Source organism: Lithobates pipiens, unplaced genomic scaffold (assembly GCF_037356315.1).
Source record: "Lithobates pipiens isolate NorthernLeopardFrog02 unplaced genomic scaffold, aLitPip1_a1.2 Scaffold_8, whole genome shotgun sequence".
Classification (NCBI taxonomy): domain Eukaryota; kingdom Metazoa; phylum Chordata; class Amphibia; order Anura; family Ranidae; genus Lithobates; species Lithobates pipiens.
In genome coordinates, this window is record NW_027507903.1 from 559,765,290 (window position 1) to 560,053,647 (window position 288,358).

General features: G+C 45.4%; 1 protein-coding gene across 3 annotated transcripts; it reads left to right on the plus strand.

The window, feature by feature from the left end:
• Positions 1 to 55,966: 55,966 nt before the first annotated feature.
• LOC143960969 (CD209 antigen-like protein C) lies at positions 55,967 to 214,673 on the plus strand. Of its 3 annotated transcripts, none has more exons than XM_077470036.1 (9): positions 55,967 to 56,131; positions 63,815 to 63,880; positions 68,223 to 68,324; positions 71,000 to 71,041; positions 71,695 to 71,739; positions 97,159 to 97,215; positions 99,014 to 99,156; positions 134,107 to 134,225; positions 214,362 to 214,673. In XM_077470036.1, the coding sequence occupies exons 1-9, from the start codon at positions 56,098 to 56,100 to the stop codon at positions 214,492 to 214,494; spliced, it is 741 nt and encodes a 246-aa protein (XP_077326162.1). In that variant the 5' UTR covers positions 55,967 to 56,097; the 3' UTR covers positions 214,495 to 214,673. The 3 variants fall into 3 exon arrangements, with proteins under 3 accessions (XP_077326162.1, XP_077326161.1, XP_077326164.1); XM_077470035.1 differs by having other exon boundaries at positions 55,968 to 56,131; positions 63,800 to 63,880; XM_077470038.1 differs by lacking the exon at positions 63,815 to 63,880 and having other exon boundaries at positions 55,970 to 56,131.
• Positions 214,674 to 288,358: the final 73,685 nt, after the last annotated feature.

A 288,358-nucleotide genomic window follows, 5' to 3' on the forward strand; every position in this document is an offset into this window, starting at 1 on the left:
GCAAAGGAAGAGAGCGGATGAATAGCATCCCTGCAACTGCATCCCTGCCCCCCGGCCCAGCCCGCCCCTGACCATACAGTGGCCGAGGACATAGCCATCAAGAAAAAAATTTCAATTACAGACTCAGTCGTGCAAGACAAGTCGTTGAATGTGCGTTTGGGATATGTTCAGCAAAATGGCAGGTACTACTAAGTACAATGCAGTTAGATGTTGAAAATGCTATCAAAGTAGTACTCGCATGCTGCATTCTCCATAACTTTGTAATTGAAAATGATAGAATTTCCACAGATCCTGCACCTCCGAACCCCAATCAGAACATTCAACATATGGACCTACGCCCTATAAGCAGAGTAATGACAATTCCAAACAATTTTGCAGAATATTTTGTTTTACCTGTTGGTAGCGTGCCCTGGCAGGATTCTCATATTTAGTCTGATTACAAGCTTGAAGTTATTAAAATTTAAAAAAAAATTTATTGTGATCCTATTTAAGTTTCAATAAAGGATTATTTCTTTCCCTAAATTTTTTCTTAAATTTTTATTTTTTAGTGTAGCACTAACCCCCGAAGGAGCTGCTGGTTAGATTTGGGCTTACCGTTACCTCCTGGTTTCCTCGTTGTACGTCTAGGGCAGGGGTATCCAAACTACGGCCCTCCAGCTGTTGCAGAACTACACATCCCATGAGGCATTGTAAAACTCTGACATTCAAAGACATGACTAGGCATGATGGGGATTGTAGTTCCTGAACAACTGGAGGGCCGTAGTTTGGACACCCCTGGTCTAGGGTTTCCCATGGTAGATGGCCCAGTAACTTGGAGACTGACAACAGATCCAATTGAATGGGTTTTATTTGCAAAACGACAATGAAACAGTCTCTTGAATTGGGATCAGAGGGTTGGAAAGGAAAGTTCAGGTACTCTTATGCCGCGTACACACGATTAGACTATCCGGTGGACTTAGTCTGACAGACAAGTTCAGTTCACCGTACTTTTGAAATGAACGGACTTGCCCACACATGGGGGAAAGTCCGTTCATTTTGAACGCGGCTCCAGGTAGCCGGGACTAGCGAAGGAAGTCAATGTCGCCGCCTTCAGCAGCGAGATTGACACGTCGCTGACCCCGTCACCTGGTATGGACTTAAAGGGGAAGCCCTACGCCGAAAAAAATGGTGTGGGGATCCCCCCCAAGGTCCATATAAGACCCTTATCCGAGCACACAGCCCAGCCAGTCAGGAAAAGGGGTGGGGACGAGCGAGCGGGCCGCGTGCCCTCAACATGGGGGGTGCTTTGGGAAGGGGAGGCCGTGCGGCCCCCTCACCCCAAAGCACCTTGTCCCCATGTTGATGAGGACAAGGGCCTCTTACCGACAACCCTGGCTATTGGTTGTCGGGGTCTGCGGGCGGGGGGCTTATCGGAATCCAGGAGCCCCCACCCTATGTGAATGAGTATGGGGTACAATGTACCCCTACCCATTCACCTGTGAAAAAAAAAGTTTAAAAAAAAGGTTAGTGATGTAGCTGGGGGCAAAGTTGTGGATGGCTTTGTAAATTATTGTTAGTACTTTGAATTTTATTCGTTGGGTGAGTGGAAGCCAGTGAAGGGATTGGCCGAGAGGGGTGGAGGACAGTTTAACAGCGTCTCGTGTGCATGAGGCCTAACAAGGGGTGTAACATAGGCAGGCTAATTCTAATCAGGATTCAAAAGAATGCAAATATGTAATGAAAACATTATTAGTGCTGTGTGCACAGTGAGGGCAGAGTACAATACATACAAAATAGAATACAATTATATACAGAACTCACAAATTTCCTTTACAGATGCACATCATGGAGCAGACCCATTTGCTTGAAGTGAGATCATGAATGGCAGCCTCAGCCCGGGCTCCAGCCAGGCTATTGCAGCTTGGAGTTAGGACGAGCCGCCTGTCTATGCCTGCATTCTAGTTGGACTTTACCTCTCTACCTGAGCGCCACCTAAATTTGTCCTTTTTGGGAAACATTGATTTTAACTGCTGTTGTAACTGCTAAAAAAGGTTAGCTGGAGTTCAGCCTAATTTGTTAGTGAAGTCCATCTAAATCTGCTGGTGCATCCAACACTACTTTCCCCCTAGACTGACAATGCTGCATCCAAAGTTGTCTCCACTACTCCTCCATCCAAGGTGGGGACACCCTAAGCCTTTGAACACATGGTCGGAGATTCTGACGGAATGTGTCCGATCGGACCGTATTGTCGGATAATCCGACTGTGTGTGGTCTCCATCGGACTGTTTCCGTCGGAATATCCGACGGACCAAATTTTCCAACTTGTCTATAAAATCTTCCGACAACATGCTCCGATCGGACATACTCCGATCATGTGTAGCCTACTCCGACAGAAAAGTGCCACGCATGCTCAGATCAAACTTCTAGACCAAAGCTATTGGCTACTAGCCTGAACGTAGTCCCGTCGTTATGAAATAAGGTCATCACATTATGTACAATCGGATTTTCCGACCGTGTGTATGCAACAGTTTTGGACAAAATCCGTGGAACAAAATCCAACGGATTTGGTTGTCAGAATGTCCGACCGTGTGTACAAGGGCTCAGGCTGGGTTCATACTATCGCGTAATCCCTGCATCCAATTCACAATAGCAGGAGATTGTGACCGTCTCTCTATGGAGCCGGTTCACATATCTCTGATTTGGTTTCTGGTGCGAATTTGCACAGGAGCCCTGTGTGTCTTTTAGTCCATTTCAGGTCCGAGTTCAGCCCAAAATTTAGGCTGAAATCGGACCTGAAACGGGGAATCAGGGCACACAGAACTAGTGCTGGGAGCCACATCAGCATTAGGTGTGAACCCAGCCTTAGGCTGCATTAACATTTCAGCATTTTGAATCGCAGCAGATTTGTCCCAAATCTGCCCGTGATTTGAACATGACAAATCGCGGGACTCGCATTTGAGATGACATTCATTTGAATGACATCTCAAATTGCAGTGCTGGTCTGCCACCATTGTTGCAAGATAAATCGTGCTGCAATCACGGGAAGCATCAGGAGCTACTTTTGGGTGACATGCTTCCTGGGTTCCTTGGGTTGCTGGGATTGCCGTGCAATTTATTGCAGCAGACGCGCACCGCAATTTGAGGTTTCATTCGAATGAATAGAAAAAATGGACGGTAACACCCCTATGCAGGGTCAGAGGGCGCTGATCACCCCTGGTATGTTGAAAACAAAAAACGAAAGTATCCCCAAAGTGGGGTTTTTTAACAGCGTAAATTACCTGTGGAGGCTAGTTTATGTATATATGGAAATAAATACTGACATGTGACAAAAAACTAATAATACAAATGTTTATTAGTAAAAAAGAGGATTGAACAGGTGACACAGTAGTCAGGGACTGAGCTCCACTATGTGAATAAAAATATATGATATTACATGGATAGACAGAATACAATTATAATGCCTAGACCATAATGCCACTGTAAATACAGTAAAAAATAGATAATGTGGACCCTTTACGCGTTTCGACCCTCTCGGGGGTCTTCTTCAGAAGGTTTTTATCTATTGTAAAAGAAGGAAGACAAACATAAATACATATCCATATATGGTGCACTGTACTTTACTAGAAATAATCTGCTGTAGGCAGAATATACACCAAACATTGCATGGTTACATAATTAGCAGTCAGTTGGTATACATTGCATGATAGATACCTATATCATTCACGTAGGAGATCCTCTTTAAAAGACAGAAATAAGCTCCGCCATTTCTCCCATATCCTTCACAGATGCGCCAAACCTGCATAGTTGAAGTTGGTCGCTATGCTCTACCGAAAGGGGAGAGCAAGGGAACGGAGTTCAAGGGATAAATAACTTACAGGGGATCACATCGCTATTGCTACCTCCAATATAAATAGTGGAGGAGGGTATAGGTATAGGTAGACAGAAGTCGGGAGGGGGACAACCTACAATAAAAACAAAAGAAAATATAAGGATGTATATATATATATATATATATATATGAAAAATCCCTATTCAGGGGCTGTCCCCCCTGTGTAGGGGGACAGAAAATATACCTACATGTAATATGACGGGTATATAGATACAGAGGTAAGCCATACTACTTGAGTGTAGCATACCATACACGATTAGAGTTTAAGCAGATGATAATAAAAGCTAAAGATCATTGTAAGTGCCCAGTGATGAGTCAGCAACGACAGACAACGCCAGATGACAAAGAAGAAAATAAGTGAAATAAAGACACAGCATGTGCAAAATCTAATACCCCAGCGTGACTGGTGGTGAAAGTAAGATGGTGAAAAGTAAAATAAGAATACACCATGTGTCTGGAGTCCAACGTGCCCCAGCGTAACAAAAGTAAGTGTGGAAAAAGGTGGTATATATATGTACCTGTGGTTAATATCAAGTAAGTGCACGTTATGTAGCAGAGCCAAAAAGGGGCAATAAAATGGAGATAGTAGTTGATTAGAAATAATGGGCTTTACAATCAAACCCCTCAGATACTTGTACTGTCATGGGACAGAAAAGACCTTTCATCTGCAAATAAACAAGAGATAGTATTAAACTCCTGCAAGCAGAGCTATATATAGGCGGTGAGGAGAGTAGTAAAGCATTCAGTAAAATAATCCAGTGACTTACCCTGCACCTAAAGTCAGTGCTAATGCTATCCTGTAGTAAGCAGAGTGAATTGCCAGTGTGAGGAGGTGGGATATAAATCATGTGTCGTTCAATTAGCTGAATCAAATTAGGAACTCCACCTGTCTAGCCATAGCCTCATTTGGTCGCCATATTGGTTGATTAGAAATAATGAACTTTCCAATCAAACCCCTCAGATACTTATACTGTCATGGGACAGAAAAGACCTTTTATCTGCAAATAAACAAGAGATAGTATTAAACTCCTGCAAGCAGAGCTATATATAGGCAGTAAGGAGAGTAGTAAAGCATTCAGTAAAATAATCCAGTGACTTGCCCTGCACCTAAAGTCAGTGTTAATGCTATCCTGTAGTAAGCAGAGTGAATTGCCAGTGTGAAGAGGTGGGATATCAATATCCCATGTGTCGTTCAATTAGCTGAATCAAATTAGAAACTCCACCTGTCTAACCATAGCCTCATTTGGTCGCCATATAGGCCGACCGGATGTGGTCCCCTCGGCGTTCCGGAAGTGACCTTTCCAACATGGCGGGAAGGTACACAGTAGCGTCGCACCGGCGTGACGTCGGCACGTCGCGTCGCACGCGTACAACACGCATGCGCAGTGAGGTGCCGCGTCCGGTACTGTTCCGGAATGCCGCCGACCAGATGCATTGTCCCGGGGGGACGGGTGGCGCCTACCCGCACAAGCCCCGGGACGAACGGGGAAAGGCATGCGTGCACCAATGCCGCTCCCCTCTTCTGGTCGGGAAGTCATACCCAAGCAGTCCGCCCTATGTGCAGCGAAAGGGACAAGTATGCTCAAATGGCACCACCTGATGGAGAAAGAGGGGAAATGCACACGAGCTTATCCGTCATAGAGTGTATAGAAAGATATGTGAAAGGACATTTTAATACATTTAATAGCAACATGTCAGGAGCAAAAATAAATATAAAAATAGCACAAAAACATTTCATAATGAGTATATCATTTACAGGTAAACTGGGTATACATAAGAAAATCATCTACTGGTTAATGTAAAGAATATGGCAAGCTGGTTATCGGATGGTGAGGCCATATATACATACTACGTTACTGTATCACATATATGCACATATACTCCCATCAGGCGCAGAGAGGAGCAAATAAGGATAATCAATATAATCATCCTATTAGAGAATTAGTGGAGCACCTATATAAATGTGAACATTTACACGTGTGTGATATGTTAACTTTATAGGTGCCTTGGGGGGCTATATCTAAGGCCCAAACCAAAATTGTTCCAATTATCGCCTTGGAAGCTATTCATGTTGACAACAAAAGACAAAAGACGATCGACAATAGCCGAAAAATGCCAAATTCAAATAGTACTAAACCAAGTAGAGCTCATGGCCCAGACCTCTGTATGTTACCGAATGGGGAAGGGTGTTTAACCACCCGGGTTTTAGAAGACTAGAAAAAATGGACGGTAACACCCCTATGCAGGGTCAGAGGGCGCTGATCACCCCTGGTATGTTGAAAACAAAAAACGAAAGTATCCCCAAAGTGGGGTTTTTTAACAGCGTAAATTACCTGTGGAGGCTAGTTTATGTATATATGGAAATAAATACTGACATGTGACAAAAAACTAATAATACAAATGTTTATTAGTAAAAAAGAGGATTGAACAGGTGACACAGTAGTCAGGGACTGAGCTCCACTATGTGAATAAAAATATATGATATTACATGGATAGACAGAATACAATTATAATGCCTAGACCATAATGCCACTGTAAATACAGTAAAAAATAGATAATGTGGACCCTTTACGCGTTTCGACCCTCTCGGGGGTCTTCTTCAGAAGGTTTTTATCTATTGTAAAAGAAGGAAGACAAACATAAATACATATCCATATATGGTGCACTGTACTTTACTAGAAATAATCTGCTGTAGGCAGAATATACACCAAACATTGCATGGTTACATAATTAGCAGTCAGTTGGTATACATTGCATGATAGATACCTATATCATTCACGTAGGAGATCCTCTTTAAAAGACAGAAATAAGCTCCGCCATTTCTCCCATATCCTTCACAGATGCGCCAAACCTGCATAGTTGAAGTTGGTCGCTATGCTCTACCGAAAGGGGAGAGCAAGGGAACGGAGTTCAAGGGATAAATAACTTACAGGGGATCACATCGCTATTGCTACCTCCAATATAAATAGTGGAGGAGGGTATAGGTATAGGTAGACAGAAGTCGGGAGGGGGACAACCTACAATAAAAACAAAAGAAAATATAAGGATGTATATATATATATATATATATATATGAAAAATCCCTATTCAGGGGCTGTCCCCCCTGTGTAGGGGGACAGAAAATATACCTACATGTAATATGACGGGTATATAGATACAGAGGTAAGCCATACTACTTGAGTGTAGCATACCATACACGATTAGAGTTTAAGCAGATGATAATAAAAGCTAAAGATCATTGTAAGTGCCCAGTGATGAGTCAGCAACGACAGACAACGCCAGATGACAAAGAAGAAAATAAGTGAAATAAAGACACAGCATGTGCAAAATCTAATACCCCAGCGTGACTGGTGGTGAAAGTAAGATGGTGAAAAGTAAAATAAGAATACACCATGTGTCTGGAGTCCAACGTGCCCCAGCGTAACAAAAGTAAGTGTGGAAAAAGGTGGTATATATATGTACCTGTGGTTAATATCAAGTAAGTGCACGTTATGTAGCAGAGCCAAAAAGGGGCAATAAAATGGAGATAGTAGTTGATTAGAAATAATGGGCTTTACAATCAAACCCCTCAGATACTTGTACTGTCATGGGACAGAAAAGACCTTTCATCTGCAAATAAACAAGAGATAGTATTAAACTCCTGCAAGCAGAGCTATATATAGGCGGTGAGGAGAGTAGTAAAGCATTCAGTAAAATAATCCAGTGACTTACCCTGCACCTAAAGTCAGTGCTAATGCTATCCTGTAGTAAGCAGAGTGAATTGCCAGTGTGAGGAGGTGGGATATAAATCATGTGTCGTTCAATTAGCTGAATCAAATTAGGAACTCCACCTGTCTAGCCATAGCCTCATTTGGTCGCCATATTGGTTGATTAGAAATAATGAACTTTCCAATCAAACCCCTCAGATACTTATACTGTCATGGGACAGAAAAGACCTTTTATCTGCAAATAAACAAGAGATAGTATTAAACTCCTGCAAGCAGAGCTATATATAGGCAGTAAGGAGAGTAGTAAAGCATTCAGTAAAATAATCCAGTGACTTGCCCTGCACCTAAAGTCAGTGTTAATGCTATCCTGTAGTAAGCAGAGTGAATTGCCAGTGTGAAGAGGTGGGATATCAATATCCCATGTGTCGTTCAATTAGCTGAATCAAATTAGAAACTCCACCTGTCTAACCATAGCCTCATTTGGTCGCCATATAGGCCGACCGGATGTGGTCCCCTCGGCGTTCCGGAAGTGACCTTTCCAACATGGCGGGAAGGTACACAGTAGCGTCGCACCGGCGTGACGTCGGCACGTCGCGTCGCACGCGTACAACACGCATGCGCAGTGAGGTGCCGCGTCCGGTACTGTTCCGGAATGCCGCCGACCAGATGCATTGTCCCGGGGGGACGGGTGGCGCCTACCCGCACAAGCCCCGGGACGAACGGGGAAAGGCATGCGTGCACCAATGCCGCTCCCCTCTTCTGGTCGGGAAGTCATACCCAAGCAGTCCGCCCTATGTGCAGCGAAAGGGACAAGTATGCTCAAATGGCACCACCTGATGGAGAAAGAGGGGAAATGCACACGAGCTTATCCGTCATAGAGTGTATAGAAAGATATGTGAAAGGACATTTTAATACATTTAATAGCAACATGTCAGGAGCAAAAATAAATATAAAAATAGCACAAAAACATTTCATAATGAGTATATCATTTACAGGTAAACTGGGTATACATAAGAAAATCATCTACTGGTTAATGTAAAGAATATGGCAAGCTGGTTATCGGATGGTGAGGCCATATATACATACTACGTTACTGTATCACATATATGCACATATACTCCCATCAGGCGCAGAGAGGAGCAAATAAGGATAATCAATATAATCATCCTATTAGAGAATTAGTGGAGCACCTATATAAATGTGAACATTTACACGTGTGTGATATGTTAACTTTATAGGTGCCTTGGGGGGCTATATCTAAGGCCCAAACCAAAATTGTTCCAATTATCGCCTTGGAAGCTATTCATGTTGACAACAAAAGACAAAAGACGATCGACAATAGCCGAAAAATGCCAAATTCAAATAGTACTAAACCAAGTAGAGCTCATGGCCCAGACCTCTGTATGTTACCGAATGGGGAAGGGTGTTTAACCACCCGGGTTTTAGAAGACTAGAAAAAATGGACGGTAACACCCCTATGCAGGGTCAGAGGGCGCTGATCACCCCTGGTATGTTGAAAACAAAAAACGAAAGTATCCCCAAAGTGGGGTTTTTTAACAGCGTAAATTACCTGTGGAGGCTAGTTTATGTATATATGGAAATAAATACTGACATGTGACAAAAAACTAATAATACAAATGTTTATTAGTAAAAAAGAGGATTGAACAGGTGACACAGTAGTCAGGGACTGAGCTCCACTATGTGAATAAAAATATATGATATTACATGGATAGACAGAATACAATTATAATGCCTAGGCCATAATGCCACTGTAAATACAGTAAAAAATAGATAATGTGGACCCTTTACGCGTTTCGACCCTCTCGGGGGTCTTCTTCAGAAGGTTTTTATCTATTGTAAAAGAAGGAAGACAAACATAAATACATATCCATATATGGTGCACTGTACTTTACTAGAAATAATCTGCTGTAGGCAGAATATACACCAAACATTGCATGGTTACATAATTAGCAGTCAGTTGGTATACATTGCATGATAGATACCTATATCATTCACGTAGGAGATCCTCTTTAAAAGACAGAAATAAGCTCCGCCATTTCTCCCATATCCTTCACAGATGCGCCAAACCTGCATAGTTGAAGTTGGTCGCTATGCTCTACCGAAAGGGGAGAGCAAGGGAACGGAGTTCAAGGGATAAATAACTTACAGGGGATCACATCGCTATTGCTACCTCCAATATAAATAGTGGAGGAGGGTATAGGTATAGGTAGACAGAAGTCGGGAGGGGGACAACCTACAATAAAAACAAAAGAAAATATAAGGATGTATATATATATATATATATATATATGAAAAATCCCTATTCAGGGGCTGTCCCCCCTGTGTAGGGGGACAGAAAATATACCTACATGTAATATGACGGGTATATAGATACAGAGGTAAGCCATACTACTTGAGTGTAGCATACCATACACGATTAGAGTTTAAGCAGATGATAATAAAAGCTAAAGATCATTGTAAGTGCCCAGTGATGAGTCAGCAACGACAGACAACGCCAGATGACAAAGAAGAAAATAAGTGAAATAAAGACACAGCATGTGCAAAATCTAATACCCCAGCGTGACTGGTGGTGAAAGTAAGATGGTGAAAAGTAAAATAAGAATACACCATGTGTCTGGAGTCCAACGTGCCCCAGCGTAACAAAAGTAAGTGTGGAAAAAGGTGGTATATATATGTACCTGTGGTTAATATCAAGTAAGTGCACGTTATGTAGCAGAGCCAAAAAGGGGCAATAAAATGGAGATAGTAGTTGATTAGAAATAATGGGCTTTACAATCAAACCCCTCAGATACTTGTACTGTCATGGGACAGAAAAGACCTTTCATCTGCAAATAAACAAGAGATAGTATTAAACTCCTGCAAGCAGAGCTATATATAGGCGGTGAGGAGAGTAGTAAAGCATTCAGTAAAATAATCCAGTGACTTACCCTGCACCTAAAGTCAGTGCTAATGCTATCCTGTAGTAAGCAGAGTGAATTGCCAGTGTGAGGAGGTGGGATATAAATCATGTGTCGTTCAATTAGCTGAATCAAATTAGGAACTCCACCTGTCTAGCCATAGCCTCATTTGGTCGCCATATTGGTTGATTAGAAATAATGAACTTTCCAATCAAACCCCTCAGATACTTATACTGTCATGGGACAGAAAAGACCTTTTATCTGCAAATAAACAAGAGATAGTATTAAACTCCTGCAAGCAGAGCTATATATAGGCAGTAAGGAGAGTAGTAAAGCATTCAGTAAAATAATCCAGTGACTTGCCCTGCACCTAAAGTCAGTGTTAATGCTATCCTGTAGTAAGCAGAGTGAATTGCCAGTGTGAAGAGGTGGGATATCAATATCCCATGTGTCGTTCAATTAGCTGAATCAAATTAGAAACTCCACCTGTCTAACCATAGCCTCATTTGGTCGCCATATAGGCCGACCGGATGTGGTCCCCTCGGCGTTCCGGAAGTGACCTTTCCAACATGGCGGGAAGGTACACAGTAGCGTCGCACCGGCGTGACGTCGGCACGTCGCGTCGCACGCGTACAACACGCATGCGCAGTGAGGTGCCGCGTCCGGTACTGTTCCGGAATGCCGCCGACCAGATGCATTGTCCCGGGGGGACGGGTGGCGCCTACCCGCACAAGCCCCGGGACGAACGGGGAAAGGCATGCGTGCACCAATGCCGCTCCCCTCTTCTGGTCGGGAAGTCATACCCAAGCAGTCCGCCCTATGTGCAGCGAAAGGGACAAGTATGCTCAAATGGCACCACCTGATGGAGAAAGAGGGGAAATGCACACGAGCTTATCCGTCATAGAGTGTATAGAAAGATATGTGAAAGGACATTTTAATACATTTAATAGCAACATGTCAGGAGCAAAAATAAATATAAAAATAGCACAAAAACATTTCATAATGAGTATATCATTTACAGGTAAACTGGGTATACATAAGAAAATCATCTACTGGTTAATGTAAAGAATATGGCAAGCTGGTTATCGGATGGTGAGGCCATATATACATACTACGTTACTGTATCACATATATGCACATATACTCCCATCAGGCGCAGAGAGGAGCAAATAAGGATAATCAATATAATCATCCTATTAGAGAATTAGTGGAGCACCTATATAAATGTGAACATTTACACGTGTGTGATATGTTAACTTTATAGGTGCCTTGGGGGGCTATATCTAAGGCCCAAACCAAAATTGTTCCAATTATCGCCTTGGAAGCTATTCATGTTGACAACAAAAGACAAAAGACGATCGACAATAGCCGAAAAATGCCAAATTCAAATAGTACTAAACCAAGTAGAGCTCATGGCCCAGACCTCTGTATGTTACCGAATGGGGAAGGGTGTTTAACCACCCGGGTTTTAGAAGACTAGAAAAAATGGACGGTAACACCCCTATGCAGGGTCAGAGGGCGCTGATCACCCCTGGTATGTTGAAAACAAAAAACGAAAGTATCCCCAAAGTGGGGTTTTTTAACAGCGTAAATTACCTGTGGAGGCTAGTTTATGTATATATGGAAATAAATACTGACATGTGACAAAAAACTAATAATACAAATGTTTATTAGTAAAAAAGAGGATTGAACAGGTGACACAGTAGTCAGGGACTGAGCTCCACTATGTGAATAAAAATATATGATATTACATGGATAGACAGAATACAATTATAATGCCTAGGCCATAATGCCACTGTAAATACAGTAAAAAATAGATAATGTGGACCCTTTACGCGTTTCGACCCTCTCGGGGGTCTTCTTCAGAAGGTTTTTATCTATTGTAAAAGAAGGAAGACAAACATAAATACATATCCATATATGGTGCACTGTACTTTACTAGAAATAATCTGCTGTAGGCAGAATATACACCAAACATTGCATGGTTACATAATTAGCAGTCAGTTGGTATACATTGCATGATAGATACCTATATCATTCACGTAGGAGATCCTCTTTAAAAGACAGAAATAAGCTCCGCCATTTCTCCCATATCCTTCACAGATGCGCCAAACCTGCATAGTTGAAGTTGGTCGCTATGCTCTACCGAAAGGGGAGAGCAAGGGAACGGAGTTCAAGGGATAAATAACTTACAGGGGATCACATCGCTATTGCTACCTCCAATATAAATAGTGGAGGAGGGTATAGGTATAGGTAGACAGAAGTCGGGAGGGGGACAACCTACAATAAAAACAAAAGAAAATATAAGGATGTATATATATATATATATATATATGAAAAATCCCTATTCAGGGGCTGTCCCCCCTGTGTAGGGGGACAGAAAATATACCTACATGTAATATGACGGGTATATAGATACAGAGGTAAGCCATACTACTTGAGTGTAGCATACCATACACGATTAGAGTTTAAGCAGATGATAATAAAAGCTAAAGATCATTGTAAGTGCCCAGTGATGAGTCAGCAACGACAGACAACGCCAGATGACAAAGAAGAAAATAAGTGAAATAAAGACACAGCATGTGCAAAATCTAATACCCCAGCGTGACTGGTGGTGAAAGTAAGATGGTGAAAAGTAAAATAAGAATACACCATGTGTCTGGAGTCCAACGTGCCCCAGCGTAACAAAAGTAAGTGTGGAAAAAGGTGGTATATATATGTACCTGTGGTTAATATCAAGTAAGTGCACGTTATGTAGCAGAGCCAAAAAGGGGCAATAAAATGGAGATAGTAGTTGATTAGAAATAATGGGCTTTACAATCAAACCCCTCAGATACTTGTACTGTCATGGGACAGAAAAGACCTTTCATCTGCAAATAAACAAGAGATAGTATTAAACTCCTGCAAGCAGAGCTATATATAGGCGGTGAGGAGAGTAGTAAAGCATTCAGTAAAATAATCCAGTGACTTACCCTGCACCTAAAGTCAGTGCTAATGCTATCCTGTAGTAAGCAGAGTGAATTGCCAGTGTGAGGAGGTGGGATATAAATCATGTGTCGTTCAATTAGCTGAATCAAATTAGGAACTCCACCTGTCTAGCCATAGCCTCATTTGGTCGCCATATTGGTTGATTAGAAATAATGAACTTTCCAATCAAACCCCTCAGATACTTATATACTTAAATGGCGGAGCTTATTTCTGTCTTTTAAAGAGGATCTCCTACGTGAATGATATAGGTATCTATCATGCAATGTATACCAACTGACTGCTAATTATGTAACCATGCAATGTTTGGTGTATATTCTGCCTACAGCAGATTATTTCTAGTAAAGTACAGTGCACCATATATGGATATGTATTTATGTTTGTCTTCCTTCTTTTACAATAGATAAAAACCTTCTGAAGAAGACCCCCGAGAGGGTCGAAACGCGTAAAGGGTCCACATTATCTATTTTTTACTGTATTTACAGTGGCATTATGGTCTAGGCATTATAATTGTATTCTGTCTATCCATGTAATATCATATATTTTTATTCACATAGTGGAGCTCAGTCCCTGACTACTGTGTCACCTGTTCAATCCTCTTTTTTACTAATAAACATTTGTATTATTAGTTTTTTGTCACATGTCAGTATTTATTTCCATATATACATAAACTAGCCTCCACAGGTAATTTACGCTGTTAAAAAACCCCACTTTGGGGATACTTTCGTTTTTTGTTTTCAACATACCAGGGGTGATCAGCGCCCTCTGACCCTGCATAGGGGTGTTACCGTCCATTTTTTCTAGTCTTCTAAAACCCGGGTGGTTAAACACCCTTCCCCATTCGGTAACATACAGAGGTCTGGGCCATGAGCTCTACTTGGTTTAGTACTATTTGAATTTGGCATTTTTCGGCTATTGTCGATCGTCTTTTGTCTTTTGTTGTCAACATGAATAGCTTCCAAGGCGATAATTGGAACAATTTTGGTTTGGGCCTTAGATATAGCCCCCCAAGGCACCTATAAAGTTAACATATCACACACGTGTAAATGTTCACATTTATATAGGTGCTCCACTAATTCTCTAATAGGATGATTATATTGATTATCCTTATTTGCTCCTCTCTGCGCCTGATGGGAGTATATGTGCATATATGTGATACAGTAACGTAGTATGTATATATGGCCTCACCATCCGATAACCAGCTTGCCATATTCTTTACATTAACCAGTAGATGATTTTCTTATGTATACCCAGTTTACCTGTAAATGATATACTCATTATGAAATGTTTTTGTGCTATTTTTATATTTATTTTTGCTCCTGACATGTTGCTATTAAATGTATTAAAATGTCCTTTCACATATCTTTCTATACACTCTATGACGGATAAGCTCGTGTGCATTTCCCCTCTTTCTCCATCAGGTGGTGCCATTTGAGCATACTTGTCCCTTTCGCTGCACATAGGGCGGACTGCTTGGGTATGACTTCCCGACCAGAAGAGGGGAGCGGCATTGGTGCACGCATGCCTTTCCCCGTTCGTCCCGGGGCTTGTGCGGGTAGGCGCCACCCGTCCCCCCGGGACAATGCATCTGGTCGGCGGCATTCCGGAACAGTACCGGACGCGGCACCTCACTGCGCATGCGTGTTGTACGCGTGCGACGCGACGTGCCGACGTCACGCCGGTGCGACGCTACTGTGTACCTTCCCGCCATGTTGGAAAGGTCACTTCCGGAACGCCGAGGGGACCACATCCGGTCGGCCTATATGGCGACCAAATGAGGCTATGGTTAGACAGGTGGAGTTTCTAATTTGATTCAGCTAATTGAACGACACATGGGATATTGATATCCCACCTCTTCACACTGGCAATTCACTCTGCTTACTACAGGATAGCATTAACACTGACTTTAGGTGCAGGGCAAGTCACTGGATTATTTTACTGAATGCTTTACTACTCTCCTTACTGCCTATATATAGCTCTGCTTGCAGGAGTTTAATACTATCTCTTGTTTATTTGCAGATAAAAGGTCTTTTCTGTCCCATGACAGTATAAGTATCTGAGGGGTTTGATTGGAAAGTTCATTATTTCTAATCAACCAATATGGCGACCAAATGAGGCTATGGCTAGACAGGTGGAGTTCCTAATTTGATTCAGCTAATTGAACGACACATGATTTATATCCCACCTCCTCACACTGGCAATTCACTCTGCTTACTACAGGATAGCATTAGCACTGACTTTAGGTGCAGGGTAAGTCACTGGATTATTTTACTGAATGCTTTACTACTCTCCTCACCGCCTATATATAGCTCTGCTTGCAGGAGTTTAATACTATCTCTTGTTTATTTGCAGATGAAAGGTCTTTTCTGTCCCATGACAGTACAAGTATCTGAGGGGTTTGATTGTAAAGCCCATTATTTCTAATCAACTACTATCTCCATTTTATTGCCCCTTTTTGGCTCTGCTACATAACGTGCACTTACTTGATATTAACCACAGGTACATATATATACCACCTTTTTCCACACTTACTTTTGTTACGCTGGGGCACGTTGGACTCCAGACACATGGTGTATTCTTATTTTACTTTTCACCATCTTACTTTCACCACCAGTCACGCTGGGGTATTAGATTTTGCACATGCTGTGTCTTTATTTCACTTATTTTCTTCTTTGTCATCTGGCGTTGTCTGTCGTTGCTGACTCATCACTGGGCACTTACAATGATCTTTAGCTTTTATTATCATCTGCTTAAACTCTAATCGTGTATGGTATGCTACACTCAAGTAGTATGGCTTACCTCTGTATCTATATACCCGTCATATTACATGTAGGTATATTTTCTGTCCCCCTACACAGGGGGGACAGCCCCTGAATAGGGATTTTTCATATATATATATATATATATATACATCCTTATATTTTCTTTTGTTTTTATTGTAGGTTGTCCCCCTCCCGACTTCTGTCTACCTATACCTATACCCTCCTCCACTATTTATATTGGAGGTAGCAATAGCGATGTGATCCCCTGTAAGTTATTTATCCCTTGAACTCCGTTCCCTTGCTCTCCCCTTTCGGTAGAGCATAGCGACCAACTTCAACTATGCAGGTTTGGCGCATCTGTGAAGGATATGGGAGAAATGGCGGAGCTTATTTCTGTCTTTTAAAGAGGATCTCCTACGTGAATGATATAGGTATCTATCATGCAATGTATACCAACTGACTGCTAATTATGTAACCATGCAATGTTTGGTGTATATTCTGCCTACAGCAGATTATTTCTAGTAAAGTACAGTGCACCATATATGGATATGTATTTATGTTTGTCTTCCTTCTTTTACAATAGATAAAAACCTTCTGAAGAAGACCCCCGAGAGGGTCGAAACGCGTAAAGGGTCCACATTATCTATTTTTTACTGTATTTACAGTGGCATTATGGTCTAGGCATTATAATTGTATTCTGTCTATCCATGTAATATCATATATTTTTATTCACATAGTGGAGCTCAGTCCCTGACTACTGTGTCACCTGTTCAATCCTCTTTTTTACTAATAAACATTTGTATTATTAGTTTTTTGTCACATGTCAGTATTTATTTCCATATATACATAAACTAGCCTCCACAGGTAATTTACGCTGTTAAAAAACCCCACTTTGGGGATACTTTCGTTTTTTGTTTTCAACATACCAGGGGTGATCAGCGCCCTCTGACCCTGCATAGGGGTGTTACCGTCCATTTTTTCTAGTCTTCTAAAACCCGGGTGGTTAAACACCCTTCCCCATTCGGTAACATACAGAGGTCTGGGCCATGAGCTCTACTTGGTTTAGTACTATTTGAATTTGGCATTTTTCGGCTATTGTCGATCGTCTTTTGTCTTTTGTTGTCAACATGAATAGCTTCCAAGGCGATAATTGGAACAATTTTGGTTTGGGCCTTAGATATAGCCCCCCAAGGCACCTATAAAGTTAACATATCACACACGTGTAAATGTTCACATTTATATAGGTGCTCCACTAATTCTCTAATAGGATGATTATATTGATTATCCTTATTTGCTCCTCTCTGCGCCTGATGGGAGTATATGTGCATATATGTGATACAGTAACGTAGTATGTATATATGGCCTCACCATCCGATAACCAGCTTGCCATATTCTTTACATTAACCAGTAGATGATTTTCTTATGTATACCCAGTTTACCTGTAAATGATATACTCATTATGAAATGTTTTTGTGCTATTTTTATATTTATTTTTGCTCCTGACATGTTGCTATTAAATGTATTAAAATGTCCTTTCACATATCTTTCTATACACTCTATGACGGATAAGCTCGTGTGCATTTCCCCTCTTTCTCCATCAGGTGGTGCCATTTGAGCATACTTGTCCCTTTCGCTGCACATAGGGCGGACTGCTTGGGTATGACTTCCCGACCAGAAGAGGGGAGCGGCATTGGTGCACGCATGCCTTTCCCCGTTCGTCCCGGGGCTTGTGCGGGTAGGCGCCACCCGTCCCCCCGGGACAATGCATCTGGTCGGCGGCATTCCGGAACAGTACCGGACGCGGCACCTCACTGCGCATGCGTGTTGTACGCGTGCGACGCGACGTGCCGACGTCACGCCGGTGCGACGCTACTGTGTACCTTCCCGCCATGTTGGAAAGGTCACTTCCGGAACGCCGAGGGGACCACATCCGGTCGGCCTATATGGCGACCAAATGAGGCTATGGTTAGACAGGTGGAGTTTCTAATTTGATTCAGCTAATTGAACGACACATGGGATATTGATATCCCACCTCTTCACACTGGCAATTCACTCTGCTTACTACAGGATAGCATTAACACTGACTTTAGGTGCAGGGCAAGTCACTGGATTATTTTACTGAATGCTTTACTACTCTCCTTACTGCCTATATATAGCTCTGCTTGCAGGAGTTTAATACTATCTCTTGTTTATTTGCAGATAAAAGGTCTTTTCTGTCCCATGACAGTATAAGTATCTGAGGGGTTTGATTGGAAAGTTCATTATTTCTAATCAACCAATATGGCGACCAAATGAGGCTATGGCTAGACAGGTGGAGTTCCTAATTTGATTCAGCTAATTGAACGACACATGATTTATATCCCACCTCCTCACACTGGCAATTCACTCTGCTTACTACAGGATAGCATTAGCACTGACTTTAGGTGCAGGGTAAGTCACTGGATTATTTTACTGAATGCTTTACTACTCTCCTCACCGCCTATATATAGCTCTGCTTGCAGGAGTTTAATACTATCTCTTGTTTATTTGCAGATGAAAGGTCTTTTCTGTCCCATGACAGTACAAGTATCTGAGGGGTTTGATTGTAAAGCCCATTATTTCTAATCAACTACTATCTCCATTTTATTGCCCCTTTTTGGCTCTGCTACATAACGTGCACTTACTTGATATTAACCACAGGTACATATATATACCACCTTTTTCCACACTTACTTTTGTTACGCTGGGGCACGTTGGACTCCAGACACATGGTGTATTCTTATTTTACTTTTCACCATCTTACTTTCACCACCAGTCACGCTGGGGTATTAGATTTTGCACATGCTGTGTCTTTATTTCACTTATTTTCTTCTTTGTCATCTGGCGTTGTCTGTCGTTGCTGACTCATCACTGGGCACTTACAATGATCTTTAGCTTTTATTATCATCTGCTTAAACTCTAATCGTGTATGGTATGCTACACTCAAGTAGTATGGCTTACCTCTGTATCTATATACCCGTCATATTACATGTAGGTATATTTTCTGTCCCCCTACACAGGGGGGACAGCCCCTGAATAGGGATTTTTCATATATATATATATATATATATACATCCTTATATTTTCTTTTGTTTTTATTGTAGGTTGTCCCCCTCCCGACTTCTGTCTACCTATACCTATACCCTCCTCCACTATTTATATTGGAGGTAGCAATAGCGATGTGATCCCCTGTAAGTTATTTATCCCTTGAACTCCGTTCCCTTGCTCTCCCCTTTCGGTAGAGCATAGCGACCAACTTCAACTATGCAGGTTTGGCGCATCTGTGAAGGATATGGGAGAAATGGCGGAGCTTATTTCTGTCTTTTAAAGAGGATCTCCTACGTGAATGATATAGGTATCTATCATGCAATGTATACCAACTGACTGCTAATTATGTAACCATGCAATGTTTGGTGTATATTCTGCCTACAGCAGATTATTTCTAGTAAAGTACAGTGCACCATATATGGATATGTATTTATGTTTGTCTTCCTTCTTTTACAATAGATAAAAACCTTCTGAAGAAGACCCCCGAGAGGGTCGAAACGCGTAAAGGGTCCACATTATCTATTTTTTACTGTATTTACAGTGGCATTATGGTCTAGGCATTATAATTGTATTCTGTCTATCCATGTAATATCATATATTTTTATTCACATAGTGGAGCTCAGTCCCTGACTACTGTGTCACCTGTTCAATCCTCTTTTTTACTAATAAACATTTGTATTATTAGTTTTTTGTCACATGTCAGTATTTATTTCCATATATACATAAACTAGCCTCCACAGGTAATTTACGCTGTTAAAAAACCCCACTTTGGGGATACTTTCGTTTTTTGTTTTCAACATACCAGGGGTGATCAGCGCCCTCTGACCCTGCATAGGGGTGTTACCGTCCATTTTTTCTAGTCTTCTAAAACCCGGGTGGTTAAACACCCTTCCCCATTCGGTAACATACAGAGGTCTGGGCCATGAGCTCTACTTGGTTTAGTACTATTTGAATTTGGCATTTTTCGGCTATTGTCGATCGTCTTTTGTCTTTTGTTGTCAACATGAATAGCTTCCAAGGCGATAATTGGAACAATTTTGGTTTGGGCCTTAGATATAGCCCCCCAAGGCACCTATAAAGTTAACATATCACACACGTGTAAATGTTCACATTTATATAGGTGCTCCACTAATTCTCTAATAGGATGATTATATTGATTATCCTTATTTGCTCCTCTCTGCGCCTGATGGGAGTATATGTGCATATATGTGATACAGTAACGTAGTATGTATATATGGCCTCACCATCCGATAACCAGCTTGCCATATTCTTTACATTAACCAGTAGATGATTTTCTTATGTATACCCAGTTTACCTGTAAATGATATACTCATTATGAAATGTTTTTGTGCTATTTTTATATTTATTTTTGCTCCTGACATGTTGCTATTAAATGTATTAAAATGTCCTTTCACATATCTTTCTATACACTCTATGACGGATAAGCTCGTGTGCATTTCCCCTCTTTCTCCATCAGGTGGTGCCATTTGAGCATACTTGTCCCTTTCGCTGCACATAGGGCGGACTGCTTGGGTATGACTTCCCGACCAGAAGAGGGGAGCGGCATTGGTGCACGCATGCCTTTCCCCGTTCGTCCCGGGGCTTGTGCGGGTAGGCGCCACCCGTCCCCCCGGGACAATGCATCTGGTCGGCGGCATTCCGGAACAGTACCGGACGCGGCACCTCACTGCGCATGCGTGTTGTACGCGTGCGACGCGACGTGCCGACGTCACGCCGGTGCGACGCTACTGTGTACCTTCCCGCCATGTTGGAAAGGTCACTTCCGGAACGCCGAGGGGACCACATCCGGTCGGCCTATATGGCGACCAAATGAGGCTATGGTTAGACAGGTGGAGTTTCTAATTTGATTCAGCTAATTGAACGACACATGGGATATTGATATCCCACCTCTTCACACTGGCAATTCACTCTGCTTACTACAGGATAGCATTAACACTGACTTTAGGTGCAGGGCAAGTCACTGGATTATTTTACTGAATGCTTTACTACTCTCCTTACTGCCTATATATAGCTCTGCTTGCAGGAGTTTAATACTATCTCTTGTTTATTTGCAGATAAAAGGTCTTTTCTGTCCCATGACAGTATAAGTATCTGAGGGGTTTGATTGGAAAGTTCATTATTTCTAATCAACCAATATGGCGACCAAATGAGGCTATGGCTAGACAGGTGGAGTTCCTAATTTGATTCAGCTAATTGAACGACACATGATTTATATCCCACCTCCTCACACTGGCAATTCACTCTGCTTACTACAGGATAGCATTAGCACTGACTTTAGGTGCAGGGTAAGTCACTGGATTATTTTACTGAATGCTTTACTACTCTCCTCACCGCCTATATATAGCTCTGCTTGCAGGAGTTTAATACTATCTCTTGTTTATTTGCAGATGAAAGGTCTTTTCTGTCCCATGACAGTACAAGTATCTGAGGGGTTTGATTGTAAAGCCCATTATTTCTAATCAACTACTATCTCCATTTTATTGCCCCTTTTTGGCTCTGCTACATAACGTGCACTTACTTGATATTAACCACAGGTACATATATATACCACCTTTTTCCACACTTACTTTTGTTACGCTGGGGCACGTTGGACTCCAGACACATGGTGTATTCTTATTTTACTTTTCACCATCTTACTTTCACCACCAGTCACGCTGGGGTATTAGATTTTGCACATGCTGTGTCTTTATTTCACTTATTTTCTTCTTTGTCATCTGGCGTTGTCTGTCGTTGCTGACTCATCACTGGGCACTTACAATGATCTTTAGCTTTTATTATCATCTGCTTAAACTCTAATCGTGTATGGTATGCTACACTCAAGTAGTATGGCTTACCTCTGTATCTATATACCCGTCATATTACATGTAGGTATATTTTCTGTCCCCCTACACAGGGGGGACAGCCCCTGAATAGGGATTTTTCATATATATATATATATATATATATACATCCTTATATTTTCTTTTGTTTTTATTGTAGGTTGTCCCCCTCCCGACTTCTGTCTACCTATACCTATACCCTCCTCCACTATTTATATTGGAGGTAGCAATAGCGATGTGATCCCCTGTAAGTTATTTATCCCTTGAACTCCGTTCCCTTGCTCTCCCCTTTCGGTAGAGCATAGCGACCAACTTCAACTATGCAGGTTTGGCGCATCTGTGAAGGATATGGGAGAAATGGCGGAGCTTATTTCTGTCTTTTAAAGAGGATCTCCTACGTGAATGATATAGGTATCTATCATGCAATGTATACCAACTGACTGCTAATTATGTAACCATGCAATGTTTGGTGTATATTCTGCCTACAGCAGATTATTTCTAGTAAAGTACAGTGCACCATATATGGATATGTATTTATGTTTGTCTTCCTTCTTTTACAATAGATAAAAACCTTCTGAAGAAGACCCCCGAGAGGGTCGAAACGCGTAAAGGGTCCACATTATCTATTTTTTACTGTATTTACAGTGGCATTATGGTCTAGGCATTATAATTGTATTCTGTCTATCCATGTAATATCATATATTTTTATTCACATAGTGGAGCTCAGTCCCTGACTACTGTGTCACCTGTTCAATCCTCTTTTTTACTAATAAACATTTGTATTATTAGTTTTTTGTCACATGTCAGTATTTATTTCCATATATACATAAACTAGCCTCCACAGGTAATTTACGCTGTTAAAAAACCCCACTTTGGGGATACTTTCGTTTTTTGTTTTCATTCGAATGAATGGCATCTCAAATGCGAGTCCCGCAATTTGTCATTTTCAAATTGCGGGCAGATTCGAGGCAAATCTGCCTGCAAGTGAAAACGCTGAAGTGTGAATGCAGCCTAATGCCCCATACAAACGATCGAACTTTCCAACAACAAAACCGTAGATTTTTGTTCAAAAGGTGTTGGCTCAAACTTGTCTTGCATACACATGGTCACACAAATGTTGGCCAACAATTACGAACCTAGTGACGTACAAGACATATGTGATGTCTCCATTACGAATGCTAGTTTTACAAGACCGAGCTCTTCCGGCTTGTACTTGATTCCGAGCATGCATGGACTTGTGTACACACGATCGGAAAGCCCGACAACAAACATTTGTTGGAGGAAAATTTGAGAGCCTGCTAGCCAACGTTGTCTGACTTTCCGCCAACAAATGTCCGATAAAGCATACACACAGTCAGACTTACAGCCAACAAGCTCACATCCAACATTTCCGTCGGAAAATCAGATCGTGTCTACGTGGCATTAGACTCCATTCACACTAGTATGATTTCGGATGCGATTTGAGTAGTACAGTATTGGGTGACAATAGAAATCACATTGTTTTCAATGCAACGCAATAAGGCACGGTTTTGGAAAAGGTTCATATACTGCTTTGGTATGATTCCAGCACATTTTGGCCTCATAGAATATGCAAACCACTTCAAAGTTGTAGCATCCAACTTGGATCAAAATTGGATCACAACAGTGTGAATCTAGCCTAAATAGTACCTCTGAACATTGTTTCTAAACACTGGGGTTGTTTTACTGAAATTGGATAAAGCAAAATCTGGCGCAGCTTTGCATAGAAACCAATCAGCTTCCAGGTTTTTTGTCAAAGTTAACTGAATAAGCTAAAGTTAGAATCAGATTGGCTACCATGCACAGCTGCACCGGATTTTGCACTCTTTGGTTTTAGTAAATCAATCCCACTGCATCAGATGGTCAATTTTTTTACATGTATGCCATTTTTTAGATAGTTACAGTGGTCCAGCTTGGACCACTGTAACTATTAGGGATGGGCCAAATGACCCCCTGTTCGGTTCGCACCAGAACTTTCGAACATTGCAAAAGTTCGGAACTGAATAACAAACCCCGTTGAAGTCTATGGGACCTGAACTGTAAAAATCGAAAGTGCCCATTTTGAAGGCTTATATGCAAGTAATTGGGCATACAATGGTTATGGGGGTCCTGATACTGCCCTGGGGGACATGTATCAATGAAAAAAAAGTTTGTAAAAATCGTAATTTTTAAATAAGCAGTAAGTTATTAAAATTTCTGAAAGCATAAAAATGAAAAATTCCTTATAATATAGTGTCGGGGGGGGGGGGGGGGGGGCACTGAGGCCACAATGTAGGGCACTGGGAACAAGATTAGAGATTTTAGCTAAATTCTGCATTCTCTTTCACAGAAATTGGATAGAAGTACCAGGTGCAGAAAAATTGGTCTTTGGGTGTGGGTGGCGCCTTCACACCATAACCCTACTGAGGCACTCTTGATGAAAGTAAGAATTGGTCTTGCTGTCAAAAATTGCAATGATATGCACCTGTCAAACAGGTGTGAAAAAATTGGTCTTTGGGCATTAAATGTGCCCATGAAACATACAACAAAAAAATTCTAGATGAAATCGACACCCAGAACGCTAGGCAGCCTAGAAGTCCTGCAGAGATTCCACATCACAAAAACACTTATGCCGTCTACACACAAGTGGTTTTGCCATCGGAATAAACCCTGAAGGTTTCTCCAACGGAATTCCGACGGAATTCCACTCAAGCTGTCTTGCATACACACGGTCACACCAAAGGCAGACTGTCAAGAACGCTGTGATGTACAACACATACGACGGGTCTAGAAAAAGGAAGTTCAATAGCCAGTGCGCCACCTTTGGGCTCCTCCTGCTAATCTCATGTTAGTAGAAGTTTTGTGAGAGGCAATTTGCGCTTTTCAGCTTTCATGCTTTTCAGTCCGTTACTGCTCTTCACTTTGTGCTTGTGTGTTTGTATCTGCTTTTCAGTGCGTGTAGTCAGTTCGCATGTTTTTTTCAGTGTGTTCTTGTCTGCTTGTTTCTGATTTTCAGATCTCTCTTCACAGGCCTTGCCGTTCTTCAGTGCGTTCTGTTAGTTCGTTCAAACCAGCTGACCGTTTTTAAGCCATGTTGCGGGTACATACTTGTAGTGGATGACATTTTGGACAAAATGCCACACGCATGTAAATTTAGTTTTTGCCTCAGAACAGTAGGGGTTCTGAGGGTAATTGTGTAGGTAGGCCTTAACACCAGTCTGGTCAGGCTGTGTTTGGAAGTTCTGCCTGGTCATATGAACGGTGAGGTGCACATGACAGGCCAGAACCAGGTCTGGTTGGATGTTTAGGTATCAGCCTTCTCGGAGCCAATCAGTGGGAATGCCAGGGCCCGCTGAGGAGTCTGGGAAGGGGTACTTAAGGGGTGTGGGTCACATGTCAGGGAGAGGTGTTGGTGAGATCCGTGTGGTCTGTTTTGTTTCCAGGACCAGGGTAGCCCCATGTATCAACCCTGGGAACCCCTAGACGTGGAAGAGTAGGCCAAGAGAAGGTAACTGGTATGCTCAATAAGTCAAGGCCACCCTGCAATGAGTTATGGCCGCTACATGTGGGGGCTCGTAGTCTGGGATTTACCGTTACCTCGCAGGGCCTTGGAACAGAGGGTGAAGAATGTTTTGGAACTGAGCCATTCTCGAGATGCCCCTAGTGCGGGAACTATGTGTTCCAAGTGGAGCAGCCTGTTGTTCCGCCCGAGCCTTTCATTACAATTGGGCCACGGGTGTCGCCACTGAAGAGACTGTTGAATTTACACCATCGTTGTCTTTCGGGGGTCCGGCTACTACAAGTGACCCTGCCCTTTCTGAAGCCCGAGTAACCTTTGCCGAGGTTGCGGATGAGGCTCTGCGGAAGGAGGCCGTTGTCTCAGCGTGGGCCGTACAGGCGGAGGAACAGAACAAGAAACCCCACCATCGCAGAGGCAGACCTGCCTCTTGCACTCAGAGGCCAGACACCTGGGGGAAGGTATTCAGATGCAAGCCGCAGGGTACCACCAGCATTAATACGGAGAACTATCTGCTTGCTAGAGACTCTTCGTCTGACTCACCAGCGGAGACCGGCTCCGACAAGGGGGATGACTGGTACTTTGAGCCGAAGCTGCCGTGAATAACAACTTTTATACTAAATAGACTGTTGCCGGTGCATAGACACTGCTCAGAATGATGGGGTCGCTAAGCCCCTGAGACTTTTATTAAGCGGACGGCAACAGAGTATGGACTTGATTTCTCCTGTGTTTGGTGAAGTAATGGACATTATGAAGGTGACATAAGGAAAATGTGGGGACTGTCCGAAGGTCTCAGAGTCACCGTAAGAGATGTTTTTCATATGAGAAGTGCCGAACGGATTACGGGACTGTTGTTACACTGGAGCTACGGCCGGCACATTTACAGTGACAAAATCATAATATGCCGACCAGTAAAGAGAGCGCTATTTATTTCATCACTACAGTTGATGCGCAAGGAAAAGATCTAACTCTACCTGGCCCAAGGTTCCTTTGGTGAGCTGTTCCTGGAGTCAAGTTTTTGAGAAGTTTGCAGAAAGAAAAAGAGAAGAGTTTTCTCGTGTCTTTAATTTTTTTTCAGTGTTTCTGCAATCCACAAAGACTTAGGGGTAGTTAGACAGGTAGTTCTACAGGAAGATGCATGTCAAGTTCTTCAGGCTTTTGGGCCAACGTGTTAACTTGTTAAAGGACTTGCAGTTACAGCGGCTCTGACCACTAGGTGGCATGAGTCGGCAGAAAATAGTGGAAGTGTGCAGAGACTTTTCTTTTCACCAGTGATTAGAGTGTGTTAGAAAAGATATTTCACATGTTTGTGAAGGAGGAAATACCATTGTGTCAATGCCGGAATTTTGCCCTTCAAAACCCAGAGTGTATAGTGTACAGTATTGCCTTTTTGCATTATGTTTCTTTTTCAGGATGCATCGAGATCGGCTATCAAGATCACCGGAGGAGTCTGGGTGGGCTTAGATAGTTAGTTGGGTGGTATGCATACAGCATTGAATGTGTCATTGTGATAAGTGTTAATGTTTGAACATGTTTTCCCTTTCTTTCCCTTCCCCAACACCTAAAACAAGAACTCAGGCACTGTTTAGTTTTTTCGTGTCTGTAGGATTTTTGCCCTGGTTGTTGCCTAGACGATGGGGACATAGTCTAAACAACTGGGGGATGTGTAACGGATGACATTTTGGACAATATGTCACACGCATGTAAATTTCATTTTTGCCTTAGAACAGTAGGGGTTCTGAGGGTAATTGTGTAGGTAGGCCTTAACACCAGTCTGGCCAGCCTGTGTTTGGAAGTTCTGCCTGGTCATGTGAACGGTGAGGTGCACATGACAGGCCAGAACCAGCTCTGGTTGGATGTTTAGGTATCAGCCTTCTCGGAGCCAATCAGGGGCGGGGCCCGCTGAGGAGTCTGGCAAGGGGTACTTAAGGGGTGTGGGTCACATGTCAGGGAGAGGTGTTGGTGAGACCTGTGTGGTCTGTTTTGGTTCCAGGACTGGGGTAGCCCCATGAGGGGTCCCGGGCACGGGGTGTTCAACATCCCGCAACATGTTCCTGTTAGTGGCCCCTGATAGACCTGCCTGGTCTGTGGTAGGGATCCGTCTGTTCCTGAGTCTCAGAACCTGCTGGTCCGAGGCGCAGTAACTGAGGGAGGATTCAAAGTGTCCGGGTGTGCCCTCGGCTTGGAAGGACACCACAGCTTGTGGAAGTGACCGGGGGAGGACTCTTCGGAGGAGGGCTGGCAAGTGGCATCCTGGGAAGTGTCTGGTTACTGAGTTGGGAAGGACATTGACAAATTCACACTTTTCCAGTACCATTGAGGAGACGGGAAACGTTCCAGGTATGGAGGAAAAAGGTTCCTGTTCACCCTTAGTTAATTGGTCAAGTTTGATTCAACGTGCTGACTGCCATGATCTCTGGCTAGAGATCTGTTCAGCTTTGAAGTACCCAGCTGTGAGTGGCTACTCTCTGGGTGGAAATAGAGACTTTGCTAGACCTCCAGTTCAAGGTGCCTGAGTTCTTCACCTGTGCCCTCTGTTCCCTAAGAGACTGTGTTATTTGAAAGTTCTTACTGCAAAATAAAACCTTTTAAAGAGGACTTCATCTGTGTCAGTGTTCAAGTCATTGGGTATCAACCCTGGGAAACCCTAGACGTGGAAGAGTAGGCCAAGAGAAGGTAACTGGTAAGCCCAATAAGTCAAGGCCACCCTGCAACGGGTTATGGCCGCTACATACTCATTGTAGAGTTCGTGCTGTGTGCGGTTCTAGCTTTGACCCAAGCCCAGTCCATGAACAGGGTGGGGAGGAGTTCATGGACCAAGAATTGGTTGCTCCAGCGTGACCAATTATCTCATATGGCTCTGCTTCGTGAGATCCAGGAGAATAATCCTGATGATTTCATGCATGTAGGCCAAAAAGGAGAATAATCCTGATGATTTCAGGAATTTTCTCCGGATGATGGACCCCTTTTTTCACCATCTGTTGGCTTTGCTGTCCCCTTATATTATGAAGCAGGACACCTGCATGCAGCAAGCCATTACTCCAGAGCAGAGGCTAGTCGCCACCTTGCAGTACTTGGCAACTGGGAGAAGTCTGCAGGACCTCAAGTTCTCTACAGGCATCTCCCCCCAGGCTCTGGGGATCATTATTCCAGAGAACTGTTCTGCCATCATTCAGGTCCTGCAGAAGGACTATATTATTGTAAGTTTTCTCCTTTAATATCACATTTTATGTATTTAATGTTTGCTAATGTATTGTTTTTCTTTCATCATTCCTTAATTACCATGATTGGAATATGCTGTGGATGTCCTCTTTGTCCTCATGCATGCTGTAAGCTTTTAATGCTCCTTTTTTGGCCTACATGCATATTTGCCTTCACTAACCTTCCCACAGCATGCTATCCTGGGCCCATATACACCTAGCCTAGTCACTTAACAATGTATTTTGTCAACTCCAAAGTAGTGCTTTACCCTAAACACCCCCTAAAATGTGTACACATGTTATATGTGTCCTTAAATTCAGGCAGAGGCTTTTTTTGGGGTCCCAAACTCAGCTCGAACCCTCCCCCCTAAAATGTTTACAATGGGCAATCAGAGGGGGTGAGGGGAATCTGATAAGTGGACCTTATATTTTTGTCATAAAATACTCCTTAAAATAAATGTTATACTGATGTCGGCCAAGAATGTTTTTGTCTAATCTGCTTGCAATATTATGTGCAAATGTACTAATATTTTTTTTTATGTTTTGACTCCACAGTTTCCTTCAACACCACAGCAATGGCATACTGTGGCATTCCATTTTGCAGACTGGTGGGACTTTCCCAACTGTGGAGGGGCTATAGATGGGAAGCACGTCCACATCATGCCACCATCCCAATCGGGGTCTTACTATTATAACTATAAGGCCGCGTACACACGCGCGGACTGTTTGCCCAACCTTGTTCGTCAAACAGTTTCGGCAAACAGTCCGCTCAAAATTTGCATGAGCGGACTTGCCCACACACGAGCGGACTGTTTGACGAACAAGGTTGGGCAAACAGTTCGCTCAACTTTTGAAATGAACGGACTCGCCCACGTAAGGAGGAGGCAAATCCGCCCATTTCGAGCGCGTGTACAGGTAGGCGGGGCCCGCGAAGGAGACGTCGCGGGCTCCGCCGCCTGGAATGGGCTTAAAGGGGAACCCCAACGCCGAAAAAAATCGGCGTGGGGGTTCCCCCCAAGTCCACACCAGACCCTTGTCCGAGCACGCTACCCGGCCGGCCAGGAAAGGGGGGCGAGCGAGCGCGCCCCCCCTCCTGAGCCGTACCAGGCCGCGTGCCCTCAACATGGGGGGTGCCTTGGGGAAGGGGGGGCCGCGCGGCCCCCCCACCCCAAAGCACCTTGTCCCCATGTTGATGAGGACAAGGGCCTCTTCCCGACAACCCTGGCCGTTGGTTGTCGGGGTCTGCGGGCGGGGGGCTTATCGGAATCCGGGAGCCCCCTTTAAGAAGGGGGCCCCCGGATACCGGCCCCCCACCCTATGTGAATGAGTATGGGGTACAATGTACCCCTACCCATTCACCTGTGAAATAAAGTACAAAAAAAAACACAACACATGGAAAAAGTATTTTATTGCACAGCTCCGGGGGTCTTCCGTCTTCGGGGTTCTTCTCGCCGGACTCCTCCGCTATGTGTGTGTAGCTCTTTTACTAGCGGAGGAGTCCGGCTTTCTTCCTCCCCGCCGCCGGCCTCTTCTCCCGACTTCGGGGGTCTTGTCCCCCTCTTCGGTTCTTCTGCCGGGCCACCGCGCCTGGTCCGGTGGCCCGGTCTTCTGTCGCCGTCTTCCGTTCTTCTGTCGCCGCCTTCGGTTCTTCTGCCGGGCCACCGCGCCTTCTTGTAGCTCTTTTACAGGCGGTGGCCCGGTCTTCTGTCGCCGCCGCCGCCGCCTTCCGTTCTTGTTCTTCTTCTTGTTCTTCTTCTTCTTCTCCTGGAGATGTTGACTCGACGAGCTCTCCGGCCGGAATGCCAGGGACACGCTCCGCTGCCACTTATATAGTGACAATGGGGCGGTGTCACATGGTATATGTCACATGGGTTGGTCACATGGGTTGATGTCACATGGTGACCCCGCCCCCTTACGATGTCATAGTCCCCATGTGACATCAACCCATGTGACCAACCCATGTGACATATACCATGTGACACCGCCCCATTGTCACTATATAAGTGGCAGCGGAGCGTGTCCCTGGCATTCCGGCCGGAGAGCTCGTCGAGTCAACATCTCCAGGAGAAGAAGAAGAAGAACAAGAAGAAGAACAAGAACGGAAGGCGGCGGCGGCGGCGACAGAAGACCGGGCCACCGCCTGTAAAAGAGCTACAAGAAGGCGCGGTGGCCCGGCAGAAGAACCGAAGGCGGCGACAGAAGAACGGAAGACGGCGACAGAAGACCGGGCCACCGGACCAGGCGCGGTGGCCCGGCAGAAGAACCGAAGAGGGGGACAAGACCCCCGAAGTCGGGAGAAGAGGCCGGCGGCGGGGAGGAAGAAAGCCGGACTCCTCCGCTAGTAAAAGAGCTACACACACATAGCGGAGGAGTCCGGCGAGAAGACCCCCGAAGACGGAAGACCCCCGGAGCTGTGCAATAAAATACTTTTTCCATGTGTTGTGTTTTTTTTTGTACTTTATTTCACAGGTGAATGGGTAGGGGTACATTGTACCCCATACTCATTCACATAGGGTGGGGGGCCGGTATCCGGGGGCCCCCTTCTTAAAGGGGGCTCCCGGATTCCGATAAGCCCCCCGCCCGCAGACCCCGACAACCAACGGCCAGGGTTGTCGGGAAGAGGCCCTTGTCCTCATCAACATGGGGACAAGGTGCTTTGGGGTGGGGGGGCCGCGCGGCCCCCCCTTCCCCAAGGCACCCCCCATGTTGAGGGCACGCGGCCTGGTACGGCTCAGGAGGGGGGGCGCGCTCGCTCGCCCCCCTTTCCGGGCCGGCCGGGTAGCGTGCTCGGACAAGGGTCTGGTGTGGACTTGGGGGGAACCCCCACGCCGATTTTTTTCGGCGTTGGGGTTCCCCTTTAAGCCCATTCCAGGCGGCGGAGCCCGCGACGTCTCCTTCGCGGGCCCCGCCTACCTGTACACGCGCTCGAAATGGGCGGACTTTCCGAGCGGGAACAGTCCGCTCATTTCGAAAGTACAGCGGACAAGCCCACACACGGGCGGACTGTTCGCTCAAACACAGTTTCAGCGGACAGTTTTTCGGAATTTCCGAAAGACTTTGTCCGTCCAACTGTCCGCTGAAACTGTCCGCTGAAAGCCCACACACGAGCGGACTGTCCGCCCAAACACTGTTCAGCGGACAAGGTTGGGCGAACAGTCCGCCCGTGTGTACGCGGCCTAAGGGGTTTAATAGTATAGTGTTAATGGCGGTGGTGTCAGCACAATATAAGTTCCTCTATGTGGATGTGGGGAAGAATGGCCGGATGTCGGATGGAGGAGTCCTCGCCCAGATGGAGTTTTACCAACGTCTCCAGACTGGTGGCCTGGCATTGCCACCTGATGCAGACAACGTTGAAGGACTCCTTTATTGCTGATGAAGCGTTCGGTCTGGGTGAGCACCTGATGTAGCTATTCCCACAGAGGACCTTCACCCGGATAGCAGGGTTTTTAACTACCGGCTGGCCAGAGTGAGAAGAGTCGTGGATAATACCTTCAGGATAATGCCCATCTGGTTCTGCCTGTTTCTGACAGCAATCCTTATGGCGGACTACAAATCAACCACATCCTCTTATCCTGCATATTGCACAAGGATAAATTCCCAAAATTATATTGCCTCAGTTGGGCCTGAAGCCGGACTTCCTGAGAATCCCCTGATGGCCTGGATACTGGCTGTCCTGGCTTGGCACCCCAAAGCGCCCGTGAAGTTTCGGCAGAAATATGTAAATTATTTTAAGGGTGGGGGGGGCCATTGCTATGCCAGACAATGTGTAAATATCCTAGGTTCTCCTAGTGCACTTGTAGTGCGAAGAGGATTTTCCTTTAGTAAATAATCCCCATTGTCACTGTAAACACAAAATTACTTCAAAAACTGGTATTGAGCATTGAAAGAAGAAGCCACACATTGTTGATTAGCAAAGTTTTTAATCTGCGCACATTCACATGTGCGTTAGAAGATCTTGATGTATTTTTTTCTTTTTTTTTTCTCAAGTTTTTTACAATTTTTTTTTTGGTATAAACACGCATGTTTATAAACATAACATACAAAACTCTGGAACTTACAAAGTTCAATGTAGAAAAACTGAAGGCAATATCAGACATTATAGTGTCAAAAATTTCTTGATATTGCCTTCATCAAATGGGGTGATGTCACCCCTGTAAAAGCCAAATTTTGAAGATGCACACAATTGGCACTCAAAATGGGTATCCGAATGTCAACATGTGCTATCTCCCATCATGGGGGGATCAATAGACATGTTTTGGGGGGACAACCCCTTCCTCTCACCTACTAGAGTTACGAGGAAGAGGTTGCACCCACAAAACGCGTACATTGATATCCCCTGATGGCAGACAGCACATGTTGACACATCGTGTGCATCTTCAAAATTTGGCTTTTAAAATGTCAAAAAATTAGATTTTTATATACAGCTTACCTGTAAAATCCTTTTCTTGAGAGTACATTACGGGACACAGAGGCTTCATTACATAATTTGTTATATAGGCACCTTCGGTGATTGTACACTGGCTAACCCCAATTAAGGAGAATTCCTCCCCTATATAACCCCCCCCCCCCCATATGGGAGGCACCTCAGTTTTGTAGCAAAGCAATAGGAAACCACGTAAAACCCAAGAAGGGCGGGAGCTCTGTGTCCCATGAATTACTCCCAAGAAAAGGATTTTATAGGTAAGCTGTATATAAAAATCATATTTTCTTGATCATACATCATGGGACACAGAAGCTTCATTACATAGTGGGATGTCCCAAAGCAATGCTCAGTTTGAGGGGAGGGAGACACAGATCAGGATTATAGACCGACATGGACCAGAAGAACTAAACTGCAGCCTGCAGTACACTGCGCCCGAAGGCGGTATCCTCTTGTCCTTTCTTTTACAAAGGTTTTATTAACAAATAAAACATAACAAGAATATCCAAATGGTTGCTGGTTAAAATAGATATCCATAAAAGAGAGGAAAGAGAAAAAAAAATAAAAAATTCCCAACAGCGGAATATTACATGTTTAGCATGGTGTACAGCAACATGAGTACTAGAAAACGATGCAAAACAAACGCACCCAGAATGAACAATCACATATAAGTAAATCAAAAGGACGTTAATGAAAATATAGTGCAGTCTGTCGGGTTTGACTATTACCAGCCATCATAACCAGCAAGACAAATGTGGGTCCTTCCCAAACTAAGTCAAAGGAAGGAAAGCACATATAGACAAGAGAAAAGAAGAAGTAGGTTAGAAGCAAAAGTTAGAAGGAGAGTAAAGAAGATGGGTAGAAAAGACCAAAAGAAAAAGAGGGGAGAGAGTCCGTTCCACGAAGGGAGGGGGGGGGGCGCGCACAGAGCCCTTAGATTGACATCAAGCGACTATCAAACCTGGAGGTCGGGTTACAAGATATCCAGGGACTCCAGGTTCTAAGAAATTTGTTGTGTGTGTGTCAGAAGTTAAAGACGTTAGTTTCTCGTTAACCATGATGTCATTCATGCGATTCTTAACTGCATCAAAACTGAGTACAGGAGTTTTCCAAGAGCGGGCAATGGTCAATTTTGTTGCATTAAAAAGATGTTGGGCTAATTGGCGCTCTGAGCAAAGAAGTACTTGGATAGGTTTACAAAGCAGGGCTTCATATGGATCTCTTTTCAGATTGGTATGAAACATATTTCGTAGCAGCGCGTAGACCCTAACCCAGAGTCTACAAACTTTTGGGCATGTCCACCAAATATGTGCCATAGACCCTGTTATCGGGCAGCCCCTAAAACAATGAGGAGAATAAGAGGGGATAAATCTCGCTAGTCTGTCGGGCGCATAATACCACCTATAAAAAACTTTATATGCATTTTCAAGAATAAGGACATTCCTTGAACTTTTCATGAGAGTTAAGTTAGTCATAGTCTGCCAGTCCTCCGGGTCCAGCCGCCTCGCCAGGTCCTTCTCCCATTGGAGATAATATTTGCTTACGGGGGGTTTGCTGATAGAAATGATAGAAGAGTATAATAGGGATATGGTCCCCGGGAAGTGAGGAGTAGCCCTGCATATTTTTTCAAAGGAGGTCAGAGTGTATGGAGTAGGCTGGGCCCGAAGGAGTTGCTGGAAAAAGTGCTTAATTTGTAGGTAACTATAATGTTCCCGCAAAGGAATGTCATGGGAGGAACGAAGCGTTTCAAAGGAGATCATTTTCACGGGGGTAAGCAGTGAATGAACATCTGTGAAGCCCCTATCCGCCCACCAAGAAAACTGACCCGGATTGTCGCAACTAGGGGGGAACATTGGGCAGTGCGCCAGACGTAGTAAAGGCAAATGGGGGGATATAAGATTCGCTGAATATTTTATTGAGTCCCAGAGGCGTAGCGAATGGACCATACACGGTCCAAGCCCTTTCGGGCGCTTCGCTGGAGGAAGCCATGGTATGGACGAGATGGGTGTAGGGTGTGAGTCAACCAGGTCAATAGTGGCCCACAGTGGCATTTGGTAGTTATCGTGGAGGCGAGTGATTGGGGCTATATTCGCCGCCAGATAATACGCCCGAGGATTAGGGACCGACATGCCCCCCTCAATCCGTCTGGCGTATAATGTCTGTTTGTTAATTCGAGGGCGAGAGGACCCCCATATAAATTTCAGAAGCTTACGCTGATAGATTTGCAGTATGTGGGGGGCAATTGGGATGGGCAGAACCCTAAAAAAATATAGTAACTTAGGGAGATAGGTCATACGGACCGCAGTAATTCTGCCAAACCAGGAGATCAGGCAGTGGGACCAAGAGGACAGCAATGCATCTAGTTTGCGGAAAAGAGAAGGAAAATTGGCCTGATACAAACCGTCATACTTAGGGGTGATATGAATTCCCAGATAGGGCAATGAAGGAAGCCATTGAAAAGGAAAATTTGCTTTTATAGAGGATAATTCCTAGAGATGAGAGATTTACCGACATAGCTTTGGACTTAGTAGGGTTAACTCTTAGACCCGAAAGGGACGCAAAAGTCTCCAAGAGAGAAAACAAGTTAGGTAGGGAAAGTCTGGGTGAAGTCAAAGTCAACAGAATATCATCTGCAAATAGCGAAATTTTATGTGGAAAACCCGCCACTTCGATGCCCTTGATGTCAGGATGTGAACGGATCGACTCCGCTAGGGGTTCCATGGCCAAAACAAATAGTAGGGGCGAAAGTGGGCAGCCCTGACGAGTGCCCCTTTGAATAGGGAATTTGGGTGATTCAAACCCATAGTATTTAATTTTGGCTTGGGGGGCGTCGTACAGTGCTGCCAACCAACGCAGAAATGAAGCTCCAAAGCCATAATGGCGGAGCACGGTCATAAGATACGGCCAGGATAGCGTGTCAAAAGCTTTGTTCACATCTAGCGACAAAAGCATAGAAGGTAATGATCGGCTATGGGCAATATGCTGCAGTTGAATAATTCTCCGGATTGCGTCCCCAGCCTGTCGCATCGGAACAAAGCCTACTTGGTCCTTTTTAATTAGGCAGGGAAGGAAAGAATTAAGACGATTAGCTAATATTTTTGTAAGAATTTTCATGTCTATATTAATTAGGGAAATAGGACGGAAGTTCGCCCAGGAGGTATGGTCACGATCAGGCTTCGGTAACATCACTATATTGGCTGTGAGCAATTCCTGGGAAAGGTTCTGCCCATTCTTAACGGAGTTGTACATTGCTGTCAATGGGGCTGCCACCACATCAACTAGCTTCCTATAGTAAAGGGCCGTAAAGCCATCCGGGCCAGGGCGCTTCCCAATTTTTAGATCTTTAATACATTGCCTAACCTCGGATTCCCGAATATCACGGTCCATAAGGCCTTTCTGGGCGTTTGTTAAAGAGGGGAGTGTAATTCGCTGGAGAAATTCTGTCCTATCTTGCTCCGATCCAGAGTCCTGGGCGGAGTACAGAACAGAAAGTCTATGGCGGAACTCATCCAGTATACATACTGGGTTACTCGTGAGTTGGTTATGTCTAGTGCGCAAAGCTATAGGAGCTGGTTTAGAATCAAATGTCCGTAATCTCCTAGCCAGCATCGCAGTGGGTTTATTTGCTCTGGCGTACCAGCGCTGACGAGACCAGCGCAAGGTGCGTTCAGCTTGATCGGTCAGACAAAGGTCTAATTCCATGCGAGCCTGGTCCAGAAGCTTACGGTTAGCACGAGAAGGGGTAGTTTTAAAAATAGCAGAAGCAGAAGCAGAGTCCAGGCGGGACTCCAATTGCCCCTGCAACTTCTGTCTTTCTCTTTTGCGTTTCGACGCTAACTGGATAATACGGCCCCTTAGGACAGTTTTGTAGGCTTCCCACAGGGTCACTGGGGAAGAAACCGAGGCAGAATTAAGGCGAGAGTACTCAGTTGACGCTTCCGTTAAGCTGTCCTGAATATCTTTTAAGGATAATAACGAGTCATTCATGACCCAGGGGGATGGTTGCGGATTATGCATTAAAGACCGACAAACTACTAACAGGGGATCATGGTCTGTCCAGGGAGCTGCTAAGATAGACACAGACTCTAATAAAGGAAGATGTTTTCTATACATGATGACATGATCAATTCTGGAGTGTGAATGGTGCGGATGGGAATAGTAGGTATAATCCCTGCTTGATGGATGGCATTCTCGCCAGAGGTCTACTAAATCATGGAAGCGTAAAGAACGGGAAAACGCTTTAGCTGCCGAGGAGGGGACCAGCTTGTCCGAAGGACATTTATCTAAGGTTGGATTTAGGGCGACATTGGAGTCTCCCGCTAGCAATAGGGTCCCTCTCTGGTGCAATGTCAACAGAGCACAGATATGGGAGAGGAAAGGGCCTGGGTTAGAGTTGGGGGCATAATAAGTCAAAATAGTAACCTCAGTGTCCTGAATGTTCCCTAAAAGCAGGAGGTATCTACCAGCGGGGTCGGCTATCTGTCTATCACAGCGAAACGGGACTGTCTTACGAAAAGCAATCAAAACTCCCCGTTGCTTGGTCTGACCATTGGCCTGAAATACTTGGGGATATTGGGAATCAAAATATTTAGGACAGGAGGTAGAGGAAAAGTGAGTTTCCTGCAAACATGCTATGTCAATACGTTGTTTTCTAAGGTATTTAAATATTTTAACCCGTTTCTGTGGCGAGTTCATACCTTGCACATTCAGAGACAGCCAATGTAATGTCATTTTACGCATGGAAAAGGAGGCTTATTATATGCTCTGTGCGCTACCCCCCTGGACTCTGGGGAAAGAGGAAAAAGAACAGGAATAGGAAAGCCCAGGAGGGCCAAGAAGGAACGATAGAAGAAGAGAGAAAACAGAGACAGGATAGAGCCGAGAGGAGCTCGGAAAAGAGATATAAAGTGAAGCAATAATGCCACTAAGCGTGGACCGGTGGGTCCACCTAAAGATCGGCGGTTGGGCGGGACCATAATCCCACGCAAGTTGAGACTAAAACCAAGCCTAGCAAACAAAAATAAAACAGTGCAATAATCATGAACTCCGGTAGTAATTACAAGAACCCTGTGACAATGTACCCGTCAGGAGAACCAATAGGAACCCGGGGAGGTGACCGCCATCCGAAGACGGAGGTGACCTCAACCCCTAGTCTGCATCCATCAGTCGTATTACATTGATAAACTGTAAAGTGGTCCCTTGCACCTAAATGATGGCAACCAGTGGGCCCCGGAGAAACCCGGGGAAAGCCCGCACCGCACCCACAAAAAAAAAAAAAAAAAAGGGAAATTAAAATAGAAGGGGTCTACCCCTCGCCAAAGGGTACAGTACCCATAACATGCCCTCACAGTATCGCTCCTGGAGCATAGGGCAAGATAGGTAGTAACCGCATCTCCAAATTGAATTGGAGGTAAAATGTAGAGAAAAATAATAGTGAACTAAATTACGATGCAACAAAAACACAAAGAAAAAATCTGTTCACAGTGCCAGGCAGAGGGATGACCCGGTCATAGGCAGAACAAACGTCATCCTGTAGGGACATCCTGGTAGCGTTGGGCCTGAAGCGATCGCAGGGCCTGGGATCCCTGCAGAGAAGCCTGTGAGGAAGTGCGGGGGGGGTGCCCCTGTCGGGTGCGGGAGGACGATACAGGTGGGTCACTCTGAGATGGAGGGAGATCCAACTGTAAGTCTTGGAAGTGGCGTTTCAGGTCGGACACAGAGGAAGCGTGAACTTGGTGTCCTCGATATGTAAAGGACAACTTAAAGGGGAATCCCCATCTATACTTTATGCCTTTGTTTTGCAGAATCAGTAGGTAAGGTTTTAAAGCCCGTCTTTTGGCAATTGTAACTGGAGACAGGTCCGTAAACAGCTGGAGGGAAAGATTCTGGAAACTAAGGTCTTGACGTTCTCTCACTGCCTGCAGGAGCCTTTCTTTTGTGCGATAGTAATGCAACTTAATAATGACATCCCTGGGGGGGCCTTCTGTAGGTTTTGGGGCCAAGGACCGATGAATGCGGTCAAACTCCAGCCGGTCGACAGGAATCTCCGGGGCCAACTCTTGGAAAAAGGCCGTGGCCGTACCTTGCAGATCTGTGATGGCCTCAGGAATCCCACGGATTCTCAAATTATCCCTGCGGGCTCTATTCTCAGAGTCCTCCAGCTTATCCCGCAGTCCCTCTAGCTCACCAGTCAGTCTATCAATTTCCTCCTCATGGCCCTCTAGCACTGTTGTGGTTAAGTCCATTCTCTGCTCAAGCTGGTTGGTGCGATGGCCTATCTCTTTAAGACCTCGCATGAGGTCAGAGGAAAGTTTCCGTGAGGCTACGGAGATTTCATCTCTCACTATGGACCTGAACCTGGTTAGCATGTCCTCTGAAGTCTGTTGATCAGGGCTTACCAGATCCGAGGGATACTGTAGCAGACTATCAGTGGGCGACGCAGGTGCTGCTGCGGAGAGCCTCGTGGTGTCATCTGGCTCGGGAGGCTCCGGCGCCATCTTGCCTTTCCCTGCAGCTGGTAGCATCTTATGTTGTTTAGGGGTTTTCTGCCTGCCCTTCTGCGAGCGGTGCATTCCCGCGGGAGCCTGCCGGTGTCCGGTGCCTGAGGCGCTGATCGTCGGGTGCCTGACACGTAGTGGTGCTGTGCTACCTGGGTGTAAAACGGCCGGTGGCGCGGAGCGCTGAGATCAAGCGGCCATCTCGGCGATCGCGCGCATGCGCCCCTCCATCCTCTTGTCCTTTCACATCCACCTGATAAAATCTGGTGAATGTATGGACTGATGACCAAGTCGCAGCCTTACAGATCTGAGCCAGGGAGGCCTGGTGACGCACTGCCCAAGAAGCACTTACAGCCCTAGTTGAGTGTGATTTCACTTGAAACTGAGGAATCTTCCCCTTTACACTATAGGCCCGAAGAATAACTTGTCTAATCCATCTTGAGAGAGTGGATTTCGATGCCGCCTGGCCCCTTTTAGGGCCTTCTGGCAAAATAAATAAACAATCAGTCTTTCTTATCTGAGCAGTTGCCTGGAGATAGATACTGATTGCCCTTACCACATATAGAGTGTGCAATGACTCTTCTTCTGCGGACTGTGGATCTGGAAAAAAGGATGGTTACATCTTGATTCAAATGGAATCCCAAAACCGCCTTAGGTAGAAAGGACCTATTAGGACGCATCACTACTCGGTCCTTGTGAATAATTAAATAAGGTTCTTTGCTTGAAAGAGCTGCTAGCTCTGAAACTCTCCTAGGGGAGGATATGGCTATCAAGAAGACTAATTTTTTAGTCAAAAGAACTAACGAAGCCTGATGTAATGGTTCAAATGGTTGTCCCTGTAATGCAGAGAGAACCATATTAAAATCCCATGGGCACACTGGAGGTTTGACTGGCGGCTTTTACCGCATGGCCCCCTGAATGAAAGCCCGGACAAGAGAATGTGATGCAAGTGGCTTCTGGAAAAACACTGACAAAGCTGAAATCTGAACCTTGATAGCGCTTACGGCCAAATTCATTTCTAGGCCTGACTGGAGGAAAGCCAAGATCCTGCTAATGACATACTTTCTAGGATGCCATCCCCTGGGTTCACACCAGGAAACATTTGTCTTCCAGATTTTGTAGTAAATAAGCCTGGATGCCGGCTTTCTGGTATTGACCAGAGTAGAAAGGACTGACTCCGAGAGTCACGGTCTTTCAGAATGTGGGTCTCAGCAGCCAAACCGTTAAATTCAGACTGTGTAAAGCAGGATGGTAGATTGGACCTTGCGAGAGCAGATCTGTCCAGAGAGGAGGGATCCAAGGCCTGCCTACTGCCATCTTCATGATCTCTGCGTACCAAGGTCGTCTGGGCAAAGCCGGGGCTACCAACAGAACTGACTTTGTTTCCCTCTTAACTCTTCCCAGGAACCACGACAGAAGCGGATACGGTGGGAAGGCATAGATTAGATTGTACCGATCCCAGGGAATTGTCATAGCATCTGACCCCTGAGCAAGTACGTCTTTTGTTCTTGACACAAACTTGTCCAGCTTCTTGTTGAATCTGGACGCAAACAGATCTACATCCGGAGTACCCCATTTGTGACATATGGTTTGAAATATGTCGAGGTGTAGAGCCCATTCTCCTGGGCATAATTGTTGGCAGCTTATAAAGTCCGCTTGCCAATTTTCCACTCCTGGAATGAAGACTGCAGAAAGGCACGGAACATGCCTCTCCGCCCAAGCAAGTATGTGATTCACCTCTCTTTGTGCATCCAGACTTTTGGTGCCACCTTAGATTTGATAAAAGCCACCACTGTAGCATTGTCGGACTGTATTCGAACAGGGTGACCATGTAGTCTGTAGGACCAGTCCATGAGGGCCATATAAACTGCCCGAATTTCCAGAATATTTATGGGCAGGAGTCTTTCAGTGGCAGACCGTCTTCCCTGCGTGCATACCTCTTCCAATACTACACCCCAGCCTGTCAGACTGGCATCTGTAGTTACGATTTTCCATGGAAGGGGAAAAAAAGTTTTGCAATTCAGTAGATTCTTGGTCTGTAACCACCAAATGAGACTCTTGCGTATCCCATATCCCGTATCTCTTGCATAAACACATAGGAAGATCCAAGGCTTGGGGCTTCTTGTTCCAAGCCGCAAGGATGCATCTCTGTAAAGGCCTTGAATGAAACTGGGCGAATGGAACTGCCTCGAAGGAGGCGACCATTTTCCCTAACAGTCTCATACACAGCCGAATGGGAGAACTTCTTCTGCTCAGCACTAGGCGAACCATAACCCTTATAGCCATGGCTTTTGGCCTTGGTAGAAACACCCTGCCCTGAGCGGTGTCTATGATCATAACCAAATATTCCAACCTAGGTTTTCCAGGTGCTCTAATGTTTTGACAATACTGTGGTTCAAGAGCGCTACTGTCTGCTCTATGAGTAGCAAATCGTCTAGATAAGCTATCGCGGTTATGCCCTGAGCTCTTAGGTTTGCCAAGAGAGGGTCTAGAATCTTTGTGAAAACTCGAGGAGCTGTAGCGAGACTGAAAGGCAGGGCCACAAATTGAAAATGGTGCTGATCATACCGTGAACCTTAGATATTTTTGGTGTGCGGGAAATATTGGCACATGAAGATATGCATCCTTGATATCTATTGATGCCATAAACTCTCCCCCTTGCAGGGAGGAGACCACAGAGCGTATTGACTGCATTCAGAAAGACCGAATGTGCAGAAACTGATTCAAATCCTTTAGATCCAGGATAGGTCTGACATCTCCATTTGGTTTTGGAATGGTTAAGAGATTTGAGTAAAACCCTGAACTAAGGATGAGCCGAACACCCCCCTGTTCGGTTCGCACCAGAACCTGCGAACTGTCCTAATCTTAGTGTGAACTTTAGAACCCTATTAAAGTCTATGGGACTCGAGCGTTCAAAATCTAAAGTGCTAATTTTAAAGGCTAATATGAAAGTTACTGTCCTAAAAAGTGTTTGGGGACCTGGGTCCTGTCCCAGGGGACATGGATCAATGCAAAAAAAAAGTTTTAAAAACTGCAGTTTTTTCAGGAGCAGTGATTTTAATAATGATTAAAGTGAAACAATAAAAGTGTAATATTCCTTTAAATGTCGTACCTGGGGGGTGTCTATAGTATGCCTGTGAAGGGGCGCATGTTTCCCGTGCTTAGAACTGTCCCTGCACAAAGTGTCATTTGTGCAGGAAAAAAAGTCTTTTAAAATCACTTGCGGCTATATTGTCGGCTCCCGTAATACAGAGAACACTCAATGAGTGTTCTCTGTATTAGCCGACAATTCATTCATTCATTGATTAAAAAAAAAAAAAAAAAAAGCGTGGGGGTTCCTCTAAATTCAATTACCAGGCCCTTCAGGTCTGGTATGGATATTAAGGGGAACCCCGCATCAATTTTTAAAAAAAAATTTGACGTGGGGGTCCCCCTAAAAATCCATACCAGACCCTTTATGCAAACTGCACAACCTGATGCTGAGTAGGTGTCTTAGGATTAACTGGATCCGCTCCCTTAGGATGCTTACTGCCCACAGCTCTGTGTCATCCGCTTACAGATCCCTGGCGCTCTGGGCTTTTTAAATTTGCGCTTTGACGTCTGCGCAGTGAAGCGCCGTGCACGCCGGCGTGCACGGCCCCGCAACCACACCCCCCTCCTCCGTTTTGCCATAGGAGCATGCACGCGCGTGCACGAGGACTGTCAGCGCCTGAGGGGAAGGAAGAGGACCACCTGCTGAGCTGCGCGGGACCCCCCCAGATTGCATGGGACCTCTCTTTTAGCCCCTTTTTGTGGCAGAGCCTGCAGTGGAGGATGTGAGCCATCCGGAGACTGGCTTCACTGAGCGTGTATCCTGGAAAGGCATGTAAGTATACACCAGGCTGCTCTTTACTCCCTCTGGTGGCGGAAACCAGGTAAGACATTCAACTACTCACATGAAGAAATCCATAATATATGATTTATATAGGATTAACTTCTCTTACCTGTCCCCCCCCCCCCCCCCCGCAGGAACTGCTGAAAACAGACAGTTTCCAATCTTCACCCATCACGGCGGGCAGAGTTTTGCCAGCCTTCAGGATTTTTTGGGTTCCTTCTCAGAGGAACCTCTTACCTGGACCTTGTAAAAGAATCTGCCGGAAACTTTTGTGCCACTGTTTTATTAGTACACCAAGTCTGGTTTTCCCAGAGCCCAGTCTTCCAAAGGAGAGGACTTACAGGAAAAACCTAGTTTCTTCGGATGACGAGGCCCAGGTACCATATCATCTTGGGAGTCAAATATCGGCCCAAGATATGGGGACGGTTAGCATAGCCCTTAGACCCCTGCAGGGACCTGCATAGAGATTTCTTCATAGCACATGTTTTACTTGACCAACCACCTTATACACTGGCGAAAAAACTGAGGTGCCTCCCATATAGGAGGGGTTGTATAGGGGAGGAATATTCCTTAATTGGGGTTAGCCAGTGTCCAATCACCGAAGGTGCCTATATAACCCACTATGTAATGAAGTTTCTGTGTCCCGTGATGCATGATCAAGAAATCTTTTTTTGTAAAGTCCAATAAATGGAAAAATGGTGGCATTTGTAAGAAATTCAGAGTCTACCCGACACATCAATCACGTTCTTCATTTGTTGTTCCATAATATTGAGTTTCTTCCTTATGATGTCAGTTTCACCATTCCACACCATGATGTCATTGATTAGCCTTTGTGCACTGTCACTTGTGAAATGTTCAACTTGCTCTTCAACAACTTGCACATCACCTAAAAATGTGGTTAAAACATGTATTATAAATATGCAGGCATACATATAGTACCTGAAGCTGGGGTGTCAGACACTCACCTGTTGTGGTGACAATCTCACCGACTTCCTCCACCTCTCCTTCCTCCAGATCCTCAGGGTGTGGTGTTGTGCTGAGTTCCCCTTCTTTTTAACGTGTGGGGTTCCTGGTGTCTTGTGAGTGGTGTCCTCCGAGTCGTTTCTCTCCTATGAGAATTAAACAAAAAGTATACTTTGCACACTGGTATTTGAGTCCAGAAATATGAATATGAAACATTGCTGGGAAGCGGGGTACAACTGTCTGTTTTGGGCAGAGTTCCAAGCTGAATACCTGATTTTTTACCTTACCCAAGCTGGAATATTTACATTTTTCTGTCAATTTTCACACATGGAGGCACCCCAAGTATTCACTGGAGCACCTGTGTGGGACACCTTAAAAATTTTGTTCTTGTGTCCCACACTAGTGCTCCTGAGTCCAGATGTGTAAACAGTAGACATGTGCATTGTTTTCGTCCAAATTTCAGATATTTTCGTTATCGTTTTAGGAGATACAGTATTTACTTGTGAAGCCACTGGTGATGTCACTGATGCATGTGCTCTGAAGGAACTTCCTTCAGAGCCCTGCGCTGTGAACAGTGGCTCCCACGAGGCCGGACACATAAATCGAGGGTGGCCGCAGCGGCCGTGGATAGATTTATCATAGCATGAATCTATCCAATGCATATAGGGGATGGCGTCCAGGAGCCCTTAATGGAAAGGCCGCCCCTGGTGGTAATAGTACCACTGCTAAATGTTTCGCTCCACTCTGCAGCTGGAGGTCAGTTCTTCTGAACACAAGATTCTCCATAAACTGCACACAGTGCAGAAGTTTCCTTCATATTATGTCCCCTGCTGTACAAAAGGCAACAATGAAACTATTACACACATATTTCACACATTATGGGAATTGTTACATTTGCAAAGCAAATTTCTTATAAATTGGCCACTAATTTTTAGGTTTAGGTTAAGTAATTTAATATATAGAAAGAGTAGATCCTTTGACAAGTTTTGGAGGCGGTCCCTGCTCTGCAAAATCTGTCTGCTCTCCTCGCTCGCTATGCACTGATCTTAGGTAAGGCTGGGCTGCTGGGCACTGAACAGGTTGTGCTTTAAAATGCATGGTTTTCCCTTTTATGAACAAGAATATAATGACTAGTGATGGCCGAACGGTTCGCCCGGCGGTCGTTTCGCGGCGAATTTCCGACTTTCGCCGTCCGCGGGTTCGAACGCCTTTTTCCGTCGTTCGCCCCGGCGGACTTACGTGTTTAATGTATACAAGAACTTTAACCTTTCGTGACACGTTTATCATGTGTTACAGGACAACCAATTGAGACATGACAGCTCATGGACACTTGGACATTCCCCCTAACCTATAAATACACCCGATCCGGTGGCCATTTTACATTCTTTCTTCTGTCACTGTAGGGAAAGGATCCTGTGTGGAGTAGGGACAGAGAAAACGCTAGCTATTTGGTACACAAAAGTTCTTTTCAGGACTGGTATAGGTGTTAGGTCAGCAGCCTGAGTTTCTTTTGTCAGTTTAGATAAAGGGACAGAGCGCTGTATGCTGCTATTTTAGGGACAGCTCAGCCAGATTAGTCTTTCTTCATCATCATCATCATCATCATCATTAGCTGTTACTATCAGGTCCACAAAAGAGCTGTTCCAGCTAATCGTTCCAGCCTACTCTTTTTTGCCAATTTGTATAGGGACAGGCAGGAAGCAGTGTGTCAGGCAGTGAGGATAATTTTAAAGACTTGCTGTTACTATTAGTTCCACAAAGGTTCTTTTCAGGACTGGTATCAGTGGTACGGTAATAGGCTTGTACACGTATAATATTCTTTCTTCCAAATATAGAAAGAATATTATACTTGACTGCTGCCCTTCTGCTGCAGTCTGCTAATCATTCACAACTCACTTGTTCCACAAAGCTCTTTATCAGGACTGGTAACTTGGTCTGTCTAGGGTGCTACGGTACATAGGCTTGGGTGCGGTACAGTCTGCTGTTCTGTAAGGACCGCTATCGGTCCACAATACATAGGGTTGCCGTGCACTACTGCTGACCGCTGCCCTATACTGCAGCAGTCCTTCATTGGTATAGGGACTGACGTACAGTCTGCTAATCACTAACACACAACCTGCTTGGTCCACAAAAGTTCTTATAAGGACTGGTAACTTGGTATAGGGTGCTACGGTACATAGGCCTGAGTGCGTTACAGTCTGCTGTTCTGTAAGGACCGCTATCGGTCCACAATACATAGGGTTGCCGTGCACTACTGCTGACCGCTGCCCTATACTGCAGCAGTCCTTCATTGGTATAGGGACTGACGTACAGTCTGCTAATCACTAACACACAACCTGCTTGTTCCACAAAAGTTCTTATAAGGACTGGTAACTTGGTATAGGGTGCTACGGTACATAGGCCTGAGTGCGTTACAGTCTGCTGTTCTGTAAGGACCGCTATCGGTCCACAATACATAGGGTTGCCGTGCACTACTGCTGACCGCTGCCCTATACTGCAGCAGTCCTTCATTGGTATAGGGACTGACGTACAGTCTGCTAATCACTAACACACAACCTGCTTGTTCCACAAAAGTTCTTATAAGGACTGGTAACTTGGTATAGGGTGCTACGGTACATAGGCTTGAGTGCGGTACAGTCTGCTGTTCTGTAAGGACCGCTATCGGTCCACAATAGATAGGGTTGACGTGCACCACTGCTGACCGCTGCCCTATACTGCAGCAGTCCTTCAGCGGTATAGGGACTGACGTACAGTCTGCTAAACACTAATACACAACCTGCTTGGTCCACAAAAGTTCTTATAAGGACTGGTAACTTGGTATAGGGTGCTACGGTACATAGGCTTGAGTGCGGTACAGTCTGCTGTTCTGTAAGGACCGCTATCGGTCCACAATAGATAGGGTTGACGTGCACCACTGCTGACCGCTGCCCTATACTGCAGCAGTCCTTCAGCGGTATAGGGACTGACGCACAGTCTGCTAAACACTAACACACAACCTGCTTGGTCCACAAAAGTTTTTATAAGGACTGGTAACTTGGTATAGGGTGCTACGGTACATAGGCCTGAGTGCGTTACAGTCTGCTGTTCTGTAAGGACCGCTATCGGTCCACAATACATAGGGTTGCCGTGCACTACTGCTGACCGCTGCCCTATACTGCAGCAGTCCTTCATTGGTATAGGGACTGACGTACAGTCTGCTAATCACTAACACACAACCTGCTTGGTCCACAAAAGTTCTTATAAGGACTGGTAACTTGGTATAGGGTGCTACGGTACATAGGCCTGAGTGCGTTACAGTCTGCTGTTCTGTAAGGACCGCTATCGGTCCACAATACATAGGGTTGCCGTGCACTACTGCTGACCGCTGCCCTATACTGCAGCAGTCCTTCAGCGGTATAGGGACTGACGCACAGTCTGCTAAACACTAACACACAACCTGCTTGGTCCACAAAAGTTCTTATAAGGACTGGTAACTTGGTATAGGGTGCTACGGTACATAGGCCTGAGTGCAGTACAGTCTGCTGTTCTGTAAGGACCGCTATCGGTCCACAATACATAGGGTTGCCGTGCACTACTGCTGACCGCTGCCCTATACTGCAGCAGTCCTTCATTGGTATAGGGACTGACGTACAGTCTGCTAATCACTAACACACAACCTGCTTGTTCCACAAAAGTTCTTATAAGGACTGGTAACTTGGTATAGGGTGCTACGGTACATAGGCTTGAGTGCGGTACAGTCTGCTGTTCTGTAAGGACCGCTATCGGTCCACAATAGATAGGGTTGACGTGCACCACTGCTGACCGCTGCCCTATACTGCAGCAGTCCTTCAGCGGTATAGGGACTGACGTACAGTCTGCTAAACACTAATACACAACCTGCTTGGTCCACAAAAGTTCTTATAAGGACTGGTAACTTGGTATAGGGTGCTACGGTACATAGGCTTGAGTGCGGTACAGTCTGCTGTTCTGTAAGGACCGCTATCGGTCCACAATAGATAGGGTTGACGTGCACCACTGCTGACCGCTGCCCTATACTGCAGCAGTCCTTCAGCGGTATAGGGACTGACGCACAGTCTGCTAAACACTAACACACAACCTGCTTGGTCCACAAAAGTTTTTATAAGGACTGGTAACTTGGTATAGGGTGCTACGGTACATAGGCCTGAGTGCGTTACAGTCTGCTGTTCTGTAAGGACCGCTATCGGTCCACAATACATAGGGTTGCCGTGCACTACTGCTGACCGCTGCCCTATACTGCAGCAGTCCTTCATTGGTATAGGGACTGACGTACAGTCTGCTAATCACTAACACACAACCTGCTTGGTCCACAAAAGTTCTTATAAGGACTGGTAACTTGGTATAGGGTGCTACGGTACATAGGCCTGAGTGCGTTACAGTCTGCTGTTCTGTAAGGACCGCTATCGGTCCACAATACATAGGGTTGCCGTGCACTACTGCTGACCGCTGCCCTATACTGCAGCAGTCCTTCAGCGGTATAGGGACTGACGCACAGTCTGCTAAACACTAACACACAACCTGCTTGGTCCACAAAAGTTCTTATAAGGACTGGTAACTTGGTATAGGGTGCTACGGTACATAGGCTTGAGTGCGGTACAGTCTGCTGTTCTGTAAGGACCGCTATCGGTCCACAATAGATAGGGTTGACGTGCACCACTGCTGACCGCTGCCCTATACTGCAGCAGTCCTTCAGCGGTATAGGGACTGACGTACAGTCTGCTAAACACTAATACACAACCTGCTTGGTCCACAAAAGTTCTTATAAGGACTGGTAACTTGGTATAGGGTGCTACGGTACATAGGCTTGAGTGCGGTACAGTCTGCTGTTCTGTAAGGACCGCTATAGGTCCACAATAGATAGGGTTGACGTGCACCACTGCTGACCGCTCACCTATACTGCAGCAGTCCTTCAGCGGTATAGGGACTAAGAGTTTTGTCACAGGGTCATTTAAAAAATGACATGCAGAGGAAGAGGCAGGCCCTTCCGCAGGGGTGGTAGGGGTAGGGCAGGAGCAACAGGCTTGAGCCAAAGTGGGAAGTTGCAGAAGGTGCGTTCAATTACTTTAAAGGATGCACCAGACTTGGTTGAGTGGCTCGCTCAGCCTTACTCTTCTGCACCCTCCTCATCCTCTCGATCTGCACCCTCTTCTTCACTCTCTGCTATGTGCACCCCCAAAGACACTACCACCAACAACACGACCACCACCACCACCACCACATACCTTCCGCTTGAGTCACTGGAATTATTTTCCGATCCATATCAAGAGGACATTTCTGATGCGCAGCCACTCTTGGTATTGGATCAGGAAGAGGAGGTAGCAACAAGCGCTACTCAGCAGTCTGACGCCAGTACCCAGATCAGCCCAAGGAGGAGGTTGGTCCCCGGTGTTGCTGCCTACTCTACTTATAGCGGTGGGGAAGGTGACGTTGATGATGACGTGTCTAGTGATGTCACGTGGGTGCCCACAAGAGAGGAAGAGGAGGGGAGTTCAGAGGGAGATATGGACCAGCAGATAGGGAGGAGAAGCAGCAATGACTTACATTGCACAGCAGGGACAAAGCAGACTGCAAATGTATCAGGAGCGAGTCATCGACCATGTACGGTCACATATGGCGCTCCCAGGACACCGGCACATGGCTCCGCAGTGTGGGCTTTTTTTAACGTGTCCGCTGCTGACAATAGCGTTGCCATCTGCAATCTTTGCAGTCAACGCGTTAGTCGCGGTAAGCCCAATACTCACCTAGGGACGACCGCCTTAAGAAGGCACATGAGCAGCCATCACCGAGCCCAGTGGGAGCAACGGAACACACAAAGCCACACTGCAGGCTCTCACCGTCCAGCCTCGTCTTCTACTTCTCCTTCTCCTCTCTCCTCACAATTGTCCTCCACTCCACCTTCCATCACGCCAAGCTCACATTTTTCTGCAAAAAGGCAGGCTTCCGTGGGCCTAATGTTTGAGCGTAAAAAAATGATGACGCCGGATAACCCTCTTGCCCAACGGTTGGCGGCTGGCTTGTCAGAACTCATAGCCCGCCAACTACTGCCATATAAACTGGTGGACTCGGAGGCCTTTCGCAAATTTGTGGCCATTGGAACACCACAATGGAAGGTCCCAGGAAGGAAGTATTTCTCAGAGAAGGGCATCCCAGAGCTATATGGCCATGTTCAGCGGCAAGTGAATGTATCTCTGGCACACAGTGTCGGTGCCAAGATACATCTGACCACAGACACGTGGTCTAGCAAACACGGGCAGGGAAGGTATATCAGTTTTACTGCCCACTGGGTGAACCTTCTGACGGCCGTCAAGCATGTAACCCGTGGCACCCGTGTAGATTTGGTTTTACCGCCACGGATTGCATGCAGGCCTGACTCTTCTTCTCCTCCTCCTACTCCATCCTCCTCCCTCTCCTCCTCAGCTGCCTCCTCCTTTTCCGCTGCTAGCGTCTCTTCCACTGCACCGCCCAAGCTCCCCAGAACCTATTCCACATGCCAGGTGAGACGTTGCCATGCCGTGCTGCGTCTGTTGTGCCTGGAAGCAAAGAGCCACACTGGCCCGGCACTCCTTTCAGCTTTGCGTTCACAGGCAGATGAGTGGCTAACACCGCTCAATTTGACAGTTGGTAAAGTGGTGTGTGACAACGGTGCCAATCTGCTTAGCGCATTGAAACAGGGCAAAATCACGCACGTGCCGTGCATGGCACACGTCTTAAACTTGGTCGTGCAGCGATTCCTTGTCAAATACCCTGGGGTCCAGGACATCTTGCGGCAGGCAAGGAAAATCTCGGCCCATTTCAGAAGATCTTACACGGCCATGGCTCGCCTTGCTGACATTCAGCGGCGACACCATCTGCCGGTCAGACGTCTTATTTGCGATTGCCCGACGCGATGGAACTCAACCTTCTATATGCTTGATAGGCTGCTCCAGCAGAAACGTGCAGTTAACGTCTACCTGTATGAACTCTGCGAAAGAAACGGTTCTGGGGAGCTGGGTTTTTTTTCACCGCGCCAGTGGCTGCTCATGCGCGACACATGCAGACTTCTGCGGCCATTTGAGGAGATCACCAAACTGGTCAGTCGCAGCCATGGCGCCATCAGTGACATGGTACCTTATGCCTTCTTTCTGGAGCGTGCATTGCGTCGTGTCATTGATCAGGCTGTGGAGGAGCAGGAGCGGGAAGATGAGGAAGTCGCAATGCTGGATGAATTCCCAGGGGGGGCTACTCTATCTGAGACAAGTCAACAACAGGAGTCTGATGAGGAGTCAGAGGAGGATGGTGCCGGGGCGGATGAGCAGGAGCAAGAAGAGCATGCTTTAAACCTTTCTGGGATCCCTGTTGTGCGAGGATGGGGAGAGGAGAATGAAGAGGACGACATTATCCTGGATGATGAGCAGGAGCCAGGCCACCACACCGCTTCCACTTTAGTGCAAATGGGGGCCTTCATGCTCCAGTGTTTTAATAGGGACCCCCGTATAAAAAGCATGAGGGTCAAGGACCAGTACTGGGTGGCAACGTACTTAGACCCCCGGTACAAACACAAAATGGCGGAAATGTTACCGCCGTCGCAGAGGGCTGTCAGAATGCAGCACTTCCAGGCCTTGCTTCGAGAAATGCTGCATTCTGCTTTTGCGTGCGCTGGCAGAGGAGCAATTCCCACTCCCAGAGAAGGATTTGCGGGTACCAATCCAACAGCGCCTGCAAGAAGAGGCCGGTTTGAAGATGTGTTGGTGACTTCGGATATGAGGTCATTCTTTCAGCCGACCCATCGACAGGTGTCATCCGGATCCAGCATCAGGGAACGCCTAGACCGTCAGGTGTCCGACTACATTGGGTTAACGGCCGATGTGGACGCTCTGAGGAGTGATGAACCCCTAGACTACTGGGTGGGCAGGCTTGACCTCTGGCCAGAGCTTGCCCAATTTGCAATCGAACTGTTGGCTTGCCCCTCATCCAGTGTCCTGTCCGAAAGGACGTTCAGCGCAGCAGGGGGGATTGTGACCGATAAGCGTACTCGCCTAGCTCACCACAGTGTTAACTACCTCACATTTCTAAAAATGAATGAGGCATGGATCTCGGAGGAATTCAACACATGTGATCAGTAGACCATGTATATGTCTATAAACAATTTTTGGAATCAAGCACACAGACCTTCTTAATTCATTTGGCTCACTTCCCTGACCCAAAAAAGCACACCGTACTATATGCCCCTACCCTCCTCTTTGAAGAGGTTGAGCGGTGTCATATTTCTACTGGGGCTGCTTATTATGAGGGGTTCCCACCATCCCTGTGCTGTGCTGACTTCCTCCTGGGTGTTCTTATTATGAGGGGCTCCCACCATCCCTGTGCTGTGCTGACTTCCTCCTGGGGGTTCTTATTATGAGGGGATCACACCATCCCTGTGCTGTGCTGACTTCCTCCTGGGGCTGCTTACGGTGCTGCTGTCAGCGCTGTATGTCACGGAGCTGCTGTCAGCGCTGTATGTCACGGAGCTGCTGTCAGCGCTGTATGTCACGGAGCTGCTGTCAGCGCTGTATGTCACGGAGCTGCTGTCAGCGCTGTATGTCACGGAGCTGCTGTCAGCGCTGTATGTCACGGAGCTGCTGTCAGCGCTGTATGTCACGGAGCTGCTGTCAGCGCTGTATGTCACGGAGCTGCTGTCAGCGCTGTATGTCACGGAGCTGCTGTCAGCGCTGTATGTCACGGAGCTGCTGTCAGCGCTGTATGTCACGGTGCTGCTGTCAGCGCTGTATGTCACGGAGCTGCTGTCAGCGCTGTATGTCACGGAGCTGCTGTCAGTGCTGTATGTCACGGAGCTGCTGTCAGCGCTGTATGTCACGGAGCTGCTGTCAGCGCTGTATGTCACGGAGCTGCTGTCAGCGCTGTATGTCACGGTGCTGCTGTCAGCGCTGTATGTCACGGAGCTGCTGTCAGCGCTGTATGTCACGGAGCTGCTGTCAGCGCTGTATGTCACGGAGCTGCTGTCAGCGCTGTATGTCACGGAGCTGCTGTCAGCGCTGTATGTCACGGAGCTGCTGTCAGCGCTGTATGTCACGGTGCTGATGTCAGTGCTCTGTATTACGGTGCTGCTGTCAGTGCTCTGTATCTCCTGCACCCTCTTGTTTGCCTACCCTGGTCCCTGACCTTCCCTCTCCTCCATTGCCTTCATTAGCTCCATAGTCCTGAATTGTCAGAACAATTTCCCAAATAAAAAAAAAATGCTTGTAGTTATCGATCCCAAATTCACCTCATACATGTATTATGCTATTGTCCAGGTGGTGGGACTACGTGCTACCCCCTAATAATTACCCCGTGGCCGCAAATTCGACCTAAAGGTTTGCGAAATTCGCCTCCCATTGAAGTCAATGGAGCCCGCGGCGAACGGTCGTTTTCGCGAACGTTTGTGTCCGTTCGCGTTTCGCGTTCGCGAAACGTCCCGTCGGAAGTTCGTCCATCACTAATAATGACACTATGGGGTTGGGCTGGTATAATAATGCTATGGGGCTGGTATGAAATGATTTTCAGAAATAACCTATATGTCATACAATTATTCTATAAACACATACCACATACATTGCATATATCATTTGAGGAAAATATGCTAATAGCTTACCATTTACCAATTTAAAAAAAATAAAAAATGTCCCCGGATTTCATTTAAAAAGTCCGGTCACCTTACCTTAACCACATGCCGACCAGCCACCATACTGTGGCAGCATTGCTCAGCTGTGTGAATCGCCGTTATGCTACGTCAGTAGCATAAACGCCCACTAGGCTCCGCTTGCTCCCGAGCTGACGAGAATGCCTGGTGGCCTGGATCGTTAACTGGGCTCCCACGATCGCTAGGGGCACACAAGAACTGGCAGCTGTGTGTGTAAACACACAGTTTCCAGTTCTCTGAGCAGGGAACTGACAGATCATCTGTCCATACAGGGTATGAACAGTAATCTGTTCGTTTCCCTGCACAGTCCCATCCCCCTTCAGTTAGAACACAAAATAGGACACATATTAACCCCTCCCCTGCCCCCTAGTGTTAACCCCTTCACTGCCATTGACATTTTTACAGGAATCAATTCACCAATCGCTGTATTAATGCCAATGCTCCCAAAAATGTATCAAAAATGTCCAATGTGTCCACCATAATGTCGCAGTTACCATAAAAATTGCTGATCGCCGCCATTGCTAGTAAAAAAAATATATTAATAAAAATGCCATAAATCTATCCCCTATTTTGTAGACGCTATAACTTTTGTGCAAACCAATCAATAAACGCTTATTGCGTGTTTTTTTTTTTTTACCAAAAATATGTAGAAGAATGTGTATCAGCCTAAACTGAGGAAAAAAAATGTTTTTTTATATATTTTTGGGTGATATTTATTATAGCAAAAAGTTAAAAATAATGCGTTTTTTTCAAAATTGGCACTCTTTTTTTGTTTATAGCGCAAAAAATAAAAACCACAGAGGTGATCAAATACCACCAAAAGGAAGTTCTATTTGTGGAAAAAAAGGGACATCAATTTAGTTTGGGAGCCATGTCACACGACCACGCAATTGTCAGTTAAAGTGACGGAGTGCCGAATCGCAAAAAGTGGTCTGGTCTTTGACAAGCCAAATGGTCCGGGCTTAAATGGTGACATTTATGGCGTGTACTTATAAAAAAAAAAAAGATTACAGAGTTATTTGTTCTGAGAAACTGCATGTCTATTTTATTCTGTGTGAATGGAGGCAAAATTGAATGTTTGTAGGCTATTTTTGTCTATACATAGACAGAAAATATATAGCTGATGATCATGGTAAATAAATACTTATGCTCTTTGCTCGTCAGCTCCATCTGGTGGCCATAATGCAGTATTTTCTCAATCTAATATTTATTTGTTTTAGGAATGAATAACAGTTGACCTGGAGAGAAAATAGCCTAATAGTATTTGAAATTGCACCCATTCGCACAGAAAAAATGCACATTTGTCACATAACATTCCAGTTTAATAGCGTTTGTCCTTTTTTTTGGTAGGGTGGGAAAAAGTGAACAGTTTTTCAGGTTTGTATTTCTACAGTAACTTGTGACAGCAATGGGTAGATTTCCCCTTATTTTGTGTCCCTGTTCCCTTATGTTCTGTCTCAGAAGCAAATAAAGAATCCCCTTTCTCAGTTTAATTTCAGGTACTTTGGTAAATAAGGCCCATTCTAAAGCATATGTATATGTGAACCCATTGATGGAGGAGTCTTGTCTTAAAGAGTCCCCACAGTTACATTATGCATGCATAGTTCTGAGCTATTAATCCCTCTGCTCTAGACATATTACCTAATAAACAGGCTACTTGTGAATACTCACAAGTTCCTGAAAACCTTTCGTAAGTTCCTAAAATCTAAAATTCAGTTCTGAAAACTTCCCGTAAATGCAGAACAGAAAACAGCAAAGAAGACACTTATAGCACAGTGCACAGGATTAAACTTTTTAACCATCTACAATGAGGAAACCTGACGATTTTGAGACAAAATCAGGTAATCGAGACACAAGATTTTTTTATTCAGAGATCCTGTCAATTATTCTTTATTAATTATATTATTCTAACAAGCACTATCACAGTATGGTTTGTACTATGTAGTTTAGTTATAATTTTAAATGTACAATAGGATGTGATAAGACATACTGCTACAGATAATTTGATATTATTCACGGACACCTAGCCAAAATAATACAAATCCTGCTGATCTGGGGTGAGTTTGGGTCTGAGGTTACTCCAGATCCATCCATTTCCAATATGTTTATCTGCTTAAATGCAATCTATGGGTGGGAGATACAGGAATTTATAAAAATCTGACCAAATCAAAATTGTGCAAATTATTTACATCTCATAGCCTGTATCTTTAGTTAAGCTGGCCATACACTAGCAGAATTTCATTAAAATTGTTTTTGTATTAAGAGTGTTCTTTTGATTTTATAATCATTAGTGGTGTTAAATCGCCATTCAATTTTGACCATAGTGATTCTTCGATTTCTAATAGTGAATGTGGTTTTTGTTTGAGAAACCACTTTCATTCAAAAATTTAATGTTAAAGCAAATTAAAATTTTAAGTGCTTTTAAACAATATTTGTAAAGTTATTAAATGTACTGAGCAATTTAATATGAATGTTCATACAAATATTTGCACAAACGCAAGTTCAAAAATCTACTAGTGTATACCCAGCTTTACCCAGTAGATAGTATAAGGCCGCGTACACACGCGGGGACTGTTCGCTCAACTTTGTCCGCTGAACAGTGTTTCGGCGGACAATCCGCTCGTGTGTGGGCTTTCAGCGGACAGTTTCAGCGAACAGTCTGCTGAACAAGGTTTTTCGGAATTTCCGAAAAACTGTCCGCTGAAACCTTGTTTCAGCGAACAGTCCCCTCGTGTGTAGGCTTGTTCGTCAAACAAAGTTCCGCGCATGCTCAGAAAGAATTTATATGCCGAAGGTTGCATTGCAGTGTATAGGACGTCGTTTTCTAGTCCCGTCGTACGTGCCGTTCACGTCATCGCGCACGGTTTCAGCAAACTGTTCGTACGTCGTGTGTGGCCATGTCCGTCCATGCTAATTTTGAGCGGACTGTCCGCTGAAACAGTTTGACGAACAAAGTTGAGCGAACAGTCCCCGCGTGTGTACGCGGCCTAAGGGCTAATTTACACTTGCTTTGGCTACAACACACATTATGATGTGTTTTTGATGCTTTGGTGGTGCTTCGATGAAGCTTTGGTGTTGCTTCCGTAAAACTTTGGTGATGCTTCTGTGATGCTCTTTTGAAGCTTTGTTGAAGCTTGACAGATGCCGTGTGTGTGTGTGTGTGTGTGTGTGTGTGTGTTTGTGTGTGTATTTCTTATACCTGCAATTTCTCCAAAACAAATCAAAGCCAAAGCTGAATAAAAGCCTCTCAAAAGCTGCAGGTACTTCACACAAGCTTCAAGTGAGCTTTATAATAGAGTTCTATGGAGGCTTTGAAGACGTTTTGAAGCACCACTAAAGTGACATGGGGTATAATTTTTGAAGCAAACCCAAAGCAAAGCAAATGCAAGGTGTAAACTGGACTGGGGCTTTGACTAGCATTCAGAGAGCTTTAACAAAGCCTGTCCGAAGCCTTGTTATGAAGCGTATAAACTAACCCTGACTTTGACAATACTTTTTTTTTTTTTCTGTACCAGTTTTTTGTTATGGTAACTTGGAACATCACCTTTTTTGCTTGCTACCAGAGTTGAATCCCATTCTGTCTAATCTAGTTTTGCTCCAACCTCTATAATGAAATATCAAATGTCAGGCAATAAACCACTGGTCCCCAACTTTTTTAGCACTGGGGACTGGCTGCATGGAGGAAAATGATGCCAACGCCCAGGGGGTGTGGTGGTGTATGTGGTTTTTCACTGGTAATTTCATCACGGCACCGTGGCTGATATTAGTGTCAGGATGATTGAAGCGCATTATTTCTACTATTACACTGTAATATAAAATGAAATAGTTCAACTCACAATAATGCAGAATCAGTGGGCGACCTGAGTGTGTCACTTGCCATTGTTGCTTGAAACCAGATGCAGCTTGTCACTTGCCTTGTCGCCTGCTACCAGATGCACTTGCCACCATCACCTGCCACCAGATGCAACTTGTCACTTGCCACGTCACCTGCCACCAGATCCAGCTTGTCACATCAGCTGCCTTCAGATGCAGCTTGTCACTTGCCACATCACCTGCCACTGGATGCAGCTTGTCACTTGCCAGGCCACCTGCCATCAGATGCAGCTTGTCACCATATGGTGGATATAATGTCAGGATGATTGAAGCGCATTATTTCTACTATTACATTGCAATATAAAATGAAATAGTTCAGCTCACCATAATGCAGAATCAGTGGGCGACCTGAGCATGTCACTTGCCATCATTGCCTGCCACCAGATGCAGCTTGTCAATTGCCACGTTGCCTGCCACCAGATGCAGCTTGTCACTTGTCACATCTCCTGCCACCAGATGCAGTTTGTCATGTCACCTGCCTTCAGATGCAGCTTGTCACTTGCCACGTCGCCTGCCACCAAATCCAGCTTGTCATGTCACTTGCTTTTTAGATGCAGCTTGTCACTTGCCCCGTTGCCTGGCACCAGATGGATTCAGCTTGTCACTTACCACCTCGCCTGCCACCAGATGTGGATTGTCACTTGCCAGGTCGCCTGCCACCAGATGCAGCTTGTCACTTGCCACGTTGCCTGCCACCAGATACAGCTGGTCACTTTCCACCAGATTTGGATTGTCACTTGCTACATTACCTGCCACCATATGTGGATTGTCACTTGCCAGGTCGCCTGCCACCAGATGCAGCTTGTCACTTGCTGCGTTGCCTGCCACCAGATACAGCTGGTCACTTTCCACCAGATTTGGATTGTCACTTGCTACATTACCTGCCACCAGATGAAGATTGTCACTTGCCATGTCACCTTTTTAAATGTAAAGGCAATTTGGTGGCAGGCAACAGTGAAAGAAGAGAAAGAGGCTTCTTGCATTCTCTCCCCAGCGTTACAGCGTCCGAGGGTGAACTGGCACATGGTCATTGGCTGGGTCCCAGAGTGAGGGCAGGCAGAGAGAGATGATGTCTTCTCTCTGCTAGCCCATGGCTACACATAACAGAGCAGCATTCATGGCTGTGAGGGCAGAACTGCGGTGATGCAGGGTGGGCGGCTTTTTTTTTATTCTCAGCGAATAGGTGCAGGAACTCACTCTTCTCTTCCCCGGTTCCCTCTTTTCCCACAACCATGCCTTCTTCGGGGGAGAGAAATAAAACTGTGCTAAATAATGGGTGTGGTCAAGGCTGAGAACTGCGTATCGCACAATGTGCAAGGTTCAGAAGTGTGAAACACATAGAGTAGAGGACTCAGGAGTACATAACACACAGGGCTCAGGAGTGTGTATGGCAACATATGGCCCTGTGGTTCACTGGATTCACTGTAGATTTCCAGGAAAGGCAATGGTCAAAGTTATAATAGCACATTACTCACCTAGTAAGTTTACCTACTTTCTCCAAAAATAAAAATTACTCTATACAGATCTACATAGGTGTAGCTCAGTCTTGTTAATAGTGAAATACTGGTCACCCTTTTGAGATACTATATTAACTTTAGGAATACTAAGGTACGGTAGAAATTAATGTAATTTATAATGCACTGCGGTAACTTTAAAGTGGTTCTAAAGTCAGAAGGTTTTTTATCTTATTGCATTCTATGCATTAAGATAAAAAAACCTTCTGTGCGCAGCAGCCCCCCTCGGCACTAATACTGATCCCTATCTCGATCCAGCGATGTTGCACGAGAGACTTGGCTGTCCGGGAATCTCCCTTCTGATTAGCTGAGACACACAGTGGGTGCCATTGGCTCCTGCTACTGTCAATCAAAATCAGTGAGCCAATGAGGAGAGAGGGGGCGGGGCCGAGCAATTACTCTGTGTCTGAATGGACACACAGAGCAGTGGCTCGGCTCGGGTGCTCCCATAGCAAGCTGCTTGCTGTATAGGCACTCGGCAGTAGGGCAGGGCCTGGAGCACTGAAGAGGGACCCGAGAAGAGGAAGATTCACTGCACAGAGCAGGTAAGTATAACATGTTTGTTATTTTTAAACACAAAAAAACAAGATTTTAGAATCACCTAAATTGTTTTGAATTTTAATGTATCTGTTAATTAATTGGTCAACATGTAATAACAAATTTGAAGCTGTATAATAATATCTCTTTCTGTTGCTGAAATGTGTCAGCTATGTAGTGCTTGAGGTGTAATGTGTAACTGCTCTGAGCGAGTCTCAGGTCACTAATGCCACGTACACACGATCAATCTGGTGGAAAAGTCCGGCTGACTCAAGTCTGCCGGAAAATCCGCCCGTGTGTGGGCTCCAGCGGACTTTTTTTACCCAAAAGTCCGGCGGACTAAGAAAGTAGTTTTGCACCTAAATATGTCCTCCGGACTTGCATTTCGGCTGACAATACGGCCGTTTGTGCTAGTCCGCCGTTACTTTTTCTCCCGCCCAGAGGAAAGTCCGCTCATTTTGAGCACGGCTCCAGGTAGCCGGGACCAACGAAGGAGGCGTCGCTGGCCCCGTCACCTGGTATGGAGTTAAAGGGGAAGCCCTACGCCGAAAAAACGGTCTTATGTCTTGGGGGGTCTTCTCGGTCTTCTCGTCGGACTTCTCCGCTATCTTCTGCTAGCTTTTTTACTAGCGGAGGAGCCCGGCTTTCTTCTTCGTCGCTGCCCGGGGGTCTTCTTCCGACTTCGGGGATCTTGTCCCCCTCTTCGGGGGTCTTGTCCTCCTCTTCGCTTCTTCTTGCCGGGCCTCCGCACCTTCTTCTAGCTCTTTTACAAGCGGTGGCCTGGTCTTCTGTCGTCGCGTTGTCGCCGCCTTCTGTTCTTCTCTTCTTGAGCTGTTGCCTCGTCGCTGTCTCTGGCCACGACAGGCACGCGGTGTGCGGCGACTTATATAGGGACATCGCCGGATGATGTCCCTGCCCATTATGATGTCACAGTCCCAGAGGATGCTGGGACTGTGACATCATAATGGGTGGGGACATCATCCGGCGATGTCCCTATATAAGTCGCCGCACGCAGCATGCCTGTCACTGTGGCCAGAGACAGCGACGAAGCAACAGCTCAAGAAGAGAAGAACAGAAGGCGGCAACAATGTGGCGACAGAAGACCGGGCCACCACTTGTAAAAGAGCTAGAAGAAGGCATGGAGGCCCGGAAAGAAGAACCAAAGAGGGGGACAAGACCCCCGAAGAGGGGGACAAGACCCCCGAAGTCAGAAGAAGACCCCCGGGCGGCGATGAAGACGAAAGCCAGGCTCCTCCGCTAGTAAAAGAGCTAGCAGAAGATAGCGGAGGAGTCCCGCGAGAAGACCCCCCAAGACGGAAGACCCCCAGAGCAGTGCAATAAATTATTTTTAAACCTTGTGTGTTGTGTTCTTTTTTAAGTTTTTTTCACAGGTGAATGGGTAGGGGTACATTGTACCCCATACTCATTCACATAGGGTGGGGGGCCGGTATCCGGTGGCCCCATTATTAAAGTGGGCTCCCGGATTCCGATAAGCCCCCCACCCGCAGACCCCGACAACCAACGGCCAGGATTGTCAGGAAGAGGCCCTTGTCCTCATCAACATGTGGACAAGGTGCTTTGGGGTGGGGGGCCACGTGGCCCCCCTTCCCCAAAGCACCCCCCCATGTTGAGGGCGGCCTGGTACGGCTCAGAAGGGGGGGGGGGCGCTCGTCCCCACCCCCTTTTCTGGCCTGCTCTGATAAGGGTCTGATATGGACCTAGAGGGGGAACCCCACGCCGTTTTTTTCGGCATAGGGCTTCCCCTTTAACTCCATACCAGGTGACAGGGCCAGCGACACTTCCTTCGCTAGTCCCGGCTACCTGGAGCCACGTTCAAAATGAACGGACTTTCCTCCGTGTGTGTGGGCGAGTCCGTTCATTTCAAAAGTATAGCGGATAGTCTGACGGACTAAGTCTGCCGGACCTAGTCCATCACAAAAGTACCATGTGTGGGCAGGTAGCTCATTCAGAAACTCCGGCGGACAGTCCGGCAGTTTGTCCGCCAGACTAAGTGAATAGTCTGATACGTGTGTACACGGCATAAGAAGCACATATTGTGCTTTCAAACTCCTACTGCCACTCTGCATGCCAGCAACACCTCCAAAAACGAGAATACAGTGGGGGAAATTTACTAAAACTGGAGAGTGCAAAATCTGGTGCAGCTCTACCTAGAAACCAATCAGCTTCCAGGTTTTATTGTCAAAGCTTAATGGAACAAGCTGAAGTTAGAAGCTGATTGGCAATGATGCACAGCTGCACCAGATTCTGAGTGCTCAATTTTAACTAAATCTCCCCCAGGTGTCCATAAAAGCACATATTTTAAATAAGGCCCCTTTCACACATGCGTATGTCCATATTTCAGCCATCCATTTTCGGATGAAATACAGACATACATGCATCCCTACGGGATAGCGGGTGTTAGTGGATGAACATCCGCTGACACGCGATATCATCTGTCTCCGCTATGGTCCGATTTTACAATCTGCAATCCTATTTTTCTATCCGTCTGCAGAGCGGATCAGATGAACAGGGACAGACGGTCCATGTTCATTCGTTCCCCCATAGAGGAGAGCGGAGATCTGACAGGGCAGTCCCTGCACACTGTGGAGGGACCGCTCTGTCATCCGGATCTATCCCGTTTGAAAGGGGCCTAAAGTGTGACACCCATTTTAGTACATGGCCAATTACTCCAATTAAGCATTAATTAGTAGCCCTTAGACAAACAAGACTCTGTGATGAGAGATGAGAAACATGGACTGTTGAAGAACAGAGCTAAGCACTGACTCCAATTTAAACTATAAAACCGTAAGGCCTAGAAAAAACAAGTTGCCAAGCCACTACCAATGCTAGGAAAAAGCGACTGTAAAAACGTGCTTTTAGTAGCTTTTTGCATTGGCGTTAATGCACTAGCTTTTAGCCACACTAGCTTTTAGCAGCGTTTCTCTGCTTCTATTGAAAATCAATGATTCCATATGAGAGCCCATTGATTTAAATAGAAGTTGCAGCACAAGTCGGATCATGATGTTCCAACTTGTGGTGCGGCTTGTACACTGAGGATGTGAAGGGGAACCCTCACCAACATGGAAAATTAAACTGGCATGGGGTTCCGCCCCTCAAGAGCATACCAGACTCTTACTGATTTTAAGGAGAACCCCCACCCTATGTGAATGAGTATGGGATGCATTGTACCCCTACCCTTTAACCCCCAAAAAAGTGTCAAAAAATAAAAACAGTACACAGGTTTTTGACAAAGTAATTTATTAAAGCAGCTCCGGCATCTCTTCTCCTTCCGATTTCTTCTCCCTCTGGTGAGGTCTTCCCTCTGGTTCTCCTCTCTCCGCTGTCTTCTCCCTCTGTTCTTCCTCCGATGTTCTCGATGCTCTCTCCCGCAGTAATACTGGGTCTGCTGTGTGCCATTACTTAGCTAGCCATGGGGCGGGGCCACCCAGTGACGTCATTCAGAGGCCTCTCCACCCTTGTGATGTCACCACCCAGGACAAGTGTTAGTCTGTAATGTAACAGATGCTGATTGGAGGGTGGATTGCAATTGCTGGAAATTCATTTTTTTTTCTTTACTGTCTTCAGGGAACTCTTGTCTAGGAAATACGTATGCAAACATGAACGATCTCAAGGCCCAGATGTCAGAGAATAATCCAAAGGACAAAGGTGATTGTGTATAACAAGTGTAACTGCTTCTTTCAGCATGGAATGCTAAAGATATGTCTTACTTTATTTGTGCTACAAATAACAGAAAAATCTCACAAGCTGCTATGTCAATACCTCCAAAACAAAAAAGAAAAATAAACAGTGAATTGCCCACACCTAACACACTGTCAATTGGGGAGGGGGAACCCCACGCCAGTTTTTTTTTTTCCATTTTGGGGAGGGTTCATGATCCAACACGTGTTGTGCAACTTCTATTCAAATCAATGGGCTCTCAGAAGGAGCCATTGCTTTTGAATAGAGGCAGAGAAACTATGCTAAAAGCTATAGCGGCTAAACGTGCATTAACGCCAATGCAAAAAGCAATTTTTTTTCCTAAAAAAATATCAAATATGTTTTACTTACCTGCTCTGTTGCAGTAAATTTGCACAGAGCAGCCCAGGTCCTCCTGTTCTCAGGTCCCTCTTCTGTGATCCTGGCCCCTCCTTCCTGTCCAATGGCCCCACAGCAAACAGCTTGCTATGGGGGCACCTGAGCTGAGTCACAGCTCCGTGGGTCAATTCAGACACAAAGCTCTGACCTATTCCTGCCCCCTCTCTCCCCTGATTGGCTAGCTGACTTTGATTGACAGCAGTGGGATCCAGTGGCGTTGCTGCTGTATGTCAGCCAATCACCAGAATCTCAGACATCTGAGGGACTCGTGGACATCGCTGGACAGAGCGGGACCTCGGGTAAGTGTTAGGGGGGCTGAGGGAGGCTGCTACACACAGAAGGTTTTTTATCTTAATGTATAGAATGCATTAAGATAAAAAAACCTTCTGACTTTACAACCCCTTTAAAGTATAACTAAAGGCAAAACTTTTTTACGTTTTGGTTAGAAGAGAGATTGATTGGAACACCTTTCAGTTTTTATTGCTGTTTGTTCCCCCTTCTATTTGTCAATTTTTACCATTATCACCGAAAGTGAAAGAAAGTGAAAAAAAAAATCCCAAATTTTGGGTTGTATCCAGAAGAGTAGTAGAGGGCCAATCTTAAAATGGGGACACTAGTTCTTGTAAACTGGGGGGGGGGGGGTCCCCAAGAGATTAAGTTTTAATTGCTGGGATTTCCTCTCACTTCCTGTTTGGCTTTGGAATAGGAAGTGAAGCTTAATCTCCAGAATGGGACAAAGATGGTAAAATTAAAAATAGTTCTACCTTAAGTGCACCAACCCATAACAGCATAAAATGTATCAAACATCTCCAGCAGTAAAATAAACAATCCTCAGCATTTTGGTTACTGGACTCTCCTCGTGTCCTGGTGCCCTATAGGGTCTATAAATGTAGGGGGGGTTATGAATATGGGGGGGCTTGCCGATGTCACTAGGACACAAGGAGAGTTCGGTAACCAAACACTGAGGATTGTTTATTTTACTGCCGGATGTTTGATACATTTTCTTTTTCAAATATTTTACTTTTTAACAGAAAGGCAGTTCCATGTCAAAAAGCCAGTAATAAAGAAACAGCGGTATACCAGTTAACGTAACAGAAGTACATCCAGGGAGTAGGTGAAGTCAAGACACCAAAATTAAACATGAAGAATTTAGATAGCACTTATAAGCAGTGGCGGCTCATGGTTAGCATCTGAGATAAACAAGGGATTGAGGGAGAGGGACAGAGAGAGGGAGGGGCAGCAGGCCCAGTTCCTACACAACAATAGAAATATGTGTATTCTAGAAAGTTTAACAATCAGCAGATAAATATACACCCAACACCTGGTGTTATCACTTCAATCATCCCGTCACCATGATTGTTATGGTGTCAGGATGATTGAAGCGCATTATTTCTATTATTAATATAAAATGAAATTATTCAACTCACCATAATGCAGATTCAGTGGGAGCCCTGAGCGTGTTGCCTGTCACCAGATTCCATCAGGTGTCCCCAGCAGAGTCTGTCCTTACATCAGGTGCCATCAGCAGAGTCTGTCCTTACATCAGGTGCCCCCAGCAGAGTCCCTCCTTACATCAGTTGCCCCCAGCAGAGTCCCTCCTTACATCAGGGGGCCCCAGGAGAGTCCCTCCTTACATCAGGTGGCCCCAGCAGAGTCCCTCCTTACATCCAGTGCCCCCAGCAGAGTCCCTCCTTACATCAGGTGCCCCCAGCAGAGTCCCTTCTTACGTCAGGTGCCCCCAGCAGAGTCCCTCCATACATCAGGTGCCCGCAGCAGAGTCCCTCCTTACATTGGGTGCCCCCATCAGCGGAATCATTCCTTACATCTGGTGCCCCCATCAGCGGAGTCCCTCCTTACATCTGTGTTCCCATCAGCGGAGTCCAGCCTTACATCTGTGTCCCCATCAGTGGAGTCCCTCCTTACATTTGTGTCCCCAGCGGAGCCCCTCCTTACATCTGTGTCCCCAGCTGAGTCCCTCCTTACATCTGTGTCCCCATCAGCAGAGCAGAGCCCTCCTTACTTCTGTGTCCCCGGCAGCACAGCCCTCCTTCATGCAGCATCTGTCTCTCCCCTTCAGCTGAAGCTAGTTCCTGTCTTTCTCCATGTGGGGGCACCTGATGTAAGGAGGGACTCTGCTGGGGGTACCTTATGTAAGGACGGACTCTGCTGGGGGGCGCCTGATGTAAGGAGGGACTCTGCTGGGGGCACCTGATGTAAGGAGGGACTCTGCTGGGGGCACCTGATGTAAGGGGCCTCCCCTCTCCACTGAACGCAAGGTGATTAGTCACCAGGGCCATATTTTTGTAGCCCACCAGGAGTGACTTTGTTCTCACTCGCCCCTATTGATGGACTGACACTGCTAATAAGGTATAAGCAACACCCTATAGGACTGAGAGTAACCATAGAACTGGACACTCTAAGAAACAGGGACCACCCATCTTGTTTAAAATTTACCTTAAGAAGGAGAATAAGAAGTGCAGAAGGATAGATGCGAAGGACCAGCTAGCCTGAAAGAAAGGGGAGAGAAAGAGAAGAGGGGGGAGGGGGGGGGGGATGAAGAAAAAAAATTAAGGGGGGATTAAGTTTAATGTACTATTTTATGCTATTATGGGTTGGTGCACTTAAAGTGATTTTCTCAAGGTTTTTCACCTTTTCAAGAAGAGGATTGGGGCTGTTCTGTACATTGCACAGAGCTGGTAAGTACAGATATGTTTATTATTAAAAAAAAATGTAAAGCTTTACAACCACTTTAAGAGCCCTCTCACACTGGGGCGGTGGGGGTGGTAGCGGTAAAGCACTTCTAGTTTTAACGGCTCTTTACCGCTGTTATAACGGTGTTTTCTCAGGCGCTTTAGAGGTGCTATTTTTGCGCTAAAGTGCCTGGAAAATGCCCCAGTGGGACAGAGGTCTTAAGTGTTTGTTACCCCATCATTTCATATTCCTGATATGTCCTTGCTGTATCATGTACTGTATGAGAAAGTATCCTGTTCCCTTGTATTGTTACACTTTGTGTGAAATCCCTGGTGTTCCTGTCAGTCCGTCTGCTTTCCTATTAAAAACTGACCACGCTAAGCAGGGGAAACCACCATGGGGAATTCTCTAGCTATGCTAAGGCCCGCTGCACAGCCTTTCACTGGAAGCTCAGTGTGCTGCTGCTCCCCCCCCCCCCCCCCCATGTATAGTGTTTTTTCCCCTATGCTAATTAGATTGAGTGGAAGAGAGATCAAGGAGGAAGCTGCTATATCCTGCATTATCCATATATCTGGAAATTGGAGATGAACCACTTTTGAGTGGATCAAATGCACAGTTAGACCATACTAGAGGTCATATACCCCAGGTGAGGGCACTTCGGGTGAAGGGCACCTCACGCTGCATGATATAAGTTATTGCACATGGTGGTGTAATAAGAAGAGGATCATCATTATAAATATTACTAACACATTTGTTGGGGCTATTCAAGTGCACTTTACAGTAGATTTGTATTCGCATATGTTATATGCATGGTATTAACAGTAACCTTCCCTGTAACTTCAACCCCCATACTAACCCTCCAGGTAACAGTAACACTTCCTTTAAACCAATCTTCCCTGTAACCCCGAACTTAACACTAACCTTCCCTACAGCCCTAGCACTACCCCCCCCCCCCCCCCCCCCCACACTCTTTACAAACTTACCTTTCCTGTACCAGGATCCATTTAGCCAAAGATTGCCCTTCCTGCACTGAACACACACAGAAGTACCTGTACCTCTGTAGCTCAACACAATAAACTAGAGCAAACAGCTGTATTTGCTGTGAATGGCCCTATATAATGTTTTGGAACGAGGGGAAATAGCTAGAAATGTAAAACATCAAGAGTTTTTTTTTTATACCATCTGTAGGCTCAGTCACAACTCCATCTCTCTTTAATTCCAGCTATCAAGAATACACAAGATCGGTTAACATTGGTTCTGGTCATTTTATTAATCTTGGTGTTCCTCATTCTGGTTATCTTCACAAGTCTTCTGTTTGTTTACTGTAAGTATAAATTAACCACAAATCAGATAAAATCCGTGTTTTTTTTGGGATGAAGAAAAAAGAGCTTTGACCAATCAGGGTGCAGTGTATGCTGGTTGTTAAGAAGCGGGGCCGTAAAGCCGACTGCGACGTCCTTAACAACCGATGAGTCATCAGCTGTGAATGGGTTTCCCCACTGACAATTGAATAAAAAAAGTGGCAGTAAAAAAAATAAAAAGAAAGAAAACTACCCTTATCCGAGCATGCAGCTTGGCAGGTCAGGAAAGGGGAGGGGACAAGCGAGCACTCTCCCTCCTGAACAATACCAGACCACATGCCCTCAATATGGGGGGGTGGGTGCTTTGAGGCAGGGGGGCAGACTCTGCCCCCCTCACCCCAAAGCACTTTATCCCCATGTTGATGGAGACAAAGGCCTCTTCCCAAAAACCTTGGGCTGTGGTTCTGGGCTCTGCCTTCACCCTGGGCTCAGCTCCTCCCATCTCAAAGCACCTTTTTCCCATGTTGAGGGACACTATTTTTTTTATTTTTTAATAAAGGACTTGTTAAAATGGTTTCTTGTGGTTTTTACTTTTTGACACTTTTTTGGTGAATGAGTAGGGCTATGATGTACCCAATACCCATTCACATTGGGGGGCAGGATCTGGGGGAACCCCTGTTAAAAAGGACTTCCAGATATTGATATGCTCCCTACCCGCAGACCCCGACAACCACAGCCCAGGGTTGTCAGGAAGAGGCCCTTGACCCTATCAACACAGGGGCGGCGGAAGAGCCCCCCCTGCCCCAAAGCACCCACCCCCCCATGTTGAGGGCATGTGGCCTGGTATAGTTCAGGAGAGAGGGGCACTCGCTCGTTCCCTCCCCTTAGCTGACTTGCCAGGCTGCATGCTTGGATAAGGGTCTGGTATGGATTTGTGTGTGTGTGTTTTTTCTTCCTATGTTGGTTGCACTGAATGGACTTGTGTCTTTTTCAACCAGACTAAAGCCTCGTACACAGGATCAGATTGTTGGCCAACAAAACCGTGGACTTTTGTCCGAAGGCCATTGGCCCAAACTTGTCCTGCATACACACACGGCCACACAATTGTTGGCCAACAAATACGAACGTAGTGACGTACTACGTTGTTTTTAATCTCTTTAGCACCACCCTTTGACCTCCTGCTAATTTCATGTTAGAAGTTTGGCGAGCGTTGAGTCGCACTTTTCAGTTCACGCTTTTCATTTCACGCATTTCAGTTCATTTTTGGACGGCCGTTCGTCAACCAGCCAATGTTGCGGAATCGGAGGAGATGGTGTGTTATTTATTATTGGCCTTGGAGTTATTGCTTTGACATTATTTTTTTGGTTGAATAATGATTTGATTTGGTATATTTTTGGATGCATAGAATTTACTTTTTGGTTAAGTTCTATTGAAAGCAGATAGTATGTCTAATTTTATTTGTTTTCTTTTTTTAATGCACAATATAAAAATTGTGGAGAAGAATACATTTTCTGCAGGAAAAAAAGTCATTTAAAAGCATTCGCGGCTATAATGATTTGTTGGCTTCCCGTAATACATATAACAGTCATTGAAAGTCATTGATAAAAAAAAGCGTGGGGTTCCACTAAATTCAATTACCTTTTGGGAGTAGGCAGTTACATTTAAAAAAATTAAATGTAAAATTGACAAGGGACACCAACATAGTTTAGTTTACAAGACTGGCTGTTTCTGGCTCATCCTTGCTTCCGAGCATGCGTGTTTGTACTTTCGACTTTTGTCCAACGGACTTGTGTACACGCACTCGGAAAATCTAACAACACACATTTGTCTGCGGAAAATTTTAAAACCTGCTTGCCAACATTTGTCCGAGGAAAGTCTGACAACAATTGTCCAATGGAGCATAAACACGGTCAGATTTACTGCCAACAGCCTGACATTGAACATTTCCCGTTGGAAAGTCCGATTTGTGTGTACGAGGCTTAAGGCTGGGTTCACACTGCTGCGGGTGGGAGATCCGGATGTGATTTGCACCGCACTGCAGTGCAAATCACATCCGATCTCTGTAGCGATGCGAGTTCAGCCATACAGATAGTATGGCTGAACTCGCATCGCACCCGCTGCAAACTCGCACGGGACCCTTTTTTTGGTCCGCAGCAGAATCGGATCGCATGGATGTTCACACCATGCGATCTGATTCCTGTGCGAGTGTGCAGATCGCACTGCGATATGCGGACGGATCTGGGGGTGTCATTAACATTTCATTGACACTCCCAGCAGTCCGCATAGGGCAGTGTGAACTGCCGGCGGGAGGCATGCGATGCGGGAAAATGCCGCGGATTCGCGGCGTTCCCGCATCGCTATGGTGTGAACCTAGCCTTAGACCCATTTCACACTGAGGCGCTTCTAAACTGCCAGTAAAACACTGAGGGCTTTTAAGGAGTTTTTCAGGAACTTTTGAAGAGCTTTCCATTCATTTCAATGGAGGGGAGTGTTTTTTCACCACCCAGCCAGCGCACTGCCCCGGTGTGAAAACATTAATTGATTTTAATGGAAATAGGTTTTCGTGAGCTTTTCAGGTGTATTTTTTAGTGTAAAAGCGCCTCGGTGTGAAAGAGATCTAATTATATAATGATGTCTGCACTACTGTAATATTATATATCGAATAACTTTTATAAATTGTTTTGTGTGTCCTACCCAGATAATAGGATCTCAAAAGACGTCTCACATCAGTTAAATAATGGTAAGTGATTGAGAGATATTTTTGGAATTCTGATACTTCTGCTAACTGTTTTCTCACTATATTCTGCAGTTTTGGTGAAAAGAAACTTCTATTTTGACAATATGTACTATGTGGTTTTAAAAAGCACCTGTCATTCTTCAATTTCTAGTACTGTGAGGTAGTAAGTCTAGGCCATAGGCACTGCTTGGTCCTTTTCGTAAGTAGTCTAGTATTGCATTTTAGTATGTTTTGGATAGAGCCACGAAAAGGTTAGAGACTCCTGTATATAGCAATGCACAAATTGAAGGCAGCCATACCTAGAAGCAACCTCTTCCTCCTCAAAGGATCAGCAACACACCCAAAGCCTAATATTGTCCAAGACCGCTGAAGACCCCGAATTGTCAAACATGCAAGGTACACATAGACTGGGTGAATGAACTGTGTAGTATTTTTAGCATACATACAGTTCTTTTCACACTTCTGTACATCTTTATGATGGGGTTGCAGAGGTCCACTCCTGGCACATGCCACCTCTGGACCATAGCTAGAAGGTTCACAAAAGCTGCAAGATGCCAGTAGATTTTCCTCAACTGGACACAAGCTGCTTTTACTTTTTAAAATATTTTTCATGCATGCCTTTGATTTGTCTTCATATTTCCTTTTCATCTTTAAAGACGCAGAAATGCTCAAGAAAGAGGTGGATTATCTCAAAAACATAGGTAAGAGGTCAAGTAACTCTTCTGGTTTATTGTTAAAAAGGTAAATCTGCTTATTTTCCCAGCTGTCTGTGATCAGAGTAGGAAAGCATTTTTTGTTTTGATCTGAACACAGATTTGAACATCAGACTCTGCTCATTTGGCAATAGCCCAACTTCATATATAGTAGTGTTTTTTTTCTTCTTCTACTATACCATACTTGCCAACTGTTCCAGATTTGCTGGGACAGTCCTGCCTTATAATAAGCTGTCACGTTACAGATCAGTCCTGGGATCAGGGCTGTGGGGACAGCAGTAGTGTCATTGCTTCTAAATACATACTTGCCAACTGTCCTGGATTTGCCAGGATAGTCATGCTTTTTGCTAAGCTGTCAGATCAGCCAAAGGCTTTGTCCCTGGTTCAGGGCTCTGGGGACAGCAGTAGTGTCATTTCTTCTAAATACATACCGCCTGGCCATGACAACTTCCTGTCAATGGTTGTTAGGAAAGCACCCGCTGCATCCATAATAACCAGTGAAGTGATTCAACACCTGAATGTTAGTAATGCTTATGAAACCCACCTCGAACTAATCCCAGTTATGTTCGGCTCATCCCTATTAGTGAGTGCCGGTGGGATGGCACATTTGAACAAAGTGTCCAGCTAAATATTGTCTGATTGTACCTTGTGTACCAAGACATTAGCAGGCACAAAATTAACAAAACACATACAATAAATACAAAATAAATATTTTGAATGACAAATACATAAGTATAGAAAAAACATATGCAGTGCTAAAAAAAACATTAAAAAATATATGAATATAGGAATTTGCAAACTAGAGCAGCTTTTCTCAACCTTTTTACTTCAGAGGAACCCTTGAAATAATTTTCAGGCCTTAGGGAACCCTACCAAAACCAATTCATTGGAGGTCAGTGTAAAAAATGTCCCTTACATTGGCGGGCAGTGGGAAGAATGCCCCCATATAGGTGTGGTCAGAATGACATCCTTACAGACAGCTAAAAATATTAATGATCTGATGCAGCTGGCTCTGCTAGGTGGTGCTGGACCTGGAACTATGCATTCACCATGAATGGTAGGTCAATTAGACACAGCTCTAGATCTGCCAGACAGTAATTAATAATCATAACTCAGGAACATTGTTTCCTCTTGCTCTATATTCCAATGACGCTCCTTGACAACAAGCATAAGTAGGCAATAGTCTGAACCCAATAAATGCAGAAACCATAGCAATTAGAGCTCAGGCTAGCTACAACCTAGCTTCCCACTAAATTTGGACTGGGGACTCTCCAGCTTAAGGTAGGGTTCCTATAGAACATGTAAGTACAATTTCCAAAGCATTAAGTTAAGTATCCAAAATAAAAGGCCCTCCTTGGGGGCGTGGCTTAGCGGCAAATTTAGAGGGTCGCACTTGCTCTCCTCTCCGCCGAGAATCCGGGAAAATATCCTGCTGTGTACCCATCCTGATCCGGGAACAAACGGCGCTTGAGCCACACTTACCCCGGGGTGCTAGTGACCTGGCAATCCGCTGTCGGAATCAACCGAAAGCATTTCAAGACGGAACCGGGGCCCGCACGACTATCCCAGCCAAGATGGCGCCATGTCACAGCGCTCATCCAGGGAGATATACAAGGAGGCAGCACAGAAGCTTCTCTATGGAGGAAAGGCTCCTAAAGGACAACATCCCGCTGCCTCAGCCCAGGAGGACACCGGTGGGGGACAATCTGAGGCGGATGACACGGTGCTGCTGAAGGATGGCGATGGATCGTCTCCAGACTGGAACACCGTGAGTACACCAAGGGACCTATTCACAGGGCCTCCATCCGCCTCCCCACCATCAGATTGCACAGAGCCCACGCTGCGGGACATCTTTGCTGCGATTACAACGTGTAACATGTCCGTTTCCACATTGACAAACGAAGTGAAGGGGGTCAAGGTGGAAATTTCATTTGTGAGACAAGACGTGCAGAAATTGCGAGAACGCACGGCTGCTATTGAGGGCAGAATAAGTGCAGTTGAGGATGACATAACCCCTATGCAAAGGGACCTACAATATAACTGTCATCTAACAGATCAGCATGCGGCCCGACTAGACGATCTGGAAAATCGCATGCGACGCAATAATGTGCGAGCATTGGGAATACCAGAAAGGGCTGAAGGTAAGGATCCTGTGGGAAGGAAACCTTCTCCGCACTATTCGCAGTCGAAAAGGCGCACAGGGTCCCATCCCGCCCGCTCCCACCGGGAAATCATCCATGTGCATTCTTGTTCAAATTACTGAACTATAAGGACAGAGGCACCATTCTCTCTAAAGCCAGGTCTGTGGGCAGAGAATTGGTTCTGGAAAACTCTAAGGTTTCCCTGTGCCCAGACTTCTCGGCTGAGCTGCAGAAGCCACGCACAAAGTTCATGGATGTCAAGAAAAGGATTCGGGATCTTAACTTGAAATACACCATGCTATACCCTGCCCGACTTTGGGTGGTCGCACTAGGAGAAGTCCACTTTTTTGACTGCCCCAATGACTGCAGCACAATGGCTGGACTGGGAGGACCAACCCCTTAAAGCAGCCAAGGAACGGAACAATGCTCCAAGCTGACAGATGGCCATCTAATACTTAGGGCGCCACCCTGGTTTGTTCTCAAGTTGCACTGTTGCCCAATGGTTTTGATCACCTGTTCCATCGCTTACACTTTACTAACAGTTGTCATGTCTAGACGCATTTACTTTTTACCAAGGCGGATAAAGGAGAACACTGTAACCTTTTATAAACAGTGGCATAGCCCACACATGCTGTAGGCATGAAACCCCATCTTCAATCTACCCGTGGGTTTATTGGGAGTTTCCACAGCCTTCCCCTCCCCTTAGCGGATGCAAGGGAACAGTTTACCAAACTGCCTATTTGGCTGAGAGCCCAGTTGGCTCCTACAGTTGCACATTGCAACCTACGAGTAATTAGTCATAGTTCTCCAATGCAAATGGTCCTTGCACAGATCACCACCTATGTCACTGGTAATGTCAGTTTACAAAATCGTACCTGCTTTCTAGCACATATCCTGTGGGGGGGGGGGGGTCAAAAATTGTTTCTGTGGATGTCAATGATGTTAAAGTATATCTATGGCGGTTAATTTAAAAGTATTATCATGGACTGTTAGAGGTCTGGGGGCTTCAGTAAAGCGAGTGGCAGTCCTCAGGCATCTTAAATCAATGGGAGCAGGCATTGTGTGCCTGCAGGAGACACATTTTTCCCAAGACCATCCCCCTAGTATGTGTCCCCGGAGGTATGAGACACAATTTCATTCCACATTCTCTGCTTATTCTAGGGGAGTGAGCATCCTGGTAGATCAGAATGTACAGTTCCATTGCTCCAGAAAAGTTATAGACCCAGGAGGGAGGTATATATTCTTACTATGCAAAATTCATGGAATGACTTGTGTATTAGTGGGTATATATGTACCACCACCATATACGTCTGAGGTCCTAAGGTGTCTGGCGGGGTTTATGGCTCAATATCCAGAGGTCCCACTGCAAGATTACAATAACTACTTGAATCACTTTCAGGACAAATGACCTATCCCAGCATGCGCTAAATTAACTGGTGAGGGACATACCCCTTTTGCCAGGGTACTGGGGGAACTTGGACTGACAGATGTATGGCGTCTGAGACAACCAGGAACAAAAAAATACTCCTGCTACTCAGCCTCTCATGGGGGACTGTCTAGGATTGACCTGGGGTTGGGTAACAATGCCATGCTGAAATGGATTGTAGATTCGGGATATGCTGACAGACATATTTCTGACCATTCCTCGTTCTGGGTGTCCATCTCTGTGCCAGATACAATCAAAAGACCTATATGGAGACTCAATGCCTTCTGGCTCTCTCTGTTCCCGGAGCTAGACCCAATTCGCAAAGCACTCAATCTTTTTTTACAAGAGAATGTTGATACTGCTACGCTAGGTGTAGTGTGGGACACGACTAAGGCCTTCATGAGAGGGCAATTTATAAAGTCAATTAATCAAATAAAAACAGACACAAAGGCATGGTAGACCACGGTGCGAGCAATGGTCACAGAGACAGAGGACAGATATATCTCCAATCCCACAGAAGACTCCAAAAGAGCCTAGCTGAGTGCACAGGCAATGTCTGGTCAATTGGCATTGCAGCTGGCTGAGAATAAAAGTTTTTTCTGCAGCAGTCGCATTTTGAGGAGGGGGAGGCGACTGGGCACATGCTAGCAGTGATGGCGCGTGCACAGCAGTCTTCCTCCATCATCTCGACCATCTGTGACGCCCAGGACAACACGAAAACCCAGACACCGGACATTGTGCAGGTCTTTAGGGACTTTTATGTGGACCTGTATACCTCCAAGGTAGGGCCCACTAACGCTGAAATACATGACTTCCTGGAGAGCTGTGAACTCCCTAGCTTGTCGCAGGATGACACGACCATGCTTGGTGCACCCTTGAAGGAGGAGGAGATAGCCGTAGCCCTATCGCAATCACAAAATAAAAAAATCACCAGGCATGGATGGTCTCCCCTCCGAGGTTTATAGACGGTATTCAGGCACACTTCTGCTGCTACTATTGAAGGTATACAATGAGGCATATGAGGGTGGGTCCCTGCTGTGCTCCATGAAAGAGGCAATAATTATTGTTTTGTTAAAACCGGCCAACCTGCAACTACGTACAGGCCCATAACACTGCTGACAGCAGACGTTAAAATACTAGCCCGGGTATTAGCTAACAGACTGGCAAAAGTAATCCACAAAGTAATACACAGGGATTAATCTGGGTTTATACCCACAAGATCCACGGCTCAAAATATTAGGAGGCTCTTCCTAAACCTGCAACTCCCAGTAAACAACACTGGCAATAGGGCAATTTTTTCACTGGATGCAGCTAAGGCCTTCAACAGTGTCGAAAGGCCTTTCCTGTGGAAAGTTTTGAAGCAGGTTGGACTAGGGGATAACTTTATTAGATGGGTGAGGCTCTTATACACCGAGCCCTCGGCTAGGCTCAGAATAAATGGAGAACTCTCAGAGCCCTTTCCATTATTCAGGGGCACTAGGCAGGGGTGCCCTTTATCGCCCCTGCTGTTTGCCCTGGCCCTGGAACCCCTCGTGGCAAGAATTCGGAGGGACACCAACATTGTAGGATTTCAGAGGGGGATGGGAACCAACAAAGTGTCAATGTATGCTGACAACACTCTGTTGTATCTGAGAGACACCCAGAGTACACTACAGACAGTCATGACCCTGATCGGGGCCTTTGGGAAGCTGTCTGGCTTCTCCATTAATTGGGGAAAGTCAGTACTGCTCCCATTGGATTCCCTGGAAACCCCGCTGCCAGCATGTACAGGAATGGTACAAATAGTGTCCTCCTTCTGCTACCGGGGCATCCAAGTGACATCTGACCCAGCTCAATATATACAGCTAAATCTGGTCCCTCTCCTAAATAAACTCTGGGAGAAATGCAAGGTGTGTTGTAAACTACCCCTATCGGTAGTTGGGAGAGCTAACCTTATCAAAATGGTTTGGGCACCGCAACTGCTCTATATATTCAATAACTCCCCAGTGTGGATACAACGAAAATGGTTTAACAAAATAGAATCCCAATTTAGAGAACTCATATGGCGCAAGAAAAATGCTAGAATAAAATTATCAACGGTGCAGTATACCAAAGAAGAGGGTGGGCTGGCTGTTCCGCACCCAAGGGCATATTACCTGGCGTCTCAACTGCAACAACTGGGGGGCTGGGGATTGTTGGAACCAGAAGACCCTATCCGTAAGCTCTTGGACTTATCAGGCGAGAGTGTGTCTGCGCTTACCAGGTTAGAGGCAGGCTATATGGATCTAGATTCTGAGGCACCCACGGTGAAATTACTAAACACATTGTGGGCCTACGTCAAAAAGCTGTGTGGGATATAAGGTTTTCTGACCCATACACCCATATGGCATAACAGACAATACAAAGAATTATTGAAACTTAAGGGGTTTAAGAAATGGGAAGAGGCAGGAATAAAATATGTCACCCATCTTTTCAATGGTCCCACTAATCATTTCTAGAAATCCAGGGGGGGTTCAGGCTTGCACACACTAATTTCTATAAATATTTACAGCTACGACGTGGCCATGCAGGACCAGGCCAGAATCACTAAAGTACAGCAGGTAGACCACCCACTCATACAAAACGTTCTTCTGGGAAGGGACAAAAAAGGCATGATATCCCACTGTTTCGGTCTTCTTCTAAACAAACTACAGGACCCCTCCAAACTACCCTGCAGAAAGGGGTGGGAAAGTGACATAGGACCCATTGACGGAGAGACATGGGTGAAATGCTTCTCTACTGCACCCCTGGTTTCAGTGTCGGCATCACAGAGACTATCCCACTTGTACTTATTACATAGATCATATAGGACCCCCCTGCAACTTTACAAATGGGGACTCAGAGACTCGCCCCTGTGTCCAAAGTGTGAACGTGACAATGGGGATCTCCTTCCTGCTTTGGAAATGTCCTAAACTCTTCAGGTACTGGAGGGAGATTATTGGGGTGGTACAGTGGTGTAGTGGTTAGCACTGTCACCTAGCAGTAAGAAGCGTCGCTGGTTTGAATTCCAACCACGACACTACCTGCCTGGAGTTTGTATGTTCTCCCTGTGCCTGCGTGGGTTTCCTCCGGGTACTCCGGTTTCCTCCCACAATCCAAAGACATGCGGGTAGGTTAATTGGCTTCTGTCCAAAATTGGCCCTAGTATATGAATGGGGACCTTGGATTGTGGGCTCATTGAGGGTAGGGACCAATGTGAGTGGGCAATGTACGGAGATAGGGACAATTGTAGACACTCAGGTTGAACTGGATGGACTGGTGTCTTTATTCAACCTTACTAACTATGAAACTATGAAACAGTATCCGAAGTTTTTACTACATTAATACCACAGGACCTGACCATATATTTACTGGGGGCACTGGAAGAGGAAACGCTGGGCTCCCTAACCCACATGGTGATACTGCGCCTATTTTATGTGGCACGTAAATTGATAGCACAATTGTAGATAACCCCGAGGTTACCTTCTAAGAAAAAATGGGTGGAGAGTGTAAATAAATTATTAATAAGAGAAAAACTAACATACCAACACAGAAACGCCCCATGTAAATTCCAAGCTATGTGGCGGCCATGGTTGTAAACCCCTGGCTTAGCCCCTCATCAACTAATCCGCAACAGATTATTGTTGGGGTGATGAAAGGTGATCGTCAACGTGGTGGTGGATATCATATATGGGGGACTATACAAAACATAAAATGATAACGTAAGAGATCAAGGGGTAGAGGTATTATAAACACATACTTAAGCCTTAAAGCGGGAGTCCGCCGGGACTCCGTTTTTTTTTTTTTTTTTAAAAGCCAGCAGCTACAAATACTGCAGCTGCTGACTTTTAAAATAGTGACACTTACCTGTCCAGCGTGCCCGCGATGTCGGCACCCGAAGCCGATCTCTCGATCGTCTCCTGGGTGCTGCCGCCGCCATCTTGGGTATGGGAATCAGGAAGTGGAGCCTTTCGGCTTCATTTCCCGGTTCCCTACTGCACATGCGCGAGTCGCGCTGCGCAATAAGGACAGTCCCCGCTGCCTCTGGGATTTGTGTGTTTCCCAGCAGGCAGCGGGGGACTTTTCGGAAAGGGGCGTAATCTACGCCCCTTTCCGCAGAGAGCTATCCCGGAAGTGGGTGCAGATACCTGTACTGTACAGGTACCTGCACCCCCCTCCCCTCTGAAAGGTGCCAATTGTGGCGCCGGAGGGGGGGAGGGTTCCGATGAGCGGAAGGTCCACTTTAGGGTGGACCTCCGCTTTAATCTATTGTTGGACTGGACTGGTTTCTAAGTTCGTCACGGGTTGTTTTTCCTTTTTTGTATATTGTAATTCTTTTGCTTCACTTTTATGCTTTGATACTGGTAATTAGGGATGAGCCGAACACCCCCCGGTTCGGTTCGCACCAGAACTTGCGAACGACCCCCGCGTTCGAAACGAACGTTAGAACCCCATTGAAGTCTATGGGACTCGAACGTTCGAAATGGAAAGTGCTAATTTTAACGGCTAATATGCAAGATAGTGTCCTAAAAAGGGTTTAGGGACCTGCCTCCTGCCTCAGGGGACATGGGTCACTGCAAAAAAAAGTTTTAAAAACTGCCGTTTTGGCGGGAGCACTGATTTTAATGATGATTAAAGTGAAAAAAAAAAAGGTGAAATATTCCTTTAAATATGGTGCCTGGGGGGTGTCTGTAGTATGCCTGTGAAGTGCCACGTGTTTCCCGTGTTTGGAACAGTCCCTGCACAAAATGACATTAAACGGAAATAACACCATTTAAAACTGCTTGCGGTTTTAATGTTATATCTGGTTCCTGCAATATGGTTGAAAATCATTCAGAAAAATGGCATGGGTAGCCCTCCCTGCCCATTACCAGCCTATTTGGGTCTTGTACGCATATTAAGGGGAACCCCGTACCCATATTAAAAAAAGGAAATGCGTGTGGCCCCCAGGCCCTATATACTCAGAACAGCAGTATACAGGCGGTGCAAACAAGACAGGGACTGTGTAGGTTTGTTGTGTTAAGTTGAATCTGTTTGTAATTTTCAACCGGTACATTTTTAAAGTGTAGCTCCAGTCAAACAAACTATTTTTAAGCTTTTTGGAAAACATAGGGAAGGGTTATCACCCCTGTATAATTTGTTTTGTCGTCCATCTTTTTTCATCTCACTTGCTGCTGTCTCCTTGCGTTTGCAAGTAGGAGATGTTTGTAAGTTGGATGTTTGAAAGTAGGGGCCTGCCCTATATTATAGCGGTATGTACTGGGTACAGAGCACGCAGACAGCACGCACTATCTCCTAACACTACTGACTGCAAGCTCTATTATTAACCACTTGACCACTGGGCACTTAAACACCCTTAATAACCAGACCAATTTTCAGCTTTCGGTGCCCTCACATTTTGAATGACAATTACTCAGTCATGCAACACCGGACCTATAGGAAATGTTTGTCCTTTTTTTCACACAAATAGAGCTTTCTTTTGGTGGTATTTAATCACCTCTCAGTTTTTTATTTTTTGTGCTATAAAAGAAAAAAGACCGAAAATTCTGCGAAAAAATGAATTTCCTGACAGACTCCATGGCAGCAACGTGTGGGTTAAGTCCCGCCTCCACTACCCTATAGGACACCACTCCCATAAATCTTTGCTCCCTGCCCATGGCCGTGTTCTTTTTTTGTCCTCCTCCGTAGGACCAGACGTTATGGTCTTTCTACCTGAAGATTGCTCCCACACGGTTCCATTGTTGGTTTGGCCGAATTGCGACTGGATGAAATTGTCGCATGACTCCGTTAAGCCCTAGCTACTAGCGGGGTATGGAGTGGGCATTGGATATAAGCGCTGGAGGAAGCCAGGAACCTAGCCACTGGCAAGCAGGCTGCGCATTTGGTCGGATAGCCCAGCTAAATAGCAGGTGACCTATTTTGCCCTGAGAAGTCCGGTATGTTTTGTTCTTACCTTCGGCCTGGAGACGATCGTGTGGGAGCGGTAAGATTGTTCCTCTTTTTCATGGCAGCAGTTTGTGTTTGTTCCTTGTTTTTCCTTCATTTCCGTTCGTTTTTTTGTGTTTTCATGTATAAGGGTATAGGCATGGCGGCTGGATTAGCCTGCGTTCCAGCCGCCGCTCACTTCCTGGTTTTTCGTTAGATACGTTCGTTCTGCGCAAGCGCGAGTGCGGCACAGGATCGAGGCTTGGTTCGCGCATGCGCGATAGCGGCAAAATGACGCTATTCGCGCATGCGCAGTAGCGGCGCACAGGATACGATGATGGTGTCACTAAGGCGCCCTATTCAAATATAGGAAATAGATGACGTCTTTTGAGGACGAAACGCGTCGGGACTCCTACTGCAGCTCTGTTTTTATGATAAAAGCGCTTTATTCATTTGGATTCATGTAAGTTCATTACTTATTTTATTAAAATTTTTTAAAAACGGATTTACACTATTGTGGCCCTCATTTTTCCTCCTGTATGAGTTCTGTAATGGGCGTTGAGGTTTAAAGTGGAAGATTTTTCCATCGTTTGAATACTTGATTGAGAATCCCCAGGAGAGCCTTTTTATGTTGGACAACTCTATATGAGAATATTCTGAAGTTTGATTGATCCTTCGAATGTATATTCGTTTGGATCCATTCTATCTGGTAAGCCTACATCTTATTTGGTGATGGATATGCCACAGGGTGCCTGCATGTGGTCTTCATAGGACGAAGGTGGATGGCTCTTTCCCTCTCACGTGTGGATTGGATTTAATCGAATAACAGATTTTTTGGACTGTTTTCACATTTTTTGGGTTCATTATAATTTTTTCATTATTTATGCAATTGCTGGGCAGTCTGGGCAAGCACTTTTGTATGTCATGCAATTTTGATACTTATATATTATTGTCACATCACTAAGTGGTTTAATCATATTTTATATAGCGCTACACTATAATTTAACATTTAAAAATATAGGCAATAGCCTGCAAGCTTTGGGATTGCTTGTAGGCTATTATATGACTTCCCCTTGTCCAGGATTTCTTCTGTGGAGGTAGGTGGCCTTCTGGGAAGAGGGGGGTGGGCGTGTGTGTGTATGGTGCTCTCAGCCTTACTTATATGTCTTTGCAGCATTTATGGAAACCCCTAGAGATATGGACTCACCTCCGCCTGTATTTAGCCAGCCCTCTCATAATAGGTACTGTCTGGGGGGGGGGAGTAGGGGGGGGGTCCGGTATTAGTCAGTCTGTTATCTTTCCTTATCTGTGTGTCTCTTCTATCTCTGTCTTAGCCCATCTAGTTCAGAACAGCAACGCAGCTCAACGCATAGAGGAAGCGATTCTTCTAAGTCTTACCACCGGCATTCATATTCTAAGTCTAAACATCACGGCTCACCCTCAAGATCCGGGCGCCGTAGCGAGGATCGATCTCGCTCCTCCAAGGCTCATCCAGCCGTTCAGTTATTAATACTTGCTGGGGATGCAGATCGCAAGTTCCTACTGGGAAATCCCTGTGTGACCTCTGCTTTTCCAAAGCCTCTAGTGAGAGAGGGGGTACGGACCAGCATCTAAGGTCCCTTGTGGAAAATGTGGTGAAGAATCCCTCAAGGGGATCGGTGCCAGTCAGGCTCCTGTGCCTCAGTCAGAGTCACCTCAGTCTCCAGTCAGGGAGTCGCATGCTCAAGAGCTTCTGAGGAAGATAGTACCTGTGTGGGGTTTGAGTTTGCCTTACTCTCCCCCTTGGTGAAGGCTATCAGAGAGGCTGTGAACTTGGCTAATCCTTCCAAACAAAGGAAGTATTTTAAGCAACTTAAATGGGAGCGTCTTAACTTTCCATTCCTGTCTGAACTTGGTGAGGTCATCACGGATGAATGGACTAAAAGTTGAGAAAAAGAATAGTATGCTCTCAAAAGTCCTAAGGTTATATCCCTTTAAGGAGGATGAGGTCAAGTATCTGGTTTCAGCTCCTCTCGTGGATGCAGCAGTGATGAGACTAGTAAAACATGTAACCCTTCCATTGGAAGATACAGTTTCATTTAAGGATGCCTTAGATAGGCGGATTGATTCCGATTTAAAGAGAGTCTACCTCACTGCTGGTTTGGCATGCAAGCCAGCATTGGCTTTAGCGGCAATGTCCAAGGCCATGGAAGTCTGGACGGACAGGGTGGATGATACCCTCAGAAACATTTCGGATGAAGTCGCAAAAACTCTCCTATCCAGGAGTTACGGCTTGTATCGGCTTTTCTGGGGGAGGCTTCGATTGACATCATCCGCTTAGTGTCTCGGGTTATGCTTTCAGCTGTAACCGCCAAACGGGCTCTTGGGCTCCGTCCCTGGCTGGCTGATCCAGCATCTAAACAGGTGTGGTGCCATATCCCTTTCGAGGGTTCTTCCCTTTTTGGGAATAAGTTGGATAATGCCATAACCCGGGCCTCTGGTGGGAAGTCGGGGTTTCTCCCTCAGGATAGACGTTTAGAAAGCCAGACGAGATTTTTTCCTAAAAAGCAATATCAAGAGCAGGCCAGGGAGGCCCGTAGCTATAGACCGGGTCAAAAATATTCCAGGTCATGGAAGTCAAGGCAGTCCTCCTTTCAAGAAATCCGCCAAGAGCAGTGCGACAGGAGAGAGGGAACCAACCAAATCTTTTTGAGATTGGGCCCGCTCAGATAGGCCAGGTGGGGGCTCATCTACTTTTTCGGCATGTCTGGGCAGCCTCAGTCCAGGACTTCTGAACCGTCAGAACGGTCTCTTCGGGTCATTCTTGGACCTTCAGCAGGTCCCCAGGACTAAAGTATGTTCCCACTTCCCTTCCGACCTCAGAAGAAAAAAGGCAGATCCTGTTGGCCACGTGAAATCTTTACTGGCTCAAGGCGCTGCCGTTCCCGTGCCAGATGATCAACGAGGGAGAGGAATTTATTCTCCTCTTTTTATGGTCCAAAAGAAAAACGGTTCTTGGAGGCCAGTCATAGACCTTACACATCTGAATCATTTTATCAAAAAGGAAAAGGTTCAAGATGGAAACCTTGTCAACAATACAACAGTCAGGCGTCTGGATGTTTTCAATAAACCTAAAGGACGCTTACTTTCATGTCCCTGTGGCAGAAGATTTTCAGCAGTTTCTGCGATTTTCAGTAGGAAAACCACATCTTCAGTTCGTATGTCTTCCGTTCGGGCTTTCAACATCCCCCGAGTCTTTCAAAGGTGTTGTTGGCCGTAGTGGCTCTATTGAGATCCAAGGGGATTCGTCTTCACCACTATTTGGACGATCTTCTGCTGCTAGTCCAGGACAGAGACCGTCTGTTATTGCACAAGGATCAGGTTATTTCCACTCTTCAAGAATTTGGTTGGATCCTGAATCTAGAAAAGAGTCAGTTAATTCCTTCTCAGTCTCTTGTATTCCTAGGCGCACTCTTCAACACAGTGAAGGGCACCATCTCATTACCCGAAGAGAAAGTAGCGGTAATTCGGGACAGAATTCGTCCGGCCCTCTCAGCCTCCCATCTCCCGGCTCTTCAGTGCCTGAGAATTATTGGCACTATGGTGGCCACCATTCCAATGGCGAAGTGGGCCCAATGGAAGATGAGACCATTCCAAAAAGGGTTTCTTCACCAATGGTTAGGCGACAAGACTCAACTTATCCGGATCACATCTTCAATGAGAATCTCTCTGCCCTGGTGGCTTCAGAAGGAGAATCTATTCAGTTGTCATTCCATTCTCCCCATCTCATGGATATCAATAACTTTGGATGCCAGCAACAGGGGCTGGGGCGCCCACTGTTTGACGGAAGTAGTACAAGGCACCTGGGACTTCCCTTCCAGGGGGATGGTGTCGAATATTCTAGAATTAAAGACAGCCTTCCGGGCGCTCCTAGCCTTTCGTCATCTGATCTCAGGAACTTCGGTTCTTCTCAGACTAGACAACACAACAGCAGTGGCATATATAAGATGACAAGGAGGTACTCGGAGTCTGTCCCTTCTTCAGGGGGTAGAGCCAATCATGTCTTGGGCTCAGAAGAACCTGGTCAGCATTACAGCAACTTATGTTCCAGGAACGCAGAACGTCCAAGCGGACTTCCTGTCTTGAGTCAATCTGGACAACAACGAATGGTCTCTTCACGAGGAAGTTTTCAGGCGGATTCTAACGTTGTGTTTCTCCCCAGAGGTTGACCTATTTGCCTCTCCTTGCAACAAGAAACTGGCAAGGTATTATTCCAGGTTTCGGGATCCTCAGGCTTACGGAGTGGATGCACTGACGGATCGATGGCGGTTCAACAAAGCTTACGCCTTTCCTCCGATTCCTATTATTCTACAGTTCCTGCGGAGACTCAAATCAGAAGCAGTAGAGGTGATAGCTGTAATACCTTTTTGGCCCAACAGGCCATGGTTTCCGCTTCTAATGCTCCTCAGCGTCAGAGATCCGATTCCCTTACCTCTCAGACCCGATCTTCTATCCCAGGGCTCGAAGCTCCATCCCTGTCCGGCCCATCTATGTCTGAGGGTCTGGTTTTTGAGAGGGGAAGATTAGAGGCTCTGGGTTGTCCCAAGGAGGCCTTTCCTACTCTCATGAGTGCAAGGAGGAAAAGTACCAACCAGGTGTATGAGAGGATTTGGTCTAGATTCACAAGTCACTTGTCTTCCAAGTCTTGCTCTAATGGTAATCTGACGGTTCAGGATGTTTTGGGTCTCTTACAGTCCAGACTAGACATTCCCCTATCTGTCAGCGCTCTTCATGTACAAGTCTCTGGAGTATCCTGGGCTAAACATCCCTTGGTTCAGCAATTCTTTAAAGGAGCAATTAGACTTAGACCACAGAGGAAACCTAGATTCCCCAAGTGGACTTACCGCTGGTTCTCGTCTTCTTCTCACAACTGGACAGAACACTTTCAATCAAAGAATTGTCCCTAATGACATCTTTTTTGGTAGCCATATCTTCAGCAAAGAGAGTCTCTGAGTTTCAATCTTTAGGATCAAAGGATCCTTTCCTCACATTTTTTCCTGACAGAGTGGTCCTAGTGCCAATACTGGGGTCGAATCCAAAGGTTACCTCAGTCTTCCACAAAATTCAGGATATTACTCTTCCTAACTTTAATTCGGCTGGGAGTCAGGATCTTCATCCTCTCGACATGGGAATTATTCTGAAACGATACTTGGAGGCAACAGCTTCTTTCCGGCAATCGGATTATCTTTTTGTTCTTTTTCACTGTAAAAACAAAGGCCTTTGGGCTTTGGTCAGATCCATCGCCACGTGGGTGGTTCAGGCGATCCAGTGGGCTTTTAAAGAGAAGGGCTTGGCTCCTCCTGAGGCGGTTACGGCACATTCCACGAGAAGTCTCTCTACTTCTTGGGCAGCTTCACGTCATGTGGCTCCTGAGTTTATCTGCAAGGCTGCCTCTTGGTCATCCATTCATACATTTATGGCTCACTATTGTGTCGAACCTACCAGTTTATCTTCCATTGATTTTGGTTTAAAGATGCTGTCGGTTGACAGTGTTACATACATTTTTGTTCAGCATTTTTGCCCACCCGAGTGTGTTTGGCGAGTTATTTCCCACACGTTGCTGCCATGGAGTCTGTCAGGAAAACGGAAAATTCCTATCAAAATACTTACCGTAATTTTCCTTTCCTGATGGACTCCATGGCAGCAGGAGTTCCCTCCCAAAATGGCTGGAGTAGGCTAGTTACCGAACACGGCCATGGGCAGGGAGCAAAGATTTATGGGAGTGGTGTCCTATAGGGTAGTGGAGGCGGGACTTAACCCACACGTTGCTGCCATGGAGTCCATCAGGAAAGGAAAATTACGGTAAGTATTTTGATAGGAATTTTCCGTTTTTTCTTCGTTTCTGTTATAAAATTTAGCAGATTAGTAATTTTTTCTTCATAAATTTTGGCCAAAATTCATAGTACTACATATCTTTGGTAAAAATAAGTACAAATTGGTGGATATTATTTGGTCTTTGTGAAAGTTATAGAGTCCACAAGCTATGGTGCCAATATCTGAAAATTGATCACACCTGAAGTACTGACGGCCTATTTCCTTTTTTTTTTTTTTTCCACAAAATTGTCATATTATCAGGTTATTTCACACACACAGCATATGCATACCAAAAGACCCTGGAGAATACAATGGTGGTCGTTGCAAATTTTTATCTCACACGGTATTTGCACAGCAATTTTTCAAACGCGTTTTTTTGGGGGAAAAAACAGTTTTGTGCTTAAAAAACAAACAAAAAAAACAGTAAAGTTAGCCCAATGTTTGCATAAAGTGAAAGATGAAGTTATGCTGAGTAAATAGATATCAAACATGTCACTCTTCAAAATTGCACATGCCCGTGGAATGGCGCCAAACGTCGCTACTTAAAAAATCCCTATAGGCGACGCTTAAATTTTTTTTTACTGGTTACATGTTTTGAGTTGCAGAGGAGGTCTAGGACTAGAATTATTGCTCTCGCTCTAACGTTCTCGGCGATACCTCACATGTGTGGTTTGAACACCGTTTTCATATGTGGGCGGGGCTTACGCATGCGTTCGCTTCTGCATGCGAGCACATGGGGACATGGGCGCTTTAAAATTATTTTTTTTTTTTTTATTGTTCATTTTACTTTATTTATTTTAGTTTGACATTTTTTTCCCCAAAAATATATTTTTGATCACTTTTATTCCTATTACAAGGAATGTAAACATCCCTTGTAATAGGAATATGGGGTGACAGGTCCTCTTTACAGTGAAATCTGGGGGTCAATATGACCCCACATCTCACCTCTAGGCTGGGAAGCCTGAAATAAAAAATAAAAAAAAGATTCTGGCTTTGATCGTACTGGCGAGTTGGTAGAAGCACCGGAGGGCGGTGAGGGGTGGGGGGCGTCTATGGCTGGGTATTTCAGGGTATCACGAGTATGGCTGGGTATCTCCGAGTATGGCTGGGTATGGCAATTTATGGCAGGGTATTGCAGAGTATTGGCGGGGTATTGGCGGGGTACTACAGAGTAATAGCAGGGTACTGCAGAGTATTGGGGGGTACTCCAGAGTAATGGCAGGGTACTGCAGAGTAATGGGGGGTACTGCAGAGTAATGGCAGGGTACTCCAGAGTAATGGCAGGGTACTCCAGAGTAATGGCAGGGTACTGCACTGCAGAGTAATGGCGGGGTACTGCAGAGTAATGGCGGGTACTGTAGAGTATTGGAGGGTACTGCAGAGTAATGGGGGGTACTGCAGAGTAATGGCAGGGTACTGCAGAGTAATGGCAGGGTACTGCACTGCAGAGTAATGGCGGGGTACTGCAGAGTAATGGCGGGGTACTGCAGAGTAATGGCAGGGTACTGCAGAGTATGCACTGGTATTGCAGAGTATTGGCAGGGAATTGAGGGGTTAAATTCGGTGAGCAGCGATGTGGGCACTGCAGATGCAGCCCACATCGCTGCTGACACCGATCTCTTTCCCCTCCGCTGTACCGATCGGTACAGAGAGGGGAGGGAGGAACCGGCGTCATAACATGACGCCGGTTTGTTTACAAGTGATCACTCCGTCATTTGACGGAGCGATCACGTGGTAAACGGCCGCGACGAGCAGCCGTTTACTGTGATCCGTGATGCGCCGGGTCCTGTGGACCCGGCGGTCACGGATGCTCTCGAGTGCGCGCCCCAGGGGGCGCGCGAGAGCAGAATTCTGGGAGGCCGTTAATTAACGGCCTCTCAGAGTTAAACAACCGCCCTGAAGCCGTTAATCGGCAATGGGCAGTTGTTAAGTGGTTAAAGCTAGATCACTAGCTATATAGGTGAGGTGAATATAGTGGTGTATACTGCGGTCAGGGCACAGACAACAACCACTACACAGCAACAAGATAGGAAATCAGCCAAAAACGATCGGTGTGTACTGTGTTGAAGGTACACAGAACACCCACTGCTTCAGATGCTAACACACTACACGAGGCCGCCTCAAAGGCGGCCTTATATAGTGTGGGGCGTGCACTACACAGCCTGAGCTATGATTGGCCACAGGCAGGATGCCTGTGGCCAATCATGGCTCTCCTCGCTGCTGGCGCTACGATTGGCCAAGCATGCGGGGTCACAGTGGATGCTTGGCCAATCATGAGCCAGCAATGCACTGCGCCACCGCAGTGCATTGTGGTCCGCGTGCGCCACTCGAATTTTGACGCGAACGGCCCAAACGTTCGGAATTCGCCGAACGGCCGAACAGCCAATGTTCGAGTCGAACGTACGTTCGACTCGAACACGAAGCTCATCCCTACTGGTAATGTTCAATGGAGACAGTTTTGCACAGACCCTTATAATGCAATACCTGTATTCTCACCCTTGGTTGGTTTATCCTGATTTCACTGATCTATGACTGTACATTGCTTACTATGATTGTACTCTGTGCAAAACAAAAAATAAATAAACACTATTTCTGGTTTAAAAAAAAAAAGGCCCTCCTCACTTCAATATCCTTAGAGCACCCTCATATAAAATTTTGCACATCACCCTCCATGCACAAATTTTACACATCACCTCTAAGGAGGGAAGTAGTAATTAGATAAAAGATCATCCAGAAAATGAGAGCATGATACACACACACACACACACACACACACACCTACCTCCTTTTCAGCGTTTGACACTAGTGTCTTAACTTACACGACTAGCGATCGGCACAGCATGTCTGAATAGATGGTGGGAGTTGCATGATAGTGATTGCTTGCTAGAACCACCCTTCATCCTAGCAGCCAATCACCTCCTTGTTAACCTCAGGCAGTTACCACCCTCCATCCAGAACTGTCCCGCCTCACGCTGTCGGCATTATGAGGATTATAGAGTGATGGCAGTGAGTAGAAAGGGCTCCTAAATGGTGATACCGTGGCGGTTCGAATGGGACAGTGATGCAGTCCGCATTTGGACCACAGTCCGCCATTTAATTCTGCTTGCTTTATATTTCTAGTATGCACATCATACAGTAATTAAAGAAGACGACTCAAAGAGTGGTTTATGGAAGGCTTATTTTATAAGTTGGAGGGTAAGAGTACAGTGCCTTGAAAAAGTATTCACACCCCTTGAAATTTTCCACATTTTGTCATGTTACAACCAAAAACATAAATGTATTTTTGGGGGATTTTACGTCATAGACCAACACAGTGGCACATAGCTGTGAAGTGGAAAAAAATGATAAATGCTTTTCAAATTTTTTTTACAAATAAATATCTGAAAAGTGTGGCATGCATTTGTATGCAAACAAGATATTTGGGGGGTACAGCCTAAAAAATGCATAAAGATGGTGCTGCCATAAGACCATACAACAGAACAAAAATATTACAGCGCACACATGCAAAACTGACATTTACCTCCAGCAAGGCTTTTTTAAAACACCTAGACATTTTCAAAAAACATTATCAAAAAAAATGGGGATTTGGTCACACCATATTGCTATATGGTGCTTAAGCCCACTTACTGCGACAAAGTACCCCATTATTAGTGGGTCCTACACTATCCATAGATCAGGAGATCCTGCTTCTCTGAACCATAGGAGCTATACTCCTCTATATGGGAGAACATGAGGTTTCCACCCATGAAACAGGTGGTCACTAATGAGAGGAACTTACTGAGGGAGTGGGGTGCTCCACACCCAAAAGGATGTGGTCAGAATCCATAAAATAGACAAACTAGATATTCGGGGGGCACACCCTAAAAAATGCATGGTATCTTATGGCAGCACCATCTTTATGCATTTTTTAGGGTGTTTCTTCTAATATAGAGTATGTGTCTCAGACTTATGTATATGTACAGAATCAGGTACCATCATTATGTAGATAAAGTAATTAATTCCTCCTGAAGAAGTGGTTGTCACTGCGAAACAAATAGAGAATTTTGCTTCATATCAATTACCCTGTACCCTTGGGATCACCTAAGGTTACTATTCTACCAGCACCATTGATGTGACAATATTGCAAGTTACCGCAAGCATTGTTTTTATGTTCATTCTTGTATGGATATATGTCCTAATTTTAACCATTTTGTATCAATAAAATTGTAGAAACTTTTTTTTACCATATAATTGTCTTAGTACTTGGGTACTGAGACAGTCCATTCCAGCAGGGTTTGTCCCTAGACACACACAATATAGGTTTTCTTCTAAGATTGCCCTGTATTTGGCTCATCTATCTTCCCATCAACTCTGGCCAGCTTCCCTGTCCCTGCTGAAGAAAAGCATCCCCACAACATGATGCTGCCATCACCATGTTTCACAGTAGGGATGATGTGTTCAGTGTGATGTGCAGTGTTAGCTTTCTGCCAAATATAACGTTTTGCTTTTAGGCCAAATTCAATTTTGGTCTCATCTGACCAGAGCACCTTCTTCCACATGTTGGCTGCATCCCTGCATGGCTTCTCACAAACTGCAAAAGGGATTTCTTATAGACATGTGCATTCGTTTTCGTCCGAATGCATTTTCGTCCGAATTTCAGCTATTTTCGTTTTCTTTTTGACAAACGATAACGAAAGCACAGAATCCGAAAAACGAAAGATCCGACATAAATAAATGCTTTATTTTCGTTTTCATTGTTACAACAGTTCAATATAGAATAGGAGATTCGACGTGACTCTGACAATGACAATCTGTCTATAGCACCTGTGGTCGAATGTGCCTAACCTTACCTCTATTAGTCCAAGATTATATAGAGAAAATATTCGACAGAGAAAAAAGATTTGACAGGGAGAAAAGATTCTGCAAGTTACTGTCCTAAAAAGTGTTTGGGAACCTGAGTCCTGCCCCAGGGGACATGTATCAATGCAAAAAAAAGTTTTAAAAACGGCCGTTTTTTTAGGAGCAGTGATTTTAATAATGATTAAAGTGAAACAATAAAAGTGTAATATTCCTTTAAATTTCGTACGGGGGATGGGGGGGGGGGGTGTCTATAGTATGCCTGTGAAGGGGCGCATGTTTCTGCTGCTTAGAACTGTCCCTGCACAAAGTGTCATTTATGCAGGAAAAAAAGTCCTTTAAAATCACTTGCAGCTATTATGAATTGTCAGCTCCGTAATACAGAGAACACTCATTGAAAGTCATTGATAAAAAATAAATAAATAAAAAAGCGTGGGGGTCCCCCAAATTCAATTACCAGGCCCTTCAGGTCTGGTATGGATATTAAGGGGAACCCTGTGTCAAATTAAAAAAAATTGATGTGGGGTTCCTCCTAAATATCCATACCAGACCCTTCAGGTCTGGTATGGATATTAAGGGGAACCCCGCGTCAAATTAAAAAAAATTTGACGTGGGGGTCCCCCTAAAAATCCATACCAGACCCTTTATCCGAGCAGGCAACCTGGCAGGCCACAGGAAAAGAGGGGGGATGAGAGAGCGGCCCCCCTCCCTCCTGAACCATACCAGGCCACATGCCCTCAACATTGGAAGGATGCTTTGGGGGTCTATGACCCCTCACAGCACCTTGTCCCCATGTTGATGTGGAGAAGGGCCTCATCCCCACAACCCTGGCCGGTGGTTGTGGGGGTCTGTGGGCGGGGGGCTTATCAGAATCTGGAAGCCCCCTTTAACAAGGGGACCCCCAGATCCCACCCCCCCTGTTTGAAATGGTAAGGGGGTACAAAAGTACACCTACCATTTCACAAAAAAAAGTGTATAAAATAGTTAAATAAGACAAACACACTTTTGAAAAATTCCTTTATTAAAAATAAAAAAAATAAAAAAAAGATTCCAGCGGCGGTAATCCACTCTTGCTATCCACCGATGGACGATCATCTCTCCGGGGTCCAGCGATGGCTCATCTGAATCAGCGCAGCAAATCCATCCATCTTCTGTCCCTACGGAGGAGACACTGCAAGGATTCTGGCGGCCTGACGTTTCTTATATACGGAGGGCAGGGCCACCCGTCACCTGACCCCGCCCCCTCTGATGCAAGAGGAAACCCGGGGTTCCCCCGTGACGTATGGGTGACCCCGCACCCCTCTGATGTAACACAGGCAGGTTTCTGTTACATCAGAGGGGGGTGGGGTCAGGTGATGGGTGGCCCCGCCCTCCGTATATAAGAAACGTCAGGCCGCCGGAATCCCTGCAGTGTCTCCTCCGTGGAGACAGAAGATGGATGGATTCGCTGCGATGATTCAGATGAGCCATCGCTGGACCCCAGAGAGATGATCGTCCATCGCTGGATAGCAAGAGTGGATTACCACCGCTGGAATCTTTTTTTAAATTTTTTTTTATTTTTAATAAAGGAATTTTTCAAAAGTGTGTTTGTCTTATTTAACTATTTTTTACACTTTCTTTGTGAAATGGTAGGGGTACTTTTGTACCCCCTTACCATTTCAAACGGGGGGGCGGGATCTGGGGGTCCCCTTGTTAAAGGGGGCTTCCAGATTCTGATAAGCCCCCGCCCGCAGACCCCCACAACCACCGGCCAGGGTTGTGGGGATGAGGCCCTTGTCCTCATCAACATGGGGACAAGGTGCTTTGAGGGGTCACAGACCCCCAAAGCATCCTCCCAATGTTGAGGGCATGTGGCCTGGTACGGTTGAGGAGGGAGGGGGGCTGCTCTCTCGTCCCCCCCTCTTTTCCTGCGGCCTGCCAGGTTGCGTGCTCGGATAAAGGGTCTGGTATGGATTTTTAGGGGGACCCCCACGTCAATTTTTTTTAATCTGATGCGGGGTTCCCCTTAATATCCATACCAGACCTGAAGGGCCTGGTAATTGAATTTGGGGGACCCCCAAACTTTTTTTTTTTATCAATGACTTTCAATGAGTGTTCTCTGTATTATGGAGCCGACAATTCATAATAGCTGCGAGTGATTTTAAAGGACTTTTTTTCCTGCATAAATGACACCTTGTGCAGGGACAGTTCTAAGCAGCAGAAACATGCGCCCCTTCACAGGTATACTATAGACACCCCCCCCCCCCCCCCGTACGAAATTTAAAGGAATATTACACTTTTATTTTTTCACTTTAATCATTATTAAAATCACTGCTCCCGAAAAAACGGCCGTTTTTAAAACTTTTTTTTGCATTGATACATGTCCCCTGGGGCAGGACCCGGGTCCCCAAACACTTTTTAGGACAGTAACTTGCAAATGAGTCTTTAAAATTAGCACTTTAGATTTTGAACGTTGGAGTCCTATAGACTTTAATAGGGTTCTAAAGTTCACACGAAGTATGCTATATACTAGCTCCGTCGAATCTTCTTTATACATTCGATAGACACCATAAGCCTTCAAAGACAGATTCAACCGTAATTCATGTGGATTTTCGGACGAATGCAATTTTTGAACGAAAAACTAAATAAATAAAAACGAATTTCGGGAGTAACTAAATAAATTAATTTTTCGGACGAAAACGAAATTCCGAAACGAAATATTTTAATCTGCACTTGTCTAATTTTTTATGGCTTTCCTTCAACAATGGCTTTCTTCTTGCCACTTTTCCATAAAGGCCTGATTTGTGGAATGCATGACTAATAGTTGTCCTGTGGACAGATTCTCCCACCTGAGCTGTGGATCTCTGCAGCTTTTCCAGAGTGACCATGGGCCTCTTGGGTGCTTCTCTGATTAATTCTCACCTTGCCCGGCCTGTCAGTTTAGGAGGACAGCCATGTCTTTGTAGGTTTGCATTGTGCCATACTCTTTCCATTATCAGATAATGGATTGAACAGTGCTCTGTGAGCTGTTCAATGCTTGGGATATTTTTTTTATAACCTAACATTGCTCTAAACTTCTCCAAAACTTTATCCCTGACCTGTCTGGTTTGTTTCTTGGCCTTCATTAACAAAAAAATAAAAAATTGAAAACCATTTATTATGCTCCTTCTACTTCCCAATTATGTGCCACGTTGTGTTGGTCTAACACACTATTCCAATAAAATACATTTACATTTTTGGTTGTAACATGACAAAATGTGGAAAATTTCAAAGGGCATGAATACCTTTTCAAGGCACTGTGTACATGAGTGAAATATGAGGATGTGTTAGCACACCATTTTAATGTGAGCACATTATATGATTGCACATGTAGAGTGGAGCATACTACACTATGGTCTCCCCTTTTTTTTCTATTGAGACTGGTTATCCTATTGGGTGGATTTTTATCAAAGACTCAAGAAATAAGAGACTTTTTTTTTAACAGATGCACTTTATTTAACAAAAGTGTCTTGAGCATTTCTCTGAAAGGATACTTTATGGACTAATGTATGAGGGACATTCATTTTTAAGCACTGAGAAAGTGCTGAGTACAAACAGTGCACTGTCTCTTTAAATACAAAAATACGCACAATATTTTCCTAATTCATCACCAAAATTCATATGCATTACTGTGCTCAAATGATGCAATAAATAATCGTGTAAAATAATGCCTAAAGTGAAATGTGCAATTCATAAACAAATAAAGCTGAAAAGTCCAAAGTTCATCAGCTTAAAAAAAAGTTTATGCTATAGGAGGTAAATTGAGTGTTTGTTGAGAGACAGAAGTTGGGCAAAAAGTGAAGTGTGTGGAAGTCATACAAACAGCATGCTTTTCTGGTCTGAGAAAAGCAAAAAAAGAAAAGAGGAATGGACGTTTGAAAGAGGGTGTATGAGGTTCCCTAGGTTTAGCAGTGAGGCCAATAGTTCAAAATCTCTCCATGTCTACAGAGGATGGGGTTGAGTCTCAGGCCCCATGGATCTAGGCTTAGACCATTACTCACAGTCACTGCGAGCTTCTGGGTTGCATACTTAGCTAGTGCTTCAAAGCTAAATCCTTTAGCAATCTATGGTCTAGAGCAGCCTTTCTCAACCTTTTTACCCCAGGAGAACCCTTAAAATAATTTTCAGGTGTCGGGGAACCCCTGAAAAAACCCATTCATTGGGGGTCAGTGAGAAGAATGGCCTTTTTTACAGTGGTGGTAAGAATGGCCCTCTTACAGAGAGCTATAAAGATCATTGGTGTCATACCACTGGCAAGTGGCATTGGCTCAGAAGTATGTAGGCAGTAGGCACCATCAAACAGAAGGTAAATCAGCCACAGCTCAAGGAACCCCTAGCCATCTCTGGAGGAACCCTAGTTGAGAATGGCTGGTCTGGAGACTCAGAAGATGGATGAGTGTAGGATGTTTTCAATTCTTTTCATCTATAGCGCTACAGGCTCCTACTCTCCAGGAATAAGATTTAGAAGTGGTGCAAAGCCTGACTGAGCCCTAGAGCACTGCAGAGGTAATATGATCAAGATCTTCCTTCTTACCTATCATAAAGCAAGAACGTAAGCTGCCTTTGCTGAGCTCCTTCTAAGAATGCTAGCCTCCTGGCTGTCTGGCAGATCCTGTGTTTTTAATACTTTTGTGAGCTAATGGCTCAAAACAAAAACGCAATGCAGATGTTCGAATTTGCTGCATAATTGTTCAAAGGTAGTGATTCAGAATGTACAGAAGCCAAAGAATAGGTTGACATGCAGGAAATTAACATTTTAAGAAAGCGGTCCAGCAATACCGGTCTACACTCAAGACACATATACTTTAAGGCCTGGTTCACACCTATGCATTTTTTAGTACGTTTTCAGTTTTTCAGAGACACACTACAGTCCATTTAACATGGTTTCCTATGGATGTAGTTCACATCTGTGAATTTCATAGAAAGGGCCAGAGACTTTTTTTCTGGTTTTTGGTTCCATAGACTTCGGTGGACCACAAATGTGTATTGAAAAACGCAAAATGCGTCTGCAATGTGCAAACTGCAACCTGAATAGGTGTGAATCAGGCCTAAAAGTAAAGCTATTAGCTGAAGGCTTTTAAGGATATGTAAACCTTTTATAGGGATTGGCAGTGAAGAGTGTTATCAGCGAACAATTATTGTTGTTTGCTATAGAACAGAATTTATTTTCTTATAGCAAAGTAAATATGTATCATCTTTATTTCTTTGCAGTAAAAGAATGCACTTCACAGTTTGAAAGCAAACTAGAACAGCATAAAAATGAAACAAGTAAGTCTGTATCTGTGTATATGTGTATAAAGAAGGATTGCATAATGAGTTTCCTAGCCACTTTAAGACTAGGCTTATTTTTCAAACTTGTTTACAAGTTAAAATCTGTGCTTTTTGCTAGAAAATTACTTAGAACCCCCAAACATTATATATATATTTTTTCTAAAACCTAGAGAATAAAATGGCAGTCGTTGCAATACTTTCTGTCACAACGTATTTGCGCAGCGGTCTTACAAGCGCACTTTTTTGGGAAAAAATACACTTTTTTGAATTAAAAAATAAGACAACAGTAAAGTTAGCCCAATTTTTTTTTTTTATATTGTGAAAGATGGTGTTACCCTGAGTAACTTGATCTGACAAATCAATATGTCACGCTTCATGACATGCCCGCTCGTGGAATGGTGACAAACTTTTATCCTTAAAAATCTCCATATGCAACATTTACATTTTTTTTACAGGTTGCATATTTTGAGTAACAGAGGAAGTCTAGGGCTAAAATTATTACTCTTGCTCTAAAAATTACGGTGATACCTCACATGTGTGGTTTAAAACGTTTTCATATGCGGGTGCTACTCACATATGCGTTCCCTTCCACACGTGAATTTGGCAGGACGGGGCGTGTTAAAGAAGTTATTTATTATTTTTCTTATTTATTTTACTTATTTTACTATTTTTTCACTGTTCTTTTAAAAAAAATTCACTTTTATTCCTATTACAAGGAATGTAAGCATCCCTTGTAATAGAAAGAAAACAGGACAGGACCTCTTAAATATAAGATCTGCGGTCAAAAAGACCTCAGATCTCATATTTACACTAAAATAAAATAAAATAAAATAAAATTGTTTGAAAAAATAAATAACAAAAATGTCCTTTTAAAAGCTATGGGCAGAAGTGACGTTTTGACCTTGCTTCCGCCCTGCAATGGTATGGAGCCCTCAATCAGCTCCATGCCAAACAGGGAAGAGGATGCGATTGCCTCCGCCGCTGCCGGCGGCTCCGATAAGCAATGGAAGGCACCGGAGAGCAGCACCTCTCTTGCCACCAATAAAAGTGACCTTGCAGTGAATCCGCCTCTGTGACCACTGTTATCTGAAAGTGGACTGCCCGCTGAAGAAGGGCATACCGGGGTTATGGCAGCTAGTCGCTGTCATAACCCTGGTATTCCACTTCAAACTGCCGCCATATAATGACGGCGAGCAGTCCGTAAGTGGCTAGATTATAGTCTTTTTCTATGTATTATATTTTGGACTCAGGCATACATTTTCATTCTTTTCCTTTTTTTTTCTTTCTTACATACTCATACTTTCATATTGAACTCTCAGTTCCCTTTCACATGTTTTCCAAACTCTGCTTAGTTTCTCTTAGAAAAAGTCTATTGTATACAGAGACAAAAGCTCAATCTGTAATTTACACACAGAACTGAATGTGATAGAGCAGTTACTCTTCCCGCTTCCCTTCATCATTTTCTGTTTGCAGTTTCCTTTCAGAAAAAGATGCTCAGGGAAACCATGGATTCTGGATATAAGCAGTAAATCCAGGAAAATAACGAATTGCAGCACTCATTAGATTTATTTTTTTCATTGCATATACAATTGGCAACAGCTCTCTGTCAGGACATTAACACGTCTATTAGTGGCCTGATAAAGGTCTATGTGGCCCAAAACCTCCTTAGGCACCTTGATCCATCTTTGTGTACATTAAATTAAATGGTATACACCACACTGGAATTGTGGTTTATTGTGAGTTGTGGTGACTGCTACATTTTTATATTCTTACGTTAATGTTATTTGTTTGGCAGAACCTTCCTGTGAAAGTGGATGGCTAGAATTTGATGGTCATTGTTACTTCTTCTCTGATTTTCAACTGAATTGGATGAGTGCTCAGATGATGTGCCTTAACAGAGAAAGTCATCTGGTTATAATTACAAGCCAAGAGGAGCAGGTAAATGGTTCATAACATTATCGTTGTTTTAAATCAGATTTTAGACTTGAGTGCATCAACTACAAAAGTGAACCTGTGCTGGCTGGGGAGGTCTTGGAATCTTTGGTCTGGGCTGCCAAATACAATCGACTAGACCCTTCAAGTCAGGGACAGATTTCTATATGTTATATAAAGTGTATTGCAGTGAATGGTGGGCATGGCAAAGGTGGATTTTCCATGGTTGCAATACACCTTTTTTTTTACATATTGAAACATTGGCTTGATTAAGTGACGCTCAGCACACCTAAGGATGTTTCTGGTCTGGTCTAAAAGGGAAGTAGGCAGCTAATTATAATGTCACTGACTGAGGTTTCCAATCTAACTCTTTCCTCCTAATCCAGTCCTCCCCTGTGTACTGAGCAAGATACATATCCTGCCTTTGCTGACCTTCTCTTGCAAAATGCTAGGCAGTCATACTGATCCATTAATGAATTTTGGGGGATCCTCACTGCACTTACCAAAAAAAGAAAACTCGCAGAAAAATGTGAATTGACCTTTTTTCATTTGTAAATGTCACTTTTGCTATACTGCTTTGTTTATGACGGTAGGGTTGCGCCAATCCCAGGTAGGTTTATGTCCCCCGCCACCCAAGCAATTTTTTTGTTTAATTAATGCATTTTTAATGTTGCACTTTGCGCATTATTAAATTCACTGCTCACTTTAAAAATGTATTTTCTTTATGCATTGATATATATCTGCTGGTGCAGTGCCAAGCTTCTGGGACCTTTTTTACTATCACCTTGGCTATTAGCCTTAAAAAATGATTTGGCAAATTCAGCAACTTTGAATTCACTTGGTTTTGGATTCAGCATCCAAACTTTTCACATGTTTGACCGAACATCCCAGAACTGATCCTAAACATGTTTAGCTCATCCCTAATGCAGAAATCCTACAATGAAGAGAAAACCAGCACAGTGAGAAGTATATTTATTTCAGGTACTTATATAGCATTGTCAATTTACGCATCGCTTTACATACGTTGATGTCAGTAGACATGTGCAGTTCCAAATTTGTTTTTTAGCGAATCTTGACAAATTCGTAAATTCTGAATTTCCAAATTTTTCAATTTCTGAAGTTTCCGAATTTCAAATTTTGTGAAATTATGAATTTCCAAACTTCGGATTTTCAAATTTTCGAATTTCCAGTTTACATATTTCCGAATTTTTCGAATTTCTGAATTTTTCGAATTTCTGAATTTTTTGAATTTCCAGATTTCCGAATTTTTGAATTTTTGGATTTTCAGATTTAGAATTTTCGAATTTCCGATTTCCGATTTTCGGATTTCCGAAAATTCGGAAATTTGAAAATCAGAAAAAAAGAAAGAAAATCTGTTTAATTCTAAATAATAACTATTAAATTATAGGTATTAGAATCCCCTTTCAAATTTGTCTGTTAGTGAACGTAACGAGTACAAATGTACCCGAAGTTCTGTATTATCTGAAATAACGAATGCTGTATCTAAACAAATGGAACGTAGCAATCTAATAATAATAATAATAAAACCTTTTTATTATTATGAATTATTTATTATTAATAATTTATTATTAATTTGTTCCGTTCCATTTGTTTAGATGCGCCATTCGTTATTTCAGATAATTCGGAACGTCGGATACATTCATACTCGTTTATTTAATAGTTAGTTATTAATTAAACTAATTTTCTTTCTTTTTTTCAGATTTTCTAATTTTTGGACTTTCAAATCTTTGAATTCCCGAATTCCAAAAATCCGAAATTTCGGAAATTCGGAGTTCCGAAAATCCTAAAATTCGGAATTTTGAAAATCCCAAAATACGGAAATTCAGAAATTCAAAAATTCAGCAATCCAAAAATTGGAAATTCGGAAATTCAAAAATGCTGAATTTCGGAAATTCGGAAATCCAAAAATTGGAAATTCGGAAATCCAAAAATTTGGAAATTCCGAAATCCGAAAAATCGAAATGTGAAAATTCCCCAAATTTCCAAATTTCCAAAAAAAAACAAAAAAACTAATGAAACGAAAACAAATAAATTTTTTGTCAGTTCACATATCTAGATATCAGTCCCTGTCCTCAAGGAGCTTACAATGTAAGATCCCTAACTCACATTCGTACACATACTAGGGCCAATTTAGACAGGATCCAATTAACGTACCTGGAGGAAACTCACACAAGTACAGGGAGAACATGCAAACTCCAGGCAGGTAGTGTCAGGGTGTCACGTACCTTGTGGTATCGAGCCCAAATTGCGGAGAGAGGCCTCCCTTACGACTCCCACTACCGGTTTCCTGGTAATGTAACAGGGAACACAGGAGTAAGGAGGGGTACAGGTGCCTGGCAGGATCAACAGATGGGAAGGGATGAATTGGTGGGGTTCAGCTTTGCAGACTGGAGCAGCTAGGCGGACAGAATCAACACCGCAGACTGGATCACAACAGCAGGGGGAATAGTTCAGTGAAGCAGGTAATCACAGCAGATGGATCAGTTCAGTAAACTGGACAAGCTTTAGCAGGTAACTACAGCAGATGGATCAGTTCAGTAAAATGGATAAGCTTTAGCAGGTAACTACAGCAGATGAATCAGTTCAGTAACTGGTTAAGCTTTAACAGGTAGCTACAGCAGATGGATCAGTTCAGTAAAGCAGGTAACCACAGCAGATGGATCAGTTCAGTAACTGGTTAGGTTTTAACAGGTAGCTACAGCAGATGGATCAGTTCAGTAAAGCAGGTAACTTACAGCAGATGAAAACAGTTCAGTAAAGCAGGATCACCTTAGCAGATGGATTGTCAAAACAGGCCGGGTCAGGTATCAGACTGGAAGCGAGACACAAGGGAACAGGCAGGAGAATCGTCACAACAAGCCGGGGTCGGGTGCAGGCAGATAGCAGGTGGGTCACAGGCAGGCCGGGTCAAATCAGAGATGAATACTACGGATCTGGTTCACAGGTATACAACGCTGTAGAGCAGACAGCGGAGACCATCAGTAATGGACAGGTTTAAATAGCTTGTTTGGCGCCAACACGGGCGCGCGCACGCGGCCACGCACATGCCTGCGCCCGAGGCCGTAAACCAGAAGACCTGGAGTTCAGATTCTTCATAAAACTTTCATGACACAGGGTGTGGATTTGAACTAGTGACCCTTTTGCTGCTAGGAGAAAGTGCTAACCCTTACACCGCTATGTTGCTCCAAGCTACTTGTAGCACTACCCCTTTAGGAGTTGCGGAAGTCAGGGTTCCCCACTGCTGCATACTTACACAGAATTTTCTTCTTTCATCCTGACACGGAAAAAAGTCTTTGGCTTGTTTTTTTTGTAGTTTTATTAGGGGATAATAACTTGGATGGGATAAGGGTTTGTGGGAGGCCCAGTGTGACAACAGCAATTCAGGCACACTTTCTCCCTATTTACATACTACTTTTTGTCCTTCCATCTGCACAAACTTCATTCCTTGTTGTACAGCTTCTTCTAGCTCACTCCTGAGGGAACTACCAGTCTGTCGTCAATTGACCAACAGCCCAATGCAGGCAGAAACTCTCAGTCCCTTTGCAAAGTAACACATAAAGGGTGAGCAGCGTATCACAGTACTTCCTGCTTCCCTGTGGCCATTGATCCCAGTTCCACTGCTTGCAGAAATTGCTAGCCCACCTGGCTGCTTTCCTCTTTCCAGTCCTCCTGACTGACACACACATAGAGATTCCCCAGGGCAAGGTTGGGTGATGACTTGGCACACCACTGTCTGCACAGCACTACTACAGCTGGCAGCCTCCTCTCTTGTCTGTCCCTTCACTGTGCTAATCTACTCACTGTCTCTCTCTGCTCTCTCTGGTTTAAATCCCTCCAACTGCCTCCTGTGGTGGGATCCTTCCAGACCAACCTCCCAAGCTCCAGACCGAGGTAAACCCTCCCCCAGTAAGGGGTCATCTCAAGGGCCACCGACAGCCTCCCAGGCTCATTTTGCTTTTATGTAGACTTTACACAGCGTCGGGTGCAGGCAGATAGCAGGTGGGTCACAGGCAGGCTGGGTCAAATCAGAGATGAATACTACGGTTCAGGTTCACAGGTATACAACACTGTAGAGCAGACAGCGGAGACCATCAGTAATGGACAGGTTTAAATAGCCTGTTTGGCGCCAACACGGGCGCGCGCACGCGGCCGCGCACATGCACGCGCACGAACGCGTGCGCACGATCGCACGCACCCGCGGTGACGCACGCAGCCGTAAACCAGAAGACCTGGGGTTCAAATTCTTCATAAAACTTTCATGACATTGCCCCCTCCCAAGGGGCAGCCTCCGGATGCCCCTTCAGGCAAATTTTTCCGGATGGGCCCTTTTAAAGGATTAAATCAGACTCTTTGCATGAATGTTGTCCTCGGGCTCCCAGGAGTTCTCTTCGGGACCATACCCTTTCCATTTAATTAAGAACTGGTTCTGGTTTCCTCTTCTTCTGAAATTTAGGATGGATTCTACTTCAAATTCTTCTTCACCATCTACCAAGATCGGATCAGGAGGAGTGGTATTCCGGTTAGGAAATGGATTGGGAGTGAAAGGTTTCAATAAGGACACATGGAATACCGGATGGACCTTTAGTGAGTCTGGAAGTTCTAGTTCGAAGGCAACTTCATTAATCTTCCTTTTAACTGCAAAGGGTCCTAAAAATTTCCTTGAAGGGCACGCCATCTTCAAGTTCACCAGGGATAACCACACCAAATCACGGGGTACCAGTACTAACTCCCCTCATCTCTTTTTGTCAAAGGTTGTCTTGTTGTGCTCTTGAGTTCTAGTCATTGTTTCTTGCAGAAGTTTGTTGTTGGTTGAGAAAAAATTCATCTTTTCCTGAACTGCTGGCACTGTGCATTCTGGAAGGGAGTTGGGTAGAAATGAAGGGTGGAAGCCGTAATTGGCGAAAAAGGGCATCTGTTTGGTGGCGGAATGGAGAGAATTGTTGTAAGCGAACTCAGCTACTGGAAGCAGGGAGATCTAATCATTTTGTGCAAAAGAGGAAAAACAGCGTAAATATTGTTCAAGGGTTTGGTTTGTCCTCTCAGTCGGCCCATTGGACTGAGGGTGATAGGCGGATGAGAAAGACAGTTCAATATTCAAAGCCTTGCAGAGGGACCTCCAGAATCGAGAGGTGAACTGTACCCCTCGATCTGAAACTATATTGGCTGGCACCCCATGGAGCCTAATGATTTCCTTGATGAATACTTGTGCAGTTTCAGAGGCTGAGGGGGTACCCTTCATAGGAATAAAATGTGCCATCTTCGACAGACGATCAACTACCACAAAGATAGTGGTATGATCGTCTGCCGGAGGCAACTCAACAATGAAATCTAGGGACAGAATTTTCCATGGCCTGTCCGGAACAGACAGAGGTTTAAGTAGGCCCCAGGCCTTGGTCCTACAGCTTTTACTTATGCACGTGGTGCAGGTGTTTACAAATTTTTTGCAATCCTCCCGTAACTGAGGGCACCAAAAAGTACGTTGTACCAAGTCAGTGGTTCTAGTGATACCAAAATGTCCGGCGAGTGCGTGGTCGTGACACAGCTCTAAGACGGATACCCGCAGAGCTTTGGGAATGTAGATCTTGTCTTTATACCATTGTAACCCATCTCTGGCTTGTAGTTCTGGTTCTGGAAAAGGATTTTGTCCCATGGAGGCTTGTCTAAGTCGGGAAAGAAGATTTTCCTGAAGCAGAAGGAAATTCCCAGGAGCGAGAATGGTGTCTGGAGGAGAAATTTCTTGTGACTTGTGGAACATCTGTGACAAGGCATCTGGCTTTACGTTCTTAGACCCTGGGCGATAAGCTACATGGAAAGTGAACCGGGAGAAGAAGAGTGCCCACCTGGCTTGTCTCGGCTTTAGTCTTTTTGCAGATCTTAAGTACTCCAGGTTCTTGTGGTCGGTGAATATTAAAATTGGATGAGAAGCTCCTTCCAACATTCTTCTAATGCAGATTTAATTGCTAACAGTTCCCGGTCCCCGACATCGTAATTTTTCTCGGCCGCTGATAGTTTGGGCGAAAAGAAAGCCACAGGATGGAGCAGGGCCCTGGTTCCTTGTCTTTGGCATAATATAGCCCCTACGGCGATTTCAGATGCATCCACTTCTAAAACAAATGGCAGGGAGGAATTTGGATGTCTTAAAATAGGAGTGGAGGTGAAAAGTCCCTTGAGAGTCTCGAACGCTTCTTGAGCTTCAGGGGTCCAGCGAAAACGGGTCCCTTGTTTTGTTAGTTGCGTGATGGGTGCAACGATAGCCGAGAAACCCTTGATGAATTTGCGATAAAAGTTGGCGAACCTGATAAAACGTTGGATTCCTTTCCTGTCTACAGGAGTTGGCCAGTCCAAAATCGCAGCGATCTTCTGGGGGTCAATTTTTATACCTTTACTAGAAATAATCAAGCCCAAGAATGGTATACTTTCCTGTTCGAATAGACACTTATCTGCTTTTGCATATAGACCGTGTTGTCGGAGCCGGCCCAACACGCTCTTGACGTGCTTGCGATGGGATTCAAGGGATGAAGAAAAAATGTAAATATCATCTAAGTAAACAACAGCAAATAAGTCCAGAAAGTCCCGGAGCACATCGTTGATGAAATATTGGAAAGTGGCCGGGGCATTACACAAACCGAAGGGCATCACTAAGTACTCGAAGTGTCCAAATCGGGTACGAAAAGCAGTCTTCCACTCATCTCTGGCCTTGATACGGATCAGATTGTAAGCCCCGCGGAGATTGAGTTTAATGAAAATGATAGCAGTTCCCAGTCTTTGGAATAACTCTGGAAATAAAGGAAGAGGGTACCGATTCTTGATTGTAATGTTATTCAATTCACGGTAGTCTACACAGGGTCGGAGAGTGTGGTCCTTCTTCTCAACAAAAAAAAATACCCGCACCTGCTGGGGACGTGGACGGGCGAATGAACCCCTTCTTCAAATTTTCATCGAGATATTCTTTAAGTTTCTCCTGCTCTACCTCTGTTAAGGGAAAAATCCTTCCGAACTGAATTTTGGCTCCAGGGTATAGCTCAATGGGGCAGTCATAAGCTCAGTGGGGCGGGAGCACCTCTGCCTTTTGTTTACTGAACACGTCGAGGAATTCATGGTACACTTCAGGAATGGCCTGACGTAATTCAATCTCTGAATCGATACATAATAAGGTGGCTGGTCTCAGGGAATCAGAGGAACCACAGAACTTCTGACAGTAAGATGAAGAGAAAGTAATTTTCCCCGTGACCCAATTTATGGTTGGATTGTGGGCCTGTAGCCAAGGCATCCCAAGTATTACAGGAAAGAGTGGACAGGAAATGATGTCCATACGAAGGAATTCTCGATGCGAACCAGAGATAACAGCAGGTAGAGGGACAGTTTCTTGAATTACCGGACCAGATTTGATAGCAGACCCATCGGCCAAATGAATAGAGAGTCCACGGGTCTTAGGCAGGAGAGGAATCTGGTGTTTGGCAGCAAAAGATGAATCCATAAAACAGCTGCATGCCCCGGAATCAATAATGGCGGGCGTCTGTAAAGTCTTTCCTGGGAGCTGAAAGGAGACGAAAGGGCAAGGTGAGATGAGAACTTAGTTAAAGAGTCTGGGAGACCAGGAGGCATAGATGGACACTTATGGAGCTTAATAGGGCAGTTCCTGATGTAATGTCCAGATTCCCCGCAATAGAGACACAGATTATTATTCCGCCATCATTGACGTTCTTCAGGGTAAGAGATGTTCACAAAACCCCAAGTTGCATAGGCTCAGACCTTTCAGAAGTGGCCCCTGGTTGGGCGGCAGGTGCTGGGTGTAAATGGCTTGGGACTTTTGGAAGCATCCAGGTTGGACGAGAGAAACCCGTGGCCCTCTCGGCCCTCCTTTCTCTCAGGTGACGATCGATCTGTATAGCCAAGTCGATTAATGCGTTTAAAGTCTGTGGAACACCGACTCTAGCGAGTTTGTCTTTCAAGGAATCAGAGAGTCCCATGCGGAACTGATGACAAAGGGCAGCATCATTCCAGTTCGTATCCGCACCCCATCACCTGAACTCAGCCACATAGTCCTCTACTGCCCTTCGTCCCTGCTGGAGGGTTCGCAAAGCGGTTTCTGCAGTAGCTGAAAGTTGTGGATCTTCAAATAATTGAGCCATTGCATTGAAGAAGGTAGTAAGATTGGCCAAAGCTGCATCCTTCTGTTCTAAAAGGCTGTGGGCCCAGGTCTGGGGGTCTCCAGAGAGTAAGGATACCACAAAACCCACCTTGGTGGCCTCCAAAGAAAAGGTCAGTGGTTGGAGGGCAAAATATAATTCGCAGGAGTTACGGAAGGCCCTGAAGCCGCTGCGATTCCCAGAAAATCGCGGTGTAGGGACCTTAGGTTCTGGTGGTAGCATCACAACTGTAGGTGCTGGTCCTGCTTCGGCTGAAGGAGCTGATGGTTGAGGGGCTCCCAAGGATCCAGAAGGGTTGGATAGGGCGATCACCCGTTCTTCCAGCCGGGTGTAGCCTTGCTGGAGGTTCTTAACTGTCTCAGAAAGTCCTGCCAGGTGTTGACACAGTTCTTCCATGGCGGAGGCTCCCCGCTCGGGCTCAGACATGGCTGTCTGCTACTGTCACGTACCTTGTAGTATTGAGCCCAAATTGCGGAGAGAGGCCTCCCTTACGATTCCCACTACCGCTTTCCTGGTAATGTAACAGGGAACACAGGAGTAAGGAGGGGTACAGGTGCCTGGCAGGATCAACAGATGGGAAGGGATAAATTGGTGGGGTTCAGCTTTGCAGACTGGAGCAGCTCGGCGGACAGAATCAACACCACAGAATGGATCACAACAGCAGGGGGAATAGTTCAGTGAAGCAGGTAATCACAGCAGATGGATCAGTTCAGTAAACTGGACAAGCTTTAGCAGGTAACTACAGCAGATGGATCAGTTCAGTAAACTGGATAAGCTTTAGCAGGTAACTACAGCAGATGGATCAGCTCAGTAAAGCAGGTAACCACAGCACATGGATCAGTTCAGTAACTGGTTAAGCTTTAACAGGTAGCTACAGCAGATGGATCAGTTCAGTAAAGCAGGTAACCACGGCAGATGGATCAGTTCAGTAACTGGTTAAGCTTTAACAGGTAGCTACAGCAGATGGATCAGTTCAGTAAAGCAGGTGACCACAGCAGATGGATCAGTTCAGTAACTGGTTAAGTTTTAACAGGTAGCTACAGCAGATGGATCAGTTCAGTAAAGCAGGTAACTTACAGCAGATGAAAACAGTTCAGTAAAGCAGGATCACCTTAGCAGATGGATTGTCAAAACAGGCCGGGTCAGGTATCAGACTGGAAGCGAGGCACAAGGGAACAGGCAGGAGAATCGTCACAGCAAGCCGGGGTCGGGTGCAGGCAGATAGCAGGTGGGTCACAGGCAGGCCGGGTCAAATCAGAGATGAATACTACGGATCTGGTTCACAGGTATACAACGCTGTAGAGCAGACAGCGGAGACCATCAGTAATGGACAGGTTTAAATAGCTTGTTTGGCGCCAACACGGGCGCACGCACGTGGCCGCGCACATGCCTGCGCGCGCACGCGGCCGCGCACATGCCTGCGCCCGCGGCCGTAAACCAGAAGACCTGGGGTTCAGATTCTTCATAAAACTTTCATGACACAGGGTGTGGATTTGAACTAGTGACCCTTTTGCTGCTAGGAGAAAGTGCTAACCCTTACACCGATGTGTTGCTCCAAGCTACTTGTAGCACTACCCCTTTAGGAGTTGCGGAAGTCAGGGTTCCCCACTGCTGCACACTCACACAGAATTTTCTTCTTTCATCCTGACACGGAAAAAAAGTCTTTGGCTTGGTTTTTTTGTAGTTTTATTAGGGGATAATAACTTGGATGGGATAAGGGTTTGTGGGAGGCCCAGTGTGACAACAGCAATGCAGGCACACTTTCTCCCTATTTACATACTACTTTTTGTCCTTCCATCTGCACAAACTTCATTCCTTGTTGTACAGCTTCTTCTAGCTCACTCCTGAGGGAACTACCAGTCTGTCGTCAATTGACCAACAGCCCAATGCAGGCAGAAACTCTCAGTCCCTTTGCAAAGTAACACATAAAGGGTGAGCAGCGTATCACAGTACTTCCTGCTTCCCTGTGGCCATTGATCCCAGTTCCACTGCTTGCAGAAATTGCTAGCCCACCTGGCTGCTTTCCTCTTTCCAGTCCTCCTGACTGACACACACATAGAGATTCCCCAGGGCAAGGTTGGGTGATGACTTGGCACACCACTGTCTGCACAGCACTACTACAGCTGGCAGCCTCCTCTCTTGTCTGTCCCTTCACTGTGCTAATCTACTCACTGTCTCTCTCTGCTCTCTCTGGTTTAAATCCCTCCAACTGCCTCCTGTGGTGGGATCCTTCCAGACCAACCTCCCAAGCTCCAGACCGAGGTAAACCCTCCCCCAGTAAGGGGTCATCTCAAGGGCCACCGACGGCCTCCCAGGCTCATTTTGCTTTTATGTAGACTTTACACAGCGTCCCAATGAAATTGGGGTTGTATTTCCCATTTCCCAGATTCTGCCCTTATGTAAGAAGGGGTTGACTTGTGTACCCTAACTAAGGGCCCATCCTTTACAGGATTTGACCCATTCAGGGGCGGACTGACAACTCATGTGGCCCCCAGGCAAAAGGAGATTATGGGGCCCCCGGGCAATAGGAGATTAAGGGGCCCCCGGGCAATAGGAGATTAAGGTGCCCCCGGGCAATCAGAGATTATGGGGCCACACAGTATATACACACACACACACAGTATACAATCACATAGTATACGCAGACATGTTTCTATTGGCTGAGAAGGTACTGGAGAGGTGGGGCAGCTATAATCTCTGGATTTTTAGACCAAAAGGATGTCGGTAAGGGACATTTCAGAGACAGATGTAAAAAAACACAGATTTTTAAACTGGGGGCAACCCTAATGGGGCCCCCTAGTGTCCCAGGGCCCTCGGGCAGTGCCTGAATGACCGAATGGTCAGTCGGCCCCTGGACCCATTGTTCCTTCCTCTGGCAGAACCCTCATATGTGTATGTAGGTGTGTACAGGTATATATAGAAAAAATTACAGGACAAGTTCTACAATGCAAATTTTTCTTTTTATCTTTGAGTAAATCTTCATAATATCAAGACAATAAAGTACAATGCTACTGTACAGTTATGAGCATACCATGCTCTTCATCAGGCTTTGTGCAAAAATCCATGCAAAACTTCAGATACTTATACTAAGATCACAGGCTGTTGCTTAACCAGTTGCCGACCGCCGCACGACGATGTACGTCGACAGAATGGCACGGGCAGGCATATGGGCGTACCTGTACGTCCCTGCCTTCCCGCGGGTGGGGGGCCCGGTGCCAGCGGTGGTTGGAATCCGTTCAGGAGCGATCCGGGATGAGGGGGCGGCAATTCATTCATGGCCACCCCCTCGCGATCGCTCCTGACGAATGGAAGTGCAGCATGACATCACTTCCTCTCCTGTAATGTAAACACAGGCAGAGGAAGTGATGTAATCTCTCCTCCGTGTCGGTATTTTTCGTTCCGGCACCGAGGAGAGAGGATCGGTGAGTTGCACCAACACTACACTACACAGTAGAACATGCCAGGCACACTCTCACCCCCCCTTCACCCCCCGATCACCCCCCCAATCACCCCTGCACCCCCAGTCACAGTGACACCAATTGCATTTTTTTATTTTTTTATTGCATTGGTGTCATTTGTGACTGTAATAACTGTTAGGGCAGTTAGGGTTAGCCCCCTTTAGTTCTAGGGTACCCCCCTAACCCCCCCAATAAATGTTTAACCCCGTGATCACCCCCCGTCGCCAGTGTCACTAAGGCTAGGTTCACATTGCAGCGCTTTATAAAAACGGATGTGATTCGCACCGCACTGCAGTGCAAATCACGTCCGATCTCTGTGCGATGCGAGTTCAGCCATACAGATAGTATGGCTGAATTCGCATCGCACCCGCCGCAAACTCGCACGGGACCCTTTTTTTGGTCCGCAGCAGAATCGGATCGCATGGGTGTTCACACCATGCGATCCGATTCCTGTCCGAGTTTGCAGATCGCCCTGCGATATGCGAACTGATCTGGGGGTGTCATTAACATTTCACTGACACTCCCAGCAGTTCGCATAGGGCAGTGTGATGCGGGAACCCGCCGCGGATTCGTGGCGTTCCCGCATCGCTCCAGTGTGAATCCAGCCTAATAAGCGATCGTTTTTCTGATCGCTGTATTAGTGTCACAGGTGATGCTAGTTAGGCAGGTAGGTATTTAGGTTCGCCGCAGCTTTTTATAGCGCCAGGGACCCCCATATACTACCGCATAAAGCCCCCTGATTGCCCCCTAGTTAACCCTTTCACCAGTGATCACCATATAACTGTTACAGGTGACGCTGGTTGGTTAGTTATTTTTTTATAGTTTCAGGGCACCCGCCATTTATTACCTAATAAAGGTTTAACCCCCTGATCACCCGGCGGGTGATATAAGTTTGAGGGTCATATAGGGTCTGCGTCGCCCCAGGCAGCGTCAGGTTAGTGCCAGTACCGCTAACACCCACGCGTAAAGCATACACCTCCCTTAGTAATATAGTATCTGATCAGATCTATATTAGTGTCGCCAGCAGTTTAGGTTTCCCAAAACGCATTGTTAGCGGGATCAGCCCAGATACCTGCTAGCACCTGCGTTTAGCCCCTCCACCAAGCCCAGCCCAGCCCACCCAAGTGCAGTATCGATCGATCGATCACTGTCACTTACAAAACACAACACACATAACTGCAGCGTTCGCAGAGTCAGGCCTGATCCCTGCGATCGCTAACAGTTTTTTTTGTAGCGTTTTGATACAGTCGCTGACAGCCTAGGTGCTTTTTTTCCTGTGAGTCTCACTAGTGTACCCCTAAATTTAGGGGTGTCTACTTTCCAAAATGGGGTCATTTGGGGGGGGTTTGTGCCATCTTGGCATTTTATGGCCTTCAAAACTGCGATAGGTAGTGAGGAGTGAAATCAAAAATTTACACCCTTAGAAATCCTGAAGGCAGTGCTTGGTTTTCGGGGGCCCCGTACGCGGCTAGGCTCCCAAAAAATCCCACACATGTGGTATCCCCGTACTCAGGAGAAGCATCAGAATTTATTTTGGGGTGTCATTTCACATATGCCCATGGCATGTGTGAGCAATATATCATTTAGTGACAACTTTGTGAAAAAAAATAAAAAATAAAATAAAAGTTTGTAATTTTCCCGCAACTTGTGGCAAAATATAAAATATTCCATGGACTCAACATGCCTCTCAGTAAATAGCTTGGGGTGTCTACTTTCTAAAATGGGGTCATTTGGGGGGGTTTTGTGCCATCTTGGCATTTTATGGCCTTCAAAACTGTAATAGGTAGTGAGGAGTGAAATCAAAAATTTACACCCTTAGAAATCCTGAAGGCGGTGCTTGGTTTTCGGGGCCCCGTACGTGGCTAGGCTCCCAAAAAGTCCCACACATGTGGTATCCCCATACTCAGGAGAAGCATCAGAATTTATTTTGGGGTGTCATTTCACATATGCCCATGGCATGTGTGAGCAATATATCATTTAGTGACAACTTTGTGAAAAAAATAAAAAGTTTGTAATATTCCCGCAACTTGTGGCAAAATATAAAATATTCCATTGACTCAACATGCCTCTCAGCAAATAGCTTAGGGTGTCTACTTTCTAAAATGGGGTAATTTGTGGGGGTTTTGTGCCATCTTGGCATTTTATGGCCTTCGAAACTGTAATAGGTAGTGAGGAGTGAAATCAAAAATGTACGCCCTTAGAAAGCCTGAAGGCGGTGCTTGGTTTTCGGGGCCCCATACGCGGCTAGGCTCCCAAAAAGTCCCACATATGTGGTATCCCCGTACTCAGGAGAAGAAGCAGAATTTATTTTGGGGTGTCATTTCACATATGCCCATAGCATGTGTGAGCAATATATCATTTAGTGACAACTTTGTGAAAAAAAATAAAAATAAATAAAAGTTTGTAATTTTCCCGCAACTTGTGGCAAAATATAAAATATTCCATGGACTCAACATGCCTCTCAGCAAATAGCTTGGGGTGTCTACTTTCTAAAATGGGGTCATTTGTGGGTGTTTTGTGCCATCTTGGCATTTTATGGCCTTCAAAACTGTGATAGGTAGTGAGGAGTGAAATTACAAATGTATGCCCTTTTGGGGGCGTGGCCGGATGAGAGAGTGAGTGAGTGAGAGGACGCTCTGTCCTCGCCTCCCCTCGTTCCCCCGATAGAAGCCTGGATGTAACGCTTAAACTCGAGAACATGCAGCCCACACTGTGACGGCCCTACCTTTTTCCCCTAAAAACTCTGTGGATGCAGCCCGAGAGTAACAGAGCCTGCGTGTCCGAAGTCGGCTGAGGGAGATCTCGCGAGTGATCGAGCTATCACGAGATCCCCTTGCAACGTTCCCGTGGAGCAGTGCAGAGCGAGCGGCGCACCCGAAGGTAGTCGAGGGGAGCCGAGGGAAAGCTACGCCGCCGGGCCGGGCTATCGCGAGACCACACACACACACCACAGCGCAGTGGAGGGCTTTTTGAAAGCCGCACGTGGAACGGAGATCCCGGAACTTGAATCAGCTAAGTGGAGCTTCTTAATAATCTGAGGCAACGGCCTGGGTTAAGCGGTAACAGGGGTGAGGAGGAAGAAATATAAGTGAAATGCAAGGGACAAGACCTATCAGGCATGACCGCTGGTAACAAGCAGGTCTATATGTAATTGACACCCTCCCTCCACCTCTCTACTCTCCCCTACTTTTTGATTAGCAAAACTTTAACCACTTGGCTTGACTGTTGAATTGCGGACTAAGGGAGTAAGAGCCGAAAAACACTGTATAATACAAGTTTCCCTGCTTTTTACTTTAACCACACTGTATCTAAATCTGCAATCACATTGACCCTGGTGTGGGTAAGCAAGACTGTTGGGCACTTGGATTGAGGTTGCTGTACTAGCTGCACTGCACCGTGCTGAAATTATATAGAACGCAGGGGGAATAGAGGGCCCTGCCCACCATTGTTACATAACTGCCGCATTATTGCTATATTACCAGATAAGTTGCCCCTAGGCGAAGACCATGTTTAGCAAAAGGGCCACGGAGGATACACTGTATAGCGACGGGAATCAAAAAACCCGAGCAGGCAAAGAAAAAGCAAGTCAGGCCTCAGCGGCAGCAGCTGCAAAACTCGAACGCTATGCTCATGCAACTTCACCAACTAGGAAAGGACACCATCAGACAGCCGGGCAGGCAAGGCCACAAGAGGCGACCTCGGATAGGAGAAGTATTAGCCAACTAGCATCAAACCCTACTGCCTCACCGATTGGAAGTAAAGTAAATAACCCGGTGCTAGTAGAGGGCACGGCAATATGCAATGCAACAGTATCAGCAATACGTCCACCAATAGGGGAAGGTGAACCCACGCTGCGAGACATATTGGCAGCAGTTAACGAATGTAAAGATTCCATCCATGGCCTTGATAACCAGCTAACTAGCATTAAAACTGAATTACACTCCATGAGCCAATTGCTGAGCAATACCGTGGAAAGAACCACAGCACTTAAGGAAAGACTAAGCACGGTTGAGGATGAGCTTCATCCACTCCAGCAAAAAATAATTGGGCTACAGAAGCAGACCACTATTCAGACATCAAAATTAGACGAAATTGAGAACAGAAATCGCAGGAACAATGTGCGCTTGATTGGATTACCAGAGGGGAGTGAGGGCTCTAACCCTATAGTCTTCCTGGAAAACTGGTTTAGAGAACTTCTGGGGGATGATTCTTTTACAGCACTCTTTGCTATAGAAAGGGCACATAGAGTGCCAATTAGAGCTAGGCCACCAGAGGGCCGCACTAGGCCACTGATATTGAAATTTATGAACTACAATGACCGAGTTATCCTGATGCGAAGGGTCAGAGAATTAAGGGACGTCTTCTACAAGGGGACTAGAGTGTCATTCTACCTGGATTTTTCACCAGACCTACAGAAGCAGAGGGCGGAATTCATCCCCATTAAGCGTATTCTTCAAGAACATAATATAGCTTATGCATTGTTATATCCTGCCCGACTACGCATGACCGCCCTGGGTTCAACCCTCCTTTTTAGCACCCCAAATGAGGTTAAGAGGTGGCTGGAGGAACATAGAGGGGATCTTTAGTGTTCTCCAGCGCTATTGTGCTTGGGTAACTGGGGATCCCTCTTGGTCCCCCCCCCCCCTCGCCCCTCCACTCGTTTTCTATTTTTTGGGGGGGGGGAGGGGAGAGGGGGAGAGAAGCTCTTTGTTTTTTTTTTATTTATTTTATTATTATTATTATGTTAAGTTAATTTGAGACCTATATGAAGAAGTAATTAACTATTAATTAGTAACATTGAATGCACAAGTAGAATCACAAGTCTAGAAATGGTATGTTATGCAATTCGGGATATTGCAATATGTATAGGTAATATGAGATTGGCACGAAGGAAGGAAAAAAACTAATTATTTAGCACACTGCATGCACATTATATGCACAAATGCATTTATAGCTTAGAGATGGAGTGTTATGTAATAAATGGGACACCAGGGACGCTAATGAGATACTCACCAGGAAGGTGGGGGTTATGTTAGGCCCCCCCCTTTTTTTCTTTTTCCTTTCTCCACCTTTTTTTTTTCTTTTTTTCACTATACTGGGGTGAATTGAATAATAGTGTAACTAGATTAGCATCTGTATAGGATTTAGGGGATAAGAAGTACTAAGCAATGCTATTTGTACAGGGTGAAATAGTATATTTTTGTTGAAGTTTTGTAGTTAAGGGTCCATTTATCTTGAACTGGTGAAGGAGTGTTATGGACGGGTTATTTGCTGGAGATTTTCTCGGTGCAGGTTCCCTCCTCCCCTCCTCTCCCTCCCCCTCTCCCTCTTTTTTCCCTTTTTTTTTTATCTCTATTCCTGTGAGGAGATGGGTTTAATTGAATGCTGGGTTAAGATGGTGCTATATAAATACTACGCTTGGAATTAGTTAGGGTGGGTCTCCAGGTAAATTGAGGGGTGGGGAGGTGAGGTGGGGCGCCCTGGGTTTTTGGGGTGAATGAATAAGAGGGCCACCATAGCGACCCCTAGGGGATGCCCTGATGGGCAGAGGAGAGGGGGTAGGGGGGTGGGGGGGGAAGGGACGCTTTGAGGAGCGGGGATGGGTGGGGGGAGGGCGATGGGTGGGTAGGGGCGGGGGGGAGGGTAGGAGGGAAGGGGGGAACTTCGAGGGCACACTGCGGGTATGGGGGGCTGAGGGGGAGTATGGGGGGGGGCCCGCCGTGGGAGGACGGGTCTCCCCCCCCTCTCCCCCTGCCCCCAGCCAATTCAGCAATTACCAATGACCATGAGTAGAGTAAGTATTATTTCGTGGAACGTGAGGGGGTTGGGAGATCTAAAGAAGCGAGCAGCGGTTATGCTGGAAACAGAGAGGGGAGGCCCCAGCTTACTCTTTCTGCAAGAGACGCACCTAACCCCTAGCACAGCTCCACAGTTAAATAATCGGAAATTCCAGGCATATTACCACTCCTTCCATACATCATACTCAAGAGGAGTGAGTGTTTTAGTTAGGAGGGGCACGGACTTCCTATGTAAGGAGGCCTCTATTGACGAGGTGGGGAGATTTGTCTTTCTATATGGTCTGATGAGAGGGCAACATTATATCCTAGCCAATATCTATATACCCCCCCCCCCCCCTTTAAGTTGGAGGTTATGTGTAAATTGCTGGCATTCTGCTTGGACAAGCCGGGAGTTCCGTGGATAGTACTAGGCGACTTCAACGAAACACTAGACGGGAGCCTGGATAGGTTTCCTAAACCTGATGGGGTTAGAGCAGGGCGACTGCAGGGATTTTTATCCAAAAGGACTGAGCGACCTATGGTGAACGCGACACCCTCAGGAGAGACAGTACTCTTGTCTTTCTAGGACCTATTATACGTTATCAAGAATTGATATGGTCTTTGGTAACAAAGAGGCAGCAGAGGTGGTACAGGATATAGAATATGGGGCAAGGGGGATCTCAGATCATTCCCCTTTGTCCATTACTGTGTCTTTGGGAGCTAGAACAGGCTCAGGGGAGTGGAGGATAAACCCTGGCTGGTTGGAGCTAATGGACAGTTCTAGCCCCTTTCTGGATAAGATAAGGGAATTTCTCCAAATAAACAAGGGTACAGCTTCACAGTTTGGGACTCCTTAAAAGCCTATATTAGAGGCATATTAATTCAACAAATTGCAATAATAAAAAGGAAAGCTTGAGAACAGGAGTCAGCAATAAGAAATATGGTTACTCTGGCGGACAGCGTATATATAGAAGTTCCATCACCCGAAAGCCAGAAGGCATGGCTAGATAGCCAACAAGTTTATAAAATGGCTCTCTTAAAAAAGGCAGAGAACAGGCGAATATTTCAACGTCAGCATTATTTTGGCGAAGGGGAGAGGGTGGGTCGAGCCCTCTCCCTCTTGGTCCAAACCAACAGTTCTCCCACAACAGTTCAGGTGATTAAGTCGCCAAATGGCGATCTTGTCTCTAGTCCCCCTGCGATCATAAGAGTAATCTATATAAATCAGCACCGCGGGGTCAAGGTAGCCTTGTCACTGACTTTTTACTTCAAGCAGCAATTCCAACATTACCAGAACAGGACAAATTGAGTCTTGATGTATCACTTACGTTGGAGGAGCTGAAAAACGCAGTAGCCGCAATGCCCAATTATAAATCCCCAGGCCCAGACGGGTTGCCAGCAGAAATATACAAGCGCTATGGCGAAGTGCTACTGCCGGAACTCTTGGAGACATTGAACCATGCATTAGAGGTGGGCGAACTTCCTGCCTCGATGCTGGAAGCTAATATAACTCTAATACTCAAGGAGGGGAAGGACCAACAGGACGTCTCATCATATCGGCCAATATCCCTGCTGTGTTCGGACATTAAAATTCTAGCTAAGGCCCTAGCAACCCGTTTAAATAAATATATTCATAAACTAATACATCCAGACCAGTCGGGTTTTATTCTGGGTAGGACAACCAGTACCAATATCAGAAGAGTTTTCCTTAATATTCAAACACCCAGGGACAACGACGGGCCGGGAGCTATTTTGGCCTTAGACGCGACTAAGGCTTTCGACAGCCTGGAATGGGGCTACTTGTGGGGAGTGTTGGAGAGGTTTGGCTTTGGCCCTCAATTTATTCAATGGATAAAACTACTCTATAATAGGCCCAGGGCAAAAATCAAGATGGGAACTGAATTTTCGGAGGCTTTTCAGCTGGAGAGAGGTACAAGACAGGGGTGCCCGCTGTCACCCCTCTTGTTCGTATTAGCCATGGAGCCCCTGGCTGTGCTGGCAAGATCATGCCCGGACATCCAGGGATTCCGGAGCGGAGTAGGGGAAGATAAAATTGCCCTGTTCGTGGATGATGTCCTGTTCTTTATTGGGGACATGGACTCAACCCTGAACAGGGTAGTGCAGATGATGGGGGAGTTTGGTCAGCAATCTGGTCTTGTAATTAACTGGAGCAAATCAGCTCTCCTGCCATTGACCAGACCTGGGGATCAATGGGCGTCGCCGGCGATTACAGGTCTAGAGACAGTGCCTAGACTGAAGTACCTGGGCATCTGGATCTCTGGGGAAGTGAATCAGTATGTCAAGGAGAACTTAGCACCACTATTAACGAAATTGAAGCAGAAACTTAATAGGTGGTGTGGCCTTCCTCTCTCCGTGGCGGGACGCTGTAACTTAATAAAAATGATTTGGCAGCCACAAATATTATATATCCTACATAATTCCCCAATCTGGATTAACCAGAAATGGTTCAAAAAAATGGATTCTCTTATTCGAGACCTAATCTGGAAAAAGGGGCATGCCCGGATTGGGCTGCAGACGATGCAGCTTCCCGTAGCGGAGGGAGGATTGGCCATACCCCATCTGAAAGCATATTTTTTAGCTGCCCAACTTCAGCACTTAGAAGGGGCAGGGCTCCAAGAGGGAGGGTCCCCAAACCATAAATTGATGACGGTTGGGGTACCCCATAAGCTACTGGCTGAAGCCTTGGAGGCTAATTCATTCGTCCATAGATGCCCTACTAATATACTAATGAGGAAGGTATGGCACAATGCAAAGCAAACTATGGGATATGTGGGTGTAACTATCTACACGCCCCTATGGCACAATCGACATTTATGTGAACTAAACAATATAGACAGATCTTTAGAATGGGATAGGCAGGGAATTAATAGGTTGGTGCAACTATATGAAGGGAATGTAATGAAATCCTTTGAAGCCCTTAGACAGGAATTTGATGTCTCTAATAAGACGTTTTACAAATACCTACAGCTGAGACATGGTATTCAAGCTCAATATGGGTCATTTGAGATTGAACGGACCGAAATTCCCCTACTCCAGGGACTCATGGACCGCAGGCAAGTAAAAGGCCAGATCTCCAGATTATACACAAAGATCAGGGGAAGGACCCTGAAGGGAGAGGGCCCGGATAAGAGCAGGAGGGGGTGGATGGGAGATGTGGGCCCGATAACTCAGGAACAATGGGATAAGACTCTTGAACAGGGGAGATTGGTCTCTATATCCCCATCGCAGCGTGTGTCACATTTGTTCCTTATATATAGGGCATATTATACCCCCTATAAGTTGTGGAAAATGGGCAGGAAATCTAGTGATAGCTGCCCCAGATGTGGGGCATTGGGGGACCTTTTTCATATGGTATGGAAATGCCCAAAATTGTATGGGTACTGGTTAGAAATAGTATTTAGAATAAATAGGATTTTTAAGATCACCCTGAAACCAGAGGCCAGGATTTGTTTATTGGGGATTTTTGAGGAGGATAGAATCTCTCTTGTAATCAAGCTGTCTGTCCAGAGATGTTTGTACCAGGCCAGACGGCTGATAGCTATAAATTGGCAAGCCAAAAACCCCCCGACAATTGAACATTGGGTTAACGCAATCAACTCTGCCATTTGGTGCGAGAGAGCAATGTTTATAAAACAAAACAACTTAAAAAAATTTGGGGCAATATGGAACCCGTGGCTGATCGGTATGGGCTACTCCTTAGGGGAGGCTATTGAGAGGGCGGCCTAGCATTTGCCTGGATGGCTGGCGGCGACGGCTCTCCCTCTCTGGTTTCCCCTTTTATCTCTTCCCATATCAACATGTGTCCATTACTTCCCAACCAGCTGACCATTATTGGCAGGGCTGGTACTAACAGTGTGTGCTCGAAGAGGGGGGGGAGTGGGTGAGGTGGGGTGGAGGGGGTAGAGGGCGAGCCCGGCGTGATGTGCGGGTCGGGAGCGCCCTCGCCACTGTATTATTTTTGTATGAAATGATGAGCTCTATGAATTGTGGAAATTATTGTTATTATGTATTGAGAACATTTTTCTAATAAAGATGAATTAGTTAAAAAAAAAAAAATGTATGCCCTTAGATATCCTGAAGGCGGTGCTTGGTTTTCGGGGCCCCGTACGCGGCTAGGCTTCCAAAAAGTCGACCACATGTGGTATCCCCGTACTCTGGAGAAGCAGCAGAATGTATTTTGGGGTACAATTCCACATATAACCATGGCATGTGTGAGCAATATATCATTTAGTGACAACTTTGTGTAAAAAAAAAAAAAAAAAAAAAAAATTTTTTTGTCATTATTCAATCGCTTGAGGCAAAAAAATAAAATATTCAATGGGCTCAACATGCCTCTTATCAATTTCCTTAGGGTGTCTACTTTCCAAAATTGGGTCATTTGGGGGGGTTTTGTACTGCCCTGCCATTTTAGCACCTCAAGAAATGAGATAGGCAGTCATAAACTAAAAGCTGCGTAAATTCCAGAAAACGTACCTTAGTTTGTAGATGTGACAACTTTTGCGCAAACCAATAAATATACAGTTATTGACTTTTTTTTTACCAAAGACATGTGGCTGAATACATTTTGGCCTAAATGTATGACTAAAATTGAGTTTATTGGATTTTTTTAATAACAAAAAGTAGAAAATATCATTTTTTTTTCAAAATTTGCGGTCTTTTTACGTTTATATCGCAAAAAATAAAAATCGCAGAGTCAGTCAAATACCTTTAAAAGAAAGCTCTATTTGTGGGAAAGAAAGGACGCAAATTTTGTTTGGGTACAACATTGCATGACCGCGCAATTACCAGTTAAAGCAGTGCAGTGCCAAATTGTAAAAAGACCTCTGGTCATTGACCAGCAAAATGGTCCGGTCTGAAAGTGGTTAACAGGTGTATCCTATTATCCCATGACTACTCTAACTCCAATTAACCCATCACAGACAGGTGCTCAAATCTAGTGCATCCCCAATAAAGCTAATGTGCAAATAATTCAGATCGGAATCCTTAATAGTGCAGTTATTACAACCAGCACCATTTACATTATCATCTAATACTTCCTCTTCTACTACATGTGAAAGAACACATTCTTATCTATATTTACACTAAATATTTATTCGATTATCATAAGAGAAACACAAAGGCAGGAGTGAACAGAACAAATACAAAAAAAAAACAGAAAAAATAAATCAGTTGTGTTTCTTTGAACTGTCTGTGACACAATCCACCTCCAAAATTATTCTATACATCCTGTGCTGTATGATCCCATTCAACCTGTAAGACAACCATAAAATATGCTTCACATAAACTTCACAAAAATAGGTATAAATCATAATCCCTGTTCATTCCCTTAGGGTGCAGGGACTGTAATTTATTTATCCACCATACCTCTCTTTGTTTAAAGGGGCTGTAAAGGTAAAAGTTTTTGTCACCTTAAAGTGGTTGTATACCCTTACAAACCACTTTGACCTACATGTAAGCCTAGATTAAGGCTTACCTGTAGGTCCAAGAAATATCTCCTAAACCTACACGGTTTAGGAGATATTTGCCAAAAGATAGGCATCGCTGTCTACGGCGCATGCGCCGTAGACAGAGGCGCGCAGGCGCACTGAGCGCGCCGCTGTTAACGGCAATATGCCGCGAGTGGCGGCTCCCGTGCACATGCGCAGGAGTGATGTCATTGTGGCTCTGTCCAATGACAGCGCCGGAGCAGCGAGACCCATCAAGAAGATGGAGGCTCCGTACACAAGGGGACAGCGGTGACTTCGCTGGCTCCTGTGTCAGGTAAGTGACACATAATGGACTACTATGCGATGCATAGTAGTCCATTATGCTTTACCTTTGCAGGGAATCAAAGAGGAAGTAAACCCATCAGGGGTTACTTCCTCTTTAATGCATTCTATTCATTAAGGTGAAAAAACATCTGACAGTGCCGGCCCTCCCAGCCTCTCTGTTTTACTTACCCGACCCCTTGAAAGTCCCGTGCTCGCCCCCGACGTTCTCTTCGCTGCTCAGCCTGGTCATTGGTTGGCTGGAGTGGATGGACTGAAAGCAGCGCAGCTATTGGCTCGTGCTGCTGTCAATCACATCCAATGACGCGGTGCGTTAGGGGGAGGGGGCCGAGTGATACAGTGAGCGGCTATAGCCACTGGCTGTATCACGGGAGCCTGCTCGCAAGTGCTTCTCACCACGCGAGGGAGATCGCATGAACGTGAGAAGTACTTGCGGGGAGAAGCAGAGACAGCCGCCGAGGGACCCCAGAAGAGCAAGTTCAGCACCACTCTGTGCAAAACGAGCTGCACAGTGGAGGTAAGTATAACATGTTAGCTATTTAAAAAAAAAAAAAATTCTCATTACAACCCCTTTAAATTTCAAAATAATATCACCCCCCTCTTCGAACCCTCAATGCCTCTTCTAGAACCATGAATCTAAGATCTGTGTCTTTGTGTCCCTGTTCAAAAAAATGTCTGGAAACTGGTAGACCTGGTTGCTTATGTCTGATGATACTACGATGCTGAGTGATTCTGTCCTTAATCTTTTGTGTGGTCTCCCCAAAGTATATTAAATTACGAGGGCATAACTAAATGTAAACTACATAAGAGGACTGTTATGTGTGATAGTCCGTTACCATAATCTTCTCCCCTTTACCAGGATTTACATAATGGTTACCTTTCATAATTAAACTGCACTGGATACAATTAAGACACGGAAAGCAGCCCTTTCTTTTTCTACCCAAAAATGTAATTTTGTCTTCCTGCTCTCTTGATCTATATTCTGACTGAATATAGTAGTAGTGACCAGTGCTTTTTAATAATTCTAAAAATGTACTCACTGTAACTATGATATTGCATAGAGAAGGGCAGTCTTTTCATCTCCTGTTTTTGTTTTCCCATTGGAGCCCTTATTGCCTCCTGAAGTAACTTCCCAAATTCCTGTGCGATAATGTTTTCAAGGTATCCCCGTTCTGTGAATTTGTGGCACATCTCCTCTAATCTTACCTTTCTCAAAGCCTCATCATTACCTATACGTTTGACCCTAAGCAATTGACTCCTCACAATTGATCTGAAGATGTGTGGTGGGTGTAAACTATCAAATAATAATAGTTGATTTCTATCTGTTGGTTTGATATATAGATCGAATTTTAGCTGATTCCGATCTATATAAATTCTTGTATCCAAAAAAGAAACCGACTTTCCACCCAAATTCATTTTTAATTGTATTCCTGGGCAACACTCATTAAGCATTTGATCACATTTTTTGAAAGACTCAATGTTGCCCGCCAAATACCAAAAATATCGTAGATGAAGCGCTACCAGGTGGTGCAATGAGTTTTGAATGAATCATTTGAAAATATCTTTATGTATACATGAAATGGTAAGAGTCATAAGATCAAATGAACATTTATTTAGGATTTGCATGAAAGTATTTTTATATTCCTCATTAAACAAAGTGGGGGTTAATCTCACCCACAAACCTCTCAAAATCCTCTGTACCTGATGTTATTGGTGATGAACTAGATTTAGTCTGTGATGGGTTAATTGAAGTTAGAGTAGTCATGGGATAATAGGATACACCTGTTAAGCAACAGCCTGTGATGTTAGTATAAGTACAGTAGGTGCCGCCGATATTGTGTTTCCAGCACGATGCTGTCGCGCTGGTTCCCGGCGACAGGCTTCTCTAACCAGCGCGATCACGTCGCATCCCAGAGGATGCTGGGACTGTGACATCATAAGGGGACGGGGTCACCATGTGTCATCAACAGGTGACCCCGCCCCTTGTCCCTATATAAGTCGCGGCACATTGCGTCCCTGGCATTGCGGCCAGAGAGAGTATAGAGTCAACATCTCAAGAAGGAAGAAGAACAGAAGTACGGAAGGCGGCAGCGGCAGAAGACCGGGCCACCGCTAGTAAAAGAGCTGGAAGAAGGCCCGGCAAGAAGAACCAAAGAGGGGGACAAGACCCCCGAAGTCGGAAGAAGGGGCAGCGGTGACAGAAGACCGGGCCTCCGCTAGTAAAAGAGCTAAAGGAAGAAAGCGGAGGCCTGGCAAGAAGAACCGAAGAGGGGGACAAGACTCCAGAAGTCGGAAGAAGACCCCTGGGCGGCAGCGAGAAGACCACCGGAGCTGTGCAATAAACTATTTTTAACCCTTGTGTGTTGTGTTTTATTTACTTTTTTTTCACCAGGTGAATGGGTAGGGGTACATGGTACCCCGATACTCATTCACCTAGGGTGGGGGGCCGGTAACTGGGGGCTCCCTTCTTAAAGGGGACTCCCAGATTCCGATGAGCCTCCCGCCCGCAAACCCCGACAACCAACGGCCAGGGTTGTCGGGAAGAGGCCCTTGTCCTCATCAACATGGGGACAAGGTGCTTTGGGGTGGGGGGGACCGCAGTGCGCCCCCTTCCCCCAAAACACTCACCCTCCATGTTGAGGGCACGCGGCATGGTACGGCTCGGGGGAGGGGGGGGCGCTCGCTCGTCCCCGCCCCCTTTCCTGACCGGCCAGGCTGCATGCTCGGATAGGGGTCTGGTATGGATTTTGTGGGGACCCCATGCCATTTTTTTTTTAATTTGGCGTGGAGTTCTCCCTTAGGTTTTCATACCAAATACAGTATTACCAGTAATACAAGTAATACTGGCATTGGCGGGAATCCAATTTGGATCCCCGCACCAGTGTGAACCCGGCCTTAATGTCAGCGATGCTTGTCGCTTATCGGGAAAGGAGAAATGTTTATTTTCCTTTCCCGATGCAAGCAGGCTCAGCGATGGCTCCCGTGACGGCGCGCGCAGGGTGTCAATCTCGCCGATAAAAGCGGCGAGATTGACACAATATCGTGGTCACCTACTGTATCTGAAGTTGTGCATGGATTTTTGCATAAAGCCTGATGAAGAGCATGGTATGCTCGTAACTGTATTATTATTATTATTATTCAGGATTTATATAGTGCCAGCAATTTACGCAGCGCTTTACAATATAAAAAGGAGACAATACAGTTACAATACAATAAAATACAAGAGGATTAAGAGGGCCCTGCTCAGAAGAGCTTACAATCTAATAGGGTGGGGCAGGTGGTACAAAACATTATAACTGTCGGGAATGAGCTGGTGGAAGTGGTAGGAGATTAGTTGGAGATGTGATAGGCTTCCCTGAATAGATGAGTTTTCAGGGATCGCCTGAAGGTAGCAAGAGTAGGGGATAGCCGGACCAGTGGATGTAGCGAGTTCCAGAGGATTGGAGAAGCTCTGGAGAAATCCTGGAGACGAGCATGGGAGGAGGAGACGAGAGAGCTTGAGAGTAGGAGGTCTTGAGAAAAATGGAGAGGAAGATTTGGGTGATATTTGGAGACAAGATTGGTGATGTAGCTTGGGGCAGAGTTGTGAATGGCTTTGTATGTTGTGGTTAGTATTTTGAATTTAATTCACTGGGTGATTGGGAGCCAGTGTAGGGATTGGAGGAGAGGGTTTGCAGACACTGAGCGGTTGGTGAGGTGGACAAGTCTGGCAGCAGCATTCATGATAGCCTATGGAGAGGCAGGCCAATGAGAAGGGAGTTGCAATAGTCAAGGCGAGATATAACAAGGGAGTGAATGAGGAGCTTGGTGGTTTCATTTGTTAAAAAGGGGCGCATTTTAGAGATGTTACAGAGGTGAATTCTACAAACTTTTGACAACAATTGGACTTGGGGCTGAAATGACAAGTTAGAGTCTAGGATTACACCTAGTACCCTGGCGTGAGGGGAGGGCCTGATGGTTGCATTGTTGATTTTGATGGAAAAGTCATGGAGGGGGGCATGTGCAGGGGGGAATATTAATAGCTCAGTTTTAGAGAGGTTTATTTTAAGGAAGTGGTGTGACATCCATGTTAATATGTCAGCAGGTTAGTAATGCGAGAGGAGACTGAAGGAGTGAGGTGAGGAGTAGACAGATAGATTTGGGTGTCATCGGAGTATAAGTGGTATTGGTACTGTATAACTGTACAGTAGCATTGCACTTTACTGTCTTTATATGAAGATTTACCTAAAGATAAAAAGAAAAACTTGCATTGGAGAACATGTCCCGTTGTTTTTTCTATTGAATATTGTTGTAAGATTGGGAGTCCTTTCTGACAATACACTGCAGAAAGAAACAGAAAAGGAAATAAAAGGAAGTAACCTACCCTATCTTTGTATGTGTATATATGTAAAGAGAAAACAAATTAGCCCAATATACCGTAAATAACCCTTTTCTGTGTAAGCTGCTGAATGAACACCAAGGGTCAATAATTCAAATCCCTGAAGCAAAAATGTAAAAAGATGGTGCATACTATCCTCTTATTGGGTGTTCTGAGATTGAAATTAGGACTTGTTACTATACTTAACTTGGGTTTATGTGCTTTAGTCAACCTAACACTAATGCCCCCAATACTACCCTCTGGAATATGTTCCGTGCTGACTATCTCTACCACTGCCCTCCCCCCGTCACCTAGTTTAAAAACCCCTCTAACTTTTTGCCCATCTTTACTCCAAGCTTATCTGCACTCTCCTCATTTAGGTGTAGTCCGTCCCTTCTATAGTACTGGTGATCTACTGAGAAGTCAGCCCAGTCCTCCAGGAACACAAGCTCCTCTTTACTACACCAGCGCCTCAGCCACTTATTTACTTCCCTAATCTCCCTCTGCCTTTCTAGTGTGCAGGGCCGCTGATAGAAATCATGGGGCCCTGTACAGCCTACATGATGGGGCCCCCTTCAGCTCCACCCCTGGCCCCGCCCATGGTCCCTCCTTCAGCCCCGCCCTGTCCCAGCCAATCCCCAGACCCCGCCTTGAAACAAAGTGCAGGTTTGTCTACAAGTGATAGGCATGGCTGGCACTGTCTGCAGCACATTACGGCATTGGCGGCACTGTCTGTAGCACATTACAGCATTGGCGGCATGGGTGACACTGTCTGTAGCACATTACGGCATTGGCGGCACAGATGGCACTGTCTCTGCAGGCAGCACATGCGTTATGGGCCATAAAGCATGTGCTACCGGCAGACAGTGCCGCCAATGCTGTAACGTGCTGCAAACAGTGCCAGCCGTGACACTAATGGCATAACGCATGTGCTACTTGCTGACAGTGCACCCATGCCGCCAATGACATATTGTGCTGCAGACAGTGCCACCCATGCCGCCAATGGCATAATGCCATTGGCAGCATGGATGGCACTGTCTCTGCAGGCATCACATGCGTTATGACATTAGCGTCAGGGGTGGCACTGTCTGCAGCACAATATGGCATTGGCAGCATGGGTGGCACTGTCTGCAGGCAGCACATGTCTTTTGGGCCATAACGCATGTGCTACCTGCAGACAGTGCCACCCATGCCACCAATGCCATATTCTGCTGCAGACAGTGCCACCCATGCTGCCAATACCATAATGTATATACGCTGCTGCTTCAGTAGTAGATCTTGAATTCCCCCCCAAGCAAGCACACACCTGTGTCATTTTTAGCTGGGCTCCATGAGACACTTCTTCCCTGATCCTGCTGCGTTGCTGCCTGGACTGGAGTGTCCAACTGTCCACAAATGATTCCATTCAGATGCGATCATGTCAATGATGCCAGCTACTTATTTTTTGTGTTCTCGCCTCACTGGCACTTCTCGCAAGAGGAGGGGGAGGAATCACTCCACGGCGCCAAGGGGAACGGCACGATAGAGGACGCATTGGCTGGGACTTGAGCTACAGCCAGCATGAAGAGCGGGTGCAGAAGAGGTATTCTTCTGCACCCGAAATAGAGGAAATAGTCCCTCCCCTGCCGCCACCTAGTCTGCAGATAGCTATCTACACAAAAAAAAAAAGTAAAAATAACCGGGGGGTGGTGGGGGCTATTTGGTTGGTAGTTGAGCCGGATTGGCCATGACTGGAGGATTTTTTTTTTATATTATTTATCTGCTCAGCTTGCCCGGGCCCCCCTGCTGGCTGGGCCCGGTACAACAGGGCCAGTCGTACTGGCCTATCAGCGGCCCTGCTAGTGTGGCTCGATGTACCGGTAGTATACCTGAGAATACTACCTTGGAGGGCCTTTTTCTGAACTTAGCTCCCAAGTCCCTATTATCTACTTTAGGACACACCATCTGCCTCCGACTTTGTCATTGGTGCCAACATGCACCATGACAGCTGGGTCTTCTCCAGCCCCTCCCAGTAATCCATTAATCTGATCCGTGATGTGCCGAACCTGAGCGCCAGCTAGACAACATACAGTTCGGCACTTCGGATCTTTGTTACAGATTACCCTTTCTGTCTTTCTAAGAATTGAGTCCCCTACCATCAGAATCTGTCTTTCCTTTCCCTTCGCTTCCCCCCCACTCCCACTGGAGGAGTTCTCCCCCGGCAGCTAGGAGAGTCCCTCAGCTCCAGCAGTGCTGGTCCCTGACTGGTTTAACTAATGTCACTCAGTGGAGCGTACTTATTGGGATGCTCCAGCCCTGGATCGGCCTCCCTGGCACTTCCCCCTCTACCCCTTCTGGGATGACAGCTATGCAGACCAATTTGATGCAGTGTGCGGCATATGGTCTGAGCACTGACAAGCTGACCCCCCACCCCTTCAACCTCTGCAGCAATGCTGCCAGCACTCATACATCTATTTCCCAAAGACAACCTCTGGATATGACACTGAGCATGTGCACTCATAGGCTGTGTATATATATATATATATATATATATATATATATATCTATCTATATCTCCACTTTCTTACTGGGCACTTAAACCCCCCTCCTATCCAGACCAATTTTCAGCTTTCAGCAATGTCGCATTTTGAATGACAATTGCACGGTCATACAACACTGTACCCAAATGAAATTTATTTTCCTACGAATAGAGCTTTCTTTTGGTGGTATTTGATAACCTCTGCGTTTTTTTTGTTTTTTTATGAAAAAGACCAAATTTAAAAAAATGTTTTTTGTTTAAAAATTTTTTGGTGGCACTGATCGGTGGCAGTGATGGGCACTGATCGATTACACTGATAGGCCTCACTTCTAGGTGGCACTGATTGGCATCACTGGTGGGCATTGATAGGTGGCACTTGTGGGCATCGATAGGTGGCACTTGTGGGCACTGTTGGTCGGTATAAATGAGGCATAATTGCCTCTTCCTCTTAGGGACCGATGTCCCTTTAAGATAAGCCGGTGATCTGCTTTTTTTTTTCTCCTCTGCTGTCAGCGTGAGGAGAAAAAAAAAACGATCACTGAGCTTTTGTTTACATCATGTGATCAGCAGCCATTTCGCAGATGTCAGGTAGATATTTTTTATATATATATATATATATATATATATATATATATACACACATATATACACACACATATATATATATATATATATATATATATATATATATATATATATATATATAAATTATTATTATTATTTTTTTCACATGACAACACTGAAGAAATGACTGAAGAAATGACACTTTGCTACAATGTAAAGTAGTGAGTGTACAGCTTATATAACAGTGTAAATTTGCTAATAATAATATATACACACACACACACACACACACACACACACACACACACACACACGATATAGTGAGTGGAGGCTAAGAGGGGGAAAGAGTGTGCACCTTAATCTTCTGTCACATTTGAGCATTCTAAAAACACATGTCGCACATGCAGTACACGCACATGAACTTTAACGACATCCCAGTCTTAGTCCGTAGGGTTCAATATTGCGTATATATATATATATATATATATATATATATATATATATATATATAATATATATAGCGGCGGCTCCTGCATGTGTTTTTCAAAATTAAACTTTGCCTAAACTGCAGTTAGGTTTGGGTTCATTTGTCTAAATTTGACTTCTGTATCAGTCTGACTGGACTGTGAAATGTTCAGCCTGGCCACAGGGGGCACTGTCTCTTCTGGCAGGCATGGAACTAGGGTCTGGTCAGATGTTTAAATTACTCTCTCTGGGAGTCAGGTCAGTGGGAATGGCCCTCTCGCTGTGCCCTCTGGGAGAGGGTATTTAAGATGTGAACGTCACGTGGTTCGGGGTTTCCGGTCCAGTATGATGTGCTGACTATTTGGTCCTGGTCCTCCTGACCAGCCCCCGGGAAGGCTATGGCCTGGGGTATGGATCCACCCGACTGTAATGCCTCGGGGCTGGCTAACACAGGGCAACTAAAGGAGGATTCTAAGGTGGTTGGGTGCCGTCTTGGTTTGGGAGAGACCCATTGTACTTCAAGCATTTCAGGGGAGGACTCTTTAGAAGAACACCACGTATGGTTTGGTTTTCTTAAAAAGAGCCTGAAAGGGCTGAAGTTACCGAAAAAATCTTGTCTTGTGGATATCGCCAAACAGGCTGAAAGATCCAGGTATCCTACAAGTGTTCTACAGCTTAGTTTCCCTAAGTGTTCTGCAACAACATCTGTGACAAAGACTTTGTTCCTTAATAAGCACCTTGTTGGCTGCTAGGCCTTGTGAGAGAGGGACTGTCCAACCTGAGTGTTCATCCAGCTGCGAATGGCTATTCTCTGGATGCAGTCAAAGTAAGCAAGTTCTTTAACGTTTTTGGACTTTGACATTGAGAGTTACTGAACTTCCCTTTCCAACCCTCTGATCCCAAGTTGAAAAACTGTTCAATGGTTTGAGTTTTGCAAATAAAATCCATTCAAGTGGATCTATTGTCAGTCTCAAGTTACTGGGTCACTACCACGGGACATCCCCTAGACGTGTCACAAGGAGAACGGAAGATAACAGTAAGCCCAAAAATAACCAGCAGCTCCTTCGGGGGTAAGTGCTACATATATATCACCCTTTGCAGCTATAACAGCTTCAACTCCTCTAGGAAGACTATCCACAAGGTTTGGAGTGTGTCTATGGGAATGTTTGACTATTCTTCTAGAAGTGCATTTGTGAGTTCAGGCACTGATGTTGGACGAAAAGGCATGGCTCGCTTGTCTCCGCTCTAATTCATCCCGAAAGTCTTCTATTTGGTTGAGGTCAGAACTCTGTGCAAGCCAGTGAAGTTCCTCTGCTCCAAACCTGCTCATCCATATCTTTACGGACCTTGCTTTGTCCACTGGTCCAAATCATTTGGTGGAGGGGGGATTATGTTATGGGGTTGTTTTTTGTGGCTGTAAAGCTTGGCCGGTGGTTGTGGGGGTCTGCGGGCGGTGGGCTTATCAGAATCTGGAAGCCCCGTTTAACAAGGGGACCCCCAGATCCCGCACCTGTGTTACATCAGAGGGGGGTGGGGTCACCCATACGTCACTGGGGAACCCCATGGCTTCCCTCACCAGCGTCAGGGGGGCGGGGTCAGGTGACAGGTGGCCCCGCCCTCCTAATATAAGAAATGTCAACGCTGGGATCCCCGCAGTGTCTCCGCAGTGGAGACAGAAGACAGCGCTGGACTGTGAGATCCCCCGTCGCTGGATCAGATCAGCCATCGCTGGACCCCAGAGAGATGATCATCCGTCGCTGGATAGCAAGAGTGGATTAGCACCGCTGGAAACTTTTTTTTATTTTTAATAAAGGAATTTTTCAAAAGTGTGTTTGTCTTATTTAACCATTTTTACACTTTCTTTGTGAAATGGTAGGGGTACTTTTGTACCCCCTTACCATTTAAAACGGGGGGGGGGCGGGATCTGGGGGTCCCCTTGTTAAAGGAGGCTTCCAGATTCTGATTGATGCGGGGTTCCCCTTAATATCCATACCAGACCTGAAGGGCCTGGTAATTGAATTTAGGGGAACCCCCACGCTTTTTTTTATTTGTTTTATATTTTTTATCAATGAAAGAATTGTCGGCTAATACAGAGAACACTCATTGAGTGTTCTCTGTATTACGGGAGCCAACAATGGAAAGTGATTTTAAAAGACTTTTTTTCCTTGCAAAATGACACTTTGTGCAGGGACAGTTCTAAGCACGGTAAGCATGCGCCTCTTCACAGGCATACTATAGACACCCCCCAGGTACGAAATTTAAAGGAATATTACACTTTTATTGTTTCACTTTAATCATTATTAAAATTATTATTATTATTATTTTTTGCATTGATCCATGTCCCCTGGGGCAGGACCCAGGTCCCCAAACACTTTTTAGGACAGTAACTTGCATATTAGCCTTTAAAATTAGCACTTTAGATTTCTCCCATAGACTTGTATAGGGTGTTCCGGCTTTTTGAATTTGCCGCGAACAGCCCAAATTGTTCACTGTTCGCTGAACAGGCGAACAGGCAATGTTCGAGTCGAACATGAGTTTGACTCGAACTCGAAGTTCATCCCTATTCTATAATAAGAGTCTGTGCCTGTGTAGAAATCCTTTGTGTGTACACACATAGAAGCTGCAGCAGCTGACCCTCTCCTGTCAGTTAAAAGCCCCGTACACACGAGAGGACTTATGTCCGACAGACTTCCGAAGGAGTTCCGTCGGAGTTCTGCTGGAATTCCGACGGAGTTCTGACAGACTTTTCGGCTGAGCGGACTTGGCCACACACGATCACACTAAACTCCGACAGATTCGAACGTGATGACGTACGACTCGGCTCGAATAAGGAAGTTCATAGCCAGTAGCCAATAGCTGCCCTAGCGTCGGTTTTAGTCCGTCGGAGTAGCATACACACGAGCGGATTTTTCGAAGGGGACCGGGTCCGGCGGAGTTCCATCGGAAAAATTTGAAGCATGTTCCATATTCTAAAGTCCTTCGACTTTGGCGAGTCAAAAGTCCGTTGCAGCCCACACACGATCGGATAGTCTGACGGACTCAGTCCTTCGGACTTTGGATGTTGAAAAGTCCGCTCGTGTGTACGCGGCAAAAGTGTTACTAAACCCAGGAGCCTGCATGCACTGGTCTCCCACACTACACAGAACATGGAAATGTAATTTTTTTTGTAAATATAAACTGCTAATAACCCTTTCTCATCAGCAGTATATATCAGTCTTGTGACTTTTATCAGTGTCCGGTTAAGCACTGGTTAAAGCTTGTAGGAGGAGTGTTCATTGTCCTCTGACTGTCCTACGAGGCCGCATGACCCCTGATTTCTGTCTGACTGACTGTGTTTTCAACAGTGTTGTTTGGCCCCATGCACTAAAAACTCTTTAGCAGTAGATACCAAACTGAGCATGTACAGAGTGCCTCCTAGGGCTCTGTTCTATCAGCAGATGGATTGGGGACAGTAAAAGAAGGGGAGGATCAGAGAAGACAAAATTAAACCGCTTTTTTACACAATGCGGATGATTAACCCCTTGGGTTCCAAAGTGAGTATAACAAGCATGATCTACTGGATATACAGACTGATTTTACTGTTGACGGTTTAGTAATACTTTACGTACTAAGCTACAATTAGAAACTGAGCTCCTAGCAACATGCCCCTGCAAACATTTTACAGTACATGCTAGCTGAGAATATTATGAGGAGCAATGCAAGCTGTTTCTTACTATATGACCATGGTGGAAGAATAAAATAATGCCGGTAGAGGGGTATTATTGGGCAATGTCTGAACATACACTGTAAAGCTTTGTGGACTTAGTAGCGTGTGTGTAATCATACCATTATTTATGGGCATCTCTCTTCTTACATAGAAATTCCTGAACCAGCACATTAATAAGTCAAAATATTGGATTGGTTTGACAGATGAGAGGACTGAAGGCACATTTCAGTGGGTTGATGGTACTCTGTTAAACCCATCATCATCATACAAGTAAGTTATGTATGTATTCTTTAACCACTTGACCACAGGGCAATTAAACCCCCTTCCTAACCAGACCAATTTTCAGCTTTCGGTGCTCTCACACTTTGAATGGCTATTACTCAGTCATGCAACACTGTACCCTTATAAAACGTTTATCCTTTTTTTCACACAAATAGAGCTTTCTTTTGGTGGTATTTACTGTAGTCACCACTGGGTTTTTTTAATTTTTTGCGTTATAAATCAAAAAAGACTGAAAATTTGGTAAGAAAAAAATAATAATTCTTTGTTTCTGTTAAAATTTATTGCCGAGTATTGGCGAGTATTGGCAGATTATTGGCAGAGTATGGGTAATGAGCAGAGCTGTGGGCTGGAACTGTAGTGCCCACAGCACTGCAAATGATCTCTCCCTCTCTCCTCTCACACTGTACCGATTGGTACAGAGAGGGAAGGGAGGAACTGGCGCCATGACATGACGCCAGTTTGTTTACAAGTGATGCTCCGTCATTTGACGGAGCAATCATGTGGTAAACGGCCGCTGTCAGCAGCCAATTACCATGATCCATGATGTGCTGGCTCCCCCGGATCTGGCGGTCATGGATGTTTCCTAGGTACACACCCTAGGGGGTGCGCGGGAGCGCAATTATGTGAGGTCCACCCAGAATAAGCCTACCACGCTGTAGCCGTCTTTCGGCTATGGCCCGGTTGACATGTGTGTAATTACAGTATAATGTAGTAAGTGCATAACCCCAGTTTAAGAACCACTGTGTCTAATGTAGAAATCTGAATCTATACACCCATCATTGTGGTACGTACAGTATTTAACATAATATATTTTTAAAGAGCTCTGTAAAAACCAAGACCGAAGCGCACGGGATCTTATAAAGTGTCTGTGCATGCTTCCTGGGTAACCTAACGGACAACTGGAGGTTTGCATACAACATGTGTAGGCAGGTAGTGGTTAACCTGTTTCCCACATTTTTGCTGAGCTCTGTCTCATTCTCCCTGTGCTGTAAATAGAGGGGGGGGGGGGGAGACTCTGCAATGTAAGAAGATTGCCGGAACTTGCAGTCTTTCCTGAAGATACCATTCATGGACTCTGCCAAGTATGAACTCATTCCTATGCAGGTATGCTGGGGCAGCTACAAGCTTGAAGTTGGGAACTAGGGATTAACCACTTGCCGACCGCCGCACGACGATATACGTCGGCAGAATGGCACGGGCAGGCATATGGGCGTATATATAAGTCCCTGCCTTCCCGCGGGTGGGGGGCCCGATCGGGCCCCCCCCGGTGCCTGCGGCGGTCGGCATTCGTTCGGGAGCGATCCGGGATGAGGGGGCGGCCATTCATTCATGGCCACCCCCTCGCGATCGCTCCCGACGAATAGAAATGCTCCGTGACATCACTTCCTCTCCTCACAGGAGAGGAAGTGATGTAATCTCTCCTCCGTGTTGGTATTTTTCGTTCCGGCACCGAGGAGAGAGGATCGGTGAGTTGCACCAACACACCACACGTACAGTAGAACATGCCAGGCACACTCACACCCCCCCTTTACCCCCCGATCACCCCCCCAATTACCCCTGCCCCCCCCAGTCACAGTGACACCAATTGCATTTTTTTTTTTTGCATTGGTGTCATTTGTGACTGTAATAACTGTTAGGGCAGTTAGGGTTAGCCCCCTTTAGTTCTAATGTGCCCCCCTAACCCCCCCAATAAAGGTTTAACCCCGTGATCACCCCCCGTCGCCAGTGTCACTAAGGCTGGGTTCACATTGCAGCGGTTTATGAGAACGAATGTGATTCGCATCGCACTGCAGTGCAAATCACATCCGATCTCTGTGCGATTCGAGTTCAGCCATACAGATAGTATGGCTGAATTTGCGCCGCACCCGCCGCAAATTTGCACGGGACCCTTTTTTTGGTCCGCAGCAGAATCGGATCGCATGGGTGTTCACACCATGCGATCCGAGTTTGCGGATCGCACTGCGATATGCAAACTGATCTGGGGGTGTCATTAACATTTCACTGACACTCCCAGCAGTTCGCATAGGGCAGTGTAAACTGCCGCCGGGAGGCATGCGATGCGGGAACCCGCCGCGGATTTGTGGCGTTCCCGCATCGCTCCAGTGTGAACCCAGCCTAATAAGCGATCATTTTTCTGATCGCTGTATTAGTGTCACAGGTGACGCTAGTTAGGCAGGTAGGTATTTAGGTTCGCCGCAACTTTTTATAGCGCCAGGGACCCCCATATACTACCGCATAAAGCCCCCTGATTGCCCCCTAGTTAACCCTTTCACCAGTGATCACCATATAACTGTTACAGGTGACGCTGGTTGGTTAGTTATTTTTTTAAAGTTTCAGGGCACTAGTGTACCCCTAAATTTAGGGGTGTCTACTTTCCAAAATGGGGTCATTTGGGGGGCGTTTGTGCCATCTTGGCATTTTATGGCCTTCAAAACTGTAACGCCCTTAGAAAGCCTGAAGGCGGTGCTTGGTTTTCGGGGCCCCGTACGCGGCTAAGCTCCCAAAAAGTCCCACATATGTGGTATCCCCGTACTCAAGAGAAGCAGCAGAATTTATTTTGGGGTGTCATTTCACATATGCCCATGGCATGCGTGAGCAATATATCATTTAGTGACAACTTTGTGAAAAAAAAAAAAAAAAAAGTTTGTAATTTTCCCGCAACTTGTGGCAAAATATAAAATATTCCATGGACTCAACATGCCTCTCAGCAAATAGCTTGGGGTGTCTACTTTCTAAAATGGGGTCATTTGTGGGGGTTTTGTGCCATCTTGGCATTTTATGGCCTTCAAAACTGTAATAGGTAGTGAGGAGTGAAGTCAAATATTTACGCCCTTAGAAAACCTGAAGGCGGTTCTTGGCTTTCGGGGCCCCGTACGCGGCTAAGCTCCCAAAAAATCCCACACATGTGGTATCCCCGTACTCAGGAGAAGTAGCAGAATTTATTTTGGGGTGTCATTTCACATATGCCCATGGCATGTGTGAGCAATATATCATTTAGTGACAACTTTGTGAAAAAAAAATAAAAAAAAATTAAAGTTTGTAATTTTCCCGCAACTTGTGGCAAAATATAAAATATTCCATGGACTCAACATGCCTCTCAGCAAATAGCTTGGGGTGTCTACTTTCTAAAATGGGGTCATTTGTGGGGGTTTTGTGCCATCTTGGCATTTTATGGCCTTCAAAACTGTAATAGGTAGTGAGGAGTGAAGTCAAATATTTACGCCCTTAGAAAACCTGAAGGCGGTTCTTGGCTTTCGGGGCCCCGTACGCGGCTAGGCTCCCAAAAAATCCCACACATGTGGTATCCCCGTACTCAGGAGAAGCAGCAGAATTTATTTTGGGGTGTCATTTCACATATGCCCATAGCATGTGTGAGCAATATATCATTTAGTGACAACTTTGTGTAAAAAAAAAAAAAAATATTTTTTTTGTCATTATTCAATCGCTTGAGGCAAAAAAATTTAATATTCAATGGGCTCAACATGCCACTTATCAATTACCTTAGGGGGTCTACTTTCCAAAATGGGGTCATTTGGGGGGGGTTTGTACTGCCCTGCCATTTTAGCACCTCAAGAAATGAGATAGGCAGTCGTAAACTAAAAGCTGCGTAAATTCCAGAAAACGTACCTTAGTTTGTAGATGTGACAACTTTTGCGCAAACCAATAAATATACAGTTATTGACTTTTTTTTTACCAAAGACATGTGGCTGAATACATTTTGGCCTAAATGTATGACTAAAATTGAGTTTATTGGATTTTTCTAATAACAAAAAGTAGAAAATATCATTTTTTTTCAAAATTTGCGGTCTTTTTCCATTTATATCGCAAAAAATAAAAATCGCAGAGGCAATCAAATACCATCAAAAGAAAGCTCTATTTGTGGGAGGAAAAGGACGCAAATTTTGTTTGGGTACAACATTGCATGACCGCGCAATTACCAGTTAAAGCAGCGCAGTGCCAAATTGTAAAAAGACCTCTGGTCATTTACCAGCAAAATGGTCCGGTCTGAAAGTGGTTAAAGGTAATCGACTGCACTTTCTTTTAGGCAGTTATCTGTACATATCATCATGTTAATTTATTTTAAAACTTCGCTTCTGCCTGATCCGAAGTTACAAAAGGGGTGTAATGCAAGTTAACTGGCACATATAGCCCGAAGCTTGGGTCACTAAACACATTGGGGTATGAAGACCTCAGCACAAGTGTTGATACAGTGCAAAGACCAAAGTGTTTACAAGGGTAATGAAGGTTTCTCTGGCAGCCTGTTAAGCGTGTACATGTGACAGGTGTGATAGCCTCTTGCAAGGAGGGGGAAGTTGTCGGCACTCCTTCTCCCATAGCAACAGGAGTACATCTGCACCACAGGGACCTCTTCTGTATCTGTGCACCTCAGCCTGTGCACAGATACAGAAGAGAAAGAAAGAGTTAAGTGGAGTGCATGTATAGAGTCCACACTAGGTGCAAAGTGAATCAACAAGTTTTTCAAAACTCCAACACAGGATGGCACTGTGGGAATTAAAAAAAAATTGTGCCATATCCTGAACAGTAGTTTTAAATAGGAGGGACAACAAGAATGGACTTTATAGGCACCAATTATAAAAAGTATATACAAACTTTTTATTTAACAAATATTACAAAACACACATTTTTTTATATAAAGATCTTGCAGATAAAATGCAGACCACTAACTGAATCTCTCTAATTAGATAGAAGCATAACATTAGTACAGATCAAATCCTGTAATCATGTTGTAATGCACAAGAAAAGCTCTACATGTTTCGCAATTTGAATGCTTCTTCGGGAGCTTATAAAATATTCTGTGGAAAGGAAAGAGATGCAAGTAATCAAAAATTATAAACAATAACAAATTGATAGACTCAGATTTTTTGCAGGGGTTACCAAAAGGTGATCAAACAGAGGACTCCCAATAATGGTTTGCAAGTGGTGGTAAACAAGTAGATGTGAGGGCATGCCTAGTAAGAATTGTATTAAAAAATAATAAAAGAAAAAAAAGAAAATGAGTAGTGACATAAATAGGGTAAATGACCACTATTTAATGTGCATAGGTAATAATCCTATAAAGGGTTAATCAGAAAGAGATAATGTATCCCCTTTCAAATAACTAATTTCATACAAAAAGGAAAGGAACAAACAGTTCCGGAAAGTCAAACTGAAATTCAATAGGCCTACCTTAGGTGAGACAACACAAAAGGCAGGTCTCAATATATACTATGTACAGTAGACCTAGGCTCTGGGTATGATTGGTGAAGCTGTAAAAGGCAATTGCAGCAAATCCCAAAAAAATAAAAATAAATAAATAAAAAAAAAGGTAAATATAAGTAATCTCAGTAATTCAAACTATGTTAAGCCAAAAACAACTTAAAGTGGATAAATTAATATTCTTACCTTTGCAACATTGATAAATTAACGCAAGGTAAAATACCAAGAAATAAATAAATAACGGTGCCACCGCATATCTGACAACCAAACAGGAGCACTCACATGGATGTTAGTGAGCAAACAATGCAATCAGTCATCTGGTAAGAGTCTCAGACCATCTAGGAAATGAAAAAAATAGTCAACTGGGACTAAAAACAAACCAAGATACCAAAGCTGGGATACAACAAATCTGATATCACATTTAGTACTAAAAAAGTTTAGTACATATACCTTTCAAAGATGGATGTAGCGGTATGTAATCTGCAGAAAGAGCCAGGACACACACCACCCTTTTCAGGAGGTACCATGGTGTAAGGCTGAATGAAAAGCCTTATATGCACATTCCAGTCAGGTGCATGGAATCAGCGTGTCACCTGATTCAGCCGGGGAGAGGGTTATGTGTGCACATCCTCATCATGGATGCGCATGTGCAGTAGGCAAAAAAACATCTGCAATAGACACGACCAAAAGGGAAGGATGCAGCCCTCAAGTTTAAGGTCAGAAGGCACCATCCGGTGGTCAAACCTAGAACAACAGTGTATAAAAATGCTGAGAAGGTGCTGGATGTTAAAGAAACCATGTGCAAATCAGAGGAATAATAGAGAAGGGAAAAAAAAGAGAAAAAAAAAAGAAAAGGAATAAAAAAAGGGAAAAAGGAATGAAAAAAAAGGAAAAAGAGAGAAAAAGGGGAGGAGGGGAAAAGAAAAGAGAAAAAAGGGGGAAAGGGGGGGAAGGAAAAAAAACCCGAAACGCCTGCAGACCTAAACAATAGCCGCAAAAAACAGTCCGAAGATTGGATTGCGGCTACCCGGCCGCATACATAACTTTACCACCTAATCCCAATGGGGTCTACAAAATGATACCTAGAGGGTTTCAGCTGCTGGCTTTTGAGACACATAGCCAGAAACAAAACACTGAAAAATCTGAAATAGAAAAAAAAATATATATTCTCTTTTCCCCTCCTCCCCTATATATATATATATATATATATATACACACACAGAATAATAGTAAACTATAGACTTTAGTAAATTAATTAAGAAAACAGTGACCGTATATGGCGGCAGTCTAGCTGTAGGCATAAGTGAGCACAAAGTACTATCAAAGAATTTAAAGCAAACATCTTCAAAAAGCAATCCCATGACAGATACAAAGGAAGAGTAAAAGCAACGGGGGGGGGGGGGGGATTAGGGGTTCAGTGATGCATGAAATTAATTGTATCTAAGGAATTTTAATGATAAAAAGTCTTGTACAAACCATTAATAATTAGCAATTTGCCAGTCAATTAAATAACCAAACCGTTATAAAAACGGTTTATAAGTTTGTACTTCATTAATGCCTGGTCACCATGTGGCATTAAGGCGTTCAATCCATTTTGTCTCATGCTGAACTATTCTCCTATCCCAATCCCCTCGGGTCCTAAGTAATAATTGCCAAAACAATAAAGGAAGCAAAAGAACTGTCAAATCTTTGGCATAGATCAAGATGTCTACTTATGGGACCTAGTATCTTCCCATTGGTGGAATAGTAGACATGATCTTTGATTCATTCTTGTAGCTGGCAGATCGTTTTTCCAACATAAAATATCCCACAGGTACATGTCATTAAATAGATTACCCCCTGGATGCTACAATAGGCTTGAAAGTGTGGATAGAAAAGTTACCCTTTGGGCAATTTAAATCTTCGACCTGTGGATACCCAATGGAAAAAAGTGCATTGCCCACATTTAAAAATTCCAAATTCATTGGCATTGTAACTACGAGAGGTGGTATAATGACTCTTTGTCAGTTTATCACAAAGGGAGGTCGCCCTTCTAAAAGTGTTCTTCTGGTGGTCAGTGACATAGTTCCTCAAAATAGGGTCCAATATGTGCCAGTGTTTCTCCAGCACGTTTCTTAACTGGTATTGTTGGTAAGAGTATTGCGTGATAAATTTCACAGTAGGGTAGTCTTCCAATTTGTTTTTATGTTTATATAGTTTCACCATGGTTTTTCAAAGTGAAACTACGGAATCTCAAATGTCTACTACTGAGGCCACTAGTGCTACATCTTTGGTAGGATCCAGACCTGCTAGCAAATTCAAACTCAAATCTAGAAAATTCCCTGATTTAGCTACTAATCCTCAGGTGTGGGCTTTTTTGATTGCCACAATTGCGGAATTGAGACAACTTAGAGTGGATCCAATGCCTGAGGACCTATCGTCTGACCAATTACAATCCATTTCTAAATTACGTAACCACCCTGACTTAATCATCAAGCAGGCTGACAAGGGTGTCAATATTGTGTTACTAACTAATGATCATTATGTCAGGATGTGCAGGGATGTCCTTGGCAATCAGTTCTGATACCGTTGGATTGCATATCATGCAGTATCATGCTGGCCTGATTGACCAGGACACCCATGCATTTCTTGACACTGAGCTTCCTCAGATTGCTACATTCTATTCATTACTGAGATTCATAAAAATCTACAAGTCCCTCCAGGCCGGGCCATAGTCAGCATAGGCTCCTTGACTAAAAAAGCTAGTAAGGTCAATGATTTCTTTCTGACCCCACATGTTACACGACTACCATCTTATGTTTCGAGATATACTAGATCTCCTCAAACATATTGAGGGGGTCACGGTCCCTCCTGATGCCCTGCTTGTGACTTTGGATGTGGAGCCTTTGTACTGCAGCTTCCCTCACAAACAGGGTGTCGGGATGGTACGCACATTCCTCTATGAGGAAGATCATCATAACTGGCCCTTTAATGAATTTCTGATAAAACGACTTTTTTTTCATTTTGACTCACAACTGGTTTATGTTCAATGGCTCCCACTACCTCCAGGTGCAGGGTGTAGCCATGGGTACGTGCTGTGCGCCGGCCTATGCAAACCTGTAGCTGAGGGGGTGGGAGTGGAACATTTTTTCGAATGAGGACCTCAGTAGCCCCATCAGCCATGTACTGGTGTGGCTAAGGTATATCGACGATATATTTATTATTTGGGTAGGCTCACAGCAAACTTTAGATATTTTTGTTGATCTCTTAAACAAAAATATCTATAATTTTAAATTCACTGTAAACAGTGATCGGTATAAAATTTAATCGCTTGATCTCCTGATTTTCATGCTTCCAGTGCCCACCCACCGACACTTGTTCGGAGCATTCCTTATGCCCAATACATTTGATTAAGGAGGAATGGCACCAATGATTTCAGATACCATGCAGATAGCCTAAGGGGAGGGCTTCTCCAACGGGGACACTCTAAATCACTTTTACGTAAAGCCTTTAACTAAGCTTTTAAACAATCCAGGAATCCTTTACTATATAAACATAAAAACAAATTGGAAGACTACCCTAATGTGAAATTTATCACACAATACTCTTACCAACAATACCAGTTAAGAAACGTGCTGGAGAAACACTGGCGCATATTGCATGAGAACCCTATTTTGAGAAAATATGTCACTGACCACCCCGAGATCACTTTTAGAAGGGTGACCTCTCTTTGTGATAAACTGACCAAGAGTCATTATACCACCTCTTGTGGTTACAATGCCAATGAATTTGGAATTTTTAAATGTGGGTAATGTACTTTTTGCCCTTGGGTATCCACAGGTTTAAGATTTGAATTGCCCAATGGGGAACTTTTCTTTTGCTCATTGTTGGCCATGGTACGGAACTGGCGATCTGCCCGGCGTGGGATAAGTTCGGCTTCTACTGACCTGGTCTGGTCCCCTCCCTCCGAGTAAAAAAAAGCAAAGAAAGAGGTGCCTCTGGGTGTAGAGATAACATACACTTTAATGATAAAAACGTATTTAATACAGGCAACTCACATTTTGGATGTGATGTATGAGCATAAACTGCAGCAACAGTTTTGCTTGATGAAGGAGTGCGGCTGTCAAATGATCTCAGCCTGTACGCTCACGAAACCGGTCGCGCCCACTTCATGATGTCCTCTCTCTCCGCCTGCGATCCAGACTTCGTTCTGCTTTGAACTGCGCTCCACGACCAGCGTCTGTGCCACTTCCTGGGTGCTAGCGGCTACAGCGCCTCAGCTTGACGGACTATCAGATGGCCACATCCATGCTCACCTTTTAAAGTGACTGAATGCTCATACATCACATCCAAAATGTGAGTTGCCTGTATTAAATACATTTTTATAATTAAAGTGTATGTTTTCTGTACACCCAGAGGCGCCTCTTCCTTTGCTTTTTTTCACAGACTTTGGAACATGGTTTCTGTCCTTCGCTGATGGCAGCCCTGGATATGGAGCTCCTGGTTTTAAATTCTTTCCTTTGTTCTACTGGACAGTAGCTTTTATATTTATAATCATCGGGATCTTAAAATAATATGGACTCTCATTCATATAATTGGATTTTTGGTTTCAATTGGTGAGAGACTGGTGGACATTGGGAAAAATCTTTGACCCTGTTTTTGCTCATTTACTTGTGTACCCTCCCTCCAAGTGCCCGCTCTGTGGATCTGAAGCCGTCGGCTCTCTCTGGGACTTTGGCAAGGAGGAGAACTCTGCAAGGGAAATGTGGAATTACAGGCAGCAGTAAGGCTTGGGCACCCTCTGCTGCTTCTCCAGCGCCACTACAACCTTCTCTGTCCAGTAGACGTGAACTGGGTACCCGGGCTAGAGACTACGTCCCCTTAAAGGGACAGTGTTCCCCCTCTGCAGCTAGGGGTGCTCATGGATCCCACAGTTTTACTTCCAGTCGGGATGTGGCCAGGGCAGGCCAGGAGGTGGGTGGGAGCACTGGGCCACATTCTGCAGCACCCAGGGTGAGAGCAGGAATTGCCTGAGGAATCTGTTGAAGTCAGCAGTGATGACAGTGACGGGCGGTCAGTGGAGATTGAGGAAGGTATGGCCTTTATTGTCAGTGTTGAGTCTGCATCGCAGGCTGAGAAGGCTGGGGAGTCTGCACCCCCTAAGGCCAAGGAGTCAGAGAATAGGATGCGTTTGGCTGATGCGGCAAAATGAGAAGTCTCATGTGTGCTTTGAGGGCCTGCTGGGGGCTCACCTTAAGCAAGAAGTCAAAATTCCGGGTCCAAGCACAAACATCCTCCTCCACACTTCCCCGGGCTCTCCGGAGCTGCCCCGAATTGTTTGAGGGTGAACACACTGAGCGGTTTGTCTCCTGGCCCTCGGCGGCTGCCGCCATCTTGCTACTCCACGGCCACCGCCATCTTGCTGCTCGAAGGCCTACCTGAGACATCGCCGCGGAGGCAGAGGTAGGGGACTCTGAAATACCCCCATCTGTGTGCGGAGACCTGCGGGACACGGCCTAGGGGCCTTGCTGGGTTCCGACGACACGGCGGCCCGTTCCGGCCTAGTGCGGCCTAGTGCAGCCTAGTGCAGCCTGCACATCCCCGCTGTTTCCTGGAGCGGCGTCCCCTCCGGAGGACACCGCGACCGGCCCGGCACAGGCCGCCTCTCCACACCTGCCCAATCAGACTTCCTGGTCCTAGCCCCAGCCTGAGGTGTCACCACAGCCCGTGACTTAGGGATTTTGCAGGCTGTGGCTTATGTCTTTGTGCACTGGACTCACTCCACTATTAAAAGCTCAGCTTCCCAGCCACATTGCCAAGCTTCTCTCTGCCTACCAGTAAGGGGTCTGTGAGGCTTCAGGGGGGCACTGCCTTTGTGGGAGGCTGATTTGTGAGATCCTAGGGATGTTTCTGACTGCCCCTCAGCAGCTTCTTTGGACCAGGGGTGCCCACAGAGAAGCCCCTGCTGCCTTTAACATGTTATTACTCTGCTCTGGTGGCTGTGATTTGAGGATGGCTGGGTGAAGATAATCCGTGGGGGGGCCCCCTGCCTGACCCAGACCATACAGGCCACAACACAACTCCACCAGATGTGAAATCGTCATGAACACTCCCAAACGATACAGGACACGATCAGCGACCCGTGGGACCCACAGTACACCCTCACAGCCCGGTATCCAGCGTTTTTTCAGAGGGAGCCTGTGCACCTCCCCTGGTACTACTGCCACCACGCCTCGGGGGTCACACAGAGAAACAGCCCCCCCTGAGACACGGACCTCTTCCACTGCACCCACCTGGGACCCCCTCTCAGGGGTTTTAACTGTGTCACGGTCTGAGATGGCCGGCTCTACCTCCGACCAGGGAAACCTGGATGATGACCTTCGCAGAATGCTGCGGGCCCTACCTACGAGGGCGGACATTGAGGCCCTCCCCACGAGGGCGGACATTGAAGCCCTAATCCTGCGGATAGAAGAGGCACACAGCAGGGACATCCAAGAGGTGAGAACGGAGCTGCACGCAATAGAAGACCGGGTGTCCTCAGGGGAAACCCAGATTACCTCACTGGAGACTAAGGTGCAAGCCCTGGAACGTGCACAGGATTCCTAGGCGGCGGTGGCACAGGAGATGCGGCTTCATCTGGAGGAAATGGAGGACCGTAGCCGCCGTAATAACTTGCGACTGCGGGGACTCCCGGAGGCTACAGGCCCTGAGGATTTGGGTGAGACTGTTACCGCTATCTTTCACAGGCTCCTGGGAACCACGCCTCCCTCTCTGGAAATTTATCGGGTTCACCGTGCGTTGGGCCCCAGATCTACTGATCCGGCAAGACCCCGTGATGTTCTGTGCTGCCTCCACAGATATGCACAGAAAGAAGTACTCCTGAAGAAGCCATGGGAACATGGGGTCATTGACTTTGATGGAGCGCAGATCCAGATACTCCCGCACCTATCCAGGGCCACCCTACAACGCCGTGCCATGCTGAAACCGGCTCTTGAAGTTGCGAGACGCCATGGTTGCACATACAGATGGGGCTACCCCCTAATAGTTATCTTCCGCATGGATAGCGGCTCCTTTACACTGTGCACACCAGCGGACCTCCCTGCCCTCTTTACTTTCCTGGGGGCAGAGCCAGTCCCAGTGCCGAACTGGCTAGCGAGGATCCAGCACCCTGCAGGCCGTTTAGGCCCACCATCAGGCAGAGCCGTCTTACCAGCTCGCTCCCGGAGGCCTCGAGGTCGGTCCCGTACAACATCCACATCTGTTAATGGATCGCGTGAGACATGCCTTGACTGCACCCTTTAGCTCTTCTTATGTTGTTCTGCACTGGTTGAAATGTTCACCCCCTCATCAGCACTACTCTCTTTTGACCGGCTTTCCCCTCTTCTGGACTTTGCCCCCGTCCTATGGCCGCCACGGCTGCTAATGCCATGCAGGAGCGAAGCCGCGCCTTGGCGGCTCCGGGCATGCCTGCGGGTATGTTCACGCCTGTAGGTGTAGTGGCACCACCCTATGCAATACTTTCCAGAGGCAATGACAACCCCCTGGATGACCGGGGCAGCCTCCAACCTCAGGGTACCTTATGGCCTATCTGCCTGGACCTCATGACTGATACACTCCTGAGGACGCCCGGAGTTTGGCGACCTCCCAGAACTTGTGTGGGGATTGGGTGGGTCCCTGGGGCTGGTTTTGTGCTGCAGTTGGGTGGTGGCTGGGAGGTGATGTCTGACTTTGGGGTGTGGGTGGCTAGGGCCCCCTTTTTTTTCTCCTCATCCCTCCCCCTTTCCCCCCCATCCCTACCTCCCTCCCTCACCCCCCCCCCGTCACCCTCATCCCACGATTTGCTGATGTCTCCAGGAGGGTGCGGGGGAAGCTGTGCCAAACTGATGGACTAGGGGGAATGTTGGTTAAGAGATGTTTCATGGTTTTCACTGTTTTGCTTTAACTAGTTTGTTATGTCATCAGCCAGTGTAGTGACTCTGTAGGTATTTATGCAACGTTATTTCTTGCCTAGATCTGTGATATGCTACGTTTACAAGATTCTTGGGAGTTTTTCTATTCTTCTGCCCACACCGGTCCTGCCCGTATGGGCGCCATTTAATTGTTCACATCTACACATGCACCTAGGGCCTGGGGCCCTAGTTGGACACTCCCCCAATTAGGTTGACGCTTTTCATCCAGGTATACCTGGTGGGCGTTGAAGCAGCCACTAGCTGCATTCTAGTTCTCCAGCTCCGCTGGACAGTGCTGGCTGAGAGTCCTTTCCCTCTCGGTCACACCCCTGTACGTCCCTTTCCCTTACCCCGTTAACTTATCAATACTACTCTCTACTGATACATTCTCCCTCCCTCACGTCTTTCCTCCCCTCCTCCACTCTTCTCCCCCCTCCCACTCCTCCCACCCCGACTCGATCATGGATGTGCTCAACATTGTTACCCTCAATGCGAAAGGACTTAACGTCCCTGAGAAGAGACGCATGCTGCTAAACGACATGAAACGACAGAAAGCTGACATTGTCTTAATACAGGAGACACACTTTAGGAAAAACAAGTTCCCTAATTTGAAAAACAGATACTACCCGACAGTCTACCACTTCACATACACGGAGGCCAAATCTAGAGGGGTCTCCATTCAAATAGCGGCCAGAGTACCGTGGACTCTGTTAGACTTAACAAAAGACCCAGAGGGAAGGTTTTTATTCCTTAAAGGCCTGATTGGTGGTGTGAAGGTTACCATTGCAAACTTATACGCTCCTAACAGCAGACAAGACCTGTTTGTGAAAAGACACTTAAACTTACTTCAAAACTTTACAGAAGGCCAACTGATCATAGGCGGAGACCTAAACATCCCCTTAATACCTGCAGAGGACACCTCTGCGGGGCTATCCTCCGTCCCCCGTGGTGTGAGGAAGGCAGCCTTGCATGCCGCACAGCTGATTGATGTGTGGCGCCTCTTCCACCCCGGGGAACGGGATTACACCTTCTTTTCTAGACCACACAACGGGTACTCCCACATTGATTACTTCTTGATGCCACACAACCAACTTCAGGCAGTCAAAGGATCCACTATCGGGTCTATCACGGGGTCTGACCACGCCTCAGTTACATTACGCTATGCCTTGACCGACTTTTACAGGAGACAGAAGAAGCCATGGAGACTCAATGAGAGCCTCCTCCAGGATGCCGAGGTAATGACGGACGTGACGACAGAACTATCCCATTATTTCCACACTAACAATACCAGGGACTGCGATACGGGCCTAGTTTGGGAGGCACACAAGGCGGTGATTCGCGGGGAGCTGATAAAAAACACGGCGCACGACTTCAAAAACAGCGAACCGCTCAACTGTCCGAGTTACTCGGTAAACTTCCAATTTTAGAAGCAAAACACAAACAGACACCGAATACTCCCTTAGGTAGTGAGCTGGATATGATACGTACCCAGATAAACGATCTCCTCCACTTTAAAGCTAAGGCGGCGCTCCAGATCTCCCGTAAAAGAATCTACGAATCAGGTAATAAATGTGGTAGATTACTCGCGCAATCTCTGAAAGCCCAATGGCGGCATCGTATATACCTCACGTTCTCTCTCCTTCGGGGACGCGAGAGACGCTACCCCAACAAATTACCAATATATTCAAGTCCTTTTACGAGAATCTCTATAACCTAGACGCAGCCCGTCCCTCCCCAGTACACATAGCCGATTACATAGCCTCTTCCAAGATGCCCGTCCTGCCGACGGAGGCGAGGGGCGTCTTGGAGGAACCTATAACATTGTCCGAAATCCAACTGGCAATAGGTAATACCAAACGAGGGAAGGCCCCGGGTCCTGATGGCCTAACACTACAATATTATAAGACTCTACTCCCGTCACTTGGACATCATCTACTTCACCTTTTTAACGATCTTGCTAAGGGGAGCAAGCTCCATGAGGCCACGTTACAGGCCCATATAGCGGTGATCCCTAAAGAAGGCAAGGACCCGTCTCAGTGCGGGAGCTACCGTTAAATTTCCCTATTGAACACAGATCTTAAGCTTTTTACCAAAATCATAGCTACGAGGCTGCAGTTGCACATCCCCGACCTGATAAACCTTGACCAGGTAGGCTTTGTCCCCACCAGGGAGGCTAGGGACAATACCACCAAAGTCCTGAACCTGTTGCATGCCGCCACCTTGGAAAACAGGCCGAGTATCTTTCTCAGCACAGACGCTGAGAAAGCTTTTGACAGGGTGAGTTGGGATTTCATGTCTGCCACACTAAATCACATAGGACTGGGTAACAACATGTTACGATGGATCCATGCAATATACAAAACACCGTCGGCCAAGGTCAGGGCCAATGGGGTACTATCCGAACCCTTTCAGATTACAAATGGGACGCGACAGGGCTGCCCGCTCTCACCCCTCCTTTTCGCTCTGACACTCGAACCATTCCTATGCTACATTAGATTAAACCCGAACATCACTGGTATTCCGGTTAAACATACCCAATATAAAGTGTCAGCCTACGCTGACGACTTGTTGTTCTCACTCTCCAACCCGGTGATATCCCTCCCGAATTTGATACGGGAATTTGAAACATATGGGATGCTCTCGAATTTAAAGATTAACTTCGCCAAGTCAGAAGCGATGGACATAGGGATACCGGTGGCGCAGCTCAGCCACCTTCAAGCCAGCTTTAACCTGAAGTGGACAAACAGTGCCCTGAAGTACCTAGGTACATACATCCCTCATACACTCTCGAAACTGTACGAGCTTAACTTTCCACCATTATTATTGGAAATAAAATCACTTCTGACCCAATGGCAATCGGGCATGCACTCCTGGATAGGACGTTGCAACATCTTAAAGATGTCTATCCTCCCAAAAATCCTTTACCTGATGCAGGCCCTTCCCATACACATACCAACCGCCTTCTTTAAAAGGGTACAATCTGCATTCACAGAATTTGTCTGGGTGAAAAAAAGACCTAGACTCGCCAATAAACTCCTTGTGCTCCCCAAATCGCACGGCGGACTAGCCCTACCGAATATTCGAGCCTACTATCAAGCTGTGCATCTGTGGAGGCTCATAGATTGGTGCTGCCATCAGGGAACCAAGCTATGGGCCAGGCTGGAACAATCCCAAAGTGTGATCCCGCTCAGGGGGGCGCCATAGTGCTACCCAGCACTGCCAGCGGAGATAAAACGCCACCCACTGATTGGTAACTCGGCGAGGGTCTGCGCTCGAATAATTTCGCAAGCGTCCCTCACCTCCTCGAACTCTCCCCTTTACCCTATTATAGGCAACCCCTTATTTACTCCGGGTCTGTATGATGGAGATCTTCGGGGTCTGGGGGAGGCGGGCCTACATCAAGCTTCACACTTTAGTTCTGGTGGGTGCTGGAAAACGATGGCGAATTTCCTAGATCCTACGGGCCCGTTCCGTCTAGACTTCCTGAGGACACTCCAACTAACACATTTCCTCTCTACGATCCCACCCCCCCAAGGAAGACGCTCAGACGCTCACAGCCCTGGAGGTGCTATGCACTGACACGGGTGCCCTTCCACACACACTTTCACTGACCTACAACCTTTTAAATGCTCCCTCAGCAGACTTTATTCCCCCGGGACTACTCAACTGGGAAAAAGAGTTAGCCTGCCAATTTAATGACACCAAGAGACAGCGTATTCTCCGATTTACACATAAATCCTCTATTTGTGCCAAGATCCAAGAAACAAATTACAAAATTCTCTCACGGTGGTATAGGACCCCTTCGCTACTCCACCAGCTCTACCCGAATACATCAGACCTATGTTAGAGATGTCACACTGACAAAGGGACCATGCTACATATTTTCTGGTCTTGCCCTAAACTTACACACTTCTGGAAAGTGGTACGTGAGACAGTACAACAATTCACGGCCCGGCCCCTCACAGACGATCCAGCATTCTTTCTCTTACACGCCTCTGATATCCCTGACAGGAACTACAAGAAATCAGTGATTCACCACCTACTCGATGCAGCTAAGGCCTGTATACCACTCCGATGGAAATCACCCCTTCTGCCGACCATTGACCTCTGGCTTCGTAAGGTGGAGGACATCAGGAAATTGGAGGACCTTATCCTCACAGCACAAAATAGAGAGGAGACCTTCACTAAAACCTGGCAGGGCTGGAATGGGTTTATATACTCGGCTGAGGGCCAGGCCCTGAGAGGATCTGACACGGTCACATAATGTCAAAGATTTGTTGAGTATGGTGGCCATAGATAGAAGCCCCGTAACTGCAACTCTGACTGGTTATCTGAGCACTCCATGATAGAGTAACACACCTTGCTGCCCCCCCCACCCCGCTCCCTGTACCTCCCCATATTCTGATTCCCCTGATTCACCCCCCCATTTTTTTTTCTTCTCTTTTCCCCTCTGTCTTTCCTACTCCTATGCTTCATCTCCCCCTCCATATATTGGAGGTGGTTCCAATGTTGATACTAAATTAGTTAAAAAGAAACTGGGAAGTGAGACCATGAGGTGACGAGAATTCACATCTCCACATGCTGATGTTTTTTTCTTTTTACTCTTGAGGATAAGGATAGCAGAGAATTGATGATGTATTACCTGTACTGCCTTTCTCTCTGTAGGATATGTGGAAAGTATGTAACCTGTTGGTCTATGTGGACCCATTTCCTGTTATAAATAAACAATAAAAAAAAAAAAAAAGAAGTCAAAATTTGGAAGGTTGAATATGTGGAGATATTCTCCCTTTTGCCCTTGGAACCGTTTAAGATTGACAAAGGAAAAGGGGATGAGAGAAAAAAAAGAGGCGGAGGAGAAGCACCGTTGGCGGCTTATCCCACGCTCTTTTTCGAATTGGCTGCAGGCTTTTGCTATTTTAGCGAGCGTTATTGGCGAGAAGGCTCTGGAGAGCTGTTCTCCTCATTTCTGCTATTTGGAGAGACCTATAGAGTGTATGGGGGTACAGCTTGGCTTCGTTATAATGAGCAGTTATGTCACCGTAAGGCGTTGTGACCTGGTCTGCACTGGGACCATAAAGACATTGGGCTTTGCATGAAGCTTATAGCACAGACCTTTCTTGGAGCGGCCGGCAATGCGGGGGCTGCTGGACAGCTGACCACTCTTAAAAGAGGATTTTGTTACCAGTTTAATGTACCGCTTTGGCGCTATCTGCCGTTTCCGACATGAGTGCTCTGGTCGCGGGGGCTCTCACAGTTACGCAAGATGGGCTGTTTGTGGGGGGCAGTTTTTTATTGACCACTGTGTCTCAATCAGTTGTTATATTTCTTGTACGTACTTTAAGACTTTTAGCACCTTTGTGGAATGGGTGGTACGGTCTGGGATTCATTACCTTGATGATTTCCTTTGACGGACCTAGAAATAGAACATGTTTTAAATCTTTCTGATGGAATCAATTCCTATAGGGGAAAACCGTTCATCCGTATGCTGCTCCGACTGACCAAAAACTACACATGGGCAGTTATTTGCTACTGGCTATTGAACCTCCTTTTTAGTTCCAGGGTTATAAATGCACAATTCACAATAATAAGCGATTCCTCGGAAAAGGAAAACCGGATGATCACCTGTACAGTCTCATCACCACAGACCAGCAAGCCAATATAGTCTCTAATGACTCACACAGCAAATGTATTCACTTATGGTACAGGCGGCTAGGGCACAGAAGTCCAGAAGCTATACAGGACATTATAAAGAGAGGTTTATCAGAAGATTTGACAATAACACCATGAAATGCAAGTGCTGTATTGAAGCAAAAGCCACACATACTCCCATTACACAGGCATCTCAAATAAAAACTACCCATCCCCTGCAGCTTATACACAGTGACATATGCGATCCAATAAAAACTCCCACGTCAGCTGCAAACAGATATCTACTTGCTTTAATTGATGATTATTCCAGGCACACAACCACTTATCTAATGAAACACAAGAATTGAACATCAGAGAAACTTCAAGAATTCATTGCCATGTCTATCAAAAAATTCCAATAGAAAGCAGGAATAATATGCACTGACAAGGGGGGAGAATGAAAAGTTTATGAAGAGATCATGAAAAGACAAGGAATAGTACACCAGACAACCACACCATACACTCCTGAACAAAACGGTGTAGCAGAAAGGAAAAAATTGCACACTCATAGACATGGTTCAATACATGCTGTTGGATGCCAACCTACCTCACAAATACTGGGGAGAAGCCATCATGACTGCAACCTACCTATAGAACAGACTACCATTGAGCCATTAAAAGTACTCTATTCAAAATGTGGCATGGATCAAAGCATAGCATAGGGCATATCAGAGTGTTTGAATGTAAAGCATATGCCTGTATTCCAAGTGAGAAGCGATCCAAGTTGAAGAACATAGCCATAGAGGGCATTCTAGTAGGCTACAGTGAGCAAACTAAGGGTTACAGAATTTTACATCTGAAGACTGACAACGTGACAATAAGCCGTAGTGTTTATTTTGATGAGAGCCCATCATCAGAAAGACCAATCCCTGAAAGCTGTATAGTGATTATGCCCAGGGCCGCTGTTAGAAATCATGGGGCCCCATACAGCCTACCTGACGGGGCCCCCTTGACCCTGCCCACAACCCACCCTAGCTCCGCCCACAACCCCACCCCTCATTCCGCTGGAACATGTAACATTTATAGCGCCCCACCATTCATAACTGCATCTGAGAGATGTCAGTGTTTTGACATCTGTGCCCTTTCAGTTTGTGTCTTCATACACCACCGACTTGTGTCCATTTACATCAGGCTACCTCTGATCTGTCACATTTAGGTCTGGAAAATAGAAAAGGATATTCTTTTCCAATTTTTTTTTTTTCCTACTTGAATGGACACGGAGGAAGGTGGATCTAAATGCACAAAAGTCAGTTCATACCTGTAAACCTACATGGAGCTTTCAATCAGGTCTGCATGAAAAAGGACCTAATTGCAAAGCTTGGGTGAAAGGTTATCAAAGGGGAGTGGTTTGGGGGTGGTAAAAATGCAGCTTGGCTGTGTGTTATTACTCCCCCTTCCCCCCATCACATGTGTAAAAGTAGCATCTCACTATGTGCTCATGATGTATGGCTCTGTCAGTGTAACATGACTGTGTGGTGCTGACTTTGTTATGGCTGTGCTGAGTTATAGTCTGTAACACACAGTACAGCTATATATCAGGAAAGTCAGCACCACACAGTCATGTGCCCTGATCATCATAATGATAATAACCATGAGCACACAGAGTCTGGGGACTGCACATTATACAATAGTGTGACCTATGTGTGTGTGCAGGGGACTGCTTGCCTGTGCACCACTTCCGTTGTCCAGATTACTCCTGCTGCTCTGTCTGTCTCAGCCGCCTCAGTGATAAGTCCCTCAAGCTGCAGCACCTACTGAATGAAGGGAGCCGTATAACAGTAATATCCATCCGCCAGAGATGCATACAGTGAGCAGGAAGAACTTTAGTTTGTGCAGGTATACTGAGAACAGCATGCAATTGTATCCCTGCACCCGAAAATGGAAAAAAGTCCCTCTTCTGCTTTCACCTCCTGGGCCCCTCTGGTAACCTGATGGGACCCAGGAAATGAATATATATTCCTTATATACCTTAGTAATCAAGTGGGTGTGGGTTAATATAGTTATTTAGCTTTTTTTTTTTTTTTTAGCTAGAGGTTAAAAGCTGCTCGGGCCCCCCCTGCTCGCGTGGCCCAGTACAACAGGGCTGGTTGTACTGCCCTATCAGCAGCCCTGATTATGTCAAGCAAACCAGAAGAAAAGGTTGACCAAAGCGAACCTGTGCAGGAGTCAGAACAAGAGGTGGAACTCACATTGCCTAAATCAAGCTCCCCACCAGACTCTGCTGAACTGCTTGAAATCAGAAGATTTGCTCGGACTACAATAGGGAAACCACCCCGCACACTGTCATACACTGTCAAACACACAGCATACTTGAACCAACATCTTGGGAAGTCATAGAGAAACTGCAAAAACGTGAAGCCAATAAATGAAGAAAGTCAGCAGAAGAAGAATTAAAGTCACTTTAAGAAAATAAAACCTGAACACTCCCTCCTAACCGCAAAACTATAGGAAGTCAGAGGACTTTCAAAGTAAAATCAGATGCAGAAGGGAATATCCACAAATACAAAGCCAGTCTAGTTGCCAAGGGTTACTCACAAAGATTCAGTGAAGATTATGATTAAACATTCACTCCCATCGTAAAACACTCCACCATCAGAGCACTTCTTGGTGTTGCAGCCAGGAAGGGCATGCAAGTGAAACACCAGGACGTTAAAATTACTTGTCTATATGGAGACATTAAGGAATATCTCTACATGAAGCAACCACCAGGGTTTGAGCAAGGAGATAACCTTATGTGTAAACTTCAGATTTGAATCTACGATCTTAAGCAATCTGCAAGGATGTGGAATGAGAAAGTGAATGAAGTGCTTACCAGAAAGGGGTTCTCAAGAAGTAAAGTAGACCCATGTCTACTCCAAGAATCAAGAAGACAGATGGGTATACATCATTATCTATGTTGATGATATTGTAATCCCCTTCTTGCTCAAAACAGGTTATAATCAGATACTTCACAAGCTGAAAGAAAATTTTGAAATCAAAGAGCTAGGGAACATTAGCTACTATCTGGAAATACAAATGACCTTAGTCTGCCTGTCTGCAGCAAACTGTTTGTGAGCGTTCTTGTGCATCGTCTTTAAAAGAGGCTTCCTTCTGGAACAACAGCCATGCAGACCAATTTGATGCAGTGTGCGGTGTATGGTCTAAGCACTGACAGGCTGACCCCCCACCCCTTCAACCTCTGCAGCAATGCTGGCAGCACTCATACATCAATTTTACAAAGACAACCTCTGGATATGACGTTGAGCATGTGCACTCAACTGTTTTGAGTGCGAGGCCTGTTTTACCACTGTATGGTCTTGGCCACCATCCTGCAGCTCAGTTTCAGGGTCTTGGCAATCCTCTTATAGCCTAGGCCATCTTTATGTAGAGCAACAATTATTATTTTCAGATCCTCAGAGAGTTCTTTGCCATGAGTTGGCATGTTGAACTTCTAGTGACCAGTACGAGAGACTGAGAGCGATAACACCAAATTGACAGAGCAGTTTTCTCCATTTAAACTCTACACTCTGTAGTCTTGCAGTCCACTGTCTCTTTTACCTCCAATTTCATAGGGACAGAGCCTTGCTCTGCCACAATATATATACATAATACATTTCTATGCTAGCAGGTGGTGCTGTAGTATTATTATAGTATATAGTTCATGTATTCTATGATATGAGAGGAAGCACCCTCTGTATCTAAGTATGCACTTGTTTGTGTTTTCTTTCTGTTTCTGTCTACATTATGTAAAGCCATGATAAAGCTATCCTCCATGAAAGTAAAGGTGTTCTGCTGTATGCATGAAGCTTCCAGCACATAATTCAATACTCTGACAATACTCTGCATGTCCCTCCTAAATTCACTAACTGTGGTGAAGTACAATACATTAAGAGGAATTTACTAGAGTTGATTTATGTTTGACCATCTATGTATATACCAAAGTCGCGCTTTGTTCAAAGTGGACTACAACAAGTTACCAAAGATAATCCAATTCCTGATAAAATAAAATATATTTGTATATTGTAATTTTTCAATATTATTTATTGTTCACTTATTTTATCACAAATTGGATTTCCCTTGGTAACTTGTTGTAGTTCACTTTGAACAAAGCACGACTTTGGTATATATTTTTTTTTGTTTTACTGTGGAGAAATCTCAAAGTTTTGTCGTTGCTGTTCACACAGATTGGTATATATTTTTTTAATCAATAGTTTTTATTAAAGTTTAAATTTTTATCAAGACAAATGACAGAAATTATGACTAAATAACAGATCAGTTACAGTATTTAGATACATAGATAATAGTATCCAAAAATAATAAAAAATATAATATAAAGAAAACCATATTAATTATCTCAATTATAATAGGGATAATAAAGATAACGATCGGGAGGTTATTAATACATCCATTGTGGAGACAATACACAAAAGTAATATAAATATTATCTTCATATATTTATATACTGCCAATTCAAGTAATTCAAAGATGATGAACCTAAATATATTCCTGAATACCCCTATGGGAGCTAAACTGTGTTTGGGACAGTAATAGTAACCTGTCATTTAATAGATACAAAACAAAGATTAAAATATTAGAGCGGGGTAAGTAATTTTTTAATTCAAGTTATCTAGGAACAAAGAACTTGTGCAATGTTTTGGGGACTAGCCCATCTTAACCATGGCTGCCATATTTTATGACTATGTTCTTTTTTGTGAGGCCGAAGAGCTAGAATTGATTCATAAATGTAATGAGTTTGAGTCGATTCTATCACTTCTTTTATGGAAGGAGGATCAGGATTTTTCGTCAAATGTGCCGTTGAATTTAGATATTTTCTCAGGTGTAAGATACCAGCATTGAGTCAATTTAATGGATACTTCCCATAATGTAGAGCAGCATGTGGCTTTATATGTGGTGTTACAAGCTTTTTCCCATTGGTCAACTGTATAGGTGTATCCTAAGTCTTCTTCCCATCTAATTAAATGGATAGTCTTTGTAAACACACTTTTTTGTTGAAGAAGATTATAGAAAAGAGAGATCCCTTTTTGTTGATGTATGAGGATCTTAAGGAAGGACCAAGCTGATTGGGGAACATTATAGGTCCATGATGGGAGGTTGGAAATGCAATTCTTAGTTCGGATGTAGAGGAATAAATCTGAATTTGGCAATTTAAATTTCTTTTGAAGTGTAGGAAATGGTTTGATCACCCCATTATCAAGTAGATCAGATAGATATTTAATTCCCTTCTCTATCCATGGTGTAAATGAGGTTGTCTTCGTGAAATTATGTAGAGTATTTAGCGGAATTTGGACTTTGGTAGGAAGAGGGTGTGAGGAAGTTAGATGCAGAAATTGAACCCAGGATTTAAGTGTTGCTAATATTGTTGGGGAGATGCGAGAAGGTATCTTGGCTCCAAGTGCCATGGAAGGAATCCATATTGATAGATTATTTCCTAGGATCTTAGCAGTTTCCATCTTCCCCCAAATTGAAGATGGAGGCGATAGAAACCATTCCTTAGACTGTGTAAGAACCAAGGCTAAATAATAATCTTGGAAATCCACATACCCTGTTCCCCCAGCTTGACGTTTCTTCGCTAAGTTTGAATGAGCACATCTAGATTTTTTACCGTGCCAGATGAATCTAGAAAACAGTCTAAAGGGATTGGAAATATTTTAATGGAATTGGAATCGGGAGAGTTCTAAAAAAGTATATAATTTGTGGAAGGTGAAGCATTTTAAATGCTGCCAAATGTCCCATCCATGAAAATTCATGGGATGCTAGTTTAGTGAGATTTTCTTGTAATGCATTACGAAGTGGAATATAATTATATTGGAACAGTGTTTTACATGTATTTGATAATTGAATACCCAAATATTTAATTGTACTTTTAGTCCATGTATAAGGGAATTTTAATTTAAGATGTTTAGTAGTATTTTCATCTATCCCCAAGTTCAATATACAATATTTATTTGCGTTAAGCCTGTAATAAGAAACTTTGCTGAATATATTTAGTGTTTCCTGAATTTCCGGTAAGGGTTTCACAAGATCAGTAATCATAAGAACAACATCATCTGCAAAAAGGTTGATTTTATGTTCTTGTTCAGCAATGGTAACTCATAGAATTTTTTTGTTGGACCTAATACTCTCAGCTAGGGGTTCAATAACAAGGTTAAAAATTAGGGGGGATAAGGGGCATCCTTGTCGTGTACCATTTGTTATTGGGAATGAAGGTGATAAAGAATCCGTAGTATACACTCAAGCCGAGGGGACAGAGTACAGGGCTAATATTGCTTTGTTGATTTGACCTGGTAAGCCAAATTTAGTCAGAACTGATGACAGGTATCCCCAATGAACTCTATCAAACGCTTTTTCAGCATCAAGCGACAGAAACAGGGATGGCGATTTGGTGAGTTCTACATGGTGTATTATATTTGTCATTCTTCTAGTAGCATCCGATGCTTGTCTTCCTTTGGTGAAACCCGATTGATCTCTATGGATAAGAGAGGGTAACAAACTATCTAGTTTTTTGGCTATAAGTTTTGCATAAATTTTAACATCTAAATTGAGTAAGGAAATTGGTCTAAAATTTTTAGGTGAAGATGGTTCCTTATCTGGTTTTGGAAGAGTTACAACAAGAGCATTCAGCATTTCATTGGGAAATGATGAAGAATTGGCTGCTAAATAGGGATGGCCGAACGGTTCCCCCGGCGGTCGGTTCGCGGCGAATTTCGGCTGTTCGCGGTCCGCCCGATCTGCGGACTATTGCCGCTGTTCGCCCGGCAGACTTACGTGTTTACTGTGTAAAAAAACTTTAACCTATGATGACACATCCATCATGTAGTACAGGACAGCCAATTGAGACATTACACCACATGGTCACTTGGACATTCCCCCTAACTTATAAATAAACCCGATCCGGCAGCCATTTTACATTATTTCTACTGTCACTATAGGGAGAGGTTGCTGTGTGGAGCAGGGAGAGACTGCAGTGACCCAAATCGCTAGCTATTAGGTCCACAAAAGTTCTTTTAAGGACTGGTATGGTATAGGTGTAGTTCAGGATATAGGTTTGAGGCACTGCTATTCAAGTCATTGTTGCAGCAGATTGTCTTTTGTCATTGCTGAGAGAGGGACAGATAGGACGCTGTGTGTTGCAGAGAGGGACAGTCAGTTTAATCATTAGCTGTTACTATTAGGTCCACAAAAGTGCTTTTCAGGACTGGTATGGTGTAGTAGTACAGGATATAGTTTTGAGTGCTATTCAAGTTATTGTTGCAGCAGCCTGTGTTTTGTCAGTTTAAAAAGGGACAGACAGGAAGCTGTGTGTGGCAGTGAGGGACAGTCAGTTTAATCAGTAGCTGTTACTATTAGGTCCACAAAGGTCCTTTTCAGGACTGGTATGGTAATAGGGTTATACACGTATAATATTCTTTCTTCCAAATATAGAAAGAATATTATACTTGACTGCTGCCCTTCTGCTGCAGTAGTCCTTTATGAGTATAGGCACTGAGGTACAGTCTGCTAATCACAACCTACTAGTTCCACAAAGGTCCTTCTAAGGACTGGTAAGGTATAGTGTACTACAGTATATAGGGTTGAGTGAGGTACAGTCTGCTAATCACAACCTACTAGTTCCACAAAGGTCCTTCTAAGGACTGGTAAGGTATAGCGTACAAGAGTATATGGGGTTGAGTGAGGTACAGTCTGCTAATCCTTAAGGACTGGTATAGGTCCACAATATATAGGGTTGAGGTGCACTACTGCTGACTGCTGCCCTATTCTGCAGCAGTCCTTTAACAGTATAGGGACTGAGGTACAGTCTGCTAATCACAACCTACTAGTTCCACAAAGGTCCTTCTAAGGACTGGTAAGGTATAGTATACTACAGTATATAGGGTTGAGTGAGGTACAGTCTGCTAATCACAACCTACTAGTTCCACAAAGGTCCTTCTAAGGACTGGTAAGGTACAGCGTACTACAGTATATAGAGTTGAGTGAGGTACAGTCTGCTAATCCTTAAGGACTGGTATAGGTCCACAATATATAGGGTTGAGGTGCACTACTGCTGACTGCTGCCCTATTCTGCAGCAGTCCTTTATCAGTATAGGGACTGAGGTACAGTCTGCTAATCACAACCTACTAGTTCCACAAAGGTCCTTATAAGGACTGGTAAGGGTGTACTATTCGGTGTGCATTATATAGTTGTGTAATACACGTATAAAATACTTGCACATATAGAAAGCATAGTATAGTGCGTTTCCACTGTGCAGCATTGTGACTGCTGAGCGGTTCTGCAGCGATATTACAAAGAGTGACAAAACCCAATCCAAAAAAAAGTATTGTAACTGGTGTGATAGACCAGTGGCCCCCAAAAACAACAGATTGAAGCGGGGTGTTATATACCTTCTTCCACATACATACTGCACTTTTGCAGAGAGTTTTGTCACAGGGTCATTTAAAAAATGACAGGCAGAGGAAGAGGCAGGCCCTTCCACAGGGGTGGTAGGGGTAGGGCAGGAGCAACAGGCTTGAGCCAAAGTGGGAAATTGCAGAAGGTGCGTGCGATTACGTCAAAGGAAGCACCAGAATTGGTTGAGTGGCTCACTCAGCCTTACTCTTCTGCACCCACCTCATCCTCTCGATCTGCACCCTCTTCTTCACTCTCTGCTATGTGCACCCCCAAAGACACTACCACCAACACCACCACCACCACATACCTTCCGCTTGAGTCACAGGAATTATTTTCTGATCCATATCAAGACATTTCTGATGCGCAGCCACTCTTGGCATTGGATCAGGAAGAGGAGGTAGCAACAACCGCCACTCAGCAGTCTGACGACAGTACCCAGATCAGCCCAAGGAGGAGGTTGATCACCGGTGTTGCTGCCTACTCCGAGATCTCTAATTATAGCAGTGGGGAAGGTGATGTCAATGATGACATGTCTAGTGATGTCACGTGGGTGCCCACAAGAGAGGAAGAGGAGGGGAGTTCAGAGGGAGATATGGACCATCAGATAGGAAGGAGAAGCAGGAATAACTTACATTGAACAGGAGGGACAAAGCAGACTGCTAATTTATCAGGAGCGAGTCATCGACCATGTACGGTCACATCTGGCGCTCCCAGGACGCCGGCACATGGCTTCGCAGTGTGGGATTTTTTTAACGTGTCCGCTGCTGACAATAGTGTTGCCATCTGCAATCTTTGCAGTCAACGCATTAGTCGCAGTAAGCCCAACACTCACCTAGGGACAACCGCCTTAAGAAGGCACATGAGCAGCCATCACCAAGCCCAGTGGGAGCAACGGAACACACAAAGCCACACTCCAGGCTCTCACCATCCAGCCTCATCTTCTACTTCTTCTCCTCTCTCCTCACAATTGTCCTCCACTCCACCTTCCATCACGCCAAGCTCACGTTTTTCTGCAAAAAGGCAGGCTTCCGTGGGCCTAATGTTCGAGCGTAAAAAAATGATGATGCCGGATAACCCTCTTGCCCAACAGTTGACGGCTGGCTTGTCAGAACTCATAGCCCGCCAACTACTGCCATGTAAACTGGTGGACTCGGAGGCCTTTCGAAAATTTGTGGCCATTGGAACACCACAATGGAAGGTCCCAGGAAGGAAGTATTTCTCACAGAAGAGCATACCAGAGCTATATGGCCATGTTCAGCGGCAAGTAAATGTATCTCTGGCACACAGTGTCGGTGCCAAGATACATCTGACCACAGGCACATGGTCTAGCAAACACAGGCAGGGAAGGTATATCACTTTTACTGCCCACTGGGTGAACCTTCTGACGGCCGTCAAGCATGTAACCCGTGGCACCCGTGTAGATTTGGTTTTACCGCCACGGATTGCATGCAGGCCTGGCTCTTCTTCTCCTCCTCCTCCTACTCCATCCTCCTCCCTCTCCTCCTCGGCTGACTCCTCCTTTTCCGCTGCTAGCGTCTCTTCTGCTGCGCCGCTCAAGCTCCCCAGAACCTATTCGACATGCCAGGTGAGACGTTGCCATGCCGTGCTGCGTCTGTTGTGCCTGGAAGCCAAGAGCCACACTGGCCCAGCACTCCTTTCAGCTTTGCGTTCACAGGCAGATCAGTGGCTAACACCGCTCAATTTGACAGTTGGTAAAGTGGTGTGTGACAAAGGTGCCAATCTGCTTAGCGCATTGAAACAAGGCAAAATTACGCACATGCCATGCATGGCACACGTCTTAAACTTGGTCGTGCAGCGATTCCTTGTCAAATACCCTGGGGTCCAGGGCATCTTGCGGCAGGCAAGGAAAGTCTCGGCCCATTTCAGAAGATCTTACACGGCCATGGCTCTCCTTGCTGACATTTAGAGGCAACACAATCTGCTGGTCAGACGTCTTATTTGCGATTGCCCGACATGATGGAACTCAACCTTCTATATGCTTGATAGGCTGCTCCAGCAGAAACGTGCAGTTAACGTCTACCTGTATGAACTCTGCGGCAGAACAGGTTCTGGGGAGCTCTTTTTTTTTTCACCACGCCAGTGGCTGCTCATGCACAATGCATGCAGACTTCTGCAGGCCATTTGAGGAGATCACCAAACTGGTCAGTCGCAGCCATGGCGCCATCAGTGACATGGTACCTTATGCCTTCTTTATGGAGCGTGCATTGCGTCGTGTCATTGATCAAGCTGTGGAGGAGCAGGAGCGGGAAGATGAGGAAGTCGCAATGCTGGATGAATTCCCAGGGGGGCTACTCTATCTGAGACAAGTGAACAACATGAGTCTGAAGAGGAGTCAGAGGAGGATGGTGCCGGGGCGGATGAGGAGGAGCAAGAAGAGCATGCTTTAAACCTTTGTGGGATCCCTGTTGTTGTGCGTGGATGAGGAGAGGAGAATGAAGAGGACGACATTATCCTGGATGATGAGCAGAAGCCAGGCCACCACACCGCTTCCAGTTTAGTGCAAATGGGGGCCTTCATGCTCCAGTGTTTTAATATGGACCCCCGTATAAAAAGCATAAGGGTCAAGGGCCAGTACTGGGTGGCAACGTACTTAGACCCCCGGTACAAACACAAAATGGCAGAAATGTTACCGCCATCACAGAGGGCTGTCAGAATGGAGCACTTCCAGGCCTTTCTTCGAGAAATGCTGCATTCTGCTTTTGAGTGCGCTGGCAGAGGAGCAATTCCCACTCCCAGAGAAGGCGTTGCGGGTACCAATCCAACAGCGCCTGCAAGAAGAATCCGGTTTGAAGATGTGTCGGTGACTTCTGATATGACGTTATTCTTTCAGCCGACCAATCGACGGGTGTCATCCGGATCCAGCATCAGGGAACGCCTAGACGGTCAGGTGTCCGACTACATCGTGTTAACGGCCGATGTGGATGCTCTGAGGAGTGATGAACCCCTGAATGAGGCATGGATCTCAGAGGAATTCAACACATGTGACCAGTAGACCATGTATATGTCTAAAAACAATTTTTTTAATCGAGCACACAGACCTTCTTTCTTCATTTGGCTCACTTTCTTGTACAAAAAAAGCACACCGTACTATATGCCCGTACCCTCCTGTTTGAAGAGGTTGAGCGGTGTCATATTTCTCCTGGGGCTGTTTATTATCAGGGGCTCCCACCATCCCTGTGCTGTGCTGACTTCCTCCTGGGGCTGCTTATTATGAGGGGCTCCCACCATCCTTGTGCTGTGCTGACTTCCTCCTGGGGCTGTACCTCTGCTGTGCATATTATGAGGGGCTCCCACCATCCCTGTGCTATGCTCATTATGAGGGGCTCCCACCATCCCTGTGCTGACTTCCTCCCGGGGCTGCTTATTATGAGGGGCTCCCACCATCCCTGTGCTGTGCTGACTTCCTCCTGGGGCTGTACCTCTGCTGTGCATATTATGAGGGGCTCCCACCATCCCTGTGCTATGCTCATTAGGAGGGGCTCCCACCATCCCTGTGCTATGCTCATTATGAGGGGCTCCCACCATCCCTGTGCTATGCTGACTTCCTCCTGGGGCTGCTTATTATGAGGGGCTCCCACCATCCCTGTGCTGTGCTGACTTCCTCCTGGGGCTGTACCTCTGCTGTGCATATTATGAGGGGCTCCCACCATCCCTGTGCTATGCTCATTAGGAGGGGCTCCCACCATCCCTGTGCTATGCTCATTATGAGGGGCTCCCACCATCCCTGTGCTATGCTGACTTCCTCCTGGGGCTGCTTATTATGAGGGGCTCCCACCATCCCTGTGCTATGCTGACTTACTCCTGGGGCTGTACCTCTGCTGTGCATATTATGAGGGACTCCCACCATCCCTGTGCTGTGCTGACTTCCTCCTGGGGCTGCTTATTATGAGGGGCTCCCACCATCCCTGTGCTATGCTGACTTACTCCTGGGGCTGTACCTCTGCTGTGCATATTATGAGGGGCTCCCACCATCCCTGTGCAATGCTTATTATGAGGGGCTCCCACCATCCCTGTGCTATGCTGACTTCCTCCTGGGGCTGCTTACGGTGCAGGTGTCAGTGCTGTATATCACGGTGCTGGTGTCAGTGCTTTATGTCACGCTGCTGATGTCAGTGCTCTCTATTACGGTGCTGGTGTCAGATCACTCTATAATGGTGCAGGTGTCATTGCTGTATGTCACGCTGCTGATGTCAGTGCTCTCTATCACGGTGCTGGTGTCAGATCACTCTATCACGGTGCAGGTGTCATTGCTGTATGTCACGCTGCTAATGTCAGTGCTCTCTATCACGGTGCTGGTGTCAGATCACTCTATCACGGTGCAGGTGTCATTGCTGTATGTCACGCTGCTGATGTCAGTGCTCTCTACCACGGTGCTGGTGTCAGATCACTCTATCACGGTGCAGGTGTCATTGCTGTACGTCACGCTGCTGATGTCAGTGCTCTCTATCACGGTGCTGGTGTCAGATCACTCTATCACGGTGCAGGTGTCATTGCTGTATGTCACGCTGCTGATGTCAGTGCTCTCTATCACGGTGCTGGTGTCAGATCACTCTATCACGGTGCAGGTGTCATTGCTTTATATCATGCTGCTGATGTCAGTGCTGTATATCACGGTGCTGGTGTCAGTGCTGTATATCACGGTGCTGGTGTCAGTGCTTTATGTCACGCTGCTGATGTCAGTGCTCTCTATCACGGTGCTGGTGTCAGATCACTCTATCATGGTGCAGGTGTCATTGCTGTATGTCACGCTGCTGATGTCAGTGCTGTATATCACGGTGCTGGTGTCAGTGCTGTATATCACGGTGCTGGTGTGAGTGCTTTATGTCACGCTGCTGATGTCAGTGCTCTCTATCACGGTGCTGGTGTCAGATCACTCTATCACGGTGCAGGTGTCATTGCTGTATGTCACGCTGCTGATGTCAGTGCTCTCTATCACGGTGCTGGTGTCAGATCACTCTATCACGGTGCAGGTGTCAGTGCTCTATATCACGGTGCTGGTGATCATCTCCTGCACCCTCTTCTTTGCCTACCCTGACCTTCCCTCTCCTCCATTGCCTTCATGCGCTCCACAGTCCTGAATTGTCACAATTTCACATATAAAAAAAGAATGCTTGTAGTTGTCGATCCCAGATTCACCTCATACATGTGTTATGTCATTGGCCATGTGGTGGGACTATGTGTGCACAGCTAGTAATTATTTTGTGGCTGCAAATATGACCTGTAGGTTTGTAAAGTTCGCATCCCATTGAAGTCAATGGGGCCCCCCGCGAACGTTACGGTTCGCAAACTATCGGCCGCGTTCGCGGTTCGCGTTCGCGAAACGTCCCGTCGGAAATTCATCCATCACTACTTCTAAATTATAAATGTCACATAGTATAGGTGCTAGAGTACTTTGACATTTTTTTAAATATTCCCCTGTAAAGCCATCTGGACCAGGTGATTTCAAGTTAGGAAGAATACGGATAGTTTGTAGAATTTCAGGGATAGTAAAGGGAGAATTGAGAAATTCTAATTGTTGTGGGGAAATAGATGGAAGTTTGACACTCTGTAAAAAGGTGTCATTCTCCTCCTGAGAAGGTTGATGGGTATCGCCATCGTTCTTAATGTGATATAAATCATTATAATATGAGCTAAATGCTTCAGCTATTGAAGAAGGCTTAAGCAATTTTTCATTAGTGTGAGGATGGTAGAGGAATGGAATTTTAGTCTTAGATCGATAACCTTTAATGCGTAATGACATTGTTTTCCCTGCTTTGTTCCCTGTTGCATAAGTGGTAGCTCTGAATTTTTTATAGGATTTCTCACGTGTCTCTAGAAGTAGGGTTCTTAATTCATCACGTAACTGGAAAATTAGTGTTTTAATGAAAGGAGAAGGATCATTTTTATTGTGTTCCTCAGCTTTGGCTATCTCCTTAGTAAGTTCATCCATTCTCTGAGTTCTCTTTCTTTTAGCTTTAGAACCTAATTGCATAAACACCCCTCTCATAACAGCTTTATGAGCATTCCATAATATCATTGGGTCAGATATAGACGTCAAATTAATTGAAAAGAATTCAGTAAGGTGTTGTTGGAGTGTTGTGGAGTAATTTTCATTTTGGAGAATATAGCTATTAGCTCTCCATATATATGAATTTGGTTGGGATGATGTGGTTGTTATAGACATGCTAATGGGAGCGTGATCTGACCACGTGGCCGTATGTATATGGGAGGATGAAATCTTGTCAAGCAGCCATTTATCTGTCAAGAATAAGTCAATTCTGGAGTAGGTATTGCGCCGTGTTGACAAATATGTGTAATCCCTTTCATTAGCATGTCCACATCTCCACACATCAAATAAGTCGTTCTAAGTTATGAACTTATCAAGGGGAGAAGCATAGCGTTTGGACTTAGCAGAAGAATCCATATCATTGTTTGGAATCAAATTGAAATCTCCACATATCAGGAGGTGTCCTTTTTGAACTTTCTTCGCCTCCTCTATAGTTTTTTTTAGGAAATGCATTTGCCTCATATTCGGAGCATAAATAGATACAAGGGTATATTGAATATTGTTAATGGTACAAATCAAAAAACTATAGCGACCTTCAGGATCAGTGATACAATTATCTAATTGAAATGTAATAGTATCTCTAATAGCTATTAACACCCCTCTTTGTTTTTTGTAGAATTTTGTTTGAAAAATATGAGGAAAATGTTTATATTGACATTTGGGAGATGCATCTTTAGCAAAATGTGTCTCTTGAACACATAATATGTCACAATTAAAGGATAAGGCAGACCTCCACATAGAGGTTCGTTTTGCTGGGTGATTCAGTCCCCTTGCATTTAGGGACAATATTTTGAAAGACATATTAATATATATCAAAATTAGATGTTACTATAATTCTATATATTCTTAAAAGAATATTCTCTAGTTTCTATAACGCTTAAACTAAATATCTAAGTATTTGTTATATGATCAGTTCACAGTTATTATTAAATCATGCACACAACAATGTAGATTTTTTATTTTTTTTCAAACCTATGAAAAAACGAGTTATTACTCTATTAGTAGTTATTTGGCAATATATATTGCAAGAGGAAAAAAAAAAGTAAAAAAAAAATGTAATTAAAAAAATAAATAAATAAACAAATAAAAGAGTAAAGAAATTTTTTTTTTCCAAGAGTCAGCAGTAATCCACTCAAAGGAATGCTGACCAAGATAGGGGGTGAAGTTCAAGTAGTAAGGTATTGAGCATCAAACCAGACCGTATATGTCAGTAATGCATATGAATTAACAGGCAGGAGTAGTTCATTTGTATTTAATTCTATTTTGTTCACATTTTTGTCCAAAGTGGAACAAATTTGTTTTTTTCTTCAAGGCAGGGGTGTTATGTGGAAGATCAACTATAATACCCCATGTTTGGAGTAATTGCATGCCATCTTCAATGTTAGATATAGCAAAATGTTTCCCATTGTAAGTGGTCAAGATAGTGTCTGGATGTCTCCATTTGTATGTGATCTTATGATTAGATAATGCCTTTATTACAGTTTTGAGCTGTCTTCTCATTTGTAGTGTAAATTGCGAGAGATTGGCAAATAATTGTATATCTGAGTATGGCTGTGGCAGAGTAGTTAGCTCCCTCGCTTTGGAGAGAATTTGCTCTTTAGCTTGAAAAAATGAATTCACAGAATAACATCTCTGGGAATTTATTCTTCTAGATGTTTTGGTTTGGGAATTTTATGAATACGATCGATTGTAAGTTCAATGGGTGATAATTCTGGCAATAATGTAGAAAATAGTGTATTTGCATAGTTACGTAAGTCCATAGGTAGAACTGAATCTGGTATTCCTCTCATTTTAATGTTGTTTCGACGTGAGTGGTCCTCAAGATCTGCCAATTTCATCTTGACCCACATGGAATCATCTTTTTGTTCTGTACATGCATCCCCTACTCATTCACTGTTTCAGTGCATTCCTCCATTTTGTTTTCAACGTATTGCAGTCTGCCATCCATATGTTTCATATCAAGAGAGAATTTATGAATCATGGAGGATAGATTAGATATAATAGATGATTGTAATGACACAAGCATTTCTTTCATTGTGGTATCTAGTACTGGCTGACCTGATGTTGGGAAAGCAGCTATAGATGTCTGTAATGAGGACATAGCATTATCACTATGCAGAGCTGTGTTCACAGTAATAGCTGCCTGACAAGATGAATCCAGCTTCATCTGCGATTTTGTGGGTCCCTGAAATGTTGGGGATAGTTGAGAGGAGCCATTAGAATATGAGGAAGATAATTTCTCATCCATTTCAGGTGGATGGCTTTTAGAAAGGTTTGTGTGAGTTTTATTATTTTTCCTCACACCCCTGGCGGCGCCATCTTGGATTTTAGCAGCTCACTGCTCTGTTTAAATGTAAATGATGACAGCTTTTTTGGTCCCCTTTCTTGGCCTCTTTTGCGAGACATTATTGCCCCTACTGTCCCAGTAGTACTGCAGAGTATTTAGGTATGTTTTTAGAGGAGAATACCTGCCTGTTTTTTGCTGTTAAACGGTAGGCTGTGGAGAGCTCTAGGCTTAAGCAGCCATCTTCTTCAGCGTGCAAGCCACGCCCCCTCATATTGGTATATTTTGAATGATTTAGCACGGTATACCTTTTTTATTCTTTGATTATGTTTGATCATCTGTCCAGGTCGTGAACGTGGCTCAAGTACAGGTACCCCATATGTAGTGCCTAGCATAACCCAGAAGAACCCACCCCAGGGTAGATCTCTCATGTGGCCCTTGCTTGGCACCCAAAGAGGAGGGAAAACATGGTGGAAGCATCACCAGCCTCCCTGACCCCATTATCCTTACATCTTGGCACCCAATGTCGGCCACCTGAAGACCACCTTTGATAGTTGACTTGTCCAGGCTTGCCCAGCAATACTCCATGTAGCAATATGAATGTTCAGAGCAAACAATAACAAATAAATTAAATACCTAATCAAATATGAGGTAAATAATATTATATATATATATATATATATATATATATATATATACACACACACACATAGTACCGTATTACAGCGTATAACACATACCTTTTTCCCCTTAAAATCGGGGGAAAATCATGGGTGCGTGTTATACGCCGATCCCCTGCCGATCTGCGCTGTCTGTGGAGCGCCGCCAACATTTACCGAGCCGAGTGTACTGTGTACTCGGCTCCGCTTTCAGTCACGCCCAGTCCCGCCTCCTAGCCTTTACGTCCCGCCATTGGTCCAGTGTTGTGTCCATCACAGGAGCCAGGACAAGGTGTGGGATGGGGGCGTTACTGCGAGCAGAACCGAGTAGCCGAGTACACTCGGCTCGGTCTATGTCGGCGGCGGGAGGAGCCAAAGATCTCGGTGGCGGCGGGAGGCGCCGAAGATCTCGGTGGCGGCAGGAGGAGCCAAAGATCTTGGAGGGGCGGGAGGAGCCGAAGATCTCGGCAGCGGCGGGAGGAGCCTGAATATTTGGCGGCTGTAAATTTAAAACAAAGCCATTCGGCAATTTTGGGGAAGGCTGCAGGGGGACAATGCAAGGCTGCTGGGGGACAGTGCAAGGCTGCTGGGGGACAGTGCAAGGCTGCAGGGGGACAGTGCAAGGCTGCACGGGGACAGTGCAAGGCTGCTGGGGGACAGTGCAAGGCTGCAGGGGGACAGTGCAAGGCTGCAGGGGGACAGTGCAAGGCTGCTGCGGGACAGTGCAAGGCTGCAGGGGGACAGTGGAAGGCTGCAGGGGGACAGTGCAAGGCTGCAGGGGGACAGTGCAAGGCTGCAGGGGGACAGTGGAAGGCTACATTGATGGGCATTTAAAATGTAAGGTTTTTTTCCTTAAACTTGCCTCCTAAAAGTTTTTTTCCTTAAACTTCCCTCCTAAACTTGGGGTGCGTGTTATACACCGGCGCGTGTTATATGCCAATAAATACGGTATTTCACAAAAGTGAGTACATCCCTCACATTTTTGTAAATATTTTAATATATCTTTTAATGTAAAGTAGTGAGTGTGCAGCTTGTATAACAGTGTCAATTTGCAGTCCCCGCACAATAACTCAACACACAGACATTAATGTCTAAACCACTGGCAACAAAAGTGAGTACACCACTAAGTGAAAATGTCCAAATTGGGCCCAAAGTGTCAATATGTAGTGTGTAGCCACCATTATTTTCCAGCACTACCTTAACCCTCTTGGGCATGGAGTTCACTAGAGCTTCACAGGTTGCCACTGGAGTCCTCTTCCACTCCTCCATGACAACATCTCCGAGCTGGTGGATGTTATGCAGTGTACACACGATCGGATTTTCTGAGGGGAACTGTTGGATGTGAACTTGTTGGCGGTAAGTCCGACCACGTGTATGCTTGATCGGACATTTGTTGTCGAACTTTCCACCAGCAAATGTTGGCTAGCATGCGCTCAAATTTTCCGTCAAATATGTGTTGTCGGAATCGTGTATACACAAGTCCGTTGGACAAAAGTCCAAAGTACAAACACCAGGGCTATTTCCTCAGAGAAAAGGTGGTGGAACTCACCCCCCCTTCCCTGGCTATGCCCTTACCCACCCCTAAGAACGCCTCCTTTAGAGAACAGAGATGCAAGTAAAATTTGGGGGGCTATAAAAGTAATTGTATGGAATTAAATAAAAAGCAATGCAGTAAAATGTGCAAAAAAAATTGAATACTTACCAAAACTAAGCTCAGAGACGTTTCCAGATGTGCAGCACATAGATATTTCCAAATGTGCAGCAGAGAGAGACATTCCCAAATGTGCAGCAGAGAGAGACATTCCCAAATGTGCAGCAGAGAGAGACATTCCCAAATGTGCAGCAAAGAAACCCTCCAGCCCAGCAAAGAGACCGTCCAGCAAAGAGACCACCCAGCTTAGTCCAGAAAAGAGACTGCCCAGCCCAGCAAAGAGACCACCCAGTCCAGAAAAGAGACCACTCAGTCCAGCAAAGAAACCATCCAATCCAGCAAAAAGACCACCCAGTTTAGTCCAGCAAAGAGACAGCCCAGCCCACCAAAGGGACTACCCATGAAAGAGACCAATCCAGCAAAGAGACTGCCCAGTAAAGAGACCCTCCAGCCCCGCAAAGAGACCATCCAGCTTGGTCCAGCAAAGAGACCACCCAGCTTATTCCAGCAAAGAGGCTGCCCAGCCCAGCAAAGAGACCACTCAGTCCAGCAAAGAGACTACCCAGCAAAGAGACCGTCCAGCAAAAAGCCTGCCCAGCTTAGGCTTGCGACTCACATGGACCAAAGCATGCACCCCCATATATTGAGCAAAGAGACATTCCCAAATGTGCAGCAGAGAGACATTCCCAGCAATGAGACCACCTAGCTTAGCCCAGCAAAGAGACCGCCAGCAAAAAGGCCACCCAGCATAGTCCAGCAAAGAGACCGCTCAGCCCAGTCAGGAGACCACATAGCACAACCCCATTGAGCATGATTTTTTTTACACCACACCTGGGGCTAGTGAGGAGGTGAAGGAAGACCACCTGACAGGCTACTTACCGCCACTATCCACATCCAACACACTGTGCCAAACTGATCTCCCACACAGCACTGAGGGTCAGGGCAGAGCCTAGGAGTACAGATCACTTTGCCCTCTGCTCTCACAAGCTCCGTTCCATCTCTCAGGGCAGTGCACAGCAGGAGGAGGAGCAAGCACGGCACTACACATCTGTACAGAGGTTTATCTGTGTTTCTTCCGCGGGAGGCATGGCACAGGCTATACAGATTAGAATTTTATGGACAGAATGCCTGAAATAGGTGGTGGAACACAGTTACGGTTCGTTCCTCCAGAAAAAGAGCTCTGAAAAACATGCATGCTCAGAAGCAGAAGAAGTCGGTCTTGTAAACTAGCGTTTGTAATGGAGAATTAACATTTGTGACGTGCCAAATTATGCAATCTCCAAATGCAGAGCACAATTCTCTTCTTCTTTAATGGGATAATAATGAAGCTGCTTTGCTGGTGATACTGATGGCGTTATTGGAAACAAATTTTCAAAAGATTTTTTTTTTTAGTGATATCAAGAATCATATTATTATGCTTTTTTTAATTTTATTTTTTTTATTTGTGTTACCACAACACCATTATCCTCTAGTTTTTAAGAACAAAGATCCAACTATGTTGGTGTCCCTTCTCAATTTTACATTGTATTTTTTAAAATGTAACTGCCTACTCCCAAACTGTCAAAAGGTCAGATGTTAATAAACAAATCTCAGATAAAAACGTCTTTATCAGATTGATACAGATAGCAACTTGTGTTTGGTTCCAAAACCTTGTGACTTTTCTGGCAAAACAAATTGTGACTTCCTTTGTGAACTCACCACTAGTGATGGACGAACTTCCGACGGGACGTTTCACGAACGCGGACCGCAAACGTGGCCGATAGTTTGCGAACCGGAACATTTGCAGCGGTCCCCATTGACTTCAATGGGAGGTGAACTTCGCAAACCTACAGGTCAAATTTGCAGCTACAAAATAATTAATAGCTGTGCAAACATAGTCCCACCACATGGCCAATGACATAACACATGTATGAGGTGAATCTGGGATCGACAACTACAAGCATTCTTTTTTTATATGTGAATTTGTTGTGACAATTCAGGACTGTGGAGCGCATGAAGGCAATGGAGGAGAGGGAAGGTCAGGGTAGGCAAAGAGGGTGTAGGAGATGATCACCAGCAGTGTGACATACAGCAATGACACCTGCACCATGATAGAGTGATCTGACAACAGCACCGTGATAGAGAGCACTGACATCAGCAGCGTGACATAAAGCACTAACACCAGCACTGTGAAATACAGCACTGACAGCAGCACCGTGATAGAGAGCACTGACATCAGCAGCGTGACATACAGCAATGACACCTGCGCCGTGATAGAGTCATCTGACAACAGCGCCATGATAGAGAGCACTGACATCAGCAGCGTGACATAAAGCACTAACACCAGCACCGTGAAATGCAGCACTGACAGCAGCACCGTGATAGAAAGCACTGACATCAGCAGCGTGACATACAGCAATGACACCTGCACCGTGATAGAGTCATCTGACAACAGCACCATGATAGACAACACTGACATCAGCAGCGTGACATAAAGCACTAACACCAGCACCGTGAAATACAGCACTGACAGCAGCACCGTGATAGAGAGCACTGACATCAGCAGCGTGACATACAGCAATGACACCTGCACCGTGATAGAGTCATCTGACAACAGCACCGTGATAGAGAGCACTGACATCAGCAGCGTGACATAAAGCACTAACACCAGCACCGTGAAATGCAGCACTGACATCAGCAGCGTGACATACAGCAATGACACCTGCACCGTGATAAAGTCATCTGACAACAGCACCGTGATAGAGAGCACTGACATCAGCAGCGTGACATAAAGCAGTAACACCAGCACCGTGATATACAGCACTGACAGCAGCACCGTGATAGAGAGTACTGACATCAGCAGTGTGATATACAGCACTGACACCTGCACCGTAAGCAGCCCCAGGAGGAAGTCAGCATAGCACAGGGATGGTGGGAGCCCCTCATAATGAGCATAGCACAGGGATGGTGGGAGCCCCTCATAATGAGCATAGCACAGGGATGGTGGGAGCCCCTCATAATGAGCATAGCACAGGGATGGCGGGAGCCCCTCATAATAAGCAGCCCCAAGAGGATGTCAGCATAGCACAGGGATGGTGGGAGCCCCTCATAATAAGCAGCCCCAGGAGGAAGTCAGCACAGCACAGGGATGGTGTAAGCCCCTCATAATGAGCATAGCACAGGGATGGTGGGAGCACCTCAAAATATGCACAGCAGAGGTACAGCCCTAGGAGGAAGTCAGCACAGCACAGGGATGGTGGGAGCCCCTCATAATATGCACAGCTGAGGTACAGCACCAGGAGGATGTCAGCACAGCACAGGGATGGTGGGAGCCCCTCATAATAAGCAGCCCCAGTAGAAATATGACACCGCTCAACCTCTTCAAAGAGGAGGGTAGGGGCATATAGTATGGTGTGCTTTTTTGGACAAGGAAGTGAGCCAAATGAAGAAAGAAGGTCTCTGTGCTCGATTAAAAAAATTGTTTATAGACATATACATGGTCTACTGGTCACATGTGTTGAATTCCTCCGAGATTCATGCCTCATTCATTTTTAGAAATGTGAGGTAGTTAACACTGTCGTGAGCTAGGTGAGTTTGCTTATCGGTCACGATCCCCCCTGCTGCGCTGAACGTCCTTTCAGACCGGACACTGGATGAGGGGCAAGCCAACAGTTCGATTGCAAATTGGGCAAGCTCTGGCCAGAGGTCAAGCCTGCCCACCCAGTAGTCCAGGGGTTCATCACTCCTCAGAGCGTCCACATTAGTTGGTCACCTGACGGTCTAGGCGTTCCCTGATGCTGGATCCGAATGACACCTGTCGATGGGTCGGCTGAAAGAATGACCTCATATCCGAAGTCACCAACACATTTTCAAACCGGCCTCTTCTTGCAGGCGCTGTTGGATTGATACCCGCAACTCCTTTTCTGGGAGTGGGAATTGCTGCTCTGCCAGCGCACGCAAAGGAAGAATGCAGCATTTCTCGAAGCAAGGCCTGGAAGTGCTCCATTCTGCCAGCCCTCTGTGACGGCGGTAACATTTCCACCATTTTGTGTTTGTACCGGGGGTCTAAGTACGTTGCCTCCCAGTACTGGTCCTTGACCCTTATGCTTTTTATACGGGGGTCCCTATTAAAACACTGGAGCATGAAGGCCCCCATTTGCACTAAACTGGAAGCGGTGTGGTGGCCTGGCTCCTGCTCATCATCCAGGATAATGTCGTCCTCTTCATTCTCCTCTCCCTATCCACGCCCAACAACAGGGATCCCAGAAAGGTTTAAAGCATGATCTTCTTGCTCCTCCTCATCCCCCCCCGCACCATCCTCCTCTGACTCCTCTTCAGACTCCTGTTGTTCACTTGTCTCAGATAGAGTAGCCCCCCCTGGGAATTCATCCAGCATTGCGACTTCCTCATCTTCCCGCTCCTGCTCCTCCACAGCTTGATCAATGACACGACGTAATGCACGCTCCATAAAGAAGGCATAAGGTACCATGTCACTGATGGCGCCATGGCTGCGACTGACCAGTTTGGTGATCTCCTCAAATGGGCGCAGAAGTCTGCATGCGTCGCGCATGAGCACCCACTGGCGCGGTGAAAAAAAAACAGCTCCCCAGAACCTGTTCTGCCGCAGAGTTCATACAGGTAGACGTTAACTGCACGTTTCTGCTGGAGCAGCCTATCAAGCATATAGAAGGTTGAGTTCCATCGCGTCGGGCAATCGCAAATAAGACGTCTGACCGGCAGATTGTGTCGCCGCTGAATGTCAGCAAGGCGAGCCATGGCCGTGTAAGATCTTGTGAAATGGGCCGAGATTTTCCTTGCCTGCCGCAAGATGTCCTGGACCCCAGGGTATTTGATAAGGAATCGCTGCACGACCAAGTTTAAGACGTGTGCCATGCATGGCACGTACGTGATTTTGCCCTGTTTCAATGCGCTAAGCAGATTGTCACCGTTGTCACACACCACTTTACCAACTGTCAAATTGAGCGGTGTTAGCCACTGATCTGCCTGTGAACGCAAAGCTGAAAGGAGTGCCAGGCCAGTGTGGCTCTTGGCTTCCAGGCACAACAGACGCAGCACGGCATGGCAACGTCTCACCTGGCATGTCGAATAGGTTCTGGGGAGCTTGGGGGCGGCGCAGCGGAAGAGACGCTATCAGCGGAAAAGGAGGAGTCAGCCGAGGAGGAGAGGGAGGAGGATGGAGTAGGAGGAGGAGGAGAAGAAGAGTCAGGCCTGCATGCAATCCATGGCGGTAAAACCAAATCTACACGGGTGCCACGGGTTACATGCTTGATGGCCATCAGAAGGTTCACCCAGTGGGCAGTAAAAGTGATATACCTTCCCTGCCCGTGTTTGCTAGACCACGTGTCTGTGGTCAGATGTATCTTGGCACCGACACTGTGTGCCAGAGATACATTCACTTGCCGCTGAACATGGCCATATAGCTCTGGGATGCCCTTCTGTGAGAAATACTTCCTTCCTGGGACCTTCCATTGTGGTGTTCCAATGGCCACAAATTTGCGAAAGGCCTCCGAGTCCACCAGTTTATATGGCAGTAGTTGGCGGGCTATGAGTTCTGACAAGCCAGCCATCAACCGTTGGGCAAGAGGGTTATCCGGCGTCATCATTTTTTTACGCTCGAACATTAGGCCCACGGAAGCCTGCCTTTTTGCAGAAAAACGTGAGCTTGGCGTGATGGAAGGTGGAGTGGAGGACAATTGTGAGGAGAGAGGAGAAGGAGAAGTAGAAGACGAGGCTGGACGGTGAGAGCCTGGAGTGTGGCTTTGTGTGTTCCGTTGCTCCCACTCGGCTCGGTGATGGCTGCTCATGTGCCTTCTTAAGGCGGTCATCCCTAGGTGAGTGTTGGGCTTACCGCGACTAATGCGTTGACTGCAAAGATTGCAAATGGCAACGCTATTGTCAGCAGCGGACACGTTAAAAAAAGCCCACACTGCGGAGCCATGTGCCGGTGTCCTGGGAGCGCCAGATGTGACCGTACATAGTCGATGACTCGCTCCTGATACATTTGCTGTCTGCTTTGTCCCTCCTGTGCAATGTAAGTTATTCCTGCTTCTCCTCCCTATCTGCTGGTCCATATCTCCCTCTGAACTCCCCTCCTCTTCCTCTCTTGTGGGCACCCACGTGACATCACTAGACACGTCATCGTCGACGTCACCTTCTCCACCACTATAAGTAGAGATCTCGGAGTAGGCAGCAACACCGGGGACCAACCTCCTCCTTGGGCTGATCTGGGTACTGTCGTCAGACTGCTGAGTAGCGGTTGTTGCTACCTCCTCTTCCTGATCCAATACCAAGAGTGGCTGCACATCAGAAATGTCTTGATATGGATTGGAAAATAATTCCTGTGACTCAAGCGGAAGGTATGTGGTGGTGGTGGTGGTGGTGTTGTTGGTGGTAGTGTCTTTGAGGGTGCACATAGCAGAGAGTGAAGAAGAGGGTGCAGATCGAGAGGATGAGGAGGGTGCAAAAGAGTAAGGCTGAGTGAGCCACTCAACCAAGTATGGTGCGTCCTTTAAAGTAATTGAACGCACCTTTTGCTACTTCCCACTTTGGCTCAAGCCTGTTGCTCCTGCCCTACCCCTACCACCCCTGTGGAAGGGCCTGCCTCTTCCTCTGCCTGTCATTTTTTAAATGACCCTGTGACAAAACTCTCTATATAGTCCCTATACCAATGAAGGACTGCTGCAGTATAGGGCAGTGGTCAGCAGTAGTGCACCTCAACCCTATGTATTGTGGACCTATACCAGTCCTTATAGAATGGCAGACTGTACCTCACTCAACCCTATGTACTGTAGTACCCTATACCTTACCAGTCCTTATAAGGACCTTTGTGGAAAAAGTAGGTTGTGTGTGAGTGATTAGCAGACTGTACGTCAGTCCCTATACCGATGAAGGACTGCTGCAGTATAGGGCAGCGGTCAGCAGTAGTGCACCTTAACCCTATGTATTGTGGACCTATACCAGTCCTTATAGAATAGCAGACTGTACCTCACTCAACCCTATGTACTATAGCAGCCTACACCAGGTTATTACCAGTCCTTATAAGGAGCTTTGTGGAACAAGTAGGTTGTGAATGATTAGCAGACTGCAGCATAAGGGCAGCAGTCAAGTATAATATTCTTTCTGTATTTGGAAGAAAGAATATTATACGTGTACAAGCCTATTACCATACCACTGATACCAGTCCTGAAAAGAACCTTTGTGGACCTAATATAGTAACAGCTACTGATTAAACTGACCCTCACTGCCTCACACACTGCTTCCTGCCTGTCCCTATATAAACTGACAAAACAGAGGCTACTGGAACAATAACTGGAATAGCACTTTTGTGGACCTGATAGTAACAGCTAATGACTAAACTGACTGTCCCTACAGCAGACACACCATCCTGTCCCTTTCTCTAAACTGACAAAAGACACTCAGGCTGCTGCAAGAATCAGTAGCACAGCAAACCTATATACACCTAACACCTATACCAGTCCTGAAAAGAACTTTTGTGTACCAAATAGCTAGCGATTTGGGTCACTGCAATCTCTCCCTGCTCCACACAGCAACCTCTCCCTATAGTGACAGAAGAAAGAATGTAAAATGGCCGCCGGATCGGGTCTATTTATAAGTTAGGGGCATTGTCCAAGTGTCCATGTGCTGTAATGTCTCTATTGGCTGTCCTGTACCCCATGATGGATCTGTCATCATAGGTCAAAGTTCTTTTACACAGTAAACACGGAAGTCCGCCGGGCGAACGCTGCAATAGTCTGCCGAACGGGCGGACCGCGAACAGCCAAAATTTGCCGCAAAACGACCGCCGGGCGAACTGTTCTGCCATCACTACTCACCACCGCATAGATTGGATGCTTACCAGCTGGCAGGTAAATAATGCCTGTGGCTAACACCCAGCCAGGGTCTTTTCTTCAATGGGTTTCCAGCCTGGATGCAGCTCAGTGTATGGCAGATCAAGCGTGGCCCAGAAGAAAACAATAGTGGACAGCCATAGGTAAAATCCGTTGGGTAATTTATTCAAGTTTAAAAAAGCTACAAAAAGTGCCAAATAGGCATGAACAGTGTATTTATTTGTGTATTAACATCAGACTTTTTCACCTTTTTCTATTTTTATTTATTCCATATTGATCATTCACTAGATTCATTGGTGTTTTTATTCATAAGTTCTTAATTATATGATATTTATTTCCAGAGTATTCAATCATATCTGTATCACCTAGTTTTGTTTTAGAATGCAGCTAATTTTGTTTTTCCAATCAATGTCCTTAGGCCGCGTACACACGGGCGGACTATCCGTCCAACTAAGTCCGTCAGACAATCTGACAGACAGTCTGTCCTACTTTTGAATGAACGGACTTGACCACACACGACGAACAGACAGTCCGCTGAAAGCTTGCGCGATGACGTGTACGGCACGTACGACGGGACTAGAAATTCGACGTCCAATACACTGCAATGCAACCTTCGGCCGTGTAAATCCTTTCTGAGCATGCGCCATACTTAGTCCGTCGAACTAGCCTACTCACGAGCGGACTGTCCGCTGAAACCAAGTTTGGACGGACAATATTACGGAAATTCCGAAAGACTTAGTCCGCCAGACTGTCCGCTGAAAAAGTCCGCTGAAGCCCACACACGAGCGGATTGTCCGCTGAAACACGTTTCAGCGGACCAAGTCCGTCAGACAGTCCGCCCGTGTGTACGCGGCCTAAGTCTGCTTGTCTTCAGCAAACTGTTTGCAAACTTTCTTGTGCATCATCTTTAAAAGAGGCTTCCTTCTGGTACGACAGCCATGCAGATCAATTTGATGCAATGTGCGGCGTATGGTCTGAGCACTTACAAGCTGACCCCTGCACCTTCAACCTCTGAAGCAATGCTGGCAGCACTCATACATCTATTTCCCAAATACAACCTCTGGATATGACGTTGAGCACATGCACTCAACTTCTTTGGTCAACCATGGCAAAGCCTGTTCTGAGTGGAACCTGTCCTGTTAAACCACTGTATTGTCTTGGCCACTGTGCTGCAGCTCAGTTTCAGGGTCTTGGGAATCTTATAGCCTAGGCCATCTTTATGTAGAGCAACAATTATTTTTTTCATATACTCAAGGAGTTCTTTGCCATGAGGTGCCATGTTGAACTTCCAGTGATCAGTATGAGAGAGTGAGAGGGATAACACCAAATTTAACACACCTGTTCTCCATTTGTGAGATACTGTATATATATGTATAGTGAAGAAATGACACTTTGCTACAATGTAAAGTAGTGAGTGTACAGCTAGTATAACTATTACTGTAAATAAGTGTAAATGTGCTGCCCTCTCAAAATAACTCAACACACAGCCATTAATGTCTAAACCGCTGGCAACAACAGTAAGTACACACCTAAGTGAAAATGCCCATTGGGTTAGATTAGCCATTTTCCCTCCCTGGTGTCATGGGACGCGTTAGTGTCATTTGGTGTTATCACTCTCACTCTCTCATACTGGTCACTGGAAGTTCAACATGCCACCTCGTGGCAAAGAACTCTCTTAAGATCTGAAAAAAATTATTGCTCTATATAAAGATGGCCTAGGCTATAAGAAGATTGCCAAGATCCTGAAATTGAGCTGCAGCATGATGGTCAAGACCATACAGCGGTTTAACGGGACAGGTTCCACTCAGAACAGGTCTCGCCATGGTCGACCAAAGAATTTTTATTGCACATGCTCAGCGTCATATCTAGCGGTTGTTTTTGAGAAAGAGACGTATGAGCATTGCTGCAGAGGTTGAAGGGGTGGGGAGTTAGCTTGTCAGTGCTCAGAGCATATGCCGTACATTGCATCAAATTGGTCTGCATGGCCGTTGTCCCAGAAGGAAGCCTCTTCAAAAGATGATGCACAGGAAAGCCCTCAAACAGTTTGCTGAAGACAAGCAGACTAAAGCCCCATACACACTATTAGAATTTCTGCAAATTTTTTTCCTCAGATTTATCAATACCATATAATATGAGGTCAAACCTTAAGAGTTTCAGTTTGTATGCAATCAGACAGACCCTTGCACTACATGGTTTTGGTAAATCATAAGACAAAAATCAGCAGAAAATCTGATAGTGTCTATGTGGCTTAAGGGTTCAGATGGTGTCAAGCGTGTGTGGCGGCAACCAGGTGAGGAGTACAAAGAAAAGTGTGTCTTGCCTACAATCAAGCATGGTGGTGGGAGTATCATGGTCTGGGGCTGCATGAGTGCTGCTGGCACTGGGGAGCTACAGTTCATTGAGGGAACCATGAATGCCAACATGTACTGTGACATACTGAAGCAAAGCATGATCTCTCGCCCTTCGGAGACTGACCAAAACACACCTCCAAGATGATCACTGCATAAAGAAGCTCAGGGAGAAGGTGATGGACTGGCCAAACATGTCTCCATACCTAAACCCTATTGACAGGCCCGGACTTACCATTGGGCTTGACTGGGCTCAAGCCCATGGGCCCCGCCCTATGCTCACAGTCATGCCCAGTCCTGCCCTATGATGGACATAACACAGGGACTGGGCGTGACTGTGAGCCAAGCCAAGTACATTTGGCTACTCTCGGCTCCGCTCGGGACTGCAAGAGGACCCAAGAGCCGCCGAGATACACATGACTAGTGATGGACGAACTTCCAACGGGACGTTTCGCGAACGCGGACTGCGAACGCGGCCGATAGTTCTCGAACCGTAACGTTCGCGGCGGGCCCCATTGATTTCAATGGGAGGCAAACTTTGCAAACCTACAGGTCAAATTTGCAGCCACGAAATAATTACTAGTTGTGAAAACATAGTCCCACCACATGGCCAATGACATAACACATGTATGAGGTGAATCTGGGATCGACAACTACAAGCATTCTTTTTTTATATGTGAAATTGTTGTGACAATTCAGGACTGTGGAGCGCATGAAGGCAATGGAGGAGAGGGAAGGTCAGGGTAGGCAAAGAAGAGGGTGCAGGAGATGATCACCAGCAGCGTGACATACAGCGATGACACCTGCACCGTGATAGAGTCATCTGACACCAGCACCGTGATAGAGAGCACTGACATCAGCAGCGTGACATACAGCAATGACACCTGCACCGTGATAGAGTGATCTGACACCAGCACCGTGATAGAGAGCACTGACATCAGCAGCGTGACATACAGCAATGACACCTGCATCGTGATAGAGTGATCTGACACCAGCACCGTGATAGAGAGCACTGACATCAGCAGCGTGACATAAAGCACTGACACCAGCACCGTGATATACAGCACTGACACCAGCATCGTGATATACAGCACTGACATCAGCAGCGTGACATACAGCAATGACACCTGGACCGTGATAGAGTGATCTGACACCAGCACCATGATAGAGAGCACTGACATCAGCAGCGTGACATAAAGCACTGACACCAGCACCGTGATATACAGCACTGACACCAGCACCGTGATAGAGAGCACTGACATCAGCAGCGTGACATATAGCACTCACACCAGCACCGTGATATACAGCACTGACACCAGCACCGTGATATACAGCACTGACACCTGCGCCGTAAGCAGCCCCAGGAGGAAGTCAGCATAGCACAGGGATGGTGGGAGCCCCCCATAATAAGCAGCCCCAGGAGGATGTCAGCATAGCACAGGGATGGTAGGAGCCCCTCATAATGAGCATAGCACAGGGATGGGGGGAGCCCCTCATAATATGCACAGCAGAGGTACAGCCCAAGGAGGAAGTTAGCACAGCACAGGGATGGTGGGAGCCCCTCATAATAAGCAGCCCCAGGAGGATGTCAGCATAGAACAGGGATGGTGGGAGCCCCTCATAATAAGCAGCCCCAGGAGGAAGTCAGCACAGCACAGGGATGGTGGGAGCCCCTCATAATGAGCATAGCACAGGGATGGTGGTAGCCCCTCATAATATTCACAGCAGAGGTACAGCCCCAGGAGGAAGTCAGCACAGCACAGGGATGGTGGAAGCCCCTCATAATAAGCAGCCCCAGGAGGAAGTCAGCACAGAACAGGGATGGTGGGAGCCCCTCATAATAAGCAGCCCCAGGAGGAAGTCAGCACAGCACAGGGATGGTGGGAGCCCCTCATAATGAGAATAGCACAGGGATGGTGGGAGCCCTTCATAATGAGCATAGCACAGGGATGGTGGGAGCCCCTCATAATATGCACAGCAGAGGTACAGCCCCAGGAGGAAGTCAGCACAGCACAGGGATGGTGGGAGCCCCTCATAATAAGCAACCCCAGGAGGAAGTCAAGTATGTGCAAGTATTTTATACGTGTATTACACAACTATATACTGCACACCAAATAGTACACCTATACCAGTCCTTAAGGACCTTTTGTGGAACTAGTAGCTAGGGATTAGCAGACTGTACCTCAGTCCCTATACTGATAAAGGACTGCTGCAGCAGAAGGGCAGCAGTCAGCAGTAGTGCACCTCAACCCTATATATTGTGGACCTATACCAGTCCTTAAGGAATAGCAGACTGTACCTCACTCAACCCTATGTACTGTAGTACCCTATACCTTACCAGTCCTTATAAGGATCTTTGTGGAACTAGTAGGTTGTGAATGATTAGCAGACTGTATCTCAGTCCCTATACTGATAAAGGACTGCTGCAGCAGAAGGGCAGCAGTCAGCAGTAGTGCACCTCAACCCTACATATTGTGGACCTAGACCAGTCCTTAAGGAATAGCAGACTGTACCTCACTCAACCCTATGTACTGTAGTACCCTATACCTTACCAGTCCTTATAAGGATCTTTGTGGAACTAGTAGGTTGTGAATGATTAGCAGACTGTACCTCAGTCCCTATACTGATAAAGGACTGCTGCAGCAGAAGGGCAGCAGTCAGCAGTAGGGCACCTCAACCCTATATATTGTTTTTTTTTTTCTGCCACGTCAGCGAATCTTCACCTGAGACTATAAATCAACTTGGCGTTCATTGTTGTCTCTTAAAATTAATCTTCACATCATTGTGGCTATTTTCTTATTGCTTACTTATGTAATTAAATAAAAATATTTATACAACTTTTATTTCATATTCTTAAAACTATTCTTGCATCTTACTCCCATTATTCACTAAAGTTATACTACCCCCCCCCCTCCTCCCTTATCCCCATGTCAGTAGTGTCCCTACTCCTGATAACCTAGTCTTTATGGTCTTAATTGTGCGGAGTAACTCCAGTCTCGCTTAAATTGTTTCCAACCTCTCCATTTTAAAAAAAATGTTACCCTTTCCTCTTCTTCTCTCAGACTCAGGCTTTCCATATTATATATTTCCTCTACTGCATCTACCCACTCCCATGTTGTTGGGCACTCTACCTCTCGCCATTTTTTAGGGATCAGTTTTTTCGCAGCGTTTAATAGATGCGGGATGATTGTATCCTGATATTGTTTAACCCCGCCCTCCGTACCATGAAAGAGTACTATCCAGGGGTCAGGTTTCAATGTTGTTTGAGTTATTTCCTTTATCATTTGGAGGATCTTTTCCCAATATACCTTAATTTTGGCACACTCCCACCAAATATGTGTCATGGTACCTGTTTTTCCACAGCCCCGCCAGCACTCGGCGGTCCCGCCTTGTTGGTATTTAGATACCTTATCCGGAGTGTTATACCAATGGGAGATAAGTTTGTAGTTCATCTCAGCTGTTTTATTATCCCTTGCCGAGCAGTGTGTCATTTTCAATATTTTATTTATTGTTTCTTTACCCTTTTGTGACCCCAGTTCCCTTTCCCATTTATTTATATATGGCGGAGTTTCTTTCCAGCTGGCCCGTATCAATAGCCCATATAGCTTTGAGATTATACCCTTTGCTCTGTCGGCCATACATAGTTGTTCCACCCCTGTCAAATCATCTTCAGATCTAATCGGCTGGGGTAATTTTTCTATGAAACGGGTCAGCTGGAGATATCGCCACCTATCCCTTCTCATAAATCCCATGTGCACTAACTCTTCATGTGAAAGAAGTTTCCCTTTTTTAATTATATCTTTTATTTGTGACCCCTCGAGTCTTATCCAGTTCCCTCCTATCACCCTTCTACCCAGGGGGAAGTATTCATTATCTTTTAAAGTTATCAGCGGTGAATTATAGTGTCCATTTACTCTTTTATACTCCTTATCCCATATCTTCAGTGCAATCTGTGTTAATTTATTTGTGTCTATATCTAGTGCCCTGTTTTTACTACATTTACTTATATAAAACAGTACGTCATCTGCATATGCTGCAAGTTTATGTTCCTCCTGCCCTGCCTTAATTCCGATTATTTCCAGGTTGTTTCTGATTGTCGCGAGTAGGGGTTCCAACGAGAGCACAAAAAGAAGGGGTGACAGTGGGCATCCCTGTCTGGTCCCATTTTCCATTTCAAAGGAAGAGGAGGGCAACCCGTTAATGTTTACAGTCGTTGTAGGGTGATCATACATCATTTTAATCCATTTGGCCATCCTGGGGCCAATGCCCATTTTATCCATTGTCTGGAACATGAATCCCCAATCGACTCTATCAAAGGCCTTTTGGGCATCTGTTGACAATAATAGAGCCGGGGGTTCCGTCTTCTTCCTTTGAGATAGAATCAATAAGGTTCTCACCCCATTGTCCTTTCCCTCTCTCCCGGGATAAACCCAGTCTGATCCGGGTGTACCAGTATATTCATTACTTTTTTCATTCTATTTGCTAACACCTTAGCAAACAGTTTAGTGTCCTCATTTAGGAGTGATATTGGTCTATAACTGGCACACTTGGTCTCGTCTTTTCCTTCTTTTCGTATGATCGTTATTGAGGCCTCTTTACTCATGGCGTACTCTGTCCCAATCCCGTTCATATACTTACAGAGTTTCGGTATTAGAATATTCTTGAACCTTTTGTAATAACTAATTGTCAGACCGTCTGGTCCAGGACTTTTCCCAGGGGCTGATTCCGCTAATGCCTCATTTATTTCTGCTTCCGTTATGGGGTTTTCTAGATATTCTTTATCAATTTCACTAATCCTGGGGAGTCTCGCCTTGTTTAAATATTTATCAATTTCTTTTGGTTTACCTTCTTTATTTATCAAATTGTTTTTTACCGCATATAATTTCCCGTAGTATGTTTTAAATGATTCGGCTATTTCTTTTGAAAAGTATACCATGTCCCCGGTTTCTGTTTGAATTTTCTCTATATAGTTCATAGCTTTTTTCTTTTCAAGCATCCTAGCTAGATATTTAGTGGGTTTGTTTTCTTCTTGATACCTCACTTTATTAAGTTGGTTATAATATTTTTTTGTTTCTTGTTCCATTAGCCCACGTAGTTCTTCTCTCCTGGACATTAATTTTTGGTATAACTTTTTATCTGCAAACCCCATTTTATGTTGTTGTTCTATTCTAAGAATTTCCTCTCTGAGTTTATTACCCCTTTCTACGCGTTCTTTTTTTTTCTGCGAGCCCCGTGCGATCAAGATCCCTCGAATATACGCCTTGTGGGCATCCCACAGAGCCTGCCCGGAGATTCCTTCGGTCTCATTAATCAGAAAGTACTTCTCTAATTCCTTACTCACTACTTCCCCCCCCCCTCCTTATCAAGAATCAGCGTATCATTTAATCTCCACCTGGAGGCACATTTACTTTGTCTGGGAATCTGCATTTTCATTTTTATAGGCGCATGATCTGACTGTGTTGTTATTTCTATGCTTGTTTCTAGTACCATCTCTAGGGCTCTGTGTTCTACAAGAATATAATCAATCCTTGAGTACGTCCCGTGTACTGGGGAGAAGAATGTATAGTCCATTATTTTGGGGTGTTGTGCCCTCGATACATCTACTAATTGGTTTTTATTTAAGTTTTGAATTAACCTTTTTAATTGAGTACTACTCCTTCCCAGTACCCGGGACGTGCTATCAAGTACGGGATCTAGACAGAAATTCAGATCTCCCATTATGACTACATGGCCACTTTTAAATTCTTGTATTTTGGCCAGTATTCCCCTCAAAAAATGTATAGGATTTTTATTTGGGGAGTAAATATTAGCCAATGTATACCTAATATTTCCTAGTTTTCCTTTCAAAAATAAGTATCTTCCTTCTGGGTCTGCTTCTCTTCCTTCTACAGTAAATCGAATATCTTTCCCGAATCCTATCGCTACTCCTCTTGCCCTCTTTGAGATCGTATCCCCATAGTACCATTTCGGATGGTCTTTAGAGTAGAGCCTACTCCTTGACGTATGTGATATATGCGTCTCCTGGAGAAAGATCACATCTGCCTTTAGCTGTTTTAATTCTACCAGGATTTTATGCCTCTTTTTTGCTGTATTGAGCCCCCTGACGTTATAAGACAGGAAATTTAATTCCATTTTCTTTTTATCCATATTCTCTATCATAACCATATTTTCTTTTTTTTTCCCCTCAGGGTTTCACTACTGACATCTCCCTCCCTCCCCTTCCCTCCCATAACCCACTTTCCCTCCCACATCCCCATCCTCCCCACCCCCTCCCCCCCACCCCCTTGTTTTGGCCACCATACGGCCCTCGACTTATCAATTGGCCACAAATCTCTGGCCATTTCTAAGTCTTAATGCTCTAAGGTGGGGTTCGCCTATTGCCTCCTTTCCCTCCCTTCTTTGATGTATCTCCTCATATGGGGGGGAATGGGACTGCCCCCCAACCGGTCAAACATCATACATCCCCTTCCCTCTCCACCCCTCCCCCCCCATCTCCCCCGAGATTTTTATCTCTTCCTCTTCTATTTTAACATTTAAGTTGAGTGACATTTAAGATATTTCCTCAAGCTCGTCTGTCCAGCCGGGTAGACTTGGAGTTTGAATCTCCAGTTTTTCACAGAATTCTCTTAACTCTTCAGGGAAGCTTAATTTAGCTGTTATTCCATCTTTAAATGCCAACAGGCAAGCTGGAAAGCCCCATCTGTATCTAATATTCCGTACTCTCATCTGTTCCAAGAGAGGTTTCAGAAGACGTCTTCTGGATAAGGTCTCAGATGCTAGGTCCGGGAAGATTTGTATTTCTGTTTCCACATATTTTAATGGGGGTTTTCCCCTTAATTTCCTCCAGATCTCCGCTTTATCTTCATAGTGTTCAAACCTTACGATAATGTCACGGGATCTTCCCCTTCCTGTTTCTTCAGATCCTATCCTCCCGACCCGATGCACCCTCTCTAACATAGGGAGTGCCTCCTCTGCATTGCCTAGTATGGGGCGAAATATATCTTTCAAAACCTCCCTTAAATCTTCTTTCTTGTTCTCTGGGACATTTCTTATTCTCAGATTTAGTCTTCTATTTCTATTTTCCTGGTCTTCGAGTCGATAAAGAATTCTTCTCTGGTTCTGAAAGATTAAATTGACTTGCGTCTGTACTTTGTTTAACTTCTGTTCCTGATTCTCAGTTCTTTCTTCCATGGCTTCAACTCTCGTTAGCATATGACCAAGGTCACTTCTTAGCATACTAATATCTGACCTTATAGAGTTCTCCAATTTTTGGAGCATCTCCCTCATGGCCCCTTTTGTTATTCCCAGATCATCCATCGTATGATCTTCATTTTTACTTAGTTCCAATTCGCTCTCTGTTGTCAGTTCGTCTCTAGATTGATCCGGGCTAGCTCCTTGAGTCATATATTGTTTTATGGTGCTTTCCGTGGTGGGATTTTTTGGGGTCTTAAGGCCCCCCTTAGCAGTTTGCTTTGAGGCTCTACTCATTTTGCTTTTTTTTGTTTCACGTGGTCGTCTCCCCAGTTTGCTGATCTCCTCACGTCCTCTTTCCACGGCTAGTGGTTTTACATCGGAGATTTCCCTCCGATCAGCCCCTTAAGTATATCTACCAGGGTAGAACCCCTTGGGTATAGCTGAGCGATTTTCCCCCCTGAGTCTGTCAGCCTTATACTTCTATAAATGTTTCTTCTCCTAATTTGTGGTCAGTCAGGGGCAAATCATTTCTGTCCAAAACATTTATTATTATTATTTTTTTTTTTTAGAGACAAAGAGAGAGGGTCCAATAAGAAAATATGTGGCGCCACAGTCAGATTTATCTATTACGCAATAGTGTCCTCCGTCCCTATTTCCTTAATATACACCTATAGGTCACATACCATAATATTTCATTTATGGGTTAATAGAGGTTTTCCCCCGCTGTTGTGCCTCTCCTGGTGTTTTACCTCTATGTTAGCAGGTCATCAAATTCTATAGGGACATACGCACTATATATAGTTATGTTTACTCTGGAAAATTCCTGCTGGGCTCCATGGAAAATTAAAAAAAATGGAAAATAGGATCGCTTTCCATGCATATGGTGTCCTTCATGTAGTTTCCTGCAAGCTGTATCTGTGTTGCTCAACCGAGTTACACCACTGCTCATATGTTGGAGAATGTGCGATTTTTAAGTGACCATGCAGGGGTGCCATACGATTCTTTCAGGGGAATTACCTTATATTATCCTCCTGTCGTTGCATTTAAAGATCCAGATTGATTTTCTGAAAATAAGCAGCTAAGGAGATGTTCGTTCATTCAATCATGTATGTCATATATCATGCTTATTTCATTCCCACTGACCGCTTTCAATATGGTTAATAATATTCATACAATTTCCCTGGGCGTTTCCTTCATTCCCACCTAGTATCTTATATCTTATATCTGTTTGCAGAAAGTCTCAGTAGCAAGCATAGTGTTAATCTGGATTATATGTACCAGGAAAAGCGTATGTCATCATTCATGCTATCTCTTTACTCTTACTCCAGTTTTATTAACCATGGTAGTTTAAGCATGATCTTATTTAAGACAACTATATTTTGCAGAGATATATAGCACTTATCTTATCTGTTGCACTCGTTTATCTTCCTCGGTTCATCCCAGCCTGCAAATAACCCTCCACGTTCTGTTAAGCTGCTGTTATGCTGCTTCCGAAGAGGTGGTGGGGGGCGGAGGGGAGAAGTCTGATATCATGCTGACCACTTTCAATGCATTAATGGTATTCATACAATTTCTCTAAAACATTGCAGCCTGGTGTCTCTATATCTTGTATCTATTTACAGATAGTCCCAACAGCAAGCACAGTATTGATCTAAATTATATGTCCCAGAGAGAATATGTATCATCCTTCATGCTGTCCCTTTACTGCTGTTACAATCCTTTCTTTACCCCTGACAGTTTAGACATGCTATTGTTTAAGAACACTAAGACTTGCAGAGGTATGCAGCACTTATCTTATCTGATTGCTTTCAGTTATCTCCCTCCGGTTATCCCAGCTAGCCTGCAAGCATCCTTCCACGTTCTTTTGAGCTGCGCGTTCCAGAGAGGTAGGGGGGGCGGCGGAGAGAAGACGAGGTATCAGCTGTTATTTCCGACCGGTGGGTAGGCAGATTCCGGAGCGGCGTCTTGCGGCGGTGTCTTTCATTGCCGGAGCCTCTCTCCCTCCGGCGTATTCCCGCTCTGCATTCCTCTTCCGCACGCCGCACGCCTTCTCCTACTCAGCCTCCCTCCCGCTAGAGCGTTCCTACGTCATCCCCACTCAGCTGCCCAAGGCACTAACCCTATATATTGTGGACCTATACCAGTCCTTAAGGAATAGCAGACTGTACCTCACTCAACCCTATGTACTGTAGTACCCTATACCTTACCAGTCCTTATAAGGATCTTTGTGGAACTAGTAGGTTGTGGATGATTAGCAGACTGTACCTCAGTCCCTATACTGATAAAGGACTGCTGCAGCAGAAGGGCAGCAGTCAGCAGTAGGGCACCTCAACCCTATATATTGTTTTTTTTTTTTTTCTGCCACGTCAGCGAATCTTCACCTGAGACTATAAATCAACTTGGCGTTCATTGTTGTCTCTTAAAATTAATCTTCACATCATTGTGGCTATTTTCTTATTGCTTACTTATGTAATTAAATAAAAATATTTATACAACTTTTATTTCATATTCTTAAAACTATTCTTGCATCTTACTCCCATTATTCACTAAAGTTATACTACCCCCCCCCCCCCTCTCCTCCCCTATCCCCATGTCAGTAGTGTCCCTACTCCTGATAACCTAGTCTTTATGGTCTTAATTGTGCGGAGTAACTCCAGTCTCGCTTAAATTGTTTCCAACCTCTCCATTTTTTTTTAAATGTTACCCTTTCCTCTTCTTCTCTCAGACTCAGGCTTTCCATATTATATATTTCCTCTACCGCATCTACCCACTCCCATGTTGTTGGGCACTCTACCTCTCGCCATTTTTTAGGGATCAGTTTTTTCGCAGCGTTTAATAGATGCGGGATGATTGTATCCTGATATTGTTTAACCCCGCCCTCCGTACCATGAAAGAGTACTATCCAGGGGTCAGGTTTCAATGTTGTTTGAGTTATTTCCTTTATCATTTGGAGGATCTTTTCCCAATATACCTTAATTTTGGCACACTCCCACCAAATATGTGTCATGGTACCTGTTTTTCCACAGCCCCGCCAGCACTCGGCGGTCCCGCCTTGTTGGTATTTAGATACCTTATCCGGAGTGTTATACCAATGGGAGATAAGTTTGTAGTTCATCTCAGCTGTTTTATTATCCCTTGCCGAGCAGTGTGTCATTTTCAATATTTTATTTATTGTTTCTTTACCCTTTTGTGACCCCAGTTCCCTTTCCCATTTATTTATATATGGCAGCGTTTTTTTCCAGCTGGCCCGTATCAATAGCCCATATAGCTTTGAGATTATACCCTTTGCTCTGTCGGCCATACATAGTTGTTCCACCCCTGTCAAATCATCTTCAGATCTAATCGGCTGGGGTAATTTTTCTATGAAACGGGTCAGCTGGAGATATCGCCACCTATCCCTTCTCATAAATCCCATGTGCACTAACTCTTCATGTGAAAGAAGTTTCCCTTTTTTAATTATATCTTTTATTTGTGACCCCTCGAGTCTTATCCAGTTCCCTCCTATCACCCTTCTACCCAGGGGGAAGTATTCGTTATCTTTTAAAGTTATCAGCGGTGAATTATAGTGTCCATTTAATCTTTTATACTCCTTATCCCATATCTTCAGTGCAATCTGTGTTAACTTATTTGTGTCTATATCTAGTGCCCTGTTTTTTGGGGGGTTCCATATTATCTTATTTAATTGTGCTTTACTGTATATATATTCTAAATTGACCCATCTTTTTTCCTCTTTTTTTTTTTCCTTTCACCCATTCGACAATTCTTGATAGAACTACCGCCTGATAGTAGTATTGTAAATCAGGGACCGCTAATCCTCCCCTCCCCTTTTCTTGTTTTAATACCCCATGGGAGATCCTAGGTTTTTTATTGTTCCATATATATTTACTCATTATTGATTTTAGTTTTTTGAAATAGCTAGGTGGGATTTCAATCGGCAACATCTGGAATTTATATACAATTTTTGGAAGAATAAACATTTTGAACACATTTATTCGGCCTATCCAAGAGATTGGTTTATTACTTGCTCTTCTGAGTTCAGTTTTTATTTCATTTAATAAAGGGATAAAATTTAAGCGGTATATCTTATCCAGAGTATTTGCCAATTTTATTCCAAGATATTTCAAATCTTTAGTCCATTTAAATTTACATTGTTCTTGGATTAGTTGTGCTTCTAGCAAACCTACATTTATATTGAGGATTTCAGATTTTGTTTGGTTAATTTTGAAATTTGATAGTTTCCCGTACTCATCCAGGGCCTTTGTTATCTTAGGCAGAGAATCTTCAGGGTTACTTATATAAAACAGTACGTCATCTGCATATGCTGCAAGTTTATGTTCCTCCTGCCCTGCCTTAATTCCGATTATTTCCAGGTTGTTTCTGATTGTCGTAAGAAGGGGTGACAGTGGGCATCCCTGTCTGGTCCCATTTTCCATTTCAAAGGAAGAGGAGGGCAACCCGTTAATGTTTACAGTCGCTGTAGGGTGATCATACATCATTTTAATCCATTTGGCCATCCTGGGGCCAATGCCCATTTTATCCATTGTCTGGAACATGAATCCCCAATCGACTCTATCAAAGGCCTTTTGGGCATCTGTTGACAATAATAGAGCCGGGGGTTCCGTCTTCTTCCTTTGAGATAGAATCAATAAGGTTCTCACCCCATTGTCCTTTCCCTCTCTCCCGGGGATAAACCCAGTCTGATCCGGGTGTACCAGTATATTCATTACTTTTTTCATTCTATTTGCTAACACCTTAGCAAACAGTTTAGTGTCCTCATTTAGGAGTGATATTGGTCTATAACTGGCACACTTGGTCTCGTCTTTTCCTTCTTTTCGTATGATCGTTATTGAGGCAGATAGCGCCTCTTTACTCATGGCGTACTCTGTCCCAATCCCGTTCATATACTTACAGAGTTTCGGTATTAGAATATTCTTGAACCTTTTGTAATAACTAATTGTCAGACCGTCTGGTCCAGGACTTTTCCCAGGGGCTGATTCCGCTAATGCCTCATTTATTTCTGCTTCCGTTATGGGGTTTTCTAGATATTCTTTATCAATTTCACTAATCCTGGGGAGTCTCGCCTTGTTTAAATATTTATCAATTTCTTTTGGTTTACCTTCTTTATTTATCAAATTGTTTTTTACCGCATATAATTTCCCGTAGTATGTTTTAAATGATTCGGCTATTTCTTTTGAAGAGTATACCATGTCCCCGGTTTCTGTTTGAATTTTCTCTATATAGTTCATAGCTTTTTTCTTTTCAAGCATCCTAGCTAGATATTTAGTGGGTTTGTTTTCTTCTTGATACCTCACTTTATTAAGTTGGTTATAATATTTTTTTGTTTCTTGTTCCATTAGCCCACGTAGTTCTTCTCTCCTGGACATTAATTTTTGGTGTAACTTTTTATCTGCAAACCCCATTTTATGTTGTTGTTCTATTCTAAGAATTTCCTCTCTGAGTTTATTACCCCTTTCTACGCGTTCTTTTTTTTCTGCAAGCCCCGTGCGATCAAGATCCCTCGAATATACGCCTTGTGGGCATCCCACAGAGCCTGCCCGGAGATTCCTTCGGTCTCATTAATCAGAAAGTACTTCTCTAATTCCTTACTCACTACTTTCCCCCGCTCCTTATCAAGAATCAGCGTATCATTTAATCTCCACCTAGAGGCAGATTTACTTTGTCCGGGAATCTGCATTTTCATTTTTATAGGCGCATGATCTGACTGTGTTGTTATTTCTATGCTTGTTTCTAGTACCATCTCTAGGGCTCTGTGTTCTACAAGAATATAATCAATCCTTGAGTACGTCCCGTGTACTGGAGAGAAGAATGTATAGTCCATTATTTTGGGGTGTTGTGCCCTCCATACATCTACTAATTGGTTTTTATTTAAGTTTTGAATTAACCTTTTTAATTGAGTACTACTCCTTCCCAGTACCCGGGACGTGCTATCAAGTACGGGATCTAGACAGAAATTCAGATCTCCCATTATGACTACATGGCCACTTTTAAATTCTTGTATTTTGGCCAGTATTCCCCTCAAAAAATTTATAGGATTTTTATTTGGGGAGTAAATATTAGCCAATGTATACCTAATATTTCCTAGTTTTCCTTTCAAAAATAAGTATCTTCCTTCTGCAGTAAATCGAATATCTTTCCCGAATCCTATTGCTACTCCTCTTGCCCTCTTTGAGATCGTATCCCCATAGTACCATTTCGGATGGTCTTTAGAGTAGAGCCTACTCCTTGACGTATGTGATATATGCGTCTCCTGGAGAAAGATCACATCTGCGTTTAGCTGTTTTAATTCTACCAGGATTTTAAGCCTCTTTTTTGCTGTATTGAGCCCCCTGACGTTATAAGACAGGAAATTTAATTCCATTTTCTTTTTATCCATATTCTCTATCATAACCATATTTTCTTTTTTTGTTTTTTCCCCTCAGGGTTTCACTACTGACATCTCCCTCCCTCCCCTTCCCTCCCATAACCCACTTTCCCTCCCACATCCCCATCCTCCCCCCCCCTGTTTTGGCCACCATACGGCCCTCGACTTATCAATTGGCCACAAATCTCTGGCCATTTCTAAGTCTTAATGCTCTAAGGTGGGGTTCGCCTATTGCCTCCTTTCCCTCCCTTCTTTGATGTATCTCCTCATATGGGGGGGAATGGGACTGCCCCCCAACCGGTCAAACATCATACATCCCCTTCCCTCTCCACCCCTCCCCCCCCCCATCTCCCTCAAGATTTTTATCTCTTCCTCTTCTATTTTAACATTTAAGTTGAGTGACAAGATATTTCCTCAAGCTCGTCTGTCCAGCCGGGTAGACTTGGAGTTTGAATCTCCAGTTTTTCACAGAATTCTCTTAACTCTTCAGGGAAGCTTAATTTAGCTGTTATTCCATCTTTAAATGCCAACAGGCAAGCCGGAAAGCCCCATCTGTATCTAATATTCCGTACTCTCATCTGTTCCAAGAGAGGTTTCAGAAGACGTCTTCTGGATAAGGTCTCAGATGCTAGGTCCGGGAAGATTTGTATTTCTGTTTCCACATATTTTAATGGGGGTTTTTCCCTTAATTTCCTCCAGATCTCCGCTTTATCTTCATAGTGTTCAAACCTTACGATAATGTCACGGGATCTTCCCCTTCCTGTTTCTTCAGATCCTATCCTCCCGACCCGATGCACCCTCTCTAACATAGGGAGTGCCTCCTCTGCATTGCCTAGTATGGGGCGAAATATATCTTTCAAAACCTCCCTTAAATCTTCTTTCTTGTTCTCTGGGACATTTCTTATTCTCAGATTTAGTCTTCTATTTCTATTTTCCTGGTCTTCGAGTCGATAAAGAATTCTTCTCTGGTTCTGAAAGATTAAATTGACTTGCGTCTGTACTTTGTTTAACTTCTGTTCCTGATTCTCAGTTCTTTCTTCCACGGCTTCAACTCTCGTTAGCATATGACCAAGGTCACTTCTTAGCATACTAATATCTGACCTTATAGAGTTCTCCAATTTTTGGAGCATCTCCCTCATGGCTCCTTTTGTTATTCCCAGATCATCCATCCTATGATCTTCATTTTTACTTAGTTCCAATTCGCTCTCCGTTGTCAGTTCGTCTCTAGATTGATCCGGGGTCTCCCCTACTGTTTTTTTCCGCCCCCTATTTTTCCCATGATTTGGAGGTACCTTTTCCTTCCCTCCTCCTCTTGGGCTAGCTCCTTGAGTCATATATTGTTTTATGGTGTTTTCCGTGGTGGGATTTTTTGGGGTCTTAAGGCCCCCCTTAGCAGTTTGCTTTGAGGCTCTACTCATTTTGCTTTTTTTTGTTTCATGTGGTCGTCTCCCCAGTTTGCTGATCTCCTCACGTCCTCTTTCCACGGCTAGTGGTTTTACATCGGAGATTTCCCTCCGATCAGCCCCTTAAGTATATCTACCAGGGTAGAACCCCTTGGGTATAGCTGAGCGATTTTCCCCCCTGAGTCTGTCAGCCTTATACTTCTATAAATGTTTCTCCTCCTAATTTGTGGTCAGTCAGGGGCAAATAATTTCTGTCCAAAACATTTATTATTATTTTTTTTTTTTTTTTAGAGACAAAGAGAGAGGGTCCAATAAGAAAATATGTGGCGCCACAGTCAGATTTATCTATTACGTAATAGTGTCCTCCGTCCCTATTTCCTTAATATACACCTATAGGTCACATACCATAATATTTCATTTATGGGTTAATAGAGGGTTTCCCCCGCTGTTGTGCCTCTCCTGGTGTTTTACCTCTATGTTAGCAGGTCATCAAATTCTATAGGGACATACGCACTATATATAGTTATGTTTACTCTGGAAAATTCCTGCTGGGCTCCATGGAAAATTAAAAAAAATGGAAAATAGGATCGCTTTCCATGCATATGGTGTCCTTCATGTAGTTTCCTGCAAGCTGTATCTGTGTTGCTCAACCGAGTTACACCACTGCTCATATGTTGGAGAATGTGCGATTTTTAAGTGACCATGCAGGGGTGCCATACGATTCTTTCAGGGGAATTACCTTATATTATCCTCCTGTCGTTGCATTTAAAGATCCAGATTGATTTTCTGAAAATAAGCAGCTAAGGAGATGTTCGTTCATTCAATCATGTATGTCATATATCATGCTTATTTCATTCCCACTGACCGCTTTCAATATGGTTAATAATATTCATACAATTTCCCTGGGCGTTTCCTTCATTCCCACCTAGTATCTTATATCTTATATCTGTTTGCAGAGAGTCTCAGTAGCAAGCATAGTGTTAATCTGGATTATATGTACCAGGAAAAGCGTATGTCATCATTCATGCTATCTCTTTACTCTTACTCCAGTTTTATTAACCATGGTAGTTTAAGCATGATCTTATTTAAGACAACTATATTTTGCAGAGATATATAGCACTTATCTTATCTGTTGCACTCGTTTATCTTCCTCGGTTCATCCCAGCCTGCAAATAACCCTCCGCGTTCTGTTAAGCTGCTGTTATGCTGCTTCCGAAGAGGTGGGGGGGGCGGAGGGGAGAAGTCTGATATCATGCTGACCACTTTCAATGCATTAATGGTATTCATACAATTTCTCTAAAACATTGCAGCCTGGTGTCTCTATATCTTGTATCTATTTACAGATAGTCCCAACAGCAAGCACAGTATTGATCTAAATTATATGTCCCAGAGAGCATATGTATCATCCTTCATGCTGTCCCTTTACTGCTGTTACAATCCTTTCTTTACCCCTGACAGTTTAGACATGCTATTGTTTAAGAACACTAAGACTTGCAGAGGTATGCAGCACTTATCTTATCTGATTGCTTTCAGTTATCTCCCTCCGGTTATCCCAGCTAACCTGCAAACATCCTTCCACGTTCTTTTGAGCTGCGCATTCCAGAGAGGTAGGGGGGGGCGGCGTAGAGGAGACGAGGTATCAGCTGTTATTTCCGACCGGTGGGTAGGCAGATTCCGGAGCGGCGTCTTGCTGCGGTGTCTTTCATTGCCGGAGCCTCTCACCCTCCGGCGTATTCCCGCTCTGCATTCCTCTTCCGCACGCCGCACGCCTTCTCCTACTCAGCCTCCCTCCCGCTAGAGCGTTCCTACTTTATCCCCACTCAGCTGCCCAAGGCACTAACCCTATATATTGTGGACCTATACCAGTCCTTAAGGAATAGCAGACTGTACCTCACTCAACCCTATGTACTGTAGTACCCTATACCTTACCAGTCCTTATAAGGACCTTTGTGGAACTAGTAGGTTGTGAATGATTAGCAGACTGTACCTCAGTCCCTATATGAATCCGGTGTGCCTAGAACCCCCAGAAAGCGAATCCCAGGATTACTGTGACAAACTGTCGGATTTTTTCATCGATAAAGTCAAAACCATCAGGGAAACAATTTGTCAGAAGAAAACATCCAACCTCAGCCAGCAAATACATAAAGAGGATGTCCGCACCTACATACCGCAACCGCCAAAATTTTCACTATCCCCAATTACCGTAGACACCGCAAAAAACATCATTAATAAACTGCGTGACAGTACCTCACCTATTGACATCATCCCCACAAAACTACTGAAAGAATGCTCCGACATCATGGCTCCAACCATAACCCACCTCATAAACCGTTCATTCCACAAAGGGATTGTTCCCAGCATCCTCAAACAAGGCATCATCAAACCTCTACTCAAGAAACCAAACCTGGACCCTAAGGATTCAAACAACCGTAGGCCGATTACAAGCCTCAACACCATTTCTAAGATCATGGAGAAAGCTGTAGTACATCAGCTACAACTTCACCTGGATACTCACAAACTCCTGGACCCGCTGCAATCAGGCTTCCGCCCGGGTCATGGAACAGAAACAGCTCTCCTCAAGATTTGGGATGACGCCCTCGAAGCAGCAGATGACGGAGAGCCGTGTCTCCTTGTACTGCTAGACCTAAGTGCAGCGTTTGATACAGTATATCACAATACTCTACTCGTCCGCCTCACAGAAGTAGCCGGAGTCCAAGACATAGATCTCCATTGGTTCGCGTCCTTCCTAGGAAATCGGTCACAGACAGTGAAACTAGGAAAATTCCTCTCCGAAACTCGGGCAGTCACCTGCGGAGTCCCTCAAGGCTCTCCGTTGTCACCCGTTCTCTTCAACATTTACATTCGCCCACTCCTTCAAATCATCAGATGCTCAGATCTCTGCTTCCACTCTTACGCTGACGACACGCAACTTTATTTCCGGATCAATGGGAAAAAAGATCACCAACAACAACTTGAAAACTGCCTCAAATCAATAGAGGACTGGATGACCACCAACTCCCTCCAGCTGAACCAATCAAAGACAGAGCTTCTTATCTTACACCCAAATCATAAGCCCGCAACCAAAACCTCCTGGCCTCCACCAACCGTCTTTGGGCAGACTATCTCCCCAAAGACCAAAGCAAAGAGTCTCGGGGTTATTTTAGACGCACAAATGTCAATGAATGCGCAAATAGGATCTGTAGTCAGTCGATCTCACCATCTGCTCCGCATGCTTCGCAGACTCATCCCTTTTATCCCAAAGAATGACAAAGCAGTGGTAGTTGGAACAATCATTAATTCACGACTGGACTACGCAAACTCGCTTTACATAGGATTACCACAATATCAACTTGCGCGATTACAACTGATCCAAAACACGGCGGCAAGGCTGATAACAGGAAAAAAACCCTGGGAATCCATTTCTCCTTCACTGAGGAGCTTACATTGGCTAACCGTAAAAAATCGGATCACGTTCAAGACCCTTTGCCTCACCCACAAATGCGTGCATAGAGAAGCTCCGCAATACCTAAAGGAGAAAATAAATCATTACACACCAAACCGCAGTCTTTGATCAGCCAACAAAAACCTCCTCCTCGTGCCCAAAGCCCGGTATAAATCCAAGGGTGATCGGAGATTCGCTGTCCAAGGGCCTCGGCTATGGAATGCTCTACCAATCAACATCCGCCTGGAAGAAAATCACCTGGCTTTTAGGAAAAAACTCAAGACCTTCCTCTTTTAGCAGATGATCAAAGCTCGCCACAGTGCCTAGAGGCGATTCAGTTCGCATTGTGCGCTATATAAGTATTTCATTCATTCATTCATTATACTGATAAAGGACTGCTGCAGCAGAAGGGCAGCAGTCAGCAGTAGTGCACCTCAACCCTATATATTGTGGACCTATACCAGTCCTTAAGGAATAGCAGACTCTACCTCACTCAACCCTATGTACTGTAGTACCTTATACCTTACCAGTCCTTATAAGGACCTTTGTGGAACTAGTAGGTTTGAATGATTAGCAGACTGTACCTCAGTCCCTATACTGATAAAGGACTGCTGCAGTATAGGGCAGCAGTCAGCAGTAGTGCACCTCAACCCTATATATTGTGGACCTATACCAGTCCTTAAGGAATAGCAGACTGTACCTCACTCAACCCTATGTACTGTAGTACCCTATACCTTACCAGTCCTCATAAGGACCTTTGTGGAACTAGTAGGTTGTGAATGATTAGCAGACTGTACCTCAGTCCCTATACTGATAAAGGACTACTGCAGCAGAAGGGCAGCAGTCAGCAGTAGTGCACCTCAACCCTATATATTGTGGACCTATACCAGTCCTTAAGGAATAGCAGACTGTACCTCACTCAACCCTATGTACTGTAGTACCCTATACCTTACGAGTCCTTATAAGGACCTTTGTGGAACTAGTAGGTTGTGAATGATTAGCAGACTGTACCTCAGCCCCTATACTGATAAAGGACTACTGCAGCAGAAGGGCAGCAGTCAAGTATAATATTCTTTCTATATTTGGAAGAAAGAATATTATACGTGTACAAGCCTATTACCATACCAGTCCTGAAAAGAACCTTTGTGGACCTAATAGTAACAGCTACTGATTAAACTGACTGTCCCTCACTGCCACACACAGCTTCCTGCCTGTCCCTGTTTAAACTGACAAAACACAGGCTGCTGGAACAATAACTTGAATAGCACTCAAAACTATATCCTGTATTACTTTACCATACCAGTCCTGAAAAGGACTTTTGTGGACCTAATAGTAACAGCTGATGATTAAACTGACTGTCCCTGCTGCACACAGCGTCCTGTCCCTCTCTCTACACTGACAAAAGACAGGCTGCTGCAACAATCACTAGCACAGCAGTGCCTCAAATCTATATCCTGAACTACACCTAACACCTATACTAGTCCTGAAAATAACTTTTGTGGACCTAATAGCTAGCGATTTGGGTCACTGCAGTCTCTCCCTGCTCCACACAGCAACCTCTCCCTATAGTGACAGTAGATAGAATGTAAAATGGCCGCCGGATCGGGTCCATTTATAAGTTAGGGGCATTGTCCAAGTGTCCATGTGCTGTAATGTCTCAATTGGCTGTCCTGTACCCCATGATGGATCTGTCATCATAGGTCAAAGTTCTTTTACACAGTAAACACAGAAGTCCGCCGGGCGAACAGCGGCAATAGTCCGCCGATTGGGCGGACCGCGAACACCTGAAATTCGCCGCTAAACGACCGCCGGGCGAACCGTTCGGCCATCCCTACACATGACTCTGTGTGTCGGCCGTGCCATTTTTAAACTTCAAGACTGCAATGACAAGGCTAAACTGACAAGGCTGCAATGACACTGGACAAGGCTGACGCTGGATGGGCAAGGCTGCAGATGGACACTGATAAGGCTGCATTGATGGGCATTTAAAGTTTTTTCCTTAAAATTCCCTCCTAAACTTGGGATGCGTGTTTTACCCTAGCGAGTGTTATACGCCGATAAATACAGTAATGTATAGAAGGTAGGGCCCGAAAGTGACTCAAGCCCAGGGGCCCCCACCACCCTGCCCTGCCTATTGAGCATCTGTGGGGCATCCTCACACAGAAGGTGGAAGAGCGTAAGGTCTCTATCATCCACCAGCTCTGTGATGTTGTCATGGAGGAGTGGAAGAGGACTCCAGTGGCAACCTGTGAAGCTCTGGTGAACTCCATGCCCGAGAGGGTTAAGGGAGTGCTGGAAAATAATGGTGGCCACATAAAATATTGACACTTTGGGTCCAATTTGGACATTTTCACTTAGGAGTGTACTTTTTTTGCCAGCATGTTAAGACATTAATGGCTATGTGTTGAGTTATTTTGAGGGGAAAGCAAATTTACACTTTTATACAAACTGTACACTCACTACTTTACATTGTAGCAAAGTGTCATTCCTTCATTGTTGTCATAATAAAATATATAATAAAATATTTACAAAAATGTGAGGGGTATACTCACTTTTGTGAGATATATATATATATATATATATATATATATATATATATATACATATACATATATACAGTGGTGTGAAAAAGTGTTTGCCCCCTTCCTCATTTCCTGTTCCTTTGCATGTTTGTCACACTTAAGTGTTTCGGAACATCAAACCAATTTAAACAATAGTCAAGGACAACACAAGTAAACACAAAATGCAATTTGTAAATGAAGGTGTTTATTATTAAAGGTGAAAAAAAATCCAAACCATCATGGCCCTGTGTGAAAAAGTGATTGCCCCCTAAACCTAATAACTGGTTGGGCCACCCTTAGCAGCAACAACTGCAACCAAGCGTTTGCGATAACGTGCAATGAGGCTTTTACAGCGTCCTGGAGGAATTTTGGCCCACTCATCTTTGCAGAATTGTCCTAATTCAGTTACATTAGAGGGTTTTTCGAGCATGAACGGCCTTTTTAAGGTCATACCACAACATCTCAATAGGATTCAGGTCAGGACTTTGGCTAGGCCACTCCAAAGTCTTCATTTTGTTTTTCTTCAGCCATTTGGTGGTGGACTTGCTGGTGTGTTTAGGATCATTGTCCTGCTGCAGAACCCAAGTTCGTTTCAGCTTGAGTACACGAACAGATGGTCGGACATTCTCCTTCAGGATCTCTTGTTAGACAGCAGAATTCATAGTTCCTTTTATCACGGCAAGTCTTCCAGGTCCTGAAGCAGCAAAACAGCCCCAGACCATCACACTACCACCACCATATTTTACTGTTGGTATAATGTTCTTTTTATGAAATGCAGTGTTCCTTCTACGCCAGATATACTTGGACACACACCTTCCAAAGAGTTCCACTTTTGTCTCATCGGTCCACAGAATGTTGTCCCAAAAGTCTTGGGGATCATCAAGATGTGTTGTGGAGAAATTGAGATGAGCTTTGATGTTCTTTTTGCTCAGCAGTGGATTTCTCCTTGAACTCTGCCATGCAGGCCATTTTTGCCCAATCTTTTCCTGATGGTGGAGGCATGAACGCTGACCTTAACTGAGGCAAGTGAGGCCTGCAGTTCCTTGGATGTTGTTGTGGGGTCTTTTGTGACCTCTTGGATGAGTCGTCGCTGCGCTCTTGGGGTAATATTGGGCGGCCGGCCACTCCTGGGAAGGTTCACCACTGTTCCATGTCTTCGCCATTTGTGGATAATGGCTCTCACTGTGGTTCGCTGGATTCCCAAAGCTTTGGAAATGGCTTTATAACCCTTTCCAGACTGATAGATCTCAATAACTTTCTTTCTCAATTGTTCCTGAATTTCTTTGGGTCTCGGCATGATGTGTAGCTTTTAAGGATCTTCTGGTGGACCTTACTGTGTCAAGCAGCTCCTATTTAAGTGATGCCTTGATTGTGAACAGGTGTGGCAATAATCAGGCCTGGGTGTGGCTAGAGAAATTGAACTCAGGTGTGGACAACCACAGTTATAGTATGTTTTAACAAGGGGGGCAATCACTTTTTCACACAGGGCCATGATGGTTTGGATTTTTTTTCACCTTTAATAATAAACACCTTCATTTACAAATTGCATTTTGTGTTTACTTGTATTGTCCTTGACTATTGTTTAAATTGGTTTGATGTTCCGAAACACTTAAGTGTGACAAACATGCAAAGGAACAGGAAATGAGGAAGGGGGCAAACACTTTTTCACACCACTGTATATCCACAATCCATGACTTAACTTCACAGTTCACACAAATACGTTTTAAATTCAAACTGTAGCACTGACGTAAGTAATTTTTTTTTTCACAGTAATGCGACAAACCCTCCACCTCCAGCCTAACTAATCACTCTCACCTTACGGCATGGTCATGCAAGCGGGTATCAAAAGGGTTAACATGGACCATAAACTCCTCTCACGTCTCCTTAGATCTCAGCAAGGACACCAGGTCATGGGTAGAAAGAAAAGATCTAAGTGCTCACCGCTTAAGTATAAGATTTAATTTTTGTGTTCAAACACAAACTACTCACATAAATATGATAAAAACACAGAATGTGGTCCAATGGCCACTTAAAGTGGAGTACCCCCTAAAAAAAAAAAAATTAAACGTCAGCAGCTACAAATACTGCCGTTGCTGACTTTTAATAAGCGGACACTTACCTGTCCCAGGGTCCAGCGATGCGAGGGAACGAAACCCCCCCCTCGTTCCCTGCTCCGCTCACTGCGCCACCATGCGTACTGTGGGCACCCGGCTGTGGCTTCACAGCCGGGCACCCACTGTGAATGTGCGAGCAAAACAGGGCGCCGTGATACGCCGTACAGTCACCTGGGACACGTGACAGGTCCCAGGTGACTGTGCGGCGCGAGGGGAAGTGATGTCACCAGCCCGGGCAAGGAAGAAGGCAGACTACGAGGGACCCCCTAGCAACAGGTATTTAGAGGTGAGTAAAACATTTTTTTTCCAATTATTTTTATTCATTTTTTTCAAATAATTTTAAACGACTTTCTATTTTTTAGTGGCAACACCACTTTAAGCCCCCTTCCTAACCAGACCAATTTTCAGCTTTCCGTGCTCTCACACTTTGAATGGCAATTACTCAGTCATGCAACATTATACCCATATGAAGTTTTTTACACACAAATAGAGTTTTCTTTTGATGGTATTTGATCACCACTGGGTTTTTCATTTTTTGCGCAATAAATGAAAATTTATCACACCTGATGTACTGATGGCCTATCTCATTTCTTGGGACACTAACAAGCAAGGAAGTACAAATAGTTTTTTGCACTTGTAATTTTTTTCCCACAGTTCTTTGCAAAATGAAGATTTTCTTTTTTCTTTTTTGTTTTTCTTCACAAAATTGTCCTATTAACAGGTTATGTCTCTCACACAGCATATGCATACCACAAATGAAACCCCAAATTACATTCTGCTACTCCTCCTGAGTATGGCGATACCACATGTGTGAGACTTTTACACAGCCTGGCCACATACAGAGGCCCAACATGCAGGGAGTACCATCAGGCGTTCTAGGAACATAAATTTAACATAAATAAACCCATATCATTTCTAGACTACCTCTTACACTTTTGAATATCCTGGAGTGTAAGGACAATAGAATTGCCCAAAAAAATCACCCCATTTTAGAAAGTAAACACCCCAACATATAATCTATGAGGCATAATGAGTCTTTTGAACGTGTCATTTTTTTCCACAAGTTTTTGGAAAATGTGTAAAAAAAAATGAAAAAGCATTATTTTTTTAACACAAAGTTGTCCATTTATAAGATATTTCTAACACATAGCATGTACATACCAAAAATTACACCACAAAACATTTTCTACTACTCCTCCTGAGTATGGTGATACTACGTTTACACAGCCTGGCCACATACAGAGGACCAACCTGCAAGGAGCACCATCAGGTGTTCTAGGAACATGAATTACACATCTCATTTCTAGACTACCTCTTATGCCACGTACACATTATCAGACTATCCGGCTGAATCAGACTATCCGCTGGAATTTCCAGCGGAGGTCCGCCAGACTTTCTGAACGACCAGCCTTACCCCCACATGACCACACACAAACGGACGGGTTCACCATGTGACATCACCCGGTGACCCCGTCCCTTATGCCTATATAAGACGCCGCGCAACATGTTCCCGGTATTACAGCAGGAGAGAGCGTGAAGAAGAAGAAGAAGACAACTGGGCCAACGCTAGTAAAAGAGCTGGAAGAAGATAGTGGAGAAGCCCGGCAGAAGAACCGAAGAGTGGGAGAAGAGGCCAGAAAGCACGAAGAAGTTGAGCTCCTCCGCTAGCAAAAGAGCAGAAGATAGTGGAGGAGCCCGGTGAGAAGACCCCGGAGCTGCCTAATAAACTACTTTAAAAACCTGTGTTGTGTTTTTTATTTACACGTTTTTCCCCCAGGTGAATGGGTAGGGGTACGATGTACCCCATACTCATTCACATAGGGTGGGGGGCCGGGATCTGGGGCCCTTTATTAAAGGGGGCTCCCGGATTCAGATAAGCCCCCACCCACAGACCCTGACAACCAATGGCCAGGGTTGTCAGGAAGAGGCCCTTGTCCTCATCAACACAGGGCGCCCCCTTCCCCAAAGCATCCACCCCCCCATGTTGAGGGCACGCAGCCTGGTACGGCTCAGGAGGGGGGACACTATCTTGTCCCCACCCCCTTTCCTGACCGGCTGGGCTGCGTGCTCGGATAAGGGTCTGCTATGGACTTTGGGGGGACCCCCACACTGTTATTTCGCTGTAGGGGTTCCCCTTAAAATCCATACCAGGCGACAGGGCTACCAAGGTGTCAATCTCGCCGATGGAGGTGGCGACATTGACTTCCTTCGCTAGTCCCATCGTACCTGAAGTCACGTTCAAAATGACTTTACTCCGTGTGTGGGCAAGTCCATTCATTTGGAAAGTCCGGTCGACTAGCACACAAACGAGCAGATTGTCCGCTGGAGAGCCAAGTCCGGTGGAATATTTTGAGTCAAGTCTTCTTTCAAAGTCCGCCGGACTTTTGGGAAGACAAAATTCTGCCGGAGCCCACACGTGGTCGAATTGTCCGGCGGACCAGAATCCGCCAGATAGTCCGATCATGTGTACATGTCAGGGCTGGCTTAGCCCTTCCTCCTCTGGGCTGGCCGCTCAGCTGTCGGCTAATTGCCAGCTCTCTTCTCTTTCCACAGTTACCAGCTGTTCCCGATGATGCTCGTCTGACCTGCCTATTTAGAGCCTTCCAGCTCACTCTTTCCTTTGCCTTCGCGTTGGTCACATCACTAGGAACCATCTCCTGCTGTTTGTTTCAAGACTGGCTTGCTGACATCCCTCCTGGCTTCTATCCTGCTTGCAGTTACTCTCCTGGGATCCCTGACGTCTGGACTGGCTGATTACCCGATCTGGTTTATGAACTTTGTACTGGCTGACTACCCGATCTGGCTACTGGACTCTGGCTATGCTTGACTATGCTTTTTCTATTTATTTCTATTCTTTTTATTTTTTATTAATAAACAAGTGTGATTTGATTGTACTTCTGTCCCTGTCTGTTTCATAGTTCCTGTCAGTACGCGAAGGCCATGAATTCAGAAGGTACAATCAATCCACTTGTTGGTAATATTTTTTCCAGATTGGATGAGCAAGATCACCGCATGGATCAGTTTGCCTTGGCGTTACAAACGCTCCTGAATTGCACGGCTCACCTGGAATCCCCTACGTTGGCTGCTCTGGTACAACCTGAGTCACAGGCCGTCCCTGCTGCTGTGCCAGTCTCTGTGCAGGCACCCGCCTCGAGTATTACCTAGATAAGAGGTATGTCTGGTTCTGCTCTGCTTCCCCAGCGATTTGGGGGTGATCCAGTTCAATTCAGAGGGTTTCTCAATCAGGTTGAGATATACTTCGAAAATGCTGCCCCAGGCGTTTCCCACGGACAGAAGCAAAATAGGTTTTGTGATATCTTTGCTTTCTGAGAGAGCCTTGGCTTGGGCTAACTCTCTATGGGAGACGCAAAAATCTGTTGTCTTGAGTTACCCTCAGTTTGTGGCCTCCTTTAAAAGCGTTTTTTGACGTTCCGGCACACAAACAGAGTACGAGAACTGTTGCCGACTACGCCATTGAATTTCATACTCTGGCAGCAAAGGTTGCTTGGAACAATGAGGCCCTCGTGGCTGCTTTTTCTCATGGTCTCTCGGATTCCATAAAGGATGAGATAGCAGCCCAAGATATACCCACTGAGTTGGAGAGCTTGATCTCGTTTGCCATCCTCATTGACTCCAGACTCAGAGAAAGACTTTCCCTTAAGGAGCGCTTGCTGAAGTGTATGTTTGCCTCCGAGCTTTGTAGTCCCACCCATGCCTCTCTCACCTCCCATGCCTCCTGGTACCGAGTTGGTCAGTGAAGATGAACCCATGCACCTGGGCTTCACGTGTCTCTCTACGGATGAGAGAGCCTTTAGGAGGAGGGAGAGATTGTGCCTTTATTGTGGCAAGGCAGGTCACTTTTTGAAGTCTTGTCCTACCAATCCAGGGAACGCCCAAACCTTGAGGTCCTGTCATGGACAGACCTTAGGTGGCGTTGTTTCGTCCCCAGTTATCCAGAAGGATAAGCCCCTGGTTTTGGTCACCCTTTCTTGGGCTGAGTCATCCATCGAGATACAGTCGCTAATCGACTCTGGGGCTGCAGGCCTGTTCATTGATGCTGCATTTGTTACGCAGCACTCGATTCCACTGCAGCTGCGTGACACTCCACTTGCCATTGAGGCTCTTGATTGGAGACCTTTACAGCCTGCCCATGTGACTCATGAGACGGTTCCGTTGTCCATGGCCGTAGGGGCTCTTCACCATGAGATAATCCAATTCTAAGTTATTTCCTCACCCAGATTTCCGCTGGTTATTGTTTATCCTTGGTTACAGAGGCACAACCCCTCTTTTGATTGGTTCCGTGCTGAGGTTCTCTCCTGGTCCCCATAATGCAGTGAGACATGCTTCCTGAAGGTATCCAAGGTCCTGTGCACCGCTTCACTTCCCTCCCTGCCGGAGGAGTACCGTGATTTTGGCGATGTCTTTGATAAAGGTCAAGCCGGTAGTTTGCCTCCACACCGGTCTTATGATTACGCAATTGACCTTCAACCTGATGCCATACCTCCTCGTGGCCGGGTTTACCCTTGTCGGTCTTGGGGGATAAGGCCATGGAGGAGTATGTTGCTGACGCACTTTCTCAAGGTTTCATCTGCAAGTCCTCGTCTCCTGCTGGTGCTGGTTTCTTCTTTGTGAAAAAGAAGAGCGGTGAACTGAGACCTTGTATAGATTATAGGGGTCTCAATCATGTCACGATTAAGAATGCCTACCCGATTCCATTGATTACATAAATATTTGACCGCCTCAAGGGAGCAACGGTTTTCACAAAGCTTGACCTGAGAGGGGTATACAATCTTGTGCGCATTAAGGAGGGCGACGAGTGGAAAACTGCGTTTAATACCAGAACAGGCCATTATGAATACCCGGTAATGCCTTTTGGCCTTTGTAATGCCTCGGCAGTTTTCCAGGAATGTATTAACGATGTCCTCCGAGATTTGTTGCAAATGTGTGTGGTGGTTTATCTCAATGATATCCTCATATTTTCCAAGTCTCTAGAGAGCCACTACAGAGATGTCTGTCATGTTCTTCAGAAACTAAGGGAGAACAATCTCTAATGTAAACTGGAGAAGTGCGAGTTCCATCGTGAACAGGTTATATTCCTGGGCTATGTCATTTCCACTGCTGGTTTTTCGATGGACCCAGAGAAACTGTCAGCAGTCCTACAGTGGCCTCGACCCGTGGGTTTAAGTCCTCTGCAGTGTTTCCTGGGCTTTGCCAACTACTATCGTAAGTTTATTCGTAACTTCTCGTCTCTGGTCAAGCCTCTGACTGATATGACTAGAAAGGACGGTAACCCACAGAGTTGGTCTCCGGAGTACATTAAGGCCTTTGAGACACTCAAGGCTGCCTTTATTTCTGCTCCTGTGTTGGCACATCCTGATCCTACGTTGCCTTTTATCCTAGAAGTTGATGCTTCTGAGACTGGAGTTGGCGCCCTTCTGTCTCAACGTCCTAACTCTGAGAGCGCTATGCATCCGTGTGGTTACTTTTCCAAGAAATTGTCACCTGCTGAATGCAATTATGAGTATTGGTGACAGAGAGCTGTTGGCGATCATTTTAGCCCTGAAAGAATAGAGACATCTCCTTGAAGGTACCACTGTGCCCGTTCTTATTCTTACTGACCATAAGAATCTTACATTCTTGTCTGAGGCTAAGCGACTCTCTCCCAGAAGAGCACGATGGGCTCTTTTCTTGTCGAGCTTTAATTACATTGTCTCATTCTTACTAAGAATGTAAGGGCTGATGCCTTGTCACGACAATTTTTGACCACTTCCAAGTCGGAGTCGGTTCTGGTTCCTATGATTCCTCCCGATCGTATCTTGGCTACGGTTCGCACCAGTCTTACTTCTCCTTTGGGTGACAAAATTCTTGCTGCTCAGGTCCATGCTCCTCCTGATAAACCTTGTGACCGCTGCTTCGTCCCAGAGACTCTCCGTACTGCAGTGCTCGAGACTTACCATTCTCCCAAGGCAGCTGGCCATCCTGGGAAGAATCAACTCATTTGGGCCATCTCCCAACAATTCTGGTGGCGTAGTCTATGGGCTGATGTTACTGCCTTCGTAGCTGCCTGTCCCGTGTGTGCTCAGAGTAAGACTCCATGACACCTTCCAGTGGGCCTCCTACAACCCATACCCAATGGAGAGAGGCCCTGGACTCACCTGTCTATGGATTTCATTGTGGAATTGCCCAACTCCCAAGGCAACACTGTTATCCTTATGGTGGTTGACTGGTTCTCAAAGATGTGGCATTGTATTTCACTTAAGAAGTTGCCCACCTCTAAGGAACTGGCTTCCATTTTTGCTTGGGAGATCTTTCGCTTACATGGGCTACCCAAGGTGATTGTCTCGGATAGGGGTAGTCAGTTTGTCTCCCAGTTATGGCGAGCCTTTAGTGCACAGTTGGGAATCCAGCTTGCATTCTCTTCTGCGTATCACCCGCAGTCTAATGGGGTCGCAGAATGAGACAATCAGTCCTTGGAGCAATTCCTACGTTGCTATATTTCTGACCATCATAACAACTGGTCTGACCTATTACCTTGGGCAGAGTTTGCTCACAACAGTGCCTTGAATTCTGCCTCCTGATTGTCTCCATTTATGGCAAATTATGGTTTCCCATGTTGCCTGACTCGTTTGTTCCGCAGTGTATTCCTGCGTTAGAGGAGCATCTCCGTGGTCTTCGTTCCACTTGGGTACAAGTCCAGGAGGCTTTGCATCATGCTAATGATAGGTACAGACTCCATGCTGACCGCAGACGCCTGACTGCACTTTCCTACCAGGTTGGGGACAGGGTCTGGCTTTCATCTCGCAACCTCCGACTTCGTGTTCCCTCAGTGAATTTGCACCTCGGTTTATTGGGCCTTTCCGTATCCTTCGCAGGATTAACCCAGTAGCTTACGCGTTGGACCTTCCTCCTAGTATGCACATCTCAAATGCGTTTCATGTCTCCTTATTGAAACCGTTGGTCTGTAACTGATTTACCACCTCGGTGCCATGTCCTCACCTTATTCAGGTTGAGAACCATGAGGAGTATGAGGTACAATCCATTGTTGACTCCCGTAGGTTCCGTGGGCGCATACAGTACCTGGTGCATTGGAAGGGGTACAGTCCGGAGGAACGCTCCTGGGTTTCATCCTCTGACGTACATGCCCCTGTCCTCCTCCGCGAGTTCCATAGACGGTTTCCCCTCAAGCCCGGTGGCCCTCCAAGGGAGAGGAGTCATTGGGGGGGGGTACTGTCAGGGCTGGCTTAGCCCTTCCTCCTCTGGGCTGGCCACTCAGCTGTCGGCTAATTACCAGCTCTCTTCTCTTTCCACAGTTACCAGCTGTTCCCGATGATGCTTGTCTGACCTGCCTATTTATAGCCTTCCAGCTCACTCTTTCCTTTACCTTCGCGTTGGTCACATCACTAGGAACCATCTCCTGCTGTTTGTTTCAAGACTGGCTTGCTGACATCCCTCCTGGCTTCTATCCTGCTTGCAGTTGCTCTCCTTGGATCCCTGACGTCTGGACTGGCTGATTATCCGATCTGGTTTATGAACTTTGGACTGGTTACTGGACTCTGGCTATGCTTGACTACGCTTTTTTCTATTTACCTTTTTATTTTTATTAATAAACAAGTGTGATTTGATTGTACTTCTGTCTCTGTCTGTTTCATGGTTCCTGTCAGTACGCAGCATTACACTTTTAAAGGCCCTAGAGCACCAGAACAATGGAAATGCCCAAAAAATTACCTTTTACATTTTGTAAAGTAAACACCCCAATGTATATACTGTGAGGCATAATGAGTCTTTTGAACATGTCATTTTTTTCCACATGTTTTTGTAAAATGTGGGAAAAAAATGGAAATGCTTTTTTTTTTATACAATTTGTCCATTTATAAGATATTTCTAACACATAGCATGTACGTAGCAAAAATGACACCCCAAAACATATGCTACTACTCCTCCTGAGTGTGGCGATACCACATGTGTGAGACTTTTACACAGCCTTGCCACATACAGAGGCCCAACGTGCAGGGAGCGTGTTCTATGGACATACATTTCAAATCTAATTTGACTACCTATTACACTTTTGTGAGGCACTGATGGGCACTGTAGTGGCACTGATAGGCACTGTAGTCACATGGATGTGGCACAGATGAGCACTGATGAGGAATGGATGTGGCACGGATGACCACTGATGTGGCATGGATGTGGCACAGATGACCACTGATGTGGCATGGATGTGGCACAGATGAGCGCTGATGTGGCATGGATGTGGCACAGATGATCACTGATGTGGCACGGATGAGCACTGATGTGACATTGATGTGGAAGGATGTGGCACGGATGATCACTGATGTGGCATGGATGTGGCACGGATTAGCACTGATGTGGCATGGATGTGGCACGGATGAGCACTGATGTCGCTTGGGTGATCACTGATGTGGCATGGATGTGGCATGGATGAGCACTGATGTGGCATGGATGAGCACTGATGTGGCACGGATGATCACTGATGTGGCATGGATGTGGCACTGATGAGCACTGATGTGGCATGGATGATCACTGATGTGGCATGGATGTGGCACAGATGAGCGCTGATGTGGCATTGATGTGGCACAGATGATCACTGATGTGGCACGGATGAGCACTGATGTGACATCGATGTTGAACAGATGATAACTGATGTGGCACAGATGATCACTGATGTGGCACGGATGATCACTGATGTGGCATGGATGTGGCACGGATGAGCACTGATGTGGCATGGATGTGCAAGGATGAGCACTGATGTGGCACAGATGATCACGGATGTGGCACGGATGAACACTGATGTGAGATTAATGTGGAACAGATGATAACTGATGTGGCACAGATGATCACTGATGACTTGTCAGCAATCAAAATGTGTCTCACTAGCTGATAATGGGGAATGGAAAATAGTGATTTTTTTTCATTGTGCTTTTCCCTGTGGCAGGTTTTGGAACAATAATGAGCCAAATAACTTTGAAAATAAGGAAGACTGTGCTGAAGTCTCCATTGCTGAAAAATGGAATGATTCTCCGTGTGATAAAACCCAATATGCTATCTGTGAGAAGAGGCTGATATGAGACCGGCTTCACGCAAACACGAAGAATTACAACCCAACTCAAGAGATTTTTTTTTCGCTTTTAACAGAGTCGGGAACTCTAAGATCCTCTGCCGGATCTTTCTGTGTTCCTTTTGCTAACAATTCTAATCTGTAACTGTTCTGTCCGATTTTCTCAACAGGTAAAAGGTTCTAAGTCTTCCTCATTGTATGCATAGCTTAACTCCTTCAAGCCTGCCATCTGTATGTAGGCAGGTGGTGAAACAGTTAAATAATCTTGTCAAAAGTATAGTGTAAGCGCTCCACTTATATATATATATATTCCTTATGGTGATACAAAATAATGAGTGCTCATGTGTATCAAAATATGTAAAAATACCCCAAAGAAAGGGGGATGGTGCTGCGTGGCAACAAAACTTAGAAGTATATATAAAAAGTGACTTTCGAATATATATGTAAACAAAAAATGAAAAAAATTATATGGTGACTGTGTGAATATTTATCCCAGTGGTGAAACAACCGGTAACTACAGATAGATAATCACAGTGATAAAAGTCCATATATAAATATATAGTCCAAATGAACGTGCAAGATGTCAATCCGGATGTGTTATGATGGCAACCAGAATTCTGTGATGTTGTGACCAAGGAAGATAATATTTCACCCTGTGACGATCCCACCACCTTATAGGGCACGAGCTTACCAGATCTATATGACCCTAGTAGACGTACGCCTCAGGGGTCAATCAAAGCTTGTGATCCCAGCCAACATGGTCTTAAGAATTGGACGTATCAATCATGGCATTTACGATCCCAACAAACGACTAGATGTAGTCACTATTCTTCATGTACAAATCCGACAACAACTCAGGCATGGAAGATGAAGAAACAAGGCCAACATGGCATAATAACGTTTTTTTTAAAAACTCTTTAATAAAAAAAAAATTTTGCTAAAACTCACATTTCCAAGATGGATAATAAAGCATGTCAGAGAGAAAAGGTGGCAGTAGCGAAGTCCTCCCGACGCGTTTCGACCCACCGGTCATCATCTGGGGTGGGCTCCCGCTACTGCCATACTGCCTTGTATAGGTACTCACACCATAAAATGAAGTCATTCCCCCATATGTCGCAATTATGCCCACTTCCGGTGTATCCAAGATGGCGGACAGGCGTGCGTTCCACGCCTCGGTTATTATGCATTCCACCTATATGTCCAATCTGTTTAGAACTAAAATTGGAAGTGGAAAGCCCCACTTCCGGTGCGGATGAAAATGGTGGCCTGGCGTGCGTTCCACGCCTCGGCCTGGCGTGCGTTCCACGTCTCACATTACATGCGTTCCACCCATTCACATCAGTGTATGAAGAAAAAAGGAAAAACCACTTCATACACTGCGGTATTGAATAACCAGCAAAGGGGGGACCAATCCTCTGAATAAATTTTTTTTTTAAAGCCATTCTGATGGACGTGGAGGGATGTCTGAAACCCTTTCTCCAATTTTAAACCGGAACCGGAAGTGCGCATTGGCGAACACCGGAACCGGAAGTGAGTGAACATCACCTCCGGTGCGGAGAGGGAATGAAAACGAGGCCTGAGTCCCGAGAAAAAATTTATTTCCTCTCTGATACTCCTAAAAAGGTGGCATAATGACACCTAGTGGCCATTAATAAAATGAAACTTGATAATGCAAAACAAACACATAGACTATATCTCATTGTACATAATATACCATACAATAGTGATTATGTGATCTAAATGACTGTTTTACCATAAGACATAAAGATAAAAAGATATGTGTAAATAAAATTAATCTGATCATTAAAAATAGATGAATCAAATAAAATAAAATAAAATGAAATAAAATAAAAAATGAATGAAAAATACCTAATAAAATACCTGTAAATATACCCACAGATTTACATATGTGATGCCGGATAGCAAATTACCAATAGTGCTAAAAGATCCTATGAATCGTCTATGAAAGCGTTAATGTCCCACTCCACATTCATACCGAATGGGGAGTGGGACTGAAGCTCATAGATCCAGAAAGTCTCGAGCCTGGAAACCCCACGAGTGAGAGGCCCCCCTCTCCAGGGTGGGGTATATCTATCTATCGCGATAAAATGTGTGCCACGTAAATCATTATTATGGCACTCCCTGTAGTGTTTCGGCACCGTGTGCTTGGACAATTTACTTCTGATCAAGGAGATATGTTCGCCGACCCTTGTGGAAAAAGTTCTGGTGGTACGACCGACATATTGCTTCCCACAAGGGCAGGTTATTAAATAAACCACATATTTAGTTTTACAGGTGCAGAAACATTTAATTGCATATCTTCTCCCAGTTACTGTAGATGTGAATTCTGAGATTTTGCGTTGTGTCAATGCATTATGTTGACACACGCTGCATTTTCTGCACGGGAAATAGCCTGTCAAATTGTGGAAAAAAGTAGGCTGGATTGGAGGATTAATGATGTTAGGGGCAATTTTGCCTTGCAGAGTTGGAGCCCCTCTAAATAAAACATTTGCTCTTTCAGGAAGATTGGGACCAAGCACAGGATCCTTTCTCAAAACCTCCCAATGTTTGCTAAAGATCTTTTTTACTTGCCTATATTGCATGTTAAAAGTGGTTATAAAAGACCACTTAAATTTATCATTGTCGTTACGAGGGATTTTAACCTGTAAAAGAGTGTCCCTATTTATATGCGTGACCTCCTGTAGTTGTTTTTCCAGAGTAGGTGCATAGTACCCCTTATCCAAGAACTGTTGTTTTAAGCAATTTGCCTGATCTAGGAAGGTAAAATCATCAGTATCAATGTGATATCATATATGAAAAAGAACAGGCAAATCTAGTGCTCTCCGTTGATGTAAATTTATTAAACAAGTAAATAAAAGACAAATACCACTCACATTTAGAAGCACTGATCTCCAGATCTCCAGATCTCCAGAGAGCACTAGATTTGCCTGTTCTTTTTCATATATGATATCACATTGATCTGATGATACGGAGGAGAACCTTACCTGGAAATGCTTCCGCTTGGTCTGCTGTAACCTTATGATCTACCCTTGATGGGAACATGCGTTTTTGACCTATCTGATTTATCAGAGGTCCACTTGTTGAGGTGAGAGTTCAACTTGCTCAATGGTGAAGGGATCACATCGTCACTTGATATATTGATTGAAGATACATTACACACAGTGGACTCTTTCTGAATTTCTCTCTCACTATATGGACTTTTTATTTATTTATTTTTTCTCACTTTATGATATTTACTATATTATTTTGTATTTGCGCTGTACTGATATATTTTTTGAATAATAGATATGTGAATGCCTGAGACTGGGGCTTTTTGGGGGCCCCCCTTAGCCCCCATCCTGACGCCAATACATGGGGGGTGGGTGCTTTGGGGCAGGAGGGGCTCTGCCCCAAACCACCTTGTCCCCATGTTGATGGGGACAAGGGCCTTTTCCCGACAACTGTGGGCTGTGGTTGTCGGGGTCTGTGGGTGGGGGGCTTATCGCAAACTGGAAGCCCCCTTTAACAAGGGGGGGCCCCAGATCCCACCTCCCCCATTTGAATGGGTATCCGGTACATCATACCCGTATCCATAAACCAAAAAAAGTGTAAAAAGTAAGAAACACAGGTTTTGACCAGTCCTTTATTAACCACTTAAGGACCAGGCCTATTTTTTTACACTTGGTGTTTACATATTAAAATAATTTTGTTTTGCTAGAAAATTACTTAGAATCCCCCAAACATTATATATTCTTTTTCAGACACCTTAGAGAATAAAATGGATGTCATTGCAATATTTTGTCACACTGTATTTCGCAGCGGTCTTAGAGGTTACCAGTTTAGAGATACAGAGAAGGTCTTTTGGTAGAATTATTGCTCTCACTCTAACGATCACGCTGATACCTCACATGTGTGGTTTAAACACTGTCTACATATGCGGGCGCGACTTACGTATGCGTTCACTTCTGCGTGTGAGCACAGAGAGATGGGGTACCTTAAAAAAAAAAAATTTGTATTATTTATTTTACTTTATACACTGTCCCTTAAAAAAAGATTTTTGGATCACTTTTATTCCTATTACAAGGAATGTAAACATCCCTAATAGAAGAAAACATGACAGGACCTTCTAAAAGTGAGATCTGGGGTCAAAAATACCTCAAATCTCACATTTACACTTACATGCAATAAAAAAAAATTTTTTTTTTATTTCAATAAAAACAAAGACCATAAACACAAATTTACAAAAAATAAAATAAAAACAAAGACCATCTTTCCCCCACTTGACTCCCTGGTTCTCAGGGGACAGCCTCGGATCATCTCCGCCACTACCGACGGCTCTGGTAATCGGCAGTGATGACGCATCCCACCACTGATAAAAGTGATTTTGTGCCGAATCCACCATGGAGACCACGATAATCCTAAAGCAGACCACCTGCAGTTGAAGAAAATACTGGGGTTATGGCATCTGCTGCCATAACAATGGTATTTAACGGCAAAGGACTGACATTTATATATATATATATATATATATATATATATATATATATATATATATATATATATACCTCCATTGCCCATCATGATGGCCGCTGACCTTAAAAATCGAAATATGGCAAAAAACGCTTCCCTCTCTTTGGCTTTGACAGTTCTTATATAGGCAAGGTGTGGGGCCACCCAGTAGTTACGTCACATGGTTCTGACGTGTTGAGGGCATGTGGCCTGGTTTGGGGGGTGCTCGCTCATCCCCCTCCCTTTCCTGACCTGCCAGGCTTCATGCTCGGATAAGGGTCTGATGTGGATTCTGGGGGGGCCCTCACGCTTTAAAAAAAAAAATTGGCATAGGTTAACCCTTAAAAACAAGAATGGCCTGGTATGGACTGGGGTGGGGGACACCATACACCATTTTTTTAAACATTTTTCTATTGGACGCAGTCGGCTGGCTTTCTGGTCCGCTGCTTAACAACCAGCTAGTACTTCTCACACACAAAATTTGAATCGGGCGATTGTTCTTCGACCAATCCAAATTCTAATTCTTCTGAAAAGTTGGAATTCGTTAGAAAATTAATAAACAAAACTAATTTTAACGGATTTCAACAAAATTCTTACTATTCATTACTGTTTCATTCAGAGAAACATCCGAATCGCCGAATAACCAAAAATTTGTCTGAATTTGTATTCGGACCAAAACAAAATTGCACATGTCTACCCCTGAGTGGGACCCTTCAAAAGGGTCAACCCATTTACAATGGCCCTGCTGTACAATAATATTGTCCCAGGATGCTTAGTGATAACCATTGTACTAGAAAATTCCTAATTGTTAGAAGTCTAAAATGTATGTAGTATTTTATTGACCCTTACTCTGCTGTCATATGTGGGACCATGTACTCAGGATAAATAGGAGAAAATACTGTAAATTTGTTAAAATATTTTATAAAAATTTATAATAATATTAATGATACACAATTCTTAATAATTTAATCAAATGCATTAATCAAACTCCTAAAATATAAATCTGAGCACAAGTTTTGTGTCAAATAAAAGCATGATATGCCAATAAAATGTGTAAAAAAAAATGTGGTATGTAAAATAGTTATTGCTAATTGAAATCACTAAATGTGACCTGGGCAGTGGGCAGGTTTAAATGATACCTAGACATTGAAAGGGTTCAAACAAGTTTTGTTTACATTGTACTGTGTATCTAAAGTCCAAACATTTTTATAATTTTGTAATAGGGTAGAGAAGGGTTAGCAACCCATTACGTTTTATTGTTAAAATAATATGTTGCGCTAATTAATGCAAAATCAAATTCATAAAAAAGCCCATAAATAATAAATGCTGAAAGATGGAAATCCCTGCACCAACTTCAGTGTACACACGGCCCACAGTAATTAGGCAGATCTCCTTACCAGAATAAATGGACCCTCAAATTATAGAGTGGCCAATCACACATTATTGTTAAGAAACACCTGTCCAAGAAGCTGTGCCTCACATCAAGTGGATGATTCTCAATAAGCCCTTAAAAAGCAAGGTGCTTAATGGACAACCATAAACAGCCATAGACATCTCCAATGACCAGCATTTTATAAGATATCGTCATCCATTGTAGGCAAGATTTACCCCCTTCGAACTGAGCTCCCGCACAAAAAAGGTTTTGTGGCTGTCTATTTTTGTTCTGGTGACCATTACAACTGAACTGAAAAGTTTGTCACCACAACGGGAATAGAAAAATAGGAACACATTGTTCCAGTGATGACTGTCTAAGAGGGTATTTCACTCACTTTGAAAAGATTTCCTTCTCAATTCCTTGTGTCTTCAGGACCTGAAATGGGGGCACATCTCCCTAATAGAACACAGATGGGCAAAAATAAGCCAATAGGTGTTTTAACTAGGGATGGCCGAACGGTTCGCCCGGCGGTCGGTTCGCTGCGAATTTGGGCTGTTCGCGATCCGCCCGATCGGCGGACTATTGCCGCTGTTCGCCCAGCGGACTTACGTGTTTACTGTGTAAAAGAACTTTGACCTATGATGACACATCCATCATGGGGTACAGGACAGCCAATTGAGACATTACAGCACATGGACACTTGGACATTCCCCCTAACTTATAAATAGACCCAATCCGGCGGCCATTTTACATTATTTCTACTGTCACTATAGGGAGAGGTTGCTGTGTGGAGCAGGGAGAGACTGCAGTGACCCAAATCGCTAGCTATTAGGTGTAGATGTAGTTCAGGATATAGGTTTGAGGCACTGCTATTCAAGTCATTGTTGCAGCAGATTGTCTTTTGTCAGTGCTGAGAGAGGGACAGACGGGATGCTGTGTGTTGCAGAGAGGGACAGTCAGTTTAATCATTAGCTGTTACTATTAGGTCCACAAAAGTCCTTTTCAGGACTGGTATGGTGTAGTAGTACAGGATATAGTTTTGAGTGCTGTGCTATTCAAGTTATTGTTGCAGCAGCCTATGTTTTGTCAGTTTAAATAGGGACAGACAGGAAGCTGTGTGTAGCAGTGAGGGACAGTCAGTTTAATCATTAGCTGTTACTATTAGGTCCACAAAGGTACTTTTCAGGACTGGTATGGTAATAGGGTTGTGCACATATAATATTCTTTCTTCCAAATATAGAAAGAATATTATACTTGACTGCTGCCCTTCTGCTGCAGTAGTCCTTTATGAGTATAGGGACTGAGGTACAGTCTGCTAATCACAACCTACTAGTTCCACAAAGGTCCTTCTAAGGACTGGTAAGGTATAGCGTACTACAGTATATAGGGTTGAGTGAGGTACAGTCTGCTAATCACAACCTACAAGTTCCACAAAGGTCCTTCTAAGGACTGGTAAGGTATAGCGTTAGCGTACTACAGTATATAGGGTTAAGTGAGGTACAGTCTGCTAATCCTTAAGGACTGGTATAGGTCCACAATACATAGGGTTGAGGTGCACTACTGCTGACTGCTGCCCTATTCTGCAGTAGTCCTTTATCAGTATAGGGACTGAGGTACAGTCTGCTAATCACAACCTACTAGTTCCACAAAGGTCCTTATAAGTACTGGTAAGGTATAGTGTACTACAGTATCTAGGGTTGAGTGAGGTACAGTCTGCTAATCACAACCTAGTAGTTCCACAAAGGTCCTTAAGGACTGGTATAGGTGTACTATTTGGTGTGCAGTATATAGTTGTGTAATACACGTATAAAATACTTGCATATAGAAAGCATAGTATAGTGCGTTTCCATTGTGCAGCATTGTGACTGCTGTGCGGTTCTGCAGCGATACTACAAAGAGTGACAAACGCAATCCAAAAAAAAAGTATTGTAACTGGTGTGATAGACCAGTGGCCCCAAAAAACAACAGATTGAAGCGGGGTGTTATATACCCTCTTCCACATCCATACTGCACTTCTCTAGAGAGTTTTGTCACAGGGTCATTTAAAAAATGACAGGCAGAGGAAGAGGCAGGCCCTTCCGCAGGGGTGGTAGGGGTAGGGCAGGAGCAACAGGCTTGAGCCAAAGTGGGAAATTGCAGAAGGTACGTGCGATTACGTCAAAAGAAGCACCAGAATTGGTTGAGTGGCTCACTCAGCCTTACTCTTCTGCACCCTCCTCATCCTCTCGATCTGCACCCTCTTCCTCACTCTCTGCTATGTGCACCCTCAAAGACACTACCACCAACAACACCACCACCACCACATACCTTCCGCTTGAGTCACAAGAATTATTTTCCGATCCATATCAAGACATTTCTGATGCGCAGCCACTCTTGGCATTGGATCAGGAGAAGAGTAGCAACAACCGCCACTCAGCAGTCTGACGACAGTACCCAGATCAGCACAAGGAGGAGGTTGGTCCCCGGTGTTGCTGCCTACTCTGAGATCTCTATTTATAGCGGTGGGGAAGGTGACGTCGATGATGTGATGTCACGTGGTCTAGTGATGTCACGTGGGTGCCCACAAGAGAGGAAGAGGAGGGGAGTTCAGAGGGAGATATGGACCATCAGATAGGGAGGAGAAGCAGGAATAACTTACATTGAACAGGAGGGACAAAGCAGACTGCTAATGTATCAGGAGCGAGTCATCGACCATGTACGGTCACATCTGGTGCTCCCAGGACGCTGGCACATGGCTCCGCAGTGTGGGCTTTTTTTAACGTGTCCGCTGCTGACAATAGTGTTGCCATCTGCAATCTTTGCAGTCAACGCATTAGTCGCGGTAAGCCCAACACTCACCTAGGGATGACCGCCTTAAGAAGGCACATGAGCTGCCATCACTGAGCCCAGTGGGAGCAACGGAACACACAAAGCCACACTCTAGACTCTCACCGTCCAGCCTCGTCTTCTACTTCTCATTCTCCTCTCTCCTCATAATTGTCCTCCACTCCACCTTCCATCACGCCAAGCTCACGTTTTTCTGCAAAAAGGCAGGCTTCCGTGGGCCTAACGTTCGAGCGTAAAAAAATGATGACGCCGGATAACCCTCTTGCCCAACAGTTGACGGCTGGCTTGTCAGAACTGATAGCCCGCCAACTACTGCCATATAAACTGGTGGATTTGGAGGCCTTTCGAAAGTTTGTGGCCATTGGAACACCACAATGAAAGGTCCCAGGAAGGAAGTATTTCTCACAGAAGGGCATCCCAAAACTATATGGCCATGTTCAGCGGCAAGTGAATGTATTTCTGGCACACAGTGTCGGTGCCAAGATACCTCTAACCACAGACACATGGTCTAGCAAACACGGGCAGGGAAGGTATATCACTTTTACTGCCCACTGGGTGAACCTTCTGATGGCTGTCAAGCATGTAACCCGTGGCACCCGTGTAGATTTGGTTTTACCGCCACGGATTGCATGCAGGCCTGGCTCTTCTTCTCCTCCTCCTCCTACTCCATCCTCCTCCCACTCCTCCTCGGCTGACTCCTCCTTTTCCGCTGCTAGCGTCTCTTCCGCTGCGCCGCCCCAAGCTCCCCAGAACCTATTCGACATGCCAGGTGAGACGTTGCCATGCCGTACTGCGTCTGTTGTGCCTGGAAGCCAAGAGCCGCACTGGCCCGGCACTCCTTTCAGCTTTGCGTTCACAGGCAGATCAGTGGCTAACACCGCTCAATTTGACAGTTGGTAAAGTGGTGTGTGACAACGGTGTCAATCTGCTTAGCACATTGAAACAGGGCAAAATGACACACGTGCCATGCATGGCACACGTCTTAAACTTGGTCGTGCAGCGATTCCTTGTCAAATACCCTGGGGTCCAGGACATCTTGCGGCAGGCAAGGAATATCTCGGCCCATTTTAAGAAGATTTTACACCGCCATGGCTCGCCTTGCTGACATTCAGCGGCGACACAATCTGCCGGTCAGACGTCTTATTTGCGATTGCCCGACGCGATGGAACTCAACCTTCTATATGCTTGATAGGCTGCTCCAGCAGAAACGTGCAGTTAACGTCTACCTGTATGAACTCTGCGGCAGAACAGGTTCTGGGGAGCTGTTTTTTTTTTCACCGCTCCAGTGGCTGCTCATGCGCGACGCATGCAGACTTCTGCGGCCATTTGAGGAGATCACCAAACTTGTCAGTCGCAGCCATGGCGCCATCAGTGACATGGTACCTTATGCCTTCTTTATGGAGCGTGCATTGCGTCGTGTCATTGATCAAGCTGTGGAGGAGCAGGAGCGGGAAGATGAGGAAGTCTCAATGCTGGATGAATTCCCAGGGGGGGCTACTCTATCTGAGACAAGTGAACAACAGGAGTCTGAAGAGGAGTCAGAGGAGGATGGTGCCGGGGCAGATGAGGAGGAGCAAGAAGAGCATGCTTAAACCTTTCTGGGATCCCTGTTGTTGTGCGTGGATGGGGAGAGGAGAATGAAGAGGACGACATTATCCTGGATGCTGAGCAGGAGCCAGGCCACCACACCGCTTCCAGTTTAGTGCAAATGGGGGCCTTCATGCTCCAGTGTTTTAATAGGGACCCCCGTATAAAAAGCATAAGGGCCAAGGACCAGTACTGGGTGGCAACGTACTTAGACCCCCGGTACAAACACAAAATGGCGGAAATGTTACTGCCATCACAGAGGGCTGGAAGAATGGAGCACTTCCAGGCCTTGCTTCGAGAAATGCTGCATTCTGCTTTTGCGTGCGCTGGCAGAGGAGCAATTCCCACTCCCAGAGAAGGAGTTGTGGGTACCAATCCAACAGCGCCTGCAAGAAGAGGTCGGTTTGAAGATGTGTTGGTGACTTTGGATATGAGGTCATTCTTTCAGCCGACCCATCGACAGGTGTCATCCGGATCCAGCATCAGGGAACGCCTAGACTGTCAGGTGTCCGACTACATCGGGTTAACGGCCGATGTGGATGCTCTGAGGAGTGATGAACCCCTGGACTACTGGGTGGGCAGGCTTGACCTCTTTGCAATCGAACTGTTGGCTTGCCCCTCGTCCAGTATCCTGTCAGAAAGGACGTTCAGCGCAGCAGGGGGGATCGTGACCGATAAGCGTACTCGCCTAGCTCACGACAGTGTTAACTACCTCACATTTCTAAAAATGAATGAGGCATGGATCTCGGAGGAATTCAACACATGTGACCAGAAGACCATGTATATGTCTATAAACGATTTTTTTAATCGAGCACACAGACCTTCTTTCTTCATTTGGCTCACTTCCTTGTCCACAAAAAGCACACCGTACTATATGCCCGTACCCTCCTTTTTGAAGAGGTTGATCAGTGTCATATTTCTCCTGGGGCTGCTTATTATGAGGGGCTCCCACCATCCCTGTGCTGTGCTGACTTCCTCCTGGGGCTGTACCTCTGCTGTGCATATTATGAGGGGCTCCCACCATCCCTGTGCTATGCTCATTATTAGGGGCTCCCACCATCCCTGTGTTATGCTCATTATGAGGGGCTCCCACCATCCCTGTGCTGTGCTGACTTCCTCCTGGGGCTGTACCTCTGCTGTGTATATTATGAGGGGCTCCCACCATCCCTGTGCTATGCTCATTATGAGGGGCTCCCACCATCCCTGTGCTATGCTGACTTCCTCCTGGGGCTTCTTATTATGAGGGGCTCCCACCATCCCTGTGCTGTGCTGACTTCCTCCTGGGGCTGTAACTCTGCTGTGCATATTATGAGGGGCTCCCACCATCCCTGTGCTATGCTCATTATGAGGGGCTCCCACCTTCCCTGTGCTATGCTGACTTTCTCCTGGGGCTGCTTACGGTGCAGGTGTCAGTGCTGTATAGCACGGTGCTGGTGTCAGTGCTTTATGTCACGCTGCTGATGTCAGTGCTCTCTATCACGGTGCTGGTGTCAGATCACTCTATCACGGTGCAGGTGTCAGTGCTGTATATCACGGTGCTGGTGTCAGTGCTTTATGTCACACTGCTGATGTCAGTGCTCTCTATCACGGTGCTGGTGTCAGATCACTCTATCACGGTGCAGGTGTCAGTGCTGTATATCACGGTGCTGATGTCAGTGTTTTATGTCACGGTGCTGATGTCAGTGCTCTCTATCACGGTGCTGGTGTCAGATCACTCTATCACGTGCAGGTGTCAGTGCTCTATATCACGGTGCTGGTGATCATCTCCTGCACCCTTTTCTTAGCCTACCCTGACCTTCCCTCTCCTCCATTGCCTTCTTGCGCTCCTGAGTCCTGAATTGTCAGAATTTCACATATAAAAAAAGAATGCTTGTAGTTGTCGATCCTAGATTCACCTCATACATGTGTTATGTCATTGGCCATGTGGTGGGACTATGTGTGCACAGCTAGTAATTATTTTGTGGCTGCAAATATGACCTGTAGGTTTGTAAAGTTCGCCTCCCATTGAAGTCAATGGGGCCCCCCGCGAACGTTACGGTTCGCGAACTATCGGCCGCGTTCGCGGTTCGTGTTCGCGAAACGTCCCGTCGGAAATTCGTCCATCACTAGTTTTAACCATTTCTCTCATCATCCAACGCACATTTTAGGCTTTAGGAATGCTTTAACGTGGTGGAATACTTACATCTTTCTCCGGCCGGACTTTTCCAAACAACTCCATATGTTGGTACTCGCCAATGTGGCCTGAATCAGGAAGGCTAACCGCTTTGTCATAACCTTTCTGTTTGTGCAGCACTGAAAATGAGTATCAGTATTAAAAGTGACTGTAAAGAAATACAAATCCTTTGGCAGGTAGCATAGTAAACATGACTATGTACTGTTTACAAAAAGTTTTGTTTTGATCATGTACTTTCATGGTTTGCATAGATATTAAAAAGGTTTAGTGCACTCTAGAAGTCTTTATACTGGGAAGTGATTTATAGATTGTGTGATAATCTTACTTTTTGCTATCAGTATCCTCTAAGCCAGTGGTCATCAACCCTATCCTCAGGGCCCACTAACAGGCCAGGTTTGCAAGATAACTGAAATACATCACAGGTGATATAATTTGCTGCTCAGTGATTGCAGTATTCTAGTCTGCATCTCCCCAAGGTAATGCATAAAACCTGGCCTGTTAGTGGGCCCTGAGGGCAGGGTTGAAGACCACTGCTCTAAGCTATTTTTGAAGGCCACTGCATACTATAGAATGGTCAGGCATATAATTATACTGGGTAATGTGAACAGGGGTGTCTATACCCCCATTTATGGGAATTCAAATGCATATTAAATCCTAGAGCCTTTTCCTCCCTATGCCTCCCTTGATTATTTTTTATCTCTTTTCAGAGCTTTGGTCTGAGGTTCTGTACTTTATTACATCATTTATTTCCCCACCAAGACAAAATATAAATTTAGTTTGTTAGCAGATTTGGCACATTTGAATTCTGCCATGAGCAGTGAGATTGGTATTAATTGTTTCCTTGCAGGGAATAGGGTGGACTTTGGACGCAGAGCATTACATCTGGAGCCCACCCAGGTGTGTTGCAACCGCGAATAAAAAAATTGGCTGTTGCAACAATGATCCTCCACACAGCCAATCAGTCAGCAGGTATGAAACCTGTTTCCTGATTGGCCAAAATGTCTGGTGATCCTATTGGATGCCTAGCGCCAGGAGGAGGGGAGAGAGAGAGAGGAGACAATGAAAAAGCTGCCCCGGGAGAGGACACCAGAGCAGCTTTCCCCGAGCCCACCACTCTCTCACTGCCCGCAAGTAAGGACAGCAGGTGGGGGTGAAGGAGTGTGTTAGTGCAGCGGGGGGGGGGGGTGCCACTCCTCTTTGTGGCCCGGGGGGAGGGCTGTTTGTAGCCCCCCCTAAAAAAAAAACACCAGCCGCCACTGAATTTATTGCAGTTGCACTGTAGTCAGCCTGAGCTCTGATTCCAGGAAGTGTCCCTGGAAGGTAGAGCAAAATAATAAAATTTTTTTGAGTTAATACTTAGGCCCCTTTCACACTGGGGGCGGTTTTCAGGCGCTACAGCGCTAAGAATAGCGCATGTGTAGCACCTGAAAAAAACAGCCCCTTTCACTCCAGTGTGAAAGCCGGAGCGCTAGCAGGATGGTGAAAAAAGTCCTGCTAGCCGCATCTCTGGAGCGGTGAAAGGAGCGGTGAAAGGAGCATTGAAATCAATTGGACAGCGTGGCTATATCGCTGGCAAAGCGCCGCTGCAGCCGGCGGTTTTAACCCTTTTTTGGCCACTAGCGGGGGATTAAAACGATGTTAAAGCGCCGCTAAACATTGCGGTGCTTTACCGCTGATGCCCGCACCGTTCCAGTGTGAAAGGGGCCAAATCACTAGAAGTGGTATTGCTAGTGAAAAAGAATTTTTGCATCCTGGATTGGAGAGGAGGTTGTCCTGTAGGATATTTGCCTTCCAAGCCTGCTACCTATGGAGGGTCTTTGCTGAAAGATTTTTCCTAAACCTGGGCCTAGGGCATTTATTCTGCTTTGCTGGAGAGTACATTCAAAAAGACTAGAGCAGGAATACAATTGCCTGTTTTGATCATATTGGGAAGAGGCTACTGTGCAGAATAATGCCATTAGGAGTAATGGACATTGCAGGAAAGTTTGGCTACTCATCATGAGAACCACGAACTGAAAACTCTATTTGATTTATTTTTTTTTCATTTAAAGCAAACCGACCCATCCATTCATCCCTGTCTTTATGCTTTATGTTGTTGAGAAATCACCTTTGTGGAGAAAAATACCTTTCTAGCATTTCTAGCTGTGGCCATCTTGTATAAGGACAGATGATTCATGTAGAAATTACGTTATGGAATCCACTAGCCCTTAGCTGAGGCATGCAGGCAACTGCGGGTGCTTAGCTGAGAAAGACCCTCCTCCCCTCCTCCGTATGAAAGAAAAAAATGCTCATGAAGATTCCTGAGATGTATGACATAATTTTGCCCTAGGCCAGAAACCAGGAAGCAACTGAAGAAATGTAAAACAAAAAAGTTAAAACAATTAAATATAATATACCTTCCTTTCTATTTACTAAAGGTAGCAGCATTTAAATGAATATAGTTAATGTTGATTAAGTGAGTTTTGTTCCACTTTAAGTGTCTTCTAGGGATGGGCCGAATGACCCCCTGTTTGGTTCGCACCAGACCTTTTGAACATTGTGAAAGTTCGGAAACCAAATAACGAACCCCATTTTGCCCATTTTGAAGGTTTATATGCCATATAATTGGGCACACAATGGTTACGGGGGTCCGGGTACTACCCTGGGGAACATGTATCAATGAAAAAAAGTTTGTAAAAAATGTCATCATTAAATGAGCAGTGATTTATTAATGCTTAATGCGAAAGCATAAAAATGAAAAATTCCTTTCAATATACCCTTAGGGCAGGAGCACGCAAGCGGCACGCAAAGCCTCTTTTGCTGGCACTCGACTCCTTCCCCATCAGCAGAGCAGTGCAGGGAACCGTCAGTGAGACACTAATGCATTCCAATTTCAGAATTCCCCATGCCGCACCTGCACTGAGGGGGAGGCACTGTCCTTCCACACATTGTAAAAGATGGGAAACATTGTTTATCCAACTTTGCTGTAGCTGCGATTGTCATCTTTTGTGATGGGAAAGAGATTGAGTGCAGTTCTGCTAAGGTGGGGGGGGGGGACCACTGCTAAAGCCAATCACAGCCCTGCAGCCCCATCCACCATCTGGAGGAAGACGACTCGCTTGGTTGCTACTACCAATCTCCGAAAGAAGGGATATGCTTGTGATTGAGAAAACCACAATCAGGTGGCAGTTTATGGAATTGCTGTTGAGCTTCTGGGGACTTTGTTGAAATTATTCCTGAATCTTTGCGTCAATTACTAATGAACCCTGGCACTCTGTGTCCCTTTAAGCCAGAGCCAGCTTTCAGCGCAATGAAAATCACACCCAACCACTTTTTTCCCAGCTGCGGGGGCCAAAATTATGATCCTGCACACAGGTCCACTGCTTTCAGAAAATGCTCCTGACCTGAGCTCATCATTGCGCATCCATTCCAGATGCTTGTATGTAACATCACATACAAGCACGTGGCCTCGATGTGAGAGATGGATCAGCAGGATGAGTGTGCCAGGATAGGTAGATGTGTCTCACCTCTGCTTCCTTTTACCACTCTGCATATCATAGATGAGAAAAGGGTACAGCGGTGGAGCAGATGAGCAGCAGGGTATAGCGGTAGGGGGAAAATGAGCAGGAGGGTTTCAGAGGTGGAACAGAAGAGCCGGGGGTACAGAGGTGGGACAGATGTGCAGAAGGTACAGTCGTGGTGCAGATAAGAAAGGGGGTTACAGTGAAGGAGCAAATAAGTTCAGTGTTAGGCCGCGTACACAGGGGCAGATTGTCTGCCAAACTAAGTTCGTCAGACAATCCGACAGACAGTCCGTCCAACTTTTAAATGAACGGACTTGACCACACACGATGAACAGACAGTCCGCTGAAAGCTTGCGCGATGACGTGTACAGCACGTACGACGGGACTAGAAATACGACGTCCAATACACTGCAATGCAACCTTCGGCGTGTAAATCCTTTCTGAGCATGCGCCATACTTAGTCCGTCCAACTTGCCTACACACGAGCGGACTGTCCGCTGAAACCAAGTTTGGACGGACAAAATTACGGAAATTCCAAAAGACTTAGTCCGTCAGACTGTCCACTGAAAAAGTCCGCTGAAGCCCACACACGAGCGGATTGTCCGCTGAAACACGTTTCAGCGGACTAAGTTGGGCAGACAATCCGCCCGTGTGTACGCGGCCTTAGGCAAAATGGCTCAAGATTGCTCTTCCATTCCGTAAATACCATAGCTGCTGACTTTTAAAATAAGGACACTCACCTGTCCAGAGATCCAGCGACTCTGCACCCCGAACTGATTCTTCAATTGGCTTCGGGTGCAGGCGCTGGCATCTTCACTAAGGGAAACTGGCAGTAAAGCCTTCAGGCCTCACAGCCAGGTCTCTGCTGCGCATAAGTGAGTTGCGCTGCATTTTTTGAATGGTCCTGCCATCTTCTAGTACCTGTGTGTGTCTCAGAAGGCACCATGGGGAAGGAGGAGGGGCCGGACATATAGGAAGATCGCCATGGTGATCTTAACTGGAAGTGGGAGCGGGACCTGTCAAAACAAGGTAGAGTACCCGCTCCCCCCAAAAAAGTGCCACAAGATGCGGATTGTCACTTGCCATGTCACCTGCCACAAGTTTCAGATTGTTACTTGCCATGTCACCTGCCACACGTTGTGGATTGTCAATTGCTGTGTCACTTGCCTGCTACAAGGTGTGGATTGTCACTTGCCACGTCACCTTGCCACTAGATACAGATTGTCACTTGCTGTGTCACTTGCCTGCTACAGCTACACGTTGCAGATTCTCACTTGCTGTGTCCTAGCGTGAAGGCAGGCAGCAGAGAGATGATGTAATCTCTCTGCTGCCCGCTGCTGCACAGTGAGGGCTGGAGAGCGATGATGCAGGGTGGGCGGTGAGAGATGATGTCATCTCTCTGCTCCCCCACCTGCCTGCTCACCTGCTGACTGGCCTGTTCGGCCACTCACCCGCCGGCGTGCTGACTGATCCACCCACCGGCCTGTTAACTGATCAGTCTTTGCACTGCCCCAGCTAACTGATCCACTGGCTCACCCGTCGGACTCTCTGACTGATCCACCTGCCTGCCTGTCACAAATTTCTCAGGCAATTGCCCCCTCCCCCCCCCCCCAGGATCCGCCCCTGGCTCTAACCCTCCTTTTATGAGTTTATTGTGCTCCAATAAACTCTTTCATTGCACTAAATTGACTGGCACCAAATTCCTTTCACCTTGAAAAAAAACAAGGGGTCCACCCTGAGGTTTAAAATGCCAGCCCACGTTGCCACATTGAGGTCCTCCTCATCTCACCAGGAGTAGGAGGGTGCCATCCATGAAAAATGAATATGCAAAAAAAATATTGGGTATGTTTTTTTTTCTTCACCGCTACTTTTCCTTTCCTAGATGGTGGAAAAAGACTCAAAGGGAATAGATTCCAAAAGAGGAACAGTTCCTTCAAATACACATAGGTATATTTGGTCCTAAAAGGGAGCAGATTCAGAAATTTTACATAAAGAGCAACCAAAAACAGTTTGTTGCCAAGATAGAATCAATTTGAGATTGCAACACTCAGGACTTTCCCAGCCCGGCCTGCTCTGCATTGTTACAATATAGTTATAATTGTTATTTTAGTTGAGAGACTTTTCTGTGGAGTAAGTTGTGTATGTTTCTGACCTTCACAAGAGGCTTTAATTGACAGATTCAGTCAACCAAATCGACATGCTTCTGCATTTGTACACACAAGGCATAATTTACTATTGTAGGTAAAGACGCAAAGAAAATCTTCTCTTCTATACACACATGACATATGACTACAGTAATGTTCTATTTTTGTGCATAGAATTCCCTTTGAGTAGAGATAAAAGATGTGTGTTTGAGTAAAAATATACGTGAGTAGATCCAAAGGCTTTATTCAAAAAAAATTCTGAACCTGTGATCTATTTTAAAGCTTTAGGCTGGGTTCACACCTGAAGCGGATGGGGTCCGGTGCATCCCTGTTCTCCATTTCAAAGGCGAATCAGGGCTGAATTGTTGCCTGAATTTGGCTTTGAAACCAAAGATGCCCAGCGTGCCAAAGAGCCAAAGATGCACAGCGTTTCTGTGCATGCCGCTCCGCAGCCGCAACAAAGATATGTGAACCGGCTCCATAGAGAGTCAGTCACACTCTCCTGTCATGTGAATTGGATGCAGGGAAACCGACATCCAATTTGCATAAGTGTCACTTGAGAGCAGACACCATATGATACCTGTTGTTAACCTTATTACTAAGGAAAGTCTCTTCTCTGTCCCATCTGAATTGTCTTCATTCGGTTACAGAGGACCAATTTTGACCTTTGTTGATGTGCTTTTGGTTACTTCAAATTGCATTTGCTTACAAGGGAACTGCTGGTCAGATGCGTCTCTCAAAAATTCTAAATCTGGGGTCGGCAAACCATCAATTGTGGGTTACCTGTCAACCGTGGGTAGGTGACGGGTTAATTGGGAAGAGGTCTGCGCCGCTGAACCCCGCTCCAGTCTCCTCCGCCATGCCTTTGGTAATTCTTTCTCCCTCCCCTCCAGCCTCCTCTGCCACTGTCATCAGTGAACAGCAGGGGCCGGTAGGCAGCACAGCTCAGGACGGGGGCAGGGGGAGGAGCTGGCCCATTTGACCCATTGGCGTTTGGTTGTTAGGTCCTAAGCAACCAATCACCAACTTGCTAATATCAAAGCGCTTCTGCAGCGGCGCTACATGGGCAACCCCCTTTTAAGCCCATCTATTAACATCGGTAAAGTGCCGCAAAAAAGTTACTGCTCTTGCCCCCACCGTCCAGTGTGAAAGGGCTCTAAGGGTTCAGCAGATTTTGTTTGAAAATTGGGAACCTCAATCTTAGTGGCAAATCCATTGAAATCTATGCGATGAGGGTGAATAGTGTTGTTAAATTATTATTATGCTTTTTATATCTATTATGCAAACTATTGTTCTATTGCACTAATTGTACTATTTACTATTGTAAATATTTTCTTGTTTTGAAATGACACTGACTCTTTTGTAAGAGCTGGGGGGTAGTGATGGCCGAACGGTTCGCCCGGCGGTCGTTTCGCGGCGAATTTCCGACTTTCGCCGTCCGCGGGTTCGAACGCCTTTTTCCGTCGTTCGCCCCGGCGGACTTACGTGTTTAATGTATACAAGAACTTTAACCTTTCGTGACACGTTTATCATGTGTTACAGGACAACCAATTGAGACATGACAGCTCATGGACACTTGGACATTCCCCCTAACCTATAAATACACCCGATCCGGTGGCCATTTTACATTCTTTCTTCTGTCACTGTAGGGAAAGGATCCTGTGTGGAGTAGGGACAGAGAAAACGCTAGCTATTTGGTACACAAAAGTTCTTTTCAGGACTGGTATAGGTGTTAGGTCAGCAGCCTGAGTTTCTTTTGTCAGTTTAGATAAAGGGACAGAGCGCTGTATGCTGCTATTTTAGGGACAGCTCAGCCAGATTAGTCTTTCTTCATCATCATCATCATCATCATCATTAGCTGTTACTATCAGGTCCACAAAAGAGCTGTTCCAGCTAATCGTTCCAGCCTACTCTTTTTTGCCAATTTGTATAGGGACAGGCAGGAAGCAGTGTGTCAGGCAGTGAGGATAATTTTAAAGACTTGCTGTTACTATTAGTTCCACAAAGGTTCTTTTCAGGACTGGTATCAGTGGTACGGTAATAGGCTTGTACACGTATAATATTCTTTCTTCCAAATATAGAAAGAATATTATACTTGACTGCTGCCCTTCTGCTGCAGTCTGCTAATCATTCACAACTCACTTGTTCCACAAAGCTCTTTATCAGGACTGGTAACTTGGTCTGTCTAGGGTGCTACGGTACATAGGCTTGGGTGCGGTACAGTCTGCTGTTCTGTAAGGACCGCTATCGGTCCACAATACATAGGGTTGCCGTGCACTACTGCTGACCGCTGCCCTATACTGCAGCAGTCCTTCATTGGTATAGGGACTGACGTACAGTCTGCTAATCACTAACACACAACCTGCTTGGTCCACAAAAGTTCTTATAAGGACTGGTAACTTGGTATAGGGTGCTACGGTACATAGGCCTGAGTGCGTTACAGTCTGCTGTTCTGTAAGGACCGCTATCGGTCCACAATACATAGGGTTGCCGTGCACTACTGCTGACCGCTGCCCTATACTGCAGCAGTCCTTCAGCGGTATAGGGACTGACGCACAGTCTGCTAAACACTAACACACAACCTGCTTGGTCCACAAAAGTTTTTATAAGGACTGGTAACTTGGTATAGGGTGCTACGGTACATAGGCCTGAGTGCAGTACAGTCTGCTGTTCTGTAAGGACCGCTATCGGTCCACAATACATAGGGTTGCCGTGCACTACTGCTGACCGCTGCCCTATACTGCAGCAGTCCTTCATTGGTATAGGGACTGACGTACAGTCTGCTAATCACTAACACACAACCTGCTTGTTCCACAAAAGTTCTTATAAGGACTGGTAACTTGGTATAGGGTGCTACGGTACATAGGCTTGAGTGCGGTACAGTCTGCTGTTCTGTAAGGACCGCTATCGGTCCACAATAGATAGGGTTGACGTGCACCACTGCTGACCGCTGCCCTATACTGCAGCAGTCCTTCAGCGGTATAGGGACTGACGTACAGTCTGCTAAACACTAATACACAACCTGCTTGGTCCACAAAAGTTCTTATAAGGACTGGTAACTTGGTATAGGGTGCTACGGTACATAGGCTTGAGTGCGGTACAGTCTGCTGTTCTGTAAGGACCGCTATCGGTCCACAATAGATAGGGTTGACGTGCACCACTGCTGACCGCTGCCCTATACTGCAGCAGTCCTTCAGCGGTATAGGGACTGACGTACAGTCTGCTAAACACTAATACACAACCTGCTTGGTCCACAAAAGTTCTTATAAGGACTGGTAACTTGGTATAGGGTGCTACGGTACATAGGCTTGAGTGCGGTACAGTCTGCTGTTCTGTAAGGACCGCTATCGGTCCACAATAGATAGGGTTGACGTGCACCACTGCTGACCGCTGCCCTATACTGCAGCAGTCCTTCAGCGGTATAGGGACTGACGTACAGTCTGCTAAACACTAATACACAACCTGCTTGGTCCACAAAAGTTCTTATAAGGACTGGTAACTTGGTATAGGGTGCTACGGTACATAGGCTTGAGTGCGGTACAGTCTGCTGTTCTGTAAGGACCGCTATCGGTCCACAATAGATAGGGTTGACGTGCACCACTGCTGACCGCTCACCTATACTGCAGCAGTCCTTCAGCGGTATAGGGACTGACGTACAGTCTGCTAATCACTAACACACAACCTGCTTGTTCCACAAAAGTTCTTATAAGGACTGGTAACTTGGTATAGGGTGCTACGGTACATAGGCTTGAGTGCGGTACAGTCTGCTGTTCTGTAAGGACCGCTATCGGTCCACAATAGATAGGGTTGACGTGCACCACTGCTGACCGCTGCCCTATACTGCAGCAGTCCTTCAGCGGTATAGGGACTGACGTACAGTCTGCTAAACACTAATACACAACCTGCTTGGTCCACAAAAGTTCTTATAAGGACTGGTAACTTGGTATAGGGTGCTACGGTACATAGGCTTGAGTGCGGTACAGTCTGCTGTTCTGTAAGGACCGCTATCGGTCCACAATAGATAGGGTTGACGTGCACCACTGCTGACCGCTGCCCTATACTGCAGCAGTCCTTCAGCGGTATAGGGACTGACGTACAGTCTGCTAAACACTAATACACAACCTGCTTGGTCCACAAAAGTTCTTATAAGGACTGGTAACTTGGTATAGGGTGCTACGGTACATAGGCTTGAGTGCGGTACAGTCTGCTGTTCTGTAAGGACCGCTATCGGTCCACAATAGATAGGGTTGACGTGCACCACTGCTGACCGCTGCCCTATACTGCAGCAGTCCTTCAGCGGTATAGGGACTGACGTACAGTCTGCTAAACACTAATACACAACCTGCTTGGTCCACAAAAGTTCTTATAAGGACTGGTAACTTGGTATAGGGTGCTACGGTACATAGGCTTGAGTGCGGTACAGTCTGCTGTTCTGTAAGGACCGCTATCGGTCCACAATAGATAGGGTTGACGTGCACCACTGCTGACCGCTCACCTATACTGCAGCAGTCCTTCAGCGGTATAGGGACTGACGTACAGTCTGCTAATCACTAACACACAACCTGCTTGTTCCACAAAAGTTCTTATAAGGACTGGTAACTTGGTATAGGGTGCTACGGTACATAGGCTTGAGTGCGGTACAGTCTGCTGTTCTGTAAGGACCGCTATCGGTCCACAATAGATAGGGTTGACGTGCACCACTGCTGACCGCTGCCCTATACTGCAGCAGTCCTTCAGCGGTATAGGGACTGACGTACAGTCTGCTAATCACTAACACACAACCTGCTTGTTCCACAAAAGTTCTTATAAGGACTGGTAACTTGGTATAGGGTGCTACGGTACATAGGCTTGAGTGCGGTACAGTCTGCTGTTCTGTAAGGACCGCTATCGGTCCACAATAGATAGGGTTGACGTGCACCACTGCTGACCGCTGCCCTATACTGCAGCAGTCCTTCAGCGGTATAGGGACTGACGTACAGTCTGCTAAACACTAATACACAACCTGCTTGGTCCACAAAAGTTCTTATAAGGACTGGTAACTTGGTATAGGGTGCTACGGTACATAGGCTTGAGTGCGGTACAGTCTGCTGTTCTGTAAGGACCGCTATCGGTCCACAATAGATAGGGTTGACGTGCACCACTGCTGACCGCTGCCCTATACTGCAGCAGTCCTTCAGCGGTATAGGGACTGACGTACAGTCTGCTAAACACTAATACACAACCTGCTTGGTCCACAAAAGTTCTTATAAGGACTGGTAACTTGGTATAGGGTGCTACGGTACATAGGCTTGAGTGCGGTACAGTCTGCTGTTCTGTAAGGACCGCTATCGGTCCACAATAGATAGGGTTGACGTGCACCACTGCTGACCGCTCACCTATACTGCAGCAGTCCTTCAGCGGTATAGGGACTGACGTACAGTCTGCTAATCACTAACACACAACCTGCTTGTTCCACAAAAGTTCTTATAAGGACTGGTAACTTGGTATAGGGTGCTACGGTACATAGGCTTGAGTGCGGTACAGTCTGCTGTTCTGTAAGGACCGCTATCGGTCCACAATAGATAGGGTTGACGTGCACCACTGCTGACCGCTGCCCTATACTGCAGCAGTCCTTCAGCGGTATAGGGACTGACGTACAGTCTGCTAAACACTAATACACAACCTGCTTGGTCCACAAAAGTTCTTATAAGGACTGGTAACTTGGTATAGGGTGCTACGGTACATAGGCTTGAGTGCGGTACAGTCTGCTGTTCTGTAAGGACCGCTATCGGTCCACAATAGATAGGGTTGACGTGCACCACTGCTGACCGCTGCCCTATACTGCAGCAGTCCTTCAGCGGTATAGGGACTGACGTACAGTCTGCTAAACACTAATACACAACCTGCTTGGTCCACAAAAGTTCTTATAAGGACTGGTAACTTGGTATAGGGTGCTACGGTACATAGGCTTGAGTGCGGTACAGTCTGCTGTTCTGTAAGGACCGCTATCGGTCCACAATAGATAGGGTTGACGTGCACCACTGCTGACCGCTCACCTATACTGCAGCAGTCCTTCAGCGGTATAGGGACTAAGAGTTTTGTCACAGGGTCATTTAAAAAATGACATGCAGAGGAAGAGGCAGGCCCTTCCGCAGGGGTGGTAGGGGTAGGGCAGGAGCAACAGGCTTGAGCCAAAGTGGGAAGTTGCAGAAGGTGCGTTCAATTACTTTAAAGGATGCACCAGACTTGGTTGAGTGGCTCGCTCAGCCTTACTCTTCTGCACCCTCCTCATCCTCTCGATCTGCACCCTCTTCTTCACTCTCTGCTATGTGCACCCCCAAAGACACTACCACCAACAACACGACCACCACCACCACCACCACATACCTTCCGCTTGAGTCACTGGAATTATTTTCCGATCCATATCAAGAGGACATTTCTGATGCGCAGCCACTCTTGGTATTGGATCAGGAAGAGGAGGTAGCAACAAGCGCTACTCAGCAGTCTGACGCCAGTACCCAGATCAGCCCAAGGAGGAGGTTGGTCCCCGGTGTTGCTGCCTACTCTACTTATAGCGGTGGGGAAGGTGACGTTGATGATGACGTGTCTAGTGATGTCACGTGGGTGCCCACAAGAGAGGAAGAGGAGGGGAGTTCAGAGGGAGATATGGACCAGCAGATAGGGAGGAGAAGCAGCAATGACTTACATTGCACAGCAGGGACAAAGCAGACTGCAAATGTATCAGGAGCGAGTCATCGACCATGTACGGTCACATCTGGCGCTCCCAGGACACCGGCACATGGCTCCGCAGTGTGGGCTTTTTTTAACGTGTCCGCTGCTGACAATAGCGTTGCCATCTGCAATCTTTGCAGTCAACGCGTTAGTCGCGGTAAGCCCAATACTCACCTAGGGACGACCGCCTTAAGAAGGCACATGAGCAGCCATCACCGAGCCCAGTGGGAGCAACGGAACACACAAAGCCACACTGCAGGCTCTCACCGTCCAGCCTCGTCTTCTACTTCTCCTTCTCCTCTCTCCTCACAATTGTCCTCCACTCCACCTTCCATCACGCCAAGCTCACATTTTTCTGCAAAAAGGCAGGCTTCCGTGGGCCTAATGTTTGAGCGTAAAAAAATGATGACGCCGGATAACCCTCTTGCCCAACGGTTGGCGGCTGGCTTGTCAGAACTCATAGCCCGCCAACTACTGCCATATAAACTGGTGGACTCGGAGGCCTTTCGCAAATTTGTGGCCATTGGAACACCACAATGGAAGGTCCCAGGAAGGAAGTATTTCTCAGAGAAGGGCATCCCAGAGCTATATGGCCATGTTCAGCGGCAAGTGAATGTATCTCTGGCACACAGTGTCGGTGCCAAGATACATCTGACCACAGACACGTGGTCTAGCAAACACGGGCAGGGAAGGTATATCAGTTTTACTGCCCACTGGGTGAACCTTCTGACGGCCGTCAAGCATGTAACCCGTGGCACCCGTGTAGATTTGGTTTTACCGCCACGGATTGCATGCAGGCCTGACTCTTCTTCTCCTCCTCCTACTCCATCCTCCTCCCTCTCCTCCTCAGCTGCCTCCTCCTTTTCCGCTGCTAGCGTCTCTTCCACTGCACCGCCCAAGCTCCCCAGAACCTATTCCACATGCCAGGTGAGACGTTGCCATGCCGTGCTGCGTCTGTTGTGCCTGGAAGCAAAGAGCCACACTGGCCCGGCACTCCTTTCAGCTTTGCGTTCACAGGCAGATGAGTGGCTAACACCGCTCAATTTGACAGTTGGTAAAGTGGTGTGTGACAACGGTGCCAATCTGCTTAGCGCATTGAAACAGGGCAAAATCACGCACGTGCCGTGCATGGCACACGTCTTAAACTTGGTCGTGCAGCGATTCCTTGTCAAATACCCTGGGGTCCAGGACATCTTGCGGCAGGCAAGGAAAATCTCGGCCCATTTCAGAAGATCTTACACGGCCATGGCTCGCCTTGCTGACATTCAGCGGCGACACCATCTGCCGGTCAGACGTCTTATTTGCGATTGCCCGACGCGATGGAACTCAACCTTCTATATGCTTGATAGGCTGCTCCAGCAGAAACGTGCAGTTAACGTCTACCTGTATGAACTCTGCGAAAGAAACGGTTCTGGGGAGCTGGGTTTTTTTTCACCGCGCCAGTGGCTGCTCATGCGCGACACATGCAGACTTCTGCGGCCATTTGAGGAGATCACCAAACTGGTCAGTCGCAGCCATGGCGCCATCAGTGACATGGTACCTTATGCCTTCTTTCTGGAGCGTGCATTGCGTCGTGTCATTGATCAGGCTGTGGAGGAGCAGGAGCGGGAAGATGAGGAAGTCGCAATGCTGGATGAATTCCCAGGGGGGGCTACTCTATCTGAGACAAGTCAACAACAGGAGTCTGATGAGGAGTCAGAGGAGGATGGTGCCGGGGCGGATGAGCAGGAGCAAGAAGAGCATGCTTTAAACCTTTCTGGGATCCCTGTTGTGCGAGGATGGGGAGAGGAGAATGAAGAGGACGACATTATCCTGGATGATGAGCAGGAGCCAGGCCACCACACCGCTTCCACTTTAGTGCAAATGGGGGCCTTCATGCTCCAGTGTTTTAATAGGGACCCCCGTATAAAAAGCATGAGGGTCAAGGACCAGTACTGGGTGGCAACGTACTTAGACCCCCGGTACAAACACAAAATGGCGGAAATGTTACCGCCGTCGCAGAGGGCTGTCAGAATGCAGCACTTCCAGGCCTTGCTTCGAGAAATGCTGCATTCTGCTTTTGCGTGCGCTGGCAGAGGAGCAATTCCCACTCCCAGAGAAGGATTTGCGGGTACCAATCCAACAGCGCCTGCAAGAAGAGGCCGGTTTGAAGATGTGTTGGTGACTTCGGATATGAGGTCATTCTTTCAGCCGACCCATCGACAGGTGTCATCCGGATCCAGCATCAGGGAACGCCTAGACCGTCAGGTGTCCGACTACATTGGGTTAACGGCCGATGTGGACGCTCTGAGGAGTGATGAACCCCTAGACTACTGGGTGGGCAGGCTTGACCTCTGGCCAGAGCTTGCCCAATTTGCAATCGAACTGTTGGCTTGCCCCTCATCCAGTGTCCTGTCCGAAAGGACGTTCAGCGCAGCAGGGGGGATTGTGACCGATAAGCGTACTCGCCTAGCTCACCACAGTGTTAACTACCTCACATTTCTAAAAATGAATGAGGCATGGATCTCGGAGGAATTCAACACATGTGATCAGTAGACCATGTATATGTCTATAAACAATTTTTGGAATCAAGCACACAGACCTTCTTAATTCATTTGGCTCACTTCCCTGACCCAAAAAAGCACACCGTACTATATGCCCCTACCCTCCTCTTTGAAGAGGTTGAGCGGTGTCATATTTCTACTGGGGCTGCTTATTATGAGGGGTTCCCACCATCCCTGTGCTGTGCTGACTTCCTCCTGGGTGTTCTTATTATGAGGGGCTCCCACCATCCCTGTGCTGTGCTGACTTCCTCCTGGGGGTTCTTATTATGAGGGGATCACACCATCCCTGTGCTGTGCTGACTTCCTCCTGGGGCTGCTTACGGTGCTGCTGTCAGCGCTGTATGTCACGGAGCTGCTGTCAGCGCTGTATGTCACGGAGCTGCTGTCAGCGCTGTATGTCACGGAGCTGCTGTCAGCGCTGTATGTCACGGAGCTGCTGTCAGCGCTGTATGTCACGGAGCTGCTGTCAGCGCTGTATGTCACGGAGCTGCTGTCAGCGCTGTATGTCACGGAGCTGCTGTCAGCGCTGTATGTCACGGAGCTGCTGTCAGCGCTGTATGTCACGGAGCTGCTGTCAGCGCTGTATGTCACGGAGCTGCTGTCAGCGCTGTATGTCACGGTGCTGCTGTCAGCGCTGTATGTCACGGAGCTGCTGTCAGCGCTGTATGTCACGGAGCTGCTGTCAGTGCTGTATGTCACGGAGCTGCTGTCAGCGCTGTATGTCACGGAGCTGCTGTCAGCGCTGTATGTCACGGAGCTGCTGTCAGCGCTGTATGTCACGGTGCTGCTGTCAGCGCTGTATGTCACGGAGCTGCTGTCAGCGCTGTATGTCACGGAGCTGCTGTCAGCGCTGTATGTCACGGAGCTGCTGTCAGCGCTGTATGTCACGGAGCTGCTGTCAGCGCTGTATGTCACGGAGCTGCTGTCAGCGCTGTATGTCACGGTGCTGATGTCAGTGCTCTGTATTACGGTGCTGCTGTCAGTGCTCTGTATCTCCTGCACCCTCTTGTTTGCCTACCCTGGTCCCTGACCTTCCCTCTCCTCCATTGCCTTCATTAGCTCCATAGTCCTGAATTGTCAGAACAATTTCCCAAATAAAAAAAAAATGCTTGTAGTTATCGATCCCAAATTCACCTCATACATGTATTATGCTATTGTCCAGGTGGTGGGACTACGTGCTACCCCCTAATAATTACCCCGTGGCCGCAAATTCGACCTAAAGGTTTGCGAAATTCGCCTCCCATTGAAGTCAATGGAGCCCGCGGCGAACGGTCGTTTTCGCGAACGTTTGTGTCCGTTCGCGTTTCGCGTTCGCGAAACGTCCCGTCGGAAGTTCGTCCATCACTACTGGGGGGTGCAGTTTGCCATTTTTACCCTGGGCACCGGATGACCTTGTCCCAGCACTGATCCTAGGCATGGATTCAGTTACAAATTTGTGTGGAGGGTCAGTTGTTTTAAACATTTCAGAACTCTAATAGTGATGGACGAACTTCCGACGGGACGTTTCGCGAACACGGACCGCAAACGCGGCCGATAGTTCGCGAACCGGAACGTTCGCGGCGGGCCCCATTGACTTCAATGGGAGGCGAACTTCGCAAACCTACAGGTCAAATTTGCAGCCACAAAATAATTAATAGCTGTGCAAACATAGTCCTACCACATGGCCAATGACATAACACATGTATGAGGTGAATCTAGGATCGACAACTACAAGCATTCTTTTTTTATATGGGAAACTGTTGTGACAATTCAGGACTGTGGAGCGCATGAAGGCAATGGAGGAGAGGGAAGGTCAGGTTAGGCAAAGAGGGTGCAGGAGATGATCACCAGCAGCGTGACATACAGCAATGACACCTGCACTGTGATAGAGTCATCTGACAACAGCATCGTGATAGAGAGCACTGACGTCAGCAGCGTGACATACAGCACTAACACCAGCACAGTGAAATGCAGCACTGACAGCAGCACCGTGATAGAGAGCACTGACATCAGCAGCGTGACATACAGTAATGACACCTGCATCGTGATAGAGTCATCTGACAACAGCACCGTGATAGAGAGCACTGACATCAGCAGTGTGACATAAAGCACTAACACCAGCACCGTGATATACAGCACTGACAGCAGCACCGTGATAAAGAGTACTGACATCAGCATCGTGATATACAGCACTGACACATGCACCGTAAGCAGCCCCAGTAAGAAGTCAGCATAGCACAGGGATGGTGGGAGCCCCTCATAATGAGCATAGCACAGGGATGGTGGGAGCCCCTCATAATGAGCATAGCACAGGGATTGTGGGAGCCCCTCATAATGAGCATAGCACAGGGATGGTGGGAGCCCCTCATAATGAGCATAGCACAGGGATGGTGGGAGCCCCTCATAATAAGCAGCCCCAGGCGGATGTCAGCATAGCACAGGGATGGTGGGAGCCCCTCATAATAAGCAGCCCCAGAAGGATGTCAGCATAGCACAGGGATTGGTGGGAGCCCCTCATAATAAGCAGCCCCAGGCGGATGTCAGCATAGCACAGGGATGGTGGGAGCCCCTCATAATAAGCAGCCCCAGAAGGATGTCAGCATAGCACAGGGATTGGTGGGAGCCCCTCATAATAAGCAGCCCCAGGAGGATGTCAGCATAGCACAGGGATGGTGGGAGCCCCTCATAATGAGCATAGCACAGGGATGGTGGGAGCACCTCAAAATATGCACAGCAGAGGTACAGCCCCAGGAGGAAGTCAACACAGCACAGGGATGGTGGGAGCCCATCATAATATGCACAGCAGAGGTACAGCCCCAGTAGGATGTCAGCACAGCACAGGGATGGTGGGTGCCCCTCATAATAAGCAGCCCCAGTAGAAATATGACACCTCTCAACCTCTTCAAAAAGGAGGGTACGGGCATATAGTACGGTGTGCTTTTTTTGGACAAGGAAGTGGGCCAAATGAAGAAAGAAGGTCTCTGTGCTCGATTAAAAAAATTGTTTATAGACATATACATGGTCTACTGGTCACATGTGTTGAATTCCTCCGAGATGCATGCCTCATTCATTTTTAGAAATGTGAGGTAGTTAACACTGTCGTGAGCTAGGCGAGTACGCTTATCGGTCAAGATCCCCCCTGCTGCGCTGAACGTCCTTTCGGACAGGACACTGGATGAGGGGCAAGCCAACAGTTCAATTGCAAATTGGGCAAGCTCTGGCCAGAGGTCAAGCCTGCCCACCCAGTAGTCCAGGGGTCCATCACTCCTCAGAGCGTCCACATCGGCCGTTAACCCGATGTAGTCGGACACCTGACAGTCTAGGCGTTCCCTGATGCTGGATCCGGATGACACCTGTCGATGGGTCGGCTGAAAGAATGACCTCATATCCAAAGTCACCAACACATCTTCAAAAAAGCCTCTTCTTGCAGGAGCTGTTGGATTGGTACCCGCAACTCCTTCTCTGGGAGTGAGAATTGCTCCTCTGTCAGCGCAAGCAAAAGCAGAATGCAGCATTTCTCGAAGCAAGGCCTGGAAGTGCTCCATTCTGCCAGCCCTCTGTGACGGCAGTAACATTTCTGCCATTTTGTGCTTGTACCGGGGGTCTAAGTACGTTGCCACCCAGTACTGGTCCTTGACCCTTATGCTTTTTATACGGGGGTCCCTATTAAAACACTGGAGCATGAAGGCCCCCATTTGCACTAAACTGGAAGCGGTGTGGTGGCCTGGCTCCTGCTCATCATCCAGGATAATGTCGTCCTCTTCATTCTCCTCTCCCCATCCACGCACAACAGGGATCCCAGAAAGGTTTAAAGCATGCTCTTCTTGCTCCTCCTCATCCGCCCCGTCACCATCCTCCTCTGACTCCTCTTCAGACTCCTGTTGTTGACTTGTCTCAGATAGAGTAGCCCCCCCTGGGAATTCATCCAGCATTGCGACTTCCTCATCTTCTCGCTCCTGCTCCTCCACAGCTTGATCAATGACACGACGCAATGCACGCTCCATAAAGAAGGCATAAGGTACCATGTCACTGATTGCGCCATGGCTGCGACTGACCAGTTTGGTGATCTCCTCAAATGGGCGCAGAAGTCTGCATGCGTCGCGCATGAGCAGCCACTGGCGCGGTGAAAAAAACCCCAGCTCCCCAGAACCGGTTCTGCTGCAGAGTTCATACAGGTAGACGTTAACTGCACGTTTCTGCTGGAGCAGCCTATCAAGCATATAGAAGGTTGAGTTCCATCACGTCGGGCAATCGCAAATAAGACGTCTGACCGGCAGATTGTGTCGCCGCTGAATGTCAGCAAGGCGAGCCATGGCCGTGTAAGATCTTCTGAAATGGGCCGAGATTTTCCTTGCCTGCCGCAAGATGTCCTGGACCCCAGGGTATTTGACAAGGAATCGCTGCACGACCAAGTTTAAGACGTGTGCCTTGCATGGCACGTGCGTGATTTTGCCCTGTTTCAATGCGCTAAGCAGATTGGCACCGTTGTCACACACCACTTTACCAACTGTCAAATTGAGCGGTGTTAGCCACTGATCTGCCTGTGAACGCAAAGCTGAAAGGAGTGCCGGGCCAGTGTGGCTCTTGGCTTCCAGGCACAACAGACGCAGCACGGCATGGCAACGTCTCACCTGGCATGTCGAATAGGTTCTGGGGAGCTTGGGCGGCGCAGCGGAAGAGATGCTAGCAGCGGAAAAGGAGGAGTCAGCCGAGGAGGAGAGGGAGGAGGATGGAGTAGGAGGAGGAAGAGAAGAAGAGTCAGGCCTGCATGCAATCCGTGGCAGTAAAATCAAATCTACACGGGTGCCACGTGTTACATGCTTGACGGCCATCAGAAGGTTCACCCAGTGGGCAGTAAAAGTGATATACCTTCCCTGCCCGTGTTTGCTAGACCACGTGTCTGTGGTCAGATGTATCTTGGCACCGACACTGTGTGCCAGAGATACATTCACTTGCCAATGAATACCGTTTGATTATAAAGAATTTTCTTTTGAATATATTACTGGTGCCTTTAAAATCCCAAAGCCCCCATCCATCTTCTTCTGCAATCTCTTATTCATTAAGGATGATGGCACCTTTTGACATGGTCATACTTGAGATATCCACTAACTAGCCACAATAGTGCTTCCGATATCTCGCATTTTTTTCCTTTCCGTTTTCAGATGTATCTTGGCACCGACACTGTGTGCCAGAGATACATTCACTTGCCGCTGAACATGGCCATATAGCTCTGGGATGCCCTTCTCTGAGAAATACTTCCTTCCTGGGACCTTCCATTGTGGTGTTCCAATGGCCACAAATTTGCGAAAGGCCTCCGAGTCCACCAGTTTATATGGTAGTAGTTAGCGGGCTATGAGTTCTGACAAGCCAGCCGTCAACCGTTGGGCAAGAAGGTTATCCGGCGTCATAATTTTTTACACTCGAACATTAGGCCCACGGAAGCCTGCCTTTTTGCAGAAAAACGTGAGCTTGGCGTGATGGAAGGTGGAGTGGAGGACAATTGTGAGGAGAGAGGAGAAGGAGAAGTAGAAGACGAGGCTGGACGGTGAGAGCCTGCAGTGTGGCTTTGTGTGTTCCGTTGCTCCCACTCTGCTCGGTGATGGCTGCTCATGTGCCTTCTTAAGGCGGTCGTCCCTAGGTGAGTGTTGGGCTTACCGCGACTAATGCGTTGACTGCAAAGATTGCAGATGGCAACGCTATTGTCAGCAGCGGACACGTTAAAAAAAGCCCACACTGCGGAGCCATGTGCCGGTGTCCTGGGAGCGCCAGATGTGACCGTACATGGTCGATGACTCGCTCCTGATACATTTGCAGTCTGCTTTGTCCCTCCTGTGCAATGTAAGTTATTCCTGCTTCTTCTCCCTATCTGCTGGTCCATATCTCCCTCTGAACTCCCCTCCTCTTCCTCTTTTGTGGGCACCCACGTGACATTACTAGACACGTCATCATCAACGTCACCTTCCCCACCGCTATAATCAGAGATCTCAGAGTAGGCAGCAACACCGGGGACCAACCTCCTCCTTGGGCTGATCTGGGTACTGTCGTCAGACTGCTGAGTAGCGGCTGTTGCTACCTCCTCTTCCTGATCCAATGCCAAGAGTGGCTGCGCATCAGAAATGTCCTCTTGATATGGATCGGAAAATAATTCCTGTGACTCAAGTGGAAGGTATGTGGTGGTGGTGGTGGTGGTGGTGTTGTTGGTGGTAGTGTCTTTGGGGGTGCACATAGCAGAGAGTGAAGAAGAGGGTGAAGATCGAGAGGATGAGGAGGGTGCAGAAGAGTAAGGCTGAGCGAGCCACTCAACCAAGTCTGGTGCGTCCTTTAAAGTAATTGAACGCACCTTCTGCAACTTTCCACTTTGGCTTAAGCCTGTTGCTCCTACCCTACCCCTACCACCCCTGTGGAAGGGCCTGCCTTTTCCTCTGCCTGTCATTTTTTAAATGACCCTGTGACAAAACTCTCAGTCCCTATACCGATGAAGGACTGCTGCAGTATAGGGCAGCGGTCAGTCAGCAGTAGTGCACCTCAACCCTATGTATTGTGGACCTGTACCAGTCCTTATAGAATGGCAGACTGTACCTCACTCAACCCTATGTACTGTAGTACCCTATACCTTACCAGTCCTTATAAGGACCTTTGTGGAACAAGTAGGTTGTGTGTGAGTGATTAGCAGACTGTACGTCAGTCCCTATACCGATGAAGGACTGCTGCAGTATAGGGCAGTGGTCAGCAGTAGTGCACCTCAACCCTATGTATTGTGGACCTATACCAGTCCTTATAGAATGGCAGACTGTACCTCACTCAACCCTATGTACTGTAGTACCCTATACCTTACCAGTCCTTATAAGGACCTTTGTGGAACAAGTAGGTTGTGTGTGAGTGATTAACAGACTGTACATCAGTCCCTATACCAATGAAGGACTGCTGCAGTATAGGGCAGCGGTCAGCAGTAGTGCACCTCAACCCTATGTATTGTGGACCTATACCAGTCCTTATAGAATGGCAGACTGTACTTCACTCAACCCTATGTACTGTAGTACCCTATACCTTACCAGTCCTTATAAGGACCTTTGTGGAACAAGTAGGTTGTGTGTGAGTGATTAGCAGACTGTACGTCAGTCCCTATACCGATGAAGGACTGCTGCAGTATAGGGCAGCGGTCAGCAGTAGTGCACCTCAACCCTATGTATTGTGCACCTATACCAGTCCTTATAGAATGGCAGACTGTACCTCACTCAACTCTATGTACTATAGCACCCTATACCAGGTTATTAACAGTCCTTATAAGGAGCTTTGTGGAACAAGTAGGTTGTGAATAATTAGCAGACTGAAGCAGAAGGGCAGCAGTCAAGTATAATATTCTTTCTATATTTGGAAGAAAGAATATTATACGTGTACAAACCTATTGCCATACCACTGATACCAGTCCTGAAAAGAAGCTTTGTGGACCTAATATACTAACAGCTACTGATTAAACTGACCCTCACTGCCTCACACACTGCTTCCTGCCTGTCCCTATATAAACTGACAAAACAGAGGCTACTGGAACAATAACTGGAATAGCACTTTTGTGGACCTGATAGTAACAGCTAATGACTAAACTGACTGTCGCTGCAGCAGACACACCGTCCTGTCCCTTTCTCTAAACTGACAAAAGACACTCAGGCTGCTGCAACATTCAGTAGCACAGCAAACCTATATACACCTAACACCTATACCAGTCCTGAAAATAACTTTTGTGTACCAAATAGCTAGCGATTTGGGTCACTGCAATCTCTCCCTGCTCCACACAGCAACCTCTCCCTATAGTGACAGAAGAAAGAATGTAAAATGGCCGCCGGATCTGGTCTATTTCTAAGTTAGGAGGAATGTCCAAGTGTCCATGTCCTGTAATGTCTCAATTGGCTGTCCTGTACCCCATGATGGATGTGTCATCATACGTCAAAGTTCTTTTACACAGTAAACACGTAAGTCCGCCTGGCGAACGCCGCCAATAGTCCGCCGAACGGGTGGGCCGCGAACAGCCGAAATTCGCCGTGAAACGAACGCCGGGCGAACCGTTCAGCCATCACTAAACTCTAACATCTCAGTGGTGCATAGCTAATGTATCTATTTATGTGGTTAATAATGTGTAGAGTTTCACCACGAAAACTATCAGTATTGAAAATATTGGTGATTCAGTGGTAAAGCCCTTACTGAAAGATCAGCTCAGACCCAGCTGTCATTAGAAAACAAAAAACAAGAGATTTATAAATCGGCAATGCCTAATCACCTGTTGGGTGTTGTCAAATAACCAAAAAAAGCATATACAAAAAAAGGTAAACTAGGTTTTGACAAGGTTTTTAACAACTTGGTTACCCCACCCAGGGGGCTGTACCCTCAACTGTGGTAACTTTTAATTTTTTGTACCAGATGTCATTAGGACCATTTTTACACCATACAACCTTAAAAGAAAAACAGAAATGGAAGGCGTGCACACCTAGTGCATTACCAGAGATATTTAATAAGAAATTTTTGTATAAAAGTGGGTACTCACAAAATGCAACTGACAAAAGGCCATAAACATAGTGCATGGACATGCACAGAACACAGGGTACAGCCAACGTGTTTACAGCTAATGTGTTACAGGGTACAGGCCTAGCTCTGAGGTTCATACAGGTGTGTTCACGGCCTTTTGTCAGTTGCATTTTGTGAGTACCCACTTTTATACAAAAATGCACTAGGTATCTTCTCCTTCCATTTCTGTTTTTCTTGTAGTTCCCTTTGGATTACCCCACGGCAGCATCCACCTAGTTCTGGGATACCATATATAACACCACCATTGGAAAACCACTAAAGCTGGAAGTGAGTGACTGTGCTTTTTGTAACCATACACCCTTATAAGAATCCATATGAATAAGCGGTGTCTTTTTTTTAGACATTATGATTATCTAGATTTAGCAATTTATGGAAGATTTACAATAACAGTGCAAACAAACATATCGATTCACAGTGGTGACTGGTGCACCATTTTTAGCAGGGTAGCAAAACCGCCTGACACACTACCGAACCACACCCTTCCCCCCCCCCACGCATTCGGTAGGTCGATCAGTTGCACCCCCCCTCATTCAATCGTCAGCCCACCAGCCCTGCACTTACCCCATGTATGTCACGGGCAGCGCTTCCTCCTCATCGGCTTCACCCAGCGTCTCCTTCTTCTCGGTTTCCCCTGCATCTTCTCCTCCTCAGTGGTCAATACGATTGCTTCTCCTTGTAGCGCCGGCTTCTGAAGAGCATGCGCTATGTGTTTTTCAAATTTAAGGTTACACCTGAACTACAGTTTGATTTGGGTACAATTGTCTAAATTTGGACTTCAGCATCAGTCTGACTGGACTATGAGATGTCCAGCCTGACCACAGGGGGCACTGTCTCTTCTGGTAGGCAGGGAACTATGGTCTGGTCGGGTGCTTAAGTTACTCTCTCTCGGAGCCCGGCCAGTGGGAGTGGCGCTCTTGCTGTGCTTTCTGGGAGAGGATATTTAAGATGCGGATGTCACGTGGTTCAGGGTTCCGGTCCAGAAGGATGTACTGACTTCATGGTCCTGGTCCTCCTGACCAGCCCCCAGGATGGCTATGGCCTGGGGTGCGGATCCATCTGATCTTGTTGTCTCGGGGCTGGCTAGCTCGAGGCAAGGAACCTAAAGAAGGATTCTGAGGTTTTTGGGTGCCGTCTCCGGTTTGGGAGAGACCCAGTGACTTCATGCTATCCAGGGGAGGACTCTTCAGAAGAAGGCCACGTATGGGTTGGCTTCTTAGCAAGAGCCTTAAGGAGCTGAAGTACCCAAGAGAATCCGGTCTCGTGGATATCGCCAAGCTGGCTGAAAGATACAGGTATCACATGAGTGTTCTACAAGTTTAGTTCTCCTACGTGTTCTACAACAATGTCTGTGGCAGAGACTTATCCTTGTATGTTCTACAACAACATCTGTGGCAGAGACTTGTTCCTGAGTAAGCACCTTGTTGGCTGCTAGGCCTTGAGAGAGAGGGACTGTCCAACTCAAAGTAAGCAAGTTCTCTAATATTGACTTTGACACTAAGAGTACCTGAACTTCCTTTCTAACCCTCTGATCCCATTTTAGGAGACTCTTCATTGTCTACGTTTTTTTGCAAATAAAATCCATTTAAGTGGATCTGTCGTCAGTCTCTCAAGTTACTGGACCATCTACCACGGGACACCCCTAGACGTGAAGTGAGGAGAAAGAAGGTAACGGTAAGCCCAATCTAACCAGCACCTCCTTCGGGGGTTAGAGATACATCCTCTCAGCCAATAAGGTCTCAGCATCCACTTCCAGATTGGCTGGGAGGAGAATTAGAAAGACAATTGGGGATATATTGTCACACAACTGGGTGGGCTCAGGGTGCAGTGCTCTGCGCCAGGGGTCAAGTCCTGGGGAAAAAAGTGTGGGAACTCCCACCCAAGATCCACTCCCCCACCAAAAAAATAAATTGGACATTGGGGCACATCAGGGCACGGGGCACCTCAGGGCATGGGACACATCAGGCCACATAGCACATCAGGGCACGGGGCACATGGCACATCGGAGCACATTATGGCACATCAGGGCACATTATGGGGCACATAACACATCAGAGCACGGGGCACATAAGGGCACATATCACATCAGGGCTCGGGGCACATCAAGGCACATTATGGCACATCATGGGGCACATTCGGGCACATAGCACATCAGGGCACATTATGGGGCACATAGCCCATCAGGGCATGGGGCACATTAGGGCACATGGCACATCAGGGCACGGGGCACATGGCACATCGGGCACATTATGGCACATCAAGGCACATTATGGGGCACCTAGCACATCAGGGCATGGGGCACATCAGGGCACATTATGGGGCACATAGCACATAAGGGCACAGGACACATAAGGGCATGGGGCACATCAGGCCACATGGCACATTAAGGCACATAGCACATCAAGGCACATGGCACATCAGGGCACAGAGCACATCAGGGCACATTATGGGCACATAGCACATCAGGGCATATTATGGGGCACATTGGGGCACATAGTACATCAGGGCACAGGACACATAGCACATCAGGGCATGGGGCATTTCAGGGCACATTATGGGGCACATAGCACACCAGGGCATATTATGGGGCACATAGCACATCAGGGCATGGGGCACATAGCACATCAGGGCATGGGGCACATTAGGGCACATGGCACATCAGGGCATGGGGCACATGGCACATCAGGGTACATTATGGCACATTATGGGGCACATCAGGGCACATTACGGGGCACATAGCACATCAGGACACATAGCACATAAGGGCACGGGGCACATCAGGGCACATGGCACATCAGGGCACATTTTGGGGCTCATAGCACATCAGGGCACATTATGGGGCACATAGCACATCAGGGCATGGGACACATTAGGGCATGGGGCACATGGCACATCGGAGCACATTATGGCACATCAGGGCACATTATGGGGCACATAGCACATCAGAGCATGGGGCACATAAGGGCATGGGGCACATCAGGGCACAGGGCACATATAACATAGCACATCAGGGCATGGGGCACATCAGGGCTCGGGGCACATCGGGGCACATCAAGGCACATTATGGCACATCATGGGGCACATTCGGGCACATAGCACATCAGGGCACATTATGGGGCACATAGCCCATCAGGGCATGGGGCACATTAGGGCACATGGCACATCAGGGCATGGGGCACATGGCACATCAGGGCACATAATGGCACATCAAGGTACATTATGGCACATCAGGGCACATTATGGGGCACATAGCACATCAGGGCATGGGGCACATCAGGGCACATTATGGGGCACATAGCACATAAGGGCACAGGACACATAAGGGCATGGGGCACATCAGGCCACATGGCACATTAGGGCACATAGCACATCAAGGCACATGGCACATCAGGGCACGGGGCACATTATGGGCACATAGCACATCAGTGCATATTATGGGGCACATTGGGGCACATAGTACATCAGGGCACAGGGCACATAGCACATCAGGGCATGGGGCACTTCAGGGAACATTATGGGGCACATAGCACATCAGTGCATATTATGGGGCACATAGCACATCAGGGCACGGGCACATAAGGGCATGGGGCACATCAGGCCACATGGCACATTAAGGCACATAGCACATCAAGGCACATGGCACATCAGGGCACGGGGCACATCAGGGCACATTATGGGCACATAGCACATCAGGGCATATTATGGGGCACATTGGGGCACATAGTACATCAGGGCACAGGACACATAGCACATCAGGGCATGGGGCATTTCAGGGCACATTATGGGGCACATAGCACACCAGGGCATATTATGGGGCACATAGCACATCAGGGCATGGGGCACATAGCACATCAGGGCATGGGGCACATTAGGGCACATGGCACATCAGGGCATGGGGCACATGGCACATCAGGGTACATTATGGCACATTATGGGGCACATCAGGGCACATTACGGGGCACATAGCACATCAGGGCACATAGCACATAAGGGCACGGGGCACATCAGGGCACATGGCACATCAGGGCACATTTTGGGGCTCATAGCACATCAGGGCACATTATGGGGCACATAGCACATCAGGGCATGGGACACATTAGGGCATGGGGCACATGGCACATCGGAGCACATTATGGCACATCAGGGCACATTATGGGGCACATAGCACATCAGAGCATGGGGCACATAAGGGCATGGGGCACATCAGGGCACAGGGCACATATAACATAGCACATCAGGGCATGGGGCACATCAGGGCTCGGGGCACATCGGGGCACATCAAGGCACATTATGGCACATCATGGGGCACATTCGGGCACATAGCACATCAGGGCACATTATGGGGCACATAGCCCATCAGGGCATGGGGCACATTAGGGCACATGGCACATCAGGGCATGGGGCACATGGCACATCAGGGCACATAATGGCACATCAAGGTACATTATGGCACATCAGGGCACATTATGGGGCACATAGCACATCAGGGCATGGGGCACATCAGGGCACATTATGGGGCACATAGCACATAAGGGCACAGGACACATAAGGGCATGGGGCACATCAGGCCACATGGCACATTAGGGCACATAGCACATCAAGGCACATGGCACATCAGGGCACGGGGCACATTATGGGCACATAGCACATCAGTGCATATTATGGGGCACATTGGGGCACATAGTACATCAGGGCACAGGGCACATAGCACATCAGGGCATGGGGCACTTCAGGGCACATTATGGGGCACATAGCACATCAGTGCATATTATGGGGCACATAGCACATCAGGGCACGGGGCACATAGCACATTATGGCACATCAGGGCACGGGGCACATAGCACATCAGGGTACATTATGGCACATTATGGGGTACATCAGGGCACATTACAGGGCACATAGCACATCAGGGCACGGGGCACATAAGGGCACGGGGCACATCAGGGCACTCATATTACCCAGCACTGCTCGCTCCCCGGCAGCCCCTCCTCTCTTCTCGTCTATCCCAGATGATGTCACAAGCCAATGGGGATAGATGAGAAGAGAGGAGGGGCCGCCGGGGAGCGAGCAGCACTGAGTGACAAGAGAGAGAACCTATTACAGACAGGTGCTTCCTGCGCTACTCTGCATACATCTCATTCGGCACGGGCGGCTCTAGTCCTGCAAAGGGAACGGCGTTCCCACTTTGAAAAAAGTGCAGGGACGCCGTTCCCACGCGTTCCCGCAGGACTCGAGCCCTGCTCTGCTCTCAAAACGTACCCTTTTTTGAGCTTCTGGCTCTAATCACATGTTTCTAAAAAAACAACAACATTGGAATCCATGTATCTGGAGCCCTGCATGTAGATTAGGGGCTGGATGCATGGATTAAGGGGAAGGCGCCCCTGCGCTCTGTATGGACGGGCCGCCACTGACAATTCATCTATTTTTATGTGTGACGAAAACACATTCTATTAATAGAATTTGGAAAGATTTTCACAGGACATTCACCAGACAAATGATGACAGTGGGCAAGGTTAGCGTACATGTGGAAAGAGGCAAGTTTCTTTTTCGTTAAGGTCCATTGAAAGGTTTGTTGTTTAACGTCACACTAACGTGACCTCACCTGTTAAAAAAAATCCCTTTGAGCAGCGATAAAAGGTGTATGTGTTTGTGTAAGAAAAAAAAAATCAGCACATGCTATATTCAATAAAGAAAATTCTGATCCCTATTTTTACATTTTCAGGTCAAAGTTTTACTTAAAGCGGGAGTCCGCCGGGACTCCGCGTTTATTTTTATTTTTTTAAAAGCCAGCAGCTACAAATACTGCAGCTGCTGACTTTTAAAATAGTGACACTTACCTGTCCAGCGCGCCCGCGATGTTGGCACCCGAAGCCGATCTCTAGGTCGTCTTGTCGGGTGCTGCCGCTGCCATCTTGGGTATGGGAATCAGGAAATGGAGCCTTTCGGCTTCATTTCCCGGTTCCCTACTGCGCATGCACGAATCGCGCTGCGCAATACGGATGGTCCCCGCTGCCTCTGGGATCTGTGTGTTTCCCAGCAGGCAGCGGGGCACTTGCAGAAAGGGGCGGGCACTTGCGGAAAGGGGCGTAATCTACGCCCCTTTCCGCAGAGAGCTATCCCAGAAGTGGGTGCAGAATACCTGTACTGTACAGGTATCTGCACCCCCCTCCCCCCTAAAAGGTGCCAATTGTGGCGCCGGAGGGGGGGAGGGTTCCGATGAGCGGAGGTCCACTTTAGGGTGGACCTCCGCTTTAAGAGCAGAAACGAAAAGGTGTCTGTTGTTCCCCTTATTACTGATCATACTCTTCTGTGCCCCGTCTGATTTGTTTTCACTGAACTTTGATTTTATGCCTTCATTGACAGAGATTTTTTTTCCTTCAAATGGGTTTTGCATTCCCATACAATTTTATGGGAATCCAAAACCCACTTGAAGCAAGTCAAATGCTTGTCACAACGAAGTCAACTGCAGGTTGAATGCACATATCAATTAATTCTGAATGATCTCATAATTTTAGATAATTAATACAATTATCTGAAATAATTAATTTTATGTCTCTTCATGAAATTTTTTTTATTTTTTTTTATGCATCACTGTATAAGTCACAGTTCATTAGAACATTTCAGAACATTCCTAATTTTTTTATGCCTTCTTTATGTTTTTGCAGCAATATAATTAGGTACACCAAAATAACAGTTTGTAGTTAAAGTAATGCAGCGGATGACATTTTGGACAAAGTGTCATACAGGTATAAATTTAGTTTTTGCCTCAGAAGAGTAGGGGTTCTGAGGGTTAATTATGTAGGTTAACTTTGATTTTGACATCAGTTTGGCTGGGCTGTGTTAGATGTTCTGCTTGGTCATGTGTACAGTGAGGTGCACATGACAAGCCAGAACCAGGCCTGGTTGGACGTTTTAAGTATCAGCCTTCTCTGAACCAATCAGTGGGTGTGCCGGGCCTAGCTGGGTGTCTGCGAAGGGGTACTTAAAATGTTGGAGTCACGTGATTTAGGGAGAGGAGTTTGTGAAGCCCGTGTGGTCTGTTCTTGTTCCAGGACCGGGGTAGCCCAGCAAGGAGTCCCGGTCATGGGGTGTTCGACATCCTGCAACATGCTTCTGTTGGTTACCCCCAATAGATTCATCTGGTCTGGGGTAGGGATCCGTCTGTTCCCGAGTCTCCGAACCAGCTGATCCGAGGCGCAGTAACTGAGGGAGGATTCAAGGTGTCCGAGTGTGCTCTCGGCTTGGAGGGGCACCACATCTCGTGAAAGTGACCGGGGAGGACTCTTCAGAAGAGGGCCGACAAGTGGCATCCTGAGAAGTACCTGGTTACTGAGTTGGGAAGGATATTGACAAATCCACGCTTTTTCCAGTACTATTAAGGAGACAGAGAACGTTCCAAGTACTGAGGAAAAAGGTTCCTGTTCACTCTCAGTTACAATTTGTACACGTTCAAGGGATTTTTCAAGTTTTGAATCAACGTGCTGATTGCCACAATCTCTGGCTAGAGATCTGTTCAGCCTTGAAGTACCCAGCTGCAAGTGGCTACTCTCTGGGTGGAATTAGAGACTTTGTTATGTCAGCAGTTCAAGGTGCCTGAGTTCTTCACCCGTGCACTCTGTTCCTATACGAGACTGTGTTACTGGATGTTCTCACTGCAAAATAAAACCTTCTAAAAGGACTTTATTGGTGTCAGCGTCTGAGTTGTTGGGTATCAACCCTGGGGACCCCTAGACGTGGAAGAACAAGCCAATCAGAGGTAACCGGTAAGCCCATTAAGTTAAGACCGCCCTACAAAGGGTTATGGCCGCTACAGTAACATAGAGAGAAAAGGTTAGGTGGATAATGTTGTTCGAAAAGTTACCCTCAAAAAAGGAAGAAGGAGAGCAAGTTAGCAGGATAAACTCTGGTCCATGAGGTCTTATGCCACCTACACATGATCTGACTTTCCGGCAGACTTGGTTCAGCGGATCGGAATCTGTCAGACAATTCGATTGTGTGTGGGTACCAGCTGTCTTTTTTTCCCCAAAAGTCAGACGGACCTAGAAATAAAACATGTTTCAAATCTATCCAATGGACTCAAGTCCGACAGACTAAAAGTCGGGAAAACCGTTCATCTGTGTGCTAGTCCGACGGACCAGATACGACGCAAGGGCAGCTATTAGCTACTGGCTATTGAACTTCCTTGTTTAGTCCCGTTTACGTCATCACGTTCAAAATGAACAGACTTTCGAACAGACTTAGTCTGGTCGTGTGTAGCCAATTCCGTTCTTTCAGAAAGTCCGTCGGACCTCTGCCGAAAGTCCGTCAGGAAGACCGTCAGATCTAGTACATCATAAAGTCCGGTCATGTGTACGCGGCATAAGTCATCTGTTTTTGGATACCTATTGGGAGAAGCATGTCAGTAAAAAGAAGTGGGGAGAGGGCTATTGCAGGTTTGGGGAGGAATATGTCCATAATCCATTATGTCATTATTCCGAAATGTTAAGGACACCTCACTGATTAGAATATTACCAAACAATTGGCGTAGAGCAAAGTGTGGTACGAACATCAAAAAATTGTTGAAATGTATGCCAGGAAACCACTGGCCAGTCAGTCTAACATCAATAGCATGTATTTGAGGGATTAGTAAGGGATTATATTCAAGATTTTTTTTTAACAATAATGATATGAGTAAGCAACCAGTGTTGTTTTATGAAATGCAATGCCAAGCTGCAACTAACAAAGCCAAGAAAATACACTTGTCAAGTGTTAAATCAAGAGGTAAACCATTCATTTTACCTCTTTACAAAAAACTCTGGCTTGTCCTCATCTTCAGTTTTGTTTACCAATCCACAGGAAGGATGGCCTCAAACTAGAAACTAGTACTGGAACTAGATTTCAGTGAAGGTAACAAAATGAATAGGGGGTTGGAGGACCTTAGCTATGTGGAAGGATTTATAAAATGACACTAAAGCCCCGTACACCATGACTGAATGTTAGAAGATATTGGCTGGTTCATAAAGAATCGGCTGACATTTGGCTCATGTGTATGTCAGTCTGTCCGACTGAAGCTGGCTGTTTGGCCTGCTTCTGTCGGACAAGCATATTGGAAAACCAGCAGCTAACCGACTCCCGATCAGCACTCTCAGCCAATGGCAGAGCGTATACATGTGTGCTTCATTTCATTCTGAATTAATATTTCAGAAAACTTTTCTTTATTTGGAGTTTTGGATATGTCCGAATACCCAAATAACAGTAGAAACAAAGTTTACCGAATGCTCCGAATAACAAAACGAATTTCGTCCAAATTTCCGAAATTCAAATTGAAATTTGAATCAAATTTTACATCGAATTTCATTTGAATTTGAACTGTAAACATATTTAGGAAATCAAAGACTGTGTGTGTAATGTACCATTTCGAAATAATGCTGTTTTTGTTAAGTCAAAGGTGATTTAAGAGTCATTGTAATCATTTGATGAAGATTTTTCTTTTGTTTGTTCACTTTGCCACATTCAAATCTAAAAAAAAAAAAATCATTTCGAGCGATTCAAAAATTAGCAATTTGAACATTTTGAATCGAAAAACATCGGTAAATTTGAAGAAAATTTGAAAAAAAGACAAAAAGGATTCCGAATACGAATCCTGAATTTAACTAAACGAAATAAGTAGATTAACAAATCTAAATTTAACTAAACACATTTTTTCATCATGCACATGTCTAGCAGAGAACACTGATAGGGGTGTTCTGGTGGGAGCTCAGCAGGGGAGATCATTGCACTAACTTCACATAGTACAGCAGCTCCAACCAGCGCTGTCAGGTTTTTTTTTTCAACACAGTGGGTTCAGCGAAAAAAAAAAAAAACATACTGTGTACCAGGCTTTATTCACCATAGAAAAGAAGTGCTTAGGAGGGGATAAGATAACAATATAAAATAAACGATATTGTCAAAAGTATTATTACACCTGCCTTTACACTCACATGAACTTTAATGGTATCCCAGTCTTAGTATGTAGGATTCAATATTGAGTTGGCCCACCCTTTGCAGCTATAACAGCTTCAACTCTGGGAAGGCTGTCCGCAAGGTTTAGGAGTGTGTCTATGAGAATGTTTGACCATTCTTCCAGAAGCACATTTGTGAGGTTAGGCACTGATGTTATACGAGAAGGCTTGGTTTGCAGTCTCCGCTCAAATTCATCCCAAAGGTTTTCTATAGGGTTGAGGTCAGGTCTTTGTGCAGGCCAGTCAAGTTCCTCCACCCCAAACTCACTCATCCATGTCTTTATGGACCTTTCTTTGTGCACTGGTCTAAATCTGGTCTAAATTTGGTGGAGTAGGGATTATGGTATGGGGTTGTTTTTCAGGGGTTGGGCTTGTCCCCTTAGTTTTAGTGAAGGGAACGTCAGCATACCAAGACATTTTGAACAATTTCATGTTCCCAACTTTGTGGGAACAGTTTGGGGGTGACCCCTTCCTGTTTCAACATGACTGCGCACCAGTGCACAAAGCAAGGTCCATAAAGACAAGGATAAGTGAGTTTGGGGTGGAGGAACTGGATTGGCCTGCACAGAGTCCGGTCCTCAACCTGATAGAACACTTTTGGGATGAATTAGAGCGGAGACTGCGCGCCAAGCCTTCTTGTCCACATCAGTGCCTGACCTCACAATGGCGCTTCTGGTAGAGTGGTCAAGCATCCCCATAGACACACTCCTAAACCTTGTGGACATCCTTCCCAGAAGAGTTGAAGCTGTTCTAGCTGCATAGGGTGGGCCAACTCAATATTGAACCCTACGGACTAAGGCCGCGTACACACGGGCGGACTGTCTGTCCAACTTAGTCCGCTGAAACGTGTTTCAGCGGACATTCCGCTCGTGTGTGGGCTTCAGCGGACTTTTTCAGCGGACAGTCTGGCGGACTAAGTCTTTCGAAATTTCCGTAATATTGTCCGTCCAACTTTGTTTTCAGCGGACAGTCCGCTCGTGAGTAGGCAAGTTGGACGGACTAAGTATGACGCATGCCCAGAAAGGATTTACAGGGCAGACCGGGCGGAAGTGCTCGGTCTTGTAAAACTAGTGTTCGTATTGAAGCTAGCATATTCGTCATGCTGCTAATTTTGTGGTTTTTTAATATAGCCCATTCTTTTCTTCTTCATAATGCAAGAAAAGTAAAGTAGCTTTGCTGCTTATATTCACACAGAGTTATACCAAATGTTTTTATTCATCCTCATCCTATGATTAATCTTCCAATTTTAGATAAATATTTAAAAAAAATAAATAAAAAAAAACAAAAAAAAAATATCCAAAAAAAATAATATATATATATATATATATATATATATATATATATATATATATAATATATATATATATAAAAAAAAAATATATATATATATATATATATATATATATATATATATATAAATATATATATATAAATATATATATATAAATATATATATATATATATATATATATATATATATATATATATATATATATATAAAAAATTTTTTTTTATTATACAATTTATCTATTACTATATATTTTTGGAACTACTATTGTCAGTTAAAATTTTTTTTTTTTTTTTTTATTCTTTTTTGTGGGGGTTTGAAACAAGATGGACTTGCATTTTTTTTGGCCAAGCAGGACTATGTAAGTAGAGATAGATAGATAGATAGATAGATAGATAGATAGATACCCAAATCAGCATTTTAGCTTACACATGATTGCATGTTCAAAATCAGCAGAGCTTCCCCTCATTTCAAATGTTAAGCCTCAAATTTACAGCGACTGCACTTCCAAGTGCACTTGCAGTGCTTTAAAAATTGCACTTGAAGTTAGCATATTTATCTTAACATGAACGTGTGTTTTGTAAATAACCCCCAGAGTCTTTTGACATGTACCTGCCTACTCACAAATAAACTCTGTTTTTTAAGCCAAAATAACAAAAAAAAAACAGACAATATTTTTGGAAATAATAAATATTTATTTTTCGTCAGAACAAAACTAAATCAAGAGGGAGGCAACACTGGAGACAATTTTGACGTTTGTGAAGCCTTTTGTCCCCCAGGCACACATCAAGTGAGTGGCCACCAAAATTCAGAACCTGTGTAACATGTAAATAGGGAGCACAACCAGGTCCTAGAATCCCAAAGACCAGGAACAGCAGCAGATGAGATCTATGTCCCCAGACTGTGGTACTACAACAGCCTGCGTCTTCTTTCAGAGCAGACTGAAGCCAGGCAGTCACTTCCGACTCTTCCGTCTAGCCTTCCCTCCATGCTTCGCTGGAGGCTGCGCCTCTGGTGGTGGACTTGTGGTAGGAGGAGGAGGAGGAGGAGGAGCAGTAGGGTCTGTGTTATACAGTTTGGTGGTCGGTGTTAGCTCACCCTTCAGACCCCGTTGAATGGCATAAAAAAAAATGGCTTCGCACAAGTTGCGCTGTGCCTTCTCCATTTCTAGCAACTTGCTTGCCAAGTATGTACCGTAGGCCTCCTCAGGATTGGGGGGTTTGCTCAGCACTTGGGTGGCTTGGCGTATAAGTGCCAAGGACTCCTCCTCTGTCCGTGTCATCCTCCTGGGCCTTTTGCTGGCTAGGCGGAGGGGAGGGACCTGGCTTTCGGTCCGACTCCTGCTGGGCCCAGCTAGCTCCTGCGTGTGGCTGGTCTCCTCCTCCATACCACTGGTCCCGGCCTCCTCCTGGGTGAGCTCATCCTGTGTAAAAAACAAAGAAATCAATAAATAAAATATGTCTATATTTTGAAATCAATCACTAACAATTTTACAGTTCTCACTTGCAAATAGGGATGAGCTTCGTGTTCGAGTCGAACGTACGTTCGACTCGAACATTGGCTGTTCGTGCGTTCGGCGAATTCCGAACGTTTTGGCCGTTCGCGTCAAAATTCGAGTGACGCGCGTGCGGACCACAATGCACTGCGTTGGCGCAGTGCATTGCTGTCCGATGATTGGCCAAGCATGCACTGTGACCCCGCATGCTTGGCCAATCGCAGTGCCGGCAGCGAGGAGAGCCATGATTGGCCACAGGCATCCTGCCTGTGGCCAATCATAGCTCAGACTGTGTAGTGCACGCCCCACACTATATAAGGCCACCTTTAAGGCGGCCTCCTGTAGTGTGTTACTTTGCATCTGAAGCAGTGGGTGTTCTGTGTACCTTCAACACAGTACACACCAATCGTTTTTGGCTGATTTCCTATCTTGCTGCTGTGTAGTGGTTGTTGTCTGTGCCCTGACTGCAGTATACACCACTATATTCACCTCACCTATATAGCTAGTGATCTAGCTTTAACCACTTAACAACTGCCCATTGCCGATTAACGGCTTCAGGGCGGTTGTTTAACTCAGAGAGGCCGTTAATTAACGGCCTCCCAGAATTCTGCTCTCGCGTGCCCCGAGGTGTGCGCACTCGAGAGCATCCGTGACCATCCATAGGACCCGGCGCATCACGGTAAACGGCCGCTCATATCGTCCGTTTACCACGTGATTGCTCCGTCAAATGACGGAGTGATCACTTGGAAACAAACCGGCGTCATGTTATGACGCCTGTTCCTCCCTCCCCTTTCTGTACCGATCGGTACAGCAGAGGGGAAAGAGATCGGTGTCAGCAGCGATGTGGGCTGCATCTGCAGTGCCCACATCGCTGCTCACCGAATTTAACCCCTCAATTCCCTGCCAATACTCTGCAATACCAGTGCATACTCTGCAGTACCCTGCCATTACTCTGCAGTACCCCGCCATTACTCTGCAGTACCCCGCCGTTACTCTGCAGTGCAGTACCCTGCCATTACTCTGCAGTGCAGTACCCTGCCATTACTCTGCAGTACCCCGCCATTACTCTTCAGTACCCCCCATTACTCTGCAGTAACCCCCATTACTCTGCAGTACCCCCCAATACTCTGCAGTACCCTGTCATTACTCTGCAGTACCCCGTCATTACTCTGCAGTACCCCCCATTACTCTGCAGTAACCCCCATTACTCTGCAGTACCCCCCAATACTCTGCAGTACCCTGCCATTACTCTGCAGTACCCCGCCATTACTCTGCAGTACCCCCCATTACTCTGCAGTAACCCCCATTACTCTGCAGTACCCCCCAATACTCTGCAGTACCCGCCATTACTCTGCAGTACCCCCAATACTCTGCAGTACCCTGCTATTACTCTGTAGTACCCCGCCAATACCCCGCCAATACTCTGTAATACCCTGCCATAAATTGCCATACCCAGCCATACTCAGAGATACCCAGCCATACTCGGTGATACCCTGAAGTACCCAGCCATAGACGCCCCCCACCCCTCACCGCCCTCTGGTGCTTCTACCAACTCGCCAGTACGATCAAAGCCAGAATCTTTTTTTTTATTTTTTATTTCAGGCTTCCCAGCCTAGAGGTGAGATGTGGGGTCATATTGACCCCCCAGATTTCACTGTAAAGAGGACCTGTCATCCCATATTCCTATTACAAGGGATGTTTACATTTCTTGTAATAGGAATAAAAGTGATCAAAAATATATTTTTGGGAAAAAAAATGTCAAACTAAAATAAAGTAAAATGAACAATAAAAAAAATAAAATAAAAATTAAAGCGCCCATGTCCCCATGTGCTCGCATGTGCCACACATGTGAGGTATCGCCGAGAATGTTAGAGCGAGAGCAATAATTCTAGTCCTAGACCTCCTCTGCAACTCAAAACATGTAACCAGTAAAAAAATATTTAAAGCGTCGCCTATGGGGATTTTTTAAGTAGCGACGTTTGGCGCCATTCCACGGGCATGTGCAATTTTGAAGAGTGACATGTTTGATATCTATTTACTCAGCATAACTTCATCTTTCACTTTATGCAAACATTGGGCTAACAAGTGGTTAATAATAGAGCTTGCAGTCAGTAGTGTTAGGAGATAGTGCGTGCTGTCTGCGTGCTCTGTACCCAGTACATACCGCTATAATATAGGGCAGGCCCCTACTTTCAAACATCCAACTTACAAACATCTCCTACTTGCAAACGCAAGGAGACAGCAGCAAGTGAGATGAAAAAAGATGGACGACAAAACAAAATTATACAGGGGTGATAACCCTTCCCTATGTTTTCCAAAAAGCTTAAAGATATTTTTTTTGACTGGAGCTACACTTTAAAAATGTACCGGTTGAAAATGACAAACAGATTCAACTTAACACAACAAACCTACACAGTCCCTGTCTTGTTTGCACCGCCTGTATACTGCTGTTCTGAGTATATAGGGCCTGGGGGCCACACGCATTTCCTTTTTTTAATATGGGTACGGGGTTCCCCTTAATATGTGTACAAGACCCAAATAGGCTGGTAATGGGCAGGGAGGGCTACCCATGCCATTTTTCTGAATGATTTTCAACCATATTGCAGGAACCAGATATAACATTAAAACCGCAAGCAGTTTTAAATGGTGTTATTTCAGTTTAATGTCATTTTGTGCAGGGACTGTTCTAAACACGGGAAACACGTGGCACTTCACAGGCATACTATAGACACCCCCCAGGCACCATATTTAAAGGAATATTTCACTTTTTTTTTTCACTTTAATCGTCATTAAAATCACTGCTCCCGCCAAAACGGTAGTTTTTAAAACTTTTTTTTGCAGTGACCCATGTCCCCTGAGGCAGGAGGCAGGTCGCCAAACCCTTTTTAGCACACTATCTTGCATATTAGCCGTTAAAATTAGCACTTTCCAATTCGAACGTTCGAGTCCCATAGACTTCAATGGGGTTCTAACGTTCGTACCGAACGCGGGGGTCGTTCGCAAGTTCTGGTGCGAACCGAACCGGGGGGTGTTCGGCTCATCCCTACTTGCAAATACATTTGTCTTGAAATACAAAAGGCTATCATTTTGACACCATCATTTTTCCATCAGTTCACCAAGATTTGAGCCACATTTGTGGAAACTACTGTATCCTTATATCTAATTTAATTTGTGATGAAATCCTAGATTTGGAAGCAATTCAAACATTGAACTTTACATCATTAATATTTGAGCAATCCAAACTTTAGAAACTAAAATATACCTGGCTCCAGCTGGGCGCATCAACTTCGTCCAGCAAGGAAGGGTCTGGATCTTCCAGGGATGGCTCACCTGAGGTGGAGGGAAGGGTGGAGGGAAGGGTTAGGGTAGACGGTAGAGTGGAAAGTGACTGCCTGGCTTCTGACGTGTCATCCAGAAAACGCAGCCTGTCATAATACCACAGCCTAGGTACATAGACCTGACCTGCTGCTGATCCTGATGTTTGGGAGTCTAGGATCTTTTTGCGCTCCCGCCTATACATGCTACGCAGGTTCTGAATTTTGGAGTTCACAAAGTCAATGTCTGCCTGGGGGAGTCGGGTTTTCACAAACGTCAAAACTGTCTCCAGTGTCTTCCTCCGGCCAGGACGGCTGGAATATTCTGGGTGTTTGGAATCCCAAAGGCTCCTGTGTGATTCTATTATATCAATAAATGTGGAGAGGAAGGCCTCCTCCTTAAAGGGGTCTGGGTTATACTTTTGCATTTTGATTTCTGAAAATAAAAAATAAAAAAATAAATAAAAAAAATAAAAAAATAATGTCAGACCAAATGCACACTATTTATATTGTGACAATGTAGGCGAGACACACACTACACCCACACACACACACTACCACACACGCTACCCCCCCCCACACACACACTACCCCCCCACACACCCACACTACCACACACGCTACCCCACACACACACACTACCCCCCCACACACCCACACTACCCCACACACACACACACACTACCCCCCCATACACACACACACACTACCCCCACACACTACCCCCCCACACACACACTACCTCCCCATACACCCACCTCCCACACACACACACACACACACACACACACACACTACCCCCCACACACCCACACTACCCCACACACACCCACACTACCCCCCCATACACACACACACACTACCCCCACACACTACCCCCCACACTCACACTACCCCCCCATACACCCACCTCCCCCACACACACACACACACACACTACCCCCCCCCCCATACACCCACCCCACCCCCACACTACCACACAAAACACCAACCCCACTCAACCACCAACCCACATAAAAATCAATTAACCATCAATAAGGTGAAATTTCACTATATACATTCCTAACGCAGGCTTAAAATTAAAATAAAAAGATAACTATCTTACCGTCGCGTGTAGCACTCGCTGCTTCCGTTCGGACAAGCGTATGGCCTCGCGGTAACGCTTTATATACAGCGCATGCGTTCAAGCTCCGCCTGCGTCGCCCGCCCCTGACGTTCCGTGTGACCGTATTTCCCCGCCCCTTTTACCCTCGTTCCGCTGTGGGAGATTGATAGGTGAAAATGGCGGACGGAAATTCAGTGAGCAGCGCGGAGGAAAGCCCTGAACCCCATGCTTCCGGAGCAAGGAAGAGATATAAGGCCACAAACATGGCCTTTGAAGAGATGGTGGAGATGGTGGATGTATTGAGAAGGGAGGATTATGATGGGGAAAATGGCCCGTACCCCAAACCCAATATCCGCAAAAGCGGCATCATGGATATGGTCGTCACAACTTTGCAGAGCAAATTTGGGGTACGAAGAGGCAAGGATCAGCTCCGGAAACGATGGTCCGACATCAAGTCCAGGGAGCCGGAACAATATCATCGAATCAAAAAGGCCCTGAAAAAAAGTGAGTAAACTCTGCGTTTATCTGTCGGACATAATCGTTCGTATATGTATTATATATAAATCTGGCGAATTTGATCGTTCGTGTAGTTAATAGTTCATGTAATGAGCGAATATGCTTGTTCGTATATGTGGACGTAAATAGCATGAATTTGTATATGGTGTAAATTTATCTGGTGTTGGATTAGATTTTAATTAGTTATTAATTTTTTGGTATTGTTCATTATAAACTGAATTGTCACACTCAGTTTAGGATATACATTTTTAATAAAGTTTCATAAATGTATTCAGTGTAATGTAGTCTCAATAAAAAAATGAGATAGATAGATAGATAGATAGATAGATAGATAGATAGATAGATAGATAGATAGATAGATAGATAGATAGATAGATAGATAAAATGCTGGTTCAACATCTGGACTGGGAATCATTTAGTGTAGTTTGGGACATCATAGAACATTTTTTGACATAATCACACACAGGTACTCCAGGGGATGATTCGAGTGTGTCCGTCTGTGAAACTTGGACAAAAGATATAAAGTATCACAGTTTGGTTAAAGGCTAGGTTCACATTGCTGCAATGTACGAGATCAAATGTGATTTGCACCGCACTGCAGTGCAAATCACATGTGATCTCTGTGTGATGCGATTTCAGCCATACATATAGTATGGCTGAATTCGCATCGCATCCGGCCCAAACTTGTACATGGCCCTTTTTTTAGTCCACAGCCGAATCGGATCACATGGGTGTTCACACCATGTGGTCCGATTCCTGTCCGAGTTTAAAGATTGCACTGTGATATGAGAACTAATTTGAAGGTGTCAATAAAACTTTACACTGATACTCCCAGCAGGTCACATAGGGCAGTGCGAACTGCCTCCGGGAGGCATGCGATGCGTGAAACCACAGTAGACTTGCAGCGTTCGCACATCGCAACAGTCTGAACACAGCCTAACTAAAAAAATGTCATTTTAATGATGTATTAAACTAGGAGCTTGTAATAACCAGCTAATAATTGTACACCACTTCAAACCAATGTTTCATATTCCAATTTCTGAAATCAAATATCACTATGCTTAAAAGTATACCTTTTTTTGTTTGTTTTTTCATTCTCATAGGGGAACAAAGACTCAGACAAGAGGCGGAGCAGCCCAGGACCCCCCGACCTCACCAGCCTGATTGGGCAGTTAGCCCCAGCCCCGTGTCCGTGATGGAGCTGCCCAGCCCCGTGTCCGTGAGGGAGCAGCCAAGCCCAGTGTCCGAGCTGGATCAGCCCAGCCCAGGGCTAGATGTGGAGGAGGAAGAGGTGGTGGAGATACAGACCCCACAAAGTGAGTGTCTGACAACCCAGCTTAAGGTAAACAATTAATGGCTGTATATTTTAACCAATTTTTTATCTACACATGTTTTTAGGTGATGATCTGGTTGTGGAAGGACAAGCGGCGGAGCCATTTTCCACAGACAGTGCCCAGAGGCTGATTGGGCAGATCATGGCCTGGAATGGCAAGATTGATGAAATGCAGAGACAACTGGACACTATGAGGCAGGAAATGAAGAACATGATCGATGTTTTAGGGAGAATCTAAGCCCCTTTTCCCTAAAACGGAAGATCATGTTCTTCATTTCCTTGCCAAAAAGTTTTTAATGTTTTTAGAACATTGTTTTTAGAGGCCAAATTTTGAAGATGCACACGGTGTGTCAACATGTGCTATGTGCCATCAGAGGATCGCAATGGACGCATTTGGTGTTTGCAAACCCTTCCTCATTCTAGTATGTGAGAGGAAGGGATTGCACCCACCAAACACGTCCATTGATCACTCATGATGGTACATAGCACATGTTGACATTACCAATTTTTGGTGTGCATCTACAAAATTTGGCTTTATCCCTTGTTTTCTGTAAATAGTTAAAAATTAGATTTTATGTATTTTTTTATAATTTTATTTTATATATATATATATATATATATTGTAAGGGATCTTCCCGGGGTAGGGTGTGTTTGGACACAGTTCACAGCAGACTTGGAATTTATAAAGCAGATCTTGGCGTTTATTCGTGGTACAAACAGTCCAGCAAACAAAATATACAGCAACACCGTGCTTTCTAAGTACAACAAAAATAAAAGTCCTAGCCCGGCTGGGCGCTTACTAACAGGTTCTGCTCACCTATCTGACACTTACAAACACAGCGTCTTTCACCTGGATATCGCAGGGTGAGTTTTAGCTCCAGCAGTGGCTGTGCTTGCAGCTTCCTTCAACACACAGATTGTTCATTCCCTGGCTGAGAGCAATCACCTGCAGGCCCAGCAGTGCCTTTAGCTTCCCAGGCTAATTAGGATCAAAGCTCACCTGATCCCAAACCCAGAACTGGATCGGGGGATGTGGAATGACAGGTCCCTCTACCAAACCTACCTGCCATTCCATATAAACCCAGGCCCGGCAAAATTAAATAACAACTCAGCAGCATATCGCTGCTGAGAAACTGATCCATCCTGGATTTACCATCTCACACTGTGTAGCAACCTAGGTGAGATGTACACCCCCTCGATCACTTCTCCAGTGACATGTCTACATATCCCCCCCCTCTTTTTCAGACCGGAGGGCTGAGCCTTTTGTCCCCACAGACAACTTACCCTTGACAATGCGTCAGCATTTGCCTGTAATTTCCCTGGCCTGTGTTCCACCGTGAAATTAAAGTTTTGTAGGGAGAGAAACCATCTAGTCACTCTTGCATTTCTCTCCTTGTTTAACTTCATCCATGTTAGGGGGGCATGGTCTGTCACCAACTTAAATTTCCTGCCTAGCAAGTAATACTTTAAAGATTCTAGGGCCCACTTTACTGCCAAACATTCTCGCTCCACAATGGCATAATTTTTCTCGGCCGGGGTTAGTTTTCTACTCAAGTACGTCACTGGATGCTCCTCACCATTCACTACTTGTGAGAGTACTGCACCTAAGCCTGTGTTAGAGGCATCTGTCTGGACCAGAAATTCTCGCCTGAAATCGGGGGTAACTAACACAGGTGGTTGGCACAAGGCAGACTTAAGGCTTTGGAAAGCCTTCTCGGCCTCTGGGGTCCACGTGACCATTGCTGTCTTTCCGCCCTTTGTCAAGTCAGTTAGTGGAGCAGCAACTGAGGCAAAGTTCGGCACAAATCTACGGTAATACCCCGTAATACCCAGGAAAGCTCTAACCTGTTTCCTTGTCAGGGGTCTAGGCCAATTCTGTATTGCCTCAATTTTATTTAGCTGTGGCTTAATCAACCCTCTCCCAATAATGTAGCCCAGATATTTGGCCTCTTCTAGGGCTAGAGCACACTTCTCGGCATTTATGGTCAACCCCGCATCACTTATGGCATCCAACACGGCCTGTACCTTACAGAGGTGACTTTCCCAATCAGGGCTAAAAATGACCACATCATCGAGGTAGGCAGCTGAGTAATCACGATGTGGTCGCAGAATCAAGTCCATCAACCTCTGGAAAGTTGCAGGCGCTCCATGTAACCCGAATGGCATCACTACATACTGGAATAGCCCATCAGGGGTGGAGAATGCAGTTTTCTCTTTAGCCTCACCAGAAAGTGGAATCTGCCAGTAGCCCTTTGTGAGATCGAGAGTGGTTATGTACCTGGCGTTACCCAACTTCTCAATCAACTCATCTACCCTGGGCATAGGATACGCATCGAACTTGGAGATCTCATTCAACTTTCTGAAATCGTTACAGAACCTCCAAGTTCCATTGGGCTTTGGGATTAGCACAATTGGGCTGGACCATTCACTCTGTGACACCTCAATTACCCCCAGAGCAAGCATACGTTTTACCTCGGCAGATACGGCTTCCCTACGTGCCTCCGGTATCCTATAGGGCTTAAGGTTTACTCTGCTTCTAGGCTCAGTTTCAATGTGATGATGGATGAGGTGTGTACGCCCTGGGAGGTCAGAGAACTTGTTTTTGTTTTTCTGTAAAAATTCCTGAGCCTCCTGTTTCTGTGACACTGATAGAGTATCACCTACCTTGACTGGAGGGATTGGTTGTGACAAATCATTAACAGTATTTGTCGCCACCAAGGATTCCCTGTCTTTCCAGGGCTTGATCAAGTTTATGTGATAAACTTGGAAAGGCTTCCTTCTACCTGGTTGGTGCACCTTGTAGTTCACCTCACTGATCTTTTCAACAATTTCATAAGGACCTTGCCACTTCGCCAAGAATTTACTCTCAACAGTGGGGACTAGTATAAGGACCCTATCGCCTGGGTTGAATGTCCTGATTCTTGCGGACCGGTTGTAAATTCTACTTTGGGCCTCTTGAGCCCTCTGGAGGTGTTCCCTTACCAGGGGCATTACAGTGGCTATACGGTCCTGCATTTGTGCTACATGCTCAATAACACTCTTGTATGGGGTGGACTCATTCTCCCATGTCTCTTTTGCAATGTCCAGTAGACCCCTAGGGTGATGACCATAGACCAACTCGAATGGTGAGAACCCTGTGGACGCTTGGGGCACCTCCCTAATAGCAAACATGAGGTAGGGTAATAAATGATCCCAGTCACGACCATCTTTTGCCACCACTTTCTTCAACATATGTTTCTAAGTTTTATTAAATCTCTCCACCAATCCGTCCGTCTGGGGGTGGTACACAGAGGTACGGATGTGTGAGATTTTAAATAGTTTGCATAATTCCTTCATTACTTTCGACATAAATGGCGTACCTTGGTCAGTTAGGATTTCTTTGGGGATCCCAGTCCTTGAGAACATATAAAACAACTCACGTGAAATTGTTTTAGATGCAGTGTTTCTTAAGGGTACAGCCTCAGGATAGCGGGTCGCATAATCCAGGACTACCAAAATATACTGGTGTCCTCTAGCTGACTTTACAATGGGACCCACTAAATCCATGGCAATACGCTCAAAAGGCACCTCTGTAATAGGGAGCGAAACCAAAGGACTGCGAAAATGTGACACTGGGGCACTAACCTGACATGTGGGGCACGACTCACAGTATTTTTTAATGTCATCATATATGGCCGGCCAAAAAAACCTCTGGAGAACCCTCTCTCGCGTTTTGTCAGTCCCCAAGTGTCCCCCAAGAACATGGTTATGTGCCATGTCAAGCACCTGACGCCGGTACGGCTTAGGTACCAGAAGCTGTTCCACAATCTCATCTTTAACCTTATTGACTCTATAGAAAAGATCATTAGTCACCGAAAAATGTGGAAATCTTTTTTCAGCATCTGGTTCCTGAGGTACCCCGTTCATAACAGCAACCTGCTCTCTCGCATTTTTGAGAGTGGGGTCCTGTAATTGTGCAGTCCCAAAATTATCGCTAGACACCTCTAAGTCTAGTATATTTTGCTCAGTGGGAGGAGCCTCCTCCTCCCCAGCCAGGACCTGCAAAGGAAAACAATTATTTTCATCCTGCACATTTTTATCATTCACAGTGGACAAGGCAACCCCCTTAGAGGTATCCTCACTCCTTTTGGGGATTTTTCTTTTTTCCCAAAGAGCCCAGAATAATGGAAAATCGCGCCCCAATATTACATTATGCATGAGGTTTTTAACCACACCCACTTCATATTGTACGGTGCCTTGTTCAGTCCCGACTTTAGCCAGCACTATAGGGTACACTTTTGTATCACCATGTATGCACACAACACTCATATGCTTTTTAGACTCTAAGTCCCCAGTCACCAGGCTAGCATGCACCAAGGTTACAAGGCTTCCTGAGTCCATTAACGCTTTAACAGGAAAGTCATTGATTGTGATGTTGCAGATTTGCGGTTCAGTCTCTAGTCCAGGAACTGCAGCACAAGATGGTTCCGCAAATAGCGACTGACGCCGGCTAGCGTCACATTCCATGGGTTCAGAGGTAAGAGGGCAATGGGCAGACACGTGTCCCGCCTCATGGCATCTCCAACACTGGATAGGGCCTGGTCTCTTTGGCAAGGAGTCCTTTTCAGAGCCCCTTAGCCACCCGGGACCATCACCAGTCTTTTGTCCCTGAGACACCACTTGAGCCCTTTTCCCCCCATCAGCACCCCTCCACACTCCCCCAATAGATGGAAGTCTCTTACCAGCTGACGGCACAGATCTGGCGCTCCGGGGAGGTGAAGATGCTGCAGGAACATCACGGAGGTAGTCCTCAGTCGCCTGGAACCTCTCCACAAGGTTGACAAGTTCGTTTGCGTTCCTAGGATCACCTTGTCCCACCCAGCGTTGCAGGTCAGTAGGAAGCGCTCGGAGGTAGCGATCCATCACGACCTTCTCTAGGATTTGTGCAGGAGTAGAAGTGTCTGGCTCCAACCACTTTCTTGCCAAATGGATTAGGTCATACATCTGGGACCTCGCTGATTTGTCCAGACTGTAGCTCCAGTTGCGTACCCTCCGGGCACGGACTGCAGTAGTAACTCCTAGTCGGGCAAGTATCTCCTCTTTTAGCCGAGTATAGTCCTTAACCTCTTGCTCACTGAGGTCATAGTAGGCCTTTTGAGGTTCACCTGTTAAATAGGGCGCAATTACCTCTGCCCACTCAGCGACTGGTAACTTCTCTCGCTCAGCCACGCGCTCAAATACTGTTAGATAGGCCTCAACATCGTCCTCAGCAGTCATCTTTTGCAGCGCTTTCTGCACAGTCCTTCTCCCAAAAAAAATCTCTGGAGCGGCTCCCTCCATTGTGGGTGGATTAGCAACCACAGGCGCCTCTCGATTTACTATCAGGTGCTCGATAAGTTGTTGTTGGCTTTGGCGCAAAGCTTGCAACTCTTCCTTATGCATCTGATGTTGTGCCGCCATGTACTGTTCATGTCGTCTATTGGCCTCTGTCTGCGCCTGCTGTTGTTCAGCCATGGACTGTTCATGTCGTCTATTGGCCTCTGTCTGAGCCTGCTGTTGTTGCAAACTCACTTGCATAAACTGCTTCAGCATCTCCTCCATGTTGCTGGACTGTTCTTGGAGTGTAGTTGCAGCTTTCACCCAGGACATCAGCAGCTGTAGCCAAGTCTGTCCACACCGTTGCCCCTAGCAACCGTGTTGCCCGCTACCTCCACCAATTGTAAGGGATCTTCCCGGGGTAGGGTGTGTTTGGACACAGTTCACAGCAGACTTGGAATTTATAAAGCAGATCTTGGCGTTTATTCGTGGTACAAACAGTCCAGCAAACAAAATATACAGCAACACCGTGCTTTCTAAGTACAACAAAAATAAAAGTCCTAGCCCGGCTGGGCGCTTACTAACAGGTTCTGCTCACCTATCTGACACTTACAAACACAGCGTCTTTCACCTGGATATCGCAGGGTGAGTTTTAGCTCCAGCAGTGGCTGTGCTTGCAGCTTCCTTCAACACACAGATTGTTCATTCCCTGGCTGAGAGCAATCACCTGCAGGCCCAGCAGTGCCTTTAGCTTCCCAGGCTAATTAGGATCAAAGCTCACCTGATCCCAAACCCAGAACTGGATCGGGGGATGTGGAATGACAGGTCCCTCTACCAAACCTACCTGCCATTCCATATAAACCCAGGCCCGGCAAAATTAAATAACAACTCAGCAGCATATCGCTGCTGAGAAACTGATCCATCCTGGATTTACCATCTCACACTGTGTAGCAACCTAGGTGAGATGTACACCCCCTCGATCACTTCTCCAGTGACATGTCTACAATATATATATATATATATATATATATATATATATATATATATAGAGAGAGAGAGAGAGAGAGAGAGATATATCTATATATTTATATGTTTACAAAAAAAATAAAAAATAAATTACCAAAAAACAAAAAGAAAAATATCTAAAAAAGAGGCACTGGTTGGAATGTGCACTATTAAAAATTCAAAAAAAAAAGATGTGTGTGTGTGTCTACTTCTTTCAATACTCAATACCAGTTTGGGAAGTCATTTTGTGTTTTCTGTCACAAAGAGCCTTATTTACTATTGGCAAAAACCACTTTGCAATACAAATGCACTAGGACAGGAATATGCAATTAGTGGAAATCCAGCTGTTGCAGAACTACAAGTCCCATGAAGCATAGCAAGACTGACAGCCACAAGCATGAGACCCAGAGGCATGATTGACTTGTAGTTTTGCACCAGCTGGAGGTTGGCCAATTGCATATCCCTGAATTAGGAGAATGTAGGAGACAAGCACCGTGAAAAGCAAACAAGAACCAAACTTAAAAATTTGAACAGACAATACATATTTCAAGAAAAATACATTTTTATTGGTCAGCTGGCATTGGAATAGCCCCCCTACCATTAAAATAGCTGACATAACGGTCACGCACCTCACGTGCTGTTTGGGGGGCTAAGCCAGGAAGGACATGATCCAGCCCCGTGAGTTCTGGTAATATTAGTCCGGCCTCAGGCCCAATAGGTTGCAGGTACTGGTTCCCTGAAACTTTGTGGAGAAAATTGTGCAAAATGCAGCAGCAAAGAATCACATAGTTCAGTTTATACTCTGCTAGGTTGATCGCTGTCAGTAACAGACGGAACCGGCTGGCCATAATGCCAAAGGCACTCGCCACAACCCTTCTTGCTCTGGCCAGCCGGTAATTAAAAACCCTCCTCTCCAGGGTGAGGGTCCTTTGGGGGAAGGGTTTCATCAGATGGTCACTCAGACCGAACGCTTCATCAGCTAGAAACACAAACGGTAGACCCTCCACATTCTCGGCATCTGGTGGCAAGTCCAGGCCACCAGTGATGAGACGGTGGCAGAACTCGGTCTACCTAAAGACTCCTCCGTCAGACATCCGGCCATTCTTCCCCACATCCACATAAAGAAAGTCACATTGTGCCGACACCACCGCCATTAGCACCACACTATGGAACCCCTTATAATTCCAATAGTAGGACCCCGAATGGGGTGGGGGCACAATCCTCACATGTTTCCCGTCGATCGCCCCTCCGCAGTTGGGAAAGTCCCAACTGGCAGCGAATTGGGAAGCCACAGTCTGCCATTCCTGTGGCGTGGAAGGAAACTGGGGAGTCAAACACAGGAAAAAAAAAATGAGTCATTAAATCAAAACAATTCATAACAAATAAAACTCAAAAACATTTTGAAACAACAGTTAAAGTGGTTGTATACCCACTTTTTTAACTTTTACCTACAGGAAAGCCTATAATAAGGCTTACCTGTAGGTAAAAAAAATATCTCCTAAACCTGTACGGTTTAGGAGATATTCCCCTCGGTATGCGCCGCTGACTGCAGCGGCGCATGCGCACAAGGGGGTTCTCTCCGTGAAAATCCGGCAGCGCTCGTCCGGCCGGATTTAAATCTCCCGCGCGCATGCGCGGGAGTGACGATATCGCGGCTCCGGCCACTCACAGCGCCGGAGCCGCGATACCCGGAAGAGACACCGAGGGAGCATGTCAGCTCCCTCGGCGTGGATCGGGCGAGATGTCGGGGCCTCGTTCTAAGGTAAGTATTTCATAATGAGCTAGTATGCGGTGCATACTAGCTCATTATGCCTTTTGCTTTGCAGGTTTTAAAAAAAAAAAAAAAAAAAATTGCGGGTTTACTACCGCTTTAAACATACATTTTGAAAAAAAATTTCGGCCAAAAAAAAGATAGACGGCCCAATTCACAGATTACTCAGCCCTCTGATGGACCAGGGGACATAAGTTAGGTGGGTGAGTGGGGTGGGGGGACTAATTAATGAGTAGACAATACCTGCAACCAATTTGAGTGGGGTGGGGGGACTAATTAATGAGTAGACAATACCTGCAACCAATTTGAGTGGGGTGGGGGGACTAATTAATGAGTAGACAATACCTGCAACTAATTTGAGTGGGGTGGGGGGACTAATTAATGAGTAGACAATACCTGCAACCAATTTGAGTGGGGTGGGGGGACTAATTAATGAGTAGACAATACCTGCAACCAATTTGAGTGGGGTGGGGGGACTAATTAATGAGTAGACAATACCTGCAACCAATTTGAGTGGGGTGGGGGGACTAATTAATGAGTAGACAATACCTGCAACCAATTTGAGTGGGGTGGGGGGGACTAATTAATGAGTAGACAATACCTGCAACCAATTTGAGTGGGGTGGGGGGGGACTAATTAATGAGTTGACAATACCTGCAACCAATTTGAGTGGGGTGGGGGGGACTAATTAATGAGTTGACAATCTATATATCTATATCTATATCTATATCTATATACACACACATACACACAAAGGGTGTATACAAAGAGTATACAAAGGGTGGGGGGGGCAGTAAAATTATACAATGGAGCTGACAATATGAATTATAGAGAAAAACAGTCTCGGCTGTGGGTGTATAGGGGCCCAGGATTGAATGCTGAGGACGTTAGTGAAAGCAAATATGCACGTGGGACACAAAAAGGTAAAAAGCTCCAAAAAAATGACACAAAAAAAAAAAAACATAAAAAAAAAAAAAAAAACATCAAACAAAAAATAAAAAAATGCATGCATTCATATAAAGGGGACATTCACATCATATTCCTGTCATGGATATTAAAAGTCATGACGAAATTAATACAAAGTTAAATGAAACATTACTAAAGGATAATGAATATAAGGTAAAATTAGAACAAGAACTGGATGTTTTTTTTGCAACAAATAAAGTAGGAGAAACAACACCTTTTTGTATATGGGAAGCACATAAATGTGTCATGAGAGGAATATTTATATCCATGGGAGCACATAGAAAACGCAGAATGAATGAAACGATTGATAACTTGCTTAAAGAGATTAGGGAACTAGAAACAGTACATAAAAAATCACAAGCACAATCAGTAGAACAGAAATTAGATGGTCTGCGTGAAAAATTAAATCTCCAATTAATAGATAAAGCGAAAGCAAAGCTAACTCGAGGGAAACGGAGATTCTATGAATTTGGGAATAAACCAGGGAGACTGTTGGCAAACGCCCTCAGAGAAAGCACAACTAGGAATTCAATTACACAAATTAAGACACAGAGAGATGAAATGGTTAATACATCGGAGAAAATCGCTCAGGTATTCAAAGAATACTATGAGAAACTATATCAGTTGGAAAAGAAGTCTACGTTGGCAGAGGAGTTAAAAAAAGGAGAGATCGCTAGAGAATATATTGAAAGGACAGAAATGCCAAAAATAACAGAGGAAATGGCCAGAGAAATAGATGTACCAATCACTCTAGAGGAAGTTGCAAAAGCATTAAAAATATTGAAATTAGGTAAATCACCAGGTCCAGATGGATTTACTTTGTCATATTATAGAATGTTCGCGGAGAAACTGGCTCCGAGATTCGTGGAAGCTTATAATTCAATACGGGAAGGGGAGCAAATTCCAACAGAAACGTTACTGGCGCATATAACAGTAATACCGAAAGAAGGAAAGGATCCCTCTCAGTGTCCCAGCTACCGACCTATTTCGTTGTTGAATGTGGACCTTAAATTGTTCACAAAAATATTAGCCATGAGATTGATAAATTTGATACCGGAACTAATACACCCAGATCAAGTGGGATTCGTCCCAGGGAGAGAAGGAAGAGAAAATACGCAACGAGTGGTGAACACAATTTACCTGGTACAAAAATTGCATAAGTCAATGGTGATAGTATCTGCGGATGCAGAAAAAGCGTTTGATCGGGTGGATTGGATATTCTTAAAAGCAGTACTACAACATATAGGCCTGGGGGAGGGGATGCTGAGATGGATCCTAAACTTATATTCAAAACCAAGTGCTAGGGTGAAAGTGAATGACAGATTATCAGAGCCATTCTCCATTTTAAATGGAACACGCCAGGGATGTCCCCTCTCACCCCTGATATTCATTTTGACAATAGAACCTTTTTTAAGGAAAATACGTGCCAATGTGGATATCAGGGGGGTAAAAATAAAAAATGAAGATCAGAAGTTGGCAGCTTATGCAGATGATTTGATCTTTTTTGTAACGTCCCCAATTACATCTCTCCCATCTTTACTAATGGAGCTACGAGAATATGGGAAAATATCCAACTTTAGAATAAACTATGGAAAATCGGAGGCAATGGGAGTAGAGATGGATTCGCCTCAGTTGCAAGCAGTGTCCACGCAATTTGATTTTAGATGGACGAATTCATATATAAGTTACTTAGGAACAAAAATGTCAAAAAATCTAAATGAACTGTTCGAACTTAACTATATCCCACTGGTAAGACAGATCAAAAGTGATCTTCAAAAATGGGACAAAGAGATTTTTACATGGTTCGGGAGAACCAATATTATTAAGATGAATGTGATGCCCAGACTGTTATACATAATTCAAACTATACCAATTAAGATCCCTTCAAGTTTGTTTAAGGATCTTAGATCAAGATTTATGAAGTTCATCTGGGCTGGGAAACCAGCAAGAGTACGTCGAGATATTTTAGTACTCCCCAAAGGAAAAGGAGGGATAGGACTTCCAGATCCAATAAAATACCAGGAGGCTTCACACTTAACTAGAGTAGTGGAATGGTGTAGGCTTAAAAACGAAAAACCGTGGATACAGACAGAACAAGCAGCGACAGATATCCCATTGGAAGGATTAGTGTGGATTCCAGATACAGAAATACCAATGGGAATGAGAAAACATCCAATACTAGGGGAGACATTACGAATAACTAAAAGAGTATTCAGGAAAACATCTATTTCAAGAATTCCCAGTCCGCTCCTTCCTATCCTTGGTACCCCAGCATTTCTACCGGGAATGACAGATCCAAAGTTTAAAACAATACAAGATAGAGGTATGAGTAGAATTTGTCATTTCTCGGTAGGCAATCGGTTAATGACTAAAAAAGATATTGAAAAAGGAATGACATTAGGACTAGACCCTTTCAGAATGAGGCAATTAGAAGCCTTTATCAGATCTAAATCAAAGGTATACGTAGAAATAAGGGCATTGACTGAGTTTGAAGAGATCTGTTTGAAAGGAGAGGAACTGAGACATCTGATGTCTTATTTTTATAGTATGTTAATAGAACAGGAGACTTCACAAGATTTACCCTTTTTACAGGCTTGGGAAAGAGATTTAGGGACTACGTTTTCCCCAGAACAAAAGGATAAGATGCTGTTGTTTAATCCAAAGGTCTCGATGGCAAGCAGATATCAAGAAGGGGGATACAAGATCCTTACTAGGTGGTATAGAACACCAAAAGTGTTGCATCAAATTTACCCCCAGATATCAGAGACATGTTGGAGATGTCATGGAGCAGAAGGAACATTATTACATATATTTTGGGAATGTCCAAAAATTAGAGTGTTCTGGGAGATGGTAGCCGATACTATTGTAAGGATTACAGGAATTGACCTGGGAGATAAACCGGCAACTTTTCTGCTGCTGGACATCCCAATGGCAATAGAAAGATTCAAAAATTCTTTGCTGAGACATTTATTGATAGCAGCAAGGGCATGTATCCCGGTTCTGTGGAAAAAAAGCAACCCTCCAGCTAGAGCACAGTGGTTTCAGAGAATTGCAGAAATCCAACAAATGGAAAATTTAACAATGACAATGAGAGATCAAGATGAGAAATATCAGAAGATCTGGGCTCCATATCTAAATTATAGAGAAAGTATGATGTAAAACATTTCGAAATATGATAGAGCAGGCGGGTGGTGGTGGGGGGGGGGAGTGAGGGTGGGGATTATAGTGAAAATTCAAACATTTTTTTTTTTTTTTTTTGTATATTTATTTATTTATTTTTCTGGGAGGGAAGGGTGAGGGAGGGGGGAGGATGACGTGGAATTGAGGTATGGATTGAAATATTATAAGACTGTTATAGCTGTTAAAGAAGTTGTAGATGTATAACGAAATGTAATGTGAAATCTATGGAAAGAAAAGATGAAAAAATAAAGAATTTATAAAAAAAAGAAATTAATACAAACATACAATGCATATAATGCAATATTAAAAGAAAAAACTTACCTTCATATATTCCTTCTGCAGGACCCGAATAATGGCAGAACAGGTCTCTGGAATAATGATCCCCAGAGCCTGGGGGGAGATGCCTGTTGAGAACTTGAGGTCCTGAAGGCTTCTCCCTGTCGCCAAGTAGCGCAACGTGGCGACGAGCCTCTGCTCCGGAGTGATGGCTTGCCGCATGCAGGTATCCTGCCTGCTGATATAAGGGGTCAGCAAAGCCAGCAGACGGTGAAAAACGGGGTCCGTCATCCTGAGATAATTCCTGAAATCATCAGGATTATTCTCACGGATCTCACAGAGTAAAGGCATATGCGAGAATTGGTCACGCTGGCGCAACCAATTCTTTGTCCATGAACTCCTCCTCACCCTGTTCACAGACTGGGCTCGGGTCAAAGTATTAACCCCAACACCAAGCCCCAATATAGCACGAACTCGTTCCCGAGTACGTCCACTCTCCATGGCTTTGAAACGATCGGCTGGACAAACAAGCTCAACTGAACGCACTGAAGAACAGCCAGACCTATGAAGAACGACCTGAAACCCAGAAACGAGCGGACCAGAAGCGCCTAATAACAGGTACAACTGATCCACGCGCACCGAAAGACAGATACAAACCTCACAGGTAGACTGCGCCGCAGTAAACGGACAAATTAAGCTGAAGTCTGAAAAGCGCGAATCGTCTCTAACCAAACTTCTACTAACGCAAAGTCAGCAGAAGGAGCCCAAAGGGTGCTTTGCTGTGTCTTGGACTTCCTATTTCTAGTCCCGTCGTACGTGCCATACGTCATCGCGCAAGCTTTCGGCGGACTGTCTGTTCATCGTGTGTGGTCAAGTCCGTTCATTCAAAATTAGGACGGACTGTCTGTCGGATTGTCTGACGAATTTAGTTGGACGGACAATCCTCTCGTGTGTACGCGGCCTAAGACTTGGATGCAATTAAAGTTCATGTGCGTGTAAAGGCAGGTGTCCCAATACTTTTAGTAATATAGTGTCTACGCATAAACATAGAATAAACTGGATTGACCTGTGTCATTTTTTTTTCCGATCTTATCAAGCAACAGTGCAAAAAAAAACATATGTGTGTTTTTTATGTGTGATGCACACATTTCTATTTGTTAGTAGAATTTGGACAGACCTTTTTTCACAAAGCAAACATTAGACAAATGATGAGGCATGGGCAAGGTTCGTGTACATTTGGAAAGGGCAAGTATTTGAAAATAATTTCAAAACCGTCAACAATTTTCCTTAAGGTCCATTAAAGCGTTCGTTGTTTAATACCATATTGAAATAACCTGTGTACATGATAAGAACTGTCACTGTTAAAATGAGTTTAACAATCCCATGCTGACGTTCAAAGACAGCAAGGAATGTCATTGCCATAAGATGTCAGGCCTGTGACTTGAGTGCTTTCTCTTACAATAACAGTAAAAAGAAAACATTTCAGTTTTGAAAAAAAATACTTTAATGATCTCCTAAGCTGATAGATACTGTAATGGAAATTTATAAGTTCTGTATATAATTGTATTCTATTTTATATGTATTGCACAATGCCCTCACTGTGCACTAATAAGGTTATAGTACATGTTTTGCATTCTTTTGAGTCCTGATTAGAATTAGCCTGCCTATGTAACGCCCCTTGTTACCATAAACGTACAATTGTAATATTAATGTGATACTTACGTAATCATTTGTATAAAAACCTTCAAATGCGTCATAGTAAAGAAGAACAGTTATTTGGAAAGATGCTGAGGATATCTTTTGTGTCTGTTCCCTAATGCAGTAGTTATTATTAATTTGGACTAATCAATATGAGGATAGGAGTTGCCTACAGTAGGTGACCATGATATTGTTTCAATCTCGCCGCTTTTATCGGAGAGATTGACACCCTGCGAGCCCAGTCGCTGGAGCCAGCGCCGAGCCGGCTCGCATCGGAAAAGGAAAAATGTTTCTTTTCCTTTCCCGATAAGCGACAGGCATCGCTGACATTGAAGCCGTGCTCACACTGGTGCGGGGATCCGAATTGGATTCCCGCCAATACCAGGCACTGTATTTGGTATGAATCCTAAGGGAAAACTCCACGCCAAATGAAAAAAAAAATGGCATGGGTTCCCCCTCCAGTGGCATACCAGGCCCTTAGGTCCGGTAGGGATTTTAAGGGGAATCCCCTACGCCGAAAAAAACGGCGTGGGGGTCCCCCCAAAATCCATACCAGACCCCTATCCGAGCACGCAGCCCAGCCAGTCAGGAAAGGGGGTGGGGACGAGCGAGCGCCCCCCCCCCCCCCCTCCTGAGCCGTACCAGGCCACGTGCCCTCAACATGGGTGGTGGGTGCTTTGGGGGAAGATGGGCGCCCTGCCGAGGGTTGTCGGGAGGAGGCCCCTGTCCTCGTCAACATGGGGACAAGGTGCTTTGGGGTGGGAGGGCACGCATAGGGCAGCCCATTTACTTGAATGTCAGCAGAGTATGTCTCTGCTGACAAAGTCTCTTCTTTCTTAGTGTCAGCAGAGTATGTCAGTGTTTAGAAATTGGATAGCCTGTATTGGATGGACTTTGCCGCCACAACAGCTGTTATGTGTTTTGATGTAATTGTATTAAAGAGCAATATATATATATATATATATATATATATATATATATATATATATATATATAGCGTGGAGTCTTGACAGCAGGTTTATGCCCCAGTTGATGCACTAAGGTGCGAAACATGTCAGGTACATAGCCTGTCGGCCAGATATACCACACTTTTTATCTATTATTCTGCCTATACATAATTTCTCTTGATGGCTTTTACCTTCATGAATTATGTTTTTTATAATTTAACATTTTTAATTAAATCTTTTGTACTGGAGTGATCTACTCTATGTGGAGGCATTTTTTATATTTTTTCTCATTATGCCTACCTTCATGATTGTACTTTCGGAGAGTTTGAGACACAGACAACCTGCATTGGATATCTCGATCAAGAGCTGGGAGTTCGATTGTTCCTTTTGGAGGACCATTCGCGGTGCATTCGCTTTGATGCACGATTGACCCACCATTACGGTGTGTGGGTCCACACCTTAGGGTAAGAGTACCCATTATTGTTCTATGATAAGTGCACCTGCTATCTTCTTAGAAGTTTGCTATTGGTGGAATTTGGACGTCAAGTATCACATTTCCATACTACCGATATATTTGAAGTCCCCTGTATAAGAATTGGATGGGGTTACATGAAGGACTGATTCATTGATGTTGTAGTGTCTTGCCCTCTCATGAGGATTTTTTTATGTGCATAGCATTTTCCCATTCTCTGCGATTTTTTATGAACTGCACAGATTATTTTTTATAATTTAATGTTATGCATTTTGAATTTGATATTCATTTTCTTTTTATCAATATTTATTAGTTTCACTACTATTGTTGTGGCTCACTGTTTTCATTGAGTTTATTCTCACACATTTTTTATCACAATTTTTTTTTGATATTTGTCTGGTGTATATTGTCACTAGTATCTCACATTATTTAGCGCTGCAATTTTTGTTTTTTACATTTACATGAATGGCCTACCCTGTGTGTGTTTGTTGTGACAACAGAGCTCAAAGACTAAATTTTGACCCTGAGCCAGGAGCATCTTTTTAACTACTTGCTGACCGCCCGCCACAGTTGTATTGTGGCAGGTTGGCATGGCTGCACGAATCTATGTACCTGTACGTCGTTTCGTTCACTAGCCCGTGTAGTCACATGCCGATTGGCCAGAGGGGGAGCCAATCAGTGGATCCGGCAGACACGATGTCTGCAGGCCACCTACGATCACTCCCCACAGAGGCAGAGCATGGTTCTGCCCATGTAAACACGGCAGATCACTGTTTCTGCCCGGGGAGGACACAGAGATCTTGTCTTCCTGCTAAACATCTGTATTGTCCCAGTCAGTCTATCCCCCACACAGTAAGAAAACACTCCCAGGGAACACACTTAACCCCTTGATCGTCCCTGGTGTTAACCCCTTCCCTGCCAGTGTCATTAGTACAGTGACAGTGTATATTTTTAGCATTGGTACTAATATCACTGGTTCCCAAAAAAGTGTCAGTGTCATTTTTATCTGTCGCAGACCCGCTAAAAAAAACGCTGATCACCGCCATTACTAGTAAAAAATAAATAAATACACAATTCCATAAAAATATCCCACATTTTGTAGGCGCTATTACTTTTGCGCAAACCAATCAATATCCACTTATTGGGATTTTTTTTACCAAAAATATGCAGTAGTATACATATTGGCCTAAATGAATGAAGAAATTTGAGCTTTTACGTTTTTTATTGGATATGTTTTATAGCAGAAAGTAAAAAAATATTGTTTTTTTTTTCAAAATTGTCGGTCTGTTTTTGTTTATAGCGCAAACAATAAAAAACACAGAGGTGATCAAATACCACCAAAAGAAAACTATTTGTGGGAAAAAGGGCATACATTTTATTTTGGCACAGCATCGCATGACTGTGCAATTGTCAGTTAAAATAACGCAGTGCCGTATTGAAAAAAATTGCCTGGTCAGGAAGGGGGTAAAACCTTCCGATTCTTAAGTGGTTAAATACGTTTTGGCAATCACGACAAAAGCACAAATGTGTTTGAGGCACCATTAGGAATGAATAGCACCCAAACACATGTTGTGTGTTTTGCTGTGATTTCCACACCAATTCTGGTTGTGATTCTAAATCTCTAAACTGTGATCAGGGCCCTAGTGAAGCTTTTTTCAACTATCCTGGACATATTCTTTTGCCAAAAAATGGCCTCTCTTTAGTCACATTATTTTACTTTTTTTTTTAAAGAGAGAAAAAAAAACATTCCATTGTTGCTCTGGCTGTATGTTTAGGGTCATTGTCCTGCTGGAAGGTGAACCTCTGCCCCAGTCTCAAGTCTTTTGCAAACTCTGAAGCCCCATGCACACTTTCAGATTTTCTGCAGATTTTTTTCCTTCAGATTTACCAAAACCATATAATATGAGGTCAAACTTTAGGAGTTTCAACTGGTATGCAATCAGGCAGGCCCTTGCACTACATGGTTTTGGTAAATCTGAAGACAAAGATCAGCAGAAAATCTGATAGTGTGTATGGGGCTTAACAGGTTTTCTTCTAATGCCGCGTACACACGTATCAGACTATCCGGCGGACTTAGTCTGGCGGACTTTCCGCCGGACTTTCCGAACGAGCTACCTGCCCGCACACGGTACTTTTGCAGCGGACTAGGTATGGCGGACTAAGTCCACCGGACTATCCATCGTACTTTTGAAATGAACGGACTCGCCCACACACGTGGAGGAAAGTCCGCTCATTTTGAGCGTGTCTCCAGATAGCCGGGGCCAGCGAAGGAGGCTCCGCTGGCCCCGTCACCTGGTATGGACTTAAAGGGGAATCCCTACGCCAAAAAAAAAGGCGTGGGGTCCCCCCTAGGTCCATATCAGAACCTTATCCGAGCACGCTACCCGGCCCCCTTATTAAAGGGGGCTCACGCATTCTAATAAGCCCCCCGCCCGCAGACCTCGACAACCAAGGGCCAGGGTTGTCGGGAAGAGGCTCTTGTCCTCATCAACATGGGGACAAGGTGCTTTGGGGTGGGTGGGCCGCGCGGCCCCTCCTTCCCCAAGGCACCCCTCATGTTGAGGGCATGCGGCCTGGTACGGCTCAGGGGGGGGGGGGGGGGGCGCTCGCTCGTCCCCACCCCCTTTCCTGGCCGGCCGGGTAGCGTGCTCAGATAACTGTCTGATATGGACCTAGGGGGGACCCCCACGCTGATATTTCGGCGTAGGGATTCCCTTTTAAGTCCATACCAGTTGGCTACCTGGAGCCGCGCTCCGGGCGGGAATAGTCCATTCATTTCAAAAGTACGGCGGACTGGCACACAAGGCCGTATTGTGCTACGAAATGCGAGTCCGGCGGACAGATTGGTGTGCAAAACTACTTTCTTAGTCCGCCGGACTTTTGGGTAAAAAAAGTCTGCCGGAGCTTACACACGGGCGGATTGTCCAGCGGACTTGACTTTTCCACTGGATTGTTTGATCGTGTGTACGCGGCATTAGATTTCTTTTTATTTGGCTCCATCCACTTTCCCATCAACTCTAACCAGCTTCTCTGTCCCTGCTGAAGAAAAGCATCCCCACAACATGATGCTGCCACCACCGTGTTTCACGGGATGGTGTGTTCAGACTGATTTGCAGTGTTCGTTTTCTGCCCCACATAGCATTTTGCTTTTAGGCCAAAAAGTTCAATTTTGGTCTCATCTGACCAGAGCACCTTCTTCCACATGTTTGCTGGGTCCCCCACATGGCTTCTCGCAAACTGGAAACGGGACTTCTTATGGCTTTCGTTCAACAATGGCGTTCTTCTTGCCACTCTTCCATAAAGGCCAGA

Bases quoted from the DNA above. Each gene is read 5' to 3' on its own strand.
- LOC143960969 (XM_077470035.1), top strand. From the start codon at position 56,098: ATGAGGAAACCTGACGATTTTGAGACAAAATCAG. The intron at 68,325-70,999 runs GTAAGTATAAAT...TGTCCTACCCAG, and splicing joins AAGTCTTCTGTTTGTTTACT to ATAATAGGATCTCAAAAGAC. The intron at 71,042-71,694 runs GTAAGTGATTGA...TCATCTTTAAAG, and splicing joins CTCACATCAGTTAAATAATG to ACGCAGAAATGCTCAAGAAA.